The sequence below is a fragment of the Tursiops truncatus genome, chromosome 12 (assembly GCF_011762595.2).
Source record: "Tursiops truncatus isolate mTurTru1 chromosome 12, mTurTru1.mat.Y, whole genome shotgun sequence".
Lineage (NCBI taxonomy): Eukaryota > Metazoa > Chordata > Mammalia > Artiodactyla > Delphinidae > Tursiops > Tursiops truncatus.
Window position 1 is genome coordinate 87,890,045 of NC_047045.1, and position 287,686 is coordinate 88,177,730.

At 49.2% G+C, this 287,686-nt stretch overlaps 1 protein-coding gene and 1 long non-coding RNA gene across 6 annotated transcripts; both read left to right on the forward strand.

The window, feature by feature from the left end:
- The first annotated feature begins 35,676 nt into the window (after window positions 1-35,676).
- Window positions 35,677-185,530, forward strand: SMOC2 (SPARC related modular calcium binding 2). Of its 5 annotated transcripts, none has more exons than XM_019951769.3 (13): window positions 35,677-35,976; window positions 81,071-81,242; window positions 91,485-91,591; window positions 92,564-92,663; window positions 107,270-107,317; window positions 110,174-110,257; window positions 111,499-111,573; window positions 140,253-140,439; window positions 141,692-141,774; window positions 172,855-172,954; window positions 174,761-175,035; window positions 181,541-181,578; window positions 183,987-185,530. In XM_019951769.3, exons 1-13 carry the CDS (start codon window positions 35,893-35,895, stop codon window positions 184,002-184,004), a joined length of 1,371 nt encoding a protein of 456 aa, XP_019807328.1. In that variant the 5' UTR covers window positions 35,677-35,892; the 3' UTR covers window positions 184,005-185,530. The 5 variants fall into 5 exon arrangements, with proteins under 5 accessions (XP_019807328.1, XP_019807329.1, XP_019807330.1 ...); XM_019951770.3 differs by having other exon boundaries at window positions 110,207-110,257; XM_019951771.3 differs by lacking the exons at window positions 91,485-91,591; window positions 92,564-92,663.
- LOC117307532 (uncharacterized) lies at window positions 50,232-61,572 on the forward strand. The gene is made up of 2 exons (XR_004521309.2): window positions 50,232-57,568; window positions 61,082-61,572. It is a non-coding gene; the product is annotated as an uncharacterized lncRNA (long non-coding RNA).
- Window positions 185,531-287,686: the final 102,156 nt, after the last annotated feature.

A 287,686-nucleotide genomic window follows, 5' to 3' on the forward strand; every position in this document is an offset into this window, starting at 1 on the left:
GGTGTGCAGCCCTCATGCCAGTTCTCCCGCCTGGCTGGAAACTGACGGGGACAAACAGCTCCAGGCCCCGAAACCGGGAGCCGTCACCCGTTCACGGTCAGAGGAGCTGTAATCCTCGTGGGAACGGCCAGAGAGCCGTGTGTCTGCACGCGTGTGTGAGCGTGCGGGCCAGGGCACACGTGTCCCTGGAGGTGGCCTAGCGGCTCACAGCTGCCCTCTCAGAAACCGGCAGAATTCTTGACGTCAGGCTGAGAGACCCCAGACTTGGCGGGAGCCGTGTGGTTCTGCTGGCGTTCGGCCGGCTTTGCCGGCAGAATCCTCACCTCAGTCAGACGCTCTCAGAGGCTGGTCGGGCAGGCTTTCAGGGACCCTCTGCCTCCGGCTGGCGGCGTTTCCAGAAAGCTGTCTGCTGGGCGCAGCCCTGGGCTGATTCCGGCTCTGAGGGGAGCCCTGTGCTCCACAGGCTTCTGGTCTCTTCTATCAAGGGGCGGGGTGAGGCCGGGAGAAAAGACGGGTGTGACTGAAAACCAGGTGAGCTTTCTGCAGACCTTCCTTCTGCTTCGTGGGTTCCCAGAATCTCAAAGTAGTTCCGTGGATGCGAACACATAATTCAGCGCAGGCCGGAGGAAATACGGGGTGCGCAGAGATGGGCCCCTCACTCCTGCACCCGTGGGGACGGCCCTGTTGTGCTCATCTACGGGGGCTTCCATGCCTCGCTTCTCAGGCTTTCTGGAGCAGGGCAGCCTGAAGCGGTTTTTGTCCGGCTTTAACTTGTGAAGCCTATGTTTAGAAAACAGCACAAGTGCAGGCATAGTTTGGTCTGAGCCACACCAGGCCTGGTTGCTTCTGCTCTTCTCCCCGCCCACCCGTCCCATCCCTGCAACCAGCACGTTTGGGGGAGGGGGGAGGGGGAAGAGGGAGGGGAGGGGATGGGGGAGGGGGAAGAGGGAGGGGAGGGTCCCGCCCACGGCACCTGGAACTTAAGTGTCATTTTAAATGTTCCCGTTCCGAGTTCGGATTCAGAGCTTATGTCAGGGTGACATGGTACAGAGGTTGGCTGTGTTCCCGAGCGTTTCTTCTTTCGTGGACAAATGCTCAGGAAGGGGGTGCCGCTGTGATGGACATCGGGGTATGCCACCCTGTCCCCAGGGCCGGTGGGACAGGAAGTTGTCGAGCAGACTTCAGCCGCTTCCCTTTCTGTTCTCCATGGCTCGCAGGGCCCTTGGCAGCGAGAGGAGCTGGTGGACACGGCAGGCAGGGGACCCCGGAGGCGCGGCGGTACATTTCCCAACACCGGCCGAGCCCGCGCTTTCCCTTGAGGCGCGCTGGCGTCACGGCCGCCCCGCAGGGTTCTCAGAGCTTGTGGTCTGCACAGTCCCTGAGGGGCTCGCCAGCCGGGAGGTCCCCGAGGAGAGCGTGTGGGTGAGCCCAGACTCCAGACGGCACAGCCCCGCTTTCTCTGTTCCATTTGTTTCCACTTCTAGGCTGGATTCCTTTGGAGAAAACAATCTGATTCTGAGGCTAAAGATGTGCAGGAAACCCCGCTTTAGATTTCAGATGACGCTGTGTACTTGCTGTGCTAAAGTAAACGCTGTCTGCTGCATGTCAGCTGCACACACACCAAGTGCCCGCTCGTCCTCTGACAGCTGTGGGCCTCGAGGGGGTGTCCAGCCCGAGGTTGCACGGCTGTCAGAGAATTGATGTGGCCTCGGGGCACTTTGCCCAAGAAGTGAGTTTTGAGTTGAAAAAACCCCAAACTTGAAAGCCATACTAACCTAAAATATTACCGTAGACCCTGACAGAGAAACACAAACATGGGCACCTTCAACCGTACCCTCCTCTTTAAAAGTGCCCATCACAGGTGGGCTTTGCTGGCAACACAAATCGAAAACAGTTTTGGTCTCTGCCCTTGAAACAACATTGAATAATATTCTGTTCTTTAAAATGTTCTAATCTCCTATAATTGCATGCCCTGAATGCATCTGAAAAGTAAGCTGTCGCCAGCAGTTATCACACAGTAACATTCTTTCTGAGGGCTTCCCTCCCTCTGCTGTGCATTTTGTGACGGGTGTGGGTGACACGCTGGCCTCCGGTCCCCCAGCAGCAGAGTCTGGGCCGCCCGTCGGGCCGAGGCTGCTCGTCTGGGCCGGCAGTGCTGGGCATTGGCCTCTGGCCCGTGAGTGGCCGGTCTGCAAACCCCGGCCCGCTCAGCCCTGCTGGGGCAGCTCTTGGGGCATCTTCTGCCCTGGCTCCCGTGGGCTGGGCTTTGAGGCCCCCTTACTGCCCCACACCCCCATTTGGCTCTCCCTGAACCCCTGGTTCGAGGAAGACACGCAGGCATGAAAGCCGGGGGCACAGAGCCCCTCACTGTTGGCACAAACGCACAGCAGGCAGCAGAGTGGGCACCGACAGCACAGCCCCGGCCCAGGCCTGCCGGACGGCCGGTCCTGGCAGCACCGCGCCCGCTCTCTGAGGCTGAGGACTGCGCGTCCCACTTCAGAGTGTAATCGGAGTGACTCTGGGGTCCCGGTGTGTGGGGCTGGGCTGTGCGGGGGCCGCGCTCGCCGCCGGGCTCTCGCTCCTTCTGCACGGGCACCTCAGCCGGACGCCCCGCCAGACACGCTGCCAGATGCACTGCTGGACACACTGCCGACGCCATCCACAGCGTGAGGTTCCAGGATGAGAAGAGGCTTGGGGGTGTCTGGGTGCCTCCCTGGCCGGCGGGGAGCTGAGGCCCCGGGGGGGGGGGTGTGGAGAACTGATCCAGGCGCAGGGTCCTCTCCTGACCTGAGAGCCTGTTCCCCACCCGGTCGTCGGGGCCACAGACCACGAGTCAGGGGGACCCTGGGGTACTCACTGGGCAGCTATCGGCCTCTGACCTCACTGGTCACTTCGGCAGGATCCTCCGGAGCCGGAGGTCTGAGCTGACCCTCTGGTGGGGGTTGAAGCCAGCTGACAGAGTGCTCTGCCCACCCCGCCCCAGTCTGCCAGCCTCCCCCGTCTCTGGGGCTGGGATTAAAGACTCTGCCGTCAGGCCCTCCCTGTCACCGGCCTTGTGTCTGGTTACAAACCTAGCATGTTCGCTTAGGGAAACGAGGGCGTGGGGAGTACAGCAGGAAGGAGGAAACTCCTGTAATCCGGACACGGAAATTTCTGAACATTTCAGCGCATTTCCTACACCACGTGCACACCTGCACGTGCACACGGCAGGCCCACACACGCGAGCACACTTGTGTTCTGTGGCCAAATGGGCTGAATTCAAGCCTCAGAGGAAAGTGCACTTTCTCTACTCCGTTCTGCAGTTTGAAGATGGGGTGGTGATAACGGTAATGACGCCAGGGCGCTGTTGAAAATGTGGGAGAGAAGCGACGTGAAGGGAGCCCCCGGGCTGCCTGCTTTCACGGTGAACATGCTGCAGCCGCACCTGCGGGACGGCCGGGGCCGCCTGCCCCAGCACTGTGTTTGAAGGTCGCCCGGACGGCTGCCCTGACGTGTATCTCTTCCTAATCTTCTGTGTGAGTAGCGCTTGGGGGCTTCCCTGAAAGCCCCCCTCAGGGACAGCGTGGGTGTCTCCGGCCACTCCCGAGGGCGCGTGGGCAGGGACACCCGAGGTTGTCATCCATCCGGTCCAGTGGCCTCAGCAAGAAGTGGACTTCAGGCCGGGCTCCAGGGTGTGGCCTTGCTCCGACAACAGGGCCTTCAGCTGCGGGGATGTGCACTGACCCGGTCCTCCTCTGTCCAGGGGGAGGACGGCCTGCATCACGTCTTCAGTCTCTCGGCCCCGTCCACCCGCTCCCGTCTCCTTCTCACCAGAACCACAACTCCGTGCACGGGCCACCAGCTTGTGACACCTGGCTGTGCTGGTGATGAGATCGAGGCTGGACTTGGTGCCCCCGTGCAGGAGGCGTGAGGGTCTCCGTCCGACAGCCAAGCTGCGGGGACCCCAGCTGGCTGTGCTGGTCGGGGCGCTCGGGGGGCTCTGAGTCAGCAGGCCGGGCCCCTCGGGCTTAAGGTCCGGGCGGCGCACATTTGGATGGAACCCGAGTTCTCCACATGCCATCTCCTCCTGCCCAGCCACCAGCACAGCGTCCCTGTCCCTGGAAGAAAAGCAGGAATGGTTACCCAGTGAGGACTCACCTAACCCCCTGGGCTGCACAGGGGGGTCGACACTAGGCCCTCCCCTGCCAACCTGACCCCCCAAATGCACTTGCCCCTCCTTTCAGCCGCTCATCCTTCACCGCCCCCGTGGGCCGCAGTCCCACAAGGAGAGGACGGCATGGCCAGGTCCTGCAGAGACTTTGGGCGAGGGGCTTGGGGTGCAGCTGTGGGCCCTGGAACAGAGCAGCTGTGTGCGTTTGTGTTTCCCGAGGTCCTCGTCGGGAGCACAACTGACAAAGCAGCTGCCCAGGTCTGCTTCAGAATCTGAGTTTGGAGGGTTCCTCCTTGTCAACGTGCATGTGTGGGGCGGTGCGATATGTGAGCGTGTGTGCATGTGCACGGGGCGCTGTGTGCCTGTCACCTCTGAGCTGGGACCTCTCCACAAAGGACCATCCAGGTGACTGTCAGAAAGGCACACGTCAGGCCGGTCTCCGCCCTGCATCCCACGGGCTCTGCTGGGAAATTGGAACAGGGAACACACGCGCCACATCTGTAATCCCCCGTAATCACTGCAGACTTGGTTTGGGGCCAAACTTGGACATGTTTGATGTTTTGTGTTTGTGCATTCTAGGCAAATCACGAGGTTCTGCTTTGAAGAGAAAAGGATTAAAAGGCCATTAAGAGGCCTCTTTAACGTTAAATAACTTTAATATTTCAAGGAGGTAAATGCAAATAAATTGGAATCAGACGTGAGGCTCCCATCGGATCTACCTTAAACATTCAAGGGCTGAGCACGCGGTCAAAACATTCAAGGGCTGAGCACGCGGTCAAAAACGTGCCGAGGTCCCAAGCCCCCCAGGTGAGCCCTGCATCTACATCCTATGTCCTCTGTCGTCAGGAGGAGATACGTGTTCCTACAGTTCCATACAGGTTTTCGACGTGACTCTGGGGACAGCGAAGCCACACTACGTCTCTCCCGGAACAGCCCTCCTGGTGGCACCAGCAGCAGCCACGTGAAGGACGGACCTTCTTCCAACTGAAGCCCATTCAAAGGATGAGATGCTCTCCCTTCCTCATGGAAACCGAATTTTCAGTTTTGTTGCAAACTGAATATTTTTTCTTTGAGTGAACCTACTTTGCAGTATTATTGTTCAGTCATTAAAAAAAATATGTGAAAAATCTTAGGTGGAGGGCTTCCCTGGTGGCGCAGTGGTTAAGAATCCGCCTGCCAGTGCAGGGGACACGGGTTCGAGCCCTGGTCCGGGAAGATCCCACGTGCCGCGGAGCAACTGAGCCCATGTGCCACAACTACTGAGCCTGCGCTCTAGAGCCCATGAGCCACAACTAGTGAGCCCTCGTGCCACAACTACTGAAGCCTGTGTGCCTAAAGCCCGTGCTCTGTAACAAGAGAAATCACTGCAATGAGAAGTCCCTGCACTGCAACAAAGAGTAGCCCCCGCTCGCCGCAACTAGAGAAAGCCCGCGTGCAGCAACGAAGACCCAATGCAGTCAAAACTAAATAAATAAAAGAGATACATTTTAAAAAATTATTTAAAAATTCTTAGGTGGGAAGGAGGGCGTCTCTGACGATAAGTAGCTCATGTTCCACATGGTGCATCCGGTCTTCGTGGCCACAGTCAGGGCTCCTCACTGTGGCCCACTCAGAACACCTGGGTCTTTGTCAGACTCTGGGGTCTCAGCTGCCTGCCCACTCCCCACCTGCTGTCAGAGTCTCGGGGGCTGGGGTCCAGAAATGGCATTTTTAACATGTCTCCTAGGTGATGGACCCAGTAACATTTAAGAACCGCTGCCCTAATGGGTGTTCTTTTAGGGTTAACTCTTCCTGAGGAAGGAAGGAAGTTTGAGGTCCAAAATATCTTTGAGTCCTTGAAAATTATCACAAATTCTTTCATTCAAAAAATATTTACTCTGTGCCAGACGCTGGTGGGTGAATTCTAAGATGACCTGGGGGGTCTCCCTCTCGGATAAGCCCCTCCACTTGGGTGAGGGCAGGACCTGCAGACATGGCATGTGACAGACAGGACTCCCGTGGTTAGGTCCTCAATCAGGAGACTCAGTCCACAGGGCATCTCGCGGGGGTCTGACCTGATCTGACAGCCCCTCAAGGGAGGATCTGGAGGTCAGAGTGGAGAATGCTGGGAAGACCCACCCAACTGGCCTGGAAGGAAGCCCAGGTCCCTGTGTGAACCCCCAATGGGGCCCCATGACAGGGAGCATGCAACCCCAGGACGTGAAACCAGCCAGAAAAAGACCCAGGTTCTGCCAGCACCTGAGGGGTGTGGACCAGAACCTCCATCCTCTGAGGAGACCTGAGCCCAGCGACCCCTTGACCTCATCCTGGTGACACCTGGTTGGAGGACCTGACGTCACCAGCCTCCTGATCACAGAAACCGTGAGATGATGCTGGTGGCCATTACGCGGGGCAGGTAACTCGAGCTCAGGCTCCAGGTGAGGAGACAGAAGCCTGCGTCCTCACGGGGCTTGCAATCTAGCAGGAAGACACAGCAGAAAAGATGCCATGGTGGATCTTAAAAAGGTTGTGAAGAAAATAAACTCAGGTAAAAATACAGGGAGTAGCCGGGGTGCAGGTGACCACGTGAGATTTGGAGATGAGAAAGTGTCTGGAATGGTGACACCCGCTGGGGACACAAGGGTGAGGGCAGTGTGCCTGGCGGGGCCGTGACAGGGGCAGGCTGGCCCCTGGCCCGGGCCGTAGGAGGCCGCCGTGCAGGCTGCAACGTCTCTGGTTCACTTGGCCCCGGGGCTTTAAGCATCTAAGAGTGGTGACTTACAAATTGCCCGCGTTTGTCGTGTTTAATGCTCAGAAGGGACTGGTGTTTGTGAGGAAAAGCACAGGCTGTTGCTGTGAAGGTTTCTCCCTGTCTCGTCCTTACCTGTTTCCTCATCCGTCAGACGAGGCGTCTCAGCGGTTCCAAGGCGCCTTGCTCTCCCCAGATGCTGTGGTTTGAGTGCCGCCTGCAAACCAGGAACACAGCCGCCCAGAGGGAGGGGCCCAGGGTGACCCCAAACGTTCCCAGGGCAGGTGCCGGCCTCACCTTCCTCTTTGCCTCTGCTTGCCTGGCGAGGACGTGTGTCCATTGGAGCCCTGCCTGAAGGACAGCGTGGACGCGCAGGGGCCCTGAGGCCATCCTGTCCTCCTGTCTTGGCTCCGAGAACCTGGAGAAAGTGACGTGGGCTGGGTCGAGCCATGGGCCCCAGGGCCCCTGCAGCTGCCCAAGGGTCCCCCAGCTCTGCTGCCTGGGTAGGCCAAGGCCCTGGGGCTCCATGTCCTGGGTTCTTGTGTGTCCTCATGAGAAGCAGGGAGTATGGGGCCCGGACAGAGCACCTGTCCCTCGGGCCGGCAGGTGGAGGGGCCCGGGGCTGGCTGGGCATGTGGACATGCGGCCCTCGGACGGGACGTGGCATTGGGGGATCCATTTTCTCCACTGACAGAAAGGAAAGTGAAGGGCCGGCCTCGTGCTATGTCCTGGCCAGAAGCAGTTGGAAGTTTCAAACTCTGGGTTTAACCTGCACATGCCAGGCCGGCTCCATCACCCCCTTCCCTGCCCCGACTCCAGAGACCCTGTCCCTCCAAAAGTGGCCAGATCTGGGGAGAGGGCCGTTTCAGATGTAACTAGATAGCACAGGTCCTGCTGGGGTGGGGAGGCCTGACCCAAGGTGGCCAGAGTCCTGATGAGGTGAAGAGGTTCGCCTGCGGTGGTAGGGCAGAGGTGCGGGCCTGGCGGCCCCAGACCCGGAGAGAGGCAGACCCCACCCCCGGGTCTTGGGACGGGGTCCCACTGCTGCATCCGCTCTCGGACTGGGAAGGAGAGGGCCCCCCGCTGCAGGGGAGCCGGGCAGCCTGACACCCCCTCCGTCAGCTCCACGTTGCGTTGCTGTCCACACCCTTCGGCACATGGTCCCTGGTTTGCCCTCATGACGATTCTAGATCTCTTTCTTCTTCTCCACCTGCCAACATCTTACATCCTCAGAGCCTCGTCCGCTCAGTTGTGAATCTGGTCCAAGCTCTGCAGGAGGTATTTCTTCTTTGGCTCCCACCACGACGTGGCCTCTCACTTTCAGGCTGGAGTCTAGTTTAGTCGTTACGAGGGTCCTCACCCCTCGCTCCAAGCCCGACCGTCCCGCAAACACACGGGCCTTCCGGGCACTGGTGGGTGTGCTGGTGCCGCCCCGGCTCCAGCTCCGAGGGCCTAGCTGGGCTGCTCATTCGAGTGCCTGGCGGGGCCTCCAGAGCCAGAGAGCAGCCATCGGGAGGTCTGGGATGGGCCTGGAGGCGAGTCCCCAGGACCAGGGCCGTCACCTCTCAGAGGGACTTCACCCCGAGCCCTGCGGGGGCGGCAGGCTCTGGACTTGCACCGCTGTCGTCTAAGCCCCCTGAGACCTCAGGCAAGTCGCCTCCCCTGTGAGTTTGCCCGGCTGCCCGTCGAAGTACCTCAAATGACGAACAAAGGAAACAACAGAAACGTCCCCTCCCGCGGATCTGGAGGCTTCGAGTCCGAGATGCGGGTGTGGGTGGGCCCAGGAGGGTGCCCCGGGCCGTGCTGGGTCCTGCTGGGTTGGCGGCCACACCCTCCAGCGTCCACGGGGCGCGCACCCTGTGTCTGCATAAGAACCCTGGTTGTGTAGGATTAGGGCCCTAACGGCCTTGTTCTGACGTGATGTCTCAGACAGGCCCTGGGCCCAGGTAAGCTCACAGTGCCAGGAGCAGGCTGGGGTCAGAACCCCCGTGCTTCCTATCTGGGGGGACACAGTTCATCCCGCAACGCCCTCCAGTCGTCAGTTTCTTCCTCTGAAAAGATAAATAAACTAACGCACGAGACAGTTCCAAGCATTTCTTGAGATAGTGGATATATACTCTTTACTTCTGTTCTGAACCCAGGAATATAAGCGATTCTCTCAGAGAAGCACTCAGGTCTGGAAGCTGGTCATTGGCACAGAGACTCTGAGGCCACATGGCTGGGTTTCTACCGCGAACATCCAAAGCTTTAGGCCACATGCCTGATGGAGCCGAGAGCAGAAGGAACTGGAAGGAACTCTTTTAATCTGAGGTCCGATAACTGGACTTGCAATTTCCTCCTCAGGGGCTTAAGAAATTCTTGACAACATGGTTATTCCCAGACCGTACAGCCGTGGAAATAAAAATGCAATCAGGGGCTAGGACTTGAATATAAAGATAAACAGATCGGCGGGAACACATGTGTCATCACGCTGAAATGAATCTATTGAAAACCGAGAGGCCTGCGAGGAGACGAGGAATGTAGAGAGACCTTGTCGTGTGAATGACGCATGAAAGGCCCTTCAAACAGAGCTTGCGGACCGCCTGCGTGGGAAAGTTTCCCCGCGGTCTTTCCGGTCCCGTTGAGATCAGGCCCCGGATATTTCCTGTTAAATAAAAACCCTGGGATGTGGAACAGATTCAGTTGAGCAAACAGAAGACATTGCTGAAGCTGATAACTGGTTCCTGGGGGGCCGTGTCTCCGAGTGGATGGAATTTTGGATGGAGGAGAGCAGGCCCAGCCAGGACGCGTTGCTGCCAGGGGAGCATAGACTGCGCGACGGACCGTGACCTGCTTCTCCAGTCTCCCCAGTCGCCTCCCAGCAAAGCCGGGTGCCTTCTGAGTGTGTCTGATGGCAGTAACCTGGGCAACCAGATACGCAGAGGACGCAGAGGGGCAAACGTGTTCTCACTACGCCCGTGGGTGAAGGCGGCAGCCTTGCAGCTCGCAAACAGATGTGTCCTCGTTAGGCCGGTGCAGATGCATCATCGTACGGGCACGCGCTCCCCGAGTTCCATCCAAGAGCAGAAGTGGACGTGTTAATCCATCTTCATGTTCACATCTTACGTCTCTTGTGGTCAATGAAATGCGTTTTCCAGGTGACTGGCTGGGGTCAGTAGAGTCAGCTGGGGAACAGAGGGAATCCATCGTCCTTCTGCAATGCATTCAAGATGTTACAGGAAATGAGTACATGCTGACTCGCCTACTCGAAACAGCTGACACTCCACTTTATGCTTTAACCCACGGACCGACTCCCAGACTTTCTGTGGAGTGCCGTGTTATGTATCCCCAGAGAGAGAGAGCAGGACCCCCTACCCCCCGCCTTGGAATCCCTTTCTCTATGTGAAGCCAAGGCGGGTGTGCCTTTCCAGTTCGCTCACGGTGGGCCACCTTTTGGTCCACGTTTTAGTCACAACTCACCCAGCAGGCTCTCAGAGTCCTTCCGAGCTCCCTGAGCTGTGGCGTGGAATGTACTCTCTGCTCAGTGGGCCCTTATCCATGACTTCGGCTGGATCTAACTTTGTGTTTTTTCCACCATTATCCACATGTTCCCTGGATTTCTACCTGTATAATTAGAAAAATCAGGGAGGGAGGGAGGAGGGAAGGAGGAAGAGAAAGAGAGAGAGGGGCCAGTGAGTGACAGGAGCCGTGGTGGCTGGTGGCCAGGGTGCAGAGCACTCAGGCTCCTGAGGCCACACCAGAGATGTGGACCTTCATCCTGACAGCACTGGAGCCACTGAAGGGTTTGACCAGGGGACTGACATTAGGAGACTTGTGTCCTGCTGTGTGGACAGACCGGGGTCATGGGTACAGAGCACGGGCACAGGTAGAAGCAGCTGGCTAAGATGTAGTCTCGACAATCCTGTGGCTCAGGGCAACGTGGCAGTGAAGGTGTGAGTACTGGCTAAAGCCTGGATCAAGGTTCAAGGCCGAGCTAAGAGAGCATCCTAACCGATGGGGTGTGGGATATAAGACACAGCAAGGAATCATGAGTAACTCTGAGATTCTTGACTTAAACAATGGGAAGGATGGAGCCGTCCGCAGATGATGGAGCTGTCCACAGATGATGGAGCTGTCCCCAATGATGGAGCTGTCCACGGATGATGGAGCTGTCCACGGATGATGGAGCTGTCTGCGGATGATGAAACTGTCCACAGATGATGGAGCTGTCCCCAATGATGGAGCTGTCCACAGATGATGGAGCTGTCCACGGATGATGGTGCTGTCCACAGATGATGGAGCTGTCCACGGATGATGGAGCTGTCCATGGATGATGGAACTGTCCGCAGATGATGGAGCTGTCCACGGATGATGGAGCTGTCCACAGATGATGGAGCTGTCCACGGATGATGGTGCTGTCCACAGATGATGGAGCTGTCCACGGATGATGGAGCTGTCCACGGATGATGGAGCTGTCCATGGATGATGGAACTGTCCGCAGATGATGGAGCTGTCCACGGATGATGGAGCTGTCCCTGATGATGGAGCTGTCCACAGATGATGGAGCTGTCCACGGATGATGGAGCTGTCCCCGGATGATGGAGCTGTCCATGGATGAGGTGGGTTAAACCATGGGAGGAGCAGCATGGGGGGTGAGGGGGATCACAGGTTGGGTCTGCGGTGCCGATAGACACGCAGGGAGAAATATCCCTGGGCAACTGGGTGTGTCAAGAAAGAGGGAGGGACGCCTGCTTCCCGTCTGGTGCCTTTTGCACGTGATGAAATTTTCTTATTCTGTGTTCATTATTACTTGCATAATTTTAAAAACTTAGAGTTGCAAGAAAACAGGGCTATGTAATCCACTGTTTGTTTTCTCGGTTGCACGATGAATTCCTGGCACCCGGAGAACTTCATTGCGACACCTACTGTGTGTGAATGCCTTAGCTCTGCTTGATTTCAGAGGAAACTGAAAAGGTAAACTAGTGACTATAGACCGCGAGTGGCTAGTGAGGTTGATTGGGGCTGGGAGTCGGCCTCAGAGTCAGAGAAACTCTGTGGGGCTTGGGTTGAGGGGCCCTGGGGAGCACCTAGGCCTCGGGGAGGAGACCCCAGGATGATGGGGCAGAAGGACCTCGTGGTACTCCCCTGGATCCTTCGGAGGGGAGAGGCCCTCACTCTGCTCCCTGGAGGTGAGGCCGTGTGGGGCTGTAAATTTGCTCACAGTGAGTCAGGCTGGACGTCCAAGACTAAGGTCCGCAGGGTGGCTTCTGGTGGGGCCCTCCTTCCGGCTTGCAAAGGCCGCCTGCTGGCTGTGTCCTCACGTGGCCTCTCCTCTGTGTGCAGAGAGGTCCTGGGGGGGGCTCAGGGTCTCCCTTCTTCTCACGGGGACACCAGTCCTACTGGACCAGAGTCCCACCCTCATGACCTCACTTAACCTACTTGCCTCCTGAAGACCCAGCTCCAAATACAGCCACGATGGGGGCGGGGCTTCAATGTGAGAATTTTGGGGGCCCAGTTCAGCCCATAACAAAGGCGCTAGGCGTGAGCAGGACCCCTGCTGTGGTGCAGTGTCCGGAGCCCAAGGGCCTGGGTTTGACTCTGTGTGAAGCAGGCAAAGTTTTCTCCATAAAAGGCTAGCTCTGTCTTTCACATCATGATTCTGTTTTGAGGATGAAATAAATTTCAATGCAGACAGAATGCTCAAAACCACTGCTAATGCCCACAGGCCGCCGACACCAGCAGCAATAACCCAGCAGTACCGAGTGTGTAGTGGGCTGTGTGTGTCCGTCCTCTGCCCCTCGCCCCACCTCCATCCTCCTCGGGTCACAGCCGGTCCTGGTCACAGACACGACACAGCCAGGCCTCTGCTGAGCTGCAGGGGAGGGCGGTGCACACGGGAAGCATCGTTCAGACCAGGAAGCCTGGAGAGCTGAGGTGGGCAGAGCGGCCTTCCTCGCACTGGGAAGCTGGGGGAAGGGGACCCGGGTTCCCTCACAGGCATCCCTCCGGCTGGCGGGCCTGGCTGGGTCGGGGTTTGAGCTGGGCCTTCTCTCCCCAAGTGGGGGTCTCTGGAGAGCATCAGCCCTTAAACCTGGGGAAAACAGGATCCACCTGGCTTTTCTTTCTAGTTATATTATAAACATATGCCTGCCTTTCCTAATCTGCTCAGAAAACTGCTTCCCCTTCCCACGGAGAGGGCTGGGGGTGTGATCTTCGTGTGAAGAAGCAGGAGGAGGGGGTACACAGGGTCCCAGGGACCCCAGGGGAGAGCAGCGCCCGGCCAGCCCCACCCGGGCTGGGCAGTGCGATTTCACGGTGGTTCAGGTCTCTCTATTGCAGGCACTGCTCCTGATTTTACCTGAAGGTTCTCTTTTACGTCCAGAAAATATTAAACACTAAACGATTCACTGAGAAAACTGAACCATAATTACGGAATGAATCATATGTAATTTAATAAAGACTTAACTCAAATATTTATGAGAAAAGCTAAAAATAGGCTCTAGCTGCCGTGTGGTTCTGATATTCAGCCAGGAGCGCGAACGGAGAAACCTCCCCGCAACTCTCGCTTCTGTGTCTCCTGGGGGAGGAACCAGGGATCCCCAGGGTGCCGACCTGTCCCCCTCACAAGTCTGGGAAGATGCTCACACGATTCTCCAGCCCTCAGCAGCGGCCGTGTGAGGTTCAGACCGCGAGGTGCCTGCCGTGCCACACACTGCCTTTCTCTGTCTCGGTCCTTCTGTCTCTGCATTAAATAGCGAGCAGTTCCTCCTTATGAAACGTCTGTTTCAGAATGATTCCTTCTATGTGCGCAGTGAGACGAGATTTTGTGGTTTTCCTGGATTCTGACAGAAAGATAAATGGTACTTGAAACAGCCTGGACTCTGGAAAATGCAGGGAACTACACTAGGAGCATCTTCAGGGCTAATCCCAAGCCAGGTGCTGGACAATTGGGCCAAAATGTGACTCCTGGGTCACTGCTCACAAAGGCCACCCGCCCTCTAAGTGACACGGCGCCTCTGCTCGGCTCCAAAGCAGAATTCCACAGATGGGCGGCTCCCGCGACAGACAATATTCCCCCCACATCCTGGAGGCGGGATGTCCGAGACGTCCAAGACTAAGGTCCGCAGGGGTGGTTTCTGGTGGGGCCCTCCTTCCGGCCTGCAGAGGCTGCCTGCCGGCTGTGTCCTCACGTGGCCTCTCCTCTGTGTGCAGAGAGAGAGACAGATCCTCGGTGGAGGGGGCTCAGGGTCTCCCTTCTTCTCACGGGGACACCAGTCCTATTGGACTGGGGCCCCACCCTCATGACCTCACTTAACCTACTTACCTCCTGAAGACCCAGCTCCAAATACAGCCACGATGGGGGCGGGGCTTCAATGCGAGAATTTTGGGGGCCCAGTTCAGCCCATAACAAAGGCGCTAGGCGTGAGCAGGACCCCTGCTGTGGTGTGTCTCCTTGGACTTCCCTCCCCCAACCTGGGCCAAGGACTCCGTCCTTTACTGGGGTTACCCTCCTTGGGCTGTGCAGCCGACCACCCCCAGCCCCGCCCTGCCCTGCCAGCTGATCTCTGTGTGCGGAAGGCAAAGGAAGGCCCAGAGAAGCGTCCTGAGTGCCGCTGCGTGGTCAGATGGGCTGCCCTCTGTCCCCACACGTGGGCGGCTGTGCTGACGAGGCTGCCTTAGGGGACGGCCTGTCCCTCCTGACTTTACACACGAGAGCCTTTCAGCGTCCAGTTCAGCTCTTCCTTCTGGCATTTTCTTCCTCGGAAACGCGAAGAGGCTCTGATATTTGAGGAACACCACCAGTATTTTGGGGAGAGGAAGAACGGATCTGTAGCCCTTTGGTAGATATAAATAAAGCCCGTGTCCGCAAATAAACCAGGCCAGTCACTGGGAGAGCCCAGACCTGCTCCAGAAGCAAATGAAACCTAAATAATTTGTCTCCACCACTTAGAAATTATGTTGGAGGGCAAAGAAGACTATTTTCTAAAATGCTCTCTCTCATGACTCAAAACTAAAACACAATTGTTGTTCAGTCTCAGGCACTCACACAAAATCACCTCTTCGGAGGAAAAAAAAACAAGACTAAACGGTGTCAGCCAGAAAGTTTTCAGAAAGTCATGAGTCACGTGTATGGGGTCATAATGAGAGTCTGTGCGTAAACCTGAGTGCGCCACAGTATCCTGTCTCGTGCGCGACGTCACACGTGCGCAGAGCACAGAGATTCTGTGAAACTACTGCTCGCTCAGGGCTTGTGTGTATCTTGGCCCGCGGCACCTTCTGCTCCTGGCTTTGCCAGGTCCCGCCTGTTGCCTGAAGACCCAGCTCCAGGTTCAGCTCCTTCAGGACGCTTCGCAGGTTCATCACCCTCACCGGACCCGTTCATACCCACACACCCTCAGCGACAGGCTGGCTTTCTACCGTCTCATCTTGCAGCTGCTGACATATTGTCTTGTAAATGTTTTCTCACACGTCCACAGGCGTTCTGAGCTTTAATCAGACTCAGACTCATCTCTGGGGTCCTTGTGTCTTTCCCACAGAGCTGATGACGGGCTCTGAAGACAAGGGCTCCGATGCCTAAACCAGCTGCGGGCGGCGTCCAGATGTGCCGCCAGCTCCCCGGGGCAGCTCCTGCGAGGTGAGAACAAGTAACAGTGGCGGCAACAGCGTCCCAAGAGGGAAAGCGGGGCTTTTCCAGGAGATGCCCCAGCGAGCCCAGTGGGCAGCGCGATGGGACCGCGGTGGCTTCTGCAGGCGGGGCTGGGTTGGTTGGTGCTGAGAGAAGGGCGCTGTGGGTGTGAGCCCCCAGGCGAAGGTCAGGAGGTCCTGGGGCTTGGACGGGGGGCCGTAAAAGCCTAATAGTGAACTGTAGTCAGAAGCCAAGGCGGGGCCATGCCTCCTGCCCTGACACATGCCTCGTCCTTCCACTGTGGGCTCTGGTGAGCCCGGGCCAGACCCAGCCGACCTCTGGAGGTCAGGGAAACATAAACTCAGCAGGGAGGAGGGAGCTGAGGGGCTGCGCCCTGCCCGGGACTTTGGGGGATCACGTTTCGTCTTCACAAGCTGCTTCAGGAGGGTGCAGCCTCCTTACTTTATACGGGGGGAGACTGGTGTCACCTGCAGCGTCCAATCTGGAGGGCGTTTTGCGTGGCTTCAAACTGCTGCCCGAAGCTGCCTGCGAGGGGTCAGGGCTGCCCTTCACGATGATGGCCCTGGCCCCCGCTCTGCCCTAATTCTCTGTGCTCACCTCAGGGACCCAGGGTGGACCGAGGGAGGCGTTTGGCCGATGGAAGCAGCTCCGGGATGGCATGGTTCGATGCACACGGCGGGCCTCCAAGTCAGATGCCTCGGCCTGCCTCTCCTCCCCGTGCTGAGAGCCGGACCCAGATACCCTCGCTCACACCTGGCCCCATTCCCGGCCCCCCAGCTGCTCCTGGCAGCCCCCAGATGGCTCAGCAGCACCCCCTCAGAGACCTCAGTTTGGGGTTACACGGCAAGGCCCTAGCGAAGAAGAAACACATCTTTATAATAAAAGCACAAAGGGTTTTCTGGCACGTGACCTCTTCCTTAGATATTTATCAGGTATGTTAAAAGTTGGCTTGAAACAACATGTGATTTACCAGGAGGCTTCCTTACAGCCGGAGGAAAGGAAGAACTCACAGGACGGGTCTGAGATGACTTTGCCCACAGCCCACGTCGCCGGCGAGCGAGCGCCCGAGCTCACTCTCACACGTGCCCACATCCGGTGTCACGTATCCTCCCGTGACGTCTGTTCAGCTTCGGAAGATGCCGGGGTCTGGTCCCTGCAATCTGCGTGGACTGCGGGCCCCGAGCCTGTTTCCAGTGTCAGGAAGTACGCTTGGCTGGAAGGATGGAGGGCAGGGCTTTCTCCACGTGGAGAAGCTGAGCTGGCCAGGAGGACGTCAAGTGTCCTTAAGAGAAAGAAATCAACTTAAGTGCCCATGGGAGTCAAACATGCTAACGCGTAGTTGCACCATTTGGGTAGATTTCTCCGTTTCCTCTCATCTTCCCCTGCCCCACCCCAGTGTATCTTTAGAGGAAGAGATGTTAGGCCTCTGCTGAGGATTAACTCAACACTGACTTTGGAAAGGTTCTATGAAAACGCGGAGACTGGGTGTTGCCAAAGACACTCAGTGAATTTTCCCTGGGACCATGTTAGAATTTCAGGCAGCAGGAGGCACCGTGGCTGGTGCAGAAACGGTAGCCTGAGAGTGTTCTGTTCCCCTGGTGCACACGTGGGGCAGGCTGCAGTGTGGACAGCAGGTCTGGCGGGCCGAGGGCCAGTGCCCCGTGGCTCCACCCCCGAGCTCAGCTCTGTGGACTCAGGGAGCCCCGGTGTACAATGAGCTCTCATGAATCCTGTCTTTCTCCTCCTAAATTCCCCTCCATCTCGCAAAGCAAACTTTCCTTAAGATATGTCAAAAGCTGTACACATTCCAGGTGGGCCAAAGAAGCGGCAGAATTGGCATAAAACGAGCCACAAGTTTTCATTTGTTGATGAAAGGCAAGATTATGCACCTGGCCCTTGCCGTGCAGCGGAGCCAGCGAAGAGCTGGTTTTCTCTGGCCTTTTCTAAATACATTTGCTGTGCTGGGCTCGAACAGAAACGCTATTCACATCTGGCTGAGCAGACCTCATTTCCACCTTCTCTGGATGTGCTCTGAGCCTGGGCTGCAGGCAATCCGGTCCCAGGGAGTCCTTGCCGACTCCGACCAGATTGCTAATATTTTAGAGAGAATAAACATCTTCTAAAGTCTTTTGTCGCCTACAACCAAGACGTGCCCGGGAGCCTTCCGAGAGGATGTGAGAGGAAGGAAAGGCATCCACATGGAGGAGAGACCGGAGAAAGAGCCGGACAGCTGCAGGAAGCATCAGGCTCAGGTCCCGACGAAGGTGACCTTCATTGCCGGGGGCTCCCCCTGAGCTCAGCTGGAGCCCCACTTGGATGCTGCCCAGGGATATTTGGTGTAGCCTGGGGACCAGGTGAAAGTGCCCCGCCGCTGCGTTCAAGGACCAGCTCACAAGATTCCTGAAGCTTAACCCTGGGCTCTGCAAGCTGACGGCCTCCTTGGCATCCAAGTCATGAATGTGTTCCCCTTTAGAGGCGGAGGAGATGCAGCAGGAGCTCAGGGGCGACCTTGCAGGCACCTGGCATTTGTATTCCAGTGTATCTGCAAGACTGATGCTCTAAAGAGAAAAAAGTGGGAAAAAGCTGGTCAGACTGACACAAATTCTGTGGTACGGCAGAGAGAATGAATTTTGCCTGCATTTTCTCCCCTTTACAACAAACTCCCAATGTCCGGGGAAAACACTGGGGCTGTGATGCAATGCGACAGTCACAGGACAAGGAAGAGTCAGACGCCTCCTTGGTTCTAAGAACTGGGCTGTCTTAGTCATTTTAGGCTGATAAAACAAAAATAACCAGAGACAGGGGGCTTAAACAACAGACATTTATTTCTTGCATTTCCAGAGGCTGGAAGCCCAAGATGAAGGTGCCAGCAGATTCCATGTCTGGTGCGGCCTCCCTGCCTCCTGGGTCCCGGACAGCTGTTCTCTTGCAGTGTCCTCGCATGAAGGAAGGGGTGAGGAGGCTCTTATAAGGGCACTAATCTCATTCATGGGGGCCCCACCCTCCTGACCTCATCACCCCCCAGAGGCCCCACCTCCTGACACCATCACATTGGGGGTTGGGCTTCAATGTGTGAATTCTGGAGGGACTCAGACATTCAGTCCATAACAAGGCTGATGTGATATTCACGGTGGCACATTTCTCATAAGGCCTTTGGGGAAATGAATCCTTGGAGTAACATGGTGTGCTTGGCTTCATAATTTAAGATGAACAGTGACGACCTGGAGTGAAGTCCCTCCCAACCCCACAGCCTCCAGCCCACATCGGGGCTCAGAGGGACCCTCCCCTCCTGTGGCAGGAGGGACACAAAAGCCCATGAGACCCCAAGGCAATAGGATTCCAAACAGAAAAAGACAGGGAAGGGCCAGCATCCTTAAAGTTAACTTCAGCACGAGAGTCAGAGCTGTTCGTGCACACCTGGCCCACGCGTCTCCCTCTGCCTGGAACGTCCTTCCTCACTTTATCCACCAGGAAACTCCTGCTCGTCCTGATGTATTCGCTCGCTGTCACCTCAGGCCACGTTCACCCCACACCCACAGGGGCGTGGATGCCCTCTTGTAAGCACACACACAAACGTACAGGGCGTCGACTCCCGTGCACCCGCCGGACACCATCCGTCCTGGACATCTTCTGTCCTGGAATTCCCTAAAACTCGGAGGCTGAGGTTGTATGTCTTTGCTAATGATCCCCTTCTACTTTACTAATCCATCTTACAAACACTTTCTGAGTGTCTGCAGCATGTGATTCCAAGAGCTGGGACCATCAGGGGCCCGCCCAGGCAGAACCCCCTCCCAGCCCAGAGCTGGCCTCCCTGTGCGTCCGCTGGGCCCCCCGGCATGGGCGGGGCTTCTCAGGGGGCGTTCTGTACCGCAGTCCCCATGGGGATGCTTGTTCCAGACGAAGATGCCTTGCTCAGCCCAGATCAACTGAACCGGAGCCAACTCTGTGGATGGTTCCCAGGGCCCTGGAACGCGGGCCAGCCGTCCAGATGGACCGGACACAGGCTGAAAGCTGGGAGCCGCTCCTCTATGGGCTCAGAGAAGGGAAGGATACTAAGGAAGATGCATTTTTCACAAAATACCTCCTCCCAGAGGTGGGACAGCATCACAGGAGTAGCTGAGGACCGGAGGAGCAGACCGCTGTGTGTGGGGCTGTGGCAGGTGCCCAGGGGCGGGCAAGCCCAGAAAGCAACCGGCTTGAGTCCCAGAGTCTCCAGCCACGTGAGCCCCTCGAGAGGAGCGACCACGGATCGCTCCCCCAAATCTGATACACAATTAGCTTATTTTTTGGTTTTGAATGGGTAATATACATGCATGGTACAAGTATTAAAGAGGCCCAGTGGAAATGACACCTTTATTCTTTAAGCCGATGATTTCTGGGGTTTCTGGTTACTAAGCAACCCGCCCCACCCTAACTAAGACTTCCCTTAACTAAAGCTCCTCTCCCCTCTGAGAGCATCCCCAAGATACAGAGTGAACCAAGCCGTTTCCAGGACGACGTGTACCGGATGCTACCGTCTGCTGAAAACTATGGCGAGTATGTGGGGGGAAACTGACCCACTGGGAGACGGGGCAGAGGGAGAACAAGGTGATCTGTCGCTGGGGACTGACGCTCATGCAAAACACTGGGACTTTGGATTTTGTACCATGCAATCTACAAGACACCAGAGCTGAAACGAGAAAATAATGAAATGTGAAAAAGGACAGAGGCACCACGGTAAACAGTGAGAATCAGCCTCCGCCCTTCCTTTAACTCCCTAGAGATGCAGTACTGTGCATGGTGCCTGCAGGCCTCTCTCCATGCGGTGCACCCCAGGGTGGGCCTCCAGCCTGGGCCTCAGCTGATGGAGAGGGAACCGACTCAGAGGAAGGAGCACCAGGCGGGGGACACAGTCTGTGCGGTGGGACAGACGGAGGAGCTGGCGGACAGGACAGTTCAAGTTCCCTACAGCGGCTGGACATAGGGTGTGGCGTGGGGCACCCGCCGGTGACCTTAAAGTGAAAAAAGGCAGGGGAAATACAGAGGGGAGTGAGCTTGATTCGTGGGGCCTGGAGAGGGTCCGGGAGGAGACGGCTGGCGCTGAGCTGACTCTGTGTCTTTAGAGCATCAGGCGTCAGCAGTCAAGTTAATGAAGGAAATTTTCAGTTTCTGGAGGCAGGAATCTCAGATTTGATCCTGTGCCCTGCAGAGCCAGGGAGGGAGACTGGGGGCAGGTGAACTGTCACATCTCCCCTCCGCCTCAATCGGTTTTCCAGCATGTCCACTGTCTGCCCCTCCCAGCGGCGGTGACTGGCCACCCTCCTCCTCCCCGTGCGCACTGCCTGCACCCTGTCACTGTCTTTATCTTTTATCCCTCTTGATGGTGTACTGTTATCTCGGCTGGTTTTAACTGGCGTTTCCCTGCTGGCAGATGGCACAGGACATCTTTCCATGTGCTTATTTGCATGGGTCTAGCGTATCCTCTTGGGTGAAACATCAGCTCGTGTCTTTTGCTTATCTCTTCACTGGATTTTTTAAACGGTTCTTTTGACAGTTCTTTGCATATTCTGGTTACAAGTCTTTTCCTTTGTTGGATATGTGATTTGTAAATATTTTCGGGGGGTCGAGTTAACTCTTTTGCTCCATGATGAATTACCACCAGTGCGACATCCTATTCATTATACATTTCAACAAACATTCACAGACTAAACAAAATTTCAGTTGATAAATGGACACGAGTGATTTGAAAGTCTGTACGAATCGCACACATACGGCATGTGGCTGGCTGAAATCGTCTATCACGTAGCGTGTAGATGTGAACAGCCCCGTGCTGGTTGTTGAGCAGCGTGTAGATGTGAACAGCCCCGTGCTGGTTGTTGAGCAGCGTGTAGATGTGAACAGCCCCGTGCTGGTTGTTGAGCAGCGTGTAGATGTGAACAGCCCCGTGCTGGTTGTTGAGCAGCGTGTAGATGTGAACAGCCCCGTGCTGGTTGTTGAGCAGCTCTCAGGCAAGGCTTGGCTCCCCAGATTTTGGAGTAAACATGGCGCTTTCGGACAAGACACAGAGATTGCACTGGGACCAGAAACCCAAACCCTGAAGGGAAATGTGAATGGAAGGGCAGTGGTAAATTATGAGCATATGCATAGCGTTCAAAGTGTGATGAACTTGTACACAACCAAGACCCAGAGAAAGACACCCTCCCAGCCCCCAGCGAGCCCTGCCCCGGGAGAGGACGGCATTGCCGAGTCTCTGGCCAGCACTGCCCTGTGCTTCTCTAAATACGACCTTAGGCCACGCAGCTTAGTTTCATGGCCTTCGCTTTTTTTTTTTCTTTTTTTTTGCGGTACGCGGGCCTCTCACTGCTGTGGCCTCTCCCGTTGTGGAGCACAGGCTCCGGACGCGCAGGCTCAGTGGCCATGGCTCACGGCCCAGCCGCTCCACGGTATGTGGCATCTTCCCGGACCGGGGCACAAACCCGCGTCCCCTGCATCGGCAGGCGGAGTCTCAACCACTGCGCCACCAGGGAAGCCCGGTCTTCAGTTTTATACACTTAAAACAATGTATGTTAGTACTTACATTGACTGTTCTTTGCTACTACAGCCAAACCTACTTACGAGTTATAAAATAATGCAGAGTGGGTGCTACCATCAATAATGAGCTAGTCGAAACTTCAATTCTCTTTTTCACCTGGTCAAGGCTTTCATTGCCTGTACCTCTGACGGGACCCATAGGGCTCCTCCCTTGATGAAATCCTTTTATTCCCTGTCCTGCCTGTCGACCCTATTAAGAAGCAGGAAACATCAGAACGAGGAAAGAGCAGAGGATGCAGACAATTCTCAGAGCGAGCTGTCCACTCCGACTTCTAAGGACGGGATTGTCTTATCTGCTCCAGCGTTCCTTTGCAGGCGGGATCTCCCTTGGGGCCAGGGCCTCGTGCAGTGCCAAAAACATAGTGGTCCTTTTATTGTGTTTGTTTACGGTGCTGTTGATAAAACTCTGTTCCGTCAGAGAGCCCTTCCTAAAGAACCACTTTCACTCTGTGCCAGTCTATGATTTTATAGTTGTTGTCACTTCCACCTCAAGGACGTATGGTGACTGGGATGGTGAACTTTACAGGTCCACTTGGCTGGGCCATGGAGCCCAGGGCTTGGGCAAACAGCAATCTAGATGTTGTTGGATGTTGTTGTGAAGCTATTTCTAGATGAGATTAACATTTAAATCAGTCGACTTTGAATAAAGCAGAGGACCTGCCATAACGTGGGTGGGCCACGTCCAAGCAGTTGAAGACACTAAGAGAAGAGACTGAGGTCCCCAAGGAGGAAGGAATTCTCCTCCAGACTCAGCTGCAGCATCTGCTCTTCCTAGGTCTCTGCCTGCTGGTCTGCCCTGCAGAGTTCAGATGTGCCAACGCCCACGATCATGTCAGCCAATTCCTCCAAATCAATCGATCTCTCTCTCTCTCTCCCCATATATATGTGTATATATATATATATATATATATATATATATATATGAGCGTATGTATATGTTCTGTTTCTCTGGAGAATCCCAATTAACACAGGCAGACCTCAGAGATAGGACAGGTTCAGTTCCAGACCACTGCGTTAAAGCCAATATCACGATAAAGCAGGTCATGAGAACTTTTTGGTTTCCCAGGTCATATAGAAGTTATGTTTACACTATACTGTAGTCTACTGCGTGTACGATAGCATTATGTATAAAAAACAATTTTTATACCTCAATATAAAAATACTTTATTGCTAAAAAATGCCAACCGTCACGTGAGCCTTCAGAGAGTCGGCATCTCTGTGCTTCGGGAGGGTCTGGCCTCGATGTTGAGGCTGCTGCCTGGTCAGGGTCGTGGTTGCCGAAGGCTGGGGCAGCCGCGGCAATTTTGTAAAGTAGGACAAGAGTGGAGTTTGCTGCACAGGTTGACCCTCCCTTTCTAGAACACTTAGGGGGCACTGTAGGGTTGTTAGTGGGTCTAATTTCAATATAGTCATGTCTCAGGGAACAAGGAGGCCCGGGGAGAGGGAGAGATGGGGGAACGGCTGGTCCGTGGAGCGGTCAGAACACACACAACGTTATCGATTATGTTCACCATCTTATATGGGCGCCGTGCATGGCGCCCCGAAGCGATTACAACAGGACCATCAAGTATCACTGACCATGGATCACTATAACAAATATGACAATGAAAGTGGTTGAAATAGTGCGAGAATTACCAAAATGCGACACAGAGATACAAAGATAGCAAATGTGTTTGGAAAAATGGCCCCGATAGACTTGCTTGAGGCAGGGTTGCCGCAACCTCCAATTCGTAAAAATGCAGTATCTGCAAAGCGCCATAAGTAAGCACGATGAAACGAGGTCTGCCCGCACAGTGACTCTCTACTGCCTGCTACAAAAATACAGGATTGTCTTCCTGAGATGCAAGGCTCACCACAGTTGGGTCTGACCTTGGACAAGGAACTTGATTGACCGCTAGCCTTGCATGAATTCTTCTATCTGGTCATGGAACCACGATCAGCTCATACTTTCATGAACCGTTTTCCTGCTGATGGGAATACCTCTCTTTTCTTATCTAAAAACTAAAAATAGAGCTACCATATGATCCAGCAATCCCACTCCTGGACATATATCCCGAAAAGACAAAATCTGTAATTCAAAAAGATACATGCACCCCAGTGTTCATAGCAGCCCTATTCACAATAGCCAAGACGCGGAAGCAGCCTAAGTGTCCCTTGACAGATGAATGGATAAAGAAGATGTGGTACATATATACAATGGAATATTGCTCAGCCATAAAAAAGAATGAAATAATGCCATTTGCAGCAACATGGATGGACCTAGAGATTATCACTAAGTGAAGTAAGTCAGACAAATATCCCATGCTATCACTTGTATGCGGAATCTAAAAAAAATGATACAAATGGCTTATTTACAAAACAGAATTAGACTCACAGACACAGAAAACAAACTTACAGTTACCCAAGGGGAACGTGTGGGGGGGATAAATTGGGGTCTGGGATTAACAGACACACACACACTACATATAAAATAGATACACATCAAGGACCTACTGTACAGCACAGGGAACTATATTCACTACCTTGTAATAACTTATAATGGAAAAGAATCTGAAAAAGAATATGTGTGTGTGTGTATATATATATGTATCTATATATCTATATATCTATATAAAACGGAATCACTTTGCTGTACACCTGAAACTAACACAACATTGTAAATCAACTACTTCAATAAAAAATAAAGTAAAAAAATAATTCTCTGCACCCTTTAAAGTTAGTTCAAGTTCCATGCCCTCTGTGACTGTATCTAGCTTAATCCACAATGGTACCTACCTTCCATTCCTCCCTTTTTTTAAAAAAATAATAAATTTATTTATTTTATTTATTTATTTTTGGCTGTGCTGGGTCTTCGTTGCTGCACACGGGCTTTGTCTAATTGTGGTGAGCCGGGGCTACTCTTTGTTGCGGGGCGCAGGCTTCTCACTGCGGTGGCTTCTCTTGTTGCAGAGCACGGGCTCTAGGCATGCGGGCTTCAGTAGTTGTGGCTCATGGGCTCTAGAGCGCAGGCTTAGTAGTTGTGGCGCACGGGCTCAGTAGTTGTGGCTCACAGGCTTAGTTGCTCCGCTGCATGCGGGATCTTCCCGGACCAGGGCTCGAACCCGTGTCTCCTTCATTGACAGGTGGATTCTTAACCACTGCGCCACCAGGGAAACCCCAGTCCTCCCTTTATAATCCAATAATCACTCCCAGAGAAACCTCGTGTGTGCCTGGTGGGGACACAAAGACACAGTGTCTGTCATAGCCTCCCAGCATAGAAGAAAGCTTGTGCTATAATGAGGTGGGATGGAGTGGCAGGGGGCAGGGGACAAAAAGATGAGCTGCTGGGGGGCAGGAGGGGTGTGAGGGGCTGGCCTTCGGCCCAGGCCTGGAGAAGAAGGGGACCAGCTGGGAACCAGAAGAGCAGTTGTGTTAGTCAGAGACATTCTGGGGAAATCCAGCTGGGTGTCAAGTTCGATGAGTGCCTAGACAACTTGGAAACACGCAAAGGACCTGATCTTCCATCTGGTCAGCCAAAGACCCTTCTCCCAGGGACATGGATGCCTGAGGAGCTCAGCCCAGGCTGACAGTGAGACCAGGCAGGCCCACAAGAAGAACTGTCCCTTTGAGCAGGGATGCAGACAGGAAATGAGGGCCAGAAACTGAACCCCGGAGGGATATGTAAATTCTAGACGGATGCCCAACTGCAGATGCGATTGTATTTGTGACTACATCACTTGCACAGGCAGCTCTGAGCTGAAGGAACGTCGTGTGCTCCGGATGTCTGTGTGCTGAGCCCACGAGCGGGGGCCAGGTGTAGTGTGGGCACGACTGTCCCTGTCACAGCCAGCACCCAGCAGAGCAGTCACTGGTCCTGTGCAAGATTTAACAACCTGGGGAGCAGCCGTGCCCTGTCAGCCGTCATGAGCTGGGACCCCTATTCTCCTTTCCTTTCCTCTCCCTGCGAGAGACCAACTGACCAGTCATTTTATCCTCACAGTGTCTCAGTCAGTCTCTGTTTCTAACCAGGCGCTTTTTATCCTGCCCCCGATTCTGTGGAAAGTTATTTAAAATCCTTTCCCCCCCCCGACACTTGTGCCCAGCAAGGTTGCCCTCTCATTTCCTTGTCTGAATTCTGTGCAGTGGGAGTCCTTGCAAGGGACCCCGTGGGGTGGGGACAGCGCTGGTTAGGGACAGAGGCAATGACACTCTGGGACTACCCAGCATGCTGGACGTGTGACATTCTCAGAGCAACCTGGTGGAGACACAGTGTGTGTGTGTGTGTGTGTGTGTGTGCATGCAAGCATGCATGCCTGCTTGTGCACTTTTGTGTGTCTATACGTGTGTCTGTGTGTGTCCACGCAGGCATGTGTGCACGTTTATGCTCTTTTGTGTGTCTATGTGTGTGTGTGTGAGTGTGCATACAGGCATGTGTGCATGTTTGTGTGTCTATATGTGTGTGCGCGTGTGTATGCGTGTGCGTGTGTAACTCTCTTATCTCTCATTACTCTTGCATGGCTGGGCAGCCCGAGACCAGCCTGACTGGTGCTTCCCTGTATAAAATCTCCTTTTCCTTATGGCTGTCTGAGGGGCTGTGTCCTTGTTTGTCTGCTCTGCTGGCTCCTGGGGATAGGCTTGAATTTTCAGACTCTTTTCCTTCATTTTTCGAGCCCTTGGAGGTCCTTTCAATCTCAGAACGTGTTTGGGGGTCCCCAGGAGAGTGTGCAGAGCACCTGTCCTGTTAGCAGTTTGGAGGGGTCCCTTTTGTCCACTCTGTTTCCTGGGAAGGATGTTCAGCACCAAGGGCTGGGGGAGCAGGTGGGCGAGCCACTCTCTCTGCAGCTGGGCATTTGTTTCCATTTCCTTATTTAAATTTAAAATGTATTTAAAATTAAATTTTATTTAAATGACAGAATCACTGCTTTCCTCAGCAACCCCATCCCAAGATCCTGGTTTCTAAGGAATCTTTGAAGATCCCAGCATCCCCCGCTTCTCCTTCCTGCCCACCCACTGCCCACAGTGTGGCCCCAAGGGCACCCCTCCACCCCACACTCCCCTCAACAGGTCGGGGTGGGGCACAGCTGGAGGGAAACCAGGAAGGAGGTTACCTCTGCTGCTACTTTTACAAAAGTATCTTTGGTGGCGACAATCTTCTTGTCCCTCTGACTGTGAAGGACCTAGTTTTGTGTCCGTAAATATACTAGCAAGCAAGTCAGACTTGGGTACATCAATTCATGCCATTTGGGCAGCAGGATGCCTGTTGTGAGTGCACCGGAGGGACGTTGGGCAAGGAGTGCAGCAGTTACAGGAGGAGGCGCTGGGCTCAGCCTGCCCCTGGGGCGCCCTGTAGAGGCTGTGGCGCCCTGTAGAGGCTGGGGCTCACTCCTGAGGGCTGAGGAGGCCGGAAGAGGGGGCCTCCATCCTGTTCACTTCTCCAACTTGGTCTGGGGGCTGGGGAAGCGGGAGCATCCTTTCAGCTCCTGGCCTCAGAGTGCCTGCCTTTCTGCAAATCTTGGTGGGCTGAGGTTCCCGGGAAGCCTCCTTCCTGGAGGAGCCCCGCAGAATGTGCTCCCTGGTTGCTGTGGTGAAGGCGGGGAGGGGGGGGCTCTCTATTGCGACTACCCCAGATTCCCACCCAGTGGGGGACAGAGGAAGGAGGTTTGCCTCCCTAGCCAGCTCACCTCCTGGCCCCGGGATGGAGGGGACAGCGTTTGCTCTCAGGACCAGTTAGGAATTCCAGGTGGGTCCTGCCCTCAGCTCCCCCACTGCCATCCCCCGACCCACCTCCTGGGGGCCAGGCGAGGCCTCTGTGCCTGGGCCGTGGGGCAAGAGCAGAGGTGGTCAGCCTTCGCCGTGTGACCCTGCCCGCCATCCCCTGCTGTGGACAGTGTCAGGCACACAGCAGTCCCCAAGCCCTGGTCCCGTGCCTTGAGGAGGAATAGGTTCGCTCTTCTGCGGGAGAGGATGGGCTTCTTGGGCCTGTGAGATTTCAGCTAGGCCCAGAGCTTTCTCTGCAGACTCCAGCGTCCCGAAGCTCCCCTGGCCTTGCCCTCTGCCATCAGTCAGGTCATTTTCACATGGGCATTTGCCTTCCCACTTTTGCAATCTTCCCCCACGTCGCCTCCTTTTCTGCTCTCTTTTCCCTTGTAAATTTGTGGCTTCAGAAACTCTACTGCCGTCTCTTCGGAGGGATTTCTGTAGAGAGGAAGGAAGTCCCGACCATGGTCGCTGAGTGAACTTGGGCTGTGGAGTGGGATGCTCTTTTGTTGGTTTCTTTTTTTTCTCTTTGCTCTAACGGGTATGTATTTCTCTTATTTTGACCAAAATTGATAAACCTAAATATAAAACAAACCCATCATTAGCTATCGCCACTGTTCCAACAGCAGAGAGCAGACACCCGATTTTATACATCTGGGCATCTCTGACGGGGATGGATCCTAAACCATTTGTAAGACTGTGTTGTGTCATGACTTAACTGGAAACATTTTTTCCCTTCATAGTGGTAGAAAAAATAACAGCATGCTTCCTATTGACTGTGTTTTCTATGTTCCAATATTTTATAGGTGAAAAATAAATTAGGAATGTAAAAAAATACTGAAGAGTTATAAAATAACCTGACAAATTCTTAAAATGACAAAACAGTTCTACAAATAAATAAAGGACTAGAAACAGCCCCTGATGATCCCCATCACCAACACTAAATAATAAACAAAAAAATAAAATTTGAGGACATTCTGTTTTGGCTGCATCTTTTCAGGCATACTTTCATGCTGACCAGCATTCCAAAATGTTCTTCAAAAGCTCAAGCACCTACACACTCTCCCTTAATTAAACATTAAGTGGATGGTTAAGAGATTGTAATATTAGTTGCATTGTCTGATTAAAGCAGATTTCTTTAGTATCCTTGAACATCCTTCTAGATAACAGATTCAATCTGAATAGTCAAGATTCTCTCCTAGTAAATCAAGATGTGTTTCCATGGAAATAGTTTCCATGGATATATATATATATATATATATATATATATAGAGAGAGAGAGAGAGAGAGAGAGAGAGAGAGAGAGAGAGAGAGAGAGAGGGAGAGGTCTCCTGTGAAACTGAATGACGCATATCTTCTTATGTTGCACATCTTCTTATGTTGAACATCTCATAACCAAGAACCCATGTCAAGCAGCTTATCACCTGTTTTCTTCTAGGAGTTTTAGAGTTTCAGGTTTTATCTTCAAGTCTTTAATCCATTTGAAGTTAATTTTTGTGGAAAGTGTAAGATGGGGGCCAGAGTCATTCTTTTTCATGTGGCTGTCCAGCTTTCCCAACACCATTTGTTGAAGAGACCGTCTTTTCCCCATTGTATATTTTTAGATCCTTTGTCATAAATTAATTGACCATACATGCATAGGTTTATTTCTGGGCTCTTTATTCTCTTCCATTAATCTACGTGTCTGTTTGTATGCAATACCATACTGTTTTAATTACTATAGGTTTGTAATATAATTTGGAATCAAGAAGTATGATGCCTCCAGCTTCATCCTTCTTTCTCAATATTGCTTTGGTTGTTTGGGGTCTTTTATGGGTCTGTGCAGATTTTAGAATTGTTCTATTTCTGTGAAAAATACCATTGGAATTTTGATAGGGATTGCATTGAATCTGTACATTGCTTTGGATAGTATGGACTTTTTAATAATATGAATTCTTCCAGTTAATAAACACAAAATATCTTTCCACTTATTTGTGCTTTCTTCAATTTCTTTCATTAATGTCTTGTTTTCAACATATAGATCTTTCACCTCCTTGGTTAAGTCTGTGTCTAGGTATTTTATTCTTTTTGATACAATTGTAATGAGAATGTTTTCTTAATTCTCTTTCTGATAGTTTGATATTAGCGTAAACAAAGGCAACAGGTTTTTGCATATTGATTTTGTATTCTGCAACATTACTGAATCATTGATTAGTTCTAATAGCTTTTGATGGAATCTTTAGGGTTTTCTATATATAATATTATGTCATCCGCGAATAGTGGCAACTTACTTCTTCCTTTCCAATATGGATGACTTTTATTTCTTTTTCTTACCTAATTGCTGTGGCTAAGACTTCCAGTACTGTGTTGAATAAAAGTGGTGAGAGTAGACATCTTTGTCTTGTTCCTGATCTTAGATGAAAAGCTTTTGGCTTTTCACCACTGAGTATGATGTTAGCTGTGGGCTTGTCATATATGACCTTTATTATGTTGAGGTATGTTCCCTCTATACCTACTTTGTTGAGAGGTTTTACCATAAATGGGTGTTGAATTTTGTCAAAGCATTTTCTGCATCTATTGAGATGATCATATAATTTTTATCTTTCATTTTGTTAAAATGGTGTATCATGTTGATTGATTTAGGGATGTTGAACCATCCTTGCATCCCTGGAATAAATCCCACTTGATCATGATGCATGACCCTTTTAATGTATGGTTGAATTAGGTTTGCTAACATTTTGTTTTGGATTTTTGCATCTACGTTCATCAGGGATATTCGCCTGTAATTTCCTTTCTTGGTGGCATACTTGTCTGGTTTCATATCAGGATGATGCTTGCCTGGTAAAATGAGTTTGGAAGTGTTCCCTCCTATTCTAATTTTTGGAAGAGTTTGATGAGGATTGGTATTAATTCTTCTTTGAACGTTTGGTAGAATTCACCAATAAAGCCAGCTGGTCCTGGACATTTGTTTGCTGGGAGGTTTTTATTTACTGGTTAAATTCCCTTGCTAGTAAGATTTTCTATTTCTTCATGATTCAGCTTTTGTAGGTTGTATGTTTCTAGGAATTTATCCATTTCTTCTAGGTTGTCCAATTTGGCATATAATTGGTCATAGTAATCTCTTATGACATGTTGTATTTCTATGGTATCAGCTGTAACTTCTCTTTTATTTCTGATTTTATTTATTTGAGTGCTCTGTCTTTCCTCTTGGTGGGACTAGCTAAAGGTTTGCCAATTTAGTTTATCTTTTCAGAGAACCAGCTCTTAGTTTCGTCGACCGTTTCTATTGTCTCTTTAGACTCTATTTCATTGATTTCTACTCTTTGTTATTTCCTTCCTTCTACTAACTTTGGGTGGCTGCATTTTAATATTCAGCTTAGAGCGGGGAGAGGAGGGTTTTAATGGAATACCATCCTGGCATGTGCACTAGGCTAAGGAAGGGTGAGGGGTTTCCGAAGGTAATTGAAATGTTTCTTAATTGGAGTATCTTCTTACACTGCTTTCTGTTGGTATAGCTCACATCTGTGTGGTCCACAGGCCATGGAGTGTTCCTGGCAAGTCATATTTCAGTTGCCATTTAAAACCTTTTTCCTTCCCCCTAAAGGCAGGTCTCACAAAAAGAAAAGATGCCTCCATTGTGGTTAATAAGGAGGGAGACTCCAAAGGTAGTTTGGGTCATCTGAGTTAGGAGTTCGGCTGCTATACATCTGACTAGCTCTGCATCTCTCCACTGTCACACGCCTGCCATCATTAGTCTTGGTAGTGATGGGCTCTTTCAATTATTATTACTTTAGCTCTGTAGCTGTTATATTCTATACATTTCATATGCTAATAAATGTGATTTCATGAATGAAAAGGCAAAAACCGCTTCTGGACGTTCTGGATACAAACAGATTTCAAGGAGCCTGTGCTGGCTCTCGGTAGCTGTGCCGTGTTTGACCTGATGGAAGGTTGGTTCCTTAGACTGGGTTTGTCTCTGGCTGCAGAAATACATCCTTTTGGAATGATGCAGTCGTGTCCCATCAACTTTAGAGGGAACATGCTCGCCGTAAAAGTAGCAATTTTGTGTTTGGTTTTGCGAAACAGAACTTTCTTTGAAAACGTTAAACCTTACCTTGGAAAACACTGCAGTGGGATTGCAGCATCACCAGTGAATCAAAAACAACTGCAAAGTGCTTTTTTTTTACTTGTTTGGTGGTGGATCTGAAGCAACATGCCAAGCGGCGCCAGGCGGTGATGGCGTCTCTGTGGCTCGAAGGTGTGGACGGTGTGGAGGAAGGATCCAGCACTGCGGGGTCAAAGCTGGGCTAGGGTCCTTCTCCTACCACTTACTACTCCTGTAAACCTGGGCTGGCCCTGTAATCGCCTTGGCCTTATTTTTATCATCCGTAATATATGGGCTTTGCTGACTTTCCATCGAGTTAATTAGATGACTTGTATCAAACACCCAGCACATTCCAATCTATTAAAAATTTCCATAAAGTGCCTGAAAACTGTGGTCATAATACATATCATAAGGCATCGTGAGACGGCAGAAGAAATTTGTCCACATGATTTTATTGAGAACAGAGACAGATTCAAGTTATCTGTTACTTAAATGTCTACAGATAGGGACAAGAGGCTTGGGTCAGGCTAAGGGTCCACCCAGTCTGTGCCTTAACAGAACCTATCCCGCTGACTTAGTCGCATGGTCACAGTGAAGGCCAGCTCCCCGAGCACTGTTGAACTGTGTCAGACCACAGTCAGCTCTGTCTGTCTGTGACCCCCTCTTCAGCACTCGGGTTTCTGGAGCTGGGGGCTTGGGCTAAAAGCCCAGGACTGATGTGAGGGTCATGGGCTGAAGAGAACAAACTTAAGGGAAGACACAGCTCATCCAGGTGAAGAGGCAAAGAAGAGGCCAGAGACTCCAGAAACCACCCGAAATGGCCAATTCTCTTGTACAGAGGTAAACTCTGGGGGTAATTCTGAGAGTTGACAGGACACACAAGGACACAGAGGGGACAATTATCCAGAATTCACCCAGGGGAAAGAGAGTGAACCTCAAAGACTCTTCTTGCCAGAGTTAAGCAGAAACTGGGAGAACATATTAATAAGTGATTGACGGTGATTGGCGGGTGGGGTGACATCCGGGGCACACACACTGGCCAGGGCTTGCTCATGCCCACTCAGCTGACCCTCAGGATGAGTGACTCCCAGGTATGTTCTGTGAGACACCGAATCAGCAGGGACATTTGGTTAAAGATCTCATGCTTTGCCTATTGAGGCGGGAAAATGAGCTGAGAAAAATTTTCTGGCCAAACACGAATTAGCCAGAAATAATAATTAAATTATATCATGCCCACAGCAAGAAAAAGAATCCTTTTGCAATTTTAGCATAGTAAAATAAATAAAAAAGTAAGCCAGTACGCCTTATACAGCATTTTGCTAATGGCCTAAGAGGGAAAGTCAGTTCAGCAATGCGAGGACGGCTGGAGTGGCGGGTCATTAGTTTCTCTTTATCATAAGGTTCATCAGTGACAAAAATTTAAATTCTGAATCCATCACCCATGATTTAGAATGGACCCTTATCTTCACATTTCCAAGAGAAGGGAACTTCTTCAACAGGCTTGTCTGTCCTGTAGGGACTGTTTGGAAAACACTGAGCTGATTATTTCCTGTCTTAATTTTGAACTAAGTGAATGTATTCTTTCTAACACTGCACCCATCTGGTATCCATGCCAGTAATAACTTTCCTGGAGACGTAAGAATGACAGACAGACATAACTATTTCCCAGTGTTTTTAATAAATGTATTATTTTTCTCCATAAAAATGGAAACTGCTTGTCTCCCAACTCTACTTCCAGCTTCTCTCAGAAGCTAGCACTTGGCATCCAGGCCCCTGTGAGCACCTCCGGCCTGAACCGACAGTCTTTGGCTCTTTGGATGATACATTTCATTTATCTTTCCGGACTTCCTGAGGTTTTGTTGTTAATACGTGAGAGATGTGTTGAGCTTCTTGAATAAGAACCTAGAGAGCCACGGGGGTTTCTTCTGCCCCCCCCCCCCCCCCCCCCCCCCCCGCTTCTCCCTACCTCAGAGGAGGTGCAGTAGAAAAGCCAGAATGGCAAGTTTTGGCATCTGGGGTCTGGTCCTGCCTTTGTTGCTCATGTGCTCTGGCTAAGACATTTGCCCTCCTTTGCTTTGTTCTTCATCTTGAAGTTGTGAGGGTGAATGAATGAACATGCTTTCAATCTTCTGACTTCTACAGAAAAGTGCACAATAGCAAATAAGTATTGCGGCTATCGGCTTGTAGTTCTCTCAATAAAGCAGAAAGGAAAAACAAAATTTTTAGCGGCGAATGTTTTGAAAGGTTTCACATGCAAATTTTCCTCTTTGGATGGTCTTAGAATTAGCGGTATGCAGTATTTCCTTTGTATTTTTACCTCGATTTTTGATGAACGTTTCCTACCAGTATTCCTCAGTTACTTCGCCATCTACAGCTGCTCTGCTCACCTGTTTCTCAGACCCAAGAGCAGTCCCAGTTTTATTATAATTTCCTTCTCAAGCCAGGAGGAATGTGTTTAAGTACTTAATAGATTTTCTGGAATTTGAAGGAGAATTCACAGAGCCGCCCTCTTTCAGGAGGAGATATTTTCTTCCCCATCTTTCCATGGCTCTGTGTGTCGCTTTCCTCCTGAAAATACCAAGATCTCTACCTCCCTCCCCTGTGTGGGACCCAATGGTTGGAACAGCCCTGCCTTTGTCTCAACAGCCAGGCCCCAAATCTTCGGATACAGCCCTGCCCACCCCCCAACTCATTGCCAAAGCTTCGGATTAAACATGGGGTTAAAAAATCCGATTTGGATTTTCTGTTTTGTTCTTTTTCTCGGTGCCCCTGACGAGTCAATCGAAGCATTGTTCTTGCAAATCTTCACTCCTCTGGTTTTCTGTGGGAGCTAGAATTAGGGCTCTTTCCTGTAAAGCCGTAAGCCAAGGAGAAACTATTTCAGCAATGTTGTCTGCAATGGATACTGTCCAGAGCGCAGAATTCTCTTGGTTTCCCACCAGTCTCCACCGACGAGTCTGCAACCTCTACACCCCCTGTGCTTGCTTCAGAAACACCTGAAACGCTTTCAAAGCAGGCACGTTCCCGCCAGCCACACTTGCCCCAGGTCACTGCTACGTGCAAGTCAGACCCGAGATCTTTAGGTCCCTAAAAGCCCCCGAGTGGATTCACCTGCAGAAAAATGCTGTAGGTGCGCCACGCTCCTTGAACCTTTTGGGTGGTGTTGCGTGTTGTGCTGACAGCTGCCCTTACTGGAGAGCCAGCTAATCACTCAGCAAATTTGAGAGGCGACAATCTGGGCTGGACGAGGTAGCATTAGAGCCCAGAGTTCCAGGAGACCAAGGATGGCCGGGGACTGACCTAGGCTTCGAGTTAACTCTGTGGGATGCACCGGTCACTAGAGCCGTTCTTGCGCGGACCGGGTCAGGGCCCTGGGATGGGAGGAGGGCGATGCGCATCTTGTGGTCGTGCCCGGGGCCCTCCCAGGGTGCGCGCGCGTTGGCGTGGGCACGCGTGTGCGTGTCCGCGTGTGTGCATTTGTGTGCGTGTGTACACGCGTGTGCGTGTGTGTGCGCGCGTGCAGGGAAGGAGGCAGGCGCACGCAGCACCCGCGGGATACAGCACAGCCCTGGGGGCCCCCTCTCCATCTCCTGCTGCCGCAGACCCGCGCCGGGGCGGCCCCTCGGCAGAGCGGGCGTCCAAGCTCAGCGAGCGGGGCGCGGCGGCGGGCGCGGGGGGTGGGGCTGGGGGACGGGGGGGGAGGGAGGAGGACGGGGGGGGAGGGAGGAGGGCGGGCGGGCGGGCGGGAGGAGGATCCGGGAAGCTCGGCAGTTATTTGACAGGAGCCAGGGAAGCCGCAGAGGGCGCGGAGGACCGCCGGGTGCCGGGAGGGCAGCTGGTTGAGTCCGGGCCTCCCGGAGCGCTGGGGAAGAGGACCCCGAGCAGCCCCTCCGCCGGCTCCCCGGCCGCCGTGCCAGCGCGCAGGGCGCGGCCGCTGCTCCGAGCGCCGCCCTCGCCCTCCGGGGCCGAGAGCCCCGCCGGCCCCGCGCCCGGTCACCATGCTGCTCCCCCGGCTCTGCTGGCTGCCGCTGCTCGCGGGGCTGCTCCCGCAGGCGCCCGCGCAGAAGTTCTCGGCGCTCACGGTGAGTCCCAGCCCGCGGGGACCTGGCGGTGGCGCCGTGCCGCCTCCTGCCAGGGTCCGGCGGGGTCCCCGCGGTCCCCTTAGGCCGAAGCGCCCAGGCACGGGGAGCAGGTGACCCTCGGGGAGGTGGCGCCTCCTTCCGCCCGCGCGGCCGAAACAGGTGGGGCCTGGGCGGTTCGGCGGCGTGCGCGCGCGGGTCTGCTGGGGTCCCCCCGGCACGGGTGACGGGCCGGGGGTCCCGTGCCGCCCCAGCCACGGGGGGTGGGCAGGGCCTCGCGCGGAAACCAGGTCTCGGGACGAGGGCGCCGCCCGGCGGATTGTCCGAGGGCGGCCCCGGCGGGGCCTCGGCACCCACCCGGCCCGGTGTGTCCCGGGCTCGGCTCTCGGCGCGCGGCCGCGCGGACCGCGTGGCGCTTGCCTGCCGAGGGGGCCCTGCTCGTGGGCCACGCAAGTTTCGCCTGACCCTCCCGGAGACCCTCCCTACGTGAACTTGGAGGAAGCAGATGACACGACAAGTGAACATTGTCTTCCTTCCTGCTTAGAGCAGGCAGAAATTGGGGGCCCCCGGGGGCTCCGCGTCCTGCGCTCCCCGGCCCCGGGGCCCCGCGCCGGGTGTACCGAGCGCCAGGGTCACCGCGCCGACCGCGGCGGCTTTTGCTTTCTTAGCTGCGACTTCTCGGCGGGGCCCGGCCGCCCGGCGCGCAGTGCCAAGCGCGGAGCTCCGCGCAGGGGCCGAGCCAAGCCGCCGGCCGCCGGCTGGTCCCTGGTGTCCCAGCCCCCGGCTCGGGCAGACCTCGTGGGCTTGCAAACCCATAATTAATGCAATCTGCAGAAACGAAAACATTCCACTTAAATGTGTTTTTGAACAAGTGCTTGAGAAAACACGAAGGGAGAGAGAACACCTCTGGTGGGGAGATGCTTTTCAGTGGCCGGGGGCTCGTCCTGAAGGCGTTTATTGTATCGAAAATACCGACGGGTGAGATGGGCTGCAGTCGGGTTCTGCTTTTCAGCAACGCTCAAGCAGCCCCCAAGCCTCTTTTTCATTTTTTTTTTCTTTCCTTTCGAGCAGTACCAGGAGGGAGTTAGTGAGTTCACGGTTCATACCTAAAATTCTTCTGGGGTCCCTGCCTTGTGTCTCACAAATGACTTGTAGATTAGAAACTGCTAACTGGAGCTTGAAGGAGGTTTTCACACGCTCGGCTTTCCCTGTAGAGCCTTTATCTCCGCAGAGGGGCGGTGGAGCAAGCCTTGCTCGATGTATCCGTGTGTCTATCCATCTACACACACACAGGCGCTTAGACGCCCTCCCCCGCCACAGCGCATGCAAGGCCGCAGAGAAACAGACCAAGTCTCAAGATGAGACCCCACGTTTCTTCCAGAGATGAAGCAGCAGGTTGTCTATGGTGGCCACAGATTTCCTGAAAGTGCCCAGGGTACACGTCATCTGGGTGCTCCCCTGAGGGAACCTCCTGGGTTGGAAAAGCAGAATAGGGCGTTAGTTATTGGAATAACTGAAATCTCTACAGGTTTTCTTCTCTTTTCTGCCCTCCACTCTTCTTAGTTAAGCATTTACTTTAAGCCCCTCGTACTTTGCCTTCCCAAGGCTGCTCTCAGGAGTTCCCGGGTGGCAGTGATGCCAGCTACAGGTGGGATTCTTGTGCAGAAATGGTACATATGTGGCCCCCTTTGACTGTACTTCCTGAGGAAACCTTCTGCCTTAAAACTGCTTTTGCAGAAAAGCACTGTGCTGCTTTCGCGCCCAGGAGAAAAGCTTAAAGCCACGACATATTTTGGCAAACTCCCCCCGCCCCCCGCTATCTAAGACATCAAGAAGTTTTGCTGATGGGCCGTGAGGGAATGTCGGAGGTGCTGGATTTTCTGTGGTGCTCATCTCTTTTCAGATCGTTTCCCAGTGTTGGGGGATCTCTTGTTTCCAGAGCAATGGCTTTCTCTCTGCAAGATTTACTTCTGGTCTTTAATAAATCAGAGAGACAGTGCCCGTCCCTGGGAGACTGGGAGTGACCACTAGAAGTCGTCTGGATGTGTGACCCGAGGCGAGTTACTTAGCTTTCTTCATTTTCAGTGTTCCTATCTGTAAAGTGGGGATGAAGCAATACCCCGTGTTCAGCACGTTGCCGGGATTAAAGGTAAGGCGTTTGTGCACGTACCCGGCATGTGTCTGCTCTGTAATTCACCTTATTCCTGACAGCAGCCATGCCGCTGCGCCCGATGCCACAGTTTTCACAGGGGTCTGTGTCATTCAGATGTGGGGACACTGGCCTCACGGGGGTTCTGTCTGTCAGGGGCGTGTGTGTGGAGCACAGGGCTTTGCTCTGGGTGAATATGAGCTTTACTGAGGTGAATGGTGTCCGCGTGGACGGGCAAGTGAGAAAACTCGCCCGTCTGCCCCCTTCTGTACCACCCTTTCTTCTCACGTAGAGACAGGAAGAGGCGCTGCCTCTGGGGGTTAGAAGCTTGTTGCTGTTTTCCCTGGATGACGCCTTTGTTTTCCTCTCCCTGTAGTGAAAGGTCTTAGTTGGGGGACAGTGTTGCCGGATGTGTCAGTGGGTTTGATCACCTCTGCTACTTGCTGTTTAAGAGAATCTGCTTTGCTTGATAATTGTCTTTTTTTCCCACCGAAGTTATTCTTCAGAAATGGCACCTTTGTGTGTTTTCCTAGGACTTTCTGAGGGTTTGCATAATCGCCTGGTCATCCGTGAGCCCCGTGTTGTTTCCACTCAGCAGACGGTGCTGTGAAGTGTATCGACCCTTCCCGAATCTTGGTCCCTCTGTTTCTTCCTTCTTCTTCTAAGGCCGGATCATGTCCATTTTTTCATGAGAATGGTTGACTTTTTAAAAAATTTCTGCTCATGGCCGAGACTAGGGAATACCTGCCAGTGTAAGTGGTCTGGTTACACATCATTCTACTCCTCAAAGATGATCGCATCATAGGGGCGGCTATACGGACTTAGACAGCCAGTAGCCCGGCCCTGGGTGTTTCCTTCCGGGCTGTGAGGCACAATGTGCCCCGTGACCCCTTCCCCGGAGCGTTTGCGGGGGGCAAGTGGATTGATTTTAGAGCTGCCTGAGGGGAACTCTGCCCACACTGAGGACGCAGAGGCCGACAGGCCCCCTTCTCATGTGGCTTCTGGCCACCCGTGACGGTGCTCCCCCGGTTCCTGTCCACCACTGAGCTTTCTTTGCTCCCAGGGCACGTTGTGTGTGTTTTCTCGTTGATCTCCCAGCAGCCTAACCAGCAGGGCTCTGCCGTGTCCATATTCCAGAGGCCCTGTTGGAGCCCCGGACACTGCCCTGATCCAGATGCTTAGAAATTCAACCCGAGGTTGTTTTTCTTCCCTAGGCAGGGTGGAGGGCTTCCCTGCACTGTTTGCTGCTGGGTCTCCTGTGAGAATGGTCCAGCTCGACCCTGCCCCTTCCCTCCCAGCCTGGCTGGCCTCCAGCGCACGGCGAGGGCAAAGGACTTGTCGGTCGGGGAGACGTGTACCGACAGAGTTGAAGTGGCTGTTTTCCACCCCTGTGTGTATCTGTTTGCTTTGAAAGAGAAGGAAGGAGTTGGGAAGGCAGGATTTGCTCCCATGTACATGTGACCGTGTGTCATTATTGGCCCGAGAGGGTCTAATGTTGATGCTGCTGGGATGTTGGCGTGGCCCCGCCAGCTCCGGGCGACTGTGGACCATCCTGCTTGACGCTGTTCTCACTCGCTGCCCAGGCTCTCAGGGAACGATTATGGTTTCTTTCTTCTCCCGCTGCAAATGGGCTGAGTACATTTGCTGCTCTGGGAAGGCTGCGTTTCATTCATCAGCAGAAGACGGACCACGGAGGTGGTTAAGGAAAAGGAAACTAAACATCATCAAAATTTTCCAACCTAGAAGCCCATTTACATGGCGACTACAAACCCAAACATCTGGAGGAGTAACTTTAATTTTGATTTGAAATCAAGACCATAAATAAAAGTATAAGCAACTTCAGGCTATAACAAGACTGTGCAGTAAACGGGCATTGATCTAACCAACACAGGTCGCAATGGTTCAGAACAGAGCAGATTTCTAAGTAATTCTATATCAAAATGAGCCTTCCTGAGAGTCTAGGAATTTAGAATGAGGCTGTTATTAAGACGGGCAGTGGAACACTGGCGTAGAGGGCAAGGGTAACGTTTCATATGTTTGAATTAAAAGGTACACTATTCCGCACATACGAGTCATAGCCTCAGAGTGATGGACTTCCAGGTAGATTTTGGAATTGGAGAAGAAAAAGTAAGAGATAATTTTCTGAGTTCATTTATAGGAAACTAGAACGGTCACCTTTATGTTTCCCCAGTTGATGGTGTTGGTCATGGCACAAGATCCCCCTATTAATATTTGTACATCTCTAGAGCTTAAGTAACCCATAATATATTGAGTATTTAACTGAAGCCCCAGAGAGGAAAGGTTTCAGAAAATGAAATCTTAGTTTCATATGGGCTAAGAAGAAGTTATTCTAAAGGGATAATCATAGGCAGTCTTGTGTGGTTCTGTAGTCCCAGGCCGAAGACCAAAGAGCAAGGATTTGTAATAAGACGCAAATAAATAGAGGCCAGTGAAATGGTCCCTCACGTTTATATTGTCGTGATTGAGAAACAAGAAATTATAACCGGAAACTTGTACTAGCTGTCCAGATTTCATCAGAATTTTCAACAGGGAGGCCCTCTCGGGATGTCTAGTAACACTGTAATTATATTCCGGTTTTTATTACGTATGGCATGATGTGCGATATTAACCAATTAAACTGGCAGTTAAGGGAAGGTGCAACGGCAGTACAGTAAGTGAACTTTTTCTTCCTTCAACACATATCTTCCCTCTTTTTACTTTCTTCTTTTCCCTGGTCATCTTTATTCTTTATCTTTTAGGCCTCTGCCCAAATTACAATGAACTCCCTTTGCTTCTCCTATGACCATTAATGTTACTGTTTCTTTTTTAGCGCTAGCTGAGATCCGTAAGAGGTTTTCTAGTTTCTTCCCCTCATACTCTTGCCCCTAAGAGCATCTGTAGGCCCCTCTACCGTGCTCCGGCCTGGTGCTGTGGGTAGGCCACTGCAGTCACTTTATCCCCAGCATCGTGTTACCGGCCCTGTCCATCAGCAAGCCCACGCCGACGGCAGAGTTTTAAAATGTTTTTGTCAGGGGGTAAGCCAACTCTTAGCATTTGAGGTTGCTGGCAAAGAGTCTTCCAATAATAGTGAAGTCCCAGAAAGCATGACGAGTTTAGATGCACACGGTCGTCTGTGTGTGGTTTTTTTTTTTTTTTTGTCTGTGTGTGTTTGATCTTTGGTCCAGAACACTTCAGGATGCACGGCAGAATCTATTAGGTCCATTTCATTTGGGATGTTCTCACATCTGTTGGGTTTTAGTCACTGCTGAAAGAACAAGTTCGTCACCTTGTTAGCCCCCAAATGCTCTAGTCTATAGGTGGTTCTTGCCCAAGGTGGGTTGTTTTGTGTATTTATCTTTGACTCTGTTCCGTATAATCAAGGCTCCAGGAGCAAATGGGTCCAGCTTACCTACGAGATGACAGCATGGCAGACACGAGATTTCCTTCCTGGGATTAAGAAAATCTGTCTCATTTCCTATGGCTTTGCCTGTCCTGGTCAGGTCTATCCCATACCAGCCCCCAGTGGACTGAAAAAGACAGACGCTTCCCTAGCTCAGGCCACGGTGGCTTGTGAGGTGGGGCCTCGGGGCCTCGGGGCCTCGGAAGAAGGTGGCACTGGCTCTCGTCTGATCCAGACGTGAGTGCTGACTGCTGGGCAGTGGACCCCTTACTCCTGCCAGGGAGCCACATTTCTCCGTTTCAATGAAAAGTGCATAAGAAATGTTTTTTTTATTACTCTGAGGAATGATGAAAAAGTACATTGCCCAGTGGGAAGACTGTTGATTTTAATTTCTTAGGGCACCTTGTCCGTTGAGGACGGTGAGATGTGTGGTTGCCATGGTTACCTCTGGCGTGGCTGACCCGTGTTAGGTGTTGTCGCTCTGACGTGTAACTCACGACTGAACCCTAGTGTTGAGGTTTTGACGTGTAATTGCTCTTTTCTCCCTTTCTTTGCTCATGTCTAAGTGCTTCTGGGGCCCAACTTCATCTTCAGAAGAACATAGCGTAGACTTGCCTTTTCCTCCTCGTATCTGGTTAACCGTTTCTGGTTACTCACATAACTAACTCAGGCACAGGTTCATCTCTCTTCACATGAACTCCATCCACATAATTGCACTTTCCTTGCGCTACGATAGTTTTTCTTATAACGTTGAGAAAAAGGGACAAATGCAAAGACACATCACAGAGCCGCTCTGGGTCACTTCCTCAGTTTCGGACGTCACTGTGGGGTCGTTCCCTACATGACACATCAGAGTCACATAAAGAGACGTCATAAGATACAGTCACGCCATTGATGAGAAACACTCTTAAGTATGGAGCAGAGAGTACAAAATAAAAATAAAATAATTCCGTTTATGCTTATCATTTTAAAAAACAATTCAAGAGGTCTGAACGAAGGTATCTAGCGGAATCTAGCGCCTTGTCTGTTTTCAGTTGTCTATCAATTCATTCCGCAGAGGACTTGGGTCTGTGTCATCAAGACTTAAAAAAAATAAGTACATTTAAAATTAATTTAAAAACTTGACCTTTGAAAGACAGAAATGACTGTCCTGCAGTTTTGTGGTGGCTGCAGGCTTAAGACGGCCGAGTGAGTGGCATTTGGGAATTTCATGGCCAGCCTTGGGGTCAGGGTTCTGGGCAGCATGGCGCCCGGAGCCCTTTCTGTGACATGACATCAGCTTTATCCAGCAGGAGATACATGTGAAGGTTTCCCTCACTCCTTCTCAGAGATCAGCCACTTAAGTGTTTGCTGCCCCTGTTTTAAGGGACTGTCACCTTCTTCACAGGGAGGTGGTCGAGTCGGGGGCAGACAGACGGAGCTCAGTTCCTGTCATGTCCACCGCTGGTCAGGGCTCTGCTCTCAGGGCCAGGCCCGTCGGTGCCAGAGGGGCAGGAGCTGTCGGCCAGGCCACTGTGGCTGTTGCGTTGCACGTGCTTGTGTCAGAGGAGGAGGAGAGGAAGGTCCGTTTCTCCCGTGGCACCAAACTGACCGTGACATCAGGGCCCTCACCAAGGAAAGTCTAGGCCAGGAAGACCTTTGTCCTTGGGAAACAGATACGTGGAAAGTTTTAAACATTAAAAAGAGAGGTAAGGAGAAATTCTGCACTAATGCCGTTGACTGTGGAATAAAACCTGTCATCAGGAGGGTTCTCCTTGGACCTGGGTACCCTGGAGGACCTTGCTTTTAATACAGGCTGAGAATCACATAATCTTTAAAATTGTCATCTACTGATGAATCAACAGTTCACATCATGTGCTTTCCTTGGGCCACGTACTTAGGTATTTAAGGAAGATCACTAGGTCTTTGAAGCCCAGATGCCCTCCGTGCCTCTTCTGTATCTTCCTGTCCCGACCCTTTCCTCCCAGGCCCGGTTCCGTCTTCCCGTGTTGGAGGAACTCGGAAAGTGAGGTGCGTTACGGACATCCATGCCCACCTGCTCCCACTTCCCACCCTCCCTTCTAAGGCATCCCCGCAGGTTCCCCCTCTGCTTTCTGAACCAAGCTCTGCTCTGAGCTCTGGTTGGTCCACACCCTTTGATGAGCCCTCGGGACCAGACACGAGATCTCAACAGAGGAGCATAACCTTGCTTGATGACACTGGGGTGTGGTTGGCCCACTTGCCCAAGTCACTTTCTGAATCTGAGGTTCCGTTAAGCCAGTTCCCCGCCCCCCACCCCCGCAGCACTGTTTCTTTGAACGTTTTGAACCCGTAAGTGGTGTATACGTTATTCCTGTTAAAACTAGATTTGCGTCCTGACCCCGTTACCAGGTTGGAACTAGCCCCTCAGGCTCTCGTAAATCGGCTAAGCACTCCTCCACCTTCCTGTAAATGGGTTGGCCTAGGGACATTGAGGGATGGGCTGGGACTCACTCCCAGGAGATGAGACCCAGGGCCTTTTGTCTCTGCTGCAACGATTCCCTGCACCAGGAAATATCCCCAGGGGATTTGGGTACGTGCTCCGGAAAGAATCGGTGACTTACAAATCATCAAACACTAACTTGGACTCCCAAGTACGCGTCCTGTGACTCTTACTCAGGCCCGGTATGGACACTTTGTGAAGGAAGGTGTTGGACCCGCTGCGAGTACTCAGGCAGCGCTGGTCTCCACCCGTGCTGCACCGCGCAGGGCTGCCGTCTCCTGGGCACACCGACTTGCTCTCCCAGCACCGGCGTGAGAACATCCCGCACGCGGACCGAAACTTCAGTGTAACACAGTAAACGGTCTTTACAGCCTGCACTTTTCTCTTGTAAAGTAGAGAGAGCCGGTTTCCGGTGCTGGTAACAGCCCTGCCAAGCCGCCCTGTTCCTTTCGTGGGTGCGTGTGTTTTAAATTTTTGCAAACACCTCAGGGCAAGGAAAGTGAGTAACAGCTCTGACCTGAACGTACACGTCGACTAAGCTTGTAGCTTTGCAGGATCCACACATGATGGGCTCGTGCTCATCAGGTCTTCATTCTTCAGAGGTTTATCTTTTGGAGGGAGTTGCCAAAGCGAGATCTTTCTTTTCACTCGGAGATATAATCCAGGTGGAGTCACGAATCCCTTTCCCTGCGCCCGTGGCATCTCTCCGCCGTTTACACCCGGCTTGAGACGCAGGTGCGGCTCCAGGGGAAGCGCCTCTTCGTACTGTTCCGTCGCCGGCCACACGAGGGCGCCCGAGAGCAGCCTGCTCCGCCGGGGCGGGCGGGCAGGGGTCCGCGGGTGGGCTCGGGCTCCACCCCCCGCAAAGCTTCTGCCACTTGGCGACTTGGGTCGTCACCTAGCCTGGGTTCAGGCGCCACGTTCAACTTTCCAGTTTTAGAGGTTTGACTCATGATGCAGGGACACTAAATTAGGGAATTAACAACCAAGGGACGTTTTTATTTGAGGTTTCCAGCAACTTTCTTTGGAAGTCTGGGATATGCAGGTTAAGTTCAGGGCGATTACTCAAATACCAGGTAAGAATGCTGTGTACCCGAGGCAGGATTTTGGCTTTAATAAATGAAGCCAGGAGAGATGCCCCAGTGGGCTGTCTGCTGGGCCCGGCTGCCGGCAGATGCAGTTTCCTTTCTGCCGCAAGATCTGGTCACTTAGTGAATGGATTTTATTCAGAGCAGTGGCTTCCCTTACTTGCAGGCTAAATTAATATTGTATTTCAGCGTTCTTTGGGGGTGGACGTTCTTAGACGTGTCCATTTTATGATGGATTTTAACCCGAAAGAACATTAACTGCAGAAAATCAACAGTCTGTGCTCAGGCTTTCAAAGCCTGTCTTCCAGCCGAGCCTTTTCCCAATAAAATCTGCAAACTCGCTTTGTTGGGGGAAGGCTCGGGGGAGGTGCGCCCCGGCCCGGCTTCCCTCAGACACTTTCTTACCGACCTCTGGCCAGAAACCAGTTACATTTCTTTGCATCCAAAGATCTGAAGGTGGTTTAAAAAGTCCTAATTGGCCCCATTCAAATTCTCACCAATGTTCCCTCCCCTTGCCTCCTCTCGGCCGCCGTTTTCTTCCCTTGTTCGTTTTTTACATGACAGAGGAAGGCCAGCCTCACTGCCTGCAGCCGTGGCCGCAGGTCGTACCGCAGACGTTGGGCGGAGGGGCCATGCCCGTGTTCTGAGGTCCCTTCGCAGCTGTGACCTCTTCAGAACCTGGCTTATTTCCAGGCTCAGCCCGGCCTCGCTGTGGTCCCCGTGTCTATGAGGGGGACTCGGGGAGCCGGCAGGTGATGCTGGGTCCCAGAGGCTTCCTGAGACTCCGGGGGGCCTGGACGCCCGGCATCGCCCCTCTGCCCCCAGATGGCAGCGCAGTGGCGTGGACACGCCCCGGACGCTCTGTCCTGTCCGAGTGTGGAATCCTCGGTGTGGGTGCACGTGCAGTGTCCCCCGAGTGCTGAGGTCAGGAAGTGGGCTGTGGGCTTAGGCCTGGGGAGGGGCCCCCTCAGGCCTTTCTTCCTGGGGACTGTTGCCACGTCAGCCCTGGTGCTCTTCTTATCCAACCCCCTAATTTAACACAAAAGGGTACAAGAATTTCATTGGCCAAGACATGGTAGAGAGTTAGTTAACCTCTGTGTCCCTCTTTCTCTGTGTGTCTCTGTCTCTCTCTGTCTCTCTCCAGCCCTCGGGCTTTCTGCAGTCTTGCACCGTGTGCACGTGGTCACTTCCAGCTGGCCTCGCCCTTCGTCTGCGCTGTGAACCTGCCAGGCTGCCTCCTGCCCACACCAGGGAGCTCGGGTCTCCGGTCAGGGCAGGGAGGACAGACAGGCCCGAGGACTGGGGCTCAGTGAAGTGGAGGGTCTGAGAAAATATGTAAATTAACCCAGAACTTGACTCAAAACCAAATTCTAACTTTTTTAAAAAAAATTACAAATGGTGTTTTTTTTCACTTTTTCTCCTTTAATACTACTTTCTGGGTTTTCCAGTTTCACTGAGCGCTCAGAACAGCCCTCTGTACCTTTGCAGCAGTGAGATCCAAGCTCTTAGGACTCAGCATCCCTCACTGTCTCGGAATTCCCAAGGTAGAGCAGGGGACGGGGGTTGGAGGTCTGCCAGTGGGGCACCCAGCTGTGCCTGAGGACGGGTGCAGGTAACTGACTCATCCTTCAGCCCAGCGCTCCATCAGTTTGCTTTTGGGATTCCCTTAACGCACATCCTGGGGAGTGGAGGGGCTTTGATGGAGAAAAGGTAAGCAAGAGCACCGTGAAACGTGTAAGTAAAATCATCGAATGGCACTCGGGCTGTGTCTGGACGTGCTCGGAGGAGTGATGGACCTGACCTCTCAGCCGGGTGCCCGTCGCTGGCAAACAGGTCACTGTCCAGCGTCATGCGGCCTTTTGTCCAGCAGACACAGCAATGGACAAGGGTTGGGGCCAGTGTCCAGATGTCACTGTCAGAAATGTGGCCCAGAAGGTGGCTCTCAGCTGAGCCCTGAGGGTCTGGGAGGCAGCCAGGGGGGTGGGAGGGGGCTGGGAGCATCCTGTGCAGAGGACCACCCAACAGATGGGTGGGGGCCTCATTTGGGGCCCTGGAAGGATGCAGGGGGTGAGCGGAGCATGAAGGGCCCTAAGGAGGGCTGGGCAGCCAAGAGGAGGCTTCCCAGGTGTCAGAGCAGAGGTGCAGGCAGGCTCCTGGAGCAGCCCTGATGCTGGGCGGGGGCCAGGCTGGTGGTGCAGGTGTGATGCTGGGCGAGGAGGCCCTCGGCCTTTCCAGCTGTTCCGCTGACTCGTCTTCACTGCAAGGCCATATTCTCTCCTCCACCCACACCCTGGACGGGAACGGGGCAGCTGGCTTGGGGCTGGAATATGAGTTTTCCTTAAAATGTGAAAGAAGTACACGGCGAGCTTTGTGACAGGCGGCAGTCTCCCCCTGAGAAGGAGTGGCAGTGCCGGGAGCCTGTCCGCCCTGGAAGGTCCGACGGGCGTCCCACCCAGCGGAGGGACCCAGGGCAGTGGCCGTGCTTCCTCCCGGTGACGTCCTCCGTGTGCTGACCTCCGTCGGGTTGGCCTCGTTTGAACTGGCAGCAAAGCCGTGCAGCCTGGTGCCAGATCAAGGTGAGATGGGAGAGAAGCCCCATCACCTTTTCAGGACAGTGCCTTGGAGTCTCGGGCGACAGGTGCAGTTGGTCAGAGGAAGGGTGAGGCTTCTTCTCCTGGGAGAAGAGCAGAGATTAGGTCCCCTGAGAGTGGTGGGAACGGCTGGGCCCTGGGGAGGAGCTGGCGAGAAGCAGAGGGGGCTTTAACAGCCCATGTGGGGACCAGGCAGGGAGCTCATCACGAGGTCAGGTTAACGAGCGCTGTCTTCACAGTTGTGCCCGCGAGATGTGCGCTCAGGGAAATAAAAGTGAAACTGAGGCAACAGGACTTGTAAGAAGACCTGGCCAGGGGCACGATTACGCACGTGAACGTAACGTGGCTACTTTTCCACGTCATGCTGGAATTGTTTCATCTGGGCAAACGGTACGAAATTCGGAAGAGTGGTGCCCCTCCTGGACGGCCTTGGTCTCCTGAGGTTTCCCGTCACTCAGCCCCACTTGCGAGCTGTGGTAACCTGGGCTCTCCCGTGGACTGTCGAGTGGGGTCGATGCTTAAATACTTTGAACCAAAGCACGCGAGACTTCGGGTTAACTGCATCCCAGGAACCAAAACCTCAGAGCAAACGTAGCCACCGCGTGGCCGCCGCCTCCACGGCCTGTCTTTCAGGGAAGCCGCGTCCTGGGTGAGCCTGGAGGCCTGGGGACCGTGACAGGCGGTGACAGTGGCCCTCCTGTGGGACTCGCTAAATGACAGTGATTCATTCCCTGTGTTTGCCTCTGAATTATGAAGTGACCCGGAGACACCGTTTGTAGAGATGCAGGATGCTGGATTCCAGTCTCACGTATGTGGTTGAAATCATCCTCTCACAGCATTGCGGTGGCCGAGGACACGTCTCCCAGCCGCCTCGGAGAGCCCTGCGGGCCGGGGGGTGGGATGGCAGTCTGGCCTCTGCTCCCGCAGCCCGAATCCCCTCAGGGTCTTGCCGGGACTCCGTCTGGACAGTAGGCCCGGCGGAGGGAAGGCGCTGGCTTTTCCAGAAGCTTTGGTTTTCCAGAAGCTCTCTCCTTCTCTTCCCTTTAGTCTAAGAGGAGCATCCCCGATCTGTTTCGTCTCTCATTGTAGCTGTTCCTGGCTCCCTTGCCTCGGGTTTGCTGTCCTTCTCTGATAGACACTGTAGGTCCTGTCATGAGATACACTCGGATGTGGGATTTAGGACAACTCGGGCCTCTAGGACTTGTTTGGAAAAGACTGGAGGGACCTTGTGATGATGAGATCCTGCATGTGTGTCCCAAAGACAGGACGTCGCGGCTCTGGTGCAGGAGGACGCCTCGCTGCGGCCCCGTCTCTGGTCCTCAGAGGTGACTAGTGGTCACGGCAGGAGGACTTGGCCGGCCTCCCCGGGGGCGGTGGTCTCACGGTGCCCACCCATCCTGGGGGTCTGGGGCTCAGGGGCCACCACTCCGGCTGTGATTCCTGGATTTGCGGATTCTGGAGCGTTGGGTGAGCCACAGGCTCGGCCTCCAGTGCTGCAGGAGGCGGACTGTCCTTTTCTGTCACCACATGGGTGACCCAGGCTGCCCTGGTCACCTTGTCCCCCCTGGGGCTCTGGCAGAGAGTCCGGCTCCGGGGAGGGAAGCAAGGCCCCGGGCTGGACCAGCACCCCCAGGAGCCCTCCCTCCGCCTGGCTCTTCTCGGCGTGACGCCTGCAGCGAGCCTGTGCTTTGCGGGCCTTTGCTCTCTTCTGCCCCTCGCTCTCCACAAACACCAGCTCTTTCCCCAGGAGGCCTTCCTGACCCTGTGGTCGGTCAGGCCAACTCCACATGCAGGAGCAGAAAGCTAGGGGTCTTCAGTTGTATATTGTGTATACAATGTTGCATATTGTATGCATTCCCCATACACAATATACAACTGTGTATACAGTGTTGTATACACAATATACAACTGCTGTGTAGTTGTGTGTTCTTATTACCCTTCTCCTCTTATAACTAAGAGCTCGTTTGTTGGGTGCAGCTCGGGGGTCAGCACGATGCAGCGGTTTAACTTAGGGAGCTTGTGAAGGGCTCCCGCTGCTGTGGTTGGTAGCGTGGAGGTCAGGGTGGAGGTGACGTTTCCTGCGTCCAAGACCTTGTTCGCAGTGACACCCCCCTGCCCCGTGCTGACTCCCGCCCCTCCGCTCCCCATGCAGTGGGCGCTCAGTTCTTCCCATTTTGCAGATGAGGAACTTGGGACACGGGTGATTAAGCCAACCTGCCTGGGCTGGGTTGGCTCCTGGCACGAGGGCTCATGTAAGAAGGTGCTCTCAGCTCAGGTTCTGTTGAGTGAGGCACTCAGGCCAGAGGCTTGAGCCTGGCCAGCCACGGCCAGAGTGTGTGTGTGGCTGATTCCACTGGGTCCTCGGACGAGGACTCTGGGTCATGGGTGGGAAGCTTGCTGCGGCGTCTGCAGGGAACATTCCCCAAAGGGATCCTTGGAAGATAAGTTCTTGGAATTAGTCACATGTCGGACGACCCCAGGGAGGGCCGTGGGCGCCGTGGACCTGTGGCTGGGCCCTGGGTCGGGCTGTTTGCTGCCTGGGTGTTTGCCTAGGGGGTGTCCTGGCGGGAGCAGCCCCGAGTCTCCCGGGCTGTTCCTCCCAGTCCTTTCGTTTCCTTGTGTCTGAGTCACACGTAGCTTTCAAATAGCAGGTGTTTGGCTTTTATTGTCCTGATTGATCCATGTTTCTCTCGCTGAGATTTTAAACTGTTTAGAGACCCTTTGAAGATACCTTTTAATTAATTGTAAATAAGATAAAGTTCACTCTGGTTTACTGATAGCACAGAAGATTTTCTCAGGTGCACTTAACGTGCCTCATACTTACATGGCTACACCCATGCGATGCGTGCTTGAGACGCGTACAGTGAAACACCCTAGGGCTCCTCAAATGGAATAACCCCTAAACTCCAGTCCCCCAAGCAGTTTCTTAGGAAGAAATGACTGGATCTCCTTCTCAGGAGACTGGGGAATTAGAGGGAGCTTCTGGGGATCTGTTCATCAGCCCCTTCCTTTTATAAGGAGAGCCCTGAGGCCCCTGGCGGCTGGGGGTAGCCAGGTGTGCAGCCCAGGTGTCTGGACTCCGCGTCCCCCGATTTCTGACACCTGCCTCCGCTGGCTGAATGTTTAACGTGAAATTTAATGCCAGATTTTAACAAAAATGATTTCAGCATCTAAATCTTCCTCGTGTCCTACATTCATTATTATAAAGAACTGATTTTGGTGGAAACGTGGTAATAGACAGTGACACTACTGCTTGAAATTAACAGATGCAAGATTTTGTGAATGTCATTGTGGCTCTTCTTTGGAGAAACGTTGGGTACGTGACAAAGTAGTGACCTGTGCCCTGGAGGACGTAAGGAGGGGCTGGAGGAGCCCCTCGGACCCTGGTTCCGACTCTACGAGCCCTGCACGTGTCCCCAAGATGCCTTACGCGGTGTGTGGTTGAAAGGATAAGGAAAACCTAATTGCATCCCCGATGGTGTTGAGCCCACTGTGAATTTCAAAGAATTTCTTGTAAGATCTTAGGCGCTTTTTAGAGAAGACCTAAGAGCAAGGCATGCAGGGTAACTTGCGGGTGTGTCTCCCCTTCACTGGAGGCAAAGGAAGGGTTGATCTGGTGGCTTTTCATTTGGCTGTTGTGCTCCACGTCTAATGCTTCCTTTCGATATTTAGTGAGAACCTGATGTTGAGTTTCGGTGCAACTGGAAGCATTTTGGATGTTAACTAAAATCTTTGCTGTGGTAGCACCTTTCATGCAGTAGAATCTGCACCTTTAATTCCACAGAATCCATCTTTACATGGAGACCTACAGTTCTCATCGTTAAATTAGCAAATAATAGACACGTCCAATGGGAAGCTTGGCAAGAGGTGTTGGAAACACGCCCCCTCCCATGACGTCGGCTCTCCGCATGTGTATAGGGTGCTCAGGCCGTCCTGCTGTTTTCTAGGTGCTGGTACTTGAAGCTGTGATGTTCCAGGTCCAGGACGTGATAGGCATTGAGATGACACATTGGTTTCTCAGAAGGGTGGTCCTGTTGGCCACCACCCACCCCTGCTTTCTCTCGCCTGGGCACGGCTTCCCTTACAGGCGGTCCCATGGCAGGTTTTGTCCAGTTGACCAAGAGGCCTGAGCTGTGCCCTGCCCACACCCACTCATCCTCTGATTCCCCCCTTCACTGTAGGCCTGAGTGACACGGGTCCCCAGAGCCCATCAGGGTAGCCTGCTTCTTGGGTAACCTAGGGATCCAGTGCCCTGAAGTGTAATGAAGTTCGTGCCGATCGACCTACGATAGGTTGTCCTCGGGGAAGCTTGGCTTTGCCGTGAGTCAGGAACGCACTGATGTCTGCGGATTGAACGGTCCTTCCTCTGCGAGACGTGCTCCCTCTGTCCCAGGCCTTGCCCAGGTGGCCTTGGTTTGAAGGTTTGGGGCTCCTCAAGCTAGGGCTGGGCCCTGTCCTCCCTCCCAGCGGGTCCCTCGTGGCCCAGGCCTCGCCTGCCCCGTCCAGTCATGGTGCTGGACACACGTGAGGCTCCCACTGGGGCTCTGATGACCGACTCCAGTGCCCACCAGGGACGGTAGGGGAGAGGAGTGCACGGTGGGCTCAGAGGACATGGGGGGAAAGGCTCACTGAAGAGGCACCAGTGTGGGACAGACCTGAGCTCAGGTGCTCCCTGGCTGTCTTGTGCACCCAGGCTGTGGTGTCCTGACACTGCGAGGCACTGAGAACAGGAAGTACCCTTGGAGAAGGGCCAGGTGGGTGATGGGGAAGTAGGAGAAACTGATCTTCCTGCAGTAGCCAGATTCAGATGACCTCGTTGCAGGTTACCTGTAATAGTACAAAGCCGCTGGTACAAAGGTCCCCATGTTCATCTGAGGGTGCTCTTTGAGTCCCATTCCTGCGGAAAACAGACGTGGGACCCCAGGGACATGTGCTTCTGAGTCCTTGTGTCCTCAGGGGGTCACCACCGCCCTCCCCGTCTACCCAGGCCTCAGGTTCTCTGCCTTAAAATACTCCACTGACCCAAACCAGAAAACAGAAAATATCAAAATGCAGGGGGAAATGGCCTGCATAATATTAAATAACGCGCCCCTTTTCTCCCCCTATATTTACCGTAAGGATAATCTCATCTTAGCACATGGACACGTTCGTCGTGAAGACATCAAGCTGAGGTGCTTTTGCAGTTCTCGGCAGAGTGAAACAGGGTCGGTGGTTGAGGTGGCGTCTGTTGACGGTTCTGCGTTCTAGCAGACGGGAAGAGTGTTCCCTAGTGATCTAAAGGGAAAAGCCGTGATTTCGAGTGGTTGAGAGGTTCCTAAAGTCCGGTAGTTTGATTTTTCCATTTGATGCATGTAGAGGGCTGAAGGCATCTGATATCAGAATATGAAGGGACGTGAGGACTTGGGGAAGGAACGTGGCCCCAGAAGGAGGTAAATTTGATGAAATGAAGTGAGGCGGACAGGCACCTTCATTTGATGAAATGAAGTGGACAGGCACGAAGAAGATTAATGTCCTGCTGGGTAATACCCTGCACTCTGGGAAAGCACCGAGCTGAAACCTTTTGTCTTTCCTAACACTTTTCAGACGACCTCAGGACACGGTAGAGGGCCAGGCGGGGCCCCAGGGCGTGTGCTCAGATGGCATCACCCGACGGGGTGGCACGAGGGTGGGGACGGAGACTTCCCCTGGTGGGGCCGGCGAAACAGAGCTGGGATTGGGCTCTGCCGTGCGGCAGTTTATCCCTGGTGTTTAAAATCTGCTTCCACGTTGATAACAGCTCTGGGAGCTGGCCCTGCAGTTAATTCCTTCCTAGACAATTAACTGTCATATGTCCAAAATCCACCCACAGGGCCGCTGTCCAGGGCCGTCTGGGTGTGTTATTGTCATTGTGGAGCAATAGACAGGTTCTCCAAGAAGGAAACCAACACTTGGGGGTGATTAGCACGTGACCGGCTCAGACATAATCAGTTCTGTGAATATTCCGTTCCCACTGTTTTCTAACCTACCTGTTCCATGTAAGGTTCAGAAACCCAAGTGCCAGATACCACTGGCACGATGTACCCACCAGCCACAAGTAGACGGCCCTGCAGATATCCTGTATCCAATGTGTAACAGACTGTTACACGTTGATTATTGAACTTGTAAGTAGTCCTATGTTGCAGGTTTCCAGATTTCCCTCCAGACCGTACTAGTTAACTTTACTCTACCATCATAGAAAAGGTATCTCTGGGATAACTTTGTGTTAAAGAAAATCGTTTGGGAAAAGAATAAAGAGCATGAAAGTACCAGAGAGCGAAATTGCAGATAAGCTCCCCAGAAGCCTGAAGTCCCTTCAAGCTAATCCCAAGGTGGATTAGCTGCCGTTGTGCGGTCAGGTCACCCGGACCCCAAGGGTGCTATGGTCTGCGTAGACGGGACCAGTGCTCTGAGGAGGGCGAGGGCTCCCCAGCCCACAAGAAAGCCCGGCCCGAAGGGTGGGCTGCTTATGTCTGGAAGATGCCCTCCCCATCACTGCATTTATCAGCGCTAGCTGCCCGCCCCCATCACAGGAAGGGAACCCACTAGCTTGCCAGTGTCTTGCCGCTTCATTTATTCTGCAAAAAAGTAAGCTATTTGCCAAAGCTTCAACATGCTCATTCTTTTCTATTTTTAATAAAAATGATTTTCCCCATGGGTTTATATACTTTCTACTCAGGAACAAGCGGGCATAAATCCGGCAGCTGTCACTTTGCGGAGTCTTTGTTAAAAAATTCTTTTGGTTCCAGACCGAAGGCCAGCTTGCTCTTAACTTCCGGACACTTCTGAGTCCCCCTGCAGAAGTGCTGGGCTCCCCGTGGAGAGATGTGCTCCAGTTGTCAAGGTGCAGACGCTGCTGGGCCGTCAGCTGAAAGAGGGTTTGTGGTCAGTGCCACCTGGGGCAGAGGGTCACTCGGCTGCCGGTGGACCGGTGACCTCATGGCTCTGTGAGCTGTAAAAACCGCACTCGTTTCTCACCTCGACATTCTCTGTTCAAAGGACATGTTTTGTGAAGCCTGATATGAAATGAGATGAAGTTGGGGTCCTTGGGAGAGTGGGGTGTCCCCCGAAGCCAGCCGCCTGGGCTGAATTCGGGGCCTGTGGTGTTGGTGGGGAGGGGCTGAAAGGACCTCTGGGCAGCGTTGGAGGGAAGGGTGAACGTGACCGTGGCTGGGTCGCCACCTGCTGGATCTGTGAACCAAGAGGCCACTTTTCTCATTCAGAGTCAGGGAACCAAGGTCTGGAGGAGAAAGCACGTTTTCGGGTCCTGTGCACACGCCCTGCGTGTGCTTCCGGCCGTTGTCCCAAGGATGGACTCTTCACCCCTGGATGTGGGCGCACATGCCCTGTTCACCCCTGTGTGGGTGAGGCTCCTACAACCCCCTGCGGCTGCAGCCTTCCGTCCTGAGCCAAAGGTTCAAACCGAATAGGACTTACGTCTCGTCCGCGCGTCTCATGGCAGGTGAACTAGGCTTAGCTCACCTTGTTGTGAACAGTTGAGTCTTACTGTCAGATGCCCCCCTCCTGAGTTTATCCGGACCTTTCCTGTGGACCAGGGCTGCTTTTCCTTTTGATCTGCTGAGCATGGTATTATTCTTATTTAGACTTTGCTTAAATTCAATGTGACGCCTGTTATGTGAAAGGGTTTACTGTGTCTGTGATGAAACTACGGCAGAAGGTTGTAAGCTAGTCTGTGTTTCTGACGAAGCGCCACTAATTATGTTTTTTTGTCGTTTAATGGATGCATTTCATTGGTAATTATTCCTGAAAACCACTCCAGGAAGCTGGTAGGTTTGCAGCCTTTGACATTCCCTGGCTTAACTAAGACACTCCCTGAATCAGTATCAACAACACAGAAGAAAATGAGGAGCTGGAAACAAAGTGCTTGGAATACTGACCCGTGTTTGTCTCCAGGCAGATAAATGAGAAGCTCTGGGGCTTTCACGTCCCAGAGGCTGAGAGCAGATATGGAACGTGTGAGGTCAGGGCCCTGAGGGTCCTGCCGTGATTCTGGGAGCCGAGGTCCTGCAGGGAGGGACGCCACTAAAATCACTGAGCGTTGGTGCTGATGATGAAGTTTTCTAACTGCAAAGCTCACGTCTGCATCACAGGCTACATGTGTCCCAAGCGCTGTATTAATATTTTAACAAGTCAAGCAGTTTTATTGATGATTCTGCTCTCCCGTGTCTCACGTAGTCAGTAGAGTCTTAGAAGTTAGCGTTTTGTGCTGATCGCATAATGCGGGTCTGGCTGCCCTTCCCTGGTGGCCCTGCTCATCCCTGGGCTCGGGCTTCCGCTGCTCCAGGACCAGAGCAGGGCCAGGGCAGCCCCCAGGCCTCCCAGGGGCCACGCTTCCTCTCCCTAACTGTGGGCTGGCTCTTCTGCGGCCCGACTGCCAGAAGGATCTTATCCCGGGGTAAGAGCTGTGCCTTCCAGGGTTGGTCTCTGCTTACGCCCTGCCTTATTCTCTCGGAAATCCCAGAGCAGAGCATTCCCCAGTGAGGCACATTTGGCAAGACCGACAGCAGGCAGGTTTTGCGAGGGGTAATTGAGCGTGTTTTGTAAACAGGTCCTGGGTCACTAGTTTATATAAACATGAAGATTTGGTTGGTTGAGCGTAGAAGAGCAGTAGGATTCTAAGGGTCGGGATTTGAATACAGAAGCAATTTTCTAGACCTTTCTTTTTGTAAACCGTGTCCTGAAATCAATAAACTAGCAATTCAGAGCATACGCAAGTTCAGACCGGTACCAAAAGCCAACTCGCATGCCTTTGTGGTAAAAATAAGCAGGGCATTTGGCCCCTACTGGCTTCGCTGGCCACTGCAGATGGCATTTCAAAGACAAAGACCGTTTACCACATTTGAATGTTGCCAAGATTCCCAATGTGCAGTCTCATTAGAAATGCTTTCTCATCTCTTCAAGAAAATTGAATGGAAATTTCCAGTTCATTCAATGAAATTGTGCTTATGTCTCTTCTCCTTGTCTTTGGGATGGAGGACTAAATTAGAAACAATAATTTTCTCTGAGCTTGATCTGTTCATAGGAAATACATACGGAATTTTAAATATATTCATTTTCTCAAAATTGGCCTTTCTCAGTGACCGTGTGTGTGATTTCGTGCAGAGTCTCTCATAGTGCGAGTCAAGGCTGACCACCCACTGTGCCAGGCAGAACTGTGGATTTGCACCCGCTCTCGGTCCCGAGTGAAGGTCTGCAGGGTAGAGACATGCTCTGTTTGAAGCAGAATCTCCAATGATCCTTAAGGCCACCAAAGGTTGAGAATCACCGACTTACCTTAGTTCTGTGGAAAGTCTTCTAGATGTATGGCATCTTTTCTTTTTCAAGGAAAATGATCTGCCTGTTAACCGGTTTTGCCGTATCTGTATAGTTTATTGTTTAAAAAAAATCCGATTTTTAAACTTGGCCACCTGTGGCATGACTTTATTTTACGTTGAACGGGGATGGCCAAACTTGGAAAGATGTTTCTATTCCAGTATCCGATAAAGTGTTTCTCTGACCTTTTATTTCTTAATGAAGCCATAGTTGTTGCCTCTGAGGACACAGAGGCCAAGACCCTGAAAATTAGCGAGGAGTCTGAATTTTCTCTTCCATGGCCGTTTGAGGCACTTCCGGGATAATTTTTACCAAAATATCAAAAAAGAAAAATACCAAATGTGAGATGCTGAGAGTTCATCATATATACATTCTGTTGTATCTACTTTATTTTATAATAATACTGTGATTTCCACTTTACAAATCATCCTTAAAAACCTTGAAGATATGTGATGCATGTTGTAGGGTGGACCACAGACTCCCACCTTGGATCCTGGGTGTGGGCTGTTCAGGGTAACCCTGCCTCCTGTTTGTGGGCAAGGAAGTTTCCACATCAAGGTGATTTTACCTTCGGGCATCTTGATTTGCTACTAACAGTATAAGCCTTTTGCCAAACAGATATCATCATAGATCTCGTCGCTCATGAGACAGCAGACATACAGGCATCCTGCCCTCCAAGGTTTGAATGAGGCCAGTCTGCAGAAGGAGGTCACTGTCCTAGGAACAAAGCCAGTTTTCCACATTCCATTTTTCACAGCTACTGTAGGGTCAGTGGAGAAGTCCTCACAGCTTTTTCAGAAGGCCAGGACCGGAGTGTGTGTTGTGTGTTGGGAAGCGGTTCCCTCGCCTCTGCTCTGCCCCAGACGGTCTCCTCTGTCCTGTGAGCATCACGGGCAGGCGGGCGGGTGACCTCAGGGCACCTGGGCAGGCAGTGACTCGTGTACCCAGACAGGCTTCAACTCCCCCCCGGCTCTTGCCCAAGACGGCAGGACTCTCTGTCTTCTGGAGGAAACGTGCTTTGGCGTGTGGGGTTGTCAGTCCAATCTCGACACCTCAACGTGACTATAGTCCAGGTGCTGCCAGGTTCTGGGGGGCGGGGCAGGGGCCAAGGATGGCGGCCTGCTGAGCAGGTGCCGGGGGGGGGGGGCGGTGTCCGAGATGTGAAGTCCTGCGCTCTCACCTGGACAGTGAGATCGCGGGTTCAGAGGTCAGGGCCCACAGTCACAGCGATGTGATTCCTTGCTGACCGGCTGGGCTCCTGTCCTGCATCACAGCCCTTCTTGATATTTGGGTCCCTTTAGTGAGTCTGGGGGCTCAGCACCGACCCTTCCCGCCTCCTCTCCCAGGTGGAGAGGACGGCCTAGGCCTCTCGCGCTTCTCCTGAAGGAGAATGCTGCGTAGACCCCGAGTCTCCCTGAAGCGGCCCCCAGGCGCCAGCTGGCTGGATTGCGCAACCTTTGGAAGTTCGCGGAGCTGTGCGGTAGGGGCCACGCGGCGGGCCCAGGACCTGGCGCTCAGGGGACAACAGGGCAGCTGGGAAGTGGGTGTGGCGTGTCCAGCCCTGCCCCCTGGGAACTGGGCGGTGGGGGCCGTGCCCGGCTGATGGTCCTTCACCAGTTCATGCTGTAGGTAGGGAGTGTCCTGTAACGGGGGTGAGTGCACCCCCGTGAGTGTGTGTGTCTGTGTCTGAGCACCACACACACTTACAGCCCAGGCCTCGTCAGGATCGGGGTGCCGCGTGTGCCCCCCGCACCGTGTCCACACCCCTGGATTGGCTGAGGCCTCCTTCCCACGCATGGGCACCTAGCGGCATGGGGAGGGGCAGCAGGTGGCCGGGAGGAGGGCGGCCCGGCTGGGCCACTGTGCCGCCCTTCCTGAGCGTTGGCTCTGTGCGTCTGTGCCCAGGGGAGGGTGATGCTAACGGCCCCCTGGGCCCCGGTCCTGAGTTAGGGGGGCTTTGGGGCGCCTTGGATGAGTGCACAGCTTCCTTGTCACCAAACATCCTGCTGGCCGCCGTGGCCGCCACCCGCTCCTGGATTGTGTCCCAGCGCTGCCTGGTCTTTTGTGTCCTCCCCTCCCGTGCTGAGCTCTCTCTGTCTGTCTGCCTGGTGCTGGGTGGGGCCCTCTGGCCTCCCCACACCCTCCCTCCTGGTAAAGCCGCACCACACGTGCCGTTTAATACCACCTGCACTCCAGGTGTTTCCAAGTGTCTCTGTCCAGCCAAACTCCAGACGTAGTCCCACTGTCTCCCTGGTCTCTGCGTGGCTGAGGCCGCCGTGCACAGTCACACAGGCTGCGCACTGCACAACTCTGCGGGCGTCATGCGTATGTGTGACAAAGCATGTGACCAGCCTAGGGTCACGGCCCAGAAAGCATTAGTTATCGGCGCCGTTGTTGGATTTAGAAAACGTGGAGCAAGTGACCAGGTATCAGCTACGCAGCTCAGCTCCGGGGCATCTTAACTCTCAGCACTTAGCCATGGTTGCATCTGAAGAGGCTCAGGGTGTGGAGTGCGGCTTCTTAAGTTGCTGGGATGTATTAAAGTGTTACTTTTAAATGATAGAAAACTAGCTTCTAGCCATAGGACTAAGGATTCAGATACATCTTTAAAGAAAAGAGAATGTAGGATAGATGTAACTGTAATTTCAGATTCGCTTACTTTATGTTGAGTCGACACTCATGGTACAGAATTTCATCCGATAGTTTCCCGTGTAAGAAACCCCAGAGAGACTGGAATCGGAAAGGTCACATCCTGGCTCTGTCGCTGGGTGACTTTGGCCCGTTAGCCTCTTCAGCTCTTGGTCACCACCATGAATGCGATGCTGCTCTGGGCAGGTTCCGGGGAAGCTCCAGGGATGGCCCCCGGGAAAGCCTTTTCGCCCCTCCAGACGTGGATGACGGTCACTCGTTTACTTGTTTATTCCTGAGACGTCTGTGAAACGACCGCCACGTGCCCGGCGCACGCAGAATCGCCGGATGGATAGGCTCCGCCCATCTGGCTCCAGCCTGTGGCTCTCAGGGGAGTGCCCGCTGTCCCACCCACCAGTCGGATGTGCAAACCAGTGGCCAGTCCTGTAAGAGGTCCAGGGAAGCCTTGGGGAGAGGAGACGAGGAGCCTGCTGGGAAGGGGATGGGCAGGAGGCTGAGGTTACGTGGGGGGCGGGGAGAACCCCGGGAGGCTCCCAGACCCGCCGCACACAGCCACCCGGGCTGGGAGGCTCGGCGCGGGAAGGACAGTGGCCGGGCCGGGAGGAGGTGAAGATACACCTCAGAGGTGCTGCAGTTCAGGTCCAGGCCACCACAATAAGGCGACTATCACGACAAAGTGAGGCACATATAGAAGTGATGTTTACCCTACACTGTAGCCTATTAAGTGTGAAGTAGTACATCTAAAAAGGCAACATGTGCACTCTCATGAAAATACTTTATTGCTAAAAAAATACGAACCATCATCTGAGCCTTCAGGGAGTTGCAGTAGCAGCATCAACGATCACTGATCACAGAAACACAACAAATATGATGCTAACGGCAAAGTTTGAAATATTTCGAGAATTACCAAACTGACGCAGAGACACAAAGTGAGAAAATGTTGTTGGAAGAATGGCGCTGATAGCCTTTCCTGATGCAGGGTTTCCTCAAACCCTCAATTTATCAAAATTGCGGCATCCACACGGCACAGTAAACCACAGTCTGCCTGTACCGACCAGAGGGGTGAGGCGCAGGCAGGAGAGAGGGGGGGTGGGCTTGGAGAGGGTGGGGGCAAAGGGGTCGGGGCGTTGGTCCCTCCAGGCACGTAGAGGTCATCCATGGTGGGGCTGGGGCCCTTGACCAGGTGGACAGGTGGGAGGAGGGGAGGTTTGGGACAGGGTGACCTTGAGGTGTCAGGATGTGATGACTGCTGTCTGCTGAGTGACCGTGCACATTGACCCTTCACAGGTTTGGTGTCCTTAAACCTCCTGCCAGTGCCCTGGAGAAGGGATTGTTGTTTCAGTTTTAGGGATGCAAGACACACAGGTGGGAAGTCCAGGAATTTAAGTGTTTCTGATCCAAACTGTTTTATTTTGTTTTTAGCTGTCCTAAACTGTGCAGAGGGCAGCTGGAAGTACACGAGAGTCTTGACTACATTTCAGAATCGGGGGAGTCAACACAGACACGGTGGTGATAGTCACGGTGGAAATTTGTTTTCGATCCCCGGTTTTCGTTATATGTGATCAGTCACTCATTAGACGAGAAAGTGACATCTAAGCTTGTCCGAGGGGCATAGAACACGTTTTCTGTGTCTTGTTAGGTGTTTGGGGTATTTACTTTCTGCTATTGTTTTTCATAATTCATTCTTTTTTCTTTCTTTACTATTGACGTGTCTATTTGGGTGATGGGCATATAGTTATACATTTTCAGTAGGTTTTAAGTGTTTTATAAGTTAAAAATAAAATACATAAAACGTAATTTTTCAAAAAGTAGCTCAGGTCCACTATAGAAATTTGAAAATAAAAGAGCACATGAGGAAAGTACCAGTTTCCTGTAATACTGTTGCCTAGAAATTAAACAGTGATACAACTTTGCAGTACTGACATTTTGCAATCTTTCCTCTAGGCTGTGTGTGTGTGTGTGTGTGTGTGTGTGTGTGTGTGTGTGTGTGCTGGATATGGTATATATGTATATGTGTGTGTGTATGTAAACGTGGGATCGTGTTCTACATTTCCATTTTAAATAATTTTGTTTAAAAATATGTTCTACCTCTTTTATATGATTTTTAATGGATTAACACATTTCTGTTGTATGGATTTAGAGTAACTTGTTTATCCAAACCTCTATCGTTGAATATTTCATTTCCTTCCGATTTATTTTGCTATTAAAATAGTATTGCAGTGAGCAGTGCTGTGCATGCATAGTTCTGTGCTCTTCTGGTGTTTTGCATCACATATACTTTGGACGTGGGATTCCTGGGCTTCAGGATTGTAAAGGTCTCTAACACAGAGCGTAGAACTAGCCAGGGTTTCTGTGAGATGGAACGTTTGGCACCGATGGGCCGGACCGAAGCAAAGCACTCCTGAAAGTTCGGAATCAGCAGCTTGATTTCCCTCGGTTTTGATCTAAGAATCTATGTTCATTATAGACTTCTGTTTGCAATAACACTGACGACTCCAGACCTTTAACCAGAGTTGCATTACATTAGATGCGTGTCGAGTCTCAGTTAAGGTTGGTTCACTTTAAAGGCTCCGGGCTTGGCAGTTTCATTTTCCTGTGATTCTGCACTTTTCGAATCCTCGTGTGGCCTAGGAGCAGATGAGCCCAGATCCTGGAAGGACCGTCTTTCCTGTGGACGCTCCAGCTCCACGGCGGAACGGAATCGCTCGGCTCGATGGCCAGACCTCAAGCACATGTGTGACCGCCTCTGAGATCACCGACCACAGCCCACCCTGCCCTTCCCCCGCCAAGCCTCCAAGTCACTGCTCGTCACCTTTTCAATTTGCGGAGCCTGGAAATGCATACTTTGGGCTTGTCACACGATCCTTATTATTAGACGTGTGCTTAGCTGGACTTCCAGTCATCTGTTTCTCTCCCCTGGAAAGTTTGACCAGTTGGTATTTTTCTAACTTCCTTTTTCTGCTGCGAGAACGGACAAGCACGTTTGGAAGCTTTGGGCTTTCTTCTGGGATACCTCGAGGCCCGAAAGGAAGAAGGTGATGGGACAAGAAGTGATGAAGAGTCGTTTTGCATATTGTCTGTGAGTCCTGGCTGTTTGAGGTTGGGTGGCAGCTGGTGGAAGTGTGTGTGTGTGTGAAGGTGTTGGGAGGGAACTCGGGGAAAGTACTTTCCTGTGTTGTTCTAAAGACTTATCTCCAAATATACTTGCCTTTTTGGGATCTACTCCCAATGAAACCCAGAACACACACCAGAGCTACCTGACAGTCTCCAGCATTGCATGTTCTGCAACGCGCCCCACCCCAGGTGGACCTTCTCAGGACGCAGTGACCATGTGTTACTGCTCCAGCTTCTCCCATTTTCTCCCCAGAATAACTGAGCACGTGGGAACGCGTGAGTCTTTGCTGAGTGGATCTCAGGCCTGCCATGCCTCTGATGGCCTGTAAGACCTGCGAAGCAAAGTGGGGCCCTCGACAGCGGCCGCATGCCCACCCATTGACGGATATTGGGGTGACGTCCAAGAGTCACCCACCACAGTTCCTGGCCTCCGGGGTTCAGGCCAGTTGGGAGCACAGGGACAAGGGTAGAGGCCAGAGCACCAGTTGTACCGATGTGCTGGAGAGATGGGTTGTGTGGGATAAAGGATATTGTAGCTGGGGACGTGACCGTGGCTAGGGTAGCCTGAGTCTGAGTGAGTCCCCAGAGAAGTGCAGGATCTTCCCTTGCAGAAGCGGCCAGCATGGCATCGTGACGTGGTGGGAAAGTGGTTTTAAAATGAGTGTTTCTGAAGGAGGGTCGAGGGCCATGTGCTGAATGGGGTCTCCTGGTCCGGTGCTGCGACTGGCGAGGCAGACGGGGAAGGGGGTTCACCTGAGGCAGAGAGCTTTTCCTCGACACCCCGCCCCGCTGGAGTTTCAGGTGCTGCCACGTTGAGCGTGTCTCTGTCCATCGGAGCCCAGAGACGGGCGTCAGGAGCATCTGAGGAAGTGCAGCGTCTGGTTTTGAGCGGCCCTGGTTTATAAATGGTGTTGCCATTGATTTGCAGTTTAAGATACAATACCTGATTTATATTTGCGAGTCCTGGCAATACTATTATGTATAGCTGATCATTTATAGACATATTAAAATGTATTTATCGACTACATTTTAAGACACCTCTCTTCCATAGGGTGAAGAGTCAATAAATTAAAAGTGCTCGTGGTTTCCGTGTATTAGCAATAAAGTTCGAAAGGCAATGCGACTCTTCATCAAATTCAAGAGTACTCCGCATAATAGAATGATTTTCTAATATTCTGAGCGATCCGGAGCCCACACGACTGAGCCCCAGAACACGTGGACAGTTGGGGCAAGAGTGAGGAAGCTCCTTCCTGATTATTCTGGGCGGCTCCTGCCTCGGATGTTATCATAACTGACCTTCTTACTTCTTCCTTTCTCTATGTGCCTGTAGTTCTTTCTTTTTCTTTTAAATTGAAGTACAGTTGATTTACAATGTTGTGTTAGTTTTAGGTGTACAGCAAAGTGATTCAGGTATATATATATATATATATATACACATACACATACACATATATCTATTATTATTATTTATTTTTCTTGCGGTACACGGACCTCTCCCTCCTGTGGCCTCTCCCGTTGCGGAGCACAGCCTCCGGACCCGCAGGCTCAGTGGCCACGGCTCACGGGCCCAGCCGCTCCGCGGCATGTGGGATCCTCCCGGACCAGGGCACGAACCCACGTCCCCCGCATCGGCAGGTGGACTCTCAACCACTGCGCCACCAGGGAAGCCCCGTATATCTATTCGTTTTTAGATTCTTTTCCCTGATAGGTTATTACAGAACACTGAGTAGAGTTCCCTGTGCTATACAGTAGGTCCTTGTTGATTATCTGTTTTACGTATGGTAGTGTGTATCTGCTAATCCCAACCTCCTAATTTATCCCCTCCCCTTGATCTCCTTACTTCTTCCTGTGGGTGCTATTGTTTTGGCAGCTCTGGTCCAGCCGTTTCTGGCTCACTCACTGTGGACTGGACTCATCCAATGAGTGAAAGGGTTTCATTCCCAAAGTCCCTGAAACCAACCGAATTGCAGAACTCAAGCATCCGGTGTCTTGATCCTCAACCGCATGGGACAGGATTCATAGATTTTACGCCCCGTCACCTTCTGTTTGTGTTCTGTGTGATGGGAGGCCTGCAGTCCCCCAGTCTCTGTGCCGTGGAGCAAAAGAGAGGGGGAAAAAAAAGACAAGGAAAAGAACTGCACTGTGTCTTTGCTCCTTATTCAAAGACTAGCAGTGAGCAGTGTCGCTGAGATCACAGTTTGATTGGCATACTGTTAGGCTTAAAGGGCTGTTCTCTATCAAGTTCATCCCCGAGTTGCGCCCGTGGCTTCCTTCCCCAGAGCGGTATTGGCTGCGAGCACATCCAAACCCATCGTGATTCACCATGAATCAGGAACAGCGTTTTGGAGGCTGATCCATGAAAACCTATCTGATTCCCTGTTGAGCTCGTTCAGATTCTATTGTGGTTCTGCACTGTTTTACAAAAACAACAGTCCTGGTTCCAACTCTCTGCCATCCAAATCCACAGCTTGTAACATTTCATTACAGAGTCAAGGTCCAGGGTGAGACCTCAGCCTACACAGAGCTGCCTTTTCCTGGAAAAGAAGCATAAACAAAGGCATTGATTCCACCACCCCGCAGGGTGCGTCCGTGTGTGTAGGGCCTCGTCCAGGGCGGCTCTGTGCCCTGAGGTCCTGGCCAGCTTTGGATGTGGCTGTGACCAGGCCAGGGAGGTGCAGGTACTGGAGAGTGAGTGTTTGTCTTTTTAGTGTTTAGGTCACTCATTCATTCATTCATTCATTTTTGGTTTACCCTTTTTGTACCACATAGGAGCAGATAGAAGGTGGGCAGCTGGGGCTGGGGGCTGAGAAGGTCAGAGGACGCTGCCGGCCAGGGCATGGGGCCCTTAGACAACTCCCTGCCGCTGCTGCCCCCGCCGTGTGGGCACGTTCCCCCTGCAGGAGGCATCATGCTTGTGCTGGGCTGTGAGGAGACTGTAGGTGGCATCCGCCTTGTCCCTGAGCAGCAGTCTCTGTCCCGGATGCATCCTGTCCCCTCTCCTGGGCACGCCTGCCCTTCTCTCCACCTCAGCTGCTCACTGATTTCTGCCACGCGTAGCAGACTCATTGCCATTTGTCTCTGCCTTTTCCTTTCCTGCCGGTGGAGCAGTCTGAGATCAAGGTGTCTGCAGGGTTCGTTCCTTCGGTGGCCGCGAGGGAGAATCTGACCCAGGTCTCCCTCCGGCTCTGGTGGTTCATTGGCATCTTTGATCTTCTCAGGCCTGTAGGTGTGTCACCCCATCTCTGCCTCCATCCTTATATGGCATCTCCCCGTGCTCATGTCTGTGTCCAAATTTCCCCATTTTATAAGGACACCAGTCATACTGGATTAAAGGCTCATTCATCTTCCTTCAGCGTGACTCAGTTTAACTTAGCTGATTGCATCTGGAATGACCTTATTTCCAAATAAGGTCGTATCTTGAGGGGATGGGAATTAGCATCTCACATATAAATTTTCCGGGGAACACAATTCAACCTACAGTGTCAGTGGGTTTGAGGTCCACTCTCATTGAGTATAACCTCATCTTAAATTGATTCTATGTGCAAAACCCTTGTTTCCAAACAAGGTCATATTCACAGGTACTAGGGGTTCAGATTGAACATATTTTTTGGGGGGGCACCTTTCAATCCACAATAATACCTACACAACGTACTCCCTTCCCTTAGCTTTCAAACTCTCAGCCTTGCCGAGGCGACAGTCTTAGCTTTCTGAATGTTCTTGTAGGGGGAGGAAATAAGGTTCTCAACCAAGTCATCCCAGCCCCTCCCAGTAAAACTCTGTTTTAGAGTAAAAAATATTGGGGGGTGGCGCCGGGAACCAGGAGAGCTTCCTTTGAAGGCCATGGTAACGTGTATAGAGGTAACTGCTGTGGACCAGAAGGAGATGGGCTCCAGGGTGGAGGGTGACCCCTTTCCAGGGCTGATGCCCCGCAGAGAGCTTCCTTCATGCCACCTCCTCTACGGTTCATGGGGGGGGCACTCTGGTGAACTTGATGGAACCCGAGAAATCACTCGATGCAAGCCCCCATTTTATAAAAGCTGAAATCAGCTTTGAATTAGGGAGAACTGTCACCTGGGTCACCAGGCACTGGACCGGGAGCTTTGAGACTGCAGGTCGGTAAGCACGGATGCCAGGCTGTACAGGGCTGGTCCTGCCTCACTTCACCCCACATCCACGGTTCTCAGTGCCATGTGTTGTGGCCACGGCTTCACTGTGACCGTGGCAGCAGGGTCTGGGCTGAGGCTGTATTTGGGATTTGAACTCCCTGCTCAGACTGAGTAGGTGGGACATGGTGGGGAGCCTGCTGCCTCGGCTTGGGCATGTTCACGGGCCACTTAGAGTGGGGAACACGCCTTCCCTTACGAAGGGTGACCCTGTGTGATTCTGGGCAGTTGACCTCTGACAACAGGACATATTTCTGGATCATCGTGTATAATTTACAGTGGGTCGGCCCAATCCATCGCATCTCTTTCTCCTATCAGGCCATCCTTATCGTGTTTCTGCGTAATGCAGGGCTTTTCATCTGAGTCCAGTTGAAGCTGGATGAGTCTGAATTCCAAAGAGGCCAGAGACAGACAATACTGGACAGAAAACTGACTTTATTAAAATCACAAGTGAACTTGTGCACGTGAAGTTATGGATGCCCAGATAATGTAGAAAAGCTATTTCCAGAATGTTTGAAGGGTGGGATGAGAGTAAAGGGCGAGAACTGGGAAAGGATGCTCCTGAGACCCGGACAGGCTGAGAAGGTTCTGGAAGGCGGAGGCTCCTCTGGTTTAGAGTCTTGCGATGAGATCGTCCACAGCACCTGTCTTTCAAAACAAGGTCAGTTAACCCTAAAACACTCACGGACGACTTCTGCCAGAGTCAGGCCGAGCTCCAAGTGACTATCTAAAGATCAACATTATTATTACTAATAACAATAAAATGCTTAATGAAAACTTAAGCCAAAACATTAATTCTGTACTTGCATTCAACTATCTGCACATAGGAGCTGCAGGAATGTTTTAATCTTATCAGATGGACATAGATGCAGAAGAGCTGTTTGCATTGACTTAATTGTAATTTTATTTTGTTAGGAAATTGAGACACTGCTTTTAACCATTTTAGGGCCGCCCACTCATCCTCCCTCAGTTCTCTTTCTTTGATGAACCTAATTTCCTCACTTTAGAAGCGAGTCTTCTAATTTATTGAATACCTTTTAATTAATCAATCTCTTTGAATTTTAATTAGTTTTGAATTTGCTTCTGGAATTACCAGTGAATTTATTTAAACAAAATAATGTCTCCCCCATTTTTTTACTTGCACGTGAAAAATGACAGGTTGTATTTGAAGAGAACATTTCTTGCAGAGGCAAAAATAAGGAGCCTTCCCTATCTAACCCGAAAAACTCAACTGTACTTAAAATGAAAGCTTCAATCTGCTGTTCAGGGGAGAATACTCTTGGCCTGGAGCCAATCCTCTTAAAGGTACACACACACACACACACACACACACGCACCCGCATGCGCGTGCGTGCGTGATGTTTATTTTTAATTCACAAGACTTTCATTTTCCCTACTCTGCATCCCCTTTAGTTCATCTTATATTTTAGAGGCAAGAACTATCAGAGGCGTCAAGGGAGACCCTCATCCCCACGACCAGCAGCGGCGCCAGTGGTCAGGTTCTCCAGCGACTGGCCCATCAAATGCGGTTAATCCGAACCTGGCATGTTCCCCCTTCTGGGTTGTCAAGCCCGTGACACAGGCCACTGATGGGGATGAAACCACATGGCCGAAGTGCAAGCCTGGACATCAGTTACACGTTTCATTGTAACCGCAGTGTGGGATGATGTTACTAAACAACAAAGTTGGTTTATCTAAATGAACTTCTCTCTTGGTTACGAGGTGACCATGGTGGCTGTGGGGTCAGTGACACTTTGAGGGATAACATTGTCTCGTAGGACAAAACGTGGACAGTGCGAGAGGCAGCCGTGTGTTCTGGCCTTCCCTCCTCCCTACACGAAACAGTGTCCTCACGGCATCATCTTTCTCTGGTTCAGTGTCGCCACCTGCACAGTGAGGGGAGGTTTCTTGATTTGTTTGTTGAGGGCTTGTTAGTTTCCAATGAGATTATTTAGGAGAAAATTCTCTGTGTTTTGGCATGAAATCTTCCTGAGTCCTTCATAACTTTGCGTGAAGGTAGTTTTGAAGGAAGACTTCACAGATTTGAACAAAAACTAAACCAGTGGGAGATTTGGATGTGCTCAGAAGTGACCTCTTTGAAGGACAACGGGCTTGAACTTTCATCCTTATTGGTACAGATTTGTTAAAAATCCAATTCCCTTTACTTCATAATCTTACCTTGTGCAAGAAGTGGTGTAGCTTTGCACAGTGACGGAGGGAAATGTTTGGTGAATGGTGTACAAACTTGAAAGTAAGTGACAGGTTTCCAGAACCAAAGGAAAAGTCCTGTTCAGAAAATGGCATTCAAAATATGAAGGCCAAGGTATCTGTCGCATGGACCCCGTTATGATAAGATTTGGTCCTGTATTAGTGTTACAATTTAAACTGATAATAGTTTGATATATTAATATCAAATTTCCAGGTATATTAAATCCTGGCTCATTAAAATTAGCTTTAGATGAGCAAGTTGCCAATGTGGATATAATTTATTTTCAAAAAAATATATAAATCCTAGTTTCCTTTTTCTGGTTAAACGGCAGCTAAGGAAATCTATTTCAACCGGCTCTTTCATCAGACGTGTCTTCTGGTTTTAAGCTGTCTTTGTGCTGCTGCTGTTTCCGCTGGTTCTTGCCCCTCTGTGTTTTCTGACGAGAACTCCTGAAGGAATTGGATCCTGTGCAGTAGCCCCTTTCTGGAATTTTGCATGTCAACAGCATGTGGACTCAGTAACTTCAGAGTATTAGAAGTGTGCAATCATTCTCATGCCTTTGGAACAATCCTAAATTAAAGTTTTGTTTCTGTTTCCATTATAAACCTCATTGTTTTCTTGGTTTGAGTTTATTCCAGTCATGTTGGTTGAAATCTTGGCGAGTTTGTTCAATAGTTATACCAGATGTTATTAAGAGTAGCTTTTCCACTTAAGCGTTCTGAGTGAATTTATTCTTTGTGAAACGGTCAAGTCCGGGGTCTGGAACCGGGCAGCTGGACAGCAGGGAGTAAGGCACCAGGGTAATCCTGTCTCTCGTTCTAATTAGGAGATTTTAGGGGTACAGAGTGCTAATTCACTTAGAAATACATAAAAATAGTGGGTCTCTTCATTTCTTCCCTCTACTCTTTTTCTGAATTGAACACCTAGAGAACATTTCTCTGGATTTTCCTTGAAGCACTTTGCAAGGGTCAGAGAACCCATCTGAATCCTTTTGGTCAGTGAACACGTCCTCACTGTCAGAAAGGTGGGAAAACCTTATGAGTACACCGGAGATTAGCAGTGCCTCTGACGTGTTCTGCTCAGAGCTCAACAGATCTTCCCGGGGAAGACATAAATGGACAAATGTAGCTTCCTGACACTGATGTTCGGTGATTCTTTCCCCCAAAGGCGGTGGAGCTCCAGGCTGGAGCAGCCCTTCCCGGGACAGAGCCAGCAGGGGTGGAGGAGAGGGGTCAGCCCCGCCAGAATGGGGGCACTGGTTCCGGGACCCCCAAATCAGCAGCCGGCGTGTGTGTGTGTGTGAGCCGGGCCTGCGTGTGTGACACAGGCTCCCGTCAGGCAGGGAGGGATTTCTGTTGCTCTGAATGGACCCCGGAATCCAGGATGCTGCAGTGAAGGGAAGGACCAGCGCTGCCCCCTGTTTTCCTGGCCCCTCTTTCTGCAGGTTCCCGTCCCTGGAAGGGAGCCCACGGCTGCGACCTTGGCTGCAGTGACCTCGGGGAAGCAGCCAGGCCCTTTTCTCTGTCTGGCATCTGCTGGTGGCCTCGCCCTTCCGGGCTGTCTTCACCTGACCCTAGGCGCATGGCTGGGGTCCCTCCCAGGGCTCTGAGTTCTCCTCTGAAAACCGCCCGTTTGTCATCCTGTCTCCTGGGAACGTTTAATTCTCTGGAAAGCATGGGATGCTTTGAGCACCTCGTGGAGAGCAGTGCAGACACTTGTGATGGGCTAAGGTGGCCGTCGGGAACACCAGTTTGGAAAAGGCCGAGGGGCCTCCTGGGACAGAGGGTGGTCTCTTCCCCCTTGATCCCCGACCTCACCCCGGCGTCCCCGCACCCATTATTCATGGCAGGGGTCAGCCTCCCGAGGACAGGGCCCCTCTCACGTCACCCTTCCCCTCCCCCTGCCCCCTCCGTCACCCCCTCCCCAGTTTGGGCTTTTCCTGGGCAATAATTTGTCCCCCCAGGGGGAGGGGAGCTCAGGCCTGTGTGAGGGTCACACATCCCCACCCCCCGACTGCCGGCCCGCCCCTCCCCACCGCTCTTTACCACCATCTTCTTGTACCTCTCAGGTCCCTCAAAATCCTCTCTCTTCCCTCCAAGTTTCTCCTCCTCCTGTCCTTATTTATCTTTCCTCTCTAATTAAAGGTGTGAATTCCAGGATGACTTTTTCAAAAAAACGATTCTTTTCTCAGCATTTTGTATTTGCCTCATTAATACTGTAGCCTGGAATGCATATTGACTTGTCTTTCTGCCACTGGTCACTTAAAAATTGGGGTTTAGGAAGTGAACTACCCTTCCTCACTGCTTCCAGAGCAGCGTCTAAGAGCCGCCGGTGATGACAGGCGTGTGCTCACACTGCCCGGCGCCGGGCTCCAGGGGGTGCTGAGAGCGTGCACGCAGCCAGTGCGGCCTAGCAGCTGCATTTTAAATTCCTTTTCACTTGAATTAATTTCAGGGCAAGCAGCTGTGTGTGACTGGCGGTCTCCGCGTGGACGGTGCCCCACGTTCCAAGGTTCGGGTTGAACTGAACGTAGGGCAAGTTGTGAGCTACCTGACGCTGGACTTCAAGTCCTACCAGCGAAATACCTTGTGTCTGGGTGACGCACACAGATGAGGGTGAGAGCTGTCCCCCCCGCGTTAGCACCTGGGAGAGGGCGATGCAGACACCCGCCGAGGGCGTCGGGTGATGGACCCCAGGAGCGCCGGCAGCCCGTTCCTGCCAGTCTCCGAGACTGTGCTCGTGCACTTCAGTGACGATGACAGCTTTGAGCAGTGATGTACCAGCATCGGGAGATGCAGATGGTCCGTTTCAGAAACCTGGGAAGAGAATTCCCCTCGAAGGCCCCATGCCTTGGCTATCTCCTAACATAAACAGGGCCTCTTAAAAATGTGAAGAATCTGTTGTAACGTGTAAACCGAGGTGATGGGGGAATAGGCCATTTTCCACTTGTGCAGATGCTGACGTGAACCACCCGCAGGCCCGGAGGGGGTGGAAACCTGCGAAAGAGACGAGAGGGCAGAAGGGGGCGTGCCCACGGCACCCCTCCAGCCCCTCTTCCGTGCGCCTTTCCAAGGCTGCTTTTCAGAACTGGGTCCTGTGCGTGGGTGCAGGTTGAAGCCTTTGGAGCGGGTGCCCTGGGGCAGGAAGACACAGCCCTGACCCCCGGGTCGTGTTCACAGCCGTGCATGACTGGAGTGAACAGCAGGGACCCGGGCCCGAAGCCCTGGACTTGGTTTTAGTTTGTCCTGGACGAGCTGGGTGACCTCCACGGCGAGCCTCCAGCTCTTCTTTGGTCAAATGAGGCAGCGGGGCTGGTGTCCTCTGGGACCCTCCGTGTCTTTATCGGTGCCCTGACGACACTCCATGCTAAAGGGGCATCCTCTGCCCTTGCCCCCAGGGCGTGTGGACCAAAGGCACCCGGCTCTTATCTCCACAGAGAAAGGGAGTCAGACTTCCTGCCATGGGTTTCTTTCTCCTTGGGGCTGTGGCTGTGTGGACGGATGGAGGGGCACATGGGGGAGGGAGGGTCTTCTCTGTGCCTCCTCGTTCCCTGGGGACCCCTCTCTGCCTGGCCCAGCACGGAGCGTGCACGTCCCTCAGTGCTGGACGGTGAGGTAGTCCAGCCTCCAGATACAGAGGGCTCTCAGGGCTCATTCCCTTCTGCTCCTTCACTCAGCAGACCCTTGTTAGGAACCTGCTTTGTGCTTGGACCCGTGGGGAAACCCTGCAGGAACCAGACCAGTGACCGTCCTGATTCTCACGACCCCGGTCTGCAGCTAAACATCCTTGCTTTCGACACCGTTCTCGGGTATACGTTTCACCCCAGAAAGGGCAAGATCACGAACACAGGAAGAAAGATGAGGTTGGGGTGTGGTTGAGGATGCAGACGATGTTTCGGATGCTGTGCAGGTCTCATCAGAGCTTGGATGTAGACTTGGAACTGAACTCTGCCTGGTCTCTATTGGGAGATCAGAGGCCCCTGGCCTCATGCGATGTGTTCATTCTCACTTTTAAAGTGTAGAAATGGCGTGAGCGCGCTGGAGACTGGGTGGCGCGTCCCGGTTCCTCGCCCAGGGAGCAGTTTCTCTCTACCTGCTTGGCCAGCAGACGAGACCGTCTCACTGCGACATTTTCACCTGTTGTTTCCAGCGGGGTTTGTCCTTCTGGTTCCCGCTTTACTCCTTTCGTTCTGTCCTCAGTGGAAACGGTTCCACCCTGTAGCTCATCGTCTCCTGAGGTTTGGCTGAGAAGCCAGCTATCTGGTGTCCCTGCTTTCGGATGAATTGCCCCTGCTTTGCAGGTCTCTTTAATATTCTCTAACATGTACTTTAGTGTAATTTGCTCTAAATGCTTTGAAATGAGAAGGAGCCTTAAAAAAGACACCCTGGCTGAATGCCTTTGGAAACGTCACCTCATCAAGGAGCGCGTTGATCTTCCAAGGGAAGGATAGCAGGGAGGGGCTGGGGACCGCGCGCGGTGCGTTTCACTGCTCCAGAGACGGGGAGGCTGTCAGGGGATTTATGAGCGACGTGTCGTGACAGAACACAAAGGATTGGCCACGTCCGGACACACGGAGGCGCCAGCTCTGCGTCTCTCTCCCTGTCATCCGGCCACGTGTCAGCGATGCCACCTGCAGGCCCCTCTCCAAGGGCTGGTGCGCAGAGCACGGTAGGGCCCCAGGCATCCCCACGCCCTGTCCGTGTGCACAGATGTACCAGGCACCGTATCTGGGGTGGAGACTAGCGACCCTGGGGCTGACCCCCAGCCGACGGTGACGTGGCCAACTGCAGTGTGTAGAGTGGAGGCTTTGGAAAATGGAGTCAGACACGAGCTTAATACTTATTTTCCTGGTTGATTTACGCTTTTGCTTTTAGACACAGACGTCTGTATACAGGGCGTATACAGGTCATACAGGGCGTCTGTATGATCTCTGTGTACTTCAGCCCGGGGGTGTTTGAAACAGACCTGAGAGCGGCGCCCGCGCAGGGGGTGGCGATGGGGGACGGGCCTTTCAGGTGGTAGGCCAGGTGTGTCCCTCCCAACACACTTAGAGTGAGAATGCCAGCGTTTCGATGTCTGTCCTGAAGTTTCAGTGTCTGTCGTGGCCTCTGCTGTTTACTAGTCCCGAATCCCTACACCTGTTAGTTCAAACATCTTCTTTTCCCTGCCACGTGCCCTGGTAACTCCATAGCGGTCCCACCTGGTCATGTTATGACAGCTCCTCAGACAATGAACATTTATTGAGCACCGACTGTAGACCAGACGCGGTGATGGGGCGCGAGGCCTCGTGGATGAGCACACGCCCTCTCTACCCTGAAGGAGTTGTGGTCCCAGGTGCTCTAACGCGGTCGGTCGAGGGGCCACTGTAATGTTCTCCCACATCCCCAATGTGCGTTGTCTCACAGAGCTGTAGCCTGAGAAAGACATGGAGCTGTTAAACAGCCATTTTGCCTATTCCCTGGTTCTTTTTGGGGTCCTGGGTGAGAACGGGCACTTAATTGTAGGTAAACTCATGAAGATAGTGCCTGCCCCAAGTCCTGTGAACCTTCCTTACACATCTTCAAGTCATCAAAAGGGTGGTGACACCTTCAGAACTGGCATGGCTTGTATGAGCAGAGGTTCAGCTCCACTGCAGAGTTTTTAAGGCATTTGTAGAATCCACTTTCTGCAGACGAATCACCTCCGAACTGTAAAAGTAACGGTTGAATGTTGTCACGTAATTTTCAAGTGAGGATCAAAGATAATTCTTGCACCGAGGTAGCACTATCCACGTGATATTTTATTCAGAAGAATTTTAGAATAACGAAGTTCTGACTCTCCGATAAACTTAAGTTTGGAGCAATCAAAACCCCGGAGTTTCTTGAATTACCTCCCAGATGTACCAACAAGAAGAAAAAAGATCTGCTTTCATCATTGAAATTAACATTGATGTGGAGACAGGGAAGGAAAGTAAATAAAAAAGAAAGGTTTGGGGGAAAGAGCCGAGGTTTGCAGAGCAGGAGGTACAGCCGAGCATCTGCCCCTGGTTGTGGGACCAGGAACTAAAGCCCGCCGTGCGAACGGTGACCGGGGGCCAGAGCACCAGAGAGAGGCTGGGTCTGGGACCCGAAGCGAGCAAGGACTCCCTGAAAACACTTATAAAAAGTCTCATGTCCACTCAAACAAAATGCGAAGGCAGCCCAGAGATAAAGAAAACAGTCACAACGGCCTGTGTGCCCCGGGGGTCACTCCCTGCCAGGCTGTTGGCGCTGCATTTCTCTGGGTTTTCTCAGTCCTGGGAGGGCTGTCTTTGTGCCCTACACGCGGTGGACGACTCTCCTGTGTCCGGTCCTCCGTGGGGTCCCTGCAGCCTTTGCTGCGGCCCGTCTGCCAGGCCCCCTCTCCGGGCACGGGCACCCGCTTCCCATGGACCCTGCGTGTGGAGCCCACCTCCCTCGCTCTGTGCGTCATCCTGCAAAACCTGCTTCTTGGTCCTGACCACCTAACTGAGCTCCCTTTCTACTTCATGCTCCGAAGTTTCGTTTTGAAAATGACCATAGATGGGAGGGTCACTTGATGCTCCTACCGTGGACTCGAAACCTTTACGACCGTGTAAAGGTTTACCAGGGCGAACTCGCCCTGTGTTTGAATACCTGCTTGGGAGAGCTTATTTCAAGCGACATCTGCGTGCCTTCTCCAAGCATCTCCTGCACTATTTCATTTCACTTTCCCAACAGGCAACAGTGCTACCACCTCCATTTCACAAATGAAGAAGCCAAGGATTATTGGGCTAAAAGGACGACCGTCCCAGGTCACACAGCCAGCTGCCCGTCTCCAAAGTCAAGGCCATTTCTTTGACCACTGAGCCCTGTGGTGCAGACCACCTGCCACACACGCTGGCATTTTCCAGCACAGACTGTTGGCCACTCTCTGTCTCTTTATTGGGTTTATAGCTTTAATCTAGTCATAAAACCTAAACAAATTCATCCCAGTAGTTTGCCCTTGGTTTTAAATTCCTACAGATGTCCCATAAATACAACGAAAAGGCCCAAAGAGGCCCAAAGTTATGAAGGTGACACACGTTATCACTACGTTGCTATCTCACTGCGTTATTTCACTCAGGGTCTTAAACTTGCTACGACAGAGCCCCCTTTGCAGGCCCACAGTCTGTTGTCTTCACTTCACGTTGCTGGCTTGTTTTTCAAGTCGGGAAGGCAGGGGCGGGGACAGGCACCTAAGGGAGAGCCGATCCCACCGTCTCTGTTGGGGTCCGATCCTCCTGGTGCCACGCCTGCCTCGCAAAGGAGGCAGCTCCCTTGGGGGACAGACGCCCTTCCCACCCGCGCTTGTCTTCATCCTGTTCTCCACAGTGTAAACCCCGTTATTTTATTCTCACAGCTGCCTCAAAGTCGGCAGAGAAAGTATTATTGCTCCCGTTTTAAGACAAACAGACCGAGTGGACACCACACTCTTGTAATTTTGACGGTTTGCTAAACGTCCTGAGTAGCATCGAGCAGTGGCAGAATCCAGTTTTCATTGGTTTACACTTAGCACCATGAATGCTGCAACTGGGTTGAGTTAATTACAGAGGACTGGAGAACCGTACTAAGTGGGTTGCTTTCTGTAAGACTCCGTCCGCTGGTGTCATCTGTGTGTAACAAGGGGAACACAGGGTTGGGAGTGTTCTGGCGGCAGGAAGGGGACCAGCTACCCGGACCCCTGGCACCCCTGAGCCTCCCCGGTCCTCAGGGTGCCTCCCAGCTCGTTGGTCTGTAGGCCAGTCGCCAGACTGACCCCACAGCAGACCTGCATGACGTCACTGTTCCTGATTTGCTTCTGGTGATCTGTGCCCTGGGATTCCAGGCCACATCCCGTCTCATTCCTGGGCTTTTCCAGTCTTCTCAGATGGTCTCTCTGAGGAGCGTTTTCACAGCCCACACCAGATTCAGCAGGCTCTCCCGCAGGGCTCTCGGACACTCCATTCTGCCTCGTGTGACCCGGTGATCGTGCGTCGTCCCGCACCACACGATAGTTATTCGTTGGCCCAGATGCTGTCGTGATGCTTTGTGGCGCTGTGTTTGCTGCCCTCCGGAACTTAAGCTCTGTGAGGACAGGACCGCCTTTGAACCCTACCCCACGCCCCTCCTGGAGTCCAGGAAAAAGCCTGGCAGAGGGCTGTCCCTCAACACTTACTGAGCAAGTTCAGTTCAAGCTGGACCTGACTTTTGATCTACCTTAGAAATACAACGTCCTTAAAGAGTGTGAAAAAGAGGCAGACAATTAAAATACTGCAGGAGAGCGTTTGTAAAACATGCATGATTGGCATTTGTTAGTTCCAGCAAACGAATGAATGAATTGATGAGTGAGGGAATGAATGAGCGAATGAATGAGTGAGGGAATGAATGAATGCGTGAATGAATTGATGAGTGAGGGAATGAATGAGCAAATGGATGAGTGAGGGAATGAATGAATGGTTGAATGAGTGAATGAATGAGTGAGCGAGTGAATGAATGAGTGAATGAATGAATGAGTGAGTGGCTGTCTCCCTGGGGGAGAACTTGGGGCAACAGCTGTGTTTCACTCCAACATCTCAGCTTCAGGCTCGAGGCTCTAGAACACCATCTCCACGTTTGTGTCATAGGTTCGGGTTCTCTGTTCCACTAGAAAGTAGGGAACTCTTTCCTGAAATCAGCGAAAGCTTAGCCTCTAAAGTGGAGAAGTTGCCCTTTAGCAGGTGTGTTTATAACCGTGTCCCCGGTGTCCCCACCTTCCCCCCGTGGTACAAGATCACTTACTCTCTCGAACCCCCCAGACTCACCCATGCCCCAGACGCCCTCGCGGTTCTAACCCATCTCACCCCCAGCGTATGAGCCTCGTGCTCGCGTCACGCTAACACACTTACTTGGAAGCTACATTCATTTCCCGGTGGCTCATTATTTAGAAGGTTCTCGCTTTGGGGAATCTTACAGCTGCCAGATTATGTAATTCAGAAGTGTTTTTCTTAATGTGAACCCATACCATGTGTTATCCCATATTCTAATCAGATATCAGTATCACAGTGAGGAAATTCATCCGTATTAAGAGTGTTTTAACCCATTTCTTACATGTTTTCATTTTGTTCCCACTTTTCCTCTGGCTTAAACCCATGCATTTATTAAGCAGAAGACGATCACATCTTTAATCCGTTTGCACTTGACTTACTGTTTCCACTGCAGGAGTCGCATGACCTCCAGGCAGGCACTGCACATGCACCCCCTTAGCTTCCTTCTGCCCCTCCCCCGCAAGGCACCTGTGCAGACAGCCCTGCCTCATGAAAGCAAAGGAGACGGGGCCCTGGGACGCTGAGGTCGTTGTTTTAATAGTGTTGTTCAAGGTGTAATTGATTTCCTTCTAAATTTGACAAAGTGCCTTTTATCTGAACTAGTTTGAAGACCCTCAACCCAGTTCTTTAGTGAACACTAAATTCTGTAGAATAGGACTATTTTGTTTTCCCTCCAGCGCTTTGTTTAGCAAGGAATCCAGCTCCCTTAAAAGCTCATTTTCCTCTGTACACTGTCTCCCCTGGAATTGAATTGCTGTTAAAAACGGGGAGGGGCAGAAACCTGCAGAAAGTGTGAATCCCCTCATTTCTGAGAAGGAGCAGTTCCACTGTTTGTTCTACATCATTAAATTACTGAGAGTTATGGTCACATTGCAAGCGCCTGAATGCTCAGCTTTTTAAAAAAATAAAAAATAGAGGCTGCGTCTCTGCATTTAGAGGAAACGATAATTACGCCGTCTTTCCTAAGTCATCCGCATTTCCTCGCTTGGGGTTTCAGGAATACAAATAGACCACCTCTTAAACACAAACATTAGCAGGATTTAGGTTATTTCAGGTTGTCATCTAAAGTAGAAGGGAGCTGCTTCTGGGCGGGCCCCTGTGTGCACTGGGCCTGCGGAGGTCCCGAGATGTTGCACGGTCAAGTTTGCTCCCCTGGTGGCCTCTGTCTCTGTCTCTCTATCTTTCTTTCTCTTGCACAAAACCGCTCTGTTCCAGGCCAGCTGCGAGTCATAAGAACAAGTCTACGAAAACTCAAATGCTTGTGAGGAGAGGAACGAGGTGAGGCAGTGACTTTATAAGGGAGCAGCGTTTCGCGCGGATGGAGTTCCTCAGGTGCGGTGCTCTGGGCGCTCCTGTCTCCTGGGAGCTGCTGCTGCCTGGGGTGTACCATCGTGGCCGGAGAGTTGATTCTCATGAATCAGTTTCGGGGAAAGAGAAACAAGGGGTTGAAACCCCTCAGTGACAGAATTCAATCAAATGTGCTTATGGCCTTGCTTTACCCATTTTTAGTAAAAGAACACTTCTGTTGTTGCTGCGAAATCTTGGGAAGGTAATGATCTGTTTTCACTTGCCTCTTGGTTAAAACAAGCACAGATCATTTTAGCAAGTGAACTTCTTAGGAAAAATGAGAGCCTGCAGAATGTCTCTCCTGTGTCCCGGGGCCCCACTGAACAAAGAACCGTCCCCCCTCAGGCGCCCATGACCTGCCTCCTGCTGGAGCCTTTCTCCAGAAATCCGGGAAATGGCCAGGGACCTCAGCTCCCAACCAAACACGCCGAGGGACTGTCCCTCACACCCTCCCTGCCACGGTGCACTTGCAGCCCTTCCTCCCCAGGACCCCAGGTAGGGCTGTGAGGACCCCGCCTGGACCCCGGGAGCGATGTGGCTCCCTGGACAATGGTGCCCCCATGGGGCCTTCCTCCCCCTGTGGCTTCATCTCAGCTTCGGTAGGTCTTTCCACATCGCCAGCTAGGACACTCAGAGACGCAAGGGGAGAGTGTGGGTATCTCTTTAAGGAGCGAAGCACCCTGAGTCTGAGAACGTCCTTTCTGTCTCTTCCTGATGAGGGAACAAGTTGATGAGGTCCCTGCAATTTTGCTAAAGTCCATTCCCTCTCTTCCTCCAGCTCAGACCGGGACAGGGGAGGGGCTGCTGTGAGTAGAGCTCTGCCCCTGTAGATATCGCCAGGGCAAACATGCCAAATAAACCTGTTCAGACGCACACAGAGCCCAGGGCCACACACTGCTGTGGAGTATTGAGTAGTAGCCGCAGCTCGGGGTTTTCTCTCTTTCCTTTAATAAATCGCTGTGAAGGGCAGGTGACATTCCAGCGACCAAAGGCTCGCGATGGCGCCACTCCCCAGAGCTTGAAGCTTTATTGGATTCATCTTCGTGTTTGTTGCTCCGTCTGGGTTGAGGAGGCCTACGCAGGACAGAGGGTGGGACGCACGGGGGGTTGGGAAGCCCGGGGGGTGGGCAGGGCGCACCATCAGCGGTCCAAGGAGGACAGGTGTGGGAGCAGGTGGTCGGATCTAAGCCCCACTGGGAGATGCTGCGAGCTCTGAAGCCCTGTGTCCGGGCCGTCAGAGGATGGGGACCCCAGAGCGGTCAACGGGGACTGCACGGAGGGGACCCTGGGGCAGGGGCTCCGTGCTCACACCACCCCAGCAGCCCTGGGTCCTGGGACGGAGGTGAGATTGTGTGGAACTGTCCAACAAGGAGAGACTGCCCCCCAGTTCCAGGCCGGCAGGGCACTTCTGATGCCCACGACTTCCAAGGTGATCGCAAAACCTGGTGAATGCAGGAGTCAACCAGGCACTGAATTCACAAACTCAAAGAGAAACATTGCTGTTCAGAGTGTTAAAGGTACGCAGAACACGTGCACCCCCGTGCAGACCTGGACGGCGTCCCAGGCCAGTGGTGGGGCCTTCAGGGGTCCAGCCACCAGATGCCGGGCAGAGAAGTTACCCGTTATCCAGATGTGTGAAACGGATGGAGGTCGGAGTTTTCAGAGCTTCCCACATGTGTCTGGGACATCCCCTGGCACTAAGTGGCCTTAGATAGCCTTATGCTTTCCATCGAACACTCTTTGAGATGTCTGGCTTCTTTTTTCTTTGCTCCTCCAAGTTTTTGAGAGTCGACCAAGACAAGGACAAGGACTGCAGCTTGGACTGCGGGGGTCCCACCCAGAAACCCCTCTGCGCCTCGGACGGGAGGACCTTCCTGTCTCGCTGTGAATTTCAGCGCGCCAAGTGCAAAGACCCCCGGCTAGAGATTGCTTACCGTGGAAACTGCAAAGGTAAGTTGCTTTCGATCGTTTGTTCAAGAATCAGTCACTGAAGTGTACACCCATGTGCTTTATTTTCATTTGGCTAAGGTTTTCTACGTAAAATGTCAAGGGTTTATGTTGAGAGCACGTAGCGAGAAGAGTCATTTCTGAATCATTTTTTTCTTGTTGAATGCTCTCTTTTCTTAGAATGTTTTATGACACAAATTTATCCAAGGGTTTCACAGAATGTTTCCAAAGTGTCTTAAAATTATTCTCACCAGTTTTTTTTTATTGGTTCTTCCAACTCCTTCTCATTTCACCTTTCAGCCTGTGGGGAGTGTGTAATAGCACCTGTGCCGTTTTCAGTGATTTTTTTGGGGGGGGGTTGCTGATTTCACACTTGTAATATTCAATTTTCCTGATCTAAGAAGCAGATTTGGAGTTAACAAGCACGCTTAGAGCAAAACATTGAAATGCTTCCCACGTTAATGAAGGGCTTGACTCAGCAAAACACGCTGATGTTTCAAGCACAAATAGAGTCAATTTCAGAAAGAGATTTAACCTTCTTTTTCTTATTATCTAGGAAAAAAAGCCACACAGGCTAAAACACCCTTGAGACAGTGTTCTGCGGTGTTTAGCTGTTAGCGCCAACAATCTGCCCAAAGGAAGAAGAGCTACTGTCTCAACTCCGTGCTTGGCCAGGTTTTGAGTAATTTGCTCTTCCTTTCATAATGCGACACATCCTAAGTAAACAGGTTGGGGCCACTGCTCTACGTGACAAAGACAGAGTTTTGCCGGTCCTTGGACGTGGGCGCCACTCCCGCTGACACCCCGCAGGACGCTCTGCCCACAGGCGTCGGGGCAGCCCAGCACTCACCTCCCACGCGCGTCTGATTTGTGTGCCCTAAACACGTCCCTCGGAGAAAAGTTTGGATGTAACTTTATGCCTTGGTTGTTGTTACACACCTCGGGTGTCTGTGCTGAGAAATGAGAAGTGACCTAAGAATGAATTCAAGTATCAGGTGATCCACCTTTTAGAGAACCTTCTAGAAACAATGGCCTATGCTGACTTAGCTTGTGAGAACAGGTGCTGTGGAGGTGGCAGTAAAGTTTGAGTTTTACGATCCTCTTTGGTGACGTTCCTTTAGAGAACCCCCGCAAATGCCCTTTAGGAGGATAATTCCCGTCAAACACTCTGTCGGAGGACGATGAGGAAGCCGCTATATGAAGCCTCTGTGTTGGCCATAGTCTCCGTGGGCGTCTGTGGTGGGTTCATTAGACAGAGGCCAGAGGCCGTCCATCTGTCTGGGTGGACATTGACACCAGAGGCCTCTGTGTCCCACAGTTGAGGTCGCTCTCCCGGGCCTCCCACTTCGAGCTCTGCAGAGTCCACGGTGGGTTGCTCTTGCACAGGGACGGTAAACTGGAGTTAAGCGCAGATGGCCTTTTGGGGATGTCACTGTTAGCTTATTTGTGTTTGGATCCAGCCTCATTTTTTTCTGGAAAATTCCCTTGGTTGGGATTCTCACACCTCACTGAAGAAGTTTCAGACCATAAATTTGTGACACAAAAAGTGTGATAAGGGATGGGACCTCCCTGGCGTTCCAGTGGTTGGGACTTCGCCTTCCAATGCAGGGGGTGCAGGTTCCATCCCTGCTTGGGGAGCTGGGGTCCCACGTGCCTCATGGCCAAAAAACCAAGGCATAGGCCAGAAACAATATTGTAACAAATTCAATAAAAGACTTTAAAAATGGTCCACATCAAAAAAAAATCTTTAAAAAATGTGATAAGGAAGAAGTAGGTAAAAACTAAACGTATTTCTTAAAAACAAGTTTAGTTTAAATCAAAAGGATTAAAATAAAAAGAATGCGAAGGTACCTGTACACGTCAAGGTCAAGGTTATCTGGTGCTTCGGTTGCCAACGGTAGCAAATATTAAAGTTACTTTAAAGAGACATTGTTAGTTGTACAACATAGTTTGAGATAACTGGGCATCAGGTACCTCTGACACTGTAGGTTTGGGGGAGTTGGTGCTCTGATGCGTCTGCTTTCAGTCCTCTCCTGTGGGTGATCTGAGTCTGGTCCACGCTGGGGCTGCCCGGAGAAGGGCTTCCCGGTCTGCAGACCGTCTTTTCCCACAGACGCAGCCTTTCCCTGGAGCCGAGCTCTGAACGGGAGCGGACCCTCCTCAGACAGGAGCGGCTCCTTCATTCCAGCTGATTTACTTTGCCTCGTTTCCCCACCCTGTCCCCCTGTGTCAGCATTTAACACCCCCCAGCCTGCCCCGGGACCACGTGGCAGGAAGGGTTCACGGTGAATGGGAGGGGACCCTGGTGCTGATGGACCAGAGACAGGTGTCCTGGCTCCCCGGGCAGGTGCTGCTGTTACATCCCTCTGTCCCCAAGGGCACAACCACTGCTAATTCCGCACCACACCCAGGTCGAGAGCTTTCTGCTGTGAAGGTGAGAGCGCGGGAAGGAGATTGAAATGGCACTTCCACTGCACGGAATACGAATATTCATCCGCATTTGCTCTAAATTATTCCCGGTTTTGAAATTGGCTGGTGTATCGTAGTATCAACTTGGCAAGCGTGAAGCTGCATATATATATATATTTTTTTTGCGGTACGCGGGCCTCACCCGTTGCGGGCTCTGGATGTGCAGGCTCGGCGGCCATGGCTCACGGGCCCAGCCGCTCTGCGGCATGTGGGATCTTCCCGGACCGGGGCACGAACCCGTGTCCCCTGCATCGGCAGGGGGACTCTCAACCACTGTGCCACCAGGGAAACCCTGCTCTTAACTATTGACCTTGAACGGAAGTACACTGGTTTACACTGATGGATTTTTCTCATATTTTCTTAGAAATTTGTGGAGTTTGTGTTTTTAGAACTCAGCAAACACATTAATATTTTTCTTTTGATCTGAGACCATTGGGCCTTTCTTTTCAAGAAAAATCTCTGACATTGAATAAAAAAGCCAAAAAAAAAAAAAAAAAGGAGAAGACGGAAAAGAAGAAGAAGAAAAGTCTAGATGCCGGTGGTTCTTGGAACTATTTTGAGATTTCTGGAAACAGAATTATAAAGGATATCTGACAGAAACAACTTCCTGGAGATTTCCGAGACCTGGCTTTTTAGTGACCAGTGAATAAGAAAAGAAACGTGGTTACAAAGTGCTTCCTGATACCCGTCGTCCCCTTTCTCATTCGCAGCCCGAGTCTTATGGCCACCGTCCTGCTCGTCATTGCAGAGCGAACCCCTGGCAGCGTTGGGGTCTCTGTGGGTCACAGCGTGGCCGGCATACGAGTGCACAGGGGTCCACAATGTCGAGGAGACAGACCCCTGCCCCTCGACGGGGGTTATTATTAATATCGCGGTTATGGCGAGTTTCCAGAGCCCTTGTTCTCTCCCTGTGAATACCCTGGGCTTTCACTCTGGACACATAGCGACCACTGGCCTAGAAGCCTCGGCGTGCCTTCCGGGCCCTCTCTCCCTGCTGGGCTGCTGTGACCAGGCGTTACCTTAGCGCTCTCTGGGCAGGCCTGGCCCTCAGGACCGCGTGACCGTCCTCTTCCCTGTGTGTGACCCAGGCCACTTGCAGGGGGCATCCTGCTGCCCTGGGCTCGGTGTGCACTCCGCTGAGCCCTGCATGGAGAGAGCTCAGGCTCCCAGCACTGCATTTCTGGAAATTCCGAGGAAGGCGTAAACCACACATGTGGTCAGCAGGACTGTCGCCCCTGAAAGTACCGAGGTTTTCAAGCAGAATTTCTGCGAGGCCGGAGGGTGCTTGTCACCTCCCGTCGGTGCAGTAGCGCCCTCTCTGAAGTGCTCTGTGTACTTTAATTTTATTAAAACACATGATGTAAAACCTGACGGCGGTGGGGCCCGCAGCCCAGCCGCAGTACCTCTGATGCTACTGGTGTGGCCAGGCAGGCAGCTGGCCGTGGATCTCCACGAGGGGCAGAGATGGGGTCGGGAGGGCGAGGTCTTGGCCTCTGCACCTCGCAAGCTCCCAGGGGTCGGGGGACCATGGAACCAGCGGTAAGGGGCCAGGCCAGGAGGGCTCCACCTGCCTCTGAAACAGGGCGGCCGGGTCAGATGAACACGAGGAGTTCCTTCCCTCCGAAGAGTCTTCTGATCGTAAACGTGTGCTCCCCGCAAAGCCTTTACTTGGAGAGCCAGGAGGTGGGCTGGAGGCTTCGTCACTGGCCGTTTTCCTCAGGCTTCGGACGACACTGCCTTTGAAGGAGGCAGAGCACCTGGACGCTCCCACGTAGCGCCACCTGGAGGCTTTGTTAACCCACAGCGCGCCGAGGGCCAGGGTTCGGCTTGGTTGCTGGAAATCAGTTAACCTGCCATCATTTTCTTCAATGAAACAGGTGTTTCCATGAGAGGAGTCTATGCAGGGTGTGTGGCACGTGTGCACAGGTACACGTGCATGTGTGTGTGTGGGCACGCACCTGCGTGTATGGGTGTGTATGTGTGTCTCGTGCGTGTACCTATGTACACGTGTGCGCGCGCCCGTGTCTTCTGCCTGGTCCTCTCGGGGGTCTGTGTCCCTGCTTCCTGCCATGTCTCATCAGCCTCCTTTCGCCCACAGGCCGGCTCGGAAGTGCCCTTTGCATGTGTGGTTCCAGGACGTTTTAACCTTGCCGGCGCTTGTCCCTTGCGGAAACCCTACCCCAGTCTTGTTGACCTTAACTCCTTCATGCTGTTCTAACAGGTCTGATGTTAGAAGCGCCCACGTTATAGACCGAAGCAGACACAGTGAGAGGCAGCGCCAGTGCTCTCACGTTCAAGCCAGGGTCAGGAACACAACAGAACTTTTTGAAATGTTCGTGAAAAAAGTCTTTTCTCTGTTCTCTTTAGCAACCCTGCATCCTCCAAGGTTAGTTCATCGGAGGCGCTGGGGCAGGCACAGCGCGGCCTCAGTCAGTCTGCCCTGTGAAGGTCTGTAGCCAGACTTCACACAAAAGGACCCTGGGATCGCTTGCACGGGGACCTGGGGGGATGCGTTGATGACGCTGTGGCGATCAGTCGTCATAGAGCCGCTTCTGATCAGTTGTTCCCCGGACAAATTTTGTAAGAAACGTTGGAACACTTCTATATATTCTTGCAGTCAGTTGTACTTTATCTTACTCTTTCTCCTTTAGGACTTGGCCACCCCGATTATGTACCCTGGCTTTTCCTGTTCTAATTTGTTTCTGTCTTGATGCGTTTACAATGATAATACTTACGATGAAAACTCAGTTTCTTTCTCCTCGGCTCTAAGATGCTCCCTCTGGTCAAGGGACGGTTTGGACCCTTGCCGTGGCTCTGCCTGAGCTGGGCCGCTGCAGGTGGGTGGACGGGGAGCCTTCCTTGGAGTCCCACTGGTCCTTTATCAGAGCACAGCCTTCTGTATCATTTATGCCAAAGAACATTGCAGCACAGAATTCCTCATTTTCCTCGGAGGCTGCCCTTCAAAATGACGGGTGGGTACAGTATTCCAACTTTTGAAACACAGGGTCTGCCTTCATTCGATGCCAATAAAACTAAAGGCCTGTCGCCCTCGGGCTATCGTTTCTGCAGCCACTACTAAGGGGGAGCTGGCTTCCTCGTCAGCTTTGTTTGTTCTGACCCCAGCCTTGTCTGAGCAGCCCCCGTGCTGGCCACGGGGACCCAGCAGTGAGAACTGTGTCCCCAGAGAGTTGACACCACCGTGCTCAAAACCATCACCATGTAGTCGCCCTGCTAGGTCCAGGGCCAGTAGGTCTGTTGACCTGAAAAATACCCAGTGTGGCCCTTTATTGTACGTTTCATAATGGGACTCTGAAATAATTCCATATCCGCAAGGGTTTCTGCCTCAGTAAGGAGCTTGCTGAGTGGCTCTGTCTCTGGGGTGAGGACTCACACAGGAAGAGTTAAAGGACACGCGATCCACTTTCTTCTGGGTAATGTTTCCATGTCATCCTGTGTGTGATGGACCGAGGACCCCACAAGAAGAGCTCCCGGGCTCGGGGGCGGTCAGGGTCGGGACCGCCTGTAAACATCAGTGCTCCATGACCTTGTTCTGGCTGGGCCTCCTCGCGGCTTTTTAACTCTTCTTCTCCAAAATTCTTCTGCATAAAATGTGCAGCAAATCTGTCTCTTCCAATAATTGCTTAAACCTGTTGTGAGTGATGTTAGCAAAGTAGGAAATGATTTGCTTCCTGTTTAAATGAAAACCATCATTAGAAACAACCACTATAAAACATGGCCGTTTATTTCTAGTTTAGAGCAAGCAGTGCATCTCGATAGTTTCCGTGACTGACGTATCTTGACGCATAGACACGTTTTGTGATCCCCTTGGAAAAGGAATCTCTTTCACTTTGCAGTTGAGAGAAAACAATTAACAACTAGGTAAATAAATTGCTTATAAAACTCATTATTACTAACAAAAAACTCACCCCCAAATTTTTATTAAAAACCTGTTGCTAGCAATGCCTTGCTAAACACAGGGAAGAAATTATTTGTAAAGTCTCTGCTCTTTCAGATAACAAAAACTTTCTAAAAAATATGATCAAATTTGCATCAAAGCAAAAGTTTTTCTTTGGTCTAGTAAAATGATTGAAATCCTTGATTAGAAAGAGCTTAATGCTTTGATTTAATTAAAATATTATAATTTTCAGTTAAGCTGGATTTTCCTATGAGGTAAAAATTGATCATACTTTAAAAATTACTATGAACCAAAAAGTTACGTGATACCACTTCATACCCACTAGGATGGCTATCACAATTAAAAATGAAAAACACAGAAAATCATTATTGGTGGGAATGTGGATACATTGGAACGCTTGTCCATTTTGGGGCAGGAATGTAAAATGGTTCATACACTGTGAAAAACAGTTTGGTGTTTTCTCTATAAATTGGACACAGAATTATCATAGGACCGAGAAATTCCCCTCCAGGTATATATATCCGTAAGACTTGAAAACAGAGGTTCAAACAGAAGTTTGTACGTGAGTGCCTGGAACAGCGTTACTCATAATCACCAAAAGGTGGAAAGAGCCCAACTGTCCATCAGTACTAGAGCAGATACACACGCTGCGGTGTGTCCGTACGATGGACATTCCTCAGCCCTAAGGAGGAAAGAAATGCTGGCACAGGTAACGCCGTGGATGGACATTGAAAACACACTGTCACACGCTTTGATTCCTTTTATATGAAATGTCCAAAACAGGCAAATGCACAGGGACGGAGAGCAGAGTGCTGTCGCCGGGGAGGGAGGGCGATGGGCTTCCCTGTGGAGATGAGCATGTCCTGGAGCCAGGTAGAAGCGGTGGTTACACAACATTTCGGATGTACTAAACGCCACTGAATTGTACACTTTTATGTTTTGTGTAGTGGCCCCACAGTAAGGGCAAATTATCGTGCCCACGTTTTGAGGCTTTAATTCTCAAACAGTTAAAAATAAATTGTCCAGAGTAAAATCTCAACAAGGCCCCTGAACAGTTAAGCACCTGCTTAATTTTTTTTTTTTTTTTTTTTTTTGCGGTACGCGGGCCTCTCACTGCTGTGGCCTCTCCCGTTGCGGAGCACAGGCTCCGGATGCGCAGGCTCAGCGGCCATGGCTCACGGGCCCAGCCGCTCCGCGACATGTGGGATCTTCCCGGACCGGGGCACGAACCCGTGTCCCCTGCATCGTCAGGCGGACTCTCAACCACTGCACCACCAGAGAAGCCCCCTGCTTAATTTTTAATCTCACCACAGGAAGCGTAAAGAGAGAAAATATAATTGGGGAAGAAATGTATCACCTGTAAATTCAGCTCCAAGACTGTTGAACCTTTCTGTTCCACTTAAAAGTGATGGACAAATTGGAAAAACTGAGAATAATATAGTTCTGAGGCTCTGCTTCATATTTTGATTTCTACAAAGAAGGGCATTGAATTTAGCCTCCAGAGTGTATCTGTGAACCACATATGGTTTACAGCGATGTTAAGGGCACAGGGGAGCGTTCCAGCTGCTCAGGATGAGCCGTCCCGGACCTCGGCCGGGGGACACAGCACAAGGGCGTGTTAACGACAGTGCAGAAACTTTCTGAAAGGGTCAGCCTCATGTTAAGTGCCCTAACCAGAATAAAATAAAAAACAAAGTAGAAAGAACACTAGGAGATGTTACTCATTGGGGGCGAACTCCCTAGCGTGTTTCTGTATTTCCGTAGGTTGGATGTGGAGGACGCTCTTGGACCTCTTCTCAGGAGCGAGGGCCCTGCCCCTGACTCACGCTTTCCGGGATCAGGGAGTAACAGGCAGTTGGTGTGAGGCACAGAGCGCTCCTGCCTAGTCGGTGGCTACAGACTTGCTCTCAGGGATGCTTGACACGGGCCCTGCAGTTCCTGCTGCAAAGTCTTCCTGGTTTCCTGTGGCTGAGTCGTCAGCCACGTGCCAGACGTAAACCTGAACGTGCCGTCCGTGTGAGAGGTTTGAGAGCTCTCCCGCCAGTGGCAAATGCAGAGTCTTTTCCAGAAGACTGGAGCCCGGAACGGGGCCCGTAGGTGGTTTGGGAAATGTCTGCGTTTTTGGCGTGTTCCACAATAGTTCAAATGTTAGAAGTAATTTGTAACCCCGTCTGTATCCTCGTGGGGACCTCGCAAGCTGAGAACTCATGTCACTTTTCCTTTTAGACACAGTCAAACCACAGGTTATGCTAAAAAAATGAGGACAGAAGTCCAGCAGAGCAGTGATTTCTCCTCAGCTAAAACACAGGCTACATTAAAACCACATGTTGCCGAGTGCTGGCAAAAATGCAGATCAAGACGTGAGGCCTGAGCCTGCCTGGACGTGTCCCGCCTGACGCGCAGGCCCATCTCGCGGGAGGCGGCTGCCACGGGGCTTCCACAGGGTCCAAGATAAGGGTTTCCGGCAGCAGAGTCAGTATTCAGACATGGTCGCTGCAGGACAGGCAGCCCCGAGCCCTGGAGCTCGCGCCCAGATGGCATTTCGTTGTAGCTAAGACATTTTACTACCAAGCAGTCAGAAAGTCACCATCTAAAAATGCTGGGCAGTGGACACGTTTGAAGCAGCATCTCAGTGTCCAGAGGGCCTTCCAAATCCAGACAACTTGTAATTTAGATCTGGAAACACTTAAGAAAACTGGGGCAAGCCATTCTTTGCAACTTCTAAAATTCCAAGGGGCTACATCAGATGACGGGTCTAAAGAACTAAGGCGTGTGCCTGGGGTGCCGCCCGAGGGCGTGAGGCTAGCGGTGGCAGCCCTGGGGACGCGCTTCCCCACGGTGGACGCAGATTCTGCAGAACATGTTTTATTGGCCTGTGGTCGTGAGAAGAGGGGCCCCTATCGGGGCTTGGCCCACCTGTGTAACTCCTCCCGGGTCCTGAGACAAGCAGCAGGAGTGAACAGGCTCTGGTACCACTTCAGATGGAGCAGGCTGGCGGCTCCCAGGCCCTGCCTTCCCACCATCACAGGTCTCCACGATGGGTCTCGGTGTCTGTTTCCTCATTCCTGCCATCCAGAGCTGGGTTAGATGGGCTTGACTGGTTCAGTCTTTCCCTTCTCTACTAGTTGATGGTGTCCCAGGGGATCTCTTCCTAAGGAACAGTAGGAACATCGTGCTTTGTATCAAATCATCATGTTGTATTTTCACGTGAATGGGTGGAAATTTGTGCTCAGCGCGAGGACTGATAAAGGTATTTGACCTTTAATCTGATTTACTGTTGGACTTGCCTCTTGAGGTGAGAAGCGCAGGAGCCTGGTATCACTCTGACATCCTAAGAAACTCAGATGCAGAGGAAAGAGGCTGCCGGGTGGACGAGGGTGGACCACAGATGGGACGGGTCCCTGGGCTGCAGCCGAGGGCAGGAAGGCACGTGCCCCCAGGGTGCCCGCCTGCCCCCCTCCCTCCAGGGCGGTGCCTTTGTGCTGAGTTTCACCGTGGCTCCTGGACCCGGTACCCACTTGGCGCATGGCCTGGCCCCTGTGCTCCGAAGGACCTCCTAGGATCTGAGAGTCTGTCTGTGACCGGCGGGGCTACTGCCCGTCTTGCATGGTCTGGGAAGCAGAGTCCACATTTCGCCACAGGCAAGCCGAGTGGCCTTTCAGAGCCGCGGCTTCTGGGAGAAGAGCGTCCCTTCCCGCCAAGGCCCGGCCTCCCCACGGGGATCCTGCTTGCTGGCCGGGCGCCCGCCGGGCAGCCAGCCTCCGCGCCGGGCCCCTCTGGCCCCAGCCCCTCGCGCGGGCGGTGCCTCTGCAGTGCATCCCGCGGCCTGACTGCTGCCCTCGCCCTGTGCCTCCCCGCAGACGTGTCCAGGTGCGTGGCCGAGAGGAAGTACACCCAGGAACAAGCCCGGAAGGAGCTGCAGCAGGTGTTCGTCCCCGAGTGCAGCGACGACGGCACCTACAGCCAGGTGTGCAACCCGGGGCGGGGTGGCGGGCCTCTCACGGGGCAGGGGTCTTCCTTCCTATCTCAGAGTGGTTCCTCCCGAGGGGGTCGCTGTCACAAACAGGGCGAGTCCTTCCCCGGCGCACGTGCTCCTGTCATGGCCGTGCCGTCCCCCCTCACTGCTGGGAGACGGACCGCACAGCTTTCTCTCGGCCGGCTCACGGCTGAGCCTCCAACTCCGATTCGCTGTTAGTTGCGGAGGAGAAGACGCCAAGGTCACATCTGGTTTCTGGGGTCACCTCGTTAGTCAGTGGAGGCGTCTAATCACCCAGTGCTCTATCTGGAGTGTGTCAGTATTGTTATTGCCAATACTATGATTTCTTATTAAGGGAAACAAATTCCTGAAATACTACGCTAACTGACATAGCTTTTGGTAGGAAAAAGAAACCCACACACAAGACAGGATCTGCCGTGAGCCGTCCAATACTGATGTGAGCTCTGTGTATTTTTACAACAATCATTTGACCTTTGAAAGACTCAGGAAGGAGAGAGAGAGACAGAGAGAAGCTGGAGCCGTGGGTGGTGTCCACGCTGGCTGGCTGGCGGTGGGGGGAGCTGGGGCAGTGAAGGGACATCCCGCCGGCAGCCGGACCGCAGTCTCCTGTCTGTCCTGACTCCTGGGTGCCTGGGTTTCCCTCTTGTTGAGATGTGGGCTCGGGCCCCATCGCAAAGATGAAGGAGTAGATACTGAACAGTTACGGGCTGGCGCCCACCGGCGTTCACAGTACAACACCTCTGGTCCCTTTTGTCCCTAAGATCCCAGGTTCCAGAGCACCCCAGGTTGTTTGCCGGGTGTTCAAACGCAAGGACTCAGGAAGCACCAGGCCTCCTGGACCTGCACTGGAACTGAGGCTGGGCTGCAGGTGGTGGAGGGGGCCTCACGGAGGGCGGGCGCCACTCGCACTGACTGCCCCGTCCCATGCCGTCCCTCCTGCAGGTCCAGTGCCACAGCTACACGGGGTACTGCTGGTGCGTCACACCCAACGGGAGACCCATCAGCGGCACCGCCGTGGCCCACAAGACGCCCAGGTGTCCCGGTAGGTCCAACTCAATTTACGAGGTGAAACTGCTACTGACATTATTGGCTGCTTTCTGATCATCTTACAAATGTTTGCTCATAACTGAAAAGAAATTCAGTTTAGGTGGAATTATGAGGAATGTTGGGAATGGATTTGAGGCACTGGACAAAGCCCAAAGTATTATGAAAACTTTTTTTTTTTTTTTTTTTTTTTGCGGTACGCGGGCCTCTCACTGCTGTGGCCTCTCCCGTTGTGGGGCACAGGCTCCGGACGCGCAGGCTCAGCGGCCATGGCTCACGGGCCCAGCCGCTCCACGGCATGTGGGATCCTCCTGGACTGGGGCACGAACCCGTGTCCCCTGCATCGGCAGGCGGACTCCCAGCCACTGAGCCACCAGGGAAACCTGAAAACTTTGTTTCTAAGAGAGCTTAGGAATGGAGGATCTGGGTCTGAACCACAGTAGGTTATGGCAATTCGGGGCTCTTAATGGTTAGAAATAACCACAGGGACCGTGGTCATCAGTGGAAATGACCAAATGCTTTCATTGGCCGAGAAAAGCAAACATTTCTGCGTTTGTATGTATATATTTGCAAAGAAAAAGTGGCTCATTCGTCACAGATCCCTTTCCAGATGGTTTATTTGTGTTATTTTATTACTCATAAGAGGGCCTCATGTACTGAAGGTAATAATATTGGCAGGAGAAGAATCTATAAAATGGTCTGTTTTCCATTAATATTTTACCAAAAATGTTATAAAAGATTCAGATCATTTTTATTTGAAAATGGTCTGCGGCTTGAGTTTTGATTAATTGGTGAGGGAGACCTATCAGACCATTTATGAAGAAATTTCATGATCTTTGTGTCACAATCACTAGATTAAGCTTACTAGGGAAAAACATACTGTTATGTAACAATACAAAACATCTTCCTGAATCTTCATGCAAAATATTGAAACGTGTATTGACAGTTTACTTTTAGACCCCTTTTCTGTTTCAAGAACAGGCATCTTATAATTAGAAATTCTTTTCGTGATTCAGACATTTATACCAGGAGCCAAGGCACAGGTCAGAACTCATAACTGCCTCAGAATGATGAGGTACGTACGTAATTAGCAGTAACACAAAACCTAATTTTAAGTGACTGGTCATCACTTAAAAGCCAGGGGGTGTGCATAATGTGGAATTAAAATATACTTATTTTTAAAACTGTTTTGTCATCCAAGATCTAAAAATTGCTGTAAATATATTTTTAGTGAGCTTACATTTGCACCTAATAATTCTTTTACAAACTCATGGAGTAAATGAAAGAGAAAAAATTAGCATAATGAGTTGGCCTCTGTGTGTGTCCCTCACTCTGAAAGTTACTTGCAAATGCTTATTTCAACCAAGCAACAGCATTTTGAGTCAAGCTGAGCCTTATTTTACGAAGGAGACAGCAGAGGAGATACCTATTTCCGTGATTTTAGTGACACCTTTTGAGAAATTAAGTAGTGTCTGAAAGAACTTTCTTAGAAAACCATGAGCAAAGTTGGCTGGATTTCTTATAACTTCCCTGTAACACTTCGTTTCTAGAATCAAACCACTGTACCGTTCACTCACATTATTTTTTCCAACCAGGTAGCAGCAATATTTTGCTGTATAGAAATGCTCCATTTTTTTCACTGCCCATGTGGATTTTTTTGTTTCAAGTGATGGGTTATGGAAAGAAGAGTATTCTTCCCCTTTGCTTAGAATCTGGTGTTTATTGCATGGAAAATGCCAGCGGGGGCGGGGAGGGCGTGTCTCTGAGGACACTTGTGGTGTGGGCAGGGCAGGCTCCCTCCCAGACCGAGACCGGGCTCCCTGTAGGAGTGCCTCCCTTTTCACCCCTGTGGCTTGCTTTTGCAGCTTGGCCAGAGTTATGGGAAAATTCTGTGAATCCCCAGCTGTATTCATGCTTTTATTCTGCAGAGATATGGGTGGGGGAGAGCAGGTGCCTGTGCTCGGAACACGTGTGGAAACTGTGGCTTGCAGGGCGTTGTTGAGAGAATCTTGGTATTTAAAGGGAGAGTGTTGGGAGAACTGAGTGCAGGGCACACACAGTGTTTATGATAGACTTTTGTAACACAATGTAACGTAACTTCTTCCCAGATATTGACACACCCTCCCCAATCTCGTGCAAGAGTGTGGCAATGAGCATCACCTTGGAGAGATTGTGGTTGATAACTGTGCATGTCAGCTGGTCAGTTTCCATCTGCAAACCCCCAGGGGCATCCTCCTCCCTTCCCTGGGACCCTGGCTGACACCTGCTGGGGCTGATAGCTTTGTCTACTCTCTGTAGAGCGGGAGTGATTTCCATCTAGTTTATTACAAATGATTAACATCAGCAGTCAGCAGTGGTCTTTGGCTCCTGGGTCGCACGGAGCTGACCATACAAGCACATTCTATAGAAATTTGAAAATCAGAAAAAGATATTAAAACTTAGCAATAAACAGTAACAGTCACTTAGAATGCATGTGTGTGTTTATTATGAACTGGTGCAGACACACGTTGCAACAGCCCCTGGGGAGCGCGGGGGACGTCCGCTCACAGCTGATTTCAGTGGAACAGAGGGGCCCCCGCATCCACGTCCCCCCGCCCACTCCTCCCAGAAAGACCTTCAAAGGGAAGGATTCTTTTATTTCACAGTCACGTGTTTTTAAGCCATTAATGCAAAGCACCACACTCCTGTGGATCAGTAAGAAGAATGGGATAATGAGGCCATCTAGCAGAGAAAGACAAAAGTCGTGAACGGGCAGCATTTTATAAGTGAGGACATCCCAGGGACCAGTGCACATAGGAAAAGGCGCTTGTGCTCATCGGTAGCAGGGACATGCAAACCAGCCTCCCAGGGAGACTCCCGGACACCCAGGGGAGGGGCAGCAGCGGTGAACCCCGGGGGGCCCCCGACGTGCCATCCGCTTGCCCCTGCAGACGGGCCCTCTTTGGAGCGGGAGGCGTGTGAGAGAGTGTGCATGGCATGCTGGTGGTGATGACCAGATCCTGGAAGTCAACGAGCGTCCACTGGTGTCTGAGGGAGACATCACGTGCTCGCCTGGCCACGGCGAGAACACAGAGGAGCTGCTGCAGCGAAACGCGGCTCCAGCGTGTGTGTCTGCGTGAGGGGGCGGAGCCCGGAACACCGCAGCCCATTTAAGATTCAAAAACCAGACAAAACTCAGCTTCAGCTTCAGACTCTCAGGGCGGCGGTGAGGTGTGGAAGGGGGGGAACTTTGTGATGGGAGAGAGGGCGGGGCCTGGGGGCTCCTCCCCCTGCCGGGGCACTGTTTCCCTGGACCTAGGGTGATAAGTCAGTGGGCTGTGCGTTTGTGTTGGTGCACGTCGTGTGTGAGTGTGGTGTTTCACAGGTTCAGAACGTTAAAGTTGCAAAGCCCATGGAAGGGGTAACACACTGATTTAAATTCTCCCCGAGGTTATAAGTTATCTGACATCCTTTCCCGAGGATTTTGACAGAGGGAAGGTGTTGGATGTCTAGGAAGCGGCAGAAGGGGAGGTGGGGTCAGGACGGCCGCTTCCCTGCAGGGGAGGGATGGCAGGAAAGAGACTGTAGGAGGGTTTGGGGAAGACCGGTGTCAGGGTCAGCATCTGCCAGGGGATGTGTGGGACGAGCGGGGAGAGCAGGCTAGGAGCCCATGTCAGGGCCGACGGTGGCCGGGCTCACGCTCACGGGGCTGTCGTGTGTCAGCGTCACGCCCCCGAGGTAGACGTGGTCTCACCTTCTATTTACAGATGAGAGCCTGACCCGAGGCCCCTGTGCATGTAAGTGACGGGGCTGGGATTTAAATCCATGCTTTTGTCTCCACTGCCCACATTTTCTGCCAGATACCATAATGTGACTTCATGGGCCTTGAATTCCTTATTTATAAGAAATAATGAGTTGGAATATGTGTAGCTCCCAGCTCTGAGCTCCATGACCACGGGGCCGTGTTGTCCAGGCGCCAGCGAGGTGCCTGAATGACAAGGCGCGCCACTCCCCACCCTCTGCAGTGACTCCTCGGTGACCCTGGAGCCCGCCACCTGCTTTACGCAGCTTCCACCAAGTCAGCGCACTTCCTGGACCACTTGCTCGGGGGCTGACAGGTAATTGCACAGATTTTCACAACGAGGGGAGGATCTGCCTTGTCTGTCCTTCCGGCCACGGACTCAGACTCGTGACTCTCAGTGGAGCTCAAGCCTTAGGGGGCTGGGAGCTTCGGTCAGAAATCAGCCCCTTTGGCTCCTGTTGGCCCTGCTTCCTGGTGACGGGATCATTCCCACATGGCGAGGACCCTGAGAATGGGATCAAAGCCGTCCCTTTAGTGAGCGGCAGCGGCCAGGCCCCATGACGCTCATCCTCGTGGCTGCTTCACCTTCCCTCCCTAGAAACCCACCCGTCATTTCTCGTTAACGAGCATCTCCACCAGCAGCGCTTACCGAACCTTTGCCGGGCCAGGCGCCCACAGCCGGACACACCTGTCGAGGACCTGGGAGTTCCCTGCGGAAGCCGCGGGCCCCCAGAGAGGGGCGACTCACCATCCAGAGAACGCAGGGAGGCATCTGGAGGAGACAGTTCCCAAAGAAGAGGGCAGAACTGTCTCCTTCCACTGCTTCGTCTCAGGGGGCCCTGGGTCTGCTCTTCCCCTTAGCAAGTCCGGTGCGGGGGTGAGCAGGGGCTGGAAGGCCTTTCCCTCTTCTGGGGAAGCAGCAGCATGTTGCCCTGAGACATTATTCAGCACCAAACAGCTGCTCTTTGAGCTAAATCCACTCCCAGCCCTGCCCTGCCTGAGAGCAGGCGTTCCTGGAGATTATGCCCCCAGCCCTGCTGGTCTAGACCCGGGTCTGCTGCGGGGAGGGGGCTCTTCACTTGCACCAGGGATGCCCAGGAGGGTCTTCCCTCCGTCCGTCTTGCTGCTGAGGGGCCGGGTCCGCAGGTCTCCATCCGGGCACAGCTGATTTATATTTATTCTGCAGGGATTTTCTCTTGTTCTTCTTTCTAAAGATTTGAAGACTGACATTGCTGGGGGCGGGAGGAGAGCTTAAAAACAAAGGACTTTTTTTCGAGGGAGGATTTCTGTCGCTGGCCCATTCTCGATGAATTGGAAAGAGCTTCGGGGTTTTAATCTCATCTCCCTCTGTTACCGTGCACCGTAGCCAAGAGTTCATTCCTGGCGTGAGTACAAAGCAGTCGAAGACATTGTAAGCCGAGCCTCCATGCAGGAACCCTTAATATTACGATATCCAAAGGATCTTCATATGTAACTCAGCTTGAGGTATGCGTTTGAAGTAAGCTGCAGACCTCGGGTTATAGAAGAGACGAGCGACACCCACAACTGCGGCTTGAGATTCTGCCCGCACCTCCACGCACCCCTCTTTAAACCAAGGCCAGTCGTAAGGACAACATTTCCGGGGAAGGAGTGGAAATCTTGTTCAACCGGCCGTGGCCACATCAAGTGTTTGAGGAGTTCCTTCTCAAAGTGTAGAATACGATCTGCTCTTTGACTTTAATGATGGAAAGCTTTGCAGGAATGAGCAAATCGGTGGTCGTTTCTGGGAGTTTACTCAGCTCATGCATTCTGATGACAGCTTCTTGGACCACTTCTAAATTGGGGTTTTGGAAGACCTGGTTATAAATGACAGAGAAGCTTGGATTAGACTGAATCACTTTTCTATATGTTATTTGCATTAATTGAACGATGAGCTTTGCATTTTCCTACCATGCCTAAAGTTTTGGCCTCTACCTGAAATGGTGGAACTCCGTGTTTGTATGAATATCCTTATGATTTCTGAAAATTTTCACTTTATAAAGAGAAGCTGTTTTTTTCACCAGTGAATTTCCCTGGTAATAAGTTAAGGGTCCTCCAGAACTGAGGAACTTGAAAGAAACATCCAGAACAACTGAATTCCCAAATATTGAAGTCAACAACATAGCTGTGCCTCTGAAGTACCTCTTTATGAGAATTATTCAAATGCACGTTCAGAGTCTTTTGCTTGATGGGAAAGGTTACAGGTCAGAGGGAACATTTTTTTCCCGTCAAAATGGTTTTTTCTTCAGGCTTAACAATTCTCTTCCTGAAAACGATATTTGTTAAAATAAAACATTTGAGTACCTATTGGCGAGGAAATGTGAAAACAAACAACCGTAACAAGACGTAGAAAACGCACTGAACGGAGCCCGCGTTTCAGATGGAGGTGAGCCCCGGGGGAGGGGTCAGCTTTGCTGCCAGCCTTCAGTGCAAACTTCTCTAACGAAGTGATTTTTCAGAGAAAAATATACATTACATTACTGTCTAACACCTACTGTTATGACGATTTTTGAAGTATTGAGGAAATTCATTTTACATCCATGATGAGAAAAAATAGTCATTTGATACAGCCAACACGGGATATGTAAAATTTCTGATAAAAGTTCCACACTGCGGAAATTTCAGAAGGTGTTTAATTGACACTGAAAGATTTTTAAAAATTAAGTCAAATATTCAAGGAAGAGACCACGAGGTGCGGTTACTGTGCTCAACAAGACTTAGAAGCCTGTTTGGAATCAGCGTTAAGGACCCCTGATGACCCCGTCTGACCAGCAGCAGCCAGGAGCCAGGTTCTCCTTCGGCCCTTGCCTGGCTGTGGGGCGGGGGCGTGTCTGCGCCCGGAGCCACAGCTGTCTGTCTGTCTGTCTTTTCCTTTTCAGTTTGGACTTCTTTTGAATTATTTATTTACCTGATGGGCAACATTTTGGTGTTGTTAGTTTTCCTTTCTGGAAAGAGTACTTTCTGGTGTCTGACGGTTGATTTACATCATCGCCTGCTCTGTTATTTTACTCCACGATACGTTTAATTTGGTGGCTGCTTCATAGCCGCATCTTTCATGACTTTAAAAGGGTCCTCTTCCACACTTAAGCCATAAATAGCTTTCTTCTCATATTTTCTAATATTTAACAAAACTTCATAGAATAAATTAAAAGGTCTTTTAGAAGTAAATGGTCCCAGAACATGTAACTCTATATAAATAACAATGGCTAATCTCTTCCAGAGGTATCCCACATCTCCGCATTTAAAAACAAGTCTATGTATTTTCATTATTTTTTTTAAACAAACAGAACAATTTTTTACGGCACCTTTTTTTTTTTTTTTTTTTGCGGTACACGGGCCTCTCGCTGCTGTGGCCTCTCCCGTTGCGGGGCACAGGCTCTGGACGCGCAGGCTCAGCGGCCATGGCTCACGGGCCCAGCCGCTCGGCGGCATGTGGGATCTTCCCGGACCGGGGCACGAACCCGCGTCCCCTGCATCGGCAGGCGGACTCTCAACCACTGCGCCACCAGGGAGGCCCTAGGGCACCTTTTTAAATGTGCAACTGCCATGGTCAAACGTTGGGAAGATCCATGAAACTATGGGCTGTGAGCGACCCTGTTGCAAGAATGATAGTGATGTTTGTTTTCTCTGGCCATTGAAATACGTGACCATGCAGACATTAAAGTAAAAAATATAAAACAAAGACATTAAAGTGGACACTGATGGAAAGTAGATCCAGAAATAATCTCTCAATTTTTTAAAGCAAAATTGGTGATTTACTTATTTCTTCTCTTACCATCTTGAGAAGGGGTTTCTCAGACGTGGGACAGTCAGGGTGCTCAGCTCAGGGTGAATGAAGTCTGAACATCCCTTTTGTCTGATGCCCGTCTAGCCAGGAATCCCAGCTATTCAAAGGCAGAACCACTAGGTAAGAAAAAAGACGCAGGGAGAGGAAACCCAAGGTGACACCCCCTGTCCTTCGGACGGGGCGGGCCTTCTTCCAGCCCATCAGTTGTGCAGAGGCTCAGTGCGGGCAGACGAGCCGACTTTGTTTGGTTTCTGGGCCCACAGAAATATAAAAGTAGGAAAACAGGAGACATTGTGGTGGGTCTGAGGGGGCCGCTGGGGCTTGACAGACAAGACATAGACAAGTTCATAATAACGAAAAGAATACAATAATAATATTCACGGCAGAGAGCACAGGCCAAGCCCTTTTCCTTAGAGCTCTGGTGCCCAAACTTTGGTCCACAAAGGGCTTGACAACACAGATTCCTACTTCCCACCCCGGAATTTCTGATTCCATGGGTCTGGAGGGAGGCCTGAGGTCTCGCTTTTCTGACAAGTTTCCCAGTGAGGACGCTGCTGCTCCTGGGCAGAGGGGTGGCCGAGAGCCCCTGCCTGCAGTGGCCCGTCTCCAGTGTCAGCGCCTGGCCATCCCTGGGCGAGGGACACAGGGCCTGGCTCCGTCTCTCCTCCAAGTGGCCTGACCAGCCGGCTGGGGTCCTAGCTCGGTCACACCACCCGGACGTCACCTGAGCTGAGTAGGAGCGTCTGGTCCGAGCCCCTTGGGCATCTGGTGGAGGAAGATGCGCTTCGGCAGGTGTGCCTGGATGCTGAGAAGGTGGGTGTGGCCGCAGGGGTCCTCCAGGGGCCGCGGGCAGAGCTTCCCCCGGGGCACCCAGGTCTCGGAAGGATGCCCGAGGCCTCCCCGGCACAGGGCTGGGTGGGCAGTCTGGAGGGGACCTGGCCTGAGAGCCCCAGCGTCAGCTCCGGAGAGGCACGCGCCTTTGCTCCTGGGCCGGCCGGCTGTGCCCCAGAGGATGCCCGTGCAGCTCAGGGGGACCACTGCCCGCCCCCTGGGCCGTTCGCTCCACTGGAGGCAGAGGGACCAGGGGCCCCGGCGCCCAATGCAGATGATCCTGTCTTTGCTGCCCTGTAGGTCAGGCTGCCTCACCCCCTGCCCGGCTGGGCCCACCTTCCTGGAGCCCGTCCCCCGGCCTCTGGCCTCGCAGGGCGGCCCAGGGAGGGCCCTGGTCACGGCCTGGTCACTGGAGTGTGTCCTCAAGGGTTTTGACTGCAGAGGGAAGGCCCTCTCTTGTGTCAGAAGCCCTGGGTAAAAAGCTCTGGCTTTGTGGGAGGTTTCTGCCGAGGGGGAGGCTGGCGAGGATGGGAGTGAACGATGAAGGTGGCTGAGAAGTGGGCTGAGGCGCCCAAGGTCACGGGCGGTGCCTCACTTTACTCGGCCAGCGGGGTCCAGCTGGGGAGGGGCCGGGGCTGCCCTGGTGCCGTTCTGAAGGCCAATGGAATGGCCCGCGTGGTGCTCGGACTTCCCAGGTTTTCAACTGCTTTGACCCAAACGTTAGCTGAGTTGCATCCGCATCAACTTTGGGAGTCAACTGTGGGACGTAACGCCATACTGATGGATTAAAAGTCACCCCAGCGGCTCCCACTGTACCTGCTGGTTCAACTCTAGGGCCGCCCCCGGCACCGACAGCAGGGCCTGGGCCTGGGCTGTTTTCAGGAACTCTGGCTCCAACGTGGACTCGGCGCCTGGCCCTCGCATCCCCAGCACGTGTTCCAGGCAGGGCCCGTTTCTGCCTCTGCTCTGTAGTCCCTGGGCCTGTCCACAGCCAGGAGTGCGTGAGCACGTCTGAAGTCAAGCAATGCCGTCAGGAATGGCCAGGGTCGCCTTAACCTTCAGGTTACGCCCAGGCCTTCCACACGCGGGCCCCACGCACTGGTCTCTGCAGAGGCCGAGGTGAAAGGAAAGCCTGCCTGTGTCCTTGCAGACAGAGGATGTGTGTAGAAGGACACAGACATGGTGTTTCCAGAGAGACACCTGGAGCCCGCTCGCTGGCTGTGCTCTAAGACCTGCTGTGCTCCTCTCACTGCCAGCCTGTGCTCTTGGCTCCCCTCTGCTGTCCTTTCCGCCTCATGGGTGTCCTCCTGCCAGCCTCCTTGGGGAGGCCACCCTGACTGCTCAGACCAAGTTAGTTCCCCTGCGGGCTAAAGGCACAGGCATGGACCCTGGGTCTGCCACTTACTGGCCAAGTGACCTTGGGCTGTTACGCGTCTCTCTGGGTCTCAGTCTCCTCATCTGTCTAGTGGGTATAACAGTGGCACCTACTTCAGGGTTGCTGCCATCGTTAGATGACTTAATGTATGTGCTGTGCGTAGAATGATGACCAGCACACAGAAGGAACTGTATAGACTCTGCACACAGTTGTAATATGAATTATTTGAATAATTTCTGTTTAATGCCTACCACTCCAAAGTAGATGGAACTCTTTCTTGCTGTATCCCGTGAACATGTTGAATGAATGAATGAATGAGAGCAAGTGGCCACAGAGGGGCCGATGCCACGCAGGTGTCCTGCCAGTGGCTGCACATCTTAACCATTTGCTCCTGAGTGGAGACAGCATTGCTCTTTGCTGCAAGCGGCTGTTACCCTCTTGACCTATAAAATATACCTACGTGAAGAGACAGGCTACAGGAGGAATAAACGACACGCAAATACCTGAGTGTCCTGAAATATTTTAAGTGAAAATCCATTGTGGCCTCTTATGTGTTGCTCTCTCCTCTGGCTTCTTCCAGCCTGTGAGGGAGGTCCCCACACTGCCATTTTCCGGATGAGGGAACTGGGCTTCGGGCAGGTGAGGGCACCTGCCCAGGGCACAGAGCTGGTAGGTAGTGATGTTCGTTCTGTCACCCACGTTCTGCCCTCTTCGCACAACACACAGTCGCCGTGCTTATCCACGTCATCCACACATGGTCCTGACCAGAAAGTACGAGGCAGAGCAGCCAGACAGCTCCTGAGAAAAGCCAGAAGTCCTTACCCTGGAGGAAGAGCCTAGAAGGATGGTGAGACCTGGTTAGTCCTCACCCTGGAGGAAGAGCCTAGAAGGATGGTGAGACCTGGTTAGTCCTCACCCTGGAGGAAGAGCCTAGAAGGATGGTGAGACCTGGTTAGTCCTCACCCTGGAGGAAGAGCCTAGAAGGATGGTGAGACCTGGTTAGTCCTCACCCTGGAGGAAGAGCCTAGAAGGATGGTGAGACCTGGTTAGTCCTCACCCTGGAGGAAGAGCCTAGAAGGATGGTGAGACCTGGTTAGTCCTCACCCTGGAGGAAGAGCCTAGAAGGATGGTGAGACCTGGTTAGTCCTCACCCTGGAGGAAGAGCCTAGAAGGATGGTGAGACCTGGTTAGTCCTCACCCTGGAGGAAGAGCCTAGAAGGATGGTGAGACCTGGTTAGTCCTCACCCTGGAGGAAGAGCCTAGAAGGATGGTGAGACCTGGTTAGTCCTCACCCTGGAGGAAGAGCCTAGAAGGATGGTGAGACCTGGTTAGTCCTTACCCTGGAGGAAGAGCCTAGAAGGATGGTGAGACCTGGTTTAGGTGCGGAGCTCTGTGGGACCTCTGCTTTCAGAGCCCAGGGTCAACAGTCTAGTGACCTAGCTCAAAGGAGCAGGGAGAGAAATGCTCGTCCAGAAGATATGGTGGACTGTAGCCTCTCTGCTTCTACTCCTTTCCTTCCTCCTTCCTCCTTCCTTCCTTTCTTTCTTTCATTCCTTCTTTCCTCCTTTCTTCTTTTCTTTCCCTCTTTCTTTCTTTCTCTTTCTTTCTTCCTGTCCTTCTTTCTTTCTTCCTTTCCTTCCTTCTTTCTTTCTTTCCTTCCTTCTTTCTTTCTTTTTCTCTCTTTCTTTCTTTCTTCCTTTCTTTCTCTCTTTTGTTCTTTCTTTCCCTCTCTCTTTCTTTTTCTCTCTTTCTTTCTTTCCCTCTCTTTCTTTGTTTCCTTCCTTCCTTCCTTTCCCTCTTTCTTTCTTTTTCTTTCTCTTTCTCTCCTTCTTCCTCCCTCCCTCCCTCCCTCCTTTCTTTCTTTCCTTCCTTTCTTTTTCTTTCTCTCTTTCTTTCTTTCTTTCGTTCTTGCCCTCTCTTTCTTTCTCCCTTCCTTCCTTCCTTCCTCCCTCCCTTCTCTCTCCCCCTCTGGCTGAAGCAAAGCCACGTGACATTGCGAATCTGCTCCTGGACATGAGATTCCAGAAAGGAATGGATCACTGCAGCTTGTTGAGCTGTGCTCTGAAGGACCATCAGTGTACTTGCTAAGCAGGCGCCTGCCTGCGGTGAGCTGACCTCCTCTGGCTGCACACGTTGCAGCCCCTCTGCCCCTTAGTCATTTCTAAAGTACATCGAGTGCTTGTGAAAAGGGCCCCTCTTAGACCACCTACCCTTTCAGCAAACGCTGCACCCTGCTTGGCGCTGTTCTGGCAGCAAGCTGGCGTTGTGAGTGTAGCTGGATTTGAACCAAGGACTCAGGACTACAGGGCTCATTATTCTTCCCCTTGACTGTAGACAGTCTCCTCACATTGTCTTTCTGTGGTTTCCTCCACCAGAAATGCATACCTTAATTGCTAAAAAAGCCACCCTTTTAAAGTAGCGTTTAAATGGGATGAGATCTCACAAATGGAAGGAATTCAAATGTGTCCTTTGAAATAGGAATCTGAGGGGCAGAGTGTGCCTGTCTGAAGCTTCAGCCAACCAGCCCATGGTCTGCAGAGCTGTTTACTGCCATCCACACTCCTATTTCTAGGCTCCCTTTCTGCACTTACATCCTGGAATCTCACCTGCTCCAACTCTTGGGAGTTCTTCAGCGAATTCTTACCTCCAGAAAGACGTAATGAAAGAACAAGAGTGGCGTCGTGGTTCTGGGTTCCTGGATTCTACTTGGCCCAGTGGCACTGCTGTGTGGAAAGTGATGCTTACCTGTCTCCCGAGCCCTTGAGGACAGGGTGCTGGGGGAAGCTGGGGCAGGAAGGCATGGAGGGGCTTCTGGTCCAGAGGCAGTTGGATGAGGAAGTACACACGCTGTTGGGATTGCCCCCCACCCCACCCCGCCAGTTCTGTGCAGCAAAATATTTGGAGCAGGTTATCCAGGGACGCTTGGTTCTATGTTAAAATTATTTCTACATCTTAGGAACAAGATGGAATTAATTTTGTGCAGGTTTATTTAAGTGAACACTGATTGGATGGGGTGTGGTTGATGAGCAAGCCACGACATTGGTTGGTTCAGAGGCAGAAAGGGAGCCAAGGGAGTACGTAGATACTTTCTAAATGTTGTCTTCAGACCTCAGCCACTAATCAAAGCGTGAACCAGCAGCTTGGAGACTTCAGACCCTAGGTTACAAAATATTATCTTGATTCAATTGAGAAGCTCTCTTGGGGTGGGGGCTTCTAATTATTATTTGGGATGTTTGCATTTAGCTCAGAAGACTAAAACCTACATAGTCGTATTCAGAAATATTACTGAAATATTGTCATTTCCCAGTCAAAATAGAAAACATTTTTTGACTCACTGCAGAAACACATGATAAAAATAAACCGATGACTAAGAAACTTAAGCCCTTTAAGAAATCTGGATTTGTAAAGAGATGCTACAAAGGGAGAAATGAGCAAAGTAGGATCCTGAAAGCTTTGTCAGAAGGCCACACAACGAGCTCCCTTTATATCCCTGGGAATTCTCACCAGAAGTAAAACCCTGTGTTTTGACGCTGGAAAGCATGTAGCATTTCACTGCATGGTACCGGCCACAGCTGGGAAATAACCAATAGCTGCTTTGGAAAATCTGGTCCTTTTCATCTATTGACCGAACTGCATGTCCAGATGCCTATGATTCAGGTATTTCAGACAACAGCTGGCGGGGAGGACAGGCGGTGTCTCCTGCAGAACCGCGCTCGGGCCACCTAGTGTTTGCTGTTGTATCTTGCTCCTTCCTGTAACCCCTGGGCTGAGTGTAGGGGAACCCACGCCCTCAGCATCATTACTGTCAACCCTTCGAGAGTATGCACAGCATCCCTGACTTACTCTGTCTGCCCCGTCCTTCAGGATTGAGTCTACAACGATCTGCTCGTACAGTTCTTGCTCTAGAACCGTGATATTTCCAAGACAAGATAAACATTCTCAAACTGTCCTAAAGTTTATCTCTTTAGTATAAATACAAGTCTGTATTTCAATGTGACATTCGAAATTGAAAAAACAAGCAATGAATTTCAAGTTTTATTTCATGAGATGTTTTAGCTGTGGAGTCTTGCTAGCATATGACTAGGGGAATTCTAAATGAATCCTGGATGGAATATTCTGAACTGGACGGGCAGATAAACTCCAGATTAATGCTGAACAGAATTTGCTTATTCCTGTGAGTAGGTGTGATAACGGTGAGGAAAATGTTGCTGCCGTGACGGTTTCAGTCTATGGGGAAGGCAGAGCAGTGCCTCCTATATGTAATATAAACCTTTCAGTGTAATATAATTGTTAAAATTTTATTATAGATGCGTTAACCTTAGCGTATTTGCTGTACTCCCCTTACAAAAAGATGGTTCCTCAGTTTTCCATAAGTCAGAATTCAGCTGAAACCAGGATTTTTATTTATCTTTAGTTGAATAACTTTTTATTACTTTTTAAAAAGTTTAAAACATTTTAAAAGTTTAAAAAAAATCTAATTCACTCAAGCATCCCCACATAGTGATGTACGTTTAAAAGGTCAGTATCGTATTTTTCATGCGGAGAAACCGCTATATTTTGTACCCTAGAGGCTCTCATGTACGTCACAGGCCAGGCGGCCAGAGAAATGGGAGTTAATCTTACATTTCCTAGTTTTGGGCCTGTGATTTCAGATGACAGAGTCACCCCAGGGCACTAGGTAGCTTGTGTAATTTAACTAGAAAGTGACAAAGCCCTGTGATTTAGTCAAAATGGAATAAAATGTTTGTGTAACAATTAGTGATGACCATTTGGGAGCCAAGAATAATTTTATCCCTTATTTTCCTCTTTTAGGTTCCGTAAATGAAAAGTTACCCCAACGGGAAGGCACAGGAAAAACAGGTAACTATCTTAAAATGAACTTCCTTGCTATCTTACTACAGCTAATCCAATCTATGCCTTAAAATAACTTCTCAAGTTAAAATGTCAATGTATATCAGTGATGGTAATGAGAGCGGAAGCTCTTTGTTAATTATTTATTCATTCAGCAAACGTTTATTCGACCCTTAGGGTTGTTGGGACCAGGCAGGTGCCGGGCACGTGACCTGCTGGGTAACCCACTCGTGTCCGCGTCAGGGCTTCTTAGACGTGGCTTGTGTTGGGACCGCCTGTGGACGGTGTTAGGCTCATCCCGGGTCCATATCTGTGCAGGGGACTCCAGGGCTGGCACGAGCCTCTAGCATAGCAGTTGTCGGAGGTCACTAATGGAGCTCTCCTCATGAGAAAGAGGCGGCTGTTTCCATCTATGACAGTCACTCCTTCTGGGACCAGTACCCACAGGAACCTGACGGAGCAGGGAGCATTTCCTCTGGAAATCATCCCACAGCTCCTGGAGCATCTCCGCTGGCCACCGCAAGCCCACCGTGACCCCTTTGCCCTTTCCTCAGCTGTCACCCGTTGGTCCCAATGACACATTTTCTGTCTTTATATCAACCCGTGAAGTCAGAATTTATTTTTAAGATGAAATAAAAATAATGTACCAACATCTTAAGTACTTTTTTTCCCTGAGGTAGGTTATAGTATATGAACCAGTAATAGAGAAAAGTGATACGGAGTCAAAAGACCCCAGTTTTATTCAGCCCAGGTCTTTCAAGTGTGCATTGAAGTCACGGTGGCCACTGTCCTTGCCCTGGAAAGACTGTAGAGTCTTTGTATCATTAAGATAAATCCATGAGGTCCACACAGATTGGCACACGAGTAAATGTCAGCTGTGTAGACAGCACGCAGGGCGGGCGCAGACGAGGGCGGAATTGCAGCGGTTTCACAGAGGAGGAGGTGAGTGGAGCACGGTGGGTGTGAAAGCTGGGACAGGTGTGACCTGGGCAGAGACCCTCCCAGGTGGGGAGAAGAGCCCAGTTTGTAGGCGAGAGAGGGACCGGCAGGTGGGGTCAGGACCCTGGCTCGGACGAGGGTTTCCGTTTGGGAAGGGGGAGATGAAGATGGGGTGAGCGTTCTGGTACGTTTTAGAGGAGAGGAAGTATACATGTTCGTGGTGAGAAGCAGGAGTCAAAGGCTGAAAGGGAGACGGAGGGAAACACTCTTTCAGGCGCCCGCACCCAATCCTGTTCATGGTGATACAGGTCGAATCCACGGGAAAAAGTTTTAAAACATCCCCAGGGAATTGGCACGTGGGCTCAGAAGTGGATTTAAGGGAAGAACACATTCCTTCTACTGAAGCCCCTTGATCTCCAGACGTGCCTGTCAGAGGAAATACCTGAGAATAAGTAACGAAGCTGGGTGACCGGGAAAAAGAGACATTTAACAAACTCCCCGGAGGGAAAGTGAAAGGCACCCAGCTGCCCGTGGTTTGGCTTCATTTTCTGAGGCTGAGCCCAGTAGGTGCCAGTGGGCTAGTTGCACCGGGACAGACTCTCCGGGGGCCAGAGCCTGGTGGTGGGTTAGGAGGACCACGCTGCCCAGGGACCTGTGGCCAAGGCAGGAACGTAGGGGCCCCTGGTGCTGGCGTTAGGGGCAGGGGAGGGACAGGAGTGGGGGCCGGCACCTTCATTGTCCCTCAGGGACGCCCCCCGCCCGCCGTCACCTCTCGCCCTGGTTAGCTCGGCTGAGAACTCAGACTGGCCCGGACGCAGGGGTCAGACGGGGGCTGCTGGCGCCAGCGCGGTGGCCTGCTCAGGCCTCAGCAGAAACGTGTAATGTTAACCGTGCACTTTCTGCTTGTCATTCCAAAGGGTGTTTAAATATGCTAAGGCTTTTCTCAGTGTGTTCTGTTAAGACTTTCAGATATGTTTTAAATATGTTCCCCGTTTCGTTCTTGGAAGAAGATGACAGAATATTCAGTAGCGAAATACTTCCGGTTTATTGCTACTATCACTACTAGACTTGCCTATTTCAGATAAATGATGCTACATTTTGTCAGTATTTCGACAGATAACAAGCTGTTTTTCTGGAGATGGTTAAATGTTCAAGAATTTAAAAAATATTCTTTTTCGTTTTCCCCTGAAAAGAACTTCATTTTTATTCTTCAGAGAGCTGGGATAGTAATGGGCCACAGTTAACTACATTAGCCATGTGGCTGCCCCTTCCCTCTACCACTGCTTGCTGTATTTTGATCCCGAAATTGTTAAAAAAAAAAAAAAATCACATGAATAAAAACACTAGGCTGGTTCTCGAGAGCCCCCCGCAGTGTGCCTTGTAACAGCGGCCCTGGCTGGGGCCCCCTTGCCTGGGGGGCTTCTAGAGGCTTGCTTACCAGGGAGCCCAACGAGTGTTTTTCAACTAAGTCAATAAAGACTGTGTCCTTGGAATAATGTTTTCAGTGAAATGGCGTAGAGCTTTCTACTCCACGCTCGTCCCTCTGTCCTCTGACGCTCTCCCCGGGTTCCCCACCAGCCTCTCACGTGTCGACACAGGAGGGCTGAGGGGTCGAGAGACCCATGGGGCACAGCCCAGGGCCTGGGTCTCCATCCCTGCCTTCCACTCTGGAAAGCAGGGGCACAGCAGGGAGGCCAGCCCCCCAGCCCCCCAGCCCCCCATTCCTGCGGACCCTCCCTCATCCGTCCGCTTGGCTCCGATGCCTTACGTCACACCTACCCCGTCCCCGTGGGGTCTGTTTGGAGCTTTGAGCCTCTGTAGGGTTTGCTGAGTGCCGGGTTGTGGTTTGGTGGATCGTGGGGGTGTATGCAAGCCTTAGGGTCCATCCTGTATGCACACTTACTTCACTTACTCTCATAATTGTAGTCTCCTTGCAAATCTTTTCCGTTCTGAATTCAGATGATGCCTCAGCTCCAGCGTTGGAGACTCAGCCTCAAGGAGATGAGGAAGGTGAGTGTCGGTGGGGAGTTGTGTTGGGGGTGGGGCGCGGGCCTGGGGGTGCAGCCACGTCCTCTTGCGAGGACTGTGCTCAGGACGGGCTGGGTTGGCCTTTTCCACCTTTATGAGGCCCCGCCGTCCCTCCTGAGGGCCCCTGAGTGTTGCCGCGGTGCTTTCACACAGCACACGCAGAGGCCTCTCTTTAAGTGCAAGTCTCTGAGTTGAGATTTTACCTGGATAACATGAAATATATGTTTCCAGAGGGTGCGCTAGCATGTGCCATTTCCCCCGCCCACTCTTCATGTCATGTGATCACCACCCTCACAAAGACCAGTTTTGTGAAGTCACATGTATGGAGATGTTTCAGAGGCTTTTACTGAATGTTGCGGTTGCGAGAAGGATGGATTGCCTCCTCTTGGCCTTTAACACATTGTTGTAGGCATTTGCCACTGTATGACCAATTCTCGGGTCGAAAGGGGGGTCAGGTTTGAAGACCGAGTGTAAGGAGTGCTCATAATAAATAAATCAAAGATCAGAGGGTAGGATGACATTGTGCCCTGAAAATAATAATAACAAGGACAATCACGATAACTAACGTTTGCTTGGTACTAAATGCCATGGACTCTGTTACTTGAGCCCACTGAGCCCTCAGGACGTCGTATCACAGATGAGAGCGTGTCCGACGTCACAAAGCCGATAGGGGACAAAGGCACGTGTGACCAGCCGGTCGGCCTCAGTGTGGCTCTCGGGCACGTGGTGTACTGATCGCACCGTAAATATTCAGTTACATTTGTTAATATTACTGCCAAAGATCTGCTCCCAGAATGCTGTAGGCAGAAGTTACGCTTTACATTCTGCACTTTGTGTCGAATCTTTCCACTGAGTGACGACCCCGTGTGTTACATGAATATCCATCTTTACCACACAAGGGTATGTTTCGATACTTTGGGACTTTTTGCCAAAACCTGTTCTTTCCAGTGGAGCCTGTCTGGACTCATATCACTTTTATTTATACTTTGGGACGAAGAAAGAAAGAAAAAGGCATATGCTAAAGTTTTTAAAAATGTATGTTGTCATTCCCTTTTGTTTCCTGCACACAATCATTTTATTATTTTTTAAACATCTCTGCAATGTGTGTTTACTGATTGTATTGATTTTGGGGGCTTTTCGACTGCCTGCTGAAATCTTTAATTGAGAGACTTTGTGTTTTCATGATGAATTAAAATAATCATCATTTTGTCTTGGTTCATTAGATATTGCATCACGATACCCCACGCTTTGGACTGAACAAGTTAAAAGTCGACAGAACAAAACCAATAAGAATTCAGGTAAAAAGGAGCCCAGTGTGACTTAGTTAATGGACCTGGAAAGTGGTCTTGTTTTCTGGAAGTTACGTGCAGAGCACATCTTTTTCCCTGGCTACCAATGAGTCACGCAACTAATGCCGTGGCTTGCCCACCAGAATACAGTTCAAATCTGAGTGTTTTATTAAATATGGTAAGTTATAGAACATATTATAGAATAGTTAACATTTTTTGCTCAGAAATTATCATTATGGATACGTTTTCCTCTTGCATAGAGACATTAACCTGTACATTTCTCTTATGAACTTTAGAAACCAAGTTAGTTTTGTTCAGTCTTGTCACCGTATTTCCAAACTTGCCTAATTTGGTTTGCTTCTGTACCATATAGACTAGTACATGGGAAACTGGTTCAAACATTGAATGTTTCAGATTTATTGGGGGACCTTGAAATTCAGGGGATTTCACTGATGCCCAGGGGAACATCAGTGTGGCAGTACTCCAAGTTAATTTGAGAAACAAATATAAAATTATTGTAAAAATGTCATTGGAAATGTACATTGTTTTAAAAAGCAGTTCTAATTGTCAGTAGGAAGCTATTCAGGGTTTGACAGAGTTAGTTCCGTAAGTTCACAGAACAAGTACGTCTGTATTTCACCCATTACTTTCTGTTACCAGATTTTCAGGCCTTACATGACCTGTCAATTATAATTAACTAATAAAAACAGTGCAGACTTGCAGTACTTAGTGGGACTGAAAATAACGCTTCAGGAAATTCCCGTTTACGTAAGTTACCCTACACTGTAATTTGATTTAAATCAGCCTACATGTGTAGAACACAAAAAGGTGACATTGAGTTGACTTGCAGACATGGGGCAGGAAATTATGAGGTTATACCTCTATTTAATGCCAGTTGTTCAGATACATGCTCTTTCTGAGGGTCCAAAGAAAGTCAGCCCTAGTGAGTATTTTAAGATGTTAAATATAGTATTTACTTTATTAAGTTTAGTGATAAAATGGCAAACAATCATAGATTTTACAGAATGACCGCCATTGTCACTGAGATTTCAATGTCGGAAGAGTTTCCTTTGTACTTAATTTTTATTTTTAAAAGATACTTTTAGTAATAATCTTTTTCGGTAGAAGTAGACACGTTTATTTAACAAAACATAAATAAGTTGTGACTTTTTGTTATTCTGTGTTTTTAAAAATTTACCTTGTTTGTTGGTACGCTTTCATGTTCCTTTATAGAAGAAGCCAAACTGAGAATGCATTGCTTTTTTTCTCTGGTGTTTCTTCATATCAGTTAAAAGTCCTATCCCCCGTACCCCCCCCCCCCAAGTTTGCACTAAGATAACATAATATTACTTACGTGACCAAACTTGGGGAGTATGATTGCCGTGCGTAGTGAGGGAGGCCGTGTGCGTATATGGGCAAATGTACTTTGGAGCATAGAGTGATAGTCGTTTTCAGAAGGGACCTCCCTGTAAAGGAAACAAAATAATCCGAGTCTATGAAAATTTACACGTGCGAGGCACTCAGTACCTGTTTCATTTGCTCCATGTGCTCCACGGCCACTTTGATGGTGTCACTGCATTCTTATCTAAAGCAAACTAAACGAAACAAAGAATAAATACATAAATAACTAAAAGTTTGATCTAATGTACATACCATGACAGTTTCACTGCTAGACTTTTAGTAATTGAAGTTCAATATAAATATAAATGGAATATTCTTCTGTTGGTTCATTATGCAGGAAAAGCATCATTTTCATTACATGGTTCAATATACATTGAGTGAGTGACCAAAACCTAAAACTGCATTTTACTTAAGAATGCGTGACTCGGTTTTTTTCTATTAATATATAATTGACAGTGTCTATTTCTTTATGTTCTTGCATCATCTTATTATATTCAACTTTATCATTCCATTTATGGAAGTTATAAAAATTGATTACGAGATTTTACCAGATAAGAGATTTTGTGACAGTTTAATTATATCAAATTAATTTATATCTGTTTATTAAACTGATCCTCTTGCCCTGCGGTACGTTAAGTACCTTCTAGATTTCTGCCTGATTTCCTTTAAACCAATCTAGAATACTAAAGAATGCACTTTCTTTGTTAGTTGGAGCAACAGTGATAATAGAGCGGCTAACGTTTCTCGTGCTTACGACGTGCTGGTACCTCACATGCCTCGTTGCCCCTCTGTCCTGCTCCGCCGACACAGCAAGCCAGTGGGGCTGCTGCACTTCCCATCCCCGAATCTCAGGGGAGGAGAAGGCAGTTACAGCCAAGCCCAGACGGCATGGGCAGGGTCTCTGAGGATGGGAACTGCAATGCCACCTGACCACCCGACCCCGGCCGTGATCCTCACCACTGTCCTTCAGAGAGGGGACCTCCTCTGCCCCACTGAGACATGGGGGCGCCTGGCATCGCTGTCCGTGCTCACCTGGTGACGCAGCCGGGCCCCTGTTAAAATGCACCTGTGCTGCCTACAGCCATTGTCGGCCGTTAAACCTTCAGTTCGAATCCTTCATCACACTGAGGGGACGGGGCAGAGAAAGCTGGAGGAGTGGGGACACAAGGGCGTTTCCCACGGTGGCTGCGGACGAGCGATGCGGATGGACCCTCTTGTGTCTTCCAGCCTGACCCTGCCGCTCGTCCCCTTTCTCATTTCCCCGAAGACCCTTCTTCCTGGCCCTCGTCCTCAGACCTCAGACTGTTCCCCGAGCAAACCGCGCACTGTCTTACCTACATTCTTATTTCCTATCCCTGCTCCTGGGAAGGCACACTTTGCTTTTCAAATATTCTCGACTCTCGGTCACTGCTGGGTCTGCTGGGGGCCCAGCTCCTGGCGCGCAGACGGCCTCGTCTCGGCCCTCTGCGCACACCCACCTGCACGCGCCCCCTGACGCCCTCCCTCTGCGCGCACGCTCAGTGTCACTCCTCCCGTCTGCTCCGGGCTCGTTTTGCACGCTTAGCTCCGCCCTCGTGACGGGACCCAACACACAGAGCCCAAGCGTGCAGTCCACGCCCGCAGGTCCCCAGGGCAGGGCGGGGGGCTCCTCCCTCAGCCCTTCAGGGAGTGGAGGGGCCGCGTTCCAGGGAGCTATCCCTTCTAGACTTGGGACGGAGGCTCCCGTGCAGTCCGTTTCCCCGGCTCGCTAGCTCTTCATGAGCTGGGTCAATAACCCATCCAGCAGGTCCCGACTGCGCGTCACCGGCCGAGCCGTGGCCCCCAGTCTCTCGGTCAAGCACAGATGTTCCCGTGAAGGCATTTTGTAGAAGAGAGCGCCGTTTAGATGGGTGACTTTGAGTAAAGGGGGTTCCCCTCCACCCTTCGGCTTGCTCACCCAGCAGGAGGGGCCCCCATGACGGCCCGTGGGGCGTGGCATGGGCAGGCGGACTCTGTTTATCTTTTCCATCAGGAGAGCACAGAGGGCTCTCTGTTGTCTCATTGTTTATTTCACATAAACAATTTATCCGCTGAGTGGGCTCCAGTGCAGACACTGCAGTGCACCAGGCGTGCAGGGCTCTGCGGGGACCCAGGGCTTCGCTGGGGTCCACGGGCGGGCAGCGTGCAAGATGGGTCCTGCATCGGCGTCTCTGCCCTGCTCTGGGGAAAGAGATGCGTTCTGGCTTTGCCCCACACCTCCAACGGTTGCCCCCGGAAACGTGAGCTCTAAGGTCCCGGAGTGGGTTGTCCTTTGACGTGTGCTGTGTGACAGTCCCCCTTGGAAACACCCTTGTTGGCCTCAGCCGTGATGCATGGGAACCCCCTCGTCCATTTGCTTTAGGAATCTGCAGTTTGGGAAGGCTGAGGGTCTTCCCCACCCTACTCCGGCCACTGTCACCATCTGGGGTCACGGTGCCTCCGCAAGGCCCAGCCTGGCCAGCTAGGAGGTGGGCACTGGCGGGGGGCACTAGCGCCCGCTCCCAGCGGCTTCAGAGCGGGTGGTGCTTCCTGAAGACCAAGAGCGCGAACTGGGGCATCATCGGGCGTTTGGTTTCATTACTTATTCAGATCCCAAGCTGGCAGGGGAGCATGTCTGCTTTCTCTCTCTGCCTGTGGTCGAGCCAAGGAGATGGGCCCTCGGAGGCCTCCAGAGGTGGGCCCTGAGTTCCAAGGCGCTGCGGATGGCTGCAGACCCAGGGCACACGCAAGCCGCTCAGCCGGCTCTGATAAACAAGCCCCTGGCTTTAGTGGTCTTCCGGTTTGCGGTCTTTTTAAGGTTTGCATGTGAACTGGAGAAAACCTAGAGGCCCCGGTTTTGCCATCTCTGAAACCCTCCTCCCACTTGGAAGAAAAATATGTTTTCCTCCCTAAACCATTAAAAATAGCTCTGTTTTATATCCAAGAGATGTTCTGTATCTCAGGATGTTCCACAATTTTATGGGACCCCCTCGGTGGAAACATTTTTCTGTTTTATTCGGGATTGATAGTTTTGTTTTATTGCACATATTAAACTTATTGCCAAAAGATGATTGTCTTTTGATTCTGCTCTAAATCATGGTAAATTGCACTCCCTGGGGGAACAGAACACCAGTTCTATTTTCTTTCTTCCTTTTAAAGCCTTAAAGTATTAGTTCCTCATTTCCCTTTCTATTCCATTCTTCAAACATGACATTACAAAACATCAAGGTGCCAACTACATTCTTATAAAGTGTTGGTCCCTTGAAGAGATTAAAATAAATCAAATAGCTCCTTTTAAACGGGCACTGTAAACGTGTGTTGTTTACCGATATTAATGAAGCTACCTAAAAATGTACAAGACAATTTATCCAAGTTTCCTAACTATAAAAGGGAGTTTTAATTCCAATCTTATTTAATTCTTAGATTTCAGTATCCAAACTCTGGTTAGATAATCAGGATGCAGCATTTCAGCGTAAGTACAGAAAAAAGTAATGCAAGTAAGCAAATTGTATCTGAGCTGCTTGAAAACACACACCAGCCTCTGTACACACAGACACCTGCACCCTCACTGTGTGAAAACAAAAAGGGCGCTCGACCTCTTTATCCTCTGGGTGAATGAGATTCAGCCCATCGTTGAGTTACTGAGGTTAAACGGTGCCCTTTGTGGAGCCACAGCCTACAAGTCGTGGAAAGCTTACTTTGCATCAGGCAGAGCCCTCTGTGATTTAATATAGCCCACCTCTCCCCGTCCTGTGGGTGAGAACACCTTTCAGAGTCTCCAGGTGGCTGGCAGGGGTCTAGCCCAGATCTGTGACTGCGTGTCAGACTCGCGTCCCTTTCAAAGCCCACCACCTTGCTGTGATGTGACTTTGGTCCAAGTTTCCGGAGGTGCCTCTGTTGTTGACGGTGGGTTAGGAGCCCGCCTCGCCCCGGAAGCACCTGGATGGGAGGAGCCCGCCTCGCCCCGGAAGCACCTGGATGGGTTCCGGCAGTTCTCGCCTGGCCAGGCTGTCCTCTGGGGAGGGCGGTGGGTCCAGAAGGGACGTGATGGGAGGTGACCCTGGGCAGAACTGCTCTCAGGCAGGCAGAAGGGGCGCCGCACACGAAGCCCCTCTTCACGTGGGATGGAGCACAGGGGACCGCTCACGGCACGGGACAGAGTGAGCTGAGCTGCTGTGGGCCCAGCCGTCCCTTTCCCCGAGCCCCTGGGTCTAGCTCAGGCTTCCTTCTGACTAGAGTTATGGCTGCTACAGCTCGGAGCCCCTGGGGCCTCGGGAAGGGCAGGGGCTGAGCTGGGCTCCCACACGGCACGGCGGCCCCGATCAGCCTCTCTGAGCATCAGTTCAGCACCTCATCTCCACGGCAACGGTGAGCTGACCTCACGGGAATCGGGGCGTGTCCCAGGGAGCCCTGGCGTCCAGCAGGGCCATCAGAGTCCAGTGTGTAAATAGGACTGGGGTTAATATCCACTTGTTCACATGCGAGCTCAGGCCTGGACTTTGCAGATAACAAGAGGACGTTTCTTGAGAATCTCTGTCACTCGCGCGTGTGTGTGTTCACTACAGAGATTACTGGATACCTGCTTTGGAGAATTCAGGTTCTAGAAAGTGTATGATGGGACTGGCAGTGCTGAGGAAAGGTTTCTCCGTGGCAGTGAGGCTCATAGGCTTGTGTCCTGTACTGGGCTGCTTTGCTGCGTGAACCAGACGCGACATCTCTTCTTTGCTCTTCACACGTGTGACCAGAACGTTAATAGACCAGGTATCGCCGTGGTCCTCGTTCTGTGGTCTTCCCATCAGCTGGATTAGAGACTAAATCGGGACTGATGCGGCTCATAAACAGTGGAGGGTCTTTTTGGAAACGACTCACACGGTGAAACCCAGACTAGAATTCCCGCCTCGCCCGCAAGGGCAGTGGACGGCTATTCCGCCGATGGCCGCCTCTTCTCAGTGGGCCCTGTCTTGTCATCCTCGCCGTTTAGACTGCTGACTGAGGCCCGGCTCTTGCCCAAGCATGGTGCATGGCCGGTGACAAGGCCCTGCGTGACCTGGCTGTGCGGCCGGCGAGTTTGGAAAACGTCCATCAGTTGTTAAGGATTTTGATTCAGTCCCGGGAATGGTGTGGCGTGTGCAAGTGTCTGTGTACGATCGAGCATGTATGAAGTACTTATTTTCTATCAAAAAATTACCTTTGTTTCCCAACAGATGCAACCTTTCCCCTTACCTTCATTCGTCTTCATAGTTATCATCTTTCTCCTCTTTGCTTGCATCCTGAGTTTCTCTCTCAGATAAGCCCTGGTCTGGAAGCGTTCCTCTGGTTTTGCCTGAAAATCACATTAGTGGCTAAAGCCAGCATACGTCAGGCTATTGCGTTTCAGATGAAAAAGGCTGTTGAAAAAGATCTCGTTTAAGTTATATATTTAATAAAACATCTGCATCAAAACGCAGACTATCTAAGTAATATTACGGTTCTGTGTACTAAGACGTAGACCTGAAGATATTAGTAGTTTCTCAAACTACTTAGGTCTTTTGTACCAGCCTATCTTACCCCAGACATACAAAAAGTGCAAAAATTTACCTAAGCAGCAAATCCAGGTGATTCGCTTAATGTTCCGGTTTACTTTGTATGATCATCATGGGGGCATAGGTTTCTAAATGACACACCGGGGTTTATCAGGAAGGGTAGGTGTAAATGTTGGAAGAAATGCACCCGCAATTCCGTGTCTAGACAGGAAGCTCACAGGTTCACCCTTGCTCTGGGGACCATCCCGGGGGAGCCCCTCTCTGCGGCCGTGCGGGGACCCAGGGGCCTTCTCTCCTGGGCTCTGTGGCCTCATCCGTGGATCAGTTTCAGGAAGGGGAGAGCCACACGGAGGGCAGAGACCCCTCCTGCAGGTCCAGCCTGGCCTTGGACCCGCCGCCTCTGCTCCCTCCGTCCTGCTGCCGGAAGCCGGTCTCTTGTCCAAGGTCTCTGCGTGTCAGGTGCTGGTTGAGCCCTGGATACAGCCTCTAGGAAAACAGTAAATATGCTATAGCTTCCCTGCGTGATTAGGTCCTGTGATTGTCTCACTGGTTAGCTTATGTTTCCTTTTGCATCATTCGTGTGGTTGCACACACACACACACACACACACACACACACACCCCTGTGAGTGTGTATTCATGTTATGTATACATACGTTTACGTTCTGCTGCAGATGGGTGTGTGCTTGGGTCCCGTCTCCCCAGCCCTGTGCTCACGCCCCGGGAAGCTCAGTGCTGCTTCGTACTTGCTGGTTGCCTGTGCTTCCCACAGCACGGTGCTGCCTGTTGAAACTTGCGCCACCAGACCTAGAATCCTGATTAAAATGCACATTCCTCATCTCGCCCTCGATCAGAACGCTGGAGCCTCTGGGGTGGGGCTTCTGCAGCTGCCTTTTAAGCAGCTTCTCTGGTGATTTTCATTTCTGTGAACATTTGGGTCCCACTGCAAACACGTGTTAACCATTATCAGCAGGGTTTTGGCCATCTTTAAGTGTTTTCTTGTAATTACACATGTATGTAAAACAAAGCACTGTTTCTGGAAGGCATCGGAGGACTAGGCCAAGGCCACACAGGTATCAGTTGTCCTCATGCTGTGTGCCCCTTCCTTTCACACCTCCATTCTGCCCTGCCTCTGAGGTGTGTCATGTCGTCCGCTTCCCTCCAGGCCCGCAGCGCCGGGCCCACTGAGGCATCTGAGCTTTGCTTGGCTTGGGTCACCGCTTGGGCTCTGAGGGTCTCCAGGCCTCCCCATCTGTGTTTCTGCTTCGGTCTTTCTCCCCACTGCAGCTTTCTCGACATTGAGCTTTTAAAGCAAGAGCCACGTCTCTGTTCAGAGTTCTGCAGCGGCTCCCTGGGTCACCTCGCCATAAGGCCGGGTGCCTCCTAGGGCCTCTGGTGGCCTCCAGGTGGCCGCCCGTTCTACAACCTCTTAAGCCACCTCCGCCCATCCACACTCCATGCTGTGTGTTTTCCTTAAGCAGCTTTATTGAGATGGGATTCACATACCGTACAATTGACCAGTTTGAAGTGTGCAAGTCAGAAGTTTTGGTAAAGTTACAGAGTTGTGCGATACCACCACAACCTAGTTTTAGAACATTTCATCTCTCCAGAAACCCCAAACCCCATATTCATTAGCAATCGGTCCCCATTGACAGCCCCCAGCCCTTGGTGACCACAAATCTGCTTCAGGCGCTGTAGATGGACTCGTTCTGTCATTTCAGGTACGTAGAATCTTACCATATGGCGTCTTGGTGACTGGTTTCTCTCACTTACCATTATGCTCATACGGGTCATCCATGTGGCAGCGTGCGTCTCAGGACCTCATCCCTTTTTACGCCTCAGTAACGTTCCCTCGTATGTATGGACCACATTTTATTTATCTGTTCATCAGCTGATGGACATCTGGGTCGTTTCCACTTGTCAGCTATTACGAATAGTGCTGCTATGAACATTCCCACACAAGGTTTTGTGCGGACATATGTTTTCTCTTGGGTTCATAACTGCTCCAGCAGTTGAATTGCTGGGTCACATCGTAACTCGACATTTAACATGTTTAGGGGCTGACAAACTGTTTTCCAAAGTGGATGTACCATTTTGCGTCCTCATCAGCAACGCACAAGGATGCCGATTTCTCCACATCCTCCCCAGCACTTGTCATTTTCCATTTTTCGGATCACAGTCGTTCTGGGAAGTGTGGAGTCGAGTCTCCTTGTGGTTTTGCCTGCATTTCCCTGATGACTAAGGACGTTTAGCAACTTTTCAGGTGCTTACTTGTAAATCTTCTTTGGAGACATGTCTGTTCAAATCCTGTGCACCTTTTATTGTTTGGTTATCTGCCTTTAGTTCTGGAGTTGTTAGACTTTATGTATGCTAGATACAGATCCCTTATCCAATATGTGATTTGCAAGTATTTTGTTCCGTCCTGTGTGTTATCTTTTCACTTTTTTGATAATGCCCTTTGAATCACAAGGGGTTTTAATTTTGATGAAATCCAATTTATCTATTTCTCTTTTGTCGCTCATGATTTTGTTGCCTAACCAAGGTCTCCCTTTGTCGCCCAGAGTTGAGACCCCCTTTTGGGTAAGACAGGGAGCTGCTGCCGCCGCCCACAGAGCCTCACGGAGGCCTTCGTGCCCCCAAAGCCAGCGGTCTTCCTGCTTTGCAAAAATACGCCCTTATACCGTCCTCTTCCATAGACTAGCCTGAACTTTGAGGGTGGAATTTGGTGTTAATCCTGCTGGAAAATTTCCTCCCTCTAACTTGAATTTTCTTCTTTCAGCTGGTGAAGTTGGCCAACAGTTACATCAACAGCAGGTCTGAGTGGGGAAGGGATAGGAGAAAATGTTATGAAAGAAAAAAGTATAAAACTTGCATGGGATATACTTATACTAAAACTATTCTTCATTTATCTGAAATTCTCATTTCACCTGGTATCCTGTATTTTGTCTGGCAACCCTGCCTGTCAATGAACACACTTCCCTGTTTTCAACCTCTGTTGGGCTAATCTCCAGCAGAGAAAGGTTCCTTGGGCTTTCTTCAAAAAATCGAGTTTTCGTACAATGTATTTGTCTGCTAGGGCTGTCTTAACAAAACACCACAGGCTGGGGCGGGGAGCTGTTTATTTCTGGTGCTGGAGGCTGGGAGTCCGAGCAGAGGTGCCAGCAGGATGGGTCCTGGTGAGAAGGCTCTTCCTGGCCTGCAGACAGCTGCATCTTCTCTGTGTCCTCACATGGCCTCTGCTATGGGCTCTCGCAGTCCTGGTGTCTGTGCTTCCTCTTGTAAGGACTTGGGTCCCATGACCTTTATGACCACATTTAACCTTAATCACCTTCTTAAGAGCCCTGTCTGCAAATACAGGCATATTGAGGGTTAGTTAGGGCTTTACCCTGTGGGTTTTGGAGGAAAACAGCTCAGTCCGTAACATACAGAACAGAGTGATTTTACTGTGCTTGGATTTGGGTGTTTGCACTGAAAGCACAACCTATCAGGAAAACGGCTCAGCGTGGAGGTAAAGGGGCTGTTGGTGTGCCCCCTTTGTGTACATCTCCAGCCCCCCTTCTGCATCCTTCTTTTCTGCAGTCACCCTGGGCTCCAGGCATCTTTCTCTTGAAAAGTCCCCTACAACAGGAATGATTTTGTATTTGGTTAAAGAAGTGTAATACTCATGAACGCTATCTGGGTAATTTCTCATCAACCTTTGATAAAAGTTTCCATGTTTCACTAGATTGAAATTTATTCCAGTGTATCAAATGTTGGCTGAAGACAAAATTGAGAATTTCCTCCAAACTCAGTATGGCTTCAATGGCCACAAATATCTTATATCAAGTGGACATTCTTCTGTTTGAACATTTTTATTGAGGCCGAGTTGATTTACAATGTTGTGTTTAATTTCTGCTATACAGCAAAGTGATTAGACATATATAGATACATATCATATACATATATATTATATGATTATACACATTATACATATATATATATATATTCTTTGCCCTTATGGTTTATCCCAGGAGACTGAATATAGTTCCCTGTGCTGTACAGTAGGACCTTGCTGTTTACCCATCCTATATGTAATAGTTTGCATCTGCTAATCCCAAACTCCCAATCCATCCCTCCCCACCTGTCCCCCCCCCCCAACTTGGCAACCACAAGTTTGTTCTCTATGTCTGTGAGTCTGTTTCTGTTTCATAGATAAGTTCATTTGTGTTGTGTTTTAGAGTCCACATATAAGTGATATCATATGGTATTTATATTTCTCTGTCTGACTGACTTCACTTAGTATCATCATCTCTAGGTCCATCCGTGTTGCTGCAAATGGCATGATTGCACTCTTTTTATGGCTGAGTAATATTCCATTGTATATATGTACCACATCTTCTTTATCCATTCATCTGTCGATAGACATTTAGGCTGTTTCCATGTCTTGGCTATTGTGAATAGCACTGCTATGACCTTTTTTTTTTTTCCGTGGGGTCTTAATTCCCTGATGAGGGATCAAACCCATGCCCCCTGTGATGGAAGCGCAGAGTCTTAACCACTGGACCACCGGGAAGTCCCCAAATAGTGCTGCTGTGAACATAGAGGTGCATTCATCTTTTTGAATTATGGTTTTCTCTAGATATGTGCCTAGGAGTGGGATTGCTGGGTCATACAGCAATTCTATTTTTAGTTTTCTAAGGAACCTGCGTACTGTCCTCCACAGTGACTGCACCAATTTACATCGCTACCAACAGTGTAGGAGGGGCTCCCTTTTCTCCACAGCCTCTCCGGCATTTGTTATTTGCAGATTTTTTAACGATAGCCACTCTGACTAGTGTGAGGTGATGTCTCATTGTAGTTTTGATTTGCATAAACGGGTATTCTTCATTGTGATGCTTTTTTACTATTTTTTTGAAAACCAGCCGAGTACAGCTTTACATTAACTAAGAAGAGGTGTCCTGTATTTTATGAGGCCGCCTCAGTGTCTGCCGCTCCTGCCAGCAGGGATGTTTGTTTCCAATATTCTCTGTGCCCTCTGAGGCCACCCCGAGTGTTCACACAGCTGTGCAGGTTCTTAAGAAATACGTGATCTTCATGCCGTAATGGATATTATAAACGCAACGTGCGAGGCTTTATAGCCTCTTGTAATGGACGACTGCCTTACTTTGTACGCCTGTGGACTTCATAGAGCAGATTTTGCAGATCACAGTGTGTGGCACATTCGGTTGTGCTGGAGGACGCACACCTATTAGATGAGTAGCTGGGAAGATGTGTAGAGAAGCCTGGACAGCACACCGGCCGAGGGGGGTGGTCCAGCGTCTTTATCTACAGCTGCTCCCTTGACTAGGAATGCCAAGAAGCACTCCCTCTGACCCCCTGTTTATATTGCTCATGACTTTTGGAACTTAACTTGAGAAACACATTGTCCAACATTAGCCTCAGCTGAAAGGCATGCTTTCTTTCGTTGGACACTTGGAAATACTTTGTTTTTCTGTTTTGGTGTGATTCTGGATCGAGAGAAAGATGGGTTCTTTCTTCATTTTAGAAGTCAGTTTTTAAAACTAAAAGAGAGGAAAAGAAAGAAAAATTCCTCTAAAATTCTGCTTGGGAAGAGAGTTTTCATTAACTGAAGAGTTTTTAAAAAACATTGTAAGTGCTTTCCAATCATTATGTGTTCTCATGATCACTGGACTGTTTTATCTAAAGCCATTGCTTTAACTTTTGAAATAACAACATGTTATGACCAAACTGCCTAGGAAGAAGAGGACTTACGGGTTGAAGCAGATGTTAATAAATTATTGAGGATATTTCTCCTTGTTTCATGTCTTGCCTCTGTTTAAAAATTACTGCCTGCTATTTCCTTGTTGTGCCTTTTTATAATTTGTAAGGCCACAGTGGACGTCTAATAGATGATTAAGTCAGTACTGAATGCCTGTGAATTTCCTATGGTGACTTGTAACATTTTAGATGTGACATAAGGTGGAGATTAGAGTTTTGAGCCAATAAGATGGTAGTGAGGACCCAGGATGACTGGGGGTCTTGATTGTGTCGGGAACCAGTCCCGTGGGCGTAAGTGAGAAGCCGCTCAAAGACTGTGGGGGCGTCAGTTCCTGTTGTTAGAATTTCACACTCACATCTTTTCAGATGTGGAACAGTATTTTAATTATTTTATTTTTAACATACTTTATTTTTACAGTGCTTTCAGGTTTACAGAAAGCACCGAGTTCCCGCGAGCATAGGGAACTCACTTGGGTAAATGCCAAGGAGTGTGATTGCTGGCTCATATGGTGAGGGCATGTTGAGTTTTGTCACAAACTTGCCACACTGTTTTCCAGGGTGGCCATGCCGTCTGCACCCCCGTCAGCAACGTGTGAGAGTTCCTGTTGCTCTGCATCCTCACCAGCATTTGGTGTTGTCCGTTTTGGGTGGTTTTGTTTGGATTTTATCCACGCTAATGGGTGTGTAGTGGTAGCTCATTATTGCTTTTATTTGAAGTCCCCTAGTGACATATTATACTGAGTATCTTTTCACGTACTTACTTGACATCTGTGGGTCTTCTTTGGTGAAGGTCTTCTGTCTATTTTTCCCTTGCATTGTTTTCTTATTTTTGAATTTTAACTGCTCTTTGTGTATTTTTGATGTAAATCTTTTGCAGACATGTGTTTTGCAGATATCCTCTTCCCGTCAGGGGCTTATCTTTTCATTCTATTGACAGTGTCTTTTGCAGAATATAAGTTTTCTATCTTGATAAAGTCCAACTTATCAATTATTTTTTTCATGGGTCATTGCCTTCGGTGTTGTATCTAAAACGTCATCACTAAACCCAAGTTCACCTAGATTTTCTCCTATACCACCTTCTAGAAGTTTTATAGTTTTTCATTCACCATTTAGGCCTATAATCCATTATGAGTTAATTTCTGTGAAGGGTGTGATGTCTGTATCTAGATTCGTTTTTTGGCACTTGGACCAAAGTGCCTTGCTCCAAAGTCCTCTTGCTCCATCACCATTTGTTGAGAAGACTATCCTTATACCATTGAAATGTCTTTGCTCCTTTGTCAAAGATCAGCTAATTATATTTGTGTGGGTCTATTTATGGCTCTGAAACAGTGTTAAGACTTAAAAATATTCAGTAATTGGCTGTGGATGGGGCGATGACTGGGAATAGAATTAATAGAGACCAGAAATAAGGTCTAAAAGCAAAGAAATGAGAGTTTAGATGTTGTACAGGAGGATATGGAAAAGATGCAGGTTCTCGGCCAAGTCTTTCTGGGAACAACCAGGGGAGTCTCGACAGCTGTCAGAGCTGGTCTCACTCGGGGGCTGCTTCCCCGTCTCCGTGACCCAGGTCTGTGCCGTGGACCCTCGGCCTCAGTCTCAGCCAGAAGGAAGCAGCTCTCCCTGTGCTCGAGGCCGCCCGTGGGCCCTATTGCTGCCGCTTTGAACAGCGGTGCTGAAAGACGTTCTGGGAGACGAGAGCTTGAAATAACATCTGTTTCCGAGAAGACACATTCACGAGCCTGGGAGAGAGGCTCCCTGGGACTTGGGAGATATTTGAAAAGAAAACTTGGGTATTGGGAAGAATTCAAGATAACATAATTTTAATTACTAAGAAGTGTATTTGAAATGCTCTTCTGTGGTTGGAAAGTGTAAGACAGGTATTATTGGTGGGAACATCTCTAATCCTTCGTTGCATTTATTTCTGCTTTATTTATTTTTGGCAGCGTATTTTATGAAACTTTTTCTTCTTTTCACTTTTCATCCCTTCATCTTTTCCAAGTGCCTGGGAAAGACAGCCGAGCCAGCCTGTAGCCGGTGTCCCCACGGCCCTCTCCTCCAGGGACACAGTTTCTGTGGCTGAACACCCCACTTTGTGGGCGGGCTTTGTGCCTGGCCCTCAGAACGGCAGAAGCGGGGCAGGAAGCGGGTGGAGGATGCTGGGGGTTGCCTGGTGCTGGGAGTGTCCGTGCTGGGGTCGGTGGGGGGATGAAGGTTGGTTACATGGGGTGTCCGGGCCCCAGCGACACAGAAGGTGTGTCAGGGAGGGAAGACGAGCCGGTCCGTGGGGCCTTGCAGTGTGAAGACGAGGTGCCCTGAGCCTGGACCCTGTGTCCCAGGCCGGAGGTCACCGTGAACCTGGGAGCCCGGGGCCTCGCAGGCTGGAGGAGGTCCAGGAAAGGGTGGCTCGGAGCGGGGCCTGCGTGGGGTGGGGTGGGGCAGGGGAGCACACCTTTCCCTGGAGAGTCAACTGGCATCTGGAGCACCTGTTTTCTGCTTCAATCTTGCGGGCAGCCATCTGGGCTGAGGTCTGGCGTCCGGCGTGTGTGCCATGTGACAGAGCGGCTTTTCTTTCACTGCCGACCTGGGTCTGGCCTTGCTGACCTCTGTGGAGGTCACACTCTGTCCCCCACTTGGTCCCGACAGCCGGAAGGCTCTTCTCTTGCAGGTACTGCAGGCTCTCAGCCAGCCTGTGGGATGGCAGGGGCCCCTCTGCGTACACTGGGCCCAAACGTGGCCTTAGTAGGTAACGTGGTACCAGGCGCGCTGTTGGCTGGGGCTTGGCTGGTGACCTGCTCTGTTTGAACACTTCTGCCAAAACGTGTCTTCAGATTTCCTCCCTTGAGAAAGGAAGGGCTTCTGGGGAATGTTTGGCCATCAGGGCCACCAGTGGGATGAGGCGAAGCTCCGGGCAGCGTGGTGTCCGGAACCGTCCGGAACCCAGGGCCCGTCATCACGGGGACCGCTCTCCACTCAGCTACTGCTTCTCACGGCTGCACATTTAAATACAGTTATTGTGGGACTTAACACCCAGATTATGAAATGGGCACGACACACTTCAGTAAGACCTGCCCTCCTTAGTGTTCCGTCCAGCATCCTATTCTCATCCTGCTGGGAGACATACACTTCGTCCTTCACTGCACGGCGGTGGGCACAGAGCCCCCTGACCAGGGCGTGGGGATCCCGCCAGCGGCCGGGACGAGGCGCTCGGAGACAGAGGGAAGCCTCCCTTTGCTCTTTGTGTCTTGGCGGAAGATGAAAGTCCCGCACAGGTGTGGGCGTCTTCTTGAAGGAGGCGCGGTACGCCAAGGGTCTGGCTTGACTGAGGAAAGAAAACGCAAACAGAACCGTTTGAGCCAGCTGCAAACATCTGAAAATGAACTCCCCCAAACAGTGTGAAACCATCACGGCAGCTGCAGGAAACTGCCCCGGGCCTGGGACCAGCCCCCCTGCCTGGTTCTCCTTCGAGGACGCTCAGCTCTGCCAGTTCAGCGGCTCCTCAGATGCCCCCTCCGGGTGTCCCCACCCCTCGGGGTGGACGGCCTCTCTTCTTTGCGTCACTCATCTGTGAGGTCAGATCCTCCCTGAGCATGAGATTTCCCGGATTTCAAGGCTCTCACAGCTGCCCAGCGCTAAGTCGGGCTGTCCACATCTGTTGGCCACACAGCCGAGGCAGCCGGTCCTGCAGGCCCTAGACCGGGCTCCTCCCCGGCCGGCCTGCTTGGGGTCGGGGTGTTGTCTTCCTGACGTTTCTTTCCTCAGCTGTCCGGCGGGCAGAGCCGTGTGCAGACGGAGGAGACGTGGAGACGGGGCCTTACGCGGGTCTGCTGCCATCAGGAGGGCCTACTACGTGCTCCCTTAGAAAATGAACGTATAGCACAAGGTTCTTAGGCTCAAATAATTCAAGTTTATGGTCTACGTCGGCAGCTCGCAAACCCTCTGGTCTAAGACTCCCTTTATGCTCCTAGAACTGACTGAGGCCCCCAAAGGGCTTTTTAAACATGGTTTATATTCATCAGTATTTATGCTTAGTATCAAAACTGGGAACTTTTTAATACACGCTCCCTTAGGTGTCATCATGAGTCCCTTGTGAGCCTGAGAAGACAAAGGGCACCTCAGTATTTACAGAAATAGTTCTGACCTCGGGGGCCTCCTGGGAAGGGGTCCTGGGGCCGTCCTCTGAGGACCACTGGTCGGAGTGCCAACAAGACAGACGCCTCAGAGCAAAGAGGGAAGCCCCAGCTCTACAGAGTCATCCAGGACGGCTGAGAAATAAAGGGACAAGCGAAGCGCCGTGGAGATTCGACAACAGCGTGAACCCCTTGCTGGTGGACCGATGGGGAGGTGTCACTGCAGATGGGGGACAGACGTTTTGTGGTCAGGCCTCTCCAGCCCGAGACCCGTCTTGGATCCAGACAGCACGAGGACTTCCATCCCTAATCGGAACACTTTGCTGCCCAGCCCCAGACATCGACCTCCAGGTGATGCAGATTCTTCTCCCAAAGCAAGTGTGGAAGTTCACGCTATGTGGGGCATGAAGCATCCTTTCTGAAGGTTTCCTTAGAAGAAAGACCCCCCACCCCCCAGAAGGTGAACTCACGCCGCTCTGTCCTTGGAGACACTCGTGGGTTTCAAATGGCTGTTTGCCCATTGAAATCTGCCCACATTTCATCAAAGAAAAGTCTTAAGGCCGAACTTCGGTCGGGGCACTTATCGTGCGTGAGGTCTGTGTGCTCCCAGTTCCAGGGTTTGCCGGAACTTGGACTCATGACCTTCTCTCTTTCCCTCCCACCCCGATTATGCCTGATGGTTCTGGTTTCCTTTGGGATGGGTATTTCGGGTCCAGTGATTAGATGGAGAGGAACTGGAGAGTATCAGAATTCCTCGCTGTGGGCAGTCCCGGGGGAAACACTTACCCGCGGGACCGGCCTCGCTAAGATCCCCAGTGGCTGATGGAGGTGAGGGCGTCGCTGTCCGGCAGCCATCCCAGCAGTGGTGCCTGGAGCCCTGTTCCTTTCCAGGAGTGTCTTGCTTCCCCTCAGACCTGGGTCAGGTACGGGTGCCTTCAGGTGGGGCGTTGACCGAAGGCTGGACAAAGGTGAGGCTGTGACGGCACGGTGCCTCCCGTGATGGGTTGTTTCCTGCGTGTCCTGGGAGCTGAGCCAGGGCGGGGATGTTGCCCCCGGGAGACCCGCCGTGGTCACGGCTGACCCCACTGCCTCAGGCTTTTCTGTTTGGGGCTCCGTAGCATCGACTCAGGGTTGGAGACCTGGCTTGTGTCCTGCTTCTACTGTAACTGTTGTGAGGCCTTAGGAAAGTCACTTAATTTTCCACCCTGACTCGCAAGAGTTGGCCTGTCATTTCTTCCTGGTTATGAGGGTTAAAGATCTTCCAGCACAGGGCCTCTCATCCTGAAGTAAGACGCTTGTTTGCAGGGTCACCTCCTCTGAGCAGGCATCTCTGCTGCGCTAGTCGTCTGGGCCCTTACTTATCAATCCTGCCCCGCCGGGGAGAAAGGGATGCCACGCTCAGAGGGCGGGGCACTGTGTGCCAGGACTGTGTGCACCTTGCTGAATCCAGCACTCCCAGGGGCGATGCAGATGGGCCCCGTTCTCCTCACCCTGTAGATGGGGAGACCCCCAGAACACTCGGTGAGTGAGTACCGGAGCCTGGGTTGGCATCCTTCCCGGGCCGCGGTGTGTCCAGGACACCAGGGTGGGCAGTGCACCAGAGGCAGTATCGCTTGGGTCAGAATGTTGCTTTGTGTTTTCTCTTTCTCATCTCGGTTTTGTAAAGCCCTCTTTTGTTTGTCCACTTGCAAAGAGAACGAGTTTGGAGAAATGTGGCCACCTCTGGATACAGCGTTTTTTAAAATAGGTTGCAATCAGCTGTGTTAGCTTAAACCACTGAGCTTAACGTGAGACCTTCTGGACAATGGGAAATATTCTGATTTCTTCTGTAAGGCATCCAAATATAAAATCATCCTGCTTTTCTTACCTTCCTTTTGTCGTGTCTCCTGACTCTGCAGAACTTAAAGGGAAAAACAGGTAACATTTCTAGGGCACATTTTCGGTGCAATGATGTGTTTACCCCTCGCTGACTGCCCACAGCTCTGTGAGTGAGAAAAGGACGCGGCAGCTGTCTGTTGTCCTGGAGAGAGAGGGGTGCTGTGCTAGGGATGACCCAGGTCTCGGGGTCCTTGAGCAGCGGCAGGAGAGGCTCCCGCGGTGGAGGCCTTGGTGAGACTCGCTGAGGCCAATGCAGTGAGGGTGGGGACAGGTCAGGGGTCCAGGGAGCACCCTGGAGAATTAGGGTCCATGCAGAGGAAAGAGCGGAATAAAAGGGACCCGGATTCAGGTTTTCAAGAGTGATGTTGGTGAGACTGTCACTGATAAAACAATCTAGAAGATACAGAGAGAGGTTAGGATGGAAGCGGGTGTGGTTTGGGCCATTCTCTGTCAGGGGCTCTGAGGTCCTTCTGGGGTGGGTGGTCTTCTCCGGGGCTCAGGGCGCTGGGTCGCTTCTCTCCCCTGTCTGGGACTCGGGTTCAGACTAGAAACGGTTACTTAGGTCTGTTGCTACAGGAATAAACATGGGAAGAAAGCAATTAGAATGGACACCCGGGGTCACTCTTTTCTTTCCAAAGAAACTGTATCTGTGAATTACATCCAGATCTTTATTTTTTGGGAAATATACGTTTGACTGTGGGCTTCCCGTGTTACCTGTTTATACCATTTTGGGGATGTTTCTAGACAGGACTGGTATGTGGCTTCCAAGGGCAGAGGGGCAGGGGTGCCGTGTGTGGGATGTGGCGTGTTTGCCTTGGTGTGAGTGTGAACTCTCACCCAGCTTCGCCTGACTCTGCCATCCTGAGTGAGATATAAAACTTTTCAGAGCCCGTGTTTCCTCACTGGTAAAATACACGTGGTAATACGTATACCTCGGTCTGTTATTACCAGGATTAAAGGAGAATATGCATGTAGCTGGGTTCCCTGCCCGCATGCCTGTAAATGTTACGGCAACAATCCTGGATTTAAAAGCTAATCTTAAAGCTCTTCCTTTGGAATTAAATTATACAATTGATCGTAAACATGTGTCACTTATGCGCAAAGCCTTAGCGCCATGAATCCCAGTTTGATATTTTACTGAAAGTGGACATGTGAGTAATTATATTCCATCAAAACTGTAAGTTTCAAGGTCTCCCCCCACCCACTCTGCCATTTCTAGAAAATCAAATTCTACAGGGGCAACTCTCTTTTTTTTTTTTTCCTTCTTTGATCATCTGTGTTGTGCAATTAAAAAGAAAACCACAGACAATTCCATGACTGATGAAGACAACATATGTAAAAATTAAGTAATGGATTCTAAGAGAGCGGGCCTGGCCTCAGACCAGGACTTCGAGGCCAGGATGGCTCCGTTTAAACCCTGTCTCTGACACTCTGTCTTTACCTTCTCTGATTCAATCACAGAACTTGCAAAATGATAACAATAATCCCACCTCACAGAATTATAGCAAAGTGATTCAGTTATACATATTTTTTTATACATTCTTTTCCATTATGGTGTGATCAAGCAAATTAATACCTGAAAAGCAGGTAGTCATAAGAACCCACTAAATGTTATCGAGTATCACTCTCCGATCTCTGCTGTGTGTGAAACTCCTATGCTTTCTTTTTCTTTTCAAAGATTTCTTTGATGTGGACCATTTTTAACGTCTTTATTGAATTCATTACAACACTGCCCCCGTTCCGTGCTTTGGCCTTTTGGCTGTAAGGCATGCGGGATCCCAGCTCCCTGACCAAGGATCGAACCTGCACCCCCTGCATTGGAAGGTGAAGTCTCAACCACTGGACCACCGGGAAAGTCCCTCATATGCGTTTTATAAGTGAATCCTACTGGACAGATTGTTTATTATTTTATCCCCGAAATATTTTTATATGTGAAGTCCTTTGTAAACCTCAGAATACTTCACAGACTTCCATTCTATGTAGCAGTTAAGCTTTTAGTATCCACCAGCTAAGCAATGTATAATCACACACAGCAGTTAGGTATCTGTATTAAAGAAAATAATGTCCACTTTAGGAGCCCCAAAAGCCGTCATATACATTTTAAGACAGAGCGAGGGTGCGAGTCTTCCTGTTGATTCAGTGTCCTGACGAGGTTAGTATGCGTGTCGGTGTGAGGGCTCTGGAGGTGACAGCATCCTTGGTCCACAGGGGCATGGTGGTCCCGCCTTTAATTTGGTACTCGTCATTACTTTGTGCCGAGTTACCTGTGCATCTCAATCTGCGTTTACTAACGTTCCAGGTTTGTTATTTTCTGTCATGTGTGTCTGGTGGCCTCGGATTAAGCCCTCGTTATCCCTTGTAGGGACTAAGGACAGCCTTGAACTGGCCTTTTGTCTGCAAGCTTTGCCAACAGGGTTTAAAACACAAACATGATCCTGGCACTCCTCCTTGCAAGGCGTTCCGCTGCTTGTGGAAATTGCTTTACCTCCTCCAGAGCCCCCACTCTGGCTCCTGCTGCCCGGCAGCCCACCGCTTGCCGTGGACCCTCCCTCTGAAACCCTGCTTCCTTGTGGGAAGGCCAGCCCCGCATCCACCGTATTTGCTGAGCACATGTGAATGTGCCATTGACCTTATGCATGTGAAAGGCAGGGGCCGTGTACTGATAAGGGCAAGTGGCAAAATGCCAGGAGAAGCAAGATATTTGGTGGTTTAACTAGGTGTAGTTTTTGAGAGAATTCTGAAAATACTATAAGGAAATGCAAAGAAAATAGAAGATGCTGATTTTTGCCCTCTGAAGCTGACACCAGAATGCCTATTGTATCTGACAGCTACTGCTTCATAACAAATAGCCCCAGGATGTTAGCTGTGATCAGCGACAAGTGTTCATTTCTCATGCATCTGCTGATCATGGGGCTCTGCTGGGAGGCTCCAGGCTGCATGTGGGTCTGGGTCTGTCCCATACATCTCTCCTCTGAGTGAGTGAGGAGGATGTGAGTGAGGAGACCAGAGGATGCCCTGCTCCTGGCAACACCTAAGGGCAGGAGAGTGGCCCACACGCATACAGGTGTCCAGCCCCAGCCTGCAGACACCCCACGAGCAGTGTAGTTCCCACGTCTGAGCCCAATGTCACAGGACAGGGGAGACACCCTGCCAGTGTCTGGGGGAGCCGCAAAACCCCTGGTGAAGGGGAGAGAAGACGGATTGGGCCAACGTGTCATCACTTATTCCTGGAAATCAGTACATAATCATCCCGAGTGAGAGAAGCTGAGAGGGTGGGGATTGAGGGCCCAGCAGAGCACCGTCCGGATGGCCGTGAGTGTTGGATGGGGAAACGATGCATTTCTGAGCCGTCCAGCTGGTGGCTGCCATGGCAACTGGACTTGGCCAAGGCCTTCGAAGATAAACAAACTAGTCCACGCAGGTCCTGGCAGTGCAGCAGGGTGGCCAGAGCAACAGGATCCCGGCCAGCAGAGGACACTGAGGCAGAACACAGGGACTGCACCCAGAAAGCTGGGAGGAGAGCAGGGGGACAGATGGACTCACCTGGTCATTTCTGCAGCAGATTCCGCTGGATGTGAAAACTGCCCGTAGCTTAGATGTTCCTGCAGGGCAGACTCATGCCCACTGGACATGGGACCTGAGCAGATTCTGCACGTTCTCATAGCAAAAACTGTCCTCACCCAATTAAGCCAGTACTTAGAGGCCCGAGGGCCTTATTATTATGACTATTATTATCATCGTTGGAGTCCAGTCGATTTACAATGTTGTGTTAGTTTCCAGCGTACTACAGAGTGAATGAGTTATACGTATACATATGTCCCTTCCAGTTCAGAGTCTTTTCCCATATAGGTTATTACAGAACATTGAGTAGAGTTCCCTGTGCTCTACAGTAAGTCCTCATTGGTTATCTGTCTTATATGTAGTGGTGTGTATATGTCAATCCCAATGTCCTCATTTACCAAGAGCCTATTATGAACAAGGCTGGCCTTACTGGTGTAACGTCAAGCCTGCTGTGTTTGTTTAGTGGGTAATGGAACACCACATCCTGGTGGACAAAAAGAAAGAGAAGACTAAGCGTTTGTTAAGTACTGTTCCTGGGAGCCAGAGATGGACTCGCACGTGTATTTGGTGTATCACTGAATCCGAGATACTGTCCATCTTCAGATAGACCAAAAAGGAAAATAAATATATTGCCCATTAAACTGTGGTCGCTATTTTCTCATATCTTAGGATCCCTATTTTATTTTTATTAAGAGAACTTTTTACGCGTCATTTAGGTGTCGATTGTCTATCAGGAACGTGTGCACAGTGAGGTGGGCTGCAGCGTGTGTGTCCCCCAGGGCAGGAGGTCTTCACCACCGCCGATGCTCTCAGGCTCTCCCGGGCCAGGGTGCTCGGAGGCCACCTCCGCTTAGGTTTCCATCACTCGACGATCCTTTTACCTGGGCTAGAGTTTTGTATAAGTGGAATGATGGCATCATATAAGTCCTGGTTTCTGCCTTTTTCACTCATTATAATAGTTTGTAGATTCACTCTTGTGGGTCTTATTTGTTTCCCATTTATTCTCTAGTTTATATGCACAATTGTACATTGTATGCGTATACCACGATCTGGGTGTTTTCCAGTAAATGGCTCTTCTGGTTGTTTCCGTTTGGGGGCTGTGATGAGCAAAGCTGCTGTGTGCATTCTCCACCCATCGCTCTGTGGATGTGTGTTCTAATTACTCTTGGGTGAACACCTGGTGTAGACGTCACACTTGTGTGAGGAACGCAGGAGGGTCCGCACTGCACCACATCGTCGCCAGCCTCGGGGGCCTCTGGAGTGGGTCCTCGGGGCCCCTCCCGCAGGCCCACGGAGGCACCTCCTGTGGGTTTGCTTTGCATTTCCCTGGGGACTGGGGACGCCCGGCGGTTTTCTCACTGCTTATTGTGGAGTCACATACCTTTCCTTTTGAATTGTCTGTTCAGATCTTTGCCCAATTTAAATTAGATTATTTGTCCTTTTTATTGATTCGTAGGGGTTATTGACATAACCCGAATCTTTGTCAGGTGTGTGTGTTACGAACATTTTCTCCCCGTCTGGGGCTCGCCTTTTCACTTTCTCAATAGTGTCTTTTGGTGAGTGTAAGTTCTAAAATGTATTAACAGCATCCAGGTTACCAAACTTTTCATTTTGTGGGTGGGGTTTTCTGTGTCTGCCGTAAACCCCCCAGTATTCATGGGAAGCCCTTCAGAGGGAGAGCTGACCACAAAACTGATAGCTGCCATGGGCATCCTTCTGAAATGCGGCCAAGTCTGCAGACCATGTTTTTAGAATGGATACGATATGTTATTGCTGCCTATAAAAATGCTTCAGGCTTTATTCAACCCAATTAGTCAACCCAATCATCAATTCTAAATCATCTCTCAACGTTTCCTTTGCCCGCAACGTATTCCTCAAGTGGGGACTGTCTTTGGGTGGTTTTTCTTGGACAAATTCAGTGGCTTCTTTCGACACAGCTCACCTTCCTTTGGACGCCCTCACATTAAAATTCCTTCTGTTCATTTTTTCTCTTTCAATTCTTCTTCTTTCACACATTAACTCCCCAACATTCAGTATAAGAGAAAATTATGTAGTTAAAGCCCTTCTGAATAGGAAAGAAGTCATGGTCGGTCGTACCACCCTGCACGTGCCTGATCTCGTCTGAATAGGAAAGAAAACGTAAATATTTTCATCTGACCTATGAAAGTGGACGGTATAATTTGAATTTTGTGAGCATTAGTTATTTTATTTTCATGCTGAATTATTTCCAGAATCCCAAACTTCATATTTATCCATTGGAGGACATCCTTTTGGAATGGTTTCAAACCTAGCTTTTCATGAGATAGTTACTGTAAAACTCCAGCTTTGGTACCCTTTGCGACGCTGACCCACCAGCCAGCTGCAGGCGTCTCCACTGGCACACACACTTTCACCTGGTCCTCAGCCAGTCCTGACCAGAACTTCACAAGCGCCTTCCAACCGTCCCTCCTTCCCTCTCGCCTATTTCCACCATCGTTGTTTGGCCCTCTCCATTTTTACTTTCTCTCAAGAGTCCCTTTTTCTGTGCTCTTTCCCACCATGTGATGAGATCTCACTGACATTCTTCTAAAACGTGGTTGGGACTTGTCTTTTTGGAGTCCCGTTCCCGTGTGTCTCAGTGATGGGGTAAGTTTCCAGTGCGATGAAATGCGACTTGTTGGCCGTTCATCTCCTTTTCCAGGCGCGATTAACATCCTGCACAGAGCAGGGGCGTCTTTGCTGGAGATAATCCCGCTCCAGGAGCTTTTCCCCTCAGCCATCTCGTTTTGGCCCCGGCGGGATGGGGCAGAGCTCAGCTGTCTCAGGAGGGTGACTGTTAGACAGATGGGACAGCCCCTTAGCCTCTGTTCCCTTGGACCATCATGAATTTGTTTAAAGAAGATCCACTTCCTTCCATATGACCCTAAAATGTAAAATGTAATTGCATTTCTCCCGTAAGAGAAACTGAATTCCCCACACGGAGCCAGGTTTACCAAATAAAGTTGCATAAGTGAACGGCTCTAACTTCAGCCAGGATGTTTATATAAACAAACACGGACTCTCTTCTGACTTGGCAACGATGTCTGCCATATTTTACAACATTCTCAGCAAATTTTAAGAGGTGGTTGACTTAATCAATACTACCTTGCTTATGGTGAGCCTTCAAATATGATGTACAATCCTCAAAAGGGCCATTTCAGGAATTTTCCAGAACTATTTCTATAGATCAGTATGTTCTTGGATAGAGCATGGAAAGCATTTTGTGCCCAGATAATCACACCATAAATTCTGTTCACTAGTAAAGCTTCTGAAAAAGGGCCAAGTGCACAGGAAAGTAAGCAACGTGTCTCCAGGAGAGCTTCCTGGAGCAGGTCCCGCCATCAGCTGAGCCGCCTGCATGTGGAACTCCAGTGAGGGACGGACCAGCTACTTTGAGGGTTTCAAAAGACAGGAACCAGTTGCCTCTGAAGCCGTGTAGCCCAGCCTCCGTCCTCCTTAGGTTGCCCCCATGATCTAAAGTAACGAATCGGTCACTTCAGAAAGAAACGTGAGTCATTGTCATTTTGATTCCAAGCCAGTTTCCTAGTCACAGTTGGAGCGAAAGCCTCGTTAAATTAACCCTGTAACACAGGGGGTCGGTTTGATTTATGTATCTGCCTATTTGCTGAGCAAAATCTAGAGTGCTCAGAAAAGTACAGAACTTAAAGGAAACGATCAGTATGAATTTTTAAAAACTTGGGTGGTGCTTTTATAAGAAATGCAGCGCCATCCATTTTTTGTGTGTATTAGAGATGAGCCGTGTATTAGAAAGCCCGTACCCGGGTACCCTGTTGGCGCCCAGAGCAGTGCCTGGTGCAGTGTTTGTTGAGTGCACCAGTCAGTACAGTGTGACTACTGGTGGAAACCAAGTGCCCGATCCGGAGGTTGGGCTGATTTAGAATCATGACTTTGCTATTTAAAATTCTTAACTTGCAGACGGCCCCGACCCCCCCCAAAAAAGATCCACTTCTGGAAATGAAAGCCACAGGGAATTTAATGGAATTGCACGGATGCCTCGGAGAGCAGAGGGCAGCTCAGACAGCTCAGGGTCCCGGAGTGGGCTCGGGACCTGGTCCACATGCTCACAGACCACATTCCTTCCTAAAGGGGGCGGAAGCTGAGGGTGCAGGGCTGTCTCTGTAGCAGGGACCAGGGTGCTCGCTGTTAGGAACAGAACCGCATGGCGTGGCTCAAGGGCCATTTCTTCCTTCTTCTCTCGTGTTCATTAAACAATGTAGAATGACTGTGAGATTTGAACCAACCTGGGCTTCGAGATTATCCTACAAGACGTCAGTCTGGACACACAGCATTACAGCTTCCACCCTCCTCGTCCATTTTCAGGAGGCTGAGGTCAGCCAAGGAGGAAGCACTGTGAGTGTCTTCTGAGTCGGAGTGAGGGGCGAATCCCAGGCGCCCCGTCCCTTTGTGTTCTTCCAGGACGTGTGCAGGGATGCTATGCTCACACGATAGCAGCATCTGATAACACAGTCAGTAGATGAACTCATCCCAGCATTAAATGTACATGCGACTGTCCTCAGATTGCAAATGGAATTACTAGGGAAAGAAAATCTAGGTGGTTTGTAACTGTTAATGCCAGGACTGTGAGTTATCTCAAAACAGATTTATTGAGTGCCTGTGATATGCCAGGCATTATTTTTTCTTTTTTAAATTTATTTGTTTTTAACCTCTTTATTGGGGTGCCAGCCATTAAAAAAAAATTATTTTCAGGCATTTTTTCAGTGCTGGAAAAATAATGAAAATGAGAGCTAACCCTTATGAAACACGGTTTCTGTGACACACTGCATGGGGAGCCTCCTTCAGTCTGGTCACCTGCGTCGTCACCTGCGTCAGGTGCCTAACTCCTAAGTGCCATACCCCCATCGCCAGCCACAGCGGCACTGACACAGAAGCACACCCCTTCCCAGCTTTCGGGGGTTCCCCACCTGTGCGGTGTCACCTCTACAGTTATAACCTCCCTGTAAACTGTAGTTAGTTCGTTTCAAAGCAGGCTAAAACGTAATCTGTGGAAAATTACTTTCTAAGCAGGAAATTGCTCTGAAGATTTTATTTAAAATATATTCGTCCAATATGTTGTCTGTTTTCTTTTCCCTTTTACGGGGAAATATGAAAACAAAAGAATCTTTAGATCCCCAAAGACAGCTCAGGTGAGGGAGAGCCTGTTCTGAGACAGCCCTGTCCGAGGGTGAGAGGTCTTGCGGTGGGCTGTTTGTTCGCGCTGGCTCTGATTCGGTGCAGAGGCCAAGCCAGAGAAACCCCACTCCAAGGGCGGAAACTGGAAACAAGCGCCCACATTTGGAATTCTTTTTTTTTTTTTTTTTGCGGTACGCGGGCCTCTCACTGTTGTGGCCTCTCCCGTTGCGGAGCACAGGCTCCGGACGCGCAGGCTCAGCGGCCATGGCTCACGGGCCCAGCCGCTCCGCGGCATGTGGGATCTTCGCGGACCGGGGCACGAACCCGCGTCCCCTGCATCGGCAGGCGGACTCCCAACCACTGCGCCACCAGGGAAGCCCCTGGAATTCTTTAACACGGGTGAGGAGGAGGTTTAGTTCGCTGCTGTGAATTTTTAATGCCATGTATTTGGGCTGGAAGGATGCAGAACAGGAACATTTGGAATATTCTGTGCCCAATGTTTTCTGGATTATATTTTGAAGCTCTTGTGAATCTCTAGTGAGGGATAAAGTGGTCTTCACCTTCATTTGACTGAAATTCATTCCCATCTGAGGATCACTGAGTAGCATGGACTCGTTTATATGGTTCTAAGGCATTCTCGGTCTCTTTGGGGCAGAAGGTGGATCTAAGTAAGCTCATGTCCAAATGCAAAAAAGAAACTGAATTTATTAACATAAAAAGACATAAGGCTTTATACATGGAAATACCCGGCCCCGGAAGTTTTTTAAGTGATCGCTTAGTTTTCGTGTGGATGAGTTTCAGCGCTAAGCCCTGGACACAGCTTTAAAAAAAAAAGCCCCTCGTCTTCTTCTTGACTAATTTCCAGAAACGCAGGCTGTTTCGGAAATACTGCAGCTGGGATTTCCAGACTCAGCCTCAGTCAGCCCTCGGGGCGAGTGGGGGGCTGCTCTTCCAGGACCCTCCTGGGGGGTGTGGGTAGTGGTGTCAGCACATCGCGGCTGCAGCGGGAGGGGCCGCCAGGACTCGCTGGGACTGGACCACGTGCCTGCTGGCCCGGGCCCCTGACGGGGACCCAGAGCAGAGGACCGTGGCTGTCCCTGGGGCCTGGGTCCCACCTGTGGCCTCCGGGCATCCACGGGGCGTCAGATCCACCTGTGGACGCTGACCGCCCGCCCTGACCCTCCTCGCCGGCCCCTCCGTTTCCTGTTCAGTCTCATCCCCTGTAGGCTCCCCGGGTGACCCGCCGCAGCCTCACGCGTGTCTCTTTCTCGCTGCAGTGTCCTCGTGTGACCAGGAGCAGCAGTCAGCCCTGGAGGAGGCCAGACAGCCCAAGAACGACAACGTGGTCATCCCCGAGTGCGCCCACGGCGGCCTCTACAAGCCGGTGCAGTGCCACCCCTCCACGGGCTACTGCTGGTGTGTCCTGGTGGACACCGGCCGCCCCATCCCGGGCACGTCCACCAGGTAAGTCTCCGTGGGGCCGGGAGACCCCGGAACGCAGAGCCCCCATGGTTCCCACCCGCTGCAGATGCGATGCCCGTGCCCCGGACCTCACCCCACTTCTCAGTGCGGAGTTAACGCCGGTGCCGGCAGGAGCCCATCTCCCTGACGTCACCAGGAGCTGGCGATGCCAGCGATGGCACGAGGGTGTTGAAGACAGACTTTTTAGGCAATTTTGCTCCTATCTGTATTCACGCAGGCTGGAAGTTTGAAAAATGGCTCTGGTATCCAGGCTGGGGTGGGCCCCTAGAACGTATCATCTATCACCTCAGCTGCTTTTGTCCCCGGTGTTGGCAAAGGGAACCTTGCATTTCACAGGAACCGATTGCCCAGGACAACTCTCTGTAGTCCAGAGATGCCTGTCTCCTGAAATTGCCACTGAAAAAGAAAGAGAGTACTGAGGTCAGGGGCAACAGTAGTTACTCAGGGTCTGAAATACAAACCAACCCATTCATTCATGTTTTGTGCGAGTCCGAGCAAAGAAAGTATTTTTTTTTTTTTTTTTTTTTGCGTACATGGGCCTCTCACTGCTGTGGCCTCTCCCGTTGCGGAGCGCAGGCTCCGGACGCGCAGGCTCAGCGGCCATGGCTCACGGGCCCAGCCGCTCCACGGCATGTGGGATCTTCCCGGACCGGGGCACGAACGCGTGTCCCCTGCATCGGCAGGCAGACTCTCAACCGCTGCGCCACCAGGGAAGCCCCTCAGAACATACTCTTTATTCTTTGAACCCTGAGACAACCTTTTGTAGCTTCGGGAGTTAGATTTTGAATTCGTTGGTCTTTGAGTAATGTAGCAGTCAAGAATTCTGAGGTCCTCTCTGAGACGTTGCGCCCTTTCCCGGGGGCTGTGACCCTGCCCTCACGTACTGCTTGCGCTTGCATTTCCCCTCCTCAGCCCCTCCCCCCACGCTGAACCGTATCTAGATCCCGTCCTAGGCAGGGGCGTTCGGCAGCCACTCTACAGGTTGTGTTTCAGAAACTGGATGGAGGGACAGAGCCCTGTGCGTCCTGCTGCTTCCTACTGACTGTGAAGAACGTGCTAAATTGCCACAAAGGTCACCAAAGGTCCCACATCCCGAGCACCGTAACGTGAGGAAGAGATGCCCGTGTGTCCCGGGGACCGAGGAAGCCTGCGGTGTGAACACTCGGGTGTGGAAGGCAGCGCCCATCTCGATGTCTCTAACTGGCTCTTATCTCTTTCCTTCCCCTCCTCCTAGGTACGAGCAGCCGAAATGTGACAACACGGCCAGGGCTCATCCGACCAAAACAAGGGATTTGTACAGGGGCCGCCAGCTGCAGGGTGAGTGGAGCGACGGGTTCGGTCGGACGCGCCAGCGGCCGCTTCGAGTTTTCTTGCAGATTCAGGATGAGGAAGGCTCTCAAGCGAATTTAGTTGCAAAGAATGATTTCAAAGTAACAGAGGCAGTGAGTTTAACCTTACGATTATTGAAAATACATTCCCAGAAATGTTTCATGGATGTTCTCTTTCATCAGAAAGCCCGTAAGTGTTTGTGATACACCAAAAATGATGATTCCAACAGTTAAACCTCAAGCCCCGCCTGGACCCAGCGTCTTCCAGGAATTTATGTGAGGTTGAACTTGGTCGTGTGGCGTGAGCCCCGCGCCGGCCGACCCCCGCCGGGTTGCAGTTATCTGATGAGATCGCAGGGTAGGGACGTGACTCCCGCATCATGGCGGTTTCAGCGGCTTCGGTGGGAGGCGGCAAAGCTTGCAGTTATCTGATGAGATCGCAGGGTAGGGACGTGACTCCTGCATCGTGGCGGTTTCAGCGGCATCGGTGGGATGCGGCAGAGCTGGTGGCTATTTGGCTGCATTTCCGTCCTCTTTCTTTCCTTTAAATGCCTCCAGATTGTGTCCACGTAGCTACAGCCTCAGAGACCATGAAAGCCATTCTCTAACGTCTTTCTTCTAGCACGAGTGGTGGATCTTGGTCTTACACAGAGTCTGGATAATTTCCTGTTTAGAAAAGTTCTGTGGTCCTTGCATGATTTGTACTGTCAATGATAAAGAGGGTTTTACAGTCCGAAAGGTAAAGATGTTTCTCTGCTGTGAGCAGAGGTAGAGAAGACTAGAGGGTCACCCATCCACCTCCGTATCCCCCCAGCCATACCTGGAACGAAGGCACTGGACACAGAAGGAGCGGAGAAGGCAGGACCTGGTCTGGGGGCGGGGGGAGCAGAGCACAGCCATGCTGTCAAAACCACTCTGCTGCCCCATGCTTGTTCTGAGACATTTGTCGTGGGTCTTCCGCTGTTTCCCCTCTCCACACCTTCCTTTCGACGCAGGTGGAGGAATCTCTGACATGATTGTGATCATCGCACGATGTCTCTCTGTGTGCGTGGTCAGTGGGGTTTACGTTCATGCATCAGGCTGCTTTCTGGATCCTGGAGCTCCCCGAGTGGTGTCCTCCAGTCAGAAGGGCGCTCTCTCCCTCCCTTGTCTGGTACAGTCTCTTGCCTCTGCAGTCAGGTTTTAACACCGGTGGACAATAGTTTTCTTAACAGGGAAGAATGAATTTAGCATATGCTTGGTCCATGGCAAGACCCCAGTGAATGTTTGCTCCTTTTAGCTAGTCTTAGCCGTGCCACAGAAACTTCAGGCAATCTGTTCTTTGTCTCTGAGGTTCCAAGACTCTCGATTTTTTTTTTTTAAGATGTTTTTGATGTGAACCATTTTAAAAGTCTTTATTGAATTTGTTACACTATTGCTTCTGTTTTCTGTTTTGGTTTTTTGGCCACGAGGCATGTGGGATCTTAGCTCCCTGACCAGGGGTCGAACCTGCACCCCCTGCATTGGAAGGCGAAGTCAACCACTGTTCCCTCAATTTTTTTTTTTTTTTGGTAATCCAAAACTGCATTACTTCCAAATTGAGCTGCATGTGGTTTTTGCACATATAACATGAATGTCATTAATGAATGTGTGGTCAGGCTCTGCTCTTCACTAGTTAGAGATGCTACGACAGACAGAACACAGCCCATCCCATCTCCTGTTGGTGGGTGTGCTTGGCTAGGAAGGAATGTGCGTTCATGGTGGAATCCAGCACGTGGAACCCTGGGCTGGGACTCTGGATTTAAAGGCTGCAGTGGTCACTCATCTTCTGGGAAGCGCTGACCCTGGATATTGAGAAGTACCATGTGACATCACTCCTGGCTCGTCTGGGAGTCAGATGGGCCATTTAGAGAAAGAGCATCTGGCACTTCAGGGAACACCGTGTGAAGAGGTGCACCTCAGAGCTACAGAAACCACACCCCGTCGGAGAGGAGGTCGGTTAGGCTGAGCACAAAGGTGCCCTTTGCTTCCCCCACCTTCAGAGAAGCCCAAGTCCCCAGGCACGAAAACCATCTTCCACAAGCTCGGTAAAGGTCAGCTTGTTTTGCAATTGTAGATGTTTGGGAGTGTACCATTCATGACCACTTAATCATTTTGCTTTTTTGGAGATAATTATCCTTATTAGGGAAAAACAAGTAGGTCTTAAAATAACTCCTGGATCGAGGCTGTTCTTATGGAGAGGAGAAAACAATTTCCAGGATAACACAGCACCGTGGTGGGTAGGCAGACACTTGTTAAGTCACGTGCCAATGCGTCTTCTTCTAAAAAGGGATGGTTTTCATTTTAAGCAGTTTTTCTAAGTTTCGGCCACTAAGGGCCCTTTATTTTTCAAGGCAGGCTGATAATATCCTCACACACAATTCACCTTTTCGGGGCTTTGTTGATTGCCAGATGTTTATCTACATGCTGTGTAGGAGAGTGCGCGATTCCCCGGCTCACACTAACTGAGGGAAAATGAGCATTTAATCTTCGGAGGCATTAAAAAGCATTTAACCTTTTACCCCATGGACAGATCAAGCCCCAGCCTGAGGGGTCGCTTCCTGAGAAATGGGTCATGATTTTGGCTCTCGAAGATGCTTCGTTTCTTCTGTAACTTTCCTCACACGACTCATACCAAGGCGTCAGACCACACTTTCTCCCTCTGCAAACCTGCCCTGCCTCATTTTGCGCTGGCATCTCTTAATCTCAGCGGCTTTTGAACCAACCTAGGTGCCCTGCTCCCAGGCCTGCCCGTCACTTCCTTCATCCCCGTCCGCCTTCTCTTGTCTCAGCTACAGGGCTCCTCACAGCTACGGGGAGTCTCCGTCGCCAGGACCTTGCCCATCACCCCCTTCTGCACCTTTCCCGGTCCTCTGGGCACCCTGCAGGACCCGGCTTCTTGGGGAGGCTACCCCTGGCTGACACCAACTGTGTGTGCTCCCACTGCATCCAGGGTACCTGATGCTGCTTTGCAGGTGTTGAGTTACAGGCTCCACCCTGTGTGCCACGTGGTTCTCCTGAGAGATGGGCTGACCCCTGGGACGCGCACCAGCCAGCACAGCAAGGGGCACACAGGAAGCCCTGGACGCCTGGAAAAGAGTTTGCGAATTAAGGGCACTAGGCAGGGTTTCTTTTCCTATTCTGAGCCTTTCTGACTCTTCTGTATTGAGTGATAACTGGTAGACTTAGATTTACCTAGTGGTTTTCCTGACTTAAAGGGCACAGAGCATGAGTCTTCAACGAGTGGGATTTCTGTGTGGGAAGAGGGTGACCTGATAGGCAGAGTTCATTGTTCCGATTTGGCGTCAGGGTGCTCTCTGACCAGGAGAAGGGGGAGAGCCCACCCTGTTCCCTCTCCGTGGCGGAGAGCCTTGCACACCCACGTGTGGCAGCTAAAGGCCACGGGAGGCCACACATGCGACCATTGCAGAGATGAGATGCAGGCAGAGGCCACGGCAGATGGCGATGTGCCTGCACTTGGCGCCCAGAGAGCAGCCCATCCACGGACCTGGGTCCCCCATCCCCGTAGAGGAACTGGTTCTGGAGGGAGCTGGTGGGAAAGATTGATGAGGGAGAGATTCTTACAAGTAAAGTCAAAATAAGTAAGCTTCATGGCTTAGAGTTTATGACCTCCTCTAACCTGGACCGATCAGACGATTTGTGTCTTTACACTTAAATACATTTTGTTGTCTGATTGTCATTCTGAGGTGCGATTTTAGCGGGATCAACAGGCTTTCAGTCTCCTCTGGGCTTCCGCTTCATTTAATCTCTTCCGATGGAGCAGTCACTGGTTTTGTTAGTCATCAGTTACAGTGCAACACAATCAAATACTTGTAGGCATTTGATAAGGAAGAACCCAAAGATAGGAGGGCAGGTAGAAAGAGTTCTGAGAGCAGGTGAGTCCACAAGGAGAAACCTCATTCCCTACTCCTAGCCCTTCTTTCCTCCATCAATTTTGGGGGAAGCTCTGACGTCCTCCTGGGGCTTCAGAGTGTTAGTGGTATAGCCCCAGGACCAACAAGAGGGTGGTGAAAAGTGTCTGAGGTTTTCTGGTACCAGAAAATGGCCTCCTTACTTTACTGCTTCATCCCCCAAACCAGAGCCATCGACTGTCCCCTGCCCCACAACTCTCCTGCATGCTGGCACCCAGATCTGCCACGTGTGTTTATTTTGATTAAACAGCCCCGTCCATAGCATCTCCAGCAGCTCTGTGGACCTCACAGCAATCAACAGCGGTCAAAGCCCCCTCCCTAACCTAAAAGCCCCTCTGAGGGAGAGTTAAGCCACCACACAGAGCCTTTTGAAGTCAACAGCCATGAAAATCTCTCTTCTCAGGGCCTTAGTGATTGCGGGCACAGTAGGGTCTTTGATTCCATTAGAAGCCCTCAAAGCGCCACCCGGATTTTCCAAGCAATATTTTAGCACAACTCTAAATGTTTTCAGAATTAATTATGATTTCCTGAGGCAGCATAAAATGATCCTTACGTTGCCCGAAGATACCTTCCCAGAGGTAATTAGACCCTGAACCTGGCATCTGTGCCGAGGACTGCATGGCACTCAGGGGCCGGTGTTTACTCTCCTCCAAAGTGGCCTGGGCCTTTGAGGCTCTTTCAGAGATAATAGGAGATGTCAGTATTTCAGCCGTTAGAAATGTCAGCGTCTGTGGTTCCGTGTCACATCAGGTACTGACTTCACAGACAGTAATGCTTTGAGCTGGGCTGGGAGCATGCTCGCTGGGGACCCTCCATGTGCTCTGCACCCGCAGTGAGCTCCTCACACCCCCAGCTGGGAGAGGCTTCCTGGTACCTGTCTCCCAGCACGAAGCCTCGCGGAGGTGAGGACAGGTGTGCTGTGTGTAGGAGAGGGTTTTAAACAGCATTTTGCTCTTAAGAGCTGTCTGATGACTTTATAGCTAAACATCATTGCTGGTTCACTCGGTGTCCAAGTGTGGGTTGGATTCCGGCGTGGAAGGGACTGTTCTGCAGTGCTTGGGACAGGGACTGAGCTCCGTTATTTTATTTTTCGACTGGTGAGCTTGGTGATTAAGTGTGAAATTTAAACTATAAATCTGTACCTGAATAAGATGACTAATCCGCTAGAAGAAAACTGCATTTTGTAGAAAGCACGACAAAGAAAGGGACCGTTAAATCCAGTTTCCCTGAGGACAGGATGTTACAAGTAGAAACTCAGTTAAAAGCACACGTGTAATTTCCATCCTAGAGACCCATAAGACAGGAATCCAGGAACGAGGGAAGCCAGGGGAGTCCAGGGCTTGGGAACATGCAGTATCCTGCAGGGGTGTCCTGAGACGCGGGCTCTGTCTCAGATGTCACAGAGAATTACTCACAAGGAGCTGGGACAAGCCTGATCAGACACGAGGGAACATGTGTGAAACAAATCCTTTATTTGGTACTTAGCTGTTTCTTTAAAAAAAAAAAAAAGTCGATAAGATGCTAGGATGTGCAGAGGCATCCAGAAGACGAGAACTAAAACATAACCATTGTACTTGGCAGAAGCCTTAGGTTTTTATTAGAATATTTAGTTCAGTTGATATTTTTCTCCATTTTTAAGAGAATAGGAGAAATTGGAGAAGGCTTGGAGGAGATCATGGGAATTACTCATTCGCAATAAAGTAAGAACAAATAAAGGCAAGTTGAGGAAACAAAGGCTATTTTTTTTCTTAACATGAAGAGGAAAGAAAAATAAAGGTCAACTGAAAATGTTAAGTGACTTACAAAAAGGCGTCGGGCGCTTCTTCCATTTATCAAGGCTGAGCTGAATGGAGAAAAGTGAGTGTTGAGGTTATTTCTTGAGTTTTCTGAATGAACCCAAGAGGAGCATCCTTACCCTTTAGGATGTACCTGCACGGGGAGCTGAGAAGTCTAAACTCATGGAAGTCTTCGGTATTAGGTAGAAATGTGCTTTAAAAGGGGCAGGAGAAGGGAGAGACCATCTGTTTCCTTCATACTCTTTCAAGTGAAATCTACAAGTCGAATTCACTAAAAACAGTTTACGCACTTGTCCTGTGCCCACAGCTGGTGGGCAGCCTGCTCTTTTCAGCTTCGTATTCTCTCTCTCTGTTGCCGGCGGCACTGACTCCCTCCAGCCAAGTTCCCAGACAGGCGCTGAGCGGATTTCTGATCCCTCATCCACACCCGCAGCAGAAGCCTCTTAGGAGGCGCGGGCCGGCCAGGCGTCCATCCTGATGGTAGCGGCCGTCGCTGCCAGATGAAGTCGAAGCTTGGATGAGGCCGTCGCGCTTCACCCTCACCCCTTGCCTCTTCTCCCCACCGTGGAACCCACATCTCAGCCCAGCCACTCGTCTGCTCCAGAAAAGGGATGCGTGCGTCCAGAGGCCCAGTTCTCTCTCAGTGACTGGCCCTTCATAACCGTCGGCCTTGTTGGAAAGTTCTTTGCATTTTCTGCATCTTTGTTCCCTTCACTGTAAACGCGCTGTCTTCCGAGCCTTTTCTCAGCACACGTAACCATTCCTGATTTGGCCTTGATCTTGGATAGGCTGTGGGCTCCGAGGTTACAGCCCGCGATCTGCAGACCCCCCAGGCCCGGTGGGCACACGGGCCCGAAAGAAAGTGTTCCCTGGTCCCTCCTCATCACCGAACGAAGCGGTTCAGACCCCGTCTGTTGCCCTCGTGCTGTCTGTACTCCAGCCCTTTGCTGAATCATTCTCATCGGTCCCATTATCCTCCTGGTTATCCCGTGTTTTAAATCCAGAACTGGTCTGAACCCTGCAACCGCACTTACCTTCTCTGTTGTATCTTCCTGTTGTTAACTTAGGATTCCTTCTTTATAAACTCAAGTCTATGGAGCAGCTGGCCCAAGGCCAGATGCTTTGGGGGACGCAGAGCTCCTCAAAACCCAGTGCCAATCCCCTCCGGAGGAGATCGCAGTTTTGTGATCCCAGGACTGGTGCTCTTAAACAAGACAGCAATGCTGTAACAGTTAGAAAAATCAGGGAGATGGAGACTGGTGCACAAGGAAAGTTTCCCCTTCTATCTGAAAACGTCATGTTATCATTCTTAAACCTCTTTTCCAGATTTTGTGCCAACGTCAGGACTACTTGCCCGCCCCCTGGATAGCACTTTTTGGGTTAGGACTCTCTTGGCCGTCTGCGGTCACCCCAATGCTGCACAGTCCTGGGGAGTGAGAGTTAAAAATCACTCCTGCAGAAATTCTGAAGGGAGTGGAGACAGGCAAAATCCCATTATCCGGGTTGGATATTGGCCAGAGCACTGGGGTTATTACTCTTAGAATAGATGCAGGACTAATGAAAATGGCCCAGTGATGGTAGAAATTGAGTTCTATTCTTCCTGATAACTTAATTCCCTGCGAATTTAATTGGACCAGCCAAGACCACAGGGCTCGAATACATAAGCCGTGTGTTGGGCTGTTGGACACTCCCCAGTGACCAATGATGGTGGAAACTCCTCAAAACCTGGTTTATAATGAATACCAGCAGTCCATGGAAACTTCTAGAATGTTTTCACTGACAGGATGATTTAATTTTTTTCTCCGCTCTCTTCTGACTTGTCAAATCGAGAACAATTTTTCAGAAAAGTCAAGGGTTTCTCCCTCTGAGGGAAAAAGATAAATTGACTGCGCTTTGGCTGTTAATTAACTTTTAGAAATTCCTGAGACAAACTGTTCAAGAGTGATTTCCAGCAGAAGAGTTTGGGGTTATGAGCTCTCATCCCACTTACCCGTCTTTTCTCTGTGCTTTTGCTTATTGAATTAGTTAACTTATTTAAGATGTATATTGTCCTTATTTACAGAGAACCTGAGGCACCTCCCTCTGTTCAGAGTCAGACATCCCAGAATCTGACAACTGATGCAGAACGGTATTGTCATCAGAGATTCCTTAAATTCAGGAAGTGTCAGATTTCTGATTTTTAAAAAATCTCCTGAGAAACATGCATTGTCTGTCATGAAACAGCGCTTTGGGGAGCACCTCTTGACAGGCTCTAGAAAGTGTGGTTGAAGTCAAGGTTTTGTTGAATACTTTGCCCTGTTAAATGATCCCCACTTGTTATCTTACAGAAGGATAAATTTGCTTATTCAAATGCAGCAGAATAGGAATTTTATCTTTGTAATTTCTCTAATGGAAAAAAAGTTTTGAAGAAAAGAAAGGAGCAAAATAGATACCAGAAATACAAAGGGATAGCTGTGCATGCCCCCATTCCCAGTAACCCTCCCTTTTTCCTAGTTGTGCCATGTCATTTGTTGACCTCACTCTTTATTGTTGAGTGAACCAACTCTTTTTGCCCATCCTGTTTCCCCAGAATGCACCCGTGGACTAGAGTCCACTTCTGCATGATGTCTGATTGACCACTTAACACCTAACTCAGTAGAGGTGAGGAGGTTGCCCCGTGTCCCGGCGTGGCTGCTATGCTTGTCTTCCCACCACTAATCCAAAGCCCCTTCCACCGTGTGACGCTGTTTCTCATGTCAACAACTCTGCAGAGAGTCTTCTCCGCTAAGGAGAAGCTGAGATACAAAACACCTTAGGGCAGAAGTGGGTTGCTTTTATACCCTAGTCGAGGAAGTGGTGAGGATGTGACATGGGAAGCGCCCATGACGTGCTCCCTTCACCTCTGACCAAGCAGAGTTGTGTGCCTGAGCTTCCTGGCAGTCACCTCAGCAAACGCTGGAGAGCCATCTTTTTTGGAAGCCCCTCTCTAGGGAGAAGGTTTAAATTCATAGTGCATCTATCTGACAGTCACTTTGCTCTATTTTCACATAAATGAATATGGATGAAATGATCTCTTTGATTATCTTCTAGCTCTACCCTCCAGAGCATTTCTATAGAAATTCTTTAAATATCTGAAACCAAAGAGGCCAGTAGAGACTCATGCTGCAAACCGAGGTCACCGTACAATAAGCGAAGACAGGCTGGAGGCTCGGTGAGATTGAGACCACACCCATTAAGGAGTGTGGACTATATCCTGCAGCAGTGTTGCCTCAGAGGTGGAGAATTCATTTTTTATTTTAAAAAGCCACTGACAGGTTTGTGGTTGACGGGTCAGAAGTGCCCAGGACAAACCAGCAGTAGCACCGAGAACCACAGCAGCGTTCGCGCTGGCAAGGATTTATTGAGAACTTACAAGGTATTGGTCTTGAACCTTTACACACAGTATTACAGTTAATCTTCACTGCAGCTCTGAGGAAGGGTTATTTTCTCTGGCTCTATAGATGAGCATGTTGATATTAAATAGACCAGGTCTATGTCACTGAGGTGTCACCACAGCGATACCTAAATTCCATAGGTGACACCTACTTAAGCTAGAGAAATCATGTTGAAGCCAATCAGAGTTACACACACACACACACACACACACATATTTACATGAATCTTATTGGACCCAAATTCTCTATAGTATGGCTCTCGTTATAAGGTGGACTGTATTGAACGCCTCTGTGATTTAGTGTTAAAGGAACCAGAAGAAACTTGTTATAAAGTTGTGCTTCCTCATGGAACACAGACAGAGACACACACATATGCACACAGACACACCCACCCACCACACCCTTTGTGTCCAGTCTGAATGAGGCTTAATTTACCAAAATTAGTAGAAATGAGTGGAATCTCTCTCCACCCCTCCTCGTTCCTTAGATCTGTGAAGCTGGGCTCTTGCTTTTCTTCCAGAGGTCCCTGCGCAGGGTTTGCTCCTGGAGGCCCCCGGATGCCTGCACCCCTGGCCATGGGAGATGCAAAGGGGTCTGACCTGGATCCCCCTCGGTCTGGCTCAGGTGTCTGGGACGGCGCTTAGGATGAGGACACGTAGGGAGGGATGATACTAGAAGGGGATTCTCCAGGAGGCCTCACCAGACCGACAGAGACAGGAACTAGAACGTGAGGGGCTGGAGCTGAGGGTGGGCTGGGGAACAGACCTCACTCTGCACCCTGAAGGGAGGGTCTGCACGAGGCGGCAGCCAGTGTGGGATTTTGGACTACAAGTCGGTCCTGCTCTCACGCCGGTGTTCTTAGGCGTTGTTTCTTCCATCTCGGCCTCGGGCTCTGGGGGTTCTATTTTTCACGCGCTTTCCTCCTATCAAGAATAAGTAGGATAGGTTCAAGTCTAGGAAGCAGTTACCTTGTTCTAAGTTGGCCATTAGCTTTTGTGCACCCTCTCCTGGAAAGTGTGATTTTCATCCTGGACGCTGCGAGGGTGTCTTCGCAGCAAAGGCGGGTGGGCAAGGGGCGGGTCATCTAGGTCTCCTGGGCCTGGCAGATGGACGTGGCCTTGCGTGTCTGCCTGCCCCGTGCGGAGCGCCCACTGCAGTCCCGCCGTCAGGAAAGCAGCTCGCGGCCCAGAGAAGACAAACGGAGGTCTTTGGACTTTCTCACCACTGAAGGAGGGAGTGAGTCTGTGTTTACAGCCTGTCACACACCTTCCCAGACACCACAGTGAAGACACCGATCTGGCTTTCATAGTCCGCGTGAGCCAGGTAACTGCTGAGATAAGAGCTGCCTGACAAAGAAAACGAAAAATCATCAGTCTGCGGCTTTGGTGATTGCAGAAGCCTCTCAGCCCGACCAGGGTCAGGTTCTGAGTATGTGACGTGGAGAGATCCTGGTGCATTAAAGAAGCGGGGTCCCTCCACTGGTTAGAAAGGAATCTGGATCCCATAAGCAGTTATTCTCCTCAAGTGTAGGTGATACGAGCCTACCGCCAGCTCGGTCTAGGCCGCCCCACACAGCACGATGCTCTGCTCAGGGGCCTGGACCGGACTCGCCATTTCTGCCTCAGGTGTGGAGGCAAGGCCACTGCAGCTCGGGGTGCTGGAGACGGAGCCCTCTGAATCCTTCTTTTGGCCCCTGAGGTGTTTCCTCTTTGGAAAGGATTGGCCACGTGTGCAAGATTTCCGCAGACAAAGCTCAGATGACTTGAGATGGCCAGGAACAGTCTAGGAGGGAGCTGCCCTTTTATGTGTGTTCTAGCAAAGTCAGTGTTGACACAGTTAACGGGGGAGCTTAGCCATGATATCCCCACAGCATGCCTGCGGCCACTTGGGTCTCACCTCTGTTGGCTGCAACGTTCTACCACAGTCTTGCATCTCTTGGCCATAGAAGACAATGTCCCTGCTCTCTAAATATTGCCTCCAGAGACGGGCTCTGGGTCAATCCTCCTACAGCTAAACGTGATCATTTACTGGTGTATAGTTAGCAAACCTACAGAGAAACTTACTCCATCTGGTACCTAGGCATGTGTTTTCCAACCTGCTTACCTTGGAGGGTCCACGGGGAGGCCACGTCGCTTGGAATCGGGGATCCTTCCTAGCCTTGGAGGCGACGGCTGAAGGAGGCGTTTGGCTACACCCGCTTAAAGTCTGTTAGGCTGAAAATACGGTTGTGGAAACTCAGGACCTTCTTGCCCAGTTCTCTGTGTGGTTGAGTGGAGCCCAACTGCTTCTTGAGGAGAGCCCCGTCCCGCCATCTCTGTAAAAAGGGGACATCCTTCTATCCGGTGCCTTATTATTAGGCGTCTTATTTCATGTGATTCTCAAGGCCAACAGCTCCTCATGTCACCAGCTTCAGAGAAAGAGATACACTCCAGGCCCCCAGGGTCTGGGAGGAGCTCAATTTTTATCAAAATCTGAGAAAAGCATAGACGATTTGCATGAAAGAATTGCCCCCCACTCTTGGTCTTCTAGCGCCTTCTCTTTGGGTTAGCTGGAGGTGAGAGTACACAGACCACCGGCCTCTCCTCTACTGAGTGATTCCGTCCACTTCAGGGCTGTGCCGCAGGCCTACACTGGACGTATCTTATAAAATTAGCCCCCTGCAGACTGTTGTTTGCCAAGATACAGGTGCGTGTACTGTCGGCCCACCTGCACGGCTGTGGTTAGGGCCACGACGACGGGTTCTCTCTTGTTTCAGGATCAAGAAGTGGCCCTTATCTCTGTCCAGTTCAGTCCACTCGGTGCTTTTCTGTTGATGGGCTTCCCCTCCCCACAAACACGAGGGCCGTCTACACCAAGGGCGCGTTGAGTTTAACCTCACTGTCACGCTCCACTGTCTTTACCCTTGTTTTGTCTCAGTGTCGATATCCTTCCCATTTATTAAATTTAACTTTATTCTGAAGCAGGCACGTACTTTGCCGTCCTCCTGGAGTTAAGTAAATACTCGCGTCTGCACGGCACCTAGAAAGCACGACTGCTCTCTGCTGAATCTGCCCGTTTACCAGTGAAGACGTGCAGAGTGTAGGCTGAGGCCACAGCGAAGTCACAAGGAGACAGGCTTCACCAAGCGTGGTTGGTTGTGTCACAATTTGTGGGCAGGACACTGAGAAGGAAAAACGTGTTTCTTCCTGACAAGGCGACTGGCACATACAGAAGCCAGTGACGCTGATGGTTGCTCTACGTGACCAAATCCCAAGAGGCAGGAGATTTAAATTTCTTGGTCCTGTTCAGGTTCAAAGACCCTCCAGCTCCTAAGAGCCTGTGTTCTAGTGGGGTGGGGGGCGCGGCAGGCTCCGTCGTACCCCCAGCGGAGACGGGGTGTGATTAGCCCAACGCCAGAGGGGGCGTGTTCCAGGACCTGTTCCGGCCTCGGCACCGTCGTGCTGAGGACACAGAAGTTCTTAGAAAGAGAACAACACGATCCTGTGACCCCCTGGAGGACAGTTAGCTGTTCTGTGGCCGTCTCCCCAGTAAAAACATTAGTTTGTAGAAAATATTTCTGCCTTCACAGAACCTGAAAAACTATAAATAGACATTGAAACGTTGAGTCAAAGCATTCCATTCCAGAGTGACGCTGGATGTCTGTTTCTCCATGTCAGTGACAGTCTGTGACAAGCTGTTTAAACAGTCTCGGGAGCGGGCTGGGCCTGCAGAACATCTGTAGGAGATAATAAACCCAGATGCAATGTTCAGAAAGAAATCGAGCGTGTAGTTTAGAGAAGTGGGTCTGCGTCTGGACACGTGAGACCAGTGGTGTTCCCAGCATGGCGAGCCACGTTCCTCCTGTCATCTGAGTTTCCTCACCCCTGGGTGTTCACTTGGTGGGGTTTCCAGAGGGTTTGCGGACAGATCACTGAGCTACGAGCAGAGCTCCGAACGGGGTCAGGCCGACTGGGGTCACCTGCAGGTCACAGATGCCTCTGGAATCTGCGATAGGGCTCGTGGGCACTGCTTCCCCATCGTGGCTGGTCCATCCGGGGCTGCACCACTGGGCAGCCTGCTCCTCGGGGGAGGGCAGCCTCCTGACCCCCTGTGGCCGATCAGGGTAGGTGGGAGGGAAGCAGGTCCATCGCTGAGGTGAAGGTCAGTGAGGGCCCAGGACAAGTCCCGTGCAGGGATGTCTGTCCCGGCCTGGGCCAGGGGACGGGGAAGGGCGTTGGACCATCTCTGTACCCCCTTTTTCCACGGTAAACGTCTTCTCACAGCCCAGCTCGCTGCCGTGAGAGGAGTGTCCTCCGTTCCTAGAGCAGCGTGCGGCTCGCCGGGCGTCCCTCGAGCTTCGTGTACTCGGCGTCTGATCTCGTTCATACTCTGGGAACAGGCACAGTGGGGGGAGCCTCTCACCCAGGCTTAGCTTAAGCCCTCACTTCCTGCTTTCTGCTATCCCTCTGGTCGCCCACACATGCTTTCTCTTGGTTCTTCCCCTGTAAAAACCCAGCAGGAACCGGACACCTGGAGACGCCCCTGGATCACTTTCTTCCCAGCATCCCTTGCTGTCAGTGCCTCTGCACTCGGGTGGCTATATGATTGCTGGACGTCGTGTCCTCAGAGGGTTTGGGCTGATCTGGGAGGCGTGGACTACCTGAGCCCTGCTTTCTGAGGATATAATTAAATTGGCGTTTTGTCCAGCCTGGCTTATGGTACACAAATCATTCGGCCAGACTTTCCACAAGAAGGGATGCCTTTACCTATACACCCGCTTTTAGGGTTAACAGCACTGCTCTGTGTTACAACCCTGGGCACCTGAGCATCATCAAGGTCAGTCGATCGTTCAGACCTTTTGTTAAACAGATGCACTGCCGAGTGGGCAGCTGGACGTGTGAACGGGTGAGTAGGTGGAGCCGTGGAAGACAAAGTAGGTCCAGAAGCTTTCTTTCGTGTGTGCCGTGTCACGTGCTTGAATGTCCGTCGTCGTTCCCGTAGTTTGATGTCAGTAATTTTTAAAGCCCTGCTGAAGAGCAGGTGTTCCCAGTGCTTATGCGGCTGACTTGCTGGTCCTTTCAAAGCTTTTACTCATTTGCTTGAAACGGGCAAGTGACCCGGCAGAGGTCGACTTTTGGGAAACAATAATTACGCTGTGAGAAGGTAGGACTCCTGTGCTTGTTCTGCAGTGAAACCTCACTGCTCAGGGCCCCCTGGGTCAGGAAGCCGGGTAAACCTCTCGCCAGCTGCACTGTCTTATTCCTCTCCAGCTCAGGGCTCTCTTCCCTTCAATAGCCGTCCTAGTCAAAGATTTGTAGGGTAGAAAGATGAAATATACACAGCTTGGTCTGATTCCCTAAACTTGACAAAAACCTGTGCTAACAAAACTGACCTCTGTAGCCTTGGAGATGACCCGTGGAAAGCATCTGGCACTGAGCTCGGTTCCGGGAAGTATGAGGTTGCTGGTGGTGTCGGGATGTCGGAGGAGAAGAGGGTCCATGCCCGCTGGGCTAGGCAGTGGGTGGTCCTGGAGAAAGTGGGCTTTGAGCTAATTTATTAAGAATGAGAAAGATACAAGAGGGCAGAGAATGGATGACGTTTCAGGTGTAAGAAACACTTGGGCATAAAGCAGAGGTAAGAGCTATGTGATTAATAAACCTAAGAGCACGTTGGGAAGAGCTTAGATTCCAGGGGGAGGGGGATGCTGTGTCTTCGGTTTTGTTTTCGCATCGAATCATATCGTTATATTTTTCCAAAGAGGATAGGATTTCCAGTTCCAGTCATCGATCGAAGATCCAAGTGAAAAGCAAATATGTCGTCTTTTCTTCAAGGATCCTGCCCTTTACCTGAAACCCTACACTGGAGCCATGGCTTCCTGGGTCAGGCGCATACTTGTCTATGGTCTGGGCGATGCTGACAGAACAGGAGAAGGAGAGAGCTGCTCTCTGTTTAACCAGTTAGCAAAATGGAATCTGGGTTGCAAATGTAGTTGTAGGAGATCGATGCCCATTGTAACGGTCCCGAACGACCACCGTTCCTCTCATCTAGCATTTCCAGACTTGATGCTTTGTAAGCATGAGATGGAATAATTCCAGAATCTTAAAGACATCTTCATTTGAATCTTTCAGATGACAGGAGGCTGTTTAACACCTAGTTGATTAATGTTAACTGGGTTGGTTGGTTAATAGTTAATGATTTAACTCAGGAACAAAAGAAGTAACATCCCATATTAATATTCCACACCAATAGCCCGTGCGTCCTTAATTATTGGGCTGCCAGAAAGTTCGTTCTGGTTTTTCCATACTATGTTACCTTTGAATTTCCAAATTCTATTTCTAGCCTTACACAGTACTAGGACAGATTTTTCACAATATACTTATGCCAGACGTCAATAACTTTTCTATTTCTTGACAACTTATTTGTGAGACATTGTTTTTAAAGGTACAAAACCAAAACCAGGCACGGAAACGATCACTCGTTCCTAACCCTTCCCTTTGTTTCCTGCTGGATCCGAAGGTTCTTCCATGCTGCGTAGCGGATCAGATTGTCCAGGCACTTGTCTCTTGCTGGATGTTAAAAACCAGTGATTATCTGTTGTGTAAAACACTGTACATCCTGAACTTGCACAATCGAAGTGCGGGACTCCAACTTCCTTGGTTATATTTCATCTTGATAGTGGCTCAACGTCCAGCCGCCATGATCGTCTTGAATCATGATTTTTCAACTTCTGCTCTGCAGCCTATTATAGTCTATCCTCATTTATGTGCTCGTTCCAAGCTCGATATGAGAGCATTAAAGTCTTCTCCACCCACGACATTGCATAGATTTTTTGAAAATGAGAAAACCAAAGGCAGGACCTCGCGGCCCTTCCTCAAGAAGCTCCCTAGAGATCACTGCTATTCCATTGACTTAACACCTTGTTCCTGAAGCCTTTGAACCAGAGGCAAGTCCACTGACCTCTGTCTCCGAGGACACGTAACAGGTGGTCAGAGGTGAAGCCTGGGAGGTCCCGTCCATTTGGATGCACGTCCCCTTGGAACGAGTCTGCTCCAAACCGCAAGGAGTTCATTCCCTCTCTCTCACGTTCAAAGTGTGGGTGAGAAAGCAGACCAATCCAATTCCCTCTTCTCTCTTAAGAATGTGAACTAAAATACCTTCGTGCTTCCTCTCTGGATAGTTTCCTTTGTGTTTCTTCTGCCCAGAATAAGCAGGGGTCTGGATGACCTGGAAAATGAACTTTGGGAAATTTGGTATATTCAGATAATCACGTGGACATTGAGAAATGCATATGTAAGAAACCTTTTGATATTTGAAACCTTCAGAAACCATATCAGACTTGCTTCCTCCCCAGAGGTTTGAAATACATTTTCCCTATTTCTTCATTTCTGGGACAAACACCCCCATCTCAGAAATGATGGGAAGGTGAGCCCAGGATGGTGTCCTCGGTTAAGTGATGGGTGCACGCGTGCCGTGACGTAGACCAGGGGTAAGAGGACATAGACACACTGCCCTCGTCTGTGTGGATTTGGGGAGCCTGGTGCAGCCACTGTCCAGCAGCGTGTCCTGTAATTGCTCCCTTCTGAGTCTCTGTCTGCTCATCAGAGAAAAGGGGGTGATGCACACCTGCCCCCCAGGGCTCCTGCAGGTGGAGCTGAGCCCATGTCGTAGGTTTGCTCAGCACCGGCTCAGTGCCTGTAATACTGCACGTTGGCTGAAATGAGCTGCTGGCCACCTTCACGGGGACTTTTCTCTCAGGGACCCTGTAGGCTGACAGGTGGGAAGGAGACCCCAGGACCCCGCCACTTACTGCCCAGGCTGTAATGGACATCTCCAATACTTAGCTGTCACCAAAAAAATCCTGGTTTTATTTTTTTTAATTAAAGAAACAAATTCGGGGGTCCCATTGGATTATAACGTTACATAAGTTTCACGTGTTCAACATTATATTTCTACTTCTGTCTACACGACCTCGTGCTCCCACCAAAAGTGAGTTTCCAACTGTCACCACGCAGTTGATCCCTTTACCTGTTTCTCCCTTCCCCTCTGGTAACCTGTTCTCTGTATCTGGGTGTTGGTTTTTGTTTTGTTTTGTTTGTTCATTTATTTTGTTCGGTTTTTGTTTGTTTTTTAGATTCCACATATGAGTGAAATTTTATGCTATTTGACTTTCTCTTTCTGACTTATTTCACTAAGCATAATACCTTCTTATTCCATCCATGTTGCTGCAAATGGCAAGATTTCATTCTTTTTTATGGCTGCATAATATTCGTGTGTGTGTGCGTGTGTGTGTGTGTGTGTGTGTGTGTGTGTACACTACATCTTCTTTATCCATTCATGTATCGATGGACATTTAGGTTGTGTCCATGTCTTGGCTCTTGTAAATAGTGCTGCTGTGAACATTGGGGTGCAGGTATCTTTTCGAATTAGAGTTTTCATTTTCTTTGGCTAAATACCCAGAAGTAGGATTGCTGGGTCGTATGGTAATTCTGTTCTTAATTTTTTGAGGAACCTCCGTACTGTTTCCATAGCGGCTGCACCAACCTACAAGGAATCATCGTTTTGCAAGTATTCAGAATATACGGTTCTCAGAGAGGCCTGTAACTGAAATGGGAGGTGAGCATTTGCAGCTGGTTCTCAAGGGTTAGGCTCCTAGACTGAAGACTGGTCGACCTCTGAGCACCCCATCGTTTGGGGAGCTTCCTTGCGGCAGTTGTGCCCTTTACGCCTTACGCGGCGTCGGGGATGGGGGCCATCTTGGGCCTTAGTGTGTGGCGCCTGCTAGACTTCAGGCACAGCAGAGACATCAACGCTGTCGGCTTCCCTCCCGGTTCCCTCCTCTCGTTAGAAGACGTGTGTGTGGCCCTTGGTCAGTCTGTGAGCATTATCCAACATGACTTCATGTGATGTTTGACTCAGGGGTCCATTGCTGTCCGCTTTTCAGATGCTCACGCAAGAGCGACTTAGAGGCACGGCCTGCTCCACGGGCTGGGAAGTGAAGGTCCTGAGTGGAGGAGGGCAGAGCAGTTGCCCTGGAGCCAGAAGGCGGCCCCCAGAGAGCTGCCGTCGGGGGGGGGGTTCCCCTCAATGCCCCGGGGAGAAGCCCCGCGAAGGCCTTCAGGCCAGCCTTCAGAGCTGTTTCCCTGGGGTGCAGGTGGTACTCAGACTCCATGAAGAATGTTACCCTGCTCTTCCGATGGCATCCAGGCCCTGCGTGGTGAAGAAGGTCACTCAGAAGACATGTCGCCAAGCTGGGCAGAGCCAGCGGGCGTGGTGCTGAAGCAAAGCCTGTGGGGATTTGGAGTTCTGGGCTGGGTGGGGTTCCAGGGCAAAGAGCCCCTCAGCTCACCGCATCCCCTGGACCGCCCTCTCTGGCCATCCAGCCCTCCCGGTCAGCATTTCATTTTGTAAGCCTTCATTTTTATCAGTGTTTTGTGTTAAAACTCTCTCTCTCTCTATTTTTGGAGGTAGTTGTGGTGTGAGTTCATCTGTTTTAAGGCAGCTTTGAAAGCACAGATCCTCTACATATAATGTTCACTGGTTTAACAGACAGTTTTTGGTGAGATAGGCCCAGGGTTTCTGCTTCAAGTCTTTCCAGGAGGTACGGGAGAATAAATACAAACATTTGCTCCCTAATTAAGGCGTATCCTAATTTGAAAGCAGTGTTACGTAGAAGGGACAGCTGGCAGGGAACCCTGGGCGTGGACTCTGCCCGGACACACAGATCCGGGACGATGTCTGTGCCAGGGCGCCTCACCGGGAACCTCAGCTGAATTTGTCCACGTGACACGTGGTCCATGGTTCCGGGGCAGCCACACCAAACCCCAGAGGGTGGGTCGTCAGCTCTGCAGTCGCGGGTGAGTTTCAGCGCCCAGCGTGGGTGTCCTGCTCCCAGCCACACCCCTGCCCCCGCTGCCCGGAAGGAGCGTGCGGCTCCACCAGATTCCACCTGACCGAGACCCCTGGACCCTTCGGGACCTTCCGTGTGGACACTTACGGGACAACAGACTTTAGTCCCAAGAGAAATGATGCTGCCTTTGAATGGCGTTATGCATTTTATGACAGAAGCGAAGTATGAGCACAGACCCCTTTTGACTTTGTGTTCACTCCCAGAAGCCAGCTCTGTCACGCCTTGTCAACCCCAGAAAGCCCCATATTGTTGGACTATAGCTTTAAAAAGTGCCTGTCACTGAGTTAGACCTGAATTAAATACGTTTTTTCAGTGTTTCTCGTGGCAGGGGTACTCAAGTGCTCTATTTTACAGTAACAGTCCTTCTTTGTTTTTGTTGGGAGCTTGGAGGAAGGGTGGGGATTCCAGCTTGGAGGGTCCTGGGCAGACATGGTGGGAGGAGAGCCCTGGAGGGAGGCTTCGGTGTTGGGGGGGTAGGTGGGCACAGAGGACCCTGTGTGCAAAGGAATGAAGCAGAGGGCGGCTGTGGAGCTGCAGGGCTGGTGATGAAAGTGGAGAGTTTCCATCAGGAGGGCACGTTGGAATCAATGTGGTCCTGAGCCGCACGCTACCCATCTCCTCACTGACACGATGCCAGGAAGACGATGATGGTTGGGCGAGAGAGTGAGTCTGGTGAAAAGTGTAGGGTCTGTAACAGTTCAGGTCACAGCATCAGAACGACTTCGAAGTCTGCAGTGTTGTTTTGTTATCATTCTATCTGTGACTCAAACAAAGAAAAGAATTAGAAATTTAGGCAAAGATTAAGTGATATGAGGAAGAAACAGACTTTTTTTTGAAAAAGAGAAAGCGACTCCTGTGTGCTCTTGTTTGTACACATTTACTGGGAGTTGGACCCGGCAGACCTTGGGCTTGGCTCCATTGCCCTAGAAATGTTTCAGAAGTTGACACTTTCAGGATAGAGTATTCTTTGTTTAGATCCAGCCGTAGTTTCTCATCTCATTCATCAAATTGTCAACTGAATTCACCATTTTTGGCTCTGCGTAGCTGGTCTAGACGTAGAGAAAAAAAACAACAACAACTTGTTGCTTCCAAAATGTGGCCAGACCTTCTGCTTCTGCAAGACCCCACCTTCAGTGATCTGCCCCAATTCTGCCAAGTGTGTAACTGCTTCCATTCCACAGGGAAGAAAAAGAAAAATCCTTGAGACAGCCGTTTCTTACTGTATTTATCTGTGAAGGTTTACAATAACCTTTGCATTGCAAATTGACTAAAATTGGGACTTGTTCCTAAGATGCAGACATTCTAGCAAATTCCTGGGATGGGTCCGCTCTCTGATCCGGCTGAGCAGAGAGTCTGCAGGGCCATTAACCGGCACAGAGGCTGACGAGGCCATTTCCTCAGAGGTGGTGTCGTTTCTACCTCTTGTCCCTCACGTCTGTTTAAAATTCCCCCCAAATCATGAGATTACAGAGCTTGCAGAGATGGCCCAGGTCCCTGTTCTATTTGGTGCCCGGGGCGGGGTCCCTGGAAACGTGAGCGGGGGCAGCCCCAGCCCACGTGGAAAGCCCTCGGCTCACGGGGACCATTTCCCTCCCCGGCGGCAGCACGAGAATCCCCCTCTGTCATCACCTTGGCTTTGTTTCTGTGTCTGGGGCTCTGAGGAGGTGATTGCGGCATGCACTGGGGTGATTAAAACCCCAGATGGCCCCAGAGATTGGTTGCTGGTCGCTGGCCGTCAACGGCGCTGTCCCTCGCCTCCTGTTTTCTCTAGTTCATCAGGGACCGTCAACGTAGTTTCATTGCTGCTGTTGGTATGTGGTTCCCAACGGGGATCGCCTCCCCGTGTCCATGGTAGGGTTTGCTGGGGATGGGGCATCTGACCGGCCAGCTCAACGGGGCGGGGGGGTGTGGGGGGAGGAAGAGAGCGAAGACAGGGCAGGCGCGGGGCCTCCACTGACGCCGGGGGCGCCGGCGGCCGAGCCCAGGGCTCCGTCTCGGGGCTGCGGTGACTCACGTGCTGGCTGGCAGTTAGGGAAGCAGCAGAGGTCACCCATCCCATTGTGGGATGGCCACAAAAACACTTGTTCACTCTTAATATTTTAAAGTTTAGTAAAGTGCAACCTCACTTGAAATCCAGTCAAAGTCGCGGGTGCTATAAAGTATAATTTGCAAGCACATCGTAGAGCAGAAACTTATTTTTTTATGACAGAGGTGAATGACTTTTTACAAGTGTGTGGTTTGAGCCGTCTATCTGGTTGTTAAGCCCGTGTTCCTTCCTGGATTCCTCGTAAAGGATATGAAAGGGCCTGTATTGTAGAGCAAACTATCAAAAGTAAAAGTAAATGAACTAGGAGTTTGGAAAGAAAGGTTTCTCCACTGAAGTGGAAAGCAGAGAGAAAGCAACCAGCCTGTGTCTGAACACCTGGCCTGAGTCCGGTCCTTCCAGCCTGTGTGCTGGGGAGACACGTCCGGTCCCGTCGCTGGGCCCAAACCACCTGCTTGTTCTTTCCTCGCGGCCGGGCCAGGCTGATGCTGGGCTGCAGGGTGAGGGGCACTGTGCCCACCAGGGTTCCCACGCTGAGCTCCTGGAATAGAGGAGAGCTGCCTGCACCGCCCGGACCCGCTCACCTGTGCCTGGCCAGGCCTCTGTCTGGTTATGCAGCCCGAGATTCCATCCGATGTTCCTCATCCATCCGTCGGACATCAGGTTAGATCCCGCTGGTCAGGGCACAGGTGTGGCCACTCCCTCGGCTGCAGGTGCTGTGGGCAGTGCAAGCGTGCATGCCCACCGGCCGCGTGGCTGTCCTCCCTGGGGCTGGAGCAGGAACCGTGCTGCTGTTTCTGTTTTCCCAGGCCTAGAACGCGTGGTAATTAGCAGCTGTCCTTACAGGGACAGCCCGGCTCAGCTCCCACAGGAAGGTGGTCCATTGTCTCGGGAAATATTTCAGAAATCCTCTCAGAAACACACACCCACACTGCTGGGTCCATTGGTGGACGGCAGGGCAGAGAATAAACAAACGTGCGTGTCCAAAAACGGGAAGCGAGGCTTCCATACACAGCACAGCATCACAGCTCTCTCCCGAGTTTCACATGCACACACGCAGTTCTTGGGCACAGCGACCTCGGTTTTCCGAGGGATGCTGGGACGCTGAGCACAGGCAGAGCTCCTCCCGTGGTCCTTGGCGCCACGTGGACCCGACGTGTCTCCACAGGAGCCTCACCTCTGCATAAGGATGCGCTCTCCCCTTCGTGGCTCCGTCCTCTGTTTTGCGGAGTTGTGTTGAGGGAGGTGCCTGCGCAACCTCAGGTCACAACTACTAGAGTGAGGATGGCTTCCCGAAGGGCCGGGGTGTCCAACCTTCCGAGAGAAGACAGTCCACGCTTATCCCTTCTCCGTGGTCTTGAAGATGCACCACCTAAGCATTTCACTGTCAGTTTGGTAACATTCAAAATGTTGTGCTCTGGAGAAGATCCAAGCAAAGGTAGTTGTTTTGTTGCTCTGAGTGACAGTGAGAGGGAGGGAAGCCGCCTGACTCAGGAAAGCCTTGAAGGGATGGTCAGAAGTAACCCTAATACTGCCGACAGCATCTGCTGGTCAAAACACCTCATTACGACGTGGACCCGTGTCCTCAGATGCTTCCTGTTCCTCGGCCGACAGGAGACCTCCGGAAAGTCTGTGCTTCCCACAGAACTGACATCTGTCTGTCTTTATCACCATAAACCCTCCTCTCTTGTCACCAGTATTTTACTTTATAAGCTCCTTAAGGGTACAAGCGGTGCTTTCCACCCAGCATGTGGTTAATAAGTAACTATCAAACGAATGTTTGAAGGACATAATATTGTCCTTGAGAAATGTAGGGAGACTCAGGAAACATAAACACTGTCTCTGAGACAAATATCACAGTTAACTTATCAGCTATTCCGAATTCCTAGTGCACATGCTGGACTCAGATGACCCACCCAAGAGAGAAATAAAATCAAAGGCAAAGAGTGTCTCGAACATCACAGCTGAGGGAACCTCAGGGCATTTAGTGAATGAGAAGGCGGATTCTCTGAGCCCCGGCTCTCTCTGACCGCATCTCCACGGGAATCATTTCTGGGGTCCCTTTAGGCATCGACTTTAACCCAACTCCGATATTACTAAATGTTAAGTAATCAAAGCACAACCTCAAGCTACAAACCTCTTTGTTTAGAATAATGAAAAGCTGTGTTGAAAATACGAAAAAATAAATACAGTATATAAAATATGTAAATATAGAGAAGATTTAACAAATTAGAGTTAATACATAAGAGTAGTGATTTTGATTTTATCTTAAGAGTGGAAAGTTTAGTGCTTTTTCTTTAGGGTTTTTTTTTTTTTTTTTTTTTTTTTGCGGTACGCGGGCCTGTCACTGCTGTGGCCCCTCCCATTGCGGAGCACAGGCTCCGGACGCGCAGGCTCAGCGGCCATGGCTCACGGGCCCAGCCGCTCCACGGCATGTGGGATCTTCCCGGACCGGGGGACGAACCCGTGTCCCCTGCATCGGCAGGCGGACTCTCAACCACTGCGCCACCAGGGAAGCCCTAGGGCGTTTTTTGAGGATGAATTTTCCTCACTGTCTCCCATGTAGATGTTTTAAAGGATGAATAGGCGTCCTGACTATGTGCTTTCCTGCCACGCAGGGGCCACCTGGTTCTAACACCGTCATCTTGACCATGACACCCAAACAGTTCCAAGTTGCAGGGAGGATTTATGAAGATACACTTTATGTGCCTTTTATTCGCTACAGATATTTTATGGATCTTACAATAAGCATGACCAAAGAAACTTTTCTAATTATCTCTTTAACTTTTTTAAACGTTTAAAATGCATATAAAGTTAAAAATTAAGAAAAAGGCACTTATTAAATTAAGGGAGGGACATAAAATGTTTCACAGAGAAAGAGTAACAGGACACGTCATCTTTCACTCGTGCCTGTAGGAAGCTCGGCGTGAGCAACTTTATAAGAACGGATCTGGGGACTGAATCCAAGTGCACCCTCTGCTGAGAATGTCCTCTGTCCTTGTCGTGTTCGGGAGGCTGTGTGACCTGGCCGTAGCCCCAGCCCTGGAGCGCTGCCCCCTCCAACCCCTGATTTCCCCTGAACCCGCTTCTCAGGTCTCTGGGCTCCACTCTGACCTTGGTCTCAGCAATCTTGTCCCTGGACCACAGGCCACAGCCTCAACCTGGGCTCCCGGGGGCCCCACTGTCCATCGAAAACCCACAGAGTGGGCTCCGTGCCACTCATTAATCACATGGTGCGGCCCGTCCGTATCTTCCAAGGGCTGCGATTTCCCTCCAGATCAAGTCCCAGCTCCTTTCTGTGGCTCCGGGACCCCACGGTGCCTGCACCCCACTTCTCACTCCCGCCGTCCTTTCCCGTCTTGTCCCACGCGCCCGGGCTTCCTCACAGCCCCTCAGCACGCCTTGCCCCCAGCCCCGGGGCCTTTAGGCGAGCTTCTCCTTCTGCCTGTTTAGAAGGGCTTGCTCCACGCTTCAGGGTCCGGGTCCTCAGCAGGGAGATGTTAATTTGTCTGATGTCACCGTCCACCCACAGGAGAGGGCAGGGCCCTGGACTGTTTGTGCCCCTCTGCCCCAACACAGCGACTACGGCCTGGCAGCCTCTGAACTCCTGATCAGTGAGGGCGACGCAGGGCCCTCCCCCCGGGGTTCCGGTTCTCCAGCTCAGCCAGAACCTCGGTCTTCCTCTGACCGCCTCCTCCCTTCCCTTCCCCCGCCCCTCCTCCTTCCTTGGCAGAACCTCGCCGTGATCCCCAGTTTGGCAGGTTGTCCTGAGGCGGAAGCGTGGGGGCTGGAAGATGCAAGTCGGTGGAATAGCGCAGACCCCAGGTGCGGGGACCCCCCTCCGTGGACCCCGGGGGCCCCAGGTGGGATGCGTGGACCCCATGGCCCGAGATGGGCGTGTTGTACGTGTTTAAGGGAAGTCAGTGCTTGGGAAACAACCCACGAGCTCCGTGTTTAATTGAGGAGAATGTGGACTCAGAAGGAGGCCAGCGTTTCGGCCGAGGGAAGACGCAGGGCTGCCGTGCTTGTGGGCTGTCGGCAGGGTCAAGCAGGCTTCTGCAGTTGAGCTCTGTCAGAGCCCGCCGCGGAGCAGAGCGGGGGTCACGGTGCTACTGGGCCAGAGAGTCCCTCTGCACCTTTGTCTCTGGGTCTCAGAGGCCCTTGACTTTGTGGCAGATTCTGTGGAGCTTGTCTTTCTCTTCACCGGATTCTTGTGCCGTAAACGGTGGCGATGAGTGTCACAGCAGTTTTATTTCCTGTTTCTCGAGATGATCAACCCCGTGGATGGTTTTATTTGATGCCTCACTTTCCCCTCCTCAGCTGCACGAGGAGAGTCTTCCACCAGGGAACAGACCCACCGTGTCTGCACGCGCAGACCCAGGCAGTATCCAGGGTCCAGGAGGAGCACAGCACGGTTCATCTTGTGTTTACACTTACTTTCAGGTAAAGGTAATTGAGAAAGAAATTACACACCACCCAGCTGCTTTTATGTAGTTCAAAATATTGCACATTAAATAAAGGGATTTAAAATCTGGTGCCTAAAGTTCACGTAGAGTTAGCAACCTTAAGACTGTGTTAGTCTTCAGGCAAGAGTGGCTCTAAGCCGTTGCGAAGAGACAGTTATCAGTGCTTTTCTTCATGTTTCTAGAGGAGCGGGTGTAACTTTATTCCCATTTCTCACAACCCTTGAAGGCAGCGAATGGCGGGTCTCAATTCTGACCCACACCCTACAGGTAAAATGCATTCATATTACTCTGGGGAAATTGCACAAAACTGGGCTTCCCTGAAAATTGCTCTGATACATTCTTAAAACTTTGGGAGCAAGACAAGCCTTACGTGTGTTTTACATCCCGGCTTTTTTACCACAAAACTTCGATCTTCAGGGATTTGGTGTTGCAAGGAGAATTTTCTACCTGCCCAAGTTCTTCTCTCTGGTTTTTTTCACTGAAGACACTATACAGGCCTTTGGGAATGTCTAGTTCCTCCATTAAAGTTCTGACCAAGTCCAGAAAAATCCAACACTTCCAGGCTTCTGCTCAGCCCTGTTGTCACAGCCATGGGCCAAGGGAGAAGGGATGCCTGCATCTCGCCTCCTGCATCTCACCTCCTGTATCCCTACCTCCCCCATCCATGTGGCTCCCTACTGCCTCCTCACCGGGAATCCTAAGACGCCATGCCAGAGTTCTTTGACAGACGTGACACATACCTGATAAAAACTTAGAGAAATTTGTTCCCCATTGGTTGACTTCCAAATTTGAGGAGCTAAACCTATAAACAGAAAAGTAAGTAATTATAATGGAGTTAATAAGTGTGCAGGTATAATACAGACACACACACACACACACACACACACACACACACACACAGCTCCTCAGACAGATATGAAAAAAATCAGAGAAGGGTGTGATTTTTGTTTCCATTTCATTTTATTTCTCACCTATTAGTTTTCTAGACATTTGAAATAATATACCAGCCAGATGGAGATTTTAAGCTGCCCACTGTTAGATGCTTGAAAGCCAGATTAATTAGTGTCACTGTTCTGTGACACTTTTCATCCCATCCAGTCACCTGGTCATCTAGTGGGATCCCCCCCTCCCGGTTTCCCTGCCCAGCAGCCCACAGACCTCACCTGCTGGGTGATGCTCAGACTACAGTTAGGGACCGATGCTGGCTGACATGGGTGCAAAACTACGGATTGCCACCGTTTCATGCCTTCTCTTGGTACTTGCAGGAGGACATTGCCACCCTCCGACTTCCCTTCCTCTGGTGTCGGGTTTCCTTTAGGGGGTGATCCTGAGTGCTCACTAGTCACCATATGGAGTGGGGTTTCATGATGTGGTCCAGGTAGCAGTCCTGAAAATGTTTCAATCTGTACTTCAAAGAAAAAGGGAAAAGACGAAACTGTATAAGTAAATTTGCTAAAATCAGTCATTTCTATACCAAAAACTTTTGCTTTTTTAAAATAAGGATGTTTTGTAGGCAGTGTAGAACACATTCATTTTAAGAGATATCAAGTAAAGTAAGTTTTTAAGGCATCACATATGACCCAGTTTCCCTGGGGCCGAGTGGCGCCTGGCATCTCGGGAGCCAGCAGCCAGTCGGCTCATTGCTAACAGGCAGCCGGGGTTGAGGACGGGGACAGGCGGGTGGGGGGCTGCCCTGGGACGGGGCCGCCAGCTTACTGGGGGACAAACCAGGATCAGAACCCAAGTGTTTGCACAGAAATGCGACAGGATGCCGAGTATTTTCCTTGGACTCCACAGATGCATGAAATCAGCTGAGCATCTTCAACACAAGCTGGCTGTTTTATTTTGCCTCAGATTTGTAAACAAATGGTTGCAGTCATTCTGCTTCTAGCTTTGCAAAGGACAGTCTGGTTTCCTCTCTCTACAAATGTTTCTTTAACTGGCTGTCAGTGCTCCATGGAAGTTCCTGGCACGGGGCCGTCCCTGCCCTGCGTCTCCCCTGACCCAAGCCTTCTGAGCTCTACTCCACTCCCGCAGGGAACAAGCTTGTGGGTGGACACAAATAAACAGTGACTAGGTGTCCTGTCACGGAGCCTGCAGGCTGTGGTTTCAAGGACACAAGATTTATGGGCGCTTCTGGCCGCATGGAGGCCGTGCAGGCGGAAGGGGAGGTGAGCTGCTGGGAGGAGGTCGGAGGTCCCTGGGCGCTTGACGTCCCCGGGGGGACAGCTCGATGAGCTGAGCCCAGGACACGGGAGGCTGCGTGGCCACAAGCATGGTCTGCGGGCAGGACCCAGATCTCCGCGGTCGTCACCGTGGCCCGAGGGAGTGACTGTGGAGGAGCTGAGAGCGCTGCTCTGTGCCTTGCAGGGAGCCCGGCGGTTTGGGGGGCGCGTCCCTTTCACCGCCAGCCCCGTTGTTCCTTTTCGAGGCCTGGTCCGTTTCACGGTGGTGAAATTTGGATTTCATGGTACTTATGTCATTTCTCATACGATGAAAATTCACTTCTTAATAATGTGCAAATTTTTCATTCTGAGTTCTTCTCATTTTTACAAACACTGTGCTGGGATGAGCGTGCCTGGGGCTCTCGTGTCCCCCTGAGGAAGCACCCTCTCAAGATATCTGAGTAAAGGCACGTGAGCTGAAGTACAGCTAGCGAGCGAAGGCCGAGGCCCTTTCACCTCTCTGTCCTCAGTCTGGTCGGCCGTCGACCCCGCCCGACCCTGGACGCGCAGGGACTGTCTTCCCGGAGTGCGCGTCACCCTGGGTGCCGCCCCATCCCTGTGTATCCACGCGCTTACTTGCAAATGGCGCTGCTGTTGCTATTTCCTGAGTGGTTGTCCTGAAAATCAGGAACCGCACTTCTCACAGTGCGAGGTCACCCTCCATCTCCGTCTCCCCGTCAAGCCAGGTGAGGACCTCGGCCCCGAGAACCGGGATCTGACGGGTCTGGGAAGATTGCTCACCCCCGGACCCCAGACCTCCGCCTGGGTCGCAACAAGCGTTCACTCCGAGCGGGCTTTCCCATCAGCAAGTCGACTTCGTGTGAGCACGGAGCACGGGGCGGACATCACCTGGAGGCTGGTCTCAGGATGCAGCAGCTCTGCCTCGCTGAACCTAAACCATTTTTCTCTTGCCTTTACTTAAGTGAAGTTCAGTGTCTTTGCAAATAAATATGACAAGTATTCTCTGTTGGACTAAAGTAGCTCTCAACTGCGAAATATGATCCTTAGCAGAAAGATCTGTGCGCTTCGCCGTCTGTAGCTTATACCACGTTAGAAACATGCTATAGCGGGATTGATTTGATATTGGTTTAGAAGTCGATTAAATTGAACTGCTTGTTGTGTTAAAGCCTTCTGAAGCTTTTAGGTGCTGTCAGTCTTGTGTTTTCTGATGCATATACATCACTTTCTAATTAAAAATCTTGCATTGCTTTACCTCCTTTGGGGGGAAATGATAAAATTAACAGCAACAAAATAACCGGGGTGCGTCCCACTGAAGTCATGCTCACCGCACAGAGCACAAGCATAACGCTTTCTTACAGCTGTTCACAGCCCTGAGCAGTTTCTCATCAGCTCAGCCTTTTCCCAGACACCTGCGTGTTTCCTACCTGCACCACAGCCCTCCCGGGGTATCTTGACGCCAGCCGGGGTGTGGGACTTCACGGGGGCAGCTGGGACCGGGGCGGGTTATGCCCACCCCCTGACACATCCCTGCCTGCCTGCCTGCTGTTCTCTGTTCCTCTTGGTGGTCAGGCGAGCTGCTCTCAGAAGCATTCATTACTGTGACAAAGGGCAAAGGGCGCTGCCCTGTCTCAGAGCTGGCGCTGACAGGGCTGCAGGAAGTCCCCCAGGTCCCCAACGGCCCCAGACACGCCTGCAGCCTCAAGTCTGCCATTGCCTCCCCACGGAATAGTTAATGAGATAATAATTTTTTTCTTGAAAAGTAACATTCTTGCAGTGGTCCTGGGGGTTTCCCTATAGGTTATAATCTACCTTTCCAGTTGCCTTCAAAGGGAAAAGGGGAATAACACAGCTCTATGTTCGCCCTTCCCCGACCCTTAGGGACTCGCGTCTGTTTTCTGATATGTGTATTTAACGAAGTGGAAACTGGTGTAAATGGATTCCTGCTCTAGGCAATTAACATGTGCTTGAATAATAATAACAAAAACTTGTGTCAAAGGAAATTTATGAAACCCAGAGTTCTCTAACTGAATAAACGCGTTGGTCTTTGAACGACTTGGCCGTCGTAACACAGCGCCACCATCCGATCCGCGTGGAATGTTCCTCCTGCTTCCCAGACTCCAGGAAGACATGTCAAGCTGCATCTCTTTATCCCGAAACGGCGAGGAGGGTGGAGGGGGGTTTAGGGATAGTTAACTTGTAGGTAAAGTGTATTGTAGAATGTTGAGCTTCCAGTAAACTCAATTACAGAATTACTCGAAGGCCCTCCACTGCCTTCGGACTCAGGCTCCCTTGACAGGACTCTGGGGCCGTGTCTTCTCCAGCCACGTGAGCTTGGGGTGTTTTGCAGCATCCGGGGCCTCCTACGTAATGTGGGGCAGTGATGCTACGTACTGGGATTGCAGCTTTGGGACCAATGAGATGGTAATGCCTGGGAATCTCTTAGTCTCACATAGTAATAATTCAATAAATCTTAGCGATTGTAATTCACAGAAACTGTTTAAAATCAACATATATGGATTGCAGCATGCTTATAAGTGTTCAGATGAGCTCATTGGTACAGGGCGCCCGACACACTGATTGTTTATTTAATTTTTATTTTATATCGGAGTATAGTTGATTTACAATGTTGTGTTAGTTTCAGGTGTACAGCGAAGTGATTCAGTTATACATATACATGTACCTATTATTTTTCAGATTCTTTTCTCATATAGGTTATTACAGAATATTGAGTAGAGTGCCCTGTGCTCTACAGTAGATCCTTGTTGATTATCTATTTTATATTTAGTAGTGTGTATGTGTTAATCCCAAACTCTTAATTTATTCCCCCCGCCCCACCTTTCCCCTTTGGTAATCCTAAGTCTGTTCTCTATGTCTGTGAGTCTGTCCCTGTTTCGTAGATGAGTTCGTTTGTGTCATATTTTAGATTCCACATGTAAGTGCTATCACTTATGATACTTGTCTTTCTCTGTCTGACTTCACTTAGTATGGTGATCTCTGGGTCCCTCCATGTTGCTGCAGGTGGCATGATTTCCTTCTTCTTTATGGCCGAGTAGATTCACTGCATATACGCACCACATCCTCTTTATCCATTCATCTGTCAGTGGACATCTAGGTTGCTCCCATGTCCCGGCTATTGTAAACAGTGCTGCAGTGAACACTGGGGTGCATGTCTCTTTCTGAATTAGGTTTTTCTCAGGGTATATGCTCAGAAGCAACACACTGATTTCCGAATCCTACATAAGCCTTTCTTCCCATTACAGAGAAAAATCTGCTGTACTCTTGGAGTTCTGGGAAATATGAAAAGATGTCCATACTTGATTTCTTTCAGGCTGTCCTGGTGCCAAAAAGAACGAGTTTCTGACGAGTGTGCTGGACGCGCTGTCCACAGACATGGTCCATGCCGTCTCCGACCCCTCCTCCCCGGGCAGGTGCGTGCGCTCAACTGCAGAGCAGGAGGCTGGGAAGACGCCCGGCATTCAGGGAACTCTCAGAAGCTGGAGGGCAGAGCCCAGACACTGGCATCTGAGGCCTGATCAACTTAGCGGACACGGCAGGGCCTGCAGGAAAGAAGTCCCCTCCCCAAACCTGAGGTCACTTCCTTTATCTGGAGGACATTTGTTTAGCAGGTTCTCTTGTAATGCGATCAACCCAGGGAGGATGTTGCCATCAGGGACAAGGCCCAGACCTTGGGATTTTCCCAGGTTCCTTCAGGCGGGGGCGGGGGCGGGGGCGGGGGGAGGGGAGGGGATGGGAGGACCCTGGTCCAGAGGGCTTCCCGCTTTGGAATCACATTTTAGAGCTATTGACTGGATTTTAAATACTCTGAATTAAAATGTTCAAATTAAAATTCTCAAAATAGGATTTCTTTACAATAAAATATATATGACATAAAATTTACCATCACAACCATTTTCAAGGCTGCAATTCAGTGGCATTAATTACATTAACAAAATGTTCAAAATCTGACTTCTGAAACTCTGGAAACTTGCTCTGTGTTCCTGGTGGAAATTCTGCAGTTCTGGGGCTGAGGCTTTGAGCTTTGCTTCCGGAGAGACTGTTAATTCCCCGAAGCCGTTCGTCTCTGTGGGTGACGTCCCTAGGAGGGCAGTTTGCAGTGTTTAATGGATATAGTGTTTCAAGTGCTGGATCTCCCCTGTTAATTAGTAATAATTAATCTCTCTATTTTAAAGCACATTTTCTGATTGGGAATCTCGCTGTCTTTATTTCCTTAGAGCACTGGCCTTCTTCCCTGCCTGCCCCAAACCTTGATTATGTCACCTATTCTAGATGATCTAAAGCTTCCTGGTCTTCTTCAGCTCAAAGCCCGCCTCTCTCTGTCTCTGTTTAAGAGTAAGACTGCAGAAGAAAAACAGGCATGCTAATGAATCCAGTAGTAAATTAAATGATGAAGCAAAAAAAAAAAAAAAAAAATCACCCAATTTTCAAATTGACCTCTTATATTCTTGGAAAGATAGATCTTCTCTGTAAAACTAAAACTGAAAGCAGTAAATGAATTTCCATCCTAGAAGGTCCTCTGAAAATTTGGGAAATAACTAATAGCATCAGAAAGCCCTAATACCTGGGAACTTTTGGTGTCTGACTCACTCTTTATGCCCATGGAAACGCAGAGACCAACAGCCAGACAAGGAAGGAAGGACCAGGGACTAGGTGAGCACCTGCTGCACCTTCCACGTGGTGAGAAGGCCCAGTGTAACATCTGGGATGGCTCCAAGATCAGCCTCAAAGCCAGGCCTTCTAGAAGAGTTTTTTACTTGTATCTTAAAGCATCAACCTTTTGTTTTCTTTAATCCAGGGAAAGATGTCTGGTTACCACTTTAAGATATATGTTGTTTTGCACCTTTAATTTATCCGTGGCATAAACAACCTGCCCGTGAGTCACAATTAAAGGAGCAGAGATCCTCTGGGTCCCAGGTTGAGCAGGTGTGTGATGTGTGGGCTGATGGGCCATCCCCACGGGGCTTTGTCCGCGTGACTTGCCAACGCCCAGCGCGTGACTGGCCTGCACAAGTTCACTGTGCCCTTTGCCATTTTGAAACCAACTTGAAAATTTCTAAGTTATTTTTAAAAATCATTATATCAAATGGCAAAGCCACGCAGCCTTAGGCCCTCCTTCCAGGAAAGTCAGAGCACGGGGGCCCTCGCTGGAGGGACCAGGGCCGGGTGGGGAGGCAGCCAGGCTGCCGGGGGCCCCTGACCACCCGTGTGTCTTCCAGGCTCTCGGAACCTGACCCCAGCCACACGCTGGAGGAGAGAGTGGTCCACTGGTATTTCAAACTGCTGGATAAAAACTCCAGTGGGGACATCGGCAAAAAGGAAATCAAGCCCTTCAAGAGATTCCTTCGGAAGAAGTCCAAACCCAAAAAATGCGTGAAGAAGTTTGTTGAATACTGTGATGTGAATAACGACAAGTCCATTTCCCTGCAAGAGTTGATGGGCTGCCTGGGCGTGACCAGAGAAGAAGGTGAAACTAACACGAGGAAACGGCACAGTAAGAGCCTTTCTCATTATTTTGCTCCCACGTGTGTCCACTCTCGACGACGTCTGTTGAGTCTTACGATGTAGAGACTGTCCTTGCAGTCTGAGGGTGGAGGGAAGTCTGATGTGTCACATGACTGTAGGTCACCGTCCGTGGAAGCACTCACAGACCGTCGTAAGCGGTCAAGGGGAAGCCGGGTGGGAAAGGTGGGAGCTGAGTGGTGTCTGGAGACAAGTCTCACTGTTCCGTCCGGGGGGCACGGGTAGGGGGTGCCCTTCTCCAGGGGCGCCTTCTGATGCTGAACAGCAAACTGGGCACCCTTGGGAGTAACTCGGGAACTCCACGCATGAGCCCGACCAAACATTCAGCCCGGTTTATTAGCAGTTCAGTAATTCCTGTTTCCAAACCAGGTATTTCAATGGTTGAAACAGTGTTTCAGCTGCGTTACCAGATGTGTGTATCTCTTCCTTGAACCCAAACGCTGTCAGCAGCCCAGGGGCCGTGTGCGGATTTGATGGTTTGCAGAGACCTCTGCCATCTCTGCTAATTTATGATTCCGTTATTCTGTCACCAAACTTGTAGCATATTTGAAACATGAAGCAAGTTTGAGAGTAGGTTCCGGAGCATCGGTAGATGGTGGTCTTTACACGTCCTCGTAGTTGCAGCTCAGCTGGGACGCGGAAGTCCTGGCCGCTGACCTCGACTGTGGGCTTCGGGAAAGGACTGCATCTGTCTTATCAGTTTCTGTGTCCCGAGCACTCGTCATGACAGTCATTCCGTATGATTCAGCCGAACTTGGTTCCAGGCTAGATCCCTGTAATTGTGAAAGGACTCTTGCTAATTTTCCTGTGAGAAGTTACTCCTGGAAGAGTTGAGTTTTATTTTGAAGACCTCTGTATGGGGTCTCGGAAGCTAAGTGCACTTCATGTTGCCCCGGACATGTCCAGACTGCAGACAGTGGTAAAAATACGTGGCCGCCCACTTTGCTGACCTTGTGGGGTGAGGATGACATTTCCTGGCAGGATGTGGGTCCTTGCTGCCCTCTGATGGGGGTCAGACTCAGAAGGCTCTCGCTGTGGAAACATTGTGTGCAGCGTGTGTCTGCAGGCGGGGTGTGGGGGGGCCGAGCTGGCGGGTCAGGGGGTGACCGGCTCCCATCACCATCCTGCCTCACGGTCCCCATGGCCCCTTCTTTTCTCCCAGCCAGGCCGGGGATGGGGTGAGGCTGCCCTCATTCTCACTTGCAGATGAGAAACCCAGGAGCGCCGTGTGGCTTCCAAGCCCTACAGCCACCCAAGGCGTGCGGCGGGTCCACCCTGAACAGCGGCCCAAGCGCACGGGTCCGCCCGCAGGAAACCGGCACCTGCTGGGCTGCAGCTTCTGTCGGGGTTTCCTCAACCCCGCGCAGCCCTGCCCTGCAGCCCCCGGGGGGGCCTTGGACGTTTCCAGTCCAGGCAGTCGCCCCCGCCCTTGCTCTCCTTTGTTGGGGCTTAGGGTCGCTGTCTGCCGCTGTCTGACGCTGTCTGACACTGCCTGTGATTCTTGGACCTGGACAGACGTTCTCACTCACCCTATGCTTTTTTTTTCGATTTTGGTCCCCCATAGGGTCCCGAGAGACAAGTGACCTATTGCAGTTTTAGGCAGAATTCCTGGCAGCCCGGCGTCTCGGAGGCCCAGGGGATCACCATGGGAGCCAGCGGGGAGCCAGTGGCCGGCTAGCTGGAGGCCGCGGGACTGTAGCTCCCCCGGCCCTGGGGCTCTGATGATTGCCGGGGAGGGGGATGAACGCTGACCCAGTGACTCGTTTCAGCCGTTGCCAGGTTGGCTTGGGGCCGCGGTGGCCCTTCCTCCGTTCCAGAACCCAGCCTTGAACTTGTGAAAGAGTCCAGTTTTGTGGTTTCAATGAGCAAATTAAGTGCAGGCTCAACCGTGTGTAGAATCTGCTCTTTTAATCTTTAATCGTCACCCCTTTCTGAAGCGCCCAGGCCAGTCCGTTGTTTGCAAGGATCCCCTCTTGGTGAGCACCCAGACCCCCGAGCCTCGTCCGCGTGCCTGAGGGGCGTCCCTCGCCAGGGGCACGGTCCTTTCTGCGTGTTTACTAAATACAAAGGAAGTCAGCAAATGGAGGTGCTGGGCAGGGAGAGCGGGCGGGGGTGGGGTGGGGGTGGGGGTGGAGGCCCAGTGCGTGGCGGCTTTGCCAGGAGCATCATTGGCCTCAGAGCAGCGGCGAGCGTGAGGCATTTTGAGATGGAACGGGATCCCTCCAGTAGTTTCCAGATGAATTCTGAGCAGTGGGGAAACTACTCTCCTGGATACCACCGCCTGACCCAGCCCTCTGTTTTACAGAGAAGGCCGCGCTCTCCACCCGCCCCCACTCTTCGTGGCTCAGTCCACAGTGTGGATGGGTCATTTCCAGAAGCGTTAACCACGAGTGGGTGTGTTGTTTAAACACCAGCACTTGGTGTGAATTGGTACCACGTAGCCTGTGTTGAGCCCACGGGTTCCGGGACGTCAGGAACCACTGCGCTCATGGGTGAGTCCTGAGCTTCTGCAGAAGGTACAGATCGTGCTGAGAAGGGTGTGCAAATCCCAGCCCTCGGTCAGGTACAGGACTTCTGACTTTGTGGCTAACGAAGTGCTCAGCTCTCTTAGTCATTCATTCGCTCAACACAAACGTCGAGGATCTGCCGTGAATCACGGGGCGGAGGTGGGAGCTGAGTCTCAGAAGCTCCGCAGTTTGTAGGGAAGATAGAAAAGCCCTAGAACGGCCCGCGCGTAAGGCGTGGGTGTGAGTAGGCTGCTGCCCGGGCCCTGAGGAGGCAGCTCCCAGCTCGAGGACTCGGGAAAGCGTCACGGGGCCAAAAGGATGGACGGGACGGCCCAGCCCCTGTGCCAAGCACTGGGACACTGGTGCCTCCCCTGGAGCATCTCCGAGGCAAAGCCTCAACACCGCCCAGTCAGAGCCCGAGGCATGAGGGGTAACTGCGTGACACCCGAGGACAGCCTCGTCGGAGAGCCCAGGGACCGTGAGAAGGGGTTCCTGGTCAGGCGTCTGCCAGCCAAGGGTACCCTCGCGGGAGAAACGGGATCGGAAGCTGGTCTTCCTGGAAACTCTGAAGGTCGCTCGGTCTTGCTCTGCTCTGGGGACACCATGGCAGCTCTCACCCCGCACGCTGAGGCCTCAGGAAGCTGATGTGAATCCAGCACCTTCTGGGTCACGATCCTGGACACCTACCCTGTTGTAAACAAAACTGTCTCAAAACCCCAGCTCCCTGTCAGCACCAGCGTTGGACCTCTGAGTTGGCTCCAGGGCCTTAGCCGATCACACGCCCTGTTGTTTTTTAATCTGGTTAGATAATGGAAAACTTGAGGTGTGGCCAGTCCAACAGATCAGGAGCCAGTGCTGTGGAGAAGATGGTGCCCACAGAGGAAGTGTACTCCCCCGGCCCCAGCTGCTCTCGGGCTGCAGGATGCTGCCCTCTGCCCCTGGGTGGGGGGCGGAGCGGGGGCGTCTCCACACCTCTCCTCGGGGCCGGGGCTGCGTTCTCACAGAGGACAGAACGCACGAGGGGAACAGAGAACAGGTTCGCGGGCAGAGCGGATGCGCAGAAGGGGTGCAGGCCACGTCCTCTTGCCGAGAGGGGTCCAGGGTCTCCGCACAGCCCTACAAGGGGACACGGAGAGGGCGGGTGGGTAACCCTGCTATCAGGGGAGCGAGTAACAGAGCATAACACCTTGGTGTCATCATCATTTAGTAGAAATGTTTACATTACTGCAGAATCTTGAGTTATCAGTCATCTTCTTTACGTGCCTCTGACTAAACCGACGTGTCTGAATTTTGTTGTCTCGCTAGTAACCGGGAAGATAGCGCGTGTGACCCCCTCTCTTCCCCCGGAGAAGCTGCATTTGGTAAAAGTGGCAATTTGGTCAAAAATGAGCATTGGGGATTTAGACACATTATTAGCTGATCTTGCAGCCCTTTTTTTTTTTATCTTGCAGAATTTCTCTAAGAGTTTTTCAACTATATTATCATTTATTTTTTACTACCCTGTGTAATTTGAAATAGTGAAAAGTCAGAAAAACCTAAGTATTCAGGAAGGGGTTAGTTGGGACAGTCTAAATATCCAATTGGCTGCCAGTTTCTTTTGTTTTCTTTATTTTTGCTCACTAGTTAACAATACATTTTTTTTAACATCTTTATTGGAGTATAATTGCTTTACAATGGTATGTTAGTTTCAGCTTCACAACAAAATGAATCAGTTATATATATACATATATTCCCATATCTCTTCCCGCTTGCGTCTCCCTCCCTCCCACCCTCCCTATCCCACCCCTCCAGGCGGTCACAAAGCACCGAGCTGATCTCCCTGTGCTATGCGGCTGCTTCCCACTAGCTAGCTACCTTACGTTTGGTAGTGAACAATACATTTTTTATTCTAAAAAATATGAGAAATTAAATAAAGAACATAAATAACACATGACCTTTTATTCTGAGACAAAATCAGACCAGATCTATAGCTTTCCAGAAAATATTTCTATGCACACATACATGCGTGTTTATGTCTATGATTTCCACTACAAAATGGTATCATAATGCACATACTTCAGTAATCACACTTGTTTTAAGCAAGTACACAAGGTTTTGCATTTAAAGTTTTGCAACTAAGACATGTTATTGGGAGCTTGATCTCAATTTTCACCATTACAAAAAATGCAAAAATGAAAAAAAACCCTGAAAACTATTGAGAACTGATAGAGCCTAGAAAAAAAACTCTCTGAAGAATTCAGAAAAAAAGTTCACAAAAGATGATACCATGCCCTCATGATTCTCCAAAATGACCATTGTGCAGAAAATCAGCAATTAGGAAATATTCACTTTTGACCAAATTATCTTGTTCAGCCAGACTGCCATGCCAGCTACATTCTCTCAGACATATTGCCTTACAGCCAAATTGCCGTTTGCCGTGTCACCTGGAAACAATCACTATCATTCGATACCGAGGAAGCCACCCTTCCCGCCACGCACACACACCCATCGCTGAGCTCTGTGGTAGGAGCTGGGAAATACATACTCATTTTCTCACCGAGAAGTATTTTTATTGATGTGGCGTGGCTTCGTATTTATTTTGATGATGTATATTCTGTTTCATTCAAATTAACTAACAGTTTATTATTTTTCTGCCCTTCACGTATTTTAAATGGAACTTTTCCCTACTCCTTCTTGAGTGGAATATTCCATCCAGTGTCATTAATGAAATTTATACTCTTTTCATCTACATAGCAAAGTTCTAAACACCAAAAAACGTTAACTTTTCTTGCTGTAACCTGACTTTAATCTGTAGCTACCTCCAGTGACCAGTAGTCTGATGTTTGCCATAAAAGAAACCAAGAAAACTCTGGGAATTGTTGCTAGTGCAATTGGTTTAGATTAGATTCAAAGTATCAGTTTAAAATTCTTTAAATTTGAACCAATGGCGCGAAAGCCTGCTTTCTCTGTAAAGTACTCATTTCAGACAAAGCAAAGCGGAGCGCGACAACAGAAATTATCCCGATCCCTGGATCATTCAAACTACAATGGAAAGAGATAGTCCATTTAGCTACCATTTATTTAATATTTTTGCAATTTACTTAATATGTTTGTGTTTCAAATTTTCGTGCTCTATTTCTGTTTGCTTGAATATAGCAAGAGAAGAAGTTTGAACACAGAATAATTTTGCTCTTTATCTTTTTAATTGAATGGATAGACGTCAACAGTTAAGGCATTTGGAATGAGGGATGCTGCCCTCCGTCTGCTGATTCATTCGAAAGATATTTACAGGTGCTCCCTGCTCTAAACATTGGCAAAACCACAGTAAATAAAACAGACAAGAGTTCACATCTTTCTAGAGCTTACATTTTAGTGTGGATGCAAGAAATGAGATAAATAAGAAAAATGCACTGTGTGATGGGTGATGCTAGCTAAGGTGGTGTGGGGGGAGGGGAGGGGCAGGGCTGAACTTCAGGTGGAGATTTGGGGCGGGAAAAGTGCCTCCACAGGTGATGTCCCAGGTCCCAGTCTTTAAGGAGGCACAGACGGAACCAAGCAGGATTTGGGAACAGTTATTTTGATCCAAACAAGTTCAATGATTCTCGTGATTTAACCATAAAACCAAAAGATTTCAAAGACCCGGTGCTGGTTCCTAGCCTTCCAGCTGCCTGGGTCCTCTCTCCCTGGGAGAGTTTGAAAACTCGGGGAAGGAGGTCTCCACGGCTAGTGGACACGCCTTTGGAGTTTCCGGTAAAATAGAACCGTCTTCTAAAGTTGGGCCAGAGCATTTGTATTGCTGGGAACTGTTTACAGCGTGACTTTTATGATCCACTATTTATAATCTATGCTCAGCATATGTGCAGATGCGTAGTCTGCCAGTGGACGACGCTTTCCTACAGTGATGTGGGTTTCTTCCTGAAACATTCTATTTAACCTTTTACTAAATAAAGAATATTTGGTTTTTAATCTTTCTTTTTCTTTCCCTGTTAGCCCCTAGAGGTAATGCTGAAAGCACTTCTAATAGGCAGGTGAGTATGTCTACATTGTAGCCTTAATCATTTACTGTTTTAATTATAGGCAATAAAAGTTGAGGTTCTGTCAATTTGTAAAGTGAAGTTCCTTCCAAGAAAAGAAGCAACTTATCGTGTCTACACCCCTGTGAGGCCCCAAATAGCCATGCAAAATTCTGTCAGAAATTACCAACTTGCTGAAACATCAACATTTTGCCCTAATTATTATTTTCTTGCTACTTGAAATTTCAATTATTTTATTATTTTTAGAAAAATTTCTGAGTCCCCTTATTTTTGGAAATATTTACTTTTAAATAGTTCTGCAGGACGTGGATTTGTAATGTATTCCTTACGCTTGGCTAAGGAGATTGCAGGAACGGGGAGTCTTCTTTTTGCATCTAGGGATCCGAGCGAGACAAGTGGCAGCTCCAGAGGGGTTTTTCACTGCCTGCCGTGTGTGCTCATGAACACACTTCTATGCTTCTGAATCTGTATTCCTGCTGTGCAATTAAAGGAGATGATTGTGGTGTCTCTCCGCAGCATCCCAGGCCACAAGCTCTCCAAAGTCTAGCATATTTTCCAGAAGATGAACACGAGCGATTCATTTCTCCCTCTCTCAAAGCCAGGGCTACATCCTCCTTTTTTTTTTTTTTTTTTTTTTTTTTTTTGCCGTACGCGGGCCTCTCACTGTTGTGGCCTCTCCCGTTGCGAAGCACAGGCTCCGGACGCGCAGGCTCAGCGGCCGTAGCTCACGGGCCCAGCTGTTGTGGCATTGTGGGATCTTCCTGGACCGGGGCACGAACCCGTGTCCCCTGCATCGGCAGGCGAACTCCCAACCACTGTGCCACCAGGGAAGCCCCTACATCCTCCTTTCTTAAGACCACTTGTCAATTTGTTATGTATTTTGTCTTCACCTGCTTGATTCCAGGTCTCTGGTCCCTAAGGCAGGCCCCCGTGTTTGTGGTGGGCTTGAAGTGGAGACCTTCCACGCGCACCTTGGATGCAATTTAAAACCATTTCATTAGGAAAGATGTGTGATACGGTCGGTCTTCTTTGTTCAGCAAGTGTTTATGGTTTCAACTTTTAAAATCCCACTGCAAACCACTTGTGCTCTAGAACAGGGCTGGTCTGAAAGCAATGACCTGGGCTGAGCTCCGAAGACTTCCAAACGGTTGTTTTCCTAAGATAACGCCAATGACGGCCACATGGGAGCTGCCTCAGCCTGAAATAAACTCTGTTCCAAACACAAGACTCACTCAGCTTTTTCCCAGAAAAGGAATCCAGAGCGGTTTCCCCAGCTCTTTTGATGGCGTTTATCACTGCAACCTGTGATCCTGGGATGATGTCCTGCAGTGGTCGGAACATGATAAAGTGATTGAAGACCATACAGATTTCTTTGAAGAATCAGAGTCCCAACCACCAAAATCTTTCACTATATGAATAACCCAACCCAAGAACTATGAAATGAAGGGCAGCAAGTAGGATGCATGAGCTTAGATTTAATCGAAAAGTGAGCTGTCTTTCTCGGTATCTTCTCCAGGTTCCATCACAGCTCAGCAGTGATCAGAGCAGTGCTACCAGCCACTGCTGACGTAGCTTAAAGCGTTAGTGCCACCCCTCCCCCAGCAAGTCTGACCAGCTTTAGTTGCTGGTAAAATACATTGATGACTTATCTTTATCCTCAGCTAATTAAAACAAAACTTCTTACTCACTTAATGCAGGAGATATAGTCCCTCTTCTCGTCCCCTGTTCATATATTTATCTGGGGAATAAAAGCCAACACAGAAGCCTCCTGAATGTTCAAGTGTAATTATTTTAAATAGACCAACTTGTACTGGTCGGAATGTGTCTATGTGGAGAAATAAACCTGGAAGATTGTACTTTGCTTCTCTTTTTCATTCTATATTATTTTTAATTGGCACAGTGCAGAATTCCAGTGATTTAGTAAACAAAACTTTTCAAGTTGTATTTCTTAGAGAGGTCAAATAGTGAATGGAAAGGATGAAAAGAAAACTGTTAAAAAAACACATGCCTTTATCAAATTTGAAGCATAAATTAGTATTAAAAGTATTTTTATATGATAAATCCATGGTGATTGGAGATTCTGCACAATGTTTAATATATTGAACACACTTACAATCCTTGAAATAAATGCTTTCTCAACTGATATATTTTTCCTGATATTTCTGATCATTGAGTGGGAGGAAAGTGCTAGAAGTTGAGAAGTGTCCACAATGTTTTTATTATTTTTTAAAATTCTTACCCCCCAAGTAAAGCACTCTTCCTTTCACATCTATTTAAAAATATTGCTTTTTTTCCCTTGTTGTTACCAGCTGGGTTTATTTTATTCCTAAAAGGCAAGTCTTCGTCTTCAGAGATGAGTGATGCAAATGTCTAAATACATCTCTTTTCTGTCTTTTTTTCAGCCAAGGAAGCAAGGATAAACGACTGACACATCCACGGCGGGTCCTAGACACGTGGCCGACTCCCTCACCAAAAAGCAATTAAAAAACCCCAAACAAACATAGTATATTGCACTTTGTACTTTAACTGTAAATTCACTTTGTAGAAATGAGATATTTAAACAGATGGCTTTAATCTGTGAAAATGGAAAGGCTGGCTTCGGAAAAGTAATCACATACAATGTATGTGTCCTTCTTTGACCTTCAAAATGTGTAGTTGGTGGAGATGTATTTTGAGTGGATTTAAGCTTAATTTCTTCCTCCCACGCATGTTAACCTGGCAGAAGCCTTGGCCTAAGGCGCTCTGGCTCCAGGCCCGTATCTCCTCACCAGGGCCGTTACTAACAGCCTCGCCAGGTTGGCGTCGTTGGAAATCGACTGCCCTGGCAGCGTCGCTGAGTCCATGTTGGAAGCTTCATGGCACCGTGGAAGTTTGTAATCAACGGCTGTCTCCGTCATGCAGTTAATGAGTGCAAGGGTCTTCTTGTTTCTTGGGATTTCGTGTTAGCTTGTTGGTTTTCCTTCCAGAGTTCTCGCTCACGCAATGAGTTACCCAACCACTGAAGCCCTCTTTACAGGTAGTGCCCTGGTAGAAAAGAACGTTTTGCAAGCCCTTTTGGATGTGCCTGCTTTTTCCATTGCAAGCTTCTGTTTGAGTTCTGCCTTGGGCTCAGAGCATTCATGCAGCAAATGCTAGAGAATTCTTTCTGCCTTTCTGAGGCAGCGTGAAGGGGTCCATCGTTCAGAAAAGTAAATTTCATCATGACCTGACCGAGCCGGCTAACCACGCTTGTCAGCCTGCTTTTTCTCTTACACCTGGCCCCTACCCACCTGACCGTGGCCCACCCAGGGGCCCCCCGGAAGGTAAAACCGTCCCCTGAACAAATTATGAAGAGTCCCCTTAAAGAAGGCGCAGCCAGGCGAAGCAGTGCCTGGGTCTTGACCTCGGCAGCCGGAGACAAAGGCCTGTGGGTCCCCCACCTTCCCTTCTTTCCTGGAGGCCTCAAGGGCTCAAGTGTTTGCCGAGGGGAAATTCATCCAAATGGGACTTGAGAGGGGCGCGTGAGGAGCTGAATGCCCCCCTGTGAGCAGCAGAGCGGGCCCTCGGGGCAGCCGGCTCCCCGTCTCAGAGCTGGACCCCGGCTTCCGCAAAGGTGCCCGTGGGCTCCATGAAGCATTTAGGGGACAGGCCCGGAGCTGGGGTGACACGCTGTGACGCTGTCTCGGCTCTAGCTTTTGGTTTGGGAAAAAAATCTTCGCGGCCCCAGACCCCCCAACACATGTCAAACGATCTTGAATTTGCATGAAGACGTTTCAAGAGGCGTCTCATTTAAACCGTGCGGAAGTCAAAACGGAAACTTTGGAAACACAAACCCAGCTCCAGTGTGTATCACCATTGTGTAAGAAACAGTTAGGATCCTAAATTTATTGGATGATCTTTTATATTTCTGAACTTTGAATTTAATCCTTTTTCTTAGATTAAAATAAAATATGCTATCAAAACCGTACTTGGCCTCTGGCTTCATTCTGAGGGTGTTTACCATTGGGAAGCAAGGCAGGGGCCCTGGGCTGGAGTGAAAGGAACCCTGGTTCTGCCCCTCTGGCCGTGGGACTTGGGACAAGTTACTTAGCCTTTGGGGGCTTCAGTCTTCTGCTCTATCAACAGGGACGACAGTGGCATGCACCCCTGGGTGAAGGTTACGTGTATCCATGTGTGTAAAGGGTGAGGGCCTGGCACAGAGGGTGCAAGTGTTTGCCCTCGTGATGGGAAGCAGCCGTCTACTCACTAGGTACCAAAGGCTGGGAGGACTTCCCGTCCTGCCGGAAGCTGTGTGGACCAAGGAAGAGACAGAAAAGGTTCTTATTGTGGTTAAAGCTGATGCGGTTCACAAGTGACACCGCCAGAGACCCCGTCAGGCCACGTCTCTCGGTCCCCAGCCCCAGTCTCCAGACCCAGTGTCCGCCCTTGGTTAGACTCTCATTGTATCTCACCTGCACCATTGCAGCAGCTGCTGCTTCTCTCAGTTTTGTTGAGATGTAATTGACACACGCCACTGTGTCAGGGTAAGGTGCACGGCATGACGCTTTGACTTCCATATACTGTGAAACGGTTGTCACAATAAGTTTAGATAACACCCAGCACTTCACATAGATACCAAAAAAAAAGTTGTTTTTTTTTCCTGGTGATGAGAACTTTTAGGATCTACTTTCTTAGTAGTTTTCAAATACACCAAACAGCAGCATTAACTATGGTCGGTCATGGTGTGGTCACAGCAGCAGCTTCTTAGCTGGTCTTGTTTCCTCCAGGACTCTCTATTCCTTCCTGGTAAATCTCCCTGTGCCCCACACTATTTTTTTCTCTACTCAGAAAAGTGTGATCTTTATAAAACCTTAGCATTTCAATCGTGCAGTCAAGATGTTGCTGGAAAGGAATTAAGAGGGAGCGCTCCCGACGGCGCGGAGGTTGGACTGCTTCTGGAGCAGACGGGAGAGGGCACGGAGCCCGTGGAGGCAGCGGCCGGCGCGCCGGGGCCAGAGCAGGTGGCTCTTACGGCGAAGTGTTAAGATTTCAAAGCCGAAACAGAAATTGTTTCCCTTACGTTCCTGGTGTAGCTGTTTTCAGGGATAGTTGCCTCCCCACAAACCTCCCCTTGCCTCCTTCTCATGTTTAAAAATGCTCTCCTGCATCCTTGTCAGAAATCTCCAAGTGGGACATTATTTAGAAGTGCACTGACCAACTCATAAATCGTGCCCGTGAACGTCACATCCAGAATTTTTTTAAGTTGTCGAGATGAAAGGTGTCAGTTTTTGTAATCAACGTGCAGAAATGACCGACATAATCATAAACTGCCAAGTGGACACCGAATCATGTAAACAACAGAGCTACTGCAGAGAGAGTAAGAATGTAGACAGCGCTCAGCTCAGCGGTCTGTGGTGATGGTGATGGTGGTAGTTGAAATGGTGGTAATCATGACGATGACAATGACGACGATGCTGATGATGGTGGTGGTGGTGATGGGGGTGATGATGGTGATGATGATGGTGGTCGTGATGGTGGTGATGGTGATGGTTGTGACGATGAGTGTGATGATGGTGATGATGGTGATAGTGATGGTGATGGTGGTGATGGTGGTGGTGGTGATGATGGTGATGATGGTGATGGTGGTGATGGTGGTGGTGATGACGGTGATGATGGTGGTGATGGTGGTGATGGTGATGATGGTGATGATGGAGATGATGGTGATAATGATGGTGATGGTGAGTGGTGGTGGTGATGGTGGTGATGATTTTCTCCCTAATACCATATACTACTACATGGGCCAAAATTTGTAAAGATTTTTGACTCATTAGATATTTAGACACTTTTGATATTTCTTCATTCTAAAAAGCTTCATTCTTCATTTACTATCAAGCGGTGAACAAGCCGCCCCAAAGCTCCATGGCCTAAAACCACCCTGTTTATTCTTGTCACCCTGTGTGTGTTGGCTGGGTTGTCTGGGCTTGGCTGGACGTGTCCCCATGCCTCACACCCGGCCCTGGACGAGTGGGCCTTTGGGGCGTATCTCTGTCGTCATGGCCAAAGCACAGGGTGAGGCGCCCAACTGCATGAGCGCATTTCAAGCTTTAGCTCGTAACCTGTCTGTTCACGTCTGTGGACCATCACGGGGCTCCGAGCAGGTCGTGGGCAGGGAAGCACACACCGCCCCCTGGAGGCCCTGGTAACTCGTGGACGTAGACGCTGTTGAGTGTTGGAGATCGTGCCCACCTGCAGTCAAGCACATCCTGAACCTGGGGCAGCAGAGCTCCACGCGTGGTGGTGCAGATGGAAGGAAGGGGTGCACGTCGGCACGCCACCTCGGACGGGAGGAAGCAGGGGTCGTGCGGGGAGGCGGAGGGAACTGGGCCTCCCACCCATAGAAAGAGGTTTCCAGCCCTCCCTCTCAGGGCTGTGCAACCAGCATAGGTCATGCACACAGCCCGCTGTATAGACAGGCACTCCACAGTGGCATTGTGGAGTCACACGTGTGTCAGAACAGCTCTGTATCACGTGGTTCTGAATCTTCCTCTTCAAAGAGTCAAAGGACGGGAAGGCTTGAATCCAAAACCCTGAAGCCTGCAGCTCAGGATGAAGCCTGCAGGCCTTTCCGTAAAGGAGGAGACGCTACACATGGCAGGGATGGAAGTTTATTCAGACTCCTCTATCGTGGGGAATTGACTCCAGTTATGAGAAGGAGAAAACAGGAAGCCACGTCACGGTGGCAAAGAGCCATTTTTCTCACTCAGGAAGCAGACAGACAGGACTCAGTCAGCTCAGGGTGGAGGCAGCCAGCGCCCCGGGCCTTGGCCTCCCAGGCCCCTTGGGTTTGTTCTGCCGTCTTTAGAGCGAGGCCTTGTCCCGGGCACTGGCTGGAGGGGCAAGTGTCTTCATCAGGGACCGGACGTGGTGGAGGGCCTTGGGCCAAGACAAGAGGCCAGCGGCACGTGGCACATGTTATGTTTTGTCCTGAGCCGCACTTAGCAGGTGTCTGCTGAATTTCCTTGGCCACCGACATCTCTTCTTTGCATCTCCAGCTTCAGAGCTTTAACTGTGCACTTGCTGCCCAGGACGGGGTGAGACAGAGGGCTGGCCGCCCAAGAAGCAGGAGGGGGCATTGCCATGAGACCACGCCCACTCTCTGCCACTTAACAGTGCATTCAGGGCACGTGGCGTTTACTCCGTCTTCCACATTTTATGTGAAATAAATGTCTTCTTTCTGTCTAGTTTCCCTGGGCATCTGAACGCTTGCTCTTTTCTGATAAAGCTGGCCAGTTAACTCAATCCATGTGTGTTTCATAGCGGAAAGGTTTCATACACCTTGTTATTAATATTTTACCTTTAGAACAAACATTTGGTTTCTTTCAGTTAAAGCTGAAATTATGCTCAGTCAATAGATGGCTTCTTTGTTAATAAAAGATGGATTTTTATACTCCTGACCAGCCTGCCTACGTGGTGCGTTTCCAGTCTTCTATGGCTGCTGTAGTTCAGAGGAGAGGTGCCTTTTTATCGCTTCCTAAGATCTTGTAAGTGTGCCCGGGGGAACCACTTTGGATGTTTCAGTTTAAATTTACGTATTCATGATGCTCTGAGTATTAGAACAGAGAAGCTAAGTTTTATTACTCAGACTATGTCAAACTCTTTGCTTTTTCATCCAAGAAAATGGTCTTTCTAATTTGGTAAGCAATTTTATTAACTGAGCCCTGTTATAATAAAATAAACATATTTCTAAAAGTAAGATAAAGTAAATAATTTAAATGTGTTTTGAAATAAGTTTAGGATGTTGGTTTGGTTGGTGGTCCTAAGAGGTTTCTGCAGACAACTTCTAGACTTTCTGACACTGACTCTATACTCTCTGAACCTTAAATTCAAGTCCTCCCCTGGCTTGGGAGAGAGGAATAAAATAAACGCAGAACCTATCAATTCTGATGTTCAAACCTGTAACGAAAGGCTGCTCTTTCTGGTGGTTGTGCAGCACTTACCATTTCCCAGTTTGCAACAAACCAGAAACACTGCACCCTGGTCATAGAATCCTCCCTAAATGTGCACTTGTATGTTGTCAGGTCCCTGAAGCAGAGCCTCTGACTCAGACATTTCTATTCCCCACAACGCGCAGTAATCACATGAAAGGCTCAATAACTACTTTTTGGATGGATGAAAATGGTCCCATTATGCCATGAACATTTAAAATAATAAATAGATTTTATAGTAAGATTCTGTCTTCCATTTTATCCCCTTCTGTCTGGCTTTAGTTACTGTTACTTTTTACTTTTCCTAATATATTTGCCTGGAAGATACGTGTATCCAAAGAAATCTTGAGAAATGAGTTATATCCTTTCATTCGTTACTTCTATCAAGACAGAGAAAGGAAAGAGAAAGGAAAATAATAGCAGAAGGTAGTTGGCAACTTTGGTGGTGAAGCTTTTCGGAGATCGGCGGACCCCCAGCATAGCGAGAAGTGCTTGTTGCTGTAACTCCAGCTTCCGTAACTCAGACCAGCCATCTCTGTCACAGGTTCCACAGGTTATGGCATAAAGGCTGATCTCGGAGGCGGTTCTCCACGTTGGTCAGTCAGTTTGACTACTTTGTCACCCAAATGTGAACAATTTCACTCTTTCCCCCATACCTGAAACATTCATTCCAAAGCGTGCTGTTTTTGTACCGGAGGAGCTGAGTTGTAATTCACTGTAGCTCCCTCAGGGCTGTCGAGAATTCCTTTACCTGCAAATTTTGAGATGAATACATCCGTCTGTTATTTCTCCCTTTAAGTTTGAAAATCCATGTGCCAACTGAAGAATATAGTTCTAGATACCACAGATCATGTTTGTAACAACATCAGTTATGTCATTAAATCAGGTCACGATGCCCACTGTTTTGAAAACCTCAGATTCAGCAAAGAATTGTCTGTAGGTCGCAGTTCACATCAAATCAAGACCTGCTTCATGATTAAATGAATATTTTCTTCTCAGTAAGTTTGTTTCCGTTATCTTCACTTACCTTCTCTTAGTTAACAGCAATTGTTTTCTTTTGATTTTTCTGTTTTTCATATTCTTCCTGAGGCACAAAAATGCTATTTAATACATTTGCAGTGGGCTCGCTATTTTTCATGTTATTTAGTATTTCATGCCTGAAAAAAATGTACAACAACTTATCTTTTTGTTAAATGCTAAACATACAAATTTTCCAGAGCTTCCCCTTTGGAGAGTGAGGCTTGGAGGCTGTATTCCATCTTGTTGATGAAACGCATGTTGACTATTAAAAAGAAAATCATTCACGTAAATAAAACTTGGAAAGGAGACCTTTCACCAATCCCAGCTGGTTACCTCTAGGGTGCTGAAACGCCCCGTAGATGGCTATCCTAGGGCAGTGGGCCCAAAGGGCCCTTATTTGATTATAAATTGGATGCGTTTTAAATCAATTAAAATGTGTTCGGTTTGGACACTTTCTCTTCTGAGACAGATCCACACATGCTGAGAGCGAGGTGGACCCCAGTCATACGGCCCCCGGACCCCAGGGCTGCTCCCAGGGCTCCTGTGAGCGCCCCAGGACTGGGTGTGCCCCGGCCTCTGCCTTTCTCTCATCAGTCGTAACATTTTCTTCTTTGAAGCATTTCTAGTATCGCGAGATGGCACGGAAGGCTCTGTTCATGTGTGTCAAGGGCTACTGAGTGAATACTGCCTTTTTCTAAAAGAAGGCCGTGGAAGTCTGACCCCTTCCTGCAGGCGGACCGCTGGCCTGGGAGGGGGCTGTTTAACCTGCATTTGCTCTAGTAGTTTGTGATCTTGGGCAGAACTTCTAGCCTCTCTGAATTTCCGTGTCCTCCCTGGAGAAGGAGAACATTAATGTCTGTCCCACGGTGTTACAGACGACCCTCTCCCATGGAAGGCCAGTGTTGTCCTCCACGACATGTCCACAGCCTTCCACTCAACCCCCTTAGCAAGGAAGCCCTGAGGATTCTACCATCGGGTCCCCCCTCCGCATCCCCCAGCGGACGCCAGCCTCTTCCTGGTCACCCTGTGCCTTCCTTGACCGTTTTAGCCTCGGGCCCACCGTCTCCCCTGCAGCCAGTTCCCTCCACGCCTGGGTTCTCGTTGGGTATTTTCTGCCACGAACGTTTCTGCTCGTCCTCCTCCATAGACCTGCTGTGCCTACCGACGGCTTGCTTCCACATCCCTAAATCCACGTGCCCACTCCCACAGCTTCTGCTCCTTCCAAATCGAGGGAACCCTTCCAATCCCATGAGCAGATCCTGCCCAGCCTGTCCGGACTCATTCGGTGTGTCCCCACTTGGACCTTAGCTTTCCTCTCTGCTCAGGGCAGAGTCTCTGGCTTGTCCTTAGAACTTCCCCTTTGCAAATGTCCTCAACCTTTGCAGCATCCTCTGTGAACCAGCCAGGCAGAGCCCCAGTGCTGAGCAAACCCAGATGTGCTGCACCTGCACCCTGATGCCCAGGCGGCGAGGCATGGCCGGGGAAGACTCAGAAAATCACTCCACGTAGCATCATCCTCTGATGACACTGGACTGTTCCGACTCAACTCTGCGTCGCATCTCCTCCAGGATGATTTTACACCTTTTCCAGGGTCCACCTTCCCTGCTCCTTCCCCGCCCCCCAGCGCTTCCTGTGCGCCTCGGGCAGGGCACTTCCTCCCTTCAAGGCTGTGGCTGGGAGACTTCCTCTCCTCCATCGCTCAGATCTCCGGGCTGACGTCCTTCTCCCCGCTCTGTGGGGTGGGCTGGCCCCCTCCTCCCCCGGTGGGCGGCACCCTCGCCTGCTCGGGGGCGTCCCTCCCTCCACACCTGTCACCTGGCTTCCTCCTCTCATGGTGGGCCCTCTTCTCATTCTGCTCTCAGGTCTCCCAGCTGAAAAAAGCCTCTCTTGATCCTCTCCTGGGCAAGTCCTTGTGAACAGACCTCTCGACTCAGAGGCGGGGATGCTCTCAGTCACGCTCCGGCAGGACAGGGGGACGGGCTGAGGAGGGCGGTGTGTCCAGTGGGTCTCTCTGGCCTGAGGCCCCAGCTGGTGGCCGGGGTGTTTTCTGCCCTCCCAGCCCCCATGGGTGTCCCTTTCTCTCTCCCTGGGCCTCCATGGCAGAATCAGAATGGAACCCAGGAAACACCATTTTCTCAGTGTCGGCTGTGTTTGTATGGCCCGGGACTGGCCTGCCTTTTTCTGTGAGCTTCATTTCCTCCAGCCCCGGGCACAGTCCAGACCTCCTCAGGCCAGGCCTGAGAAACAAGCCCTCACACACTCTGCCAGCAGGTCCTGCGGCTTCGATCCCAAACCCAAACACTCCATGCAGAGACTCCGATCCTGGGTGAAGCCACTCTGGTCCAGCTGTCACACCGACTCTGGGCGGGGGACTTCCCTGTGGCCACTTCTCCTGCCATTCACATCATCCCCCCGGAGTCACCTCGGTCCTTCAGAGGCATCAGGTGTTGTGAACGGCCATCTCCTCCAGGAGCAGACATTTTTAACCCCTTGATCCAGTGACCCTCCCATTTCCAGCATCGTGGGCCCTGGAGCTGCACCCTCCTCTGGATGGGGCGTATGTGTGCCAACTCATTTGTTTATTCCTTTTGTCCTCTTCCGACGCCCGTCCAGAAGTCCAGGAGGGCAGAGCTTCTCCCCGTCTCGCTCATGAGTTTCCAGCTCCAGACGCAGAGGCTGGCGTGTGGTGGGCACTGGGTGAATGTTTTGGGGTGTCTGGGACCTGTTCACTTGCTTGGCTGGTTGAGTGGGTGAGCATAGTGCCTGTGCAGCCCAAACATTACCGTGAAAAATCGTCCTTATCACACAACACTATTTCCTTGTCCACTTGGTTCTCTCATCCTGAGATGAGCATCTCTGTCCTTACAAAGAAAATCCATACCTGCCCCCGTCGCCCCACAACTTAGGCACAGGGGTCTCTATTTCTGCAGCTGTCTGGGGCAGTCTGATCACCTACACCCCGGTTTTAGCCCTTGACTGTTCCTCTTCTCCTCTCTGGCCTGTTCTTTTTCATGCATCCCTGTATTATCATAGATGATATGGGAAAATACAAAACAAATAGAAAATACATATCTGGTTCTGTGCTGTCACTACTCACAACACTTCTGACGCCAAGCATATGGTGTTTTACCGACACTAACAAAGGCTTCAGTGCTCTGGACCCACCTGGGTGTCCTACAGTTCAGTTCAGGTCTGACACTACCTTCAGTTAGCTGAGACCTCCCGATACTCTCACACTGGGGGTTAGGGCTTCAACATAGGAAATTGGGGGGGTGGGGTGGGCACGAACATTCAATCCATGACAGATTCTCTAAATGGACTGTTTGTATGTCAACTCACCAAGCAGTGAGAGACGTAAGTAAACTTGCGGGGGGCAGGTGAAACCCTTGGGTGAAATGTTGCAGAAGAAGCAGATATAAACTGAAGCAGGCAGGTGAGCGGGGTTTGCACATAGTGACAATGACGGATGAGAGGGCCAGTGGGGAATCCTGGAGGGGGAGCAGACAGGAGAAGGATGGACGGCAAACTACGCGAGGTCAAGTGTGACCAGAACCAGCGCCTGCATTGAACCCCGCCCACTGCCTGTCACACAGTCTTAAGGATTCAAGACCCTCCTCAACGAACCTACCTTGACTCTTGCCCTCCACAGGGACAAACCATCTACATTGAAGGCCAGCTCCCAGCCCCCATGATGTACACGTGCAGGATAGGTAAAGTTCAATATGAAAAGCTAAAGAAGACACCAACGTATGTTTGCAAAAAGTCAACAGCAGATTCCAGCAGGATGAGGGGATCTGAACCACAGCAGAGGTGAATTTCTCTTTGTAAGTTTTATATACTAAGGGTTTAAGCAAAACCTAATTCCATAATATATTTTTAAATTCCATTTCCTATAACAATAGATCTTTTGAATGTTTGGCTGATAGAGTAATTTTATTTATTTGTTTTGTAAACCTATTGATGATGATGGAAATAGCCAAGTGTTTATTTTAACTTTTTTTGGTGGTTCCCAGAAGTCTTTGGTCTGTCGTAGTTAAAAAAAATAATTATTTCTTAAAAGCAGAAGTTCCTGCATAACTCATTTTTGTCGAAGACATCCCATTAGAGGTCCTTTCTACTGGAGCCTTGTTGGAATTGAACAGCCGTATTACCAACACCCTACCGTGCTTGAGACGCCCGATACCTGAGAGTCTTGGAAACTGCAAGAGCAAGATGATACCTGTGTTGATAATTTTTCCCTAATCTTCTTTCCTCTGCCCATTCGAATCCCTGCCTTCCTTCAGAGTCAACACCAAAGCTCAGACACTGAAGCCTGAGAGGCTCCGTCCTTTTCTGGAATCACACTGTTCTGAGTCTGAGCTTCAGTTTCTGCATCTGGAAACTGAGCCAACATCAGGGGGGTTCTGGGTGATTCAGTGGGATGTGATACATATACAGCATTTAGTGAAACAACGGGCACCGACTAACTACTCCATTAAAAACGGCTGCTGTGAATTACACCTGCAGCTGGCTCACCATTTTTCACTCTCAGATTATACATTGTCCAAATACTCACAATAAACTTGCAGTGCAAAGCCTTGAGGCCTCAGGGGACCAATGAACTCAGGGACTGTGGCGTCCACAAACTCACACAGGGAGGGCTTACCCGGAGCTGGGGGTACTGCGGATGTGCCCTGCTAATCAGGACTCAGCTGCCCCAGGCCACTACCTCCATGTGGTCACCTGAACTGCAGGGCCATTCCCAGGAGACCCAGTTTCTCAGCTGCCCCAAAGGTCCACGGGGGCTCACAGCTGCTGGACCTGCGCCAGACGGGGTTCGACCAACTCGGGAAAAGGTGGAGCAGCGTCCGCCCCCCCGGCAGTGCAAACGGCCTGTGGTCCTGGGAAAATCTTAGTTTCCCAAATAGAAAATAAACCAAGGAAGGAAGAAGGAAGGAGCGGGCTCAGACTGCAGAGGAAGAGAGGAGGGGATGGCCCAGAAGAAGCGAGAGATGCAAGAAGCCTTCGGACGCCGCGGAATCGAGCAGTAGGGGAAACCGAGGCAGAAACAGGTGAGAGATGCCGGCCGAGCATCTGCTCTCCTGCAGGGTCTCACCTCTGGGTGCCTGAGTCTCTCTTGTCTCCCCTGGTTTCCCGGCTTCCCACAGATGCAGAGGCCGTGTTCTCCTTGGAAATCTCCTAGGACCCTGCTTGTTCAAGTGGACCCCAGCGTGGCGCCTTTTTCTGGAGACACCGGCCTGGGCCCTCCTGGGAGGGGATGCACTGTCTCCTTTCTTTCCTTGGCCTGGACCTGTCTCGGTTTTTCTGTCTCACTCACCCTGAGGCCCCTAGGCCCTGCCCGTGTCTGCTGTAGACAAGGCCACACCTCAGCCAGCACTGCGTGCAGGACAACAGTCCCGTGAGTCCTGGCCCGAGCTGAGTACGAGGGCGGGAGGTGGCCTGCCCACCATGCCGCCCCCCTCGTGCCCAGGTGCCTGTCCTGTCACTGCAACAGGACAGTTCAGGACGACAGAGGTCTGTGTTTGCATCAGAAAACCGTTCTGCAGGAAAGGACTCACTGCTCAGCCACGACCGCCACGGCCTTCTTATTCAGTTTCCTTCACACACGTCTGAACCCCAACTGTTGCCCCTGCAGTTCCTAGTCTCTCATTCGTCTTTCAACCATTGTGAATGATTCATATTTCCTAGCAAAACACAAAAGCGTTTCCTAATGAAACTCCGGTTCCCTCCCTCTGTGTATTATTTCATTTCAGCTGAGGAACATGGGTCTTTCTTGTTTCATCACTGTGCCGGGCTAGGAAGCTACATCGGAGGTCAGCTGGCAGAATTCTGGGCACAGAAGCAAAGACAGGCACGACTTTTCCCAGCTGAGTGTGGCCCGGTTTCCAAGGAGACGATCAGAGAGGCACGTATCTCTGGTCAATCCAGGAGCCGTGTGCCCCTGGGGACGTGCGTGTCCGGGTCCCCTCTATGCCTGGGTCCTGTGCCCGGGGGCACGGCCCTCTGGGTCCCTGCGCCTCCGAGGCCACGCGAGGCCAGAAGCCCTCAGCCGTCCCAGGACCCGCAAGGCCCTCAGGATGTGCGAGGCCCCCAGCATCCCGCGTGGATGGTGCCCCCCATCCTGAGCTGACTCGAGCGACGCCGTCTGTCTCTGGTTAAACGGGGCGACCCATCAAGGGTATCAGCTCATCGCAGATTCGTAACGGTCTTCCCTCCTCTCCGCTCTGGAGATAATAATCGGTCTCAGGCTCTGACTTTCTCGTGGTCCCGGGAGGCTTCCCCAGATACAATTCATGTAATTCCATTGTGACTCAGAAATACCCCGACGAAAACAGCCCGTCGAATGCAAGCCTGAAGGCCAGGGTGAGTCATCCCAAGGCACACTCACTCTTGTGGGTTATTTCAAACGCTAAGAGCATTCTGGGATCACAAGAGAAAATGGTTACAAGACAATGAGTTCCATATTTCACTGCCCTGGAATCCTTTAAAACATGCAAATGTGAAATGAGGGCTCATTGACAGCTGTGACTGTTTTAAACGGAACTTTGCCTTGGGTTAGCATCAATCGTATATGTAAAACACGCAGCATACGGCTCAAATTATCACATGAGCGTTAATGTATATTTTTCTTAGGTCTATTTTCATGTTCAAATGCTCTCATGCCCTGCTATAGATCCAGAGGTGAAATAATAATAATGGCCTCTCTGTTGCCTTGACATTTTATTGAAACATTTACATGGAAGGCATGACAAGTCTTGCAAAAAGCTTGGAGCCAGACACGTTAGCTAGGCTGACGGCAAACAAAGCTAAAAGGTTTCACTTTTTAACTGGTTTCTCGTACAGACTCCACACGCTTGGGATACGGAATTCCCATCAGATGGCAAGAGTCGAGGTGGCGATCCGTTTCTTTTAAAGAGATGAAAGGAATTGGTGATGGAAAGGGCCTATTAGGTAATTTTGCCCTTTCGTCTGTTGTTGTGCTGTTTACCCATAAAGACTGTCTGGACCTGTCATGTACCTGAGCCAGGCTTAGGATGTATGGGGTTAAGTGCTGTGTACGGTTACGTAGAGCTAAATTACGTATTCAATCAGAAAACTGTGCTCAGAAACGAAGTGATGGAATAACTTTCGAAGGTCTTCATGAGTGTAGGAAGGTTGGCACTCCTCTATATTTCTACACTTTTGTGTCATGTTCTTCCACATTTCAAAGCAGGGAGTTGCCGTGGACACCGGGCTCGCGGGGGTCAGTGAAGCAGCCGCTGTTGATCGTGTCCCGTGTCCCCCTGGCCCACAGCTGAGCTCGTCCGAGCAGGGCTGGGACCCTTCAAGCTCCCGGCTTCCCACCAGTGAGGGGCCTCCTGCTTCTCTGCCACAGGCCGGCCTCACGGTCCACGATAATGCCCGGCCCCTCGAGAGGCAGACCAAGGCTGCGGTGGGGTAACCCCGGAGCCGGGAAGGGCAGAGGTGGCTGGATCAACGCCCACCTTCCACAACTCAAAGCGGAGTGATTTTGAGGAACATTTTACAAGATCCCTCAGAGGGTCCTTGGAACTAAATGCTGCCTCCTCAAGTTGATTACCTGCCCCACATCCTTCCTCCTTGGTCTGCTTCGAGGACCACAGATGAAGGCTGCGGGATCTGCACTTTGTCCTCTCGTTCAGTCAACAAATGTACCTCAAGTCTCTGCTGTGTACAGGTCACGATCGACGCCAGCGAGCGGGCCTGTGGCTGGGCAGGCCGGAGCCATCTTCCCCTCGGTGGAGATTTTAACTGATTTCTTACTCATTGTGTCAGTCACCGCTCTCCAGAGAAACAGACCTATTGTGTGTGTGTGTGCGTAGCTGGAGACTCGGGGAAGAACTGAGCGTCGGAAGGCCATCTGCTGGCAGAATTCCTTCTGCTTTAGGGAACGTCCGTCTTTTCTCTTAGTGTCTTCAACTGCTTGGATGCGGCCCACCCACCTTATAGGGTCGTCTGCTTTATCAAAGTCAACTGGCTTAAATGTTAGTCTCATCTAAAAATACCTTCACATCGACATCTCGGCTCCTGTTTGACCCAAAATTGGGTAACATGGCCTGGCCAACCTGACACATGAAATTCACCTCACACCCTTTTACCCATTGACCAGGCACTGAGCCCTCACCACATTGAGCTCCATCAGGAAACAGAGGGACTGGCTTTGCCAAAAGGCACGTGATCTTTCTGTCAGCTCATTCGGCTTCTCCCAGCTAAAGGCACCCACTGCACTGATGTCACCAGTAATGACAATGGGACCACGGAGCTGAGAGCCAGGGAAAACAGTGGCTTTGTGTCCATCCAGCCAGGGTGCATGTCCTGCCCGAGCTGCACGCTCGTAATCTGCGATCCCTCATGGAAGCCCAGGCGTCCCGCGTCCAAAGAGGAAGATGGTTTTCAGGCATTTCACACTTGCACCACTGTTCTGGACTCTTCCACCAGGAGACGGCTGTAAGGGAACTCTGGCAGGATGTGGTTCACACTTCCTGCATCTCGAGGGTGAATTTGTGATTGACTGGCTGTGCCCTCAGTGGGTCTGGGCACCTGGACCTGGTCCCCGTGTTCAAACTCGCAGCCCACACACCCCTCAGACCCCCGGGTCACTGAAGAAATCCAAGGTGGGCCATTTGGGGCCCAGGTGGCACCTGCGGCTTCCTCTGCCTTGAAGCGGGGAGCTGGCGGCTCCCGGCCAACACGAGCGACACTCGCAGCTCAGGGACAACTCTGGGCTCATCGACTCATCATCTCCCTGCCGTCTCTGGGCTCCGACGGCCCATCTTCACAGGGAGGGGTGGTCTCCGGATGGCGTGGGAGCACAACAGGAAGGAGCTGCAGCCTCCAGGGAAACAAGTCCAAACTCTCTCTCTTTTGCCCTTTTCTTCTCCAAACCCCCTTTAAGGCCACTGTAGAGGGAAATGACTTTTAACCCAAGGGTACTTCCAGCGTTTTGCACAGTCACACACAACCCCTCTGTGGGTGAGGCACCAGCATGTGAGGAACACTGCTTGAGGGATTTATTTCCAGCTGAACGTAGAAACTTAAGGAAAAAAAGAAAACACGTAGTGACCCTAAAGTGCGCCGTCATTCACGATTGCTTCTGGGACTGACGTGTGAGCTTCATGGCTGGAAGCTTTTCGACTCCGGCTGCCGTGGTTTTGGTGACTGTTTAGCTGTGGGTGTCACACGCCTTCTACAAGGTGACCTCGCCCCAGGGCTGGCCCACCCGCTGCGTTAATGCCGGTCAGGCTCCTAACCCCGTGTGCGCGGTCCCAAGCCTTCCTCCACAGTGAGACTTTCACTCAAACTGCTCAGGATGTTCCCAGTTTCGATGCTGCTGCGTCTTCAGATCTTCTTTAAAAGCACTGAAGGCTGCCCAGCGTTTATGGCTGGGGAGGGGTTTGGGGGGAACTGAAGTAAACACTTATGAACTCGGTCCAGCAGGCAGTGGGTCCTCTACTCCGTGAAGAGAAGTGCTGGTTGTTCCTTCCCCCCCAGGTCCAGGTGTGAAGCTGGCTGGCCATGCTTGCTCATTCAGAGAATTTTAACTATGCCTTGGAAATTCAGTCGTATCTGAAACATCAAAGAGTAGTGCTGCGTCAAATTCTGTATTACTCCTCTGAGAACTGGCTGGGCTGTGACACTATCTTTTTTTTTTTTTTCGCGGTACGCGGGCTTCTCACTGTTGCGGCCTCTCCCGCTGCGGAGCACAGGCTCCGGACGCGCAGGCTCAGCGGCCATGGCTCACGGGCCCAGCCGCTCCGCGGCACGGGGGATCTTCCCGGACCAGGGCACGAACCCGCGTCCCCTGCATCGGCAGGCGGACTCTCAACCACTGCGCCACCAGGGAAGCCTCTGTGACACTATCTTGATTGAAACTTCTGGTTGACCTCCGTGATCTGGTCTCTCGTGATCACCTTACAGGTCCCAAGGTTGTGTCTTAAGGAAGCACAGAGCACGTCCTGTGTGGCGTTTGCGCTCGTGACTCTGCTGGGGGAGGGGCGTCCAGCTGTCCTTGTCCTTGGGGTCCAGGAAAGTGTGTGCTGTGCAGGAAGGGGAGTAGCAGTTGGCTCAGCGACAGTGGTGCTCGCGGCCCCATACACAGGGCCTTTGTCTACAGCTGCACTAGTACTTCCGCTTCTAAGCATCCCGGTCATATTCTGGTGGGGAAGACTCAACGCTGCCTCTGACCAGTACGTTTTCAAAAATCAATGAGTTTAAATGGATCAATGGATGAGTGGACGCTCCACCTACAGGCGTGGTACCACGTGCCCTCATGGCAGCTCTGACGCAAAGCACCCTTTGGAGCCGCAGAGATGACCTCTACCCCCATCCAGACCAATGGGATTATGTGGGTGGGCAGGTGGGCGGGGGCAGGGCCGTGGGAGTGGTGCACACGGATGACAAAAACGACGCATCCCTTGGCACTGGCGGAGCCCTTGAGTCTATGACTTCCTTTTGCAAATACTCATCAAAGTCAATCCTGAAACAGACCAGCTAAGTATTATTATTTGCATATTTCAAACGAGGAGAGGCAGGGCTTGTAAGTTTGATTTGTTTGCCCAAGGTCACAGAGTTACACATCGTGGGATCTAGGACTCAAACCCAAGTTGTCTTTCCTGACACCCTCTGCCTCTGGGTGTCCAGGGTGACACAGACACAGCAGCCTGGGAGGCTGGGTCTCCATCCACCGTCTCCACCTTTGTAGACGGAGCTCCTCGGCAGCCCACCTGGAAGGACGTATCATTAAGGACAGTTTGCCGTGGAGACAGACACAGTGCTAGCAAGACCCCCTGTGGGGATCGGAGAGATAAACTGGCCAGATTCTTTATTTGAAGTAAAAGATTCTTTTTTGTGAAAGAGATAAAGAGGAAGAGAAAAAGCTCCTCTCTCCATGCGGGTCACCTTTATCTACATTATTTATTACATTAATTTTCTGCTTCTAAACCCAGGTATCCCTGAGGAATTCTAGTTTCAGGGCAACTGAAGAGAAAAAGCCTTTGAAGTACTTCCAGTCCCTGAGCTTGCTTTCCTTCTTCACATTTGGGAAGAAACTAGTAACATGCCCTCTCCTGTAAGGGGAGGAAACACCCTCAGTCTTCGTAATTCTCCGCAAGTCTTTGTCGACCCTGACCTCTCACTTCCAGAAAAACAGCATCTCTCCTCCAAACCCAACACGAAGACATTTGGAAGGGCCGTCACCCTGCAGAGATCCAGTCCAAACACCAGTCCAGGCCGCTCCCGGGCCCAGCACCGCCTGGACCCCACCGGCCACCAATCCAGGGCCTGGAGAGGCCGGGTGGAGGGGTGCCAGTTTCACAGTCGTGTCTCCTCAAATGCTGTCCCAAAGTCTCAGCACAAAGCTGCCATCCCTTCTGCTCCCACAAATCTCCTTGGTCCTTACCTACTGCCACAGGGAAAATGGAATTCAATGATTTAATCCCCAGCCATTTGTCGAGAATAACACTTGCTCATGTATAAAAGTCATTTCAAACCTTATGAGTTCAGATTTGAAATATGCAGGGTTTCGAGCTAATTGTTTTTACAAACATAAGATCTTGACTTTGGGAAAACAGTTAAAAGTTCAAAAACTCTTGAACATCAGATAAGTATTACAAAGCAACGTTTAGATAAGTTTCAGTAAGACTAAAGGAATTAGAAACATATGAGTCATAATTTCCTTTAAACCCCACTTTCATTTAAAGATTAAGGGGCAGAGAGATACTGATTAACCAAATGTGTTCAAGTACTTAGTAAATCCAGAATATTTAAAACATAACGAAGACATTTAGGGAGGAAAATAGTTACTGCCTTTACTCAACGCCGTTTAGGCCATGCAAATAGAGCAGTGTTTAGAGAGTTCTTACAAGTTATTCATGACTTAGTGTTACTTAACTCGGGCCAAAATGAACCATGAAAATCTGATTTGTGCTACCTTCACACGACTTTTCAGATTTCCAGTTAGAAAAGTTATATTCAGAGTCTCAGAGTTAGTGATTAAAGGTGCTCATAGCTAAAGAATGAAAAATAGCGCGGCAGGCTCTTTTATCATTCCCTGACAAATTAGCGTGGCTAATTTAGATTTAATAAATATTTATGGGGTACTTTTCCTTCTGTCAAAGGCTCATTTTTTTCCTCAGTAAAGGCAGTCCAATATAAAACTGTTTCACAGCTTACAAAATACATCTATTATATGAGGAAAAAATGGATACATTAGAATATCAGTGCAAACAGAATATACTTTTAAAAGAAATAAAATTAAAGCTTCAGACGAAGTTGTTGAACCAAACACACACAGAGTGGACCATCCTGGTGGGAAAACAGCTATAAACGTGGTCTTTCTAGCAACCAAGGCAAAGAGGGAGACGTGGTACTTTGTCAGTAGTGTCTGGAGAAAGGAACTCTCCATCCCAGCATGGGCCAGAAGGAGGAGAAAGGAGGCAAGTGTAAAATGTAAAATAAGATTTCTCTAATTGCACCAGTAACTCCAACAAGTATAAATGGAGCTGTCTTACCTCTACAATACAGAGAAGCGCTTTGAACAATTGAATTACGCCCTTATAAAATTTGAATGGAAAATGCAGCTTTAGGTGGTTCATGAGGGACAAGGGACATTAATAAGATAAAGAAACACAAAATAATTGGAAACTAAGAGGAAGGAAAACTATAACAAGACTGTGATACAGCAATAATAATGTTAAGTAAAATATAAGCAAAATCAAGAAGCAGACAAAGAGGGTGCGAGGGGTTGAACTGTGTCCTCCCCAAAATGAGATGCTGAAATCCTAACCCCAATACCTCAGAAAGTGGAAATATTTTCTTTTTATTATTTTCAAATATTGTATAATTTGGACATAAGTGTTTAACGGAGGTAATCAGGTTAAAATGAAGTGTGACGGGTGTCCTTATGACATGGGGATACGTGGACCTTTAGGTGGGTATAAAATTCTAGGCTGGACGCATCCTTCTGGTGCAAACATGGCTCCCCAGCCTCCTGCCAACATTTACTTCTTCAAGTGAGGGACAGACACTCAGACACTAATGTGTCCCCTCGTCTGGGGACCTCGTGTGTGTTCTAGGCTACGCCCTTCCTACCAGGCCTCTTTGAAGATCTTAAACATACATAGTTTTAAATCCTTTTCAGATTGTTTACAAAAAATTTTGTTTATAAACTTCCTAGTGAATATTTAGTTTTTTTTCAAGTTGACCTTCATGGTGTTATTGGGGGTCTGCATTTTGAGATTCTGTCGCGTCTCACCTCTCCGGAGTCCCTCCCTCCCTCCCTCCCTCACCTCCTTTGTCCACAGGCTTGTATCGTGGTCGGAGGACCGTCATCCCTGCGGGATGTTGCCGTGTCAGCCTCCTTGGGTCTGTGCTGCCTTCTGGTTGCTGAGTCGTGTCTGCTGTCTCTGGAGACCCTTTGCTTCCCTCCCCAGGTGCTGCTTCTCTCAGCCTTCAGGTGGAGCCTCCTTCCTGAGCCCCTGTTTCAGATCATCGCCTTGCTGGACCCCTGAGTCCCTGTAGCTCCCGGTCCCACAGCCCATGGGGGGCGGAGAACTCGGCCAGTCCCTGGGGGGATATGGATGTTGGTCGTGAGTGAGACCGTGTTCAGTATATTTTTCTGTGTCATCTAGAGTTCCTGAGTATTGGAAACACGTCTAGGTAGGTTCTCTGAAAGTCACATCCACAAAAATAGCAGCCCCGTAACCTGCTGTCTCCTGGGCACAGAGCGTGATGCCTTCCTCTCCCAGGATGGAACCGATCACTTCACCAGAGGGAAAATGCAGGGGAGTCTTTGTTTGTGCTTTTTAATAGAAAATTTTCTGGAGCACAAAAGTGGACTTGAGGGGAAGAAAGGGGATTTTTTTTTTTTTTTTACATTTTTAGAAGAATGAACATCTTTGCACTCAGAAGGGGATAATGGTATATGTATATAATATATGTAATGTACATATAATGTGTGTGTATGTGTACATATACACACACACACACATATATCTATAAAGTAATTTTACAGTAACATTAACCCCTTTTGTCCTCTGGTTTTAGAAATGTTCTTCCATTAACTCTTCCATAAAGTGAGGGAAATATGGAATAACTGTCAACCATCAGCACCAAAAAATAATAACTATTAATATTACATGTTTTCATTAATTAAAATAATACTGAAACCTACTGGAGGTGCAAGCAGGAGCGTGAGGTTGGCTTCACAATGAGGAAGCATTTCCTGTCCGTCTTTCATGCATCGCCACCTGTCTCAGTAAAGATATTTCCTTTCTCATTGTTTCAAGAAAGCTTAGTTCAAAAGAATGAGCGATTCAATAGACGCATTAACCATTAACGCTATAACTCACTTAGTCTTTCGCTCCAAAGATCTTTGTATGCATTTTCTTTCCTTTGTTTTGCTTAAGACTTCTGTGCTCTATGTAAATTCATAGAATTATAGGGTGGGCTGTAAAACACTTCAACACTAATGAGGAAAGGGGGAAGAGCCACCGATGGGTATGTTACACCAAGTAGCGTTAGTTCAACGTACTCAGAAGACTTCATACACTGTTGTCTGCACACTGACCTCTCAGACTATGGGTAGGAGGCCTAACTGTCCAATCCTTTCTTTCGGGCGTCAGTCTGGGTCAATGTGGCTAAAAGGGCCCTAAGCCAGCAGACTGGATTTGCGCATCTTGTAGGAATTCACTGTCCACAGGACCTTCTTAGGGGCCCCCATCTAAATAACTTTCCTTCCTGACGACATTCCCGAAAATATAACCTGCTTCTTCAGAGGAAATCTGTGTATCCCAAAGGAGTCAGCTTGCCTTGTTGATCCAGGTAGATACTTGCCAGATACATGATAGCGGCAGAATGAAGAGACCTAAAATGACTTAGCTGGTAAGTTCAGCGTTACAATTTTCAGATAAAAATGTTCACGTTTATTTTTAACGTCACCATCCACGTGGAAACCTGAGACCTGTCACTTGCCATTCGTGTGATTTTGAGCAAGTGATTTATCCTCCTTAAGCCAATATCTTGCAGTAAAGTGGGCATTTTCGCAAATCACAACGCCGCAGTCAAAACTATTGTACTGAAAGAAGGTGAGGAATACGGATGCTCCTAGAGCAACGTCTATTCATAGTAGTCAGCTGGGAACCAGAGTGTCTTTTCCTCTAGTTCACACAGAGCACTTCCTAGCCTCAATTTTCCAAAGACACTCTCCAACCCCCGCCCAGCATCACTTATCCGTGTGTTACTGATGGCACCGGACTCTTCTCTAGAGAACATGACCCAGTGATGACCCTGCGGGTGGCATCACACGGAGGCTGCAGTGTAACAGATAGAATCCCTTCCATCAGAAAATGGTTCCTGTAGCCACACAGGGAGCCAGCAGCGGCTCAGACTCCAAATTCCAGGATCAATGCAGGATCAAGGGTACAACACTTCCAGAATAAGGACCTTCTGCGGAGAGGTTATCACATCCTCAAACCTGTTTCCAGCGATATCTGGCAGCCTCACTGGTCATGCTTCTCCATCCAGGGAATCGGAGCCCTGACCTGAAGGAGACGTGGGGTCAGAATACCCAGGAGGGGACCCAGACCTTGCGCTGGTGACTGGGGCTACCCTGGAAGGTCCCCCGCGCTTCTCTGGAGGCAGCCAGAGCAAACTGCCCAGAGTCTCTGCGCCTCCCCCAGAGGAAGATGACACAGTTAAGCCACACAGTTGCCCAGCAGACGGACTGATGCGAAGCAAACAAGATGGTAAAGAAAGCTATGTTTCTTTTCTATTCAAAGGGAGTATTCACAAAGGCAGTTACTTTATAAAAATAGCAAAGGGCACTAAATATTCAATAGGTGGCCAGTTCACGATAAGTTTTGGTCCCCTCTTTTCTTTTAATTCGGGAAAAGAACTCCCACACCCTCGGTAGGTGTGATTTGCCACGGCTGTGCGTTTGCACACAGGAGGTGAATACAGGCTCAGTGTTTCTCTTGGGTTAGAAGTATGGGGACTCGCAGCTCAATCAGCCCTTGACAATTTCCCAAGAATGCGAAAGCACTTGACGTACACTCAGCATCTGTGTATGAGGCTCTGGGGGCTCTGCTGCAGGTGGCCTCCCTGGACATGCCGCAGGCGCTGAGCTCGAATAAATGCATCTTTTTGTTCTGCTCTTGGCTTTCGGAGACCTTGGGGACCTTGCCCTCACTGTGCTCCTTGGGTTTCAAGGAGAGGGTTTTATTAGGAGCTACGGCAGAATATTTTGCTCGTTCCTTTCATTGCGATTTAAAAAATGTTTAGTATTTTTAAAATTCATATAAAATGAGAAATTAAAATGCCATTTATTTTCAGTTTTTGATGGGAACTGTAAATCTACCCTGCAATGTGCTATGAAACAATGAACTGTGCCCACCTCGGTGTTGCTTCTGCTCTGCAGGTCTGGGTGAGAGCACTTCGGCTCTCTTTGTGGTCCAGATAGAGATCGGTCTCCCCCAGAAGACAAATTCCTTGAAGGCAGGGCCTCTGTCTTTTTCAAATGTGTATTCCCGGTAATCAGTCAGGTTACTAATCAGTCAGGTACATGACTGATGAAGTGCTCCAGCTCAGGCCACCACCGACAGAGGGTCCAGATCGGTTTTAACAGCATTTTAAGGGCTTCAGATCAATTCAGCTGGTCTTCAAGACACACTTAAAAGTGGAGAAATCAAATATACAGGCTCAGAATCCATGAAAGCCATGATACGGTCCTGCTGTAGAGCGAGAGACGGTGTCACGTCCAGGCCTTGTTCCGGGAGTGATCAGACTCAGGGTCGATGCCCGGCAGCGGTGGAGACGGGTCGCGGGCATCTCGCTCTGAGCCGAGCAGTCCTCCTGGTGAGGGGGGTCCCTCCCTGACAGGCGTGGGCCAAGAAAGTGCGTTCAGTGTAGCTCAAATCTACACTCACACTGGGTACGTTTTACATTTACAACTTAGTTATGATTTTATTTCAACTTCCGTGTGGCTGAATGAAAATGCCTGCCTCATGTTTTGGTTCCAAAACCCTCATTTTGCGTGTGTGTGTGTATTCCCTCTATACGTGTATCTAGAAGGAGGGTGGGAATACTTTTGTTTTCCCAGGGTGCCTCTGTGGGCACACTGTGAGTTTTTCCATTCCTGCTATGGACACCATCCTTCAGAGGATGCTGGACCCAGAGGAACACGACACAAAATTGTGTTTTGAGCAAAAGGCAGAGGGAAGTCAGACAGGGCCGGTGAGACAAGGAGGTGGGATAATGAAGCCAGGAGAGGGGAGGGGGAAGGCAGGTTCCTCTGGGCACCTTGTCCACCGCGATTGTCGAGGTCCCGGGACGGCAGGGATAGTGTGGCCGGCGAAGCAGCAAAGAGTCCACGCAGCATCTCAGAGGAGGAGGCCAGCAGCTCAAGGGGAAGCAGCTTCTCCCTCGGCCGACAAGCGCAGGGGGCGGGTGGCTGTCTGTCTGGTCGCCTGTTTCGCGAGCAGCGATGACCCGTCCTCCCCATGCTTCACGCGGTCCCCTGTCCTCAGGTTGGGGACAGGTGGGGCCTCCTCCCTGCGGATTCTAATGAACCTTGTTGAGTTTAGTCATGAGATAGTCTGGAAATAGACCATTTGTGGTGACCCAAATGGGAAGGAAATCCAAAAAAGAGGGGGTATATGAATCCATATAGCTGATCTACTTCACTGTGCCGTGGAAACTGACACAACATTGTAGAGCAACTATACCCTAACAAAATCATAATAATAGTAATAAAAGGCAAAGGGAATCAGTCACTCATTGATCTGATTTCAAGTATGGCTCTTAATAGAACCAGGAATCCAAAACTTTCAAGCCATCTCTTAAGGTTCCGCACATCCTTTCTCCATCTTTATATTAGCACATTTTCTTAGATTTTCTATGCTCTGCAAATTGATAGGTTCTAAACTCCTAAATCAAAACATGTTTCATTTCATTTTGGAACTTAAAAACTACTTTTTTTCCTTCGTTTTCTCCCTGGCAAACAAAAGGTCCTTCCTTTCCTTCGAATTCCAAAGATGTGAGTTTGCGAGCTGAGCAGACACATTTACACGAGCTTTCAGTCCTTGTTGTAAATTTGTTTCTTTAACGTTGAGCATAGTTATTTCTTGATCTTGGTATGAGTTTCCTCAGATTGTTCACAGCTGACTAACATGACCTGCTGATGAGAAATCAAAACACAGATCATCTTTCTGAAAACAATATGCTTTGCTTATGGGTAAAATACTTTGTTTATGGATTCTCAACTTCTTTTTTTTTTAAGATACAATTCCATTTAAGAAGTTTCAAAAGGTAAAAGAGATTGCTGAAAAAATATTTTTAGGACTTAATAAACCTCGATAACATAACTAGTTTACCTTTTCAATGAATCCTGTTACCTGATGCGATTACCCAGCTTATAGCCACTCACCAAGGGCGGCTCTCATCGGATGAGTAAATGAGACAAACTCCACGAACTTCTGCGACACACAAACGCAGAGGTTGGTGCCTCACTTCACGGAGGGACCTGCGTTTTGAATGTGACCTGAAAGTCTCTGCTCTGGACACTGAAGCACGAGTTCTCTGCTGCTGTTTAGCCAAGGAACACGCTGCCTCGGTCCGAGGGGCCGGCTCCCTGCAGCCCGTCAGCCCCGCCGCGTCCAGCGGAATCCACCACTTTTCGCCATCTGTTTCCAGACATGGTAAAACTGTAATATTTCTTAGCAGACTGTGCATTGTTACTTGGATCCCACAACATTCTTTGCACGCGGGGAAGAGCTGGCAGCTCCTGAGCCTGGGGGCAGCAGAGACCTCGTGAAAATCTAGGCTGAGTGACTTGTTCCAGCGTCAAAACTTCTGAGGCTGAGGTTTGCTTCTTTATTTGCTTTTAGAGAATGAGAGTCTGGGGAGTGAAGGTGGAGGGCCTGCCTTGGAAAATCAAGGGATTTGTCGATTGAGAATCGTTGCAGGTCTTCACCAGAATTGGTCAAGTTACTCACTAGAAATTCTCATCTATTTTTATATTGTTGTAGGTGCCAAGTGAACAAGCTTAGTATTTCAACCTGTAAAAATATTTGAAAATGTTCAAGTTTTGAAGCATTGAGAGACAGTAGTGAATATTTAAGACTCTGCAACATGCTAGAAGACCCCCCGACCTCTCTAAGTCTGACGGTGTGTAATGCACACCTGTGATGTGGGAAAGCGCATGTGGCATTGATCACCCATGTGGGTGCAATGCCAACTCCACGTGGCTTTGCAGTCTCTGATTTTTGCAAGTACTTTTCTTCTTCTTGAATATATTTTGTGTTGATTAAACTATTCATCATCCCCCCCACACACACAAATAAACATTACTCAGCCTGTACCACTGACAACCAGCTGAGAGAATTCTACCTAAATTTTTTTTAGAGAAAGAAATTAAAACTCACCCAATTATTTGAGAACCTACGGGCTTTTGATGAAGAGTCTGGTGGAAAACTAGTTCTCACACTGGTCAGTTACTTCCCCTGTTTGGGTTTTTATTCTCTGCTCTCACATACAAAACCGGCTTGCTGTGCATCTGAAGTCACCAAAGGAGGCCTGAGCTTGTCACCCCTTCCCAAGGCCTTCTTTGTCTGCTTGGCCTGGGAGTGACCTTCACCTGGAGTCGTGCTTCATGTCGGACGCTGGCGTCTACCTTTGCGCCTCTGTAATGGGGCTGCACAGATGACAGAGTTGTGCTCTCATTTACGAGGTAGGAGCAACTTTCATACGGCACTTAATCTCTCATCCTTTTGGCTCTGATCTGAAGTGACTGTGGATTGAATCTCTCATCCCTTTGGCTCTGATCTGAAGTGACTGTGGATTGAGTGATCGGATGAGACCCTCGGCCCTTCCAGGCCTCCTACAGATTCCCCGGTGTGATTGGTATTTGCTGCAAACAGCACTTTAGTGCGAGTGTTATTTTTCTCACTGAAGAGGCGGGTTCGGGTACGGGATGAGATTTATGTAGGGTTTTCTTCCTGAGAATAGAAATCAGAGGGAACAGATGCTGGCTCTGGGGCTCAGTGCAGAGGGAGCCTGCAGCCTTCACGGAATCCAGACACGGAGGTGATGGTGCGTGGGTGCTCCTGGGATGTAGGCGAGGGACCAAGAAGCAGGCTACAGTGCTACCCAGTCCACCCTGGGGGAAAGGTAAAAAAAGAAGCAAAAATAATTCAACTAAAGTTAACAGAATAAGAGCAAAAAGAGTAAGAAAGAGACAAATTGTAATGCAGGGAGGAGAGAAGCAGATGGGAAGTGAAGCGGTTATTTTTAGGATGGCTCCAGTATGGGAAGCCGAGGCATCGTGGGAATAAGCATGAGATAACCCAATTTATGCAGCTATTTTTAAAAAGTCAGCATCATCTTTAAAAATGGTCAAAGCACTGGGTGGACTTTAATCAGCACTGAAGGCTGTGCAAAGTCCTACAGTGTAAGCCGCCCACGGCCCCTAGAAGTACAACCACGACTCGGTGACACTGGACCACGGGAATGACCGCCCAGGCTCGTGGGGCAGCTGGTGGGACGTGCTCACCACCGGGCTGTCGGGCTGTGGGCTGAAGGAGGGCGTCCCCTGACAGGACGAGCAGAGCGTGGGCTCTCGGCTCCGGCAGGTGAGCGGGCACCACAGGTCGTGTCCCCATCCGGACAGGAGGAGGACGGACGGGTGAGCAGGTGCATCTCAAACCTCTGCTGTGCTGCATCTGCTAACACGGCCTTGGCTGCAGGGGCAGCTGTGGAGCCCGGCGCCAGCCACGGTGGACGTCTTCGCTCCCGAGGGGGGTACCCGCAAGGTGTGTGGCGAAGCAGCAACACCCCAGGGGTGACTCAGCCCACCTACCGGGACCCACCCTGCTGAGTGCATGTGCTGGGGCTGGACCCACCGACAGGCTCACTCCCTGCGCCTCCGTCCACAGTGAACATGGACGTTTGGCTCTCAGGTAGAGTAATTTGGGATACCTTTTTATTTCTAAAGTACTTGGGTGATGAAGCACGAGGCAGTAGCCTTCAGTCTGCAAACCGGTAGCTCAACACCCCCTCTGAGCCTCGAAGGTGCCGGAGCCCAGGGTGGGCACGGGGACCTTCCGCGACGGTGCGCAACGGCAGTGACCTGGGGCCAGGTGACTGGCCAGGCGACTGGCCAGGCGGCCACGACCTGGCGGCCGTGACCTGGGCCAGGAGCAGTGGGGGGCCGGTCGGCACCCTCACGCCCGTACACCACACAAAAGCTTTCAGCATCTACTGAAGTCTGTAAATAGTCCCACCGTGGTCGGCACCAAGCCACCAACACGGCTTCAGCTGAGTCCCACATTTCTGAACTTCTCCTGGTTGGCTGGTCTGAGCTGGTCGGGGACCGGGCACTCCGGGTCTTCCTCACTCTCACTGATTTTTAGAGCCATCACTCGGCACGTTTGCAGGCAAGGGCATCCCTGGCCTGGTTTCTCCCCCGCCCAGCTGTCCGTGCAGGTGTGGACTGGGATCAGTAGTAGTAGGCGTGCGCTTGCCTGGGCCCCCCTCTCGGGCCGGGACGCTCTGCTGTGTGAGGGGCCACCTGGCACCCTCTGACCAGGCCCTCTGGAGACCCCGCGGTCCGTGGTGTCAGGAGCTGGGCCCCGGGTGCTGGGGAGGCAGCAGGAAGGACGCACGTCCAGAGAGCGGCGTTAGGGAGCCTCTGTGCTGGGCCACAGCTCTTCTTAGGTCTCAGCGCAAGAGCCCACGAAGCTGCCCTGTGGCCCTACATACAATGATCCCCGTGAGCCCAGCAGTGATATTTAGAAGGAAGGAAACTGGAGTCAAGTATTCCCTCAGTCAGGCATTCTTTTGCTGAAGGCCCTTCAGGGACCTCTTCTAGACCCCCTGATGGGCTCCTCTGTTAAGGCACCTGCCCCCCCCATCCCCCCCCGCCCCACGCAGCACTCGGCACGCAGAGCACTTTGCCTAATGGTCTCCGAGACCCACGACAAACATGTACTATTTTCTGTTTAGAGGGAGGGGTAGCCTGGGGACCACATGGCCACTGGAGGGAAAGCCAGGTGGACGTCAGGCTGGGTGGTGACCCTGGGGGGCAGAGATGAGGTTGGCCAAGAAAGAGGAAACACTTTGTTCTTGTGTGTTCTGGAGGAAAAGTATAGCCAGCGCCAGTTCTCAATAATCTGGACTCCAGACCCTACTCAGTCCATTGTCCCCTGGGATTTCTTGGTCCAAATTAACACGTTTTGTCCAAACTGCCTACCTGCACCCCAGCATTATGACCTCCTGTCTCCCCACTCAACTCCATTTCAGAACCTCTGCCAATAGCCATCACCCGGGGTAAGAACAGAGAAAAAAGCAAGGATGACAGATTCTCTCCTGCTGCAGGAATCCCTGAGGGCAGCTAAGGACGGCAACCGGAGCCCCAGCACGGGGAAGGGCCTCGAGGCCTCTGAAGAGGGGGCAGAAATGAATATGATTGTCCGTGTTTTGCCGATGAGAAAACTGTAAGAATCTATAAGAAATGTAAATTTATATCATTCCCCAAGGCAGGTAAATAGTCCCAATAACCAAATGCAAGGGACCGGACCTCAAAGCCACTTCTCCTTTGCACTCCTTTGCCCCTTGAGGACCTTCCCCTCATTGCAAACTGGACATCTTAAGCATAATCGGGCTGCTCCAGCATGATGCCGCTAAGAAAAGGACTGATTTATTCTGACCGTGGTTAGTTTTGAAAAGGTACAGATTAACAAGCAAACAAAAAATAGCATCACCAGATGGTCGTGGGGATTCTCACGGCCCGTTGAAGACATGTCACCAGAGCAGGCAGCTAGCTCTGTGCCAAGAACCCTTAGAAGGACCAGCTTGGGGTTGACGCTTGGCTTTTTTCGCCCCCCAGGGGCCCTGGGACGGTTTCTCGGCATTTCTAGACCTGGACTTCCGGATCCATAAAGTGTGAACATCACAGAGCTGTTAGGAGGATGACAGGACAGGAGGGCATCGAGCCTATAGCACAGGGGCTGGGGAATGAGAGCCGGGGTTTGTATTTTGGGCGATTGTTCTGGGGACGCTCCCCTGCTTGAGGAACAGTCAGTGTTCTGGGGCTCGTGGGCATTTGGGATTTCATAAAACGCTCTCTATGCCTCTGATTATTGTGTGGAGGATATTCACCCATCTAATCTGTCCTAGAGCCTCGGCAAAGACTGACCCTAGCAGTAAACAACGAGTTGAGTTGAGTTAAGAGCGAAAGCGCAGTCTTGTTGTTTTGTAAATTCTCAGTGGCTTTGGATGCAAAGGTCAAGGTCAGTCTTGAGATCTCAGCCACGGTGACCCAGCAGGATGCTCCTGGAGACGTGGAGGGGTGTGTCCTACGGGGAGAAATCTATCAAACTCTTGGTCTAATTCCTCCCAAAATATGCTCTCAGACCCGTTGAATGGCCTGTACCCTCCTTCCATCCTGACCAGTGTGTTGAGAACGAAGACACCCAGGACGATAGTTCAGGATTGTTCCCTGTCGGCATGTTCTGGGCACTTCCATAAGGCAAAGAGTGTTCCTTCGTGAGCACCAGCAGGTCCAAGGATCCACGTTCTTCAGATCATGGCACAGAGCTGGCTTGTCACAAATGTTCAGGGTCTGGAATCATCTCTCCAGGCCAGGATGGGGGCCCCAGTCCTGTGCACACCCCACCTCAGTCCCCTGGATGTCAGGGCCCCCAATTACCCTTGATGGGAACAGCTCGGGCAGCTTTTCCTTCAAGAGGGCCCTTCTCCTGCCAAGTCTGTCCTTGCATCCTGGGACCTTCAAGCCCAAATCTGGAATAACTCTTTGCAGACACAGTGAAAGCGAATATGTCTAGAGTGATTTATGCGTCTGTTTGAACTTACATTCCTATGTTTCGCTGCTTGCTGTGGGCAAGAATTTTCTGATGGCTTATGATGAACAGAGTTTATATTAGAAGCTGCTGTTTACTTACTGAGACATGAAGTGGTAATTTCATTAAGGGCTTTCATTAGATCTTGGTAACTTGCAAATTTTCTCCAGTTTCATTTGCATACAGAACGTTATAAATATAAAGGGAATTCTGGATTTGTCATTTAAAGAAAGATCCAAAATTGCAGAATTGAGATGGATAATATTGTTTTTATATATGTACAGATTGTCGCAAAGGTGTTCGTTAAAGTTTCCATGGGAAGAGTCCGTGCTCCTTAGTCGTGATATAAGTGGTTTCAATGATCTCACAAGCTTATCCATTATCTTCAAACAGGTGAGTGGGGGAGATGCGAGATTACCGTGGAATGCGAGAGTCCCTCAGAGGGTCATGGACTTGCAAGATTGTGTTTAGAGCCTTCTCATTTGTCTTTACTCAGATGAAATAAAACCTCCTCCACCTTGAATTCCTGGAAGTAGGATGCAGATTTTAACCCTTTCTTACCCTCCAAGGCAACCATTTTAGAAACAAAAATATATTTGTCCTCTGGGGTAGAAGTGAGATTTCCCCGCTGGCCTGTGTGTCTGAGCACACGTGCCTACAGGAAGCTATTGCTTCAACATCTTTCTGGATAGGATCCCATCTTGATCCCAAGAAGATGACTTAACTAGAAGTAAGGCAGACAGGTGCAGGAAGACATTTAAACACCATCCTTTGTTGCAGGAAATTTGTTTCTAAGCTCACCCTCAAGCCATTGCAAAATAGGATGGGAGGAGATCAAAAGGAACCGAGGCACAGAACCATGAGACTGGATTCAAAGGCCCTGCCTGTTTCCAGGACAAGGTTCCTTTCATGATGAAGCTTGCTGGATAATAAAGTATATGTATAGCTTCTCTGTCGGGAATGAATTTGGGGGAGGGTACTTCTCAGTAGTAAAATGACTACAGTGGCATCATAATTTTAACAAAATTAAGGAAATAATTAAAATAAACACATTTTATGCTATGAGCTTTTCTGGAAATTTCCTTTTTGTTTGTCACATTGTGACTCAGTAACTAAATGCTGGAAGGGTCTCGGGGCACTGTGAGGAAAAAGTGGGAATTGGAGACTATTTGCTGTTAGGTATGGAGTACAAGGATACAATAGTGATTCAGCCAAAAAAAACTCACTAGCAAATTTATATCTCCAGTGAAGCTGAGTTCATTTCACATAACAGAGCCTGCTTCATAAGCTTATGTAAAGATTAAATTGTTAATAAATACAACTAAAAATTAAGAATGTAATATTAAAATTTTAATAAAGACTGAATCGTTCGTAAAACTCAGAAGAATATCTGACACAGTTTAAGTGTATCAATCAATGTTAGTTATTATGGTTGTAGTTTAAAATATTGATTTATAAAAATTGGAGTATATGTAGAAAATATTTGCAAATGATATGACAAATAAGGGGTTAATATCCAAAATGGATAAACAGCACATACAACTCAACATCAAAAAAATAAAAAATAAAAAATGGACAGAAGACCTGAATAGACATTTTTCCAAAGAAGCCATACAAATGGCCAAGAGGCACGTGAAAAGATTCTCCACGTGACTAGGCATCAGGGAAATGCAGATCAAAATCACACCGAGATGTCACCTCACACCTGTGAGAATGACTATTATCAAAAAGACAATAAATAACAAATGTCAGCCTGGATGTGGAGAAAAGGGAACACTCGTGCACTGTTGGTGGGAATGTGAATTGGTGCAGCCACTGTGGAGAACAGTACGGAGGTCTCTCAAAAAACTAAAAATGGAACTACCATATGATCCAAGAATTCCACTCTTGGATACATACCTGAAAGAAACAAAAACACTAATTCAAAAAGATACATGCGTCCCAATGTTCATAGCAGCACTATTCACAATAGCCAAGATATGGAAGCAATCTAAGTGTCCATCAACAGATGAAAGGATAAAGGTGTGTATATATATATATATATATACATATATATATATAATGGAATATTACTCAGCCATAAAAAAGAGTGAAATAATGCCATTTGCAACAACATGGATGCACATGGAGGGTATTATGCTAAGTGAAATAAGTCAGAGAGAAAGACAAATACTGTATGATATCACTTACATGTGGAATCTAAAAAATACAACAAACTAGTGAATATAACAAAAAAGAAACAGTCTCTTGCATATAGAGAGCAAACTAATGGTCACCAGTGGAGAGAGGCAAGGGAGCAGGGTCAATAGAAGGGTTGGGGATTAAGAGGTACAAACTATTATGTGTAAAATAAGCTACAAAGATATATTGTACAACACAGCGAATACAGCCAATATTTTATGGTAACTATAAATGGAGCATAACCTTGAAAATTGTGAATCACTATATTGTACACCTGTAACTTATATAATATTGTAGGTCAACTATACTTCAACATAAAAAAGTAAAATCTGAATTGGAAAAAAATTAAAGTACACATTCAATATTTTTTCAATTTTTATTGACAATGTCTAGAATATTAACATAATCTAGTTATAAATTTAGCAAGAACACTTCCTTAACTATACCCATCATTTAAAAATTCATCATAATATCAGTTCATTAAATCATCCCCTACTTTCACTTGCTATGACCTTTTTTTTTATCTACCACATGTCTCTCTGGAATTATGTTTATGATTTGATATTTCTGTTATGGGAAAGAAGCCATGCTGGTCAATCGAGGGCCATGAGAGGAGCTCTAAAAGCCAGTGTTTGTGATAAACACAGGTCAGGGAGGCTGACTGTTACATTACTTTCAGACCAGAACCTTCGTAGCACTTTCGCAATTATGAAATGAAATTACTGTGTGTTTTGTTCTCTGCATTTTCTTTTTTGACACTTATTAAGACGGGTTTGACGTCATTATTTTGAAAGTCTAGGCTTATCATTTCGTGTCATAAATAAATACAACTGCTATTTCAAGAAAACACAGCACAATCAGTTCAAAATCAGAAAGCAAATCGTGGCTCCACGGAGACAAGCTGAAATGTTGTGACGATGTAAAGTGTGGAGAAAAAGGTTGGCACTGACAAGAGCAATGAGTCACTGTAATGACTCAGCTCCAGGCTGAAATCTTAGGGGGAACATGTAGGTGGCAGAATAAGGGAAGGAGGTGCTGTGGTTTCAGTGTCTGTGCCCCTCCCCACAACCTGTGTGCTGAAGCCCTAACCCCAAGGTGATGGTTAATGCGGGAGGTGATGAGGTCAAGAGGGTAAAGCCCCCCGAGAATGAGATCAGTGTCCTTTCAAGGGGACCCCACACAGCCCCTGGCCCCTTCCAGCACCCGAGGACATGGCGGGAAGATGTGGGTCTGTGAACCAGGAGGTGGGCTCCCACTTCCTCACCAGACCCTGAATCTCCCGTCCAGCCTGCAGGACTGTGAGAAACCAGTGTCTGCTGCAGACAAGCCCCCCAGTGTGTGGTATCCTGCTCTGGCGGTGAACGGACTGAGACAGGAGGTGAACGTGGAGGGGCTGGTGGGCCCGCGGCGAATGCTATTGGGGCCAGGTGTTTTCCTGGAAAACAGAGGTTGAGGAAGGGGTCGCGCAGCACTGCGGAGAGATGCAGAAGTGGGCGGCGTCGGGGCTGCTCTGCTGAGCACTGGGTCTGTGTGCGCGCGCATGTGTGCGTGTGTGTGCGTGCGTGTGTGCGTGTGCGTGTGCATGCATGTGTGTGTGATACCCGACAGCTTTCCCATCACTGAATGCAGATCCCAGGGCTTCCGAAAGGGCAGTAGAAGGTCCTCACCCCGTGTGAGGCTGTGTGTGCTCAGGACACGGCCACCATGGCTCCGCAAGGAACTGTCAGGATGGCTGAACACCGCCCGGGTGCTCCGGCAGGGCTGAGAAGATGCGATGGAAACCGACACTGATGACCTGAGGGGACGAGGCCTCCAGGTGGGGATGGGAGCCCTGCGCTCTGGCTAGCACTCAGGCCTCCACCGTCTGTCAGCGGGCAGGTTGACTCACTGGGAGGATAAGCCATCGCCCCACCTTCACCCTCCGACCTCTGCCCACCATCATCTGGCCCGACCTCCAGGAGGGCTTTCCCCCTGTGGTGCCTTCTGGGGTCCCTCTGAGTCCCGGTTTCCCTGTCCCCCCTAAGTGAGTCGCCCACAACCTGCCTTCTTCTCCAGCCGGGGCTCAGCTGGCCATAGACTTTGCATTTGGGCTGACAGTTGTGTCCTGATTGTTCGTGTGTTGAAGGCCCAGGTCCCAGCACAGGCGGAGGGTTTACGGTGCCCCCCAAGCCCCCCAAATCTGAGAGACAAACAGCCGACCACCCGTATGCAAAGGAGGACACACCGCATGACTCCCCTGTCCAGCCACGTTCAGATCAGTTGTCTCACTCCCCTCGCCCTTCCCTCCCCCGGCCTCTCCCTCCTGCCGCCTTCCTGGATGTGAGAAGGATGTGCTTCCTGGACCCCCAGATCACAGATGGGAAGCCAGGACGGCCAGCGGGGCGGGGGGGGGTGCTTTGGGGAGCCCTGGGAAAGGTCCAGGCATTAAGGAGCTTGGTTTTGAGCTCAGGGAGAGAGAGCAAAGCTGACAGACGATGATTCTCATGGAGAAGTTTGAATCTTGCAAGAAAGTGAGGTTTCGGGAAATCTTCCTGGGGCTTCGGCGGGGACGGAGGTGGGAGGGGACCTGGGGGAGGGGCGCGAGGGGCATCGAGGCCAGAGCCCCAGCACACAGGTGGGAGCCCCTCCTCCCATAGCCAGCCCGCGTCCCTGCCTGGACCGTCCACGCCCTGTTCAATCAGGCGATACGTGTCTGCATTCACCCTTCTTGCTCTGGGACAGGAGTCCTTTCAGGGTTACTGCTTTAATAACAGCCCCCGAGCTGGGTGTCTGAGGTTTTGCGCACAGAAATCCGTCTGGCTGAAATGTTTGGAGACCAGATTTTGATCCAAGTTCCATTTCCTCACAAGAATGGGTAAACTAAGCTTTAATAATCAAAGGTGACCTTTCCAAGGAAGCTGCGGCGTTTGGAAAGTGTCCACCGAGTATCTGAGAACAATGTCGAGGCATCTTCTCCGCTGTAGCTGGTGGGGCTGGCGTCCCTCACCCCCCGGGGATCTGGGCGAGTCTCGGAGGGGCCGTGTCGGGTGGGAGACTCCGGCTGGGCCTGGGAATGCTGCCTGCTGGGTTTTCCTGCTTCTCGGAATATTTATGAAACCATGATTTTCGTTAATCTCACAGCACGGCCTGCCACCCTGATGGGCCACAGGGCAGCCTGGGGATGGGCCCCTCTCTAGAGAGGGCAGTGCCAGCAGCAGCCGTGTCACCCTGGGGTCCCGGGCCGCACTCGGATGACCCACCGGCTGGTGGGGTCTCCAAACCCTTCATTTGGTCCCCGGGTTGGTTTTTGTCTTAATTTGCATGGTTTTGACTGAAGTCATCTGGCAGTATTGAAGAGCCCAGAGCAAAACCAGCGATTTCATCTGACATTATTGCGTGTAGGTTCGTGAGGTTTTGTGGTTTCTTCATCAAGCATGTAGTTAAATGTCACAAAATGAAACCACAAAAACCTTGTCTAGGAAAAGTTCATGTCTCTCCGGAGGCGCCAAATGTGCTTTAAAACTAAACGGTTGGGGAGGCTGGAAAAGGTTAGTCTCCAATTTAGTAAACTTGCTTAGATGAGACATTAAATCTAGCAATTAAATTGTTTTTAATAATTTAAAATTTTGAAATAAAAATAAACTTGGAGAAGAGGCTGGTGCAGAAAAACAGTGTCCTTCTGAATATTTCAAACCCTCCAAAGGTCAGATGTTGAATTACAGCTTTGACCAAGATCCGTGGGATCATTTGACATTAAAAAAATAAATCGCCCCTTTCCTCAAAGACGGTGAGGCTCGGACACCGGTGTCTGCACCTCCTGCCTGCCTTGTGCCTCTACCACGGGCCGTCCCTCCGTCTGCAGCACGGATTCTTTCATTTCTAAACATTTTACTTTTACAGTGAAAACTTTAGACTCGTTATTGATAATAAAAGTATCAAGTGCCTTTAAGTTCTAGGAACTTCTCTCTCCCTGCCCCTCTTCTGTAAGTTAATATGCAGTGGGAAGAAATGTTTCTGCTCCACAGGAAACCAAAATGAGGGCATCAGCATTCTGCTGAGTTGCTGAGTTGACTAATTCCTCGCCTGCACTTGCCATGCCTGCCCTGTGTGTGTGTTGGGGGGGGCGGGGGGGCGGGTAGAGCTCGTCTCCCCTCCCCTCGGGACCTTAAATGCTAGTAATAAAGGACAATCAACCAAGGCATACAAAATACATCAGTGCTGGTAAGAACCACAGGGAGCGGTCAGGGAAGTGGGGGGCAGGGTGCTATTTTATACAAGCCCAGGGCGGCATCCCCGCCCCAGGCGGCGACATCCAACTTCCTGCAGCTCCTGGGGGAGACATGCGCCAGGCACAGGGACCGCTCATGCAAAGGCCCTGGGGCAGGGCAAGCCTGGCTCCCTTGGGAAGCAGCGAGCAGCCCCGCGTGGCTGACAAGCAGTGAGGGAGGGGACGGAGCCCCAAGCTGGTGCCTCGGGGGGACCTCGAGGTCTCTGTCAGCGAGGGGTGGTGAGCAGTGCTTAAGCAGAGGGACGGGTTTGCAGGCAGGGCCTTGTCTGCAGGAGGACTGGCTGAGGCAGAAGCAGGGGTGAGAAAGGAGGCGCTGACCCAGAAAGGGACCCGGGCCTCGGGGCCTCTAGTGAAGATGAAGCTCTGGAAGGTTCTGGCTTTAGCAACCGGACAGTGGTGGATTTCTGGGGGGAGGAAATGGTCCCCCCCAGGACATCGGTCAGAGGTCCACGCCCTTCCCACCTGCTCGGTCCCCTAGATGCCTCAGGCCTGCGGTCCCCGTCCGCCTCTCCGTGAGGGAGCACCACGTGGGGATGCAGTGTGCTGGGGGAGAGTGGTGGGCGAGGTCCAGTGCTTTCATCTTCTCGCGGAAATGAGATCTTGAAGACACCAGATTTTGGATAAATATGTTCTGAAATTTCAGTATAGATAAATATCTCCATTCCAAATGCCCTTCCAGTGTTTGCAAACAGCAAGGCTTCGTGGAGCTGTGTGATGTTGTTAGAAGTATCCTGAGGAATCTGAAGTACGAAAGGACGGGGAGTTTAATGTGCATTATCTCCTGGCAGCTTCTTCCCAGCGTGGGCAGCTGTGCTCCTGGCAGCCTCAGCGGGGCTGGGGGCAGGAGGCGGGGCAGCACACCTGGGGCCAGTGAGTCGCAGAGACAAGGTGACCTGATCGTGGTCGAGGCGGAGTGGGATTCCGATCTGGCCTAGTGGACGCCTGGACTCCTGCTGTACTCATCTGTCTTTCCAGGTAAGAGTTTGAGAGCAAAACGCCATGTTCCTGCGGGACACGCACGCAGACAGACACGGTTGTGACCTCGGGAGGAAACCCACCCCCAGAGCCAGCTGTCACAGATGGCCTCAGGGCCCTCGGGGGACTTGACATCCGGAAGGCTTTCCAGTCAGCTCCTGGTAGGGAGGACAGACCTCCTTCCTCATTTGTGTTCAGTTGTTGCCAAGCTCAGCTCGTAGCATCCACCGGGCGCATTCAGGGAGGCGAGGAACACAGACCCCTGCTCGTTGTAGAAGCTGTCACGTCAGTAGAGGGAGGTTCACATACAGGTGGGGACGGTACAACGTCCCCAGGGAGGGGAGAGATTCGGGTGAAAGAGACCGCAGGGCCAAGGAACCCTTAGTGAATAGCTTGCCCTCTGAAGCAGGAAGAGGAAAGCTCTCAGCTCACCGACCAAGCTGCTGGAAGAAAGCGGTCTCCCATCCCAGGAGCAGCAAAGAGCCCGAGTCCACAGAGTCGTGGTTTCCTACCGGTTTCTAGTCTCCCTCTGAAATTTGCACTTCTTATTCTCATTTCATCGCAAAATATACCTTTTTATTTCAAAGGCTATCAAAGCTTTACATTTTCTCTCTGCGCAGTTTCTCTAGAGGGAAATGTTTATTTCTATCCTCTAGGTTTACTCCAGATGACTAAAGCCTCAGCCTGTCCTCACCTGGTCACCCATGAGGTCACCTGCCAGGTATGTCCACTCTGCCGCTGAGCCCTCTCGCCGTGTCTCGTAGGTCAGAGCCGTGCCCATGGCTGACCCTTCATAGCCACTTAGCCAACTGAAAACTGGCATAAATATTTGTGGTTGGCAAAATGATACATTCTTGCCGTTGAATATCTAAGAAACAAACTACAAAATTATCAAATCCCCAAATAAAAAAACAACCTTAAAAACCATCAGTCCCAGTGTTTTTCAAACATCCTAGCCATGCTATCCCTTCTCCAAACTCAGTTTAGTGAGAAAGCCCAGAGTGAAGACACGTATCACCCTTGGGCTGCACTACCGGAAGAGGGAAGTGGGTCTGGATGCCCCCCAACCCGAACACCCCAGCTCCACCGTGGCCCCAGGGAGGCCCCAGGATTTGGAAAAGCAAGGTTTGCAACTACCGCTCAGTTTAACGTTCAAGTCGGCGCTAGACCGTCTCTATAACTGCAGCCTTACCAAGTGACTGTGTGTCTACACAAAATCACCACCACGAGGAGGGGTTTGCTTCCTTGGATACGTCCCTGTGCTCACAAAACAGGGCAGGAAGGAAAGAGGAGGCTTCCACCTCCAACTGTGGGCAACGTTCTGCAAGATGGCCGGACGTGGAGCGGTTCAGCTCTAGGTTACAGAGTGGGACAGTCCAGGACTTAGTAGCCACAGAACCTCAGCACGTTACTTAAGCTTCAGTGTTTGTACAGAACTTTGCAGGGCTTAGTTAATAAGTGGTGGCCCTTGTTGGGCAGCCAGTCGACGTGCGCTACGACGATGGTGCTGGTGATGCTGGCGATGAGGACGAGGAGGCCGCAAACGCGGGACCACTCGGAGGGGCCCCGGGACAGCGTCCCCGACGCCAGCTGCTGCAGACCTGCAGAGAGCTGTGCCCACGAGCAGAGCCTGGAGAAGCCAAGCGCTAGCTGGCTGTGGTTTCAGACTTTGTAACTCCCTTGTATGAGATCACGATTTTAAATCAAATGTTGAAAATGAAGGCACATAAAATTCTATTTTTAAAACTGAGGACCCTAGTTTTCACTTTGAGGTTTTGATTTTTTAACCCTATTGGTGTAGAGGTGATTGAGAATGCTTCTAAATAATAATGGGCCAAGCAAAAAAAAAAAAAAAATGTGAACGGAGAATACATTTTGGTAGAAAAAGACCAAAGACAGGTTTCTCTTGAAGAAAAAGCCCCTGGCCCCTGGCCCTAGACACACAACTCTCAGTCCTCAAATCTCAGAAAACCACCTTTCTCTTACTGAAGCCTAAGAACAAGTCCAAAATTCGAAATAACTGAGATTTATTGGTTCACATTTAAAAAATAGTTTGTCTATTTGTATCTATAATCCTTTTCTATAGCGGTAAGTGGCCAGCATGAAAGGGATCAGAGTTTGAATTTTTCTTCTTTATGGAGTGAGGTGGTGAGGGTTTCGCCACCGTGTAGATCTCGATCCACTGACAAAAGCTTCCCTTTTCACCCCCTCCAGCTCCCCCAGACTCAGCCGGCTCTGGTCTCAGCGTCCTGGGTCTACGAGGCCCACAGGTGCTGCAAGGAGTGACCTGGTGCTCTACTGACAGGTGTGTTATGACCATCGGACCCTTTGGACAGATTGAACAATGTCTCTAAGAAACCCCCAAACTGTTCACCGTTCACTTTTACAGGAGAAGACATCTCATACCTGCAGAGGTAAAGGGGTGACGAGCTCATAAAAGCAGGAATAGCAAAATTTTCCTGTTACAAAGGGTTTTAATAGGAGGGAAAGGTTCAGAGGGGAGAGCCCTTCAAAGGGAAAATGACCAAACCCCACAGATGTCAAGGCTGGAGAGGTAAATGGGGTCCCTTGCGGACTGATGATCCCCCCGGGTGCTCCGAGACGGACGTCAGGCTCTGAGCTCACGGGGAAGTTCTGGCTTCGCGTGAAGCAGGTGTGTTACCCTGGAGTCGGACAGGGTCACAGGGAGAGGAGAGCCAGTGTGGACAGAGGGAGCGTGCACCCCCTCGGTCTGCCCACACCTGCTTCTCACGCACCTCACACGACCCCAGGCTGCTCATCCGGACCTCTGCGCAGGGTCCACACTCCCACGTTGCTCTGCCTTCTCCGTGTGCATGGGATAAACTCTCACGCATCGTAACACCCGCAGGCTGGGCTGCAATGCTGGCCTTGGGATGTGGGTTCCTGAAACGCACGGAGAAGGGGCGAGGGACCCTTGCCCGGCATTGTCACATCTTCCGTAGGAGGCATCATTGTCACTCACATCCCCAAGGCTCACATCGCTCAAGCAACGTTTGAAACGTAACAGATAAGTGTTTCAAGATGGCCCCAGAGTCCTTTTCTCCACTGATTTTTCTCAAGTTGCGTGGGTTCGGAGCCCAGCAGTCCCTGGGCAGTCACAGAACATGCGTGTCATGAAAAGCCCTCAAAAGCCAAAATTGTTCTAACTGGTTCCCCATTGTTTTGTGGCTGTCAGAAAATAACCCGTATTTATTTTGCAATAATGTTCCTGCCTTTTTGTTCTATGTAAATGTAATTTCTATTTACTGTAGAAAATACAGGAGAGTATACAGAAGGAATTTAGATGACTTGTATTTCTGCCACCCAGAGAGAACTCCTGTTAGCATCTTGATGTTTTTCTTTCAGGCTTTACGTGCATATATTTACACTCTGGAGATAACTCTGTGTATACACTTTGAGACTCTGTTTTTCACTATTACATTGTGAGCAATGTAGTCCAATGTGTGGTTACCCCATAATAATGCGGCCCATTCCTCTGCTGAACTTGTAAGTTCCTAATTTTTTAATACTACAGGGAATGCTGTGGCAAAGTCCTGTGTGCCCCTGCCTGACTCGATGGTTATTTTCTTGAAATCCTAAAAGTATTATGGGGTCAAAGGTCACAAATATGAGGTTCTTGCACAAAAGTTTGGACTCATGGCAACGTCTCACACAAATTGCTGCTAAAGTGAAAATTTCAGCTACTTTGCACAATTTTGTAGTTTATTAGAGGTAAAACGTTATAGAAAAAAAGCTGCTTTCTTCTGTGTTATTTTTCCTTGTTTTTAATTTAAGTTCAGGCGTCTCTGGGAGAGCCGTGGGCAGGACTCGGGAGGCTCGCTAGGATCGTGGCTGGAACGCAGGACCATCGGGGCATCTTCTGGGCATCCCCCAGAAAGGTGTGCTGAGGTGGGAACCTCGGAGCCCGGGAACCCGGCCTTGATTGGAAATGGGGCCTTTGCAGAGAGAATCAAGTGCAGGCGATGTTGTTAGAGGGGCCCTAACCCAAAACGACTGGTGTCCTTGTAAACCGGGGAGATGTGGACGCAGGCCCAGGGAGAAGCCACGTGAAGACAGGCAGAGACTGGGGTCAGGCGGCCCCTGCGGGCACCGGGGCTGCTGGAGCACCCAAAGCGGAGGAGGTGAGGGCGGAAACTACAGGGTCGGACACCTCGGCCTCGGGCCCCCGGTTCGTGGTCCTTGCTTACCACCCCAAACCCTAGTGCAGCAAGGCCCTGCCACTTCCTGGATCCCAGTCCCTGGAGGGAGGGGCATTTATCCTCTCTGACATTTAGCACGGCCTGCTCCCCCCAGGACCTGCCTGGGACTGTGGAGGCTCTGAGGCAGCAGGTGAGCTGCGAGGCCTGGTCCTTCTCTGGGCATGAACGTCACTCAGAAGCTTCAGGGGAAAATGCATTCAGTCATGTTTCCAAAACAGTCCTCAGACCCCTTCGACACAGACAGGAGAGGCTCGACGCTGGCCCTCCAGGGTTACACGGGGGGAGAGAGGGCACCGGAGCATCCCCAGGGTGTGTACCCCCCAGAGCCTGTCCGGCAGGAGCGCACACACCTAGGCTCACGGGAGGGAAGCGTCCCCGGCACGTGCAGGACGCTGTGGAGACCTCCGGGCTGTCGGCTGAGAAAGGAGTGACCCAGCGAGATGGAAATGTCTTCCTGTAGTTACCAAGGGCAGCTACCTCGGCTAGAATCACATGGTTCTTTATTCTGATAAATTCCAGTTCTGCTCAGTGACAAGCATGGCAAAGACGGAGAAGGAAGGATTCTCGGCTCCCAGTGAAACAAACATCAGACCCACAGACCCAGCGTCCGTCCATCTTGCCGTGGATCCCGCAGGGGCGGGGCAGGCCGGGAGGGCAGGTGTGTTTATCTCCCTGCCATTATGTTCCGAGTCCTCCTGTCCCACCTCAGGGACCGGGAGACTGGCCTGTCTGCGCCCCAATCGGAGGTCGAGGCCTGTGGTGACTTTACTCTTTCTGCTGAGAAGGGCGATGGAGCGCCCGCCTGTCCCCGTCGCTGAGCCGCTCACGCTGACAGGTCCACCTGCTGGGGCCACCGGCTCCACGGTCCACAGTCCTCAGCCACTGCCGCCCTGCTGGGGTCCTTCCGTGATCTGGGGTGGACCCCGACCCGGAGGCCCATGCCCTGCAGCTGGACTGACACGGGATTCCAGGTGCGGACAGGTCAGCTGTCTCAGGGCCACGGGCTCACCGGGCTCACGGCTGCATGGCTGCCCCTCCGAGAGCGGGAGTTCGGCAGGTGAACCTTGTGCGGGGGGGAGAAGGACGGAAGGAAAGGTCCAGAGCAGGTGCCCTCGGGCTGCGACTCTGGGTCCCTGCAGCAGGGGTAAGGCCCCCTCCCCCTCCCCTCCCCTCCCTCCCCCTCCCCTCCCCTCCCCCTCCCCTCGCCTCCCCCTCTCCCTCCCTTTCCCCTCCCCCTCCCCCTCTCCACCTCGCGCAGCCTCCCCGGAGGCTCCCGCGTCCAGTCCGGGCCCAGAACTCAACCCGAGGACCCTCCTCCTGCTGTTCCGGCCGCCAGTTAGACCACCAGGCCCACACTCGGTTTGCGGCACGAGTACTCCAGGTTGGGTGGGAGGTCCCGGAAGAAGTGGCTTACCAGGTACTTCCTTTCCTCTTCAACTTTTTCTCAAGGAGGGGGAAGCACCTCTCCACCTGCAATTATTGTTATTGCTGCTGTTGCCGCTGTTATCGCTGGCAGCCCCCCGGCGGGTGTTTGCGGGGCCCTTGGGGGGTCCTCCCAGCCCCCCACCCCGCGGCCCTGAGACGGACGGGCGCGCGCGTGCGTTCCGGCCCAGCCCCGGGTCCGTCGCGGCCTCACACGTCTGTGGGCGTCTGCAGTCGTGCAGGGGGTCGTCAGGGCACCCCGGCAGCACGAGCACAGGCGACTTCAGGCCCCGCAGGAGCCGCCGCGCGCCCCCAGACGAGGCTAGGCCGCCGGGGAGGGTCTCCGCCCCTCGCGGACGGCTCCCTCCGCTGCAGAGGCCCGGACGTCAAAGGGCCCCATTCGCTCGTCCATCCACCCTTCCTTGGCTGGAGCAGCGAAATCCCTCCCCCGGAGCAGCCTACGAGGCAGCTGCCTGCTTTAGAGAACGAAACGCAGACACCGAGGCTGGATGCACTGGGGTCGGAGCTGGCTCTGTGCACACGGGCAAACACACTCAGCCCGTAGCTTCTAGAAGCAGTAGGTCCTGCAGCAACACTGACACCACAGTGTTCGTTACTCAAGCTGCGTCAGCCGCGGACTCCACCTGAACACCCTGAGCGCAGAGGCCTCACCTGGGCAGTGGAACAGCGCCTGCTCCGTGGGCTGTGTGTCCCATCCCGCCAGAGCCCTCACCCCGGAACCTCAGAACGTGGGTGTGTTTAGAGACGGGGCTGCCCCCCAGCTGGCTCTGCACCAGCTGAGCTCTCCGAGGGCGGCACAGGGTGCCCCGGGCCCTCCCCATGCCAGCCTGGCTGTCGGGCGCCGAGACCCGAGGGCGGGGGACAGGTCCTGGTTGTGGCCCGATCTGCCCTCTCGGCCTTACCCCTCCGGGGTGTCTGCAGCTGCTGGCTCATCTCCCATGGGCACGCAAGCAGCCTTGCCCGCCACCAGCACACCTTTGAAAACCCTCCTTTCACGAATACCCATCCCAGACCCTGCTGGGTATGCAATCGATTTCCAAGGGTCCACGACTGAGAGACAAGCTGAAAACAAAACACCCGCCGGTCCCAAGCCCCCCGTTGGGCAGGCAAAGGGCACTGACAGCAGCGATGGCGCACGGACTCACGCTCTTGTGGGAGGACGCTCGGCACAGCGAGCTCTGGGGCCACAGGGAGTGGGAACCAAAGGACCACGTGCCTCGTCCACGGGATGCTTGTTTTGGCCCAAAGTATTCCGACCAGGGAGCCCATCGAGAGCACAAAGCAACCCCCTGCAGGGCAGGTGCACGTCTGGGACTGGAACACTGAACGCCCAGGCTCGTGTGTGCTGTCCGTGCATCTGCCCATCCTCCTGCCACTTACTGTAATCACCAACATAGATCCAAAAAAGAATGAGTCTAAAAAGCTGGGTTGTTTCCTTTTCTATTACAAATTCAGCTTCTTAAGCAAAACAGTGCAGATTCCGAATGTCTTTACCTAAACCCGTCTTTGAGAGGTTAAACAACATCGCTGTGGCGTTGACAACTGGGGAACGCCTCCCGTGAACCGCGGGGCCAGAAGTCAGCTGTCCACAAGCCTTCGAGCCCTCAGCCAGATGGGACTGTGAAGAGGAGGCGTTGCCTGAAGGACGCAAAGCGACCAGATGCTCTCCCCGCCACGCCGCTTCCCACTGCTCACCGACGTTGCATTCAGATGAACTCTGTGATTCCGGTTCTGAAACCACTTTTCCTCCTTTTTGCTGTTGTACTGTTGTCACCATTATCTTCCTACCGGAAAAGTAGGTCGTTGCCTCTATCCTGCCAATCAGGGGTTTTGGAGAAGTCATTTCCTCCGTCAGAGCGACAGAGAATCGTCAGGAGCCGTGCGTTGCCCGCCTCCTGCAGACTGGAGTTACTTTCCAGGACCGTGCGGGCAGCCTTCCCTCTGGAGGGCACGAGGTCGGCCCCTCTGAGAACACGCAAGGGCGCAGCACCTACCTGACACCATCACCTGCGACTAAATTAATCAGATGTCCCGTTTCAGAGCCGGCCAGCTGAAATGCCGATAATCGTAGTGTCAGAGCCCAGATGCCAGGGGAACCTTCCTCCACCTGGGCGTGTCTAAAACTGGCACCAGCGACCTGATAAAGTTCTCGGGGGACACCTGACAGTGACCGCTGCTCCTGTGGCCTGGGGTCTGCCGTCACCGGGCACCCCGGGGGTTAGGGCTGGAGCCCCACACTGTGCTGGCCCGGGGCAGACCTCCCCTTGCATCCCGGCACCTTGAGCGGGGATGCTGAGGTGCCACCTGAAGTCCCATGTGAAGGGGGCTGGCCCCTTTGCCTGCCGGGGGACCCCATACAGGTGCGCTTCCCGCAGGAAGCTCGTGCGCACCCTAGGTGGCGGGCCTGCTACAAAGGCATGACAGGATGGTGGCCACAGCAGCCTCCCTGCCCGCGCAGTCCGGCCCTGGGCAGGGGTCCCAGGCCCCCTCCCAGACACGGCCAGGCTCATCAGAGTGGGTCCCGGGGGCACCCAGTGCAGGACAGCATTCCTGTTGCCTGATTAAAGGAATTTTCTTTTGTGAATTAAACCACACTACAGAAACCCCAAATTGTGCTGGTACCAGCCACACATGCAGTCGTTCTCAGATGCTGGGGGCCACGAGGCCGGGCTCGGACCACCCGGGATTTTAGCAGCTTCTGTGCCTCCATGGGGACCGCCGCTTCCTGTAGGGGATTCAGAGAATCATGGGAACAGCTACAAGAAAAGCTCCTTTCCCTGCTGTTTTCCATAATTGCCCTTTCTCAACCCGACGTGATTTAAATGGGAAAAAGCAAACACATCCCTTGTGGTCAGCCCTTTTCTCTCCTCTCCCTTAATATTTCTTCTTTCACTTACAGTCCGTGAAGGCCGGCTGTAGCTTGTGAGTGAGCGTTGAGGTCCAGTGCACCTGGGGTCCTGGGAGAGGCTGGGTGGGCGGGGGGGGCCCTGGGCGACCCATTCCCGGAGGGAACGGCTCTGAACTGAGAAGTGGGGGCACCACACGGATGCTTCGTGGAGAGCAGATTCCCGGCTCTTCTCCCTTTAAATCAACACTGCAAGTAGCAAGTATCTGTCATTTAAACAGAATTATCCCATCAAATGGGGTCACTGCAACTTGTTAAAAAATAAACATCAGAGAGAGTCTGGCGCCTGGTCTCATCTTGAGTGGATGGCCTGGCCCCTTCCCGGCTCACCAAGGGAGACCCTGGCCTTGGTGAGGCTGGGTGACCTTGCGAAGGTCACGAGGTTTGTCCCTGACGGATGGTCACTCCCGCCTCTCGGAGGAGTGAAGGCCTGGGGTGGGAGCGGTATCTCTAGGGCAGATCACGTTGAGAAGAGAGTTACAGGGCGTGCTGAGAAAGTGTATTTCTCACTTCACACAAGAATAGGTGTGCCGGGCCCCTGAAATGGGGTCCAGGAGCCCACGCACCCTGCGTGAGCTCAGAGGCTTGCCGAGGGGCTGACCCGGAGCTGGGGCTACAGGGTGAGCTTGTATTAAATAGAAGAGGTTGGGGAGGAGGGTGTGTGGCCGCCTATGGGGAAGGGCCGCCCCCGAGGAGGGCTGGGGGTACCGCAGCTGCTGCGCCAGGAAGGGCCCTGCACTGGATTTCCCCAGGAAGGAGGGTGCTGGCGCTCCGAGGCCCTGGCTCCACCTGGAAGGGACCCAGGGGGGAGCCTGGTCAGCACGTCCTCACGCCCGTCCAGGCGGGGAGGGAAGGGGATGCACGGGTAGTTCTTCGGGACGCGATGAGGCTCTGCCAGAAGCGGCCATTGAGCCAACAGGCTGAAACACCGTTGTGCAGTGATGTTTATCAGTTTACAGAAGCGACGCTAATTCCAGCTCCTGTGATTTCCTTTGCCCTTTATCTCTACTTGTCTCTCTCTCCAACCACGAGGACATTTCTTTCCTCCAGGCGTGTGTAAAGAGTGGTGAGTGACGACTGACTATAGGAGGGGTGGAGAGAGGTAGCAGTTCCTGTCCTCCTGCATTTCCAGAAAGGATCACGCCGTGCTGAGCCTCCAGCACCCAGGTGCTTGTACTGAGGCCTGTCTACTCCTGAAAGCTGTAACTACGGATGACCTGTGGTCACCGCGCCGTCTGTTCCGAGTCAGCGGGGCGCGTCGGCCCCGAGGTGGTGGGGCAGCCAGTCTGGTCTGGCTGCCGCTCTGAGAGGCCACCTGGGGCCGGACCCGCGAGTTCTCTCCTCCTGCCTCGGACCGCCAGGCATTTAAAAACCTTCAGATACGTTTAGGCGCCTGATCCTTTGAGAATCTCTGCCTGAAAACTCAGGAGCCCCTGTGGAGCTCTGCCCTGGGCCATCCTTTACGACTACAGCTTTTGTGACACTGGGTCTTGACTCTGTCCGTTGTGACACAGCAGACAGTTATCAGAAAGATGTGTTGAAAAGCGGGGAGAAAAGGGGGAGGAGTGCTTCAAACACTCACAGAACGCAAACTCGGTGCCTAGAAACTCAGCAGGAAATGAGCTGCTTCCCGGGGTGTCTGGATGAGCGTAGCTACTTTTGTCTCTCGTCAGTCTTAGGTAAACATGAGATAAAATGCGGTAGAATATTTTGAAATAACCTCTGGAATGGCTTAGGTCTGACAAGATAATTTTACAATTATCTCAAAGGGTATAAAAAAAGAAGACACATTCCCCAATTCTTAGAAGCAAAAGGCCATCGCGTGCCACCACGTTGGTAGGAAACGGAAAGAGAAGAGAATCTGGCGGGAGGAGGTGGAGGGAGACCCAGACTCTCTGTTGGGGCAGAGACACCTCTCTTCAGATAGAAGCCTCAGCACAGGCCGCTCGGGAGACAGAAGCCACATGTCTTCACGGCCCCGAGGAGTTTCCCATCTGGGAGGCTGTGATTCAGCGGCTCCGGCCAAGCTCGCTGTGTGGCCGTGCTGCAGGTGCAGGAGGACAGCGCCCGCCCCACCCGGGGCTCCAGCTGGGGGAGCATGTCGGTCACACTCCATTGCCAAGAAGTCCTGCGCTCACCACTTCCCCTTGGCCACTGGTCCTCACCGGGCCTGCTGGGCTCAGAGCCAGCTCCGTCCATCCCTCACCCGCCCACGGCTCAGGCTGGACCTTCGCTGAGCTTCGACCGCGTGTGGGTCTCAGGGCGCCTGGCCCAGAGCCCGCACTGGTCCAACCTTCGCTGAGCTTGAGTGACAGCTCAGTTCTCATCCGTCTCTGTGGTGGGATCCCAGGACTCCTCTATCATTTCCGAGGGTTTTAGGAGTTTAATGGAGATGGGAACTTGCTATATGTATTGTACAGAGATGTCTTGAGATGAGAAAGAGGAGAGATTTCATGGTTAGTATTTTACTGATTTCAAGAAGAGGCGGAGAAGTTAACCTTTTCCCGCTGATCACTGCTGGAACTGGAAACCAGACATCATCCTAACTCAGCCACTGCTGATCCGCCCCACAACATGGTATTCTAGAAATCTCCATCAGATACATGTACTCAAAGGAGAAATAAGCCTCGCATAGCCTCAAATACACGTTCATCAGCGAGAAACACTGATTTAGGCTTTAGTGTTAACGCTAAGGGGAAAACAATTGCCTAATCGTTTAGCTCACATGTACACTGGAGCCCAGAGGCTGTCAGTCAAGAAATCCTCAGTTTCACTGACTTCACTGGGGCAGGGGTGGAGGGTGGAGGGTGGCTTAAATTGCCAATCCTATCAAAAAGTACTCCACGTGTGGACCCAAAGAACCCCAACCTCTACTAGTTCAATAAACATTTCTAGCAATTTGTTTTTTTAAAAAAAATCCCTTGGTTGACCATTACATGACGCATCATAAAGAGTGATAAGAAGAATTTCTTTTAGCCATCTGGAATGCTCTTAGAACAATATATTTTATTCAATCAAGTGGGGAAAAATCCACATACTTTTTAATGCACATTTAGAATAAAAAGTTAATATATGGGGCTTCCCTGGTGGCGCAGTGGTTGAGAGTCCGCCTGCCGATGCAGGGGACACGGGTTCGTGCCCCGGTCCGGGAAGATCCCACATGCCGTGGAGCGGCTGGGCCCGTGAGCCATGGCCGCTGCGCCTGCGCGTCCGCAGCCTGTGCTCCGCAACGGGAGAGGCCACAGCAGTGAGAGGCCCACGTACCGCAAAAAAAAAAAAAAAAAAAAAAGTGAATATATGTATAGCAAACTACCAATTACTTCACTATTTGAAAATTATTCAGGATGAGTACAATGACTCTGTGTATGGAGCGTGGAAATTGTGTTCTGCGGGTTAGTGAAGAGGAAAACAGAGCACTTCTGTTCCTTACAATCCTCTACATAATGTTTATATCCTGTGTTAGTTTCCTGGGGCTGCCATAACAAAATACCATAAACTGGGTGGTTTAGAGCAACAGAAGTTTGTTCCTTCACAGTTCAGGAGGTGAGAGACGTGAAATTAAGGTGTCACGTTACCTCCGAAGGCTCCAGGGAAAGCTACTTCCTGCCTCTTCCAGCTTCTGGTGGCCCCAGGCATCCCTCGGCCAGGGGCCCCTTCACTCCAGTGTCTGCCTGGTCTTCACACAGCTGTCGTCCCTCTGTGCCTGCCTGTGTCCTAATCTCCTCTTCCTACGAAGACACCAGTTGTACCAATTGATTGCTCGCCCCAACGACTTCATCTTGCATCTGCAAAGACCCTACTTCCAGGTAAGGCCACCGTCGCAGGTCCTGGGGGTTAGAGCCTGAACATGGCTTTGGGGAGCATAATTCAATCCACAACATGTCAGAGCCTTGATGTGTTAGTTCACTGATCCCCAGCAGCTTCTACCGCCAATGCGGGGAGTCAGCTTAGTGAGAAAAGCAAAGCGCCTCCCACACCCTGAGGGACCACCGGCTCCCCTGGAGGGGCCGGCCCTAGAGCGGCACAAATGCAGGAAGGACTGCAGCCTCTGATGGGAGGACCACCTTGGCGGGAAGATCCGGCTTCGTGGGAGCCACCGGCTACTGCTGCCCCGTCGATCAGCAACCACAGCTTCACCGCACCCTTTCAGCCCCTCAGAACCAGAGGGAAATTGGCTCCGATCACCAGTTTCACAGGCTGCGGTGGCCCGGGGCCTTGGGCACCCACGTTCTCTCTCCAGCCACCCTGTCTATCAAACCCCGGTGTGACGCTGGGCCGTCCTCCTGCTTTGTACCCAATTAATAAATCTTCCTGTCCAACCTCCTGCAGGTTACGAATATCATCGTCAGTTTCAAGCAGGGGCAGGAAGTAGTTGTATCAAGAACGATGCAAATTCCTCCTTTCCTTGGCTTCATTCTCCCCTTCTCACCTCACACCCCAACCCCCAAGGGCAATGCATTCTCGCTTTCTCCTCACACAGGAATGTCCACACACACTCAGAACCCCTTACAGACCCACCTTCTCCACCAAAACACCATCCAGATCTGCGTGCACCTGAACACGGCTCTCGTCCACGAAGGGATGCTGGGAGTCCACTCCATCTGTGAGAAGAGGAAAGATACTGCACATTTTGCACTGCAACGGAAAGACACCCTACACAGGAAAATCATTCCGCTAGTTTGTTCTTTAAGATAACATATACATCCAGCTCGCCATCCAGCTGTCTAATCTAAACGAGCAAACGCCTATTGCAAAGAATAGAGAAATTGTACCATATGGAAAGGAGTCTAGGGCTTCCAGCATAATGGGCGTGAGGAGGGGGGTGAGGAGGAAGATAAAACTTCAAGTAGGTAAAAGCCAAGTGAAGAACAGTTTAAACATTTATGGTTCCAAAGCATTCCTGAAGGACTGCTTGTTTATTACGCCAGTAAAATCATATTTGTCTTAACCACAAATATTTTCCAGTTCAACCTACATTCCACGGGAGACCAAAAGCAAACTGATGTCGCTGAATGAAGACGAGCAAGTTTTGGAAAAAAAAAATTAAATTTATTTCTCCATTTTTACACCAGAAAGTTCTATGAGTGCATCCTTTGAAAACTCGAAGGCCTCGAGATACGTGGGAGATACAACTTTCGGCAAGTTGCAAAGATCGAAGTCCAGCCTAGCGGTCACAGAAACAGCCTCCAGAGTGAGCAGGCTCCCCAGATGCCACCCCGGCCCTCAGAAATCGCAGCCCGCCTGCCAGGGGTCGCTTTGTCAGCTGTGCAGTTCTCACAGGCAGCAGGCTTGCGATCAGCGATCAGCCCTTACAGACTCCATCTGAAGTTAAAATATACTGTGAGTCATTCTAAAACGTCCCTTTCATTCAGAGTCCCAAAATTTTCTCAGTGCCTTTATTAGTTTTTCTATGGATTTAAAAAGTAACAACATGACTAATGCAAAGTCTGCGTGGAGCCAGGGAATCATGGGACCCAGACTGGCCTCACCCGTGCGTCTGGGTGCCACATGCACGGCCCATCTCGGGGCCATGGCACCAGCGCCCAGGCCAGGTCAGGAGTCTGTCCTGCTGCAGGTGACCCTGTAAAATGGGGCTTTGTCACTGTGAAGAGAGACTCTGCAGTTTCTTCATACTTTAAGGAAATAGGGGAAAAGCCAAGATTACAAATCCAATAACATGCCGATTCAGGGACTCATCAAAATTGCCTTTTAGAAAAAACTAGGTCATTGTAAGGATTTTTTAATGAATCCATAATCCCGTCAGAAATGGGTAAATGGATTTAAGAGTTTGATCTTCTGATTAGGAATTTTAGTGGTTACGTGGCGTTCTTGTAAGTGGAGAAGTTGGTTCTACCAAGAAAGTTGTGATTATCTTTTGGAGGATGCTAAAAATACTTTTCTGGAAAACATGGTCGTGATTCAAAGCCAGTGCAGTGATTTGGAGCTCTTCCTCTGGAGAGTTTGAAGATCGTTCCAGGAATGTAGGAATGGGGCTGCGTTTTTAAATGTCCGAATCATAGTATAAAGGCATGTATGTATAGTCATTTTTTTTAGTTCACAGAACGCAGTGGAAATAATAATTATAACATTTGCATTTTGCTAACTAAAATGATATATTGTCAACTGAGACAGACCTTAGTTTGAAATAGGTTATACTGTTAGAATACAGAGATTTCATGGACTCAGAATTTTCTAATAAATTTGAAATTGGCAACATACGGTTGCCGATTCCACGTTTCTATGTATTTGCCAAGTAAACTTTATAAAGAAATTTTTACTATAATCTACTATCATCATCTTTGTCTCATTTTTTTTAAAGGCAAAATCAAAAGGAATGGATTCTAAACATTCAATGGTAATCTTTTACATTGAATAGATTTAGCATTTCTTGCCTTCATTTTGTCACAGACCAATTAAAATAGCACCTATTTGTTCAAGTCAGTGAATTTGAACTTGGGATATTGATTGTCAATCCTGGCTCCACCGTTTAGTGTCCAGTATGAACTAAGGTACGTTACTATGTGACACGAGTGTCTCTGGGTTTTATTTTGCCTCGCAGATTTGGTTTGAAAATCAATTGAAGAAAGGTATGTCTGCGTGATCAGCACTTGGTAGGTCTTCAGAAAATGTCATTTCCCTCCTCCTTCGCTCTTGTCTATCAGGGTGGCCCATGTGCCACAGAGCACGGCCCTCATAACGAATATCGTGGAGCTGTTCACTACATGATTCCATAATATCTGCTCTTCCCCAAACCAGCTGTGAGACAGACCAAGAGGTGTTCCTCCTGTGTTAGGAATCAAAATAGAATTTATAATTTTAAGTAGTGATCTGTTTAATCTTTCTCTCCTATTATAAAATGCAATCGTTTTACATTTTGAAAAAAGAAAAATTCTTGTTGGTATTGTTTCGTTACGACAGATGTTTACAAAATTTGTTAGAAGCTTTTCATTTTTATATGATCTGAAGAGAAGCGCAATTTTCTCATCTCCCCATAGTTTTGAAGCCTCTTATACTTTTCTCTGGCTTTTTATTCAACCCTAAATCAAATGATCTGCTTCTTTCCTCAGATTTTTGAGTGATTGCTTCATAAAAACATAGGTACTGTTATCTACATCTGGGAATTGAACTCAAGCTTCATAGATACCCTTTAAATGAGGTAGAATAGCTGCTTTGAGTTTGAATTTTAATTAAATGGAATGGATATTTATTTAATTAAGACATGTATCAGTCTTAAGCAGACTCACAGAATGATAATCGGTATAATAATAAACAAATTATTTAATCATAAATGTCAATAGTCCATCGAAAAGGAAGGATGGTATATGCTTCCTGATATCAGAATTAAGCATACTGTTTCACTTGGGCGGTATAGTGTCTCTAAGTTTTCTATTTAATTATGCAAACACTTTTAATCTTCTGGGAACAGTAACATTTAAAATTCACCAGCAAATAAAATGAAATAAAAATAAAACAAAGCAGTATTTTTTCCAGTAACCAAATTGACATAGGGCAGATGTTTTGTTTCACTATGCAAAGAACATGGGGTGGGGGTGGGTCTTGTAAATATCATTAACTCTAGTTTTCCAAAAAGGCAGATCTTCTGTGAAAACAAGTCATGGTGTCATATCAAAAGCAGCAAAGGCACATCTGTGTGGCGTCCCACGGTGACAAGTGAAGTAAGACGCGTTTTACTACTTGACTGTCTGGGGCTCATCACCTCCCAGCTCCAAGGTGCCAGGAGAGCTACCCATTGGGCCCACTGGACACACAGAAGCAACAGCAAACACAAAGGAGGTGAAGGGCCCGGATTCAGCACACTCCCACGGGGGCAGGCAGCTGTTGTTACCATTAGTTTTGTGTTGGGTAATATTATCTTCCCAGAAAGGAGTTTAAGAACTGCCTGCTCTGATCTTCATTTGGTGACTGGGCTTGGCATTTCTCTGTCTCTCCTGGTGCTTAGACTCGCAATGAAAATCCCTTCAGCAAAGCACTGCCGTCGCTCTGTGAGCAGCGTGAAGAATCCATGTTTTTGGAATGCAAGCTACACCCTCTCATCTTGCAGTTTTGCAGGCATTCTCCAATTAGCTCCCTTTTAACTGTAAATGGAAGGAAGACAGGAAATAACCCTTCCTGGCACCAGCTGAGGACTCTGCTGGAGGCTCAGTCCTTGGAAATGTTGCTGTGAGGCACCTTAATAATTGTAGCAGGAGGAAACTTTGTCCCCCAGCCTGCGCAGGCAAAGGCTTCTTCACGAAGCCATCCGTGACTTTGCGATGAGGCACTGCATCTATTTACGCGCCCTCCACTGTGCGGGGCGCATTCCCACGACTCCTGATCTCACTTCTCTGTACCCCATGTTGCAGGGCAAAGAGCATCTTGATCGATTCTCACAACCAGGCTGTCAGTAGGAGGGTGGTTTTATCATCATCGTCCTACCAAGGAGCAAACGGACCTTCTGAGGGGACACGTGGTGCCCCAGGCCTCTGGTGGGAACTGGCAAGTCCGCGGCCAGGCTCCGGGTTCAGGACAGCACAGACTGAGCGTCCGAGAAGGTGTCTCATACACACTGATGGTTTTTTTCCCTATTATTTTTATACGAGAAGAAGAAACTCCAGTTTTGCTTGGTTTTACTTCTTCCTTCAGGGTGACAGGACTCTGTGCCTGCTTTCCTGTGCCCAGAGGAATAGACAGGGTACATGTCCTTCTACCCCAGAGCTGCATATGCTGTGTTCCCTTCCTCCCTTCCTCCCTCCCTCCCTTCCTTCCTTCCTCCCTTCCTTCCTTCCTCCCTTCCTTCCTTCCTCCCTCCCTTCCTTCCTTCCTTCCTCCCTCCCTTCCTTCCTTCCTCCCTTCCTTCCTCCCTCCCTTCCTTCCTCCCTTCTTTCCTTCCTTCCTTCCTCCCTCCCTTCCTTCCTTCCTTCCTTCCTTCCTTCCTTCCTCTCTCCTTCCCTCTCTCTTCCTTCCTTTCTTTCTCTCCTTCCCTTGCTTCTCCCTTTCCTCCTCCACTTCTTCTTCTCCCTCTCCCTCTCCTTCTTCTCCTTCTTCTTCTTTCCTCCCTTCCCCTCCTCTCTCTCTGTGTCTCTCTCTCCCCCCACACCCCATAGCCTAACTGTAGTTCATAATCACTACCCAGTCTTTATATGAGAGGTTTGAAATGTGAGAAAACTTTGCCCCTGCGGCTGTCCAGGGAGTAACCTCTCCTACCAATTACCATAAAAACACCAGCTAAAACCAAGGACTCTGAACTTAGCCAGAGCTGCTGCATTAAGGAGGGAAGTCATAGTTTAAGAAGTCTCCTGCTGGCTGAGTTTCCTCTTTTAGCTCCTGGCTTTGACCTGAATGCTGCCCAGGCTAGGAACTGCCCAGTTGACATAAACAGTGCATTTTTAGACAAACTCCATCTATCCGTCTGAGGACCAGGAAGAGGATCTCCTGCAAGACTAAGAGTGTGGGAGAAAATCCCTTTTCTTTTTTTTTTTTCTTTTTTTCGTTATCTCTTCTCTCTCCTGACCCTGTTCTTTTGGTAGTTGAAGTCCCAGGGCTCCGTGAGAACCTAAAAACTTAAGAGAAAACTTGTCTTTCTGGCCAAAGGAAATAAACTTGATAAAAAGGACCTAGTAGTTTAAGAGTATGAAAAATACTCATTATTTATTTTTCCTTCTCTTGCCTCTGGCACACCAAGTGGTCCTTCACAGGCACCTCCAACCCCAAGGGAAAACACAGTGCAGCCCTGGGAACTGGGAAGGATCTCAGGGAAGGGAGCCCTCCAATTCTGTGTGTGAAGTGACACAAATCCTAGGCTCATCTCTAGACTGAACATGTGCAGAAAAGACCCAAAGCATCTTAACAAAGCACCAGACTCTGGGCATCAAACCATGATGTAAACCACAGCCCATGTCCCGGGTAGCAAGGTGGCATGATAGTGAAACTGGGATACTGCCCATAAAGGTAAGACACTTTCAACATAACTGAGTTGGTTCCTTGTTAAAAGTGATGACAATGACAACAACATTTAGTATTTTCCAGAAGATTTTAATGGGAGCCAGAATTTCATAACATAATATTTTAAAATGTCCAGGATACGATCCAAGAACATTTGGCATACAATAAACCAGAAAATTAAGACCAATACTCAAAGGAAAAGACAATCAACAGATGCCCATCTCAATGTGACCCCTATGTTGGAATTGTCAGACAAAGACTTCAGGTCTTTGTCTTCAATTCAGGTCAATTCAGGTCTTCAGGTCAGCTGCCATAACTATGCCCTTTGAGATCAAGGTAAACACTCTTGAAATGAATAAAAGTGAAGTTCTCAGGAGAGAATGAGAAACTATGAAAAAAAACCAAATGGAAATTTTAGAACTAAGAAATGCAATATAATAAAATTGAAAAATCCCTGGATGGGCTTGCTAGTAGAATGTAGATGGTAGATTGAAAAGTCAGAGAACTTAAATATCGATCAATAGAAATCATTCCATCTGAATGACACAAAGGAAGAAAACAATTGAAAAAATTAACACAGCTTTAGGAAGCTGTGGAATAATATCAAAAGTCTCACACTCACAACACTGGAGTGCCAGAGTGGGGACAGAAAGAGTGATGCTTGGAGAAAAATTATTTGAAGGAATAATGGCTAAAACCTTCCCAAATATGGTTCAAGACAAAAATTTATATATTCAAAAATTCAGTGAACTACAAACAGAATAAACTCAAAGAAAACCGTGCCTAGATGCAACCTACTTGGGATGCTGAAAATTAAACATACAGGAAAATATTTGAAAAGTGAGAAAAATAAAGTTTTTCACTAAACACATATGAACCAAAGTGTTCTCATTAAAAAGAAAATCATCTGTTACTGTTTACTTTTGCATAAGACATTTAAATCAACAAATAAAGTGGAAGAAAGGGCATTTTGGCTCTGGAAAAGGATGTGCAAAACATGAAGTAAAATAAAAATTAGTGGGCAAATTATCTAAATATTTGGAACCTCAAGCAAATATTTGGTTTGATTTTGAGGCAAATAAACGACTCGGTTGCTTCTTTTTTTATCCCCTCTGGTTCATCATCTGTGGCGATGACCAACAAACGAAAACATTGTAAGGTGAGTGATGAAATATAATCGGGATGGCTGAAGAAATTGCCTGTATACTTCTGAAAGCCAGGGGGACTTGGAAGCTTATTTAAAAATGATCATGGCACCAACTGCTTCATTCTCTAACTTACGTGATAATCACGGCATTTCTCAATTGAAACCTATTAACATCCTGGGATGAAATCAAGGCTTAACATTAGTTCATTGTTAACTAGTTCAGCCTGAAAAATGTGTCTATAATACTTCGGATTTGTGTGGTCCCAAAGGCAATCTTCTGCTATTGTACGAACGGCCCTACATGTCCTAGAGGACATTGTTTCTTCATGTATCACAAATAGTGATGGTGAAATTCCCAGTGATTTAGCCGTATGGTCCATTATGTACCTGAAATCAGAATGAATCTGCTAGGTGTGTAACATAGAACTACCGACTATATGAAATGAGGTTCCCCTTGTTGACTGAAGGCATTTTACTAACACATATTCTTTATGTCTTTTTGAAATGCCAGTTTCCAAATTCCTAAAACTTAGCACAAAAGAGGAAAGTACTATAAAGGTGAAACGTGCATAGAAATTTAAAGAGAACATAGATGAGAGCCTTTATTTGTTGACACGTGGGTAAAATGGAATTTAATTGTATCTTCATTTATGCTGGAGTCCATTTAAAATCTCCACAGGCCCCCTTAGCACCTTAGGTCATGTTTTAGAAGGTCATGGTTTGACCTCTAACATATGTAAATCCAAAAGAAATGAAGCAAGTTATAACAATGGTTTACTCTCATCCAAAGAAGAAAGAACAGGTAATTTATGATCCACTAAATACAGGCTGAGAAGAGAAAGAAAACTATCTCTGTCATCAAAATACAGTTAATATATGTCCTAATTACATCAACTTGAAAAAGCATGTGTTCATAGCTTTGGAGATGGTAAGAGCATTTGATCATTTTATATCCACTTTTGCTGCTTTTAGTGGTATTTTAATAATAAAAATAGGAAATGGGTATACTCAAGGATCTTTAAATGCTTTTTATCATATTTTTCCTTTTTAATTCTTATAAAGGAGAGCATCTGAACAAGGACTTAGTGATTTTACCACTGAAATGGGGAGATAAAACTAAGAATTCCATGTTTATTTTGAGGAAAGCAAGAGTGACTAGTAAGTCTGCCTTAACGGTGTCTTAATTTCACTCGGCTGTGTAGGAGAGGATGGTATGGTCCTTGCCCAATGTTTTGCATTACACTGCTGGAAACAAACACAGAAAGCCCTATTTTGAAAATATTTATGCATCAGTTATATTGCTTTTGGAAACTGTGAAATTTATGCCAGTTAGTTATTAAAGAAGGCTCACTTTACTTTTTTTTCCTCTTTTCCCACAGCCCAGAACCAAAATGTGTACAATAATTCACTTCTCTATGCTGCTCACACAAGGAACAAGTGACAGCCTTTACTCAAAAAGTTTTCTCACTCTGTGCAAATACATTTCTAATATTTTAGTCATGTTGTCATTTCTACCGAGTCTGAAATTTCTGAGAAGTCATCTGAGCAATAATCCTTGTTTATATTGAATAAAGTCAAGTTGGAAAGATATATAGCAAAAACAAGGTTGACATTTGATAGGCATTGATTATGACTTTGGTAGCAGTTCATCGTGAAAGAAATCAGAATATTTCTATTTTTGTAGACATGGATATATACGAATCTATATATTTTCAGTTCTTGCACTCAAATTGATCTGTCAGCATTTTTAAAGTTGCTAAACTAGACTTTCAGTAGAGAAAACGACTGGTGAAGTCGAGGAGGATGTGTAGAGTACAACATAATGCTGTTATGCGTGAATTTGAAACCCATATTAAGGTGTTAATAATAATTCACCTTGCTAAATCTCTTCAACCCATAATTACCTTATATCTTGAATCTCATCTGAAATTTCTTTTCTAGCCTAAATTGCAGAACTACCCAAAGAAAAGCAGAGTCGATCACCCAGCTGTTAGGAGAGTTTCCAGGCCAGGACAGAGGAGCCATCAGAGACCCCTCAATCCAGGAGAATTACAAACTGTGCAGGTCATTCCATAGGCCACAGGGCAAAGAATTATCGTACAAATCTGCTTCCAAAGAGATCGATAACAAAAGCTGGCATCTGTGCCCAAGAGGGAGCAGCGCGAAGGCTGATGAAGCTCACATTCCAGCTGCGACTCACTCCCTAGAATTCTCTTCTCCGTCCATTGCCTTTTCTCTCAACGGGTCCCTGGGCTTCACTGAGGGTCTCAGGAAGCATCCACTGAGGGCACAGTATAACTCAACTATAAAATTGAGTCAAATTCTTACTTTGTTTTTTGAAGTGTAGTTGATTTACAATGTGTTAATTTCTGCTGTACAGCAAGGCGATTCAGTTTTATACATATACATATATATATATATATATATATATATATATATATATATATACATTCTTTTCTATATTCTTTTCCATTATGGTTTATCACAGGTTACAGAATAGAGTTCCCTGTGCTGTACAGTAGGACCTTGTTGTTTATCCATCTATATATGTAATAGCTTGCATCTGCTGACCCAAACTCCTAATCCATCCCTCCCCCACCCACCTTCCCCCTCAGCAGCCATCAGTCTGATCTCCATATCTACGTGTCTATTTCTGTTTCATAGATAGGTTCATTTACGTCCTATTTTAGATTCCACATATAAGCAATATCATATGATATTTGTCTTTCTCTGTCTGAATTACTTCACTTAGTATGATTATCTCCAGGTCCGTCCCTGTTGTTGCAAATGGCATTATTTCATTCTTTTTTATGGCTGAATAATATTCCATCACACATATGTAACACATCTTCTTTACCCATTCATCTGTTGATGGGCATTTAGGTTGTTTCCACGTCTTGGCTGCTGTGAATTCAAATTCTTCCCTTTGAGCTCCAACATAAGTTTCTGAAAACTGTGGTAGGGCAATGACTGAAGTCCCAGGCTTGAATTTGCAAGAGCTTTACATTCTGAGACTCCATCAGTGAATCCAGGAATAAAGCTCAGCACAGAGCGTAGGTTGTACAGGTTGCAAAGCCAGGTTATCCTGCTATCACACACTGGACAGGTGTCTTCCCAGAGTGGGAAGGAGGGGCCTGGGGGCAGGAAGAGGGCTCGGCACAGGTGAGTCCCTGAGCGGTGGCCCTGCCTGCCCTGTCTAACCTCCAGCCCCATGGCACTCTAGATAGAGGAGCCCTGCCTTAGAGAGGCGGGGCGGGGGGGGGTGGAAACCGTCTAGCACAGGGCAGCGGGAAGCAAGCCTTAGAAGAGACGCCTCTGCCCCCTTGGTGTGGCGACCACAGCAAAGAAGTGACCACACCAGGGTCTAGGCAGAAGAGCTGAGATGGTCCTACTGCAGTGGCCCTCAGAGGGAGACAACGGAGAATCCCCCCTTGTGACAGTTCACAGCTTTGGCAGCAATGGAGACAGATGACCAAAACCAGAGTGAGAATTCCTCTCAGTGGCTCCAGGATGGTAGCAAACCAGACATTTCTCCCCACTGAAGGCACACAGAAGATATACAAGCCCCTTTGGAACATACAGACCACACCCTGGGAGGAAAAACAGGAGCCAGTCTCTGAATCAGCTAAGTTCAAACTGGAAATGACTCAGGGTTCAATGACTTGGTAGTTTTTACTTGGAAGTGAGTAGGTTAGATTTTCTGCCACAAGAGATTCTGTGACTCAGTTGAAAATCACACTCAGATTTAAAAGAAAATAAAGTTCCTTTTTAAAAAACAAACCTGAGGTTGTAGCTCTTGGGAATACTGCACTGGCTACACGTGATGTTCTGTGGCCATCCCCGCGTGGAGTGTTCACCAAGGGCTTGTTTATTGTACGTAGGGTCAACCAGAAAAGGGAGGAAGCGTTCTCAAAACGTCTCCTGTTGCAGGAACTAGGAAACCCTCCAGAAATCCTGAGTTTATCCTTCTTGATTAGGACGTTAGCCACATGTGCCAGAAATGGCTGCCTCTGGCTTCTGTGAAGCCCTGAGGCAGGATTGTACGGCAGCCCTTTTGGGACGGTAGAGGTGCTCCACAGCTGACATACTGAGCATCTGAAATGTGCCCAGGGTACCTGAGGAGCTGAATTTTAAATTGTATTTAATTTTACTTAAGTGAAATACACATGTGGTGCATGACCACCATGTTGGACAGCACGGCAGAGGACTGGGTTCTTATCCGTCAATCCTGTACATGGCCAAGATTGTGACTGTGTTCCTTCCTTTCCTTGGTAATCTAGTTCTCTCTTCACTGTCAGGTTGATGTAAAGGATGTCAGGTTACCATCTCGGTCTTCTTTCTGGATCCGTCGTGTCTGCGCATCAGTTGCTTGCTGGGCTGATCCCAGTAGGAAGTCTGGACACCTGGGTGGGTGCGCTGATCCAGGGCTGAGCGCTGTGGTGTAGATATCTCTGGGGTTGGGCTGGGCTCCAAGCCATGAGGCTTAGCAGAGCTGCAGAGGGAAAGCCAAGCACAAGAGAGAATTGCAGTGAAAGTGGTGGTGATGTCTTGTCTGCTGTGTCCTGGAGGCCTACTTCTCCTTCTGAGCTGCTTGGTCTTGTGTAACTGAAAATATCAAGATAGTTACACGGGCTGGGTATTTACATCATGGTCATTGCTCTGGTTCCTTGAGTCCATTCATGCAGCCGTGATGTGCAGTGTCTTTTTTTTTGCGGTACGCGGGCCTCACTGTCGTGGCCTCTCCCGTTGCGGAGCACAGGCTCCGGACGCGCAGGCTCAGCGGCCATGGCTCACGGGCCCAGCCGCTCCGTGGCATGTGGGATCTTCCCGGACCGGGGCGCAAAGCTGCGCCCCCTGCATCGGCAGGCAGACCCTCAACCACTGTGCCACCAGGGAAGCCCTGGACATTTTTTTAAGATTTATTTTTTATTTATTCATTTAATTTATTTTTGGCTGTGTCGGGTCTTAGTTGCAGCATGCAGGCTCTTCACTGTGGCGTGAGGCTCCAGGGCGCGTGGGCTTTGCAGTTGTGGAGCACGGGTTCTAGAGTGTGTGGGCTCTGTAGTTTGAGGCACACGGGCTTTAGTTGAGGTGCAGGAGCTCAGTAGTTGTGGTGTGCGAGCTTAGTTGCCCTGTGGCATCTTAGTTCCCTGACCAGGGATCGAACCCGTGTCCCTTGCATTATAGGCAGATCCTTTACCACTGGACCACCAGGGAAGTCCCTAGCTGGACTTTTCAAGTTACGCAGGAATAGATGTCTTAATAAATCTCCCTTTATGAGGGAAATAAATATTGTGCCATTGATCACAGCATGATGTCTACAGATGGGATTGTGTTTAAAAGTAGATAAACAAAATCTCAATTAACCACCACAGCATCTTAAAGGTTTAAGGAATTCTCCAACATCTTCTGTCATGAAGATTTGCAAAGTAGTCTGGTTCTCCCTCTTCTCTTGTCTTCAAGAAAATTCTAGTCAGACTTGAACAGAATCACAGAAGGCAGACAGTGAGATGGAGGAAGGTTGGTCGCACCCATCTTTTCCCGTATTCAGGACCTTTTGGGGTTGATGGTATAGATGTGAACCTGAGGATATTTTTGACAGTGGATGGAAAAACCAGACTCTGCTTCCCCCTCTCCTACGGCTCCTTTGAATCACCTACTGGGATGTGGGTGGCACATTTATGGTTCAGGCAGCCTCAGGCCTAATAAGGTCATGGACTTTAGTTTCCCAGTTTTATGCGGAAGGGGGAAAACCACACCTGGGAAGAAACCAGAAGTGGAAATTTCAACTCGTTGTGGCCCAAGCATGGAAAGAGTTAGAAGGGAGGAAAAGAGTAGTTATGAATATCATCCACAGGGAGAGAGTCAAGGCCCAGACACATCAGGACATGGCATCAAAGATGATCTGAGTGGGAGGGTTCAGGTAATAGTTCAGGTCGGGGGCCTGAGGCTGAGGCTGAAACCCATTCACCGTAGGATGGAGGTCCATCACTGGGGAACAGAAGGAGCAGAACTCAGTTGTCTACCTGTCTAGACAGGAGGGCAGCAAGTAAAATCCACATCATTTGGGCGAAGGCTTAACGTTAAGTTCCAGACTCCAACGGGACTTAGCCGACATGATGCTGGGTGGGAATCAGTGTTAAGAAAATGCCTTGCAATGAGGGCACAACTTAGCAATAAATGTGTCAGATTAAGTTATCCCATTTAGTGGTGGGACCGTGGCTGATGGGCCCCTTGTTTTGTGTAGAAAAGACTCAGGAACCAGTGGGGTTTGAATATCAGCAGACAGACACCATAAACTCCTTTTTGGAGTGTGGAAAGAGGCTGATACAATTGACTAGGACAATCAAGTTACAGAACTGAGGAAGTGGAGAGCCTCATACCTGTGGGTTTGTTCATAAACCCTGACGGGCACTTCATGTCAACTACATCATCCAAGGTCAAACCACCCCAATGGTTTGTGGCCATTCCGTGGGGTCAGCTGCATACAGTGGATGTTTTGTCTCCATTAAGATGTTATTCTTCCTGTAATGTTCAACGTGGCAGTAACATCTAAATTTCTAAAAATAAAGTCATGAATCACCACAGTATGATTTTTTCCTACAAAATAAGTTTCCCAAGTTGTTCTGAAAAATCTTGAACGTTTTCCTTCCTTTTCTACTAGGTCATATTTCTTTGTGTGGTGTTTTTCCATTACATTTTCTACTTCAGATCACTATTGGAGTGTTTCTTCAATTTAAATAGTAATGTTCTGTCAATTTTAGTTGTATTCTTCAGCTTATCTTTTGAGATAAAACTTGCATACAGGGAAGTGAGGACTTGACAAACAAATACACTAGTGTAATCATTACTCCAATCAACATATAGAACCTGTCAATCACCCCAGAAAATTCCTTATTCCTAAATTTAATTCCATCTCCATCCTCCATGGTCATCCACAATCCAGACTGCTGTCATTGTAGATTAGGTTTCCTTGCTCTTGAACTTCATACAAATGGAAGCATCCAGTATGAACTCTTCTGTGTCTGCCTTTCTCCACTCAATATAATGTTTTAGAGATTCAAACAAGAAGTTATGGGAATCGGTTCATTCTTTTTATTGCTGAGTCATGTTCCATTGTGTAATATACCACAACTTGCTTATCTATTTCATGGATGTTAGGGTTGTTTCTAGTTTGGGGCTATTATGAACCCCATTTTGTGTAAGTTTTATTTGTGGATGGATTTTTTTTTTCATTTGGGTAAAAAAGATAAGAGTGAAATTTCTGCCAGTTTTCCAAAGTGGTACAACCATTGTAGACATCCATCAGCAGTGCGTAAGAATTCCACTTGCCCCACAACCCTGTCAGCATTTGGTATTGCCAGACTTAAATTTTAGCCATACTGAGGTTAGTAGAATGGTATCTCATGGTAATTTTAATTGGTTTTTCTCTGATGATGAGTGATGTTGAATCCCTTTTCAAGTGTTTATTGGCAAATTTTCCATCTTCCTTTGAGAAGTGTCCAAGTCCTTTGCCCATTTTTATTAAGGTTCTTGGTCTTTTTATTATTTATTTTGGAAGCTCAATATATGTTCTAAATATGAAACATTTGTCAGATACATGCCTTGCAAATATTTTCTCCCAGTCTTTGATTTGCTTTTTCATTTTCTTAATTATGCCATTCAATGCACAGGAGTTTTTTGTTTCAATGAAGTCCAATCTACCAACTTTTACTTTTATGTGTAGTGCTTTTTGAGTTTGCTCTAAGGAACCTTCACTACTTTGAGGGATAAAAATATATTTCTCTCTTTTCTTCTGGAAACTTTAGTTTCAGCTTTTATGACTCATCTTGAATTCATGTTTGTAGGGATCTAAAGATGGCATTGTGCTTAATTTTTTCCATGTTCATCCAGATGGTGAAACACAATTTGTTGAATGGATCCCCTTCTCCTTCGAGCTACTTTAATGGTCATTGTCTCAAATATAGCACCTTTGTAGTAAGTCATGAAACCACATAGTGTGACTCTCCCCACTTAGTTCTTTTTGAAGTTTGCTTTGGCAATTTTATGTCCTTTGAATTGCTAAATAAGATTGAGAATCAACTTATCAATTTCTGAAAAAGTCTATTAGACTTTTCCAGGGATTGTGTTAAATCTATGGATCAATTTGTAGACAGTTGAGATCTTAAAAATATTGAGTCTGAAAATCCATGAATGTGGTATGTCTGTCCATTTATTTAGTTCTCTTCTAACTTCTTTCAACAATGTTTAAAAATTCTCTGTAAATGGGATTAATTTCATTTTATATTTCAAAAGTTTCACTGTTAATATATTAAAAATATAATTGTATTTTGCCCCTTAGAAGTTGTTTCATTCTAGTAAATGTTTTGCTGATTTCTTGGTATTTTATTATTTTATTAAGTATTTTATTCTTAGCATTTTCTACATAAAGTGTTATCTTCTTCAAATAAAAGTTTTTCTTCTTCTTTTTTAATTTTTGTGCTTTTAACTTTTTTCACTGTCTTATTTCAATAGGAAGAGTTTTCAGAATAATGTTGAATAAAAATGACGAGAAAGGATATCCTTGTCTCCCAGATCCTAAGAGGAAGACACTCAGTATCTCATCATTACATGCAATGGTGTAGTGTATCCATTACAAAATATACGTAATAAGAGTTGTAGGTTTCCTGTTGATTTTATATATAATATTGGCATTGTTTTCCTGTATTTCAAGTTTGTGTGTGCTGAGATTTTTATAAGCAACACATTTATATTATTGAACTTATAATGTAATAATAAATCATTGGTGCTGGAGTTGTTAGATGTTTTGATTCTGATAGTGGCAGAATGACAATAATCATTTGCCAAAACACAGAATGATACACAGAGTAAATATTACTGTATAAAAGTTATTCTTTAACAATAATCATAATAAAGAATGTTAGATTGTAGGTTTCTCATTGACGATTTTTATTTCATTGAGGGATTTTTGTCATGAATAGATTGAATTTTGTCAAATGCATTCTCTGAATCTATTGAGATAATCATATATTTAATTAAAAGAATCCAGACATAAAAGAGTAACTACTGAGCTAATATGAAGCTCAAGAGCAGACTTGAGCAGCTCAAGAGCAAACTCATCTGTGGTACAGAAATCATAAAACTTGTTTACACTGGAGGTATACTTGAATGGAAATGGGCACAAGGAAACGTCCTGGTTTAATAGAAATGTATACATTGATCTTGGTGATGATTACACAAGTGTGTATATTTGTATACATTTCACTGGGATGAACTCTACTTGGTCATGATGTATTATCTATTTTAGATACTATGGGATTTAACTGTCTGATATTTTGTTAAAATTTTTTTTTTTTTTTTTTTTTTTTTTTTTTGTGTGGTACACGGGCCTCTCACTGTTGTGGCCTCTCCCGTTGCGGAACACAGGCTCCGGACGCACAGGCTCAGCGGCCATGGCTCACGGGCCCAGCCGCTCCGCGGCATGTGGGATCCTCCCGGACCGGGGCACGAACCCGTGTCCCCTGCATCGGCAGGCGGACTCTCAACCACTGCGCCACCAGGGAAGCCCATTTTGTTAAAATTTTTCACATTTATGTTCCTGAATACAATTAGTATGTAGTTTCCTCTCTCTCTTTCTCTGTATTATCTTCACCTAGTTTTGATATCAGGATAATGATAACTTCATAAAACAAGTTGAGAAGTATTCTCTCCTACTCTATTTCCTGAAATATTTTTTTTTAAGATTGGTATCACTAGACTGATTTCAGCCAGAGTTGAGTAACAGGGTCAGGATTTACCCTTTTGCCTGAAACAGCCATTAAAAATTCAGACAGACAAACTACATAAAAAATGATTTTCAAAACAACGGGCAATGTTTTGAAAACAAGGCAATTCTGTCGTGGGAGAGTTTCTAAGCTGTGTCACAGGAACAAAAAAAACAGGCAAAACCTGAAAGACCCCTGAGTTGAGGAGAAAAGGTTGACAGTTTGGTGAGACCAAGGCAACCAGAGTGCACAAGACTCAGTGCTGGAGACACACAGTCAACAAATGCAGAGAGAATCCAGAGATATGCAGAGGCCCCGCTTGAGCATTCCTCAGAGGACTAGTTAGTACATATGCACAAGGTTAAGAGTGAACCATCCAAAGGGATTAGAGGAAACAGTTGGTTGAAAGACACACATGGCTAGAAATTGTGCCTATCCCCACCAGCCACACTGGAAAAGCTCATAATTCATGAGACATTTGTTAAAGTAGTCAGGGAAGTCTTCTTTCAATAGTGGGTAATAATTATTCTTAGAATAAACACTGCCTCAGACTCACCTAATGAATCATAAAAGTGAGAGTAGAAAGGCTCAAACTGCTTGCAAGTAAATTAACTGCAACCCAGAACAAAGCTCAAGAATATTTACAAGAATTAAAAAGAATCTAACTCCTGATAAGGTAAAAAACACAATGTTTGATATCAAGTCAAAATTACCAAGCCTGCAAAGAAACAGAAAGACAAGATTTATGATGAATGAAATTATTAATCAATTAAAACTAGCCAGTAATGGGCACAGATGGTAGAATTATCAGAGAAGGACATTGAAACAATTACTGTAATAAAATTCAAATATTTGAGAATCTAATAAGAAGCATAAAAGATATAAAAAAGACAAAAGTCAAATTTTAAGAATTGGTAAATGCAATGTCTGAAGTGAAAAATACACTAGATCAGATTAATGGCAGATTAGACATTGAAATGTAAAAGATTTAGTAAGCTTGAAGAGTTAGAAACTGCTTTTCCCCTCCAAAAAATAAACACACACACAGAGAAAAAAGAATAATAAATAAAAATGGAAAGATCATAAGGGAACTGTGAGACATCTGCAAGCACACTAACAGAAATGTAATTGGAGTCATCAAAAAAGAAGATGGCTTGGGGGCAGAAAAAATATTTAAGTAAATAATGTCTGAAAATTTTCCAAATTTAATGGAAATTATACACCCGCAGATCAAAGACATTCAACAAATCCCAAGCACAAAAAATATGAAGAAAACTACACTGAGGTACATCATAATCAAATTTCTCAAGACCAGTTAAAAAGAGAAAGTCTTAGTAGCAGAGAAAGAACATGTACAGGGGAATGAGACAAGGATGAAACAAATTTCTCACCAGTAACAATATTTGAAGAAATGATGACTGAAAATCTCCCAAATTTGATGAAAAACATTAATTTGATAAGTTAAACTTGATTAATTTGATTAAAAACATTAACACATGCAAGAAGCTAAACAAATTTTGTTACAAAGCAGAAAGATCCCAAATAACCTAACACCTACCTTAAGAAACTAGAAAAACACAAAGCAAGCTTCAAGAAGGAAATAATAAAGATTAGAGCAGACACAAACTACCATAAGTCACTCAAGAAGAAATAGAAAATCTGAATAGATTTTTAAAAAGTAAGAGATTAATTTTATAATCAGAAAATTTCCCACAAAGAAAATCCAAATTAGAGATTAGATCTCATTACAGCCAAATGGCTCTAATGGTGAGGTCTACAAAATGTTTTAGAAGAATAAACAGAAATCTTTTATAAATTCTTCCAAAAAATAGAAGAGATCTCATTCTATGAGCCCAGTATTACCTAGATCCCAAATGAGGCAAAGATATAACAAGAAAAGAAATCTACAGACCAATAACAATTATGAATATGAAATCCTCAATAAAATACTAGCAAACCAAATCCAGCAATACTCAAGAAAGAATTAAACACCATGACCAACTGGGATTCATCCCAGGAATGCAAGCTTGACATCTAAAAATGTATCAGTATTACACATTATATTAATAGAATAAAGAAATAAAACTACATAATTACCTCAATGCATGCAGAAAACATATTTAACAAAACGCTACACATTTTCATGATAAAAGAACTCACATAACTAGGAATAAAACAAACTTCCTCAACCTGATAAAGAGCATCTATGAAACACCCACAGCTTACATCATAGTTAATGGTGAAAAACTGGATGTTTTCTTCCTCAGATTAGAAACAAAACAAAGCTGTCTACACTTGTCACCTCTATTAAACATTATACTCGAGGTTGTAGCCAGGACAATTAGGCAGAGTAAAAAAGCATCCAGATTGGAAGGGAAGACGTAAACCTGTCTCTACTTGCAGATGACATCAGTTTGTATATGGAAAACCCTACACACACACACCCACACACACACACACACACCCACACACACACACACTATGAGAGCTAATAAATAAGTTCAGCAAAGTGACAGGATACAAGAGAAATATATATGTTGGTTGTATTTGTATACACTAGAAATGATAAACCAGAATTGTGAAATTAAGAGAACAGTTATATTTAAAATAGCATTAAAAAGAATAAAATACTTAGGAACATATTTAACCAAAGGAGTGCAAGACTTCTATATTGAATTCTACAAAACATTTTTGAAAGAAAAGTTTAAAACTTAAATGAAAAGACATCCCATGTTCATGGATTGGAAGGCTTAATCTTTTTAAGAAGATAACAATCCCCAAACTGATCTATAGATTCAATGCGATACATATCAAAATTCCAACTGCCTTTTTTTTTTTTACAGAAGTGTACAAGTCAATTATAAATTTAATGTGGAAATTAAAGAGACCCAGAATAGCCAAAACAATATTAAAAAAGAACTAACTCAGAGTACTCACACTTCCCAATTCCAAAACTTACTATAAAGCTAAAATAATCAGGACAGTGTGGTACCTGCATGAACTTAGACATATAGATCAATAGAATAGAGTTAAGAGTCCAGAAATAAACCCATATATCTAAGGCAAAATGATTTTCAACATCAATGTCAAGACTGTTCATTGGCGGAAAATAGTCTTTTCAACAAATTGTGCTGAGGTAATTGAATATCCATGTGCAAATGAATGAAGTTGGGCCACTTTTCACACCATATATAAAGTTAACTCAAAATTGATCAAAGACCTAAATGTAAGAGCTAAAATTTTAAAACTCTTGGAAGAAAACTTGGAGATATATTTTTAAAATCTTGGACTAGGCAACAGTTTCTCAGATATGATATCAAAAGCACAAGCAACAAAGAAATAAATTGGACCCCATCAAAATTAAAAATGTTGTGCTTCAAAGGACAATATCAAGAAAATGAAAAGATAACCCACACAGTGGGAGAAAATATTTGCTATTCACCTATCTGATGAGGGTCTAGTATCCAGAATATATGAGAAAAACTCTTTCAAGTCAACAATAAAAATAAAGAGATCCAATGAAAATAGTTCAAAGGACTTGAATAGATATTGCTTCAAAAAACATACACAAATGGCCAATAAGCTCATGAAAAGAAACTCAACATCATTAGTCATTAAATGCAAATCAAAATCACTGTAAGATATTACTTACACCACTAGGATGGCTATAATTAAAGAAGAAGAAAAATAACGAGGGTTGGCAAGGATGTGGAGAAATTGGAGCTCATACGTTGTTGATGCGAATGTAAAATGATGCAGTCTCTGTTTAAGACAGTTGGACAGTTGCTCAGAAATTAAGCATAGATTTACCATATGACTCAACAATTTCCCTCCTTGGTGTATGTATATATATATATATATATATATATATATATATATAGTGTCCCAAGAGAATAAAAAACATATGAATGAATCCTGGCCTTCTGCCTAGCACAGTGCCCCAAGTCTAATGAGGATTCTCTCTAGCTTGAAGGAGGGCAGGCTGCTGCTTCTCTGTCCCTCAGCCTCTATGGGTAGGGGGACTTTTCCTTCCCTCTGATCCTTTCATCCTGGGTACTTAGAGGGCTTGGTGTGGGAAGGACAGTCCCAGGCCTCACTTCCCGCTGTGTTCTCCTTCTTGATTCCAGCCTCCGTGTGAAGGCCAACGGCAGACGGGGTGATGGGGAGTGACAAGCTGACAACCCAGGACCCTGGCTGGGAGCTCCTTCATCTATAGTATCCTTCGAGCTGCAGAAAGAAGGCAGAGCTGTATGCATGTAAAATGTAAACGTACATTTTATATAAATGCATATGTAATACACACATGGCACTAAGCCGGGATCACAGGGGGCTGAGATGAAAGGAAATTTTCTCCTTAAACTTAATGGACTAATTTGTGTGATAAATATGTATCTATTTCATAATCAGAACAAAATAAATGATAGAATTCCTCTGTTGAGCTGTCAATGCTCCTAGAAGAAGTATCCCGGAGCACGTAGGCCCCCTGAGCAAGGGCCACAGGTTATTCTCAAGACCAGGTTTGCCACTGACTCATTGCAGAGGAAACACAGGAGGCTTTGTGGCAAGTGCAGGGACACTGTGATCCAACGGCCAGCGGCCTGGTGCAGGTGGCCCGGGATGCCAGGGCGTCCGGATGGTGGCGGGACAGGCTGGGGACTGCTGGGGAGGGAGGGCCTCTGGGGAAGGTCCCTCTGGGCCAGTCCCGCCTGCGGGGACACACTTCTGGTGGAGGTGCTTTCTGGCAGGGGAATGGCCGGCAACCACTCCTGCCCTTCAATCTCGGAGGACACGGTCCAGATCTCAACGACTCTGACTGCACTAGAAACACAGTTTACTGTTTGGGACAAATTATAAAAGCTCTTAACAACAAGTGCAAAACCTGACTCTTTTTAAATGCAGAGTTTAAACTGAATACAGCTAGCATCCCTTTTGAAAGGCTCCCAGTCTCTGGAACGCCGGGATGTCAGAATATTTATTCCAGGCTGCATTTTGAAGTGTTTCACAGGATGGAGCATGACTTAGTGTAATTCACTAATGAGAAAACATTTTCCAAGACAAAGGTCATTTCTCTTGACCATCAAAACTCAGAAGAAATGTAGCAGCTATAGACACACATTTTAGTGGAATAATTAGCGATGAAAGAAAAAAATAATCTGTCTTCTTGCCTCCACAGTTCTTCAATGAGTTAAATTTAAATCCCTTCATGCGACAAGATGGTTATTCAGGAAAAAAGTGAAATGTGGTTTTGTGAACCTGTTATGCATTTTCCTAGGACATTTAAAAGTTAAAAGCCCAGGGGGCCAACAGCCCGAATGAGTCCTCTGGCCTGGGGAGGCCACGCCTGGTCCTCGTGGAGCTGAGACCACACCGGAAAGCTTATTTGGAAGTATCCCTCTGTTGATGCACGGTGCCTGGAGTGTTCCTGGGAGGAGAAGGGGATTCAGGGCCCATGTCCTCCCATGATGCTCACACAGGGGCCTGGGGAATGGGGGGGTCGGCTCCCTCAGGGATCCTGCCGTCTCTGTGTCCATCACCCAGCTCAGTGTTCCATTTCCAGAAGGATGCTGGAAACAGCTAAAACATCTTGAACTTGACAATTAAACTACCCAAATGCCCAGCACAGAAATGAGGTTGAACTTGGCTGAATTTGTCAAGTGCTTGCCTTGGCCTTAGATAAATGTCAATACTTTCGCTGTAGGTTTGGACGGCGCTTCACACCCAACACCCATGGGTGGACACAAAGCCCTGGCCAGGGTTGAACTGGAGAGGATGCAACGGAACTCGCTCTGTTTACGTGACTCAGAGTTGACCACTTTCTTTTGGGTATGTTTTTATAATTTCATCTCTCTTAATATCCACCAAGATATTCCTCATGTTCATTTTGTTTCTGAAAACTTTTGATATTTTGTGTGTTTTCACTTTAAAAAATTACTTAATACCGTTTGATATTTAGTCTGAATAAACCATCCAATGTAAAGGAGCACTTGATCAAACCAAATACTTGAATATACAGCATTTTTTTTCACATGGTTTCCACACACTTTCCTAAAACTGGATACAAGAATTTCCAATATTAAGAGGAGAGGTTTCTTTTCCCCTTTTGGATTTGAAGCTCCTTAAGACCATATGTGGTTTCTGAGATGAAAATCAGACTCAGAGCCTTTTGCTACTGCTGTTGGTGGGGACCAGAGGGCTAAGAAGAAAGGCCGAAGTGACTTCTTAGATGTCAAAGAGCCCGAAGAAAACAATTTGATGAGCCCAGTGTAAATGTGTGGGAAGCACATGGATTGCGTTTTCTGTAGAACACACAGGGGCTCACTCGTCAGGGGAGAAGATGCTCCGCCAGGGTCTGAGTACAAAACGTTTGAAGGGCTGGGAGACGTAATAAGATGCGATTGGGCCCAGGTTCACCGAGCTGAGATACAAACACCCCTCTCTGCTAGAACTTATCAGACATCCGTGGGAGCTGACAAGTTATTTGAAGAATGCAAAGTCAGTACATATAAGAAAAAATTGAGCGAATGTAGGACCTGATCTGTAAGAGAATAAGGGGTAGATCAACACTGCGTGGTGGAAAGTCACCGAGGAGCTTTCCTTCTCCGCCGTCTTCGCCCAGGTGTAGCTGGCCTGTAAGCCTGCTCTTTCTTGTCAGAGGCCTGATGAGATGAGGCTGCACATTTATGTAATTTCAGGCATCGATGAATTATTGGAGTAAACAGAATTCTTAACTACGCAATTCTTTCTTTCAGTGATTAGTGTTAGCGGAACGCCAGCCTTGAGCTGCATTTTGGTGATTTCTGAGGAAAAGGAGCTGACTGTCCACTCAGTGAGAGCAAAGTAATACAAGTTCTTCAACAGATGGATTAAGTACATTGACCACGTTTTTATAATTATGATGACTTTTATTTATGTGGTAAAAGCCCAGCTCGTGTGTGTGTGTGCTCTGCTTTCCCATTAGACTCTTACACTTTTATGTAAAATAAGAAGACGAAGATAATCCTGTGGTCAAAATGGACAGATTCTGCCCTAAATTACTGGTACCTGTTGAGTTTTTTAAAGGGATGAAACCTTTAAAATATAGGTAGAGTGAAAGCATTTTATGGTGAAAGCTAGTTACCCCCGAATTTAAGAGTGTATGTATACTTTCACCCATTTCAAAAAGGATCTAGATCACGGTCCTAATATTACCAGCCGTGTGCCTCCAGGAAATTCCGCCTTTAGTGGGATTATCTGGTAGACAAGTGGCTAACAGGGGTTCTGACAATGTGCTGTATGTATTTCCATACGTGAACAGCTGGGTCTAGTCAGATAGGCATGAGACTCTGCAGACCTGTAAAAGTTCTTTAAAGCCAGCTACTCTCGCATCGGGTAGCAAAGGCATGAGCCTGCCTTCACAGCGCTGTTCCCAGAACACAAGCCAGAGCCATCGCTGGCTTTGACGGCTGAAGTGGAGAGATGCCACCAGGAGAGCAGGAAGGCGAGGCACACCACAGTTCACGTGATGAGCAGAAAGCTTGCTCTCAGCTCTCTGTTTTTCCAATAACTGATTTTTATTCGTTCTTACTGGCCAGATGCTTCCCTGTGTGTGGGATGGCTTCCTTCCCCAGCTCTCAGGAACCGATCACTGTCACCATGGCTTGTAGAGAATCACTGTGAGAACCAGTCCTTATGGGAATGGTTTGGAGTTTTCTAGGGGCACAAAGCCCTAATGACTGGACGATCTGGAATGTTCCAGTTGTCTGGCCAACGGTGAGTATGGTGTTTATAATCCAAACACGCTTTGCTACATATAGGTGTGTTTTTCTCCGTGAGATAAAGCCCTGAAATCGTTTTCCCTGAAGATGGCAGAACTTGGGCCGACAGCGCCAGCGGGTGTCCTTCTGCAGAATCAGGACCAGCTGCAGACCAGAACACAACTTGCCCTCTAGAATCTTGTACTCGAAGTACGACGGGGGGACCAGTGGCTCCTGGGAGCTTGTTAGATACAGAATCTGCGCACCCGCTCCAGACTACGTCATGAGACTCTGAGCTTCAAAACTCATCACACATTAAAGTTTGTGAAGCACTGGTCTTCTTCACGATGCTGCTTCGCACGTGATGCAGCTGTGACACTGTGAGAAGGTTGGGAGCGGCATGTCCCAGGTGGCATTTTATTTAGAAAGATGCTTGGATCCTACTCCCAGAGGAAGAAAGCAAACTGATATTCAACACTCACGTTTAGAGAAAAGACCTGAGAAAATGTTCATATGATATTTTCTTCGAATCTACTTCTTGAAGTTTCTTCTGTAAGCATAAATCATAACGGTTGGCCACTGACTTTAGAATTCAGGTCTTTTGTTAGAACAAGTGTGAAAGTGAAAGAAATACAACATGACACATCAAAATAGTTCTTAACAAATTAATATGATTAATCATATATAAATTAGAGGATGTATTATTATAAACCAAATCTAAATAATACCCTGAAGACATGGTTTATATGAACATCTGGCTATGTTGAAAGCACTGATATTTGACCTCAGATATTATGCTCGCTTGTACATCCTCTTCATGTCAAGTCTGGGATGAATATTAACAGGTATTTGGCCATATATGCATTCTAAATATCGGCTGTTATCCAAATCTCCTGTGAAAATGCAGAAAATTAGAAATCTGGAGGATATTTTATAAGACTTCTAGTAGTTTCTGTCTCTAGATAAGATGTGAATGGCAAGAGACTGAGCCCTTGACATTCTCTGCTTCTAGTTCACTCACTGATGGGCTCCAGAAGGGCAGGAAGGAAAAGAAACACAAGTTAATTGAATGCATTTAGAACCTCAAAAGGCGCTTCACCCAGACCAATAGATTTTACTGTGCTGGTAGATGGAGTACGTGAGACTTAGCGAGACTGCGGTGTTTCCCAGTAGTGTGTGTGATCTATTCCACATCTAACCCGTTTCCATCCTAGATGTATTATCAGGATTTCTGCCAAGTGCAGGCAAGATTCCTGCCTCAGAACAGCCACTGGGACTAAAACACTTCTCTAGGCGATCCTGATCAATATATCCACATACCTCTCCCCTGACCCCTCACCTGACCACAGCTGCTTTGCCTGGGGTCGGGTTTGACCAGTGGCCCATGCAATGTCTTGATGACAGAACTCTACACGCAGCGGTGCTCAATCTGCACGGTGGGGAGGTTCACCCATCCTTCTTTTTCAGGACTTTTGAGTGAAAGAACCTATCAAGAGTCAGCAGCACAGGGGAGACATACACAGAAGACAGTAAGCAGAAACCGTTTGGGGATAGACCTGAGAACTAAAATGTCACCTGCCGTATCAGTAAACTAAGGGTGTCGCAGCCATCAAGCCATCACGTTACAGCACCCTGACAGTGCCCCTGAGGAAACTCAGGATGAGAAAACACAGGATATTGGCCCCAGGTAGCTGAGGTGCGTATCAAAGGAACGATTTCAATGAGCCCAAACTCTTGCATCTTCCCATACATAGAAAAGCGCTACATTCCTTAACTTGAGATGTCTGGTTTTCTCTAATTAACAGTAATCCTTTGATGTTCTGACTACCTGGTCTTTGCTGTAAAATCTCCTCTATATCCTGGCTCCCCCGTTGCCTCTTCTCAGCCATCCCTCAGAGCTGTCTTCTGGGCTTGAAGTCCTAAGAAAGTCTGCCAAATAAAACATAACTCTCAACTTATGCTGTGCATTTTTTTGTCAGTCAACAGACAAAAGAACCAATCAGAAGCAAGTTTGAAATCAGAGTCAGCTGGTCATAGCAGAATAGAAACAAAAAACTACATGAATCGTCACATGGTGCAGTATTAGGTTGAGGCTAAATATGGCTGGTTCCAAGGTGCTTCCTGCTAGAGCCCCTGAGGCTGTAAGAACATCAGAAATGCTGTCCTGCTTCATCCCTCTGTCCAACAAATATTGATAAACACCTACTATGTGCAAGGCACAATGGCAAGACAATACTTGGGTACAGTAATTTATGTGAGATGTGGCCCCAGGAAGAGCAGATGAAGGAGCAAGGGTAATGAGACGGGGAGAGAGGACCATGCCGTGATGGAGGTTAATTATAGAGGGTGCGTCCCACCACCTGTTCACATCAGTGCTCTGATCCACATCTTTTATGGGAATAGCATCACATGAATTCGCTTTAGCCGGGTTGTTGAAATCTGTGAGGATTCATACGAACTTTTAAATAGTTTATTGAGATATAACTCACATGTCATACAATTCATCCAATTAAAGTATACAATTCAATGTTTTTCACTACATTAAAGAGTTGTGTGACCATTCCAGTCAGTTTTAGAACTTTCTTTTCATTACAGAAGGAAACCACGGGTTCTATAGCTATCATCTTCCTTTTCCGCTCCCTTACATGTTTCTGCAGGACTAAACAACCACTAAAATGTGTTTAATTGCTCTGGCTAGAACCTCTAGCACAAAATAGAAGTGGTGCATCAGACATACCTGTCATGTTCCTGCTCTTGGGGTGAAAGCATCCAGACTTTCACCACTAAGTACGTTGTTACCTGTGGGGCTTTCATGGATGCCTTTAATGAGGCTGAGGTTGTTTCATACTATCCCCTGCATTTTGAGTGGCTTTTATTTTTTTAAGTCATGAAAGAGTGTTGGATTTTTGTCAAATGCTTTTTCTGCATCTATTGCCATGATCATGTGGTTTTTGTTTTTTATTCTATTGATATGATGCATTACATCAATTAACTTTCAGATGTTGAACTAACCTTGTATTCCTGTAACTGATGCCACTTGGTCATGGTATATAATTCTTACATATTGCTGAATTCAATTTTTTAGTACTTTTTGTGTGTGCGTTTTTGCATTCATATTCATAAAGGATACTGGCCAGTAGTTTTCTTTTGTTGTGATGTCTTTGTCTGGTTTTGATTTCAGGGTAATATTGGCCTTAAGAAAAACACAAGAAGTGCTCCCTCCTCTCTTATTTTCTGGAAGAGTTTGTGAAGAGTTTGTATTAATTCTTCTTTAAATGTTCAGTAGAGGTCAATGGTGAGGCCATCTGAGCCTGAGCTATTCTTTCTGGGTAGTTTTTAAAAAATTCTTATTACTGATTTAATTTCTTTGTTAGGATTATTCAGACTTTGTGTTTCTTCTTGAGTAAGTCTCTGCAGTTTGTATCTCTATTATTACTGATTTAATCTCTGTGTTAGGATTATTCAGACTTTGTGTTTCTTCTTGAGTAAGTCTCTGCAGTTTGTATCTCTTTAGATACTTGGTTATTTCATCTAAGTCATCTGATTTGTTTGCGTCACATGTTCATAGTATCCCCTTGTTTTCCTTTTACTTTGTAGGGTTGCTAGATTGCCTCATTCATTCATGATTTTAGCAATTCAAGACTTTCTCTTTTTTCTTTTTCTTAGTCTAGCTACAGGTTTGTCAATTTTATTAATTTTTTTAAAGCACAAACTTTTAGTTTTATTGATTTTTCTCTATTGTTTTCCTATTCTCTATTTCATTTATTTCCACCCTGATCTTTGTTATTTCCTGTTTCTGCATGTTTTATGTTTAGTTTAGGTTTAGTTTGCTCTATTTTGTCCAGTGTCTTATGGTGGAAGTTAAGGTTATTGGTTTGAGATCTTTCTTCTTTTTTAATAGTGGCTATGAATTTCCTCAGGTGCACTGCTTTTCCTGAGTCTCATAAGCTTTGTTATGTTGTGTCTTCATTTTTATTTATTTTTAAGTAAATTTAAATTTTAAGTAAATTTAAAATTTCCCTTCTCATACTAAGCAATTCTCCAGTTCTTGGTGGACATTATAAGTGGGTGTACATCCGTCCTGATTGTCTGAGAGGCTCCGAGGCGGGGGATGTTCAACTGAGGGCATATAAAATGTGAATTCCCTCATGGAACGTTTCCGTCAACATGAAAGCAAGGAGGGAAGCAATGGGGCCTCCCAGCACCAAGCACAGATCGAGAGACGGGCCTGGCCTGGGGTGAAATGCCCAGGACGGTGGCCCCTCACTGGCCCTCTGCCCTTCGCTCTCCTCTGAATCCTGTCCCTGGGGAGGGGGCTCAACCTGCCCCAGGCCGTCCGCTGCTCAGGAAGGCGCCTTCTGCATGTTGTCAGGCCTCTGAGTCTGTCCATATTTGCTCACCTGGCCACAGCCCCACCACACGAACACCTTCCCAGGGCCCAGCTCTGCTTCCAGGTCAGATCTAGCGCCACCGTGTCCTTGCAAATCCTCCCTGCACCCCCAGGCTTTCCAAACTCCTGTCTGGTGTTTATTCGGAGTCTGGTGGGCAAGAATGAACCTCATATTCATAATGGGCCGGGAGAGCTTTAAAGCTCAGGCCACGTTTATGGAAGCTACACTGTGGGGAAAAGCAGAGACCTTCTGTGTTCCCACCCCACACGCTTATGCACACACACGTGAGGATGTCGAATGAGCAGGGCCCAGCCTCAACCCAGGCGCCATGGGAAACAGAAAGCCAGGGAAAGACACGGGGCATGGGGGACAGTGGGCTCCACCAAGGTGCTCTCCAGACAGACATCTGAGCAGAGAGCTGAATGGCCCCAGCAGCAAGCCATGCGGGTCCCTGGGGCAAGAGCTCCCCACGTGGAGGGACTCCTGAGGTGGGACGTCAAGAGCAGCAAGGACTGGCCAGTGTGGCTGCAGGGAGGGGGCAGGGGGCAGAGAGGCCCCCCTGCATGGTGACTGCTTCCAGAGGCCCCTGGAGGGTCTCGGCCTCTTTCTCCACTGGTGAAATTGAACCTGCGTTCTGTCCTAGGTCCGCGCCAGCTCCTTGACATCTGCAGCCACTTTTTATCCTCCTAACAAGGTGCTCAGGGAGGTATCACAGCAGCAGATGAATTGGCAGGGAGGTCAGAGACACAAGGCCACGTTACTGGGTCCACAAGGCCAGGACCCGGGGGGATCGCGGCTGCAGAGCCAGCATCCCACGACTCCAGAGCACACTCAGCACGTTGCCCCAGGAGAGTGAGCGCCAGACCCGCGCGCTCTCCTGTCCTGAGCTCGGCCGCTGTGTCCGCGGCTCCGGGGCCACACAGCGTCTTGCCTCCTGGTGAATCGCTCTGCGTCTGCCCACAGCATCCTTCCTCAGACTCACCCAAGGGAGCTCCGGGCACTTTCTCTCGACCAAGTTCAGAAAGACCTCTTCCATTTACAGTAGCAGAGGGAATACAGTGAAGAACTATCAGGATGTGCATGAGCTTGGGTCATTATCAACTGCTCAATGCTGTTCACTTGAAATATCCCACATCTTTAGAATTAGGGCTTGCTAAATTATTTTAGAGCAAGAAGTGTGCCTTCAGAAGTAGTAATGCTGTAGATTATCTGACCTTAGTCATTACAGCATGCATCCATTACTTAAGTTCTGTTTCCTTGTTTTATCTCATACATAGTATTATGCGTTTCATGTGGAAGCTTTTATAACAGCTGTGCTTTATAGTTATTATAAGAGCTGTTTATATAGTTGTTTTCAACAGTTCAGTGGATCTGTGACTAAAGCCACTCTTGAAGTGTGAAGTTTCTGTTTCGTATCCTGACTACAGCGGTGGTGACGCACTTCTATTCACTTGTTGAAGGTTATAGAATTGTACACGAAAGGGAATTTCAAAAGTGGAGTTTGAACAGAGTGTCTGCTAGCTAATATTAATGGTTCTGAAAAAAGCACACACACACACAAAAAAAACCCCGACACAGCTCTTTTACGTATATGAGTCTGTAAACTCTAAAACTGCAAAGTTAATAAACAGTTATGAAATGATGAAGGGTTTATGAAGTGCTGAACAAATATCAACTCTATTTAATGCATCTTGGGTTACAGCTTTCGAGCAGGTGTGTTTAGGAGTAGTGAACTAATGGGTCAAAACACAGTTCTCCAAAACAAATAGAAAAAGAAAAAAAAAAGTAGAGGGCTTCCCTGGTGGCGCAGTGGTTGAGAGTCCGCCTGCCGATGCAGGGGACATGGGTTCGTGCCCCGGTCCAGGAAGATCCCACATGCCGCGGAGCAGCTGCGCCCGTGAGCCATGGCCGCTGAGCCTGTGCATCCGGCGCCTGTGCTCTGTGGCGGGAGAGGCCACAGCGGTGAGAGGCTCACGTACTACAAAAAAAAAAAAAAAAAAAAGTAGGATTGTCAGGGGAAAAGAAGGTTTCAATTGATGATCTCTTCTCCAGGGTCAGACATTCTCTCCTAGTCTCCATTCCCGTATCCATCATCACCAAATGACCAGCAGCATTCCCGTATCCATCATCACCAAATGACCAGCAGCAAGGGTTTCCCTCTGAAACTGTCAGAGCTGACTTGCCGTCCTTCCCTGCCCTGACATCCTACCCCACTCAGCCTCCTTGCCTGTTAAATCATCCCCCCACCCCCTGGCCTCATGCCCATGTGAGTGTGGGTTGAAACTGGAGCCCTGCTTTTTTTTTAATTTTAAAATAAATTTTATTTTATTTATTTCTTTTGCTTTCTTTTTTTTAAAACATGTTTATTGGAGTATAATTGCTTTACAATGGTGTGTTAGTTTCTGCTTTATAACAAAGTGAATCAGTTATACATATACATATGTTCCCATATCTCCTCCCTCTTGCGTCTCCCTCCCTCCCACCCTCCCTATCCCACCCCTCCAGGCGGTCACAAACCACTGAGCTGATCTTCCTGTGCTATGCGGCTGCTTCCCACTAGCTATCTACCTTACGTTTGGTAGTGTTTATATGTCCATGCCACTCTCTCACTTCGTCCCAGCTTACCCTTCCCCCTCCCCATGTCCTCAAGTCCATTCTCTAGTAGGTCTGTGTCTTTATTCCTGTCTTACCCCTAGGTTCTTCATGACATTTTTTTCTTAAATTCCATATACATGTGTTAGCATACGGTATTTGTTTTTCTCTTTCTGGCTTACTTCACTCTGTATGACAGACTCTAGGTCCACCCACCTCACTACAAATAACTCAGTTTCATTTCTTTTTATGTGGAGCCCTGCTTTTTATGGACAGAGTGTGAAGGTGACAGAGCCATAAGTCACAGGACTTCCATCCTGGTTCTCTGTAGCTTTGCGGACTGGCTCCCTCTGATAAAAACAGCTGCTTTAGGGACCTGTCCTGAGAGAGACCCAGAGGCGAGGAACTGATGGCAGGTTCTGGGCAATGGTCCTGGCAAAGCAGGATCCTCAGGCGATCACATGGGTGAGCTTGGGGTCGGAGCCGACCCCGTCCCACCCACAGATGCCATGGGGACCTCAGACCCAGGCTCCGCTTTGATGAGAGCTTTGTGAGAAACCCCGACCCAGAGGCCTCAGCACAGCCACGTGGAGACTCCCGGCCCCCAGCAGCTGTGAGATCATAAATGTTGCTTCAAGCCACTGTGTTGTGGGGTGAATTCCACGCCTCAGCTTCGGGGAGGACGGCTTCCTTCTCCCCGAGGACCTCCCCTCCCCTCTTCTCCACGGCAGACTCTTCTCACACCCTTTCTCTCAGGCCTGGGTTTAATTTTTCAACTACACATTCATCAATGTGTTACTGTTTTACTTACACGTTCGTTGACTCACTCATTGTCTATTTCCGTTTTATTCTTTACTGTGACATCACTGTCCGGCTAATGTATACATTCGGTAAATACTAATTGCACAAGTAAATAAACAGGTGGAAGACTCACTAACTTACAATGTCATATAAATCTTTCTGAAAGGGTAGACATTTAATCAGAATCATGATTTAGAGAAATATCTTTTAAAACATTATTCACGCCAGCCTGGATCACAGGAGAGTTTCAACTAGGAGGCCAGGGTCAGGAGTGAAGACAGGGCAGCCGCAGAGGCGGGTTCAGAGCCGGGGACAGTCCATGATGCCACACAGGCCGCAGCCCCTAACATTTGTCACACACAGTGGAAGCCATTTTATACCTGTGACTTTTTTGCTATTCACAGTGAACCAGTGAAGAAAATCTCGTTCCTCTCTCTTTACTTAATTTCCAGTGTCAGACTGTTTAGTGATTTGCCGGGAGCCACATGACCAGTAACAACGTGGGTCTGAATCATGGTGTCTGATGCCAAACACGTGCGTGTACATGTTTCTGCTCTCCCCCAGTAACTCTGGAGTCACTAGGCCCGGGACTCGCAGTTCTTAACCCCAGCTGTACTTTGGAATCACATGTGGGACACTGAGAAGTGTGAACCAGGCATCCTGCTTAAATTGATTCTTATTCTGAATGTCATTTCAAGGGTCTGCTTTGTGCGGCTCTCCTAGAAACTTTGGAATGACAGTAAATACTATTTTCAGATCATCACAGGAGGAACCGAGATGGTTGACCCAGGAAGGTAGGATTAAGACCTCCCACCAAGCAGGGGATCACTGATGACCCGAGAGACAGCCCTGGTGGGAGCCCTGACCTCCTCCTGCACAAGAGGCTTCCGAGTGATGTGACTTCACATCAGCACCCCAGAGTCACCCGACAAGCCTCCCGTTCCTCCAGCAAACATCCAGCCTTTGTTACGATCAACATGAAAGTCTTCATCTGTTAACTTGGAAAATTGATAAAACACAGTGCAGTTAGGAAAATTTGGTAGAATTTTTGGTACCAAATCAGCAGCAGCTAGGACTTTTTGTTTTTCATGCAGTAAGAATTCTTTTTACTTTTCTGTTTTCCTTAACATTTCTGTTTCTCCTTCTTAAGATAAAACATTGTCCCAAGAAGAGCTTCTCTTTTCCTTGTTCTTACGGATTATTGACACAATGAGAGACTTCTAGAAATTTCTGCCTTTAACGGCTTAGGTTTCACCTGGAAAGCCTCGTCTGTCTCAGAGCGTCCTTCCGCGCCGAGTTCTATCTTACACAGGCCTGTGGTTCTAGAACAAGGTGAAATAAATGACAGGATCTCCAGAAAGTAAAATTAGAGAATTAAAGTTTCTATGTGGATCTGCTGTCATCTTAGTTTATGAGCCTTTCCCAGAAAATTGAATGTGGTGACAAAACGAGAGAAATAACACCACATACACCCCCAGGGTCTTAAATTACCCAGAGAAAGAGAGTTTCCCCCAAGCCAAGAGCAAAACGTAAGAGCTGGGGCTGAGCTGGAGGATTTAGGGACCGGTGATGGAGACTGCCAAGCCAAAGTCTGTGCAAACCCACACGGCCAGCCCTGGCCAGAGGTCACCAAACAGAGCCCATCTGTGTCTCCTGGCTGGCAGGACACCTGCGGTGGGCCGGGTACCGCCAATCTCTGACCCCAGGTACCCTGGCCCTGCAGCGCCTGCTTGCCCCCTGAACGGCCCTCGGGCTCCCATCGGAATTTGATTTCTCTGTCAGACACGTGTGCAGTGGCAGAAGCGAGAGAGGGACAGATGCAGAGCTGTGTGGACGTCAGGACTGCGAATTCTCTGGGCTCCTGGAGCAAACAGATTGCTAGGAGTGACTTGCAGAGGACCAACCTGGGTGCCGGCCAGCGTTTCTCGTCCATTTTCTTGGAAGAAGCTGGGGGGATTTGGAAGCGATTTCTGGGCTCCTGCTGTGTTGCACATGGCAGAATAAACACGGCCCTAGAAGAGTCTATTAGGGATAATTAATCATTTTCACCCGAGATGGTGTTTGGAAGGGTTCGTGTAACTTCACCGCAGGAGGAATTTCTAAATACCTAGCAAAGGCACCATATTTTTCTAAAAAACCCATTTAACAAGGACTGCTTCTTCAGAAAGCATTTTCTATCTAAATGCCCCGATGGCTGGACCTCAAGAAATGATTTAAGTGTTTTTCTCAAAAACAAGGCAGGTATTTTTCAGCGCAACTGTTTGCAGGCAGAACACACTGCGCTTTCTGTGGACTAGGTCTTGATACTTACAGAGATTTTAAAAGAAAATATTTGGGCTGTGGTTTAGGAATCAAACAATCTTAAGTATGTCAATAATGAGAGGCTGGAACTCTTTCTAAAAAAATATATGCTGACTGTTGAACACAGGGCCAGCGTCTGAAGGCCAGGCTGTGCTGAGGGACGGCACCCCACCTCTGCTACTGCTGCACAGGCGGCCGGAGGGATGGGCACAGGTGGGGCTGGTCCTACCCGCAGCACCACTGACCGCTTTATGGGAAACGGCTCTGATAAGAATGTCGTCCGGAGCCATCTCTGGGTCATCTGCGGAGTTAATTCTGCTGTTTAAGAGTCCTCTTGAAGAGGGTATGTTGGGGTAAGACCACACATTATCTGAATGGGACGACTCACTTTTCCTACTAACGTGGTGGCCAAAGCTGATCGAACCCACCGAGGCATCGCCACTCAGGGCTTGGCCATCTGTTCCCCCTCGTGCACCCCCGGTGCTGGGCTGCAGCCGGCACACAGAAGAGGAGACCTGACTCGGCTTCTCTAGGCCGCACTTTGCAGAATCATTGGCACACGTGTCAATCCCAACTCTTATTTCCCTTCTGGGTCTGGGGGAGGGCAGGGACTGGAGCTGTAAACCTGAAATACCTTCAGTTTAATTAGCACATTGTGGTTTGGACAGATCAACATCCAACGTTGAAAACCAGACCAGATTCTATCACAAATGGGGAATGGGTGGCAGTCAACAGCCCTCACAGGGGTTCAGGGTGAGAGGATTTGGCGACGTTTGGGGTCTGCTCACGAGAGTATGACCTTCCTGGCAGGAATAGTCTGGTGGTTAGGACACTCAGGCCACAGATTTGTTACAAAAGAAACCTAATTTTATTAACCTTTATAATTTAATTCATTTCGAACACACGTTTCAGGGCAGTAGAAACGAGGTCTGAGTTTATGGCCGGTTGCCCATGATCTGCACGGGATGCACCTGCCCACAGGGTGCCAGGCTGCGGAGAGGCCCGCCTGGCCAGGAGCATCACCGCGGGGCTGGCCCTGCTCCCGCTCAGCCGTTGTGTGTCTGCCTGCTCTCAGCTCACAGAAGCTCTCTGCGCGGGGTCACCACCGACTCTGAGGCTCTGGTCACACCGCGTCCCCGCGGACATCACCTTTGTCCCTCTTGGTGACTGTGAATCAGCGGTGGGAGCTCAGGGGTTCTGTCTCCAGACTCTTCCATCCACCCGGGACTCTGGTTCTTTGATCAGAAATGGCACCAGGAGAGGCTGGGCCTGGGGTCCCAGGGCCCTTCTTAGGGATGCATGTCAGCATTTAGTTCTCTTACTTACTCTGGGTTTCCCTCCTTTTCTCCCATATTCTCTGGGAACTGTAGCGAGCCAAGAGGCGCAAACGAAACTGCTCTGACTTTTCTTCTTCTTCTGAGGCCTACTTTGCAGATCCAGCTTTTGAAATGCAAATGTCAAGACTTGACAGTTTCCTTGTTATGCTGCTTCAATAATTTTTTTTTCTTTTTAACATCTATATTGGAGTATAATTGCTTTACAATGGTGTAATGGTGTGTTAGTTTCTGCTTTATAACAAAGTGAATCAGTTATGCATATACATATATCCCCATATCTCCTCTCTCTTGTGTCTCCCTCCCACCCTCCCTATCTCATCCCTCTAGGTGGTCACAAAGCACCGAGCTGATCTCCCTGTGCTATGCGGCTGCTTCCCACTAGCTATCTACCTTACGTTTGGTAGTGTATATATGTCCATGCCACTCTCTCACTTTGTCCCAGCTTACCCTTCCCCCTCCCCGTGTCCTCAGGTCCATTCTCCAGTAGGTCTGTGTCTTTATTCCTGTCTTACCCCTAGGTTCTTCATGACATTTTTTCCCCCTTTGATTCCATATATATGTGTTAGCATACAGTATTTGTTTTTCTCTTTCTGACTTACTTCACTCTGTATGACAGACTCTAGATCCATCCACCTCCCTACAAATAACTCAATTTCATTTCTTTTTATGGCTGAGTAATATTCCATTGTATATATGTGCCACATCTTCTTTATCCACTCATCTGTTGGTGGACACTTAGGTTGCTTCTGTGTCCTGGCTATTGTAAATAGAGCTGCAATGAACATTTTGGTACATGACTCTTTTTGAGTTATGGTTTTCTCAGGGTATATGCCCAGTAGTGGGATTGCTGGGTCGTATGGTAGTTCTATCTGTAGTTTTTTAAGAACCTCCATACCATTCTCCATATTGACTGTATCAATTTACGTTCCCACCAGCAGCGCAAGAGTGTTCCCTTCTCTCCACACCCTCTCCAGCATTTATTGTTTGTAGAGCTTTTGATGATGGCCATTCTGACTGGTGTGAGGTGATAACCTCATTGTAGTTTTGATTTGCATTTCTGTAATGATTAGTGATGTTGAGCATCCTTTCATGTGTTTGTTGGCAAGCTGTATATCTTCTTTGGAGAAGTATCTATTTAGGTCTTCTGCCCATTTTAGGATTGGGTTGTTTGTTTTTTTTGTTATTGAGCTGCATGAACTGCTTGTACAAGCAGCTCGTGCTTCAATAATTCTTGCTTCGAGAAAGGATAGTTCACTGGGTAGCTGAGAGGTGGTGGGGCACGGGAAACAGAAGTTACAGGGGAGAAATACATCGTGATGGGTTTATCAGAAGGGGACCCACACCTGGGTGTGTTGAGTCATATCTGGGGTGAATATGAGTAACGGCTACAAGGAGGCTATACGGACGAGAAAAGTCATCCAAGATATTAGTGTGAGCGGAGACTTAGAGACTAAGAAACGAGGCAGGAAGCCCAGAAAATGAACATTACTTGCCAAGAGCCCAGGCCCTGGGACAGCACCACCGACTTCGGAGGGGCCGCAAATGGCTCAATTTCTGCTCCCCCAAGGTCATCACGTCCTGCTGGGTGAAGTCAGACTTTTCGGAGAAGAATTAAATCCATTCAACCAGGGGTGGGGGGATCGGGCAGAAAGGTGGGAGTCCCCTTGTTCCGTGACCCATTGAGATACTTTTGCAAACACCAGCTATACTTCGCCTTTCCCTGACACAGCAGTTGTTTTGGAATAGATAATTGACCAAATGACTCAATTTTCCACTTCAGCTTTATTTGTAGATACATTTTAAGATAGGTTTTCAGTTTATATACCAATTCTCCTTGGAGAAGAGAAAAACAGTGAAGCACGTTTTATGAACTGTGCCAATTCCTAGTGATTTTGATTCATGTGTGTATCGAAATAGAAAACTCTTTATTTTTTTGTCGTGCAGTTTTAAAGAAGAAAAACAGTATTTATTCTTTATCTACATCCAGGAGTCAGCAAGTTATGAAATTATGAACAAGCTGAGATTGAAATCATTTACTTTCTGTTAATAATATGAGAAAGGGAGGCCAGCTGGTATGAGTGATACACCCGGGTTTCAGCTCCAAATCCTTTGTCGTGCTGAGCACAATCAGGAATCTAGTCCCATAGATGGGGTGTAGGATGGTAGCACAGACTGATGCTGGCAGAAAACAACAGTGTCTTGAAGGGGGTAGGGAAACAAGATGGTGTCACGGTCACGGCCAGACTCACAGACTCTTAATCTCTGCTATTAGTACCAGACTTCCCAAGACAAGAGTAATAGCATCTTTTGATTTATGACATGGTTATGACCAAGGAAATCCATTCTTTTCTGGCATCATTGCATGACAACTCTTAGAGTTCTGTTTTTTTTCTAGAATTCAAGCTCTGCATTTCTGCCCTGCATCTCAGTAGAAACTCATAAGTAATTCTCTATTTATAAAATTAATTAGAACTTTCAGGAAAGGTCGATTCAGATATGTTGCCAAAAACATGCTTATCCGTAACAGTAAACCTCTGATGAAGCATTGTTTTGTGTCAGCCACTGGAGACGAGCCTGCACGGAATAATTGCAGGGTGAGGTGAGAACACGTGGAGGAAAAGGCAGGAAGTAAGGGAAGGGTGCCCTGAAGGACAGACTTTCTACCCTGATTCTAAGATTTCATGACTCACGCGCCTCCACAGCAACTTCTCCTGAAATTAACTCCGGCACCGTTGCAACAGGGACTTCCTGCTAACCGTTTGCATTTCCTGGAATGGTCTGCATTTCCAAACCAGTGTTTGGAAGTCCAGTGTGTCTCTGCCCCTCTGTGCCCCGCGGGTGCCTTCTCCAAGCAATTCCCCTGACCCCCTTTCACACTTCTGGGGAGACATCCTGGACCTTAGAGGGCTAGTCACCTCCACGGAGAACAGGAACAGCAGATACGAATAAACACGCTAGCATGAAAGTAAATATTTCCAAGCATGGTCTCTAGACAGAATTATCAAATTCAAGTTAAGCATTGAGCACTTACTAAGTGCGAGACACTTTGCTAGGTGCCAACTAGTTTATACACATAAACCCCATCTCTATCATCTAGAAAAAGTGTTGGCAGAGAATATAAAAATGCACAATGTGGTCAATAGGATTAAAGAGAAGTGGTCAAAAAGCGCAGAAGACGAGATGAATTCTGCTGGGCGTAATCACAGTTAGACTGTGTCGTGTATAATTTAACAAATTATTTTAGACGTGTCAGTTAGGAGACGCACGTATTTTGCAACGTGTACGACTGAAAATGGATCCGATGGGGCCACGCACGTGTCCACGTGATACTAACATGTAAAGCAAATATGGTTTCTCCATTTCTTATTTTCTCTGCTTCTCTCATAATCAGTCCTTCCAAACGTTCCAACAGATTCTTCAACAGTATCTCCTCAAGGACTCAGACATATCAAATAACAGTCCAATTCCATTTTTCTCCCTGGAGCCTCCTTTCCGGAGCCCACACCCCCCTCCTCCGATCTGGACCGGCCTGAGAGCGAAGGCGTTTGCTCCCACCACCCCCTGTCCAGAGGGTGAGAGCCTGGCAGACACGCCCAGGACCCTTTCCAGGCACAGCTAGCCCTTCCAGGCAGATCTGAGGGGAGGAGCTTGTGTGTGTGTGGACAAGGAGGGGCTTCAGGCGCAGGTGAGGACGTCTACGTGCTTACCACCTGAGTTCAATTTATTTGAAACCACACATTCCGAAAATGATGACTTTGGTTCACCCAAAAATCACTACTATTAAGTTGTGAGTACTGGTCTTTTACTACATTTTCTATTTACTAAGCTATTTTTTACAAAGTGACTGCAGGAATGTTACAAAAATTGATACTTGTTATATATGAGGAAGAAGGTTTCCTATCGTTATAAATAGATCTTTCTTGGGGCCAGGTCCATGGAGGCAGTGTTTTTGCAGCAAAATGTACACGAAAACTTTTACTTCTCTGGCAATAAAATAAATACTTTAGATTGAAATTGTTGTTTAAAATGGCAAGGTGTGGCCATTTCTCATCTAGTCAAGGAGGAGAGTTGAACATTGCTGAGAGGTACAATGGTTCCAGATAAAGAGATTTGCCAAATGGAGAAGATGAAGCCAAATTGTGTTTGATACATTAATGCTCTATTAATTAACCATTAATATAACTTTAATTACCCTAGTGTAACAATTATAAAGTACATTAATATATGATCTACAAATATACTATGTACTTTATTAATTATTAATGGGCTGTATACAGTCCTGTAATATATTAATTAATGTTATATTAATACCTGTACAACATATTGGTTATTTAATTGATACAATATCCATCTCATAATGATTAACATTACATATAATAATGCACATCACACGCACGTAAACCCGAGTCCAGGTTTCTTAAGGGAGCAGCAGACAAAGGCCTTCTTGTCCCCCGCTGCCTGGTCCAGGAGAAGAAGCGGGATTTCTCACACAAGAGGATGCATTGTGGCCAGAGCCTCAGGTAACTCGGAACTTTTTGGCTTCTTACACTATCCAGCTTCTGGCTGAAACCATAAACATACTTCAGGAGCCTCTTTCAAATCTGTGGACTTTCAGACGCTTCATCCCCAAGCCCCAAAGGGGGCTGTGAAGATCCTGTGAATAGACATCTTCCCATCTGCGGGAAGGATGGCATTTCCAGTGGGCCTGTCCAGTTGTTTCTGGCTCAACAAATGCAGTGAAAGTTCCCTGAACTTGGATTGTCCGGTGTTAGTCTGGAGGCTTTAGTGATGCTCTGAGTCGGTCCTGGGGGAAAGAGGGCACGTGCCCAGGTGCGGACCCCTAACAAGGGCCATTCAGGGCCAGTCCCTGGACATGTGCATCGTGAAGCCAGCACTGCGGACCGTCTGTCCTGGGGTTGGAGAGGCTGTCGGGAATATGTGTACAAAGGGGATCCAGTCCTTGGTCCCGAGAACCTTACGTTCCAGCGAAGAATCGAGCTGCTCTGATGTTAAAAATTGTTTTTATGCAAGTTGCTTCAGTCCATTATTTTCAAGACAGAAAAAATTCCTTGGAGAGAAAGGAAAACCTGCATTTAGTGGTCACCGACCATGCGCTAGGAACTTTGCATACATTATCTAATTTAACCCTCTAAACAATCATACAAGATAGGTATTACTGCCTTCAGTTTTGCTTAAATAACCAACCTAAGGACAAGAAGGGCTCAATCTTTGGTCTGCCCAACCCCAAAGCTTTGGTTCTTTCAGGAGAAAACAAACAAACAAACAAACCAAAAGCAACTAAACTTGCAGCCAGCACTGCTGCTCCACACACGCAGGCACCCGTGGGCGCCCTGAAACTGCAAGCGACTCAGCGAGGCTGACGTGAGCAGCGTCTGTGCTAGCTACGCCGTGCTGCGTAACAAATAGCCCAGACGTAATAGCTCAAAGCAATGGTCGTAGTTCACTGTCTCTCCTTTTCTGCGGGCAAGGAACATGGAAGCAGCTTGCTCGGGGGTGCAGGCTCGGGGTCTGTCTGGGGCCGCAGTCATCGGCAGGGTCGTCTGGGGTGGCAGATGCCCCTCGAGGTGGGTCATTCAGGAGTCCAGCTACCAAGGTTCTAATTGTCTCTTTCATTTCACCCATTACAACATTAGCTTAGTACAGTCACAAGGCTTCTTTCCAAATTCTAGTAATAAAATCAACATAAAATTGGAAAAAAAAAAAAAGAGTCCAGCTGGTTCCGCTCCAGAGGAACCAGCCTCTGCATGGGCTGCTCGAGTGTCCTCCTGATGTGGTGGCTGGCTTCCTGCAGAGAGCGTCCAGCAGACCCAGGTGGAAACTGCAAGTCTTACAATGCACACACCACCAGTTTGGTGGCCCGGGCCAGCCCTGATTCCACAGGATGGGACCTGCAAAAGGGAAGAAATACAAGACTTGAGACCACCAGGGGCTGTCTTGGGTGCTAACAACCATGGTACATTCCACTGGCTCCCACCCTTGTGCTGGCAGAAACCCAAGGTCATTGAAGACCCCCAAGGGCCCTCTTCATTCTCTGACCTTGTTCCCTCTGCTCCAGACATGCTGGCCCCTTTTTACACACCAGACACGCCTATCCAGCGCCTTTGCAGGTGTCCTTCCTGCACTGGGTCCTCTTCCCGCCGACACCTGCATGGACTATCCCCTCACTCCTGTGGGTCCTGATACCAATGGCTCATCTGCAATGCACCCATCCTCCTGAGCCCCATATTTAACACTGAAATGCCAGCCCCCATCCCCAGCCTGCCCTACACCCTTTCCCTGCTTACATTTCTCTTTAGTCCTTATCACCAATGCTGTGCTGGTAAATCAGCTCTCCCTGTCCCAAAACAAAACAAAACAAAACAAAACAAAACAGCCTTGATTTGTAGAACTTGTGTTTCCTTCCGTAAACACTCTCCCACAACAGACATCAGATTTATTCATTTCACCTGTTACCGTGACGTCACTGATCACTAAGTTGGGAGAAATTCGCACATTCACCAGTGCTGAGCCAGGACCTCAGCTGCAGCTCTGCCTATCACCCTCCACCACTGTGCACATTTTACTTAATTCATTTCGGGTCCGTGGAATAGATAGATCTTTCCACCGCTGGATCCTCTATGTCTGCAGTGCGGCCTTCGTGAAACAGGAACTTGATAAATATCTGATGAACAAATGGTGTTGGAAAGTCTGCCGTTTGCCCGGTCCTGGGCAGTGACCTCATCCATATTTCTGAGACGTGGGGCAGAGGGTGGGGAAGAAAACATCTGCCTTACAGTCATTTGACTAGTGAAAAACAACACCTTACACTATAAAGAGAATACTTGATCTCGTACACACAAAGTAGCTACACTGACAATCAAAGAATGACGAAGGCTTAGGGACGATGCTGTTGACTTGTCTAACTATGGCTCCACATTGCTCAGAATTCCAAAACGGTGATGACAGTTATGATAGTAAGTTTGGGACATATTACAGTTTGGAGCACAAAAAAGTGAATAGCACTTCATACATACAGACATGATTTTCATATGTAAAAGAATTATTATATTTCATTTGGAAGAGTCAGGAAAGGATTATTCAAGAAATCATGCTGAGAAAAAAATGGCTGTTTATACAAAAATAAATTTTAACTATTTTTAATGACACTTTTCAAAATAAATTGAAAACCAGACCACAAGGAAAACCTTTGAAGAACTGGACACATATGTGGGAGAATAATAATCTTAAATCAAGATGCATAAGAACCTCCCAAAAATAAACTCAAGGAATAGTAAGAGAAATACTGGTCAATTTAATTTTATAAACAAAAAGCTTATATATTTAAACTTTATGAAACAAATTAAGTTTGTTATCAAACAATAACTAGAAATAATTTTCAACTATACCTAACTAAGTAACATATAACAACCAATAAGGACAGTAAAATTACATTAAAAGTTGACAAATGACATGAATAAAATATTCACAGAAAAGGACATGAACAACTTAAAATGGCTAAAAACTACAAAATTCATAGCAAAATGTGCAGAAAAATGCAATCTAATACTGTCTTTACCTATGAAGTGAGCAGATGATTGAAAAGTTGTGTCCCTCACGGCTGGTGTGCGCATGGTGAGACAGGCCCTTCTCCGTTCTTCTAGTGGAAAACTTAACATACTCTTTTGGGAAAATAATTTGATAATATGTGTTCATTTTCATTAAAATAGTCATATTCTTTGACCGAATAATTCCACTTCTAGGAAGCTATCCAAATGAAATACTAATAAATGAAGAAAAACATGTGTATACACTCATATGTATATTACAACATTATTTATCATTGAACTAATTTTGAAAGAAAGTAAATGCCTAAATTAGCAGAATATTATATAAATTATACTATAGGCATATGATGGAAGAGTGTAAATATTAAAGCCGGTGTGTACAAAGAAATTCTAACATTGTAGGAACATCCTTGTGAATATTCTATTAAGTGAAAAGTTTAGACATCAGGGCATCCTCACGGAAACACCCTGAAATATGGCCTGTGAGGAACCGTTGTACCTCTCCAGAGGAGGACATTAGATCATAAACTACTGTAGGCTTTTCCAGTACCCAGTGACAAACACACTCAATTTATTATTAAACCAAGGACATAAACTTTCCTCTGCTGCCCTAACCTTCCCTGAGGGTGTGTAAGTTACCACTTCGGTGCAGGAGTCTGGCAGTTCCCCCCTCTCTTCCTCTCCTTCCTTCTCACCTCCACCCTTCCCCCCTTAATCTGAGCTGATTATTTTCAAAACTTCCAAACACACGGACCAGGGAACCCAGTAATACAATGAACCCCAAGGACCCAGCACGTGGTTGTAATGATTACGGGCGTGAGGCCATTTGCTCCAGCACCCCTTGCCACTGTCCCACCTACCGCTGGATTATCGTGAAGCGCATCCCAGAAATCATCCTTGAATTTGCCTCGATGAAGTGGCCTCGTGCAGGTGAAGTGGGCAGTAAACCAATGAGCTTCTCCAAGGCAACAGGTACCTGATCGGTACCAGGGGACACCCTTGGTACCTGACACCCGGGTTCTCATTCGCCCTTTGGAAAAGGTGACTGCAGGTAGCTTAACATGAATGCAATTGAGCTGGTGTTCAGAGGGCCGAGGGTCTTTCTCCAATGGGTGGCCTTTCACTTAGTGTCCTTAGGATGTACATGACGGATGATGTTTTGATATACATATACACAGATGATAGATATACAGAGAGATGACAGACAATTTGATAGATGGGTAGAGACAGAGAGAGATTCTAAGAACCTCTGTGTGTGTGCATGTCTTTGTGCTAACTCTGAAAGCTTTCTGTAAAATATGCTTCAACTTTAATTTCCTTAGGCTATGTTTTATTACCACTTTGCCCTAACTAAACCCTTTTATGAATATTACTTAAAACAATAAACATACAGTTAATGAGTTCGTTTTTGGATTTGGTGCTAATTAAATTCATTGATTTCTAAAATGTTTTCAGTGCATAGCATTTACTAATATCTTTATGATGTAGGTACAGATCCACACGTTTAAATTTACGCTTTTACAAATCATCTAAAGCACATTTCAATCAACTGACACCTCAAGGACGAGACTGTTTTAACAGATTCCTAGCGATTCCGCCTGCCTCTTACCCCTCCTAGCTCTCCTGTACACACATACTCCCAGACGCCTCTTAAAGATGGGGATTTTATCATGCCAGCACTGCTCAGACTTTTTTTTTTTTTTTTTTTTTTGCGGTACGCGGGCCTCTCACTGTCGTGGCCTCTCCCGTTGCGGAGCACAGGCTCCGGACGCGCAAGCTCAGCGGCCATGGCTCACGGGCCCAGCCGCTCCGTGGCACGCGGGATGCTCCCAGACCGGGGCACGAACCCGTGTCCCCTGCATCGGCAGGTGGACTCTCAACCACTGCGCCACCAGGGAAGCCCTCCTCTGCTATTTTTGACCTTGACCTTGACAATGTACTGTGGAAGAATTCACGAATTCAAGTGATAAACACAGAAGAGGAGAAACAGATGGTGTCAGATAGCCAGGTCCTTAAATAAAGCAGCTCTGTGAACACTGCCTTCTCACCCGAGCTTCCTTTGACTTTCTTGCTGATGTCTATCACAATCGTGTTTTTACCAAGCAACCATATAATTTTTTTTGGTCCAAACTAGGGCACTTTTTTTTTTTTTTTCGGTACGCGGGCCTCTCACTGTTGTGGCCTCTCCCGTTGCGGAGCACAGGCTCTGGACGCGCAGGCTCAGGGGCCATGGCTCACCGGCCCAGCCGCTCCCCTGCATGTGGGATCCTCCCAGACCGGGACACGAACCCGCGTCCCCTGCATCAGCAGGCGGACTCTCAACCACTGCGCCACCAGGGAAGCCCAAGGGCACTTTTGAGAATGGAAAAAGGAATATTACTCTGGGACAACAGGCCTAAACCATGAACCTCCCAGGCAAACAGAGATGACTATTGAATGCTGGTTCTATTCTCTAATCAATTAATGCCATTTTCCCCAATTTGATTACCAGAAACTCGCAGTGTAAAAGAAATGTCAGGACTCCACTATGGGGAAACCTACACTTCATGAAGTGAAATTCATGAGAATGGAAATTGGTTAAATCCTGGAAGCCTATGAATGCTGTGATCATATTAATATTTTAGAGAATAATTGAGAATCTGTTAGATACTCTGCATTATCTAATTTGAATCTTCTACTTAGGTGTCATTATCCCAGTCTCATAAAGAAGAAAACAGACTCAGAAAGGTGAGGTAACTTTCCCAAGATTGTGGTGGTGGTACCCCTGGAGAAACAGGGCTGCAACCCGGCAGCGGAGTCTGCAACTGTGGGCTCCCCTATTGTTATGGGTTGACTGTAGATTTTTTGATGTAGTTTACTGCGTGCAGGGAACCATTGAAATTATTAAAGCCGGTAATAACGTACTGAGACTGCTGTCTTAGAAAAATAACTCTGGTTAAAGTGTAAAAGGTTCACTGGAGGAGCTACCAAATTATCAAGCTAAGAGTTGAAGGGAAGCAGTTGCAGTAGAAATTGAAAGACAAGATCTGTAGACAGATGGAAGGGCAGCATGAGACTGAGGAAGGAGACAGGTTTCTGATTTATTGATGATGTTTATAGTGATAATAGGAAACTAGAAACAGAAAAAGCGACTTGGACTCTAAGCTAGAGACAGATGTGTGTACCTCGTTCACCATCCAAGCTCTAGGTGCTTGGCACTAGAGGCACTTTAGCTCTAAACCCAATTTTTAGAATTGATTGATCATCCAAGTCTCAGTGGTTGATAACCGTAGGGTAGGTTTAGCAAAAAAAAAAGAAAAATAGTTCTTATAATACTCCTTTTTATCATGAGATATTTGGAAGATATTACAAAGGTTTATTTAGTTAATAACTAAAGAAATCCCCAATTTTAATTTTAATGGGTCATGCCTAAACTAACTTTTAACTGATTTCTTTTTTTTTACCTCTTACATACTGTATTATTTAGAGGCAAGTAAAAGATCTTATTTGGTTTGTTTAGCTATTTCCCTTGGTTTATTGGATTATCTTACATTATTCTTTCCAATAACTCAATGTCTTAGTAAAAGCATGTTATATGTCACAGTAATCTGGAGTAACTTAACAGAGAAATGACTAAATACTTTTCTCATGTTGTTTTAGAACTTCATTGAGATATATTTTACATACCATAAAAATCAGCCATTTCAAGTGTTGGCTGTTGTGACGGGCTTCTTTTACTTACCGAAATGTCTTCCAGGCTTATCCATGCCGTAGCAAGTGTCAGGACCTTCTTTTCATTGATGAAGCTATTGCATTGTTGGGATAGATCTCATTTCATTCATCCATTCGTCAGCTGACGAGCATCAAAGCTACTTCCACTTTTTGGCTGCTATGAAGAGCGCGGCTCTGAACATGCGCGCTCAAGCTCTGGTGTGAGCATACGTGTTCAGTTCTCTTAGATAAACACTTAGGGGTGGGATTGATTACTCACACAGTAACTTCACGGCTGGCATTTTGAGGAGCTGCTCCACTGTCTCCCAAGAGGCTCTGACACTTTACATTCCCATCGGCAGTGTTGGGGGGTCCAGATTCTCCACTTTCCTGTCTCTACTTATTATTGTCTGCCCTTTTATTTTAGCCACCCTAGTGGTCTGGAGGAATATCTCATGGTGGTTTTGATCATATTTTCCTAATGGCTTATTGGCCATTTGTATATTTTCTTTGGGGGAATGTCTATTCAAATGATTTGCCCATTTTTTTTTAATTTGATTTTTTTAAGTTGTAAAAGATCATTCTGGGATTTCCATGATGCATGAGTTGGTACCACAGGTCTCTGAGTTTCTGTTTATTTTTCTTCATTCTATTTCCTTTCTGCTCCTGAAACTGGGTAAATTTTTATTAACTCATCTACATTTTCTAATTGTTTCTTCCACCAACGCAAATCTGTTAAGACCCTTTAGTCATTTTTTATTTCAGTTATTGTACTTTTCAACTCATTTTATAATTTCTATTGATTCTCTCTTACAGTTTCTACATATTTATTAATATTTTCTTCTTGGAGAGATATCATTATAATGTTTTTCTTTAATTCTTTGGACTTAGTTTTTTCAGTTCCTTGAATATATTTATAATAAGTGGTATAAAGTCTTTGCCTTTTTAGTCTCAGGGTCACTTTCTGTGGGCTGCATTTTTCCCTGGGTATGTGGCATACTTTCCTGGTTTTTACATGTCTTGTTACTTTGTACTGAAAACTGGACATTTCAGATAATATATTGCAACAATTCTGGTATCAGATTTCTCTACAAGCTTCCCCCACCACAGTTGTTACTTTTGCTGTTTTTTGTGGGTATTTATTTTTGTCATTGTTTTTCTTATTGCTGCTTATTTTCTTAGTGACTTTCTTCAGCCACTTTTGTAGATTCTCTATTCCTTACAGTATGGGGCAGCTCAGTTCTCTGTCATATTTTTTGTTTTAAATTTCCAATTTTATTTTTAAACTTGGCTTCCTAGGGAGTCCTACTCGGTCAGTATAATTTATCGGTGAAGCAACAATTGGTCGGAAGTTCCCTTACATGCTATTCTGCGCGTCTCGGAGCGTCTGGTGAGAAGGCTGGCCTTCAAATGTCAGGCGGTTTATGAGGCAGCCCTAGCTTTCACTTCCTTCTTGAGTAGAGTCTCAAGGTCAGCTAGAGGTGAGTGACTCCTGCCTTCTTTCCAAGTCTGCTGGGCACACACAGTCCTGCAGACAGGCACGGCCTTTCTGGTACCAGGGATGTGCTGGAGCATTTGAAGCTCCTCTGTGTTCGCCTAGTTCTCCAGGATCTCCCTTAACTTTCTTCCCAGCTCTCAGTTCACCCCAGTAGAAATTACAGTCTCGGGCAGCTGATACATTGCCATCGGTCCGCTATTGCTTTTATAACGTCCTGGGGTTCGGTCGTCTACTACCACCACCCACAGTTCATCTCTGAGTCAAATCCAGTAGCCACCACAATCTGAAAATAGGGATTTCCCAGGGAGCTGCACGTTCACACAAAATATTGACTGTGCTCTAGGAATGGTATTTTTAATAGAATTTCAACATTGGTCAAATGTCTATAGTCTGCAAAGCTGCTGGCTTTGGCTTCCACCCCAGTGAGCTGAGGAGGAAGGTAGGAAGGAAATAGCCCCCAAGTTAAAGTGTGGCTGACCCAAACTTTCTACTAAGGTTCAGAAAGTTCTCTTGGATAGACAATTTTCAGCTCATCCTATCATTTTGGTTAATTGCCAGAATTCTGAAGTGGTTTATTATAATTGTTTTGCCAGTATTTTTATTGTTTTAGAGGAAAAGAAACTTTACTGAAGCCTTCACTCAGGCATTCCAGAAGCCAGTCTCTCTCAATGGTATTTTGTGATTTCTAATGTAGAGATTAGTAGCAGCGAAGAGGAAAAGAAACAAAACAAACATCGTATGTTTAAAGTAATACTCAATGCATTATAGGAAAACTTCTGAGAATTTTGTATTATTTAAATTTTGCTTTTATATCATGCTGTAAACTTCAAATATTGAATTATTTCTGTATAGATTTGGGTGCAATAGGTTATTAGGATACGCATGATTTGTCTGAAAGAATCCTAATGTACATATATATTTTATCTCTCACACAAAAGCATGTTAATGTAATGAATAGTTCACCATTTCATGTGGCTGATTCTAATGATTTCTTTTTTAAATGACATTTTGGGTTATTATTAGATGAATTAGGCTAAAAGTGTTCCCTGGAGCCTCTGTGGAGTTGCTTAGCCAACAGTACTGAAAGCTTCCACACACACAACTTGTAGGACTTAATGAAAACCAGAGCAATTAAAACCAAGAAAGGAAACCACACTATTGATTAGGTTTAGCAGGAAAAACACCCACGTTTTGTGGCTTGAACAGTGAAAGTCCTAGTGAAACAGATGCTTTTCAGCTCTAACAGTCCTAATCATTTTTCTCAGTGAAATGTTTTTTGTTTCCTATGAAATAAAAAACAGATGAAACACATTAGATGACCTAAACTATGTGAACTATTAAGTTTGATGCAAACCAAGAACTCAGAGCCTTCTTCTGAGATGTCCATTCAAACTAGCTCTACATAGGTTTGAAAAGTTGTAGAAAATACCTGTGTATCTATTATTGACAGTTTTTGTGGAAACCCTTGAATCAAGTATGGCTTACAGATTAATGCTTTACACATTTTTGGAATTTTTCCCATCTTAGATTGAAATGGACAAACTTTGTCATGCCTTCCTACAGCACTAGAATGATACGATTGGACTGTGTAGGGTAGTCCTGGGTTGGCTTAAGTCCTCCTCTCCCCATGCTGGCTCTTTAGTCTCAGATATTTTACAGAACCCTGGTACATGTAATCCATTTGACAATCACACCTCATCTTGGATTTAAATCAAAAGGTCTCGCTGCTGTATAACTCCCCACATGTTTATATACTATCTTTCCCAACTACACTGTAAATACTTTAAGGACCAAAAAAAAAAAAAAAAGTCCTACCCTTTAAAAAATAGTTCAAATATTTTTAAAGGGTAAGATTGACCTTCCAGTCCTGGCCTTCCAACCTTCCAATCAGCAGAGCAGCATTTAGTAATTTGTTTAAGTAAAGCCTGTATGACTTTCTAAGCAATATCATCCACTTAAAAATAATAATGTTAATCTGAGGTCCCCGAAGGCTGGGAGAAGAAAAGAACAAAGTTAAAGTTAACTCTGTGAAAGATCAAAATGGCTGCCTTACTTAAGAATCACGACTAAGATCATTTGGGGTTTTGGGTAGAGGTGTGGGATCTTTTGTTTCAAAGACTTTTCCATCACATTTCAGGATGTAATTGACCTGAAATAACAAAGACGTGTGAATTCAAATGCTCAAATCAAATTATTAATCTTTTGTCTTACTTAAATATGTTTCATCTTTTGATTAGTAAAATGTTTAAGACTTAATGCTTTAAATGGGTTTTTTTCTAGTTATTTTGGGTTTTGCTTTGTTTTAGGGTTTCTTGTTTCCCTGTAAGAAGACTGTAGTTTACGTTTTGCTTTGCTGGTTTAATAGTTATTCATGTGCAAAGCACAAAAACATGTCTCAAAAGTATCAGTAAATTAACAGTAAGAAATCAGAAAGAGCAAAGATCGCAAGCGCATCACAAAAGAAGAAAAGAAGCTTACAGGCAACAAGATGGACATTTCTAGATGGAACATATTTTAGGTCTGTTTTTTAATTTATTTTTGTAGTGAAAAACATAATTTGATTTGTTCTTTTTGCATGCATCAAATATTAGATGAATGCACAAATATGTCACGTATTTGAGACATTCAAGAATATGGTGAATAAAACTATATTTTGAGTTTCCTCAAGTTATTTTCTTGTATTAAGTCAGCTGCCTCAGGAAAATTTTAGCTCATGTAACTAAACATCATTTACTACCCTATTCTTTTTGCATCTCAAAAAATCCCAACTGTAGAATGGTGAAATCTCAGAGGGCTAAGGGCCTCGATCCTAAATCTGTTCAGTCTCTACAGATCATTTAATGACACAATCAGGCTAGACATGGCTGTCATTTATTAAAGACCCACTAAGTGTTCAATGTTCTGCATAAATTATTTCTTATACTAACCCAAAAAGACACTCTTCCAATCTTCTAAAGGAAGACATTGAGATGCAGAAAAGTTATCTGCCCAAGCAAAAAACAGTGGCATGGATTCCACTCCAGGTTACTCTGTGTCCAATTCTTCCCCATCTCCTCCCAAACCCTTGCTGCCACAGGTCATTGCTTTCTCTTGAATGTAGATTCTAGAGTCTTGGTTTCCTGGTCCAGTGTTTCTCCCCATTATACCACTGTCTCAGATAACCACATAGTGACTTGGAAGTAATATTGCATCATTGTTTCTATTGTCTATTCTGAAATAATATTAATGCTCTTTTCCTCTTTTAAAACAAAATTTAAGCTGCTTTCTCCTTACTTTAAACTATTTTGGCTCTGTCTTATACCACATCAATAGGAACAACTTATATCCAAAATAGACAAAGAAATCACACAATGAAAGAATAAGAAGACAAACCAACATAAAGAAGGGAGAAATTCAAACAAACACTTTACATGAGAAGATATATGAATAGGAAATAAGCATGTGAAATAATACCCAACATTATTACTTACCAGGAAAATGCAAATATAAAAGCACAATGAGATATCACCTTATATCAATTATCAACTATAATGGCTAATATTAAAAAGACTGACAATACTAAGTGTTGGTGGGTTAAAATAAGAAACTAGAATTCTCTTTTGTTCCTGGTAGGAATGTAAATTAGTGTCACTTCTTTGGAAATCAGCATGCTAGTTTCCTTTAAAGTTAAAAATACACTTAAAATATGATCCAGCAATTACTTTCCTAAATCTTTACCCAACAGAAACAAAAACAGTGTCCCTACAAAGATCTGTATACAAATGTTCATAGAACTGTTATTTATATGAGCTAAAACTGGAAGCAGTGCAATGCCCATCAACAGCTGAGGTGCAGTGTATCCATACAACGGACTACTGCTCTTAAAGAATCTCTACTGATACAGGAATAACATAGATACATTTCCAAATCATAATGATGATCAAAAGAGTGAAACAGAAAAGCGTACACACCATATGGTTCTATTTACGTGAAACTCCAGGAAGGGCAGTTCTAATCTCTGGTGACAGAAATGGTGCCTGTGGTTTCTTGGGGCCAAGGGTGTGCAGTGGGGGTTGGCTGAAAAGGCACATGGGGCATTTTTGAGGTTGATGAAAATGCCTCTATCTTCATGGTTATGCAGTTTACTTATATACATATATTTGTCAAAATACATCAAACTCTGTACTTAGAATGGGTACATTCTACTGTTTAAAGCTACCTCAATGATATTGAGTTAAAAATCAAAAGGAAAGATGGAATAGTAATATTTGTGTCACGTTTATTATGAAAAGTTGAGCAGATGGCATATGTGGAAGAAACTTCCACGTGGTGAGCAGTTAGTAACGAGCAGCCATTATTCCTATTGACGGAAAAAATGTGCACAACCTAAAATTTGAGACTTACGTTTTATTCAGGGACTTTCCTGAGGACTGTAGGTCAGGAGACAGCTTCTCAGAGAGCTCTGAGGAAATGTGCCAAAGAGGTCAGGGAGCACACACAACTGCCTTTTGGGGTTCGGTTAATTTGCTAGAGCAGCT

Coding starts and splice junctions, on each gene's coding strand:
- SMOC2 (XM_019951769.3), top strand. CDS start 35,893: ATGCTGCTCCCCCGGCTCTGCTGGCTGCCGCTGCTCGCGGGGCTGCTC. Junction 140,440..141,691: donor ATCCCGGGCACGTCCACCAG/GTAAGTCTCCGT, acceptor CCCTCCTCCTAG/GTACGAGCAGCCGAAATGTG. Junction 141,775..172,854: donor CAGGGGCCGCCAGCTGCAGG/GTGAGTGGAGCG, acceptor GATTTCTTTCAG/GCTGTCCTGGTGCCAAAAAG.